At 51.3% G+C, this 229,505-nt stretch overlaps 7 protein-coding genes across 34 annotated transcripts; 4 read left to right on the forward strand and 3 right to left on the reverse strand.

Moving 5' to 3' along the window:
- Window positions 1–9,024: 9,024 nt before the first annotated feature.
- On the forward strand, window positions 9,025–18,536 carry NUAK2 (NUAK family kinase 2; the record flags this gene model as incomplete). Its single annotated transcript, XM_082069253.1, has 7 exons — window positions 9,025–9,219; window positions 13,088–13,208; window positions 14,541–14,692; window positions 15,495–15,560; window positions 16,573–16,692; window positions 16,996–17,128; window positions 17,209–18,536. The coding sequence occupies 7 exons, from the start codon at window positions 9,025–9,027 to the stop codon at window positions 18,339–18,341; spliced, it is 1,920 nt and encodes a 639-aa protein (XP_081925379.1). The 3' UTR covers window positions 18,342–18,536.
- Window positions 18,537–28,211: 9,675 nt separating this feature from the next.
- On the reverse strand, window positions 28,212–52,496 carry TMCC2 (transmembrane and coiled-coil domain family 2). 3 transcript variants are annotated; one of them, XM_082069289.1, is made up of 6 exons: window positions 52,210–52,496; window positions 43,815–44,334; window positions 37,771–37,922; window positions 30,431–31,365; window positions 30,063–30,198; window positions 28,212–29,552 (listed from the first exon to the last, which is right to left on the reverse strand). In XM_082069289.1, exons 1-6 carry the CDS (start codon window positions 52,369–52,371, stop codon window positions 29,241–29,243), a joined length of 2,217 nt encoding a protein of 738 aa, XP_081925415.1. In that variant the 5' UTR covers window positions 52,372–52,496; the 3' UTR covers window positions 28,212–29,240. The 3 variants fall into 3 exon arrangements, with proteins under 3 accessions (XP_081925415.1, XP_081925413.1, XP_081925414.1); XM_082069287.1 differs by lacking the exon at window positions 37,771–37,922 and having other exon boundaries at window positions 43,828–44,334; XM_082069288.1 differs by lacking the exons at window positions 37,771–37,922; window positions 43,815–44,334; window positions 52,210–52,496 and adding an exon at window positions 34,694–34,976.
- Window positions 52,497–53,273: 777 nt separating this feature from the next.
- DSTYK (dual serine/threonine and tyrosine protein kinase) lies at window positions 53,274–80,187 on the forward strand. 2 transcript variants are annotated; one of them, XM_082069055.1, is made up of 13 exons: window positions 53,274–53,590; window positions 60,822–61,207; window positions 66,232–66,895; window positions 68,812–69,086; window positions 69,446–69,529; window positions 71,634–71,814; window positions 72,092–72,217; window positions 72,940–73,096; window positions 73,742–73,874; window positions 74,040–74,153; window positions 74,641–74,755; window positions 75,574–75,708; window positions 76,687–80,187. In XM_082069055.1, the coding sequence occupies exons 1-13, from the start codon at window positions 53,362–53,364 to the stop codon at window positions 76,872–76,874; spliced, it is 2,787 nt and encodes a 928-aa protein (XP_081925181.1). In that variant the 5' UTR covers window positions 53,274–53,361; the 3' UTR covers window positions 76,875–80,187. The 2 variants fall into 2 exon arrangements, with proteins under 2 accessions (XP_081925181.1, XP_081925180.1); XM_082069054.1 differs by having other exon boundaries at window positions 53,436–53,590; window positions 60,827–61,207.
- A 237-nt stretch (window positions 80,188–80,424) lies between these two features.
- Window positions 80,425–167,837, forward strand: RBBP5 (RB binding protein 5, histone lysine methyltransferase complex subunit). 8 transcript variants are annotated; one of them, XR_014185700.1, is made up of 15 exons: window positions 80,425–80,558; window positions 80,686–80,711; window positions 80,810–80,982; window positions 82,025–82,165; window positions 82,621–82,783; window positions 83,247–83,356; window positions 83,508–83,627; window positions 83,892–84,045; window positions 84,155–84,226; window positions 84,548–84,665; window positions 85,352–85,421; window positions 85,535–85,764; window positions 86,827–87,021; window positions 117,164–117,512; window positions 167,808–167,837. XR_014185700.1 is itself a non-coding variant. In XM_082069062.1 (14 exons), exons 1-14 carry the CDS (start codon window positions 80,540–80,542, stop codon window positions 117,196–117,198), a joined length of 1,626 nt encoding a protein of 541 aa, XP_081925188.1. In that variant the 5' UTR covers window positions 80,425–80,539; the 3' UTR covers window positions 117,199–119,342. The 8 variants fall into 8 exon arrangements, 7 of the variants coding, with proteins under 7 accessions (XP_081925188.1, XP_081925193.1, XP_081925189.1 ...); XM_082069062.1 differs by lacking the exon at window positions 167,808–167,837 and having other exon boundaries at window positions 117,164–119,342; XM_082069067.1 differs by lacking the exons at window positions 117,164–117,512; window positions 167,808–167,837 and adding an exon at window positions 93,752–93,777 and having other exon boundaries at window positions 86,827–86,904.
- Window positions 93,775–95,970, forward strand: TMEM81 (transmembrane protein 81). Of its 2 annotated transcripts, none has more exons than XM_082069075.1 (2): window positions 93,775–94,516; window positions 94,911–95,970. In XM_082069075.1, the coding sequence occupies exon 2, from the start codon at window positions 95,099–95,101 to the stop codon at window positions 95,900–95,902; it is 804 nt and encodes a 267-aa protein (XP_081925201.1). In that variant the 5' UTR covers window positions 93,775–94,516; window positions 94,911–95,098; the 3' UTR covers window positions 95,903–95,970. The 2 variants fall into 2 exon arrangements, with proteins under 2 accessions (XP_081925201.1, XP_081925202.1); XM_082069076.1 differs by having other exon boundaries at window positions 93,775–93,975.
- On the reverse strand, window positions 106,169–121,744 carry CNTN2 (contactin 2). Its single transcript, XM_082069053.1, has 22 exons — window positions 121,574–121,744; window positions 116,948–117,092; window positions 116,486–116,661; window positions 116,058–116,153; window positions 115,555–115,764; window positions 114,890–114,989; window positions 114,507–114,682; window positions 113,713–113,849; window positions 113,064–113,193; window positions 112,039–112,189; window positions 111,659–111,786; window positions 111,119–111,294; window positions 110,859–110,979; window positions 110,406–110,564; window positions 110,132–110,281; window positions 109,351–109,421; window positions 108,922–109,156; window positions 108,420–108,535; window positions 107,893–108,079; window positions 107,419–107,531; window positions 107,164–107,332; window positions 106,169–106,468 (listed from the first exon to the last, which is right to left on the reverse strand). Exons 1-22 carry the CDS (start codon window positions 121,626–121,628, stop codon window positions 106,359–106,361), a joined length of 3,111 nt encoding a protein of 1,036 aa, XP_081925179.1. The 5' UTR covers window positions 121,629–121,744; the 3' UTR covers window positions 106,169–106,358.
- Window positions 135,032–225,712, reverse strand: NFASC (neurofascin). 17 transcript variants are annotated; one of them, XM_082069040.1, is made up of 29 exons: window positions 225,586–225,712; window positions 191,152–191,327; window positions 188,882–188,987; window positions 188,487–188,683; window positions 188,038–188,160; window positions 187,508–187,678; window positions 184,248–184,298; window positions 180,147–180,258; window positions 179,371–179,555; window positions 178,813–178,944; window positions 177,639–177,782; window positions 176,771–176,882; window positions 176,506–176,672; window positions 175,949–176,096; window positions 174,828–174,952; window positions 174,096–174,131; window positions 173,221–173,322; window positions 172,931–173,128; window positions 171,701–171,771; window positions 170,879–171,101; window positions 164,627–164,749; window positions 163,841–164,014; window positions 162,159–162,173; window positions 155,819–156,070; window positions 153,465–153,581; window positions 151,446–151,601; window positions 146,953–147,084; window positions 146,309–146,378; window positions 135,032–140,079 (listed from the first exon to the last, which is right to left on the reverse strand). In XM_082069040.1, the coding sequence occupies exons 2-29, from the start codon at window positions 191,243–191,245 to the stop codon at window positions 139,848–139,850; spliced, it is 3,768 nt and encodes a 1,255-aa protein (XP_081925166.1). In that variant the 5' UTR covers window positions 191,246–191,327; window positions 225,586–225,712; the 3' UTR covers window positions 135,032–139,847. The 17 variants fall into 17 exon arrangements, 13 of the variants coding, with proteins under 13 accessions (XP_081925166.1, XP_081925171.1, XP_081925173.1 ...); XM_082069045.1 differs by lacking the exon at window positions 225,586–225,712 and adding an exon at window positions 224,794–224,934; XM_082069047.1 differs by lacking the exon at window positions 184,248–184,298.
- Window positions 225,713–229,505: the final 3,793 nt, after the last annotated feature.

Raw genomic sequence — 229,505 nt, forward strand, 5'->3', positions numbered from 1 at the left:
TCCTTTGTCCTCAAGGAACCTTTCCCACACACGGCACAGCCTGATGCTCCTCCGCTCTTGCTTTCTCATTAGCCCTGAGCCCTGTTGATTGCAACGAGGCCGCGCTGGTCGCGGCTCAGCGTTTGGAGCTGCTGCGCTTGGCTTTGTTAAGCTGGAGCAAGGGGAGGAGGAATCCGCTCCCTTTGTCTGCCTGCAGAACAGCTGGGGGCTGATCCTTTGCTTTCTCCCTCTAGCAGAAAGGCTGGAGAGAGTGACAGACAAAGCAGCGTCATGGGAATAAACCCGCTCTAGGACTTAATGAAGAGATGTCAGGGGCTGGGGACACGGCTGGGGGGAGGCGGTTGGTAATCAAAGCTGGGGATGTGCCGAGCGCTTAGAGAAGGAGAGAAAGAGGAGCTCTCCGAGGGGCAGCTTAGCGAGAAGCAGGTCAGCTGCCTTTGTAGTGAAACCCAAGCTCTCCTCGCCAAACAGGGTCCCTGGCGTGTCCCCAGAGCCCGTGTCCCCAAGCAGGTCCCTCTATGGCGCTGGGTGCTGCTGCCTGGGGCTGCTTTTGCCCATGGTGGTGCTGTGCAAAGCCAGGTTTGTGAAAAAGCTCCAAACTTACATGTTGTTCGGACTTTTCCGTGTGTAGTTCCCACCCTGAGCAGCTCTCCCAGGAGTTTCTTTCCATATCTATCCCGATTTCAGGGGCTGGGGAGCTTCCCAAGCAGCTGTTGAAATGGAGAAATAAACTTAACAGCAGAGTCAGTTATACTGTTAAGCATCATTCTTTATTTTATCAGTGCTGGGGAACGCTGGGGACCATCTTCCATAAGTGCTCCAATGACTGGATGCTCTCGCATTGCTTATATTCACATAATACTAAGAAATAATTTATGATGTAATTATTAGTTAAATACTAAGCACTCTGCTTCTAAACAACGTATCACTTTATCTTCTGTCTCCCTCTTGTCGTGCAGAAGGATCTAAAGCTTCAAAAATATCCCCTGGTTTTGCAGGTGGTCAGAAAGCATTGATCATGTCAATTGGTTGATGATGGGTACGTTTTTTGTAATTTAATCACAATATACGTTAATTTGGCAGCTTCTCTTCACCGTGAGCTCTTGCTGTGACCCCCAGAGTGCTCCACAGCCACATCCTGTTCCATCTACTGCTTTTCCCCTAAAATCTGCTGGGAAAGACGGCTGCTGAGACTTCAGACACACCCAGCACGTATCTGCTGCTTCCAGACAACACCCACTCGGAGACCTCTGTACCTGAAGAACTGAAGCACTTTCCCTGGTCATAAGCTTGTTTGCTTTTTACGAGCAGAGATCATAAATGGCTTTGCAAACACAGAGAGGTAACCAGGCAGCAGGAATGTGAGAAGAGTCATCGTGGGGACGATGGGTGCCCAGCAGCGAGCTGTTAGGCAGCACCAGGTTACTTAAAGTCCCTTCTGGGCTCATCAAAGGCTGGAAGGAGATGCTGTGGGACTCCAGCAACAGTCGCCTTCTTGCCAGCCACCCTTGGGAACCAGCGGCCCTTCCCTGGCTCCTCTTGGCTCGTGGGAAATCCCTTCTAGGGGGTGAGATTCCCTCCAGGAGCAGGCAAATGCTCCGAGGTTTCCCATCGCCTCTACGGGCTCGATGGTGGCATCCACCAGTCCCAGCACGCTGGCAAACACCAGCCGGAGGATTCAGTCTTTCCACTGCTGGTTCTCACAACTCCACCTCGAATCCTGCCATTTCTCTGCCTTGTTCCTGTGGGAAATAAGAGGCTGCGGGAGATAATCTGCTTGTGTTTGGAGCAAAAGCGCTGTGCCCGCCCTCCAGGTGATGGAGATGTGACCGATGCCAAGGCTGGGGAGCAGGGAGGTAAATCAGACGCGCCCCGACTGTAAGTAGGGGGTTGTTTTTAAGCAAGCGCTGCGCTTGTTTGGGCTGAGCGGTGCTGGACGGGCTCCCGTTCTCCTCCTGGTGCTCCGAACAGCAGGTGGCATCCCTGTGCTGAGCTGGACCAGCACCTCCCAGCACGCATCCTGCTGCAGCGGGGTCTGCGGTGCTGGGCCGTGCTGCTGGGATGGATGGGCAGCCTGGCTCCAAAATCCCACGTTGGGTTGCGTGGGGATCCTGGTTAATAGCACAAGGATCCAGCAAATTGTAAAAAAATGATGTTCTGCATCTCCTCCAGCATTTTGTTCTCATGAACAGGTGTCACCTCTGAGTCCAAACACCTTGCAGTAGCTATGACAGAGCTCTCTGCAACTGCCTTGAAAGGAGGTTGGAGCATGGAGGAGGTTGGTCTCTTCTCCCAAGTGATGGGACAAGAGGAAATGGCCTCAAATTGTGTCAGGGGAGGTTTAGATTGGATATTTGGAAAAAAAATATTCACAGAAAGAGCTGTTGGGCTTTGGAACAGGTGGAGTCACCATCACTGGAGGGTTGGACAGACGGAGATGAGGTTCTGATGGACATGGGTTAGTGCTAGAGTTAGGTTATGGTTGGGCTTGATGATCCTGAGGGTCTCTTCCAATCAAAATGATTATGTGGTTCTACGAATTTTGCTTTCAGGTCCTTCAAGCAGATGGTCTTTAATGCTGCTGCACAGCATCTGTCAAGGCAACCTCTGTGCTGTTTGACCCTGCCCTTGCTTGCACTGCTGCAGCTCCTCGAGCTCTGCAACCGATCTCCAGGCATTAGGTAGCTGGGGAGTTTCCTTCCCAGCTGCAGGCGGCACATGCTCTGCAGCAGGTGATGCTCAGCGCTTCCAGCTTCAAAACTAATACTTGATGGATCTTGTGCCTGGGACAAGGTAAAGCCTCAGTGGGAGGCTGAACCCAGTGATCAAACCAGCTCTGCGAACAGGATCTGTGATTGGAATTGTGGCGGGTGAGCTTTGGTGGCGAGGGCGAGGGCTGGTGACAATCCCCTCTCTGCTCCAGAGTGGTTTGGGTATGGCACGGAGATCCCTGTGCTGTGAGGAGCAGGGGGTATGTCTGTGTGCATACAGATGCACAGAGGGGACAGTCCTGTGCGTTCGTGCAGGCAGACGTACAACTCGGTGCGTGCAAACCCCTGCGCTGCCAGTGCGTGTGTGAGCAGACACATTTGTCACCGCAGTGAGCAGGTCGGGGAGCCGGCAGCTCGCAGCATCACCCCACGCCTGGGTTAGTCCTGTGTGACGAGACCACATACCTGCCAGCCCTGTCACCTCCAGCCGGTCCTGCTGTCTGATTCCCAGCTGTGATGACGCACCGAGCAGCTGCGAGAGATCTCAGGGAGGTTCTTGCATGAATTCACACGTTGCTGCAGTTCAGTGGGTGGCAGGCACGGACCAGGTCCTGTTGCACCACCTCGGGTGGTGATTTCCCTCCCTGCTCCGTTCCAGAGGAGCTGCTGCCGTGGTCGGGATGGTTCCTGCTCACAAAGAGGGGTTGTGGTCTCGACTGGCTGCTGCAGCCCTGCTGTCTGGCTTCTTCTGTGGGGTTTGTTCTTCAGAGGCAGGGAATTCAATGAACTATCCACCTCGTCTCGCATCATGGTGTCTGAACGTCACAAACCAAGTTCGATGCCACTTCTGTAGTACATTCAAGGGACATGTTTAAACGTCAGCGTAGAAGACCTGTTGATGTCAAAGCACATTTGCTGAACTTGGCCTTTAAATTGCTGTAATCACTGTGGATGGTGATGCAAAGGGAATCTTTTAGAAATCAAGCAAACTAGAAAATAAATAGGTTTCAACCCAGCTCTCTTTCAAAAATACATTGCAAATTTGCCCTGCCTTGGGGAACTGCTGTCAGCAGCCTTGAGAATGGACTGGCAATTGTCTGCAGTACCTTTTGTTTGCTTTAAATATGTGTATTAGATCTCACAGAGACTTGCATTGAAACAGGATCGCATCTCAGTACACCGAGTGCTTTGCAGGGCGCATTGTGCCATTCTTTCTTACCGATCTTCAGGAGCTCTGTCCGTCTGTCTGGCAGTTCCTCCTGTCTCTGGGGAGCTGCAAGAAGCTGGTCCTTCTGCCCCAGGTGTCCCAGGAGCCCTGTGCCCACCAACCTTCTCTGCAGCCACAGCCTCTTCTCATTTTCCAGCTCCCTAATGGGGCTCAACAAACCCCAGAGCTGGTGCGGCCGTGTCCTCACCTGAACCCCCAGCACTCGGAGCCGTGTTTGCTCAAGTCCAGGCTCTGCAGAACCATCACCGGGCGGTCCCGTTGCCGACGGCTGCGCTGGCCTTCCTGCCAAAAAGCGCCGCTTCTCATTGTCCCCGAGCAGGCTTTGTCTGCATAAACAGGAAACTTCCTTAGAACGATGTCGAACAGATCTGGTTGCGGAGCAGAAATGACTCCTGCTCAGCACCACTGGTTCTGCCCGCTGGAGGAAGATGCTCTTTGGGGTCCGTGCTGCCCTGGGACATCAGTTGATCAACCTTTTCCCGAAGAGGGGAAAACCGTAGTGTTGTGTGAACGCTGCTGTACAGCATCAGTGATGAATTTCTCTTGGTCTTTATGGCTGGGAATAGAGCTCCTCCATGCTGCCAGAGCTGCAGCAGCACTGGGGAGCACTGGGACCCCTCTGTCCCCACACGCCGTGGCCGCTGCCCTGGCCCCGTTATGTCCCCAACCCTGTGGGGACAGCAGCTGCTGAGCCACTCTGGCTGCCAGCAGACAAACCCGCTCCATCGGCATCCGCCGGAGCCGGAACGGATACCGAGTCACTGCCCCGAAACACAGACGCTTCCTGCTCTGAAAATAAAAGCTCCAGCTTCTTTTAGGGGGAGTTTGCTTGGTTTTGTCTGGTTGGTTTTTAGAAATGCCTCAGCATTTCTGCAGCCCCGTGTGCTGTAATCTGCCTCACCGTGACCTCCTGGTGCCTGGGAACACACTGCAGGGCATCCTGGATCGTTCGATTTGTACAGTGTGCTTGATCTGTGGCAGCAGAACCCTGCATGAGATGATACAATAGAAGAATAATAGCTAAAAATGTGTTTTATTGATTATATAGATAATATTTTCTCTCCTTGGTGTGGGTAACTTGTGATTGCTGGTGCATGCACCAAACTCCCGTTAACTGTGTGTTAGACGCATTGGTGTGTGTGTGAGAGGACAGAAAAATCCAAGCTGGAAAAAATGAGCTGGGCTTTACCCAGAGCAGCTATGTGTCCTGAGCGGATGGACGGATGGATGGATGGATGGATGGACGGATGGATGGACAGATGGACGGTGGCTGCAGGCTGGTGTAACCCACAGCCCCGGTGGATTGGGGTGGAGAGGTGGCCTCTGCTACAATCATTAGATGTGATCAGCCATAAATTACTTTTCAAAAGGCTCCTATTGGTGCTAATGCGTTTCCCTTCTCCTGCTGATGGATGGGGCCCCCAGTTGGGAGGATCAGAGCAAACCCAGTTTCCTCGGTGTTTTCGGAGCAGAAATGGGTTTCACACCTGCCGGAGCACAGCCCAGCAGCAGGTGAGGAATGCTGCCAGCTGGGAAGGCACTAACGAGGCCATCATTAAACCTTTTGTTGTCTTGGGCATTTGAACACCCAGCAGAGCTCTTCCTTTCCCTCTCGGGGGTTCACTGTAACTATGACTTCTGGGGAAAGTTTATTCCTTTACCAGTCCACAAGCAGAGGTGAATAGGCCTGTTGTCACCAAATCCAATACCCTGTTTTCCCAAAAATAAGACCTACCCCAAAAATAAGCCCTAGCATGATTTTTCATTTCGAGGATGCTCGAAAAATAAGCCCTAGTTACAGTTCATTTAAAGTCAATTTAAATAGTGGCCAGGCAGCTATACACGTGAAAAAATGAGCATCTTTTGGAGCAAATATTGTATAAGACCCTGTCTTATTTTTGGGGAAACAGGGCTGTAGGTTTTGACCACAACATGGATGTTAGCACGGAGATAATGCCACAGAATTGATTTGACAAGAATAAATGAATATAAAGTTAGGAACCTGCAAGCAAATAGAGTTCCCGTTATGGCAAAGCATTGGGTTGATTAGAGCAGCTTTGAGCAGGTTAACCTGACATGGAGCCAAATTCCTGGTCGACTTTCATGCAGTTTTAGTGGACATGTGCCCAGCCCCGTGGTACAAAGGGCTGGAGAAACCCTGTTTAGGATTTCTAAGGCTGCAGCTGGGGGAATTTTAGTGGATTTCCCCACTGCTGAGAAAGCAGTAGCGATACTGTTACAATAGAGGATCCTTATCAGTGGATTCCAGTGGACTTAGATCTCTGTCCCTTGACATTTCCATTAAAATAGGCTTCCTGAGCCAGTCTGGAACAAAAGCATACCTAAGCCTGCGTGCAACACAGAAAATTGCAGAAAATCATTTATCTGCTAGAAACAGAAAGAGGAGCGACCCTTTCATCACAGGGAAAGCATCCTTATAAATCAGGGGGAGTATTAAATATGTGCTTGAAGTTAAATGCGTGCTCAAGAGCTTTCTTGGAGCGATGGGCTAAACCACGAGCGATCCCACAGCTGTCGATAGCATTAATCTGCGGGTTTGCAGCGTTCGGGAGACACAGACACTTTCATCTTGGTTAGTCAAGTGAAATCGCTTTGTTTATTGCAATAAGGCAGGTTTGTACCTTCCCCCTTCAGCTCTTCTGCAATCTCTGGGCTGTGCCTGAACAGGATCCTATCTGTTTACTTTGACATTGAAATTACAGCAGTTTAGTTAATCTCATCTCTGCCTTGTTTATCTTCCCTATGGGCCCTGCCGGCCACTTGCAGATTGAAAAGCGGCTCCTGTTACTGTACAGTCAATAATTTATTGGTGTGACTCCGCTTCAGCACAGTGTCTTCTCCAGATATACTAGTTGGCGGTGGCTCGTTTTAAAGAGATTTGCCCATGGGTTGCAGTGTTCTCAGCTTAAGGGGAGGTCTGAGGTGCAAAGGATGCAGGACCAGTCTGAAGCTGCAAGTTGTTCATCCCTGACACCTTGTTGGGAAACAGAGTTGCCACACGGCCACTGGTGATAAAGATCAAGGGCAGTGGCAGTACAAGATACCTCTGTGTCCTGACTCTATTGGAATTATATTATGTGTATCTTGGAGAAAAGCTGGTGATTCTGACCTATTTTAGGATTTTTGTTTCTTCCGGAGAACTTCCAGTTTTACAAAAGGCCTCAAAGGATGACATTTTCATAGAAAATAGCTTAGATACAATGAAATTAAAAGTCTTCTCATTGACAACTGGCCACTTTTCCAGCTCTATTGGCACCTATTCACAAAGTAATGTACGAAACAGCAGGTTTGGTTTGGGGCATATAAATGGTAACAACTCTGCATAGATTAATCCTTCCACCCAATAGCTTGAGTTCCTTGCAAGGTCTGGAGCATCGTGGATCACCTTTAGAGTTTTGTTTAAACTAATGAATGATTTTACAGGAATTATCATCCATAAAAAGCCACTAATTTGGAATTATTATGCAACAAAATAGGTATAAATTTGCTGTTTGTATACCTCAGAAAAATACTTTTAGTATACTAAAAAGGGGCATGGCCATCTCCCAAAATTATCAGTGGTTTTGGCTGATTGTAGTGATCTAGGTGTTCCTGCTCCGCCAGGGGGATTGAACTGGATGAGCTTTCTAGGTCCCTTCCAACCCCTGATACTCTGGGATTCTGTGATTAGAAAATGGCAATAGCAACCCAGCTCCTAAAAGTCCAAGGACCCTAATAAGACAGCCATGGATGAGCAGGAGTTTGGTGCCTGTCGTTACACCCACACTGCAAGGCAAACGCCAACAGGTCGTTTCTAATCTCCATTTTCTGCTACTCAAATCACAAACCCAGCCAGGGGACTGTGACACCTGCCTGGGGCTCATCCTGACACGCTCTGGCGTGGCCATGGTACCCTGGGCCATTGCACAGCTCCGTCCTATGTCACCTCTATGCTCGGGGACACAAAGCGCACAGAGAGGGGCCGGTGCAGGATTAGCTCATCCCTCGTGAGCCCCCGCTCTGCCTCACCCTGCCCTGAGCTGCTGGAAGTGCTGGGAAAACCCAGGTCTGAGTGCGGGGATGAGTAATGCCGCAGTTATCTCTTTCTTCAATCAATACGGTGTGTCCTCACACATGCCAGAGCTGGGCAAGAGCTTTTGTTTTGGCTGCTTTGGGAAAGAATCGCATTCTTTTAATATCTCAAAACAAAGATTTACCACAGGGTGCAAAAAAGACCACACGGGAAGGTGCTGTGGAGTTAACCAGAATTGTCCGTAAAAAGCGGTTGCGTGGGAGCGCCTGAGCAGCCAGCAGACGTTTCCCCCCCGGCTCTGCTCGTGTAACACGCTGCTCCCCCAGGCCCTGCATCCAGGAGGGCGAAGCATCGTCCTGTGGTGATGGTTGTGCTGCTCAGGCCTCTCTGATTTTGCCCTCAATATGGATTTTATTCAGAGAGTCCTGGGTGCATTGTGGCTCCTTGCAGCAAACCACATCTCTGTGTGTGTCTTAGCTGGCTGTATGTCTGTGTCCTTCTGTCCCTGCATCTTTCCTGCTGTCAGACCCCCGGGTGCTTTGCTCAGCATCCTCCCACCGCTCTGGTCCTGTGGCGGGTGCACTCGATCACCTCCCAGCCCCTTGGGTGTGAGTCTCTCCCTGTATCATCTTCAGGCAAGAGTCCTCAACCCCCCCCAATCCACCGGACACCCCTTTACACTCCCTGCGTCCCCCCCACTTTGCGCCCCGCTTCTCTGGGAAAGGAGGGGGGTGTGGGGGCGGGTCCTCCTTTGCACCCAGATTGTGGGTGCCCCCCCTGCACCCACCTCCGCGTGTCCCCTTGATCCCCGCTCTCCCGTTCGCATCTCCCAGGCCAGTGGGTTCCCCAATTTGCACCCCCCCGCCCGTGGGGTCTCCCCGCAGCCCGGCTCCCCCCGCCCCGTTCTCTACCGGCTCCCGGTCGGGGCGGTCGCCGCCGGGCGGCCAATGGGAGCGGGGGGGCGCGGCCGGCGGGGCCGCCGCATTTAGCGGCCAGGCCGGGTCGGGCTGTACTGGGAGGTGGCGGAGCCGGGAGCGGGGCCGGAGCAGGTCATGGAGCGGGCGGCGGGGCCGGGGGGAGCGCTGGCCGAGGGGCTCATCAAGTCTCCGCGGCCGCTGATGAAAAAACAGGCGGTGAAGCGGCACCACCACAAGCACAACCTCAAGCACCGCTACGAGTTCCTGGAGACGCTGGGGAAAGGCACCTACGGGAAGGTGAAGAAAGCCCGGGAGCGCTCCGGGAAACTGGTAAGGGTTCCTCCATCCCCGGTGCATCCTCACCGGGAGCCGGTGCGGGGTTCCTGAGCATCCTCTTGCTCTGAGCAGCTCGGCTGCGGTGCGTCCCCAGCCGGTAACCGGGGAGGTGCAGCCCCTGCCCGGCCCCGCTCCCGGCTGCGGTGCTGCCGTCCCCAGGCCGAGGTCGCCGGCGGGGACACCCCGGAGGGACCTCGCACCCCCTCCCCGGGGGCTGTTTGCAGCTCCTCTCGCCCACTTGACCGTGTCAGGCTTCCTGGTGAAAGGAGCCCACAGATATCCGGCAGCCAAGAGCAAATATTGCACTTGAGTCTCAAGGATTTTTCCCTTCCTCTTGCCCTGGTTCGTGGCTGGTTTTGCCTCTTGGCAGCGGTGTGAGGCAACGCCAGCAAAGCCGAACCCCTCTGAGCCCTGTCTGATTGGAATCGTGACTTAATCAATGCCTGTGGTGCAGAACGGGACCCCCAAAAAGCACTTGCACGCCCACCCCCATGAGTGATGCGGGTCCACCTGCGTGGCCCAGCAAGGCTCTGAGGGCTGCTCAGAAGAGCGGGGTGGGAGGCTGGATCACTGAGGTCAAGGAAAACAGCCGTAAATCTGAGAGGTTTTCTTGTGTAGTGCGACAGCTCTTAATGAAGTCAGATCTGCCATTTCCATTAGCCCATCGGATTCTGAAGGAGCTGCTGTTTTGCTGCATAATCAGAGCCTTGAAATGCGGCTTCCACCCACAGACCTAGAAGGATGGGCGAGAAGACTTGGCTTTCCCTGCCTGCCCCTAACAAAGCTTGTGCAGGGAATCTCTGAACTACCAGAAAACTCACCCATCTGTGGAAGCCCCTTAGGACAGCAACTCATTTGTCTAGCAGCATTACCCCATTATAATGCAAATTAAATACACAGGACAATGACTCTTCAATAAATGCTGGAGATAGTCAAAGGCTTGACTACCTAGTACCTCAACTAGCTGGCCGTGTAGGAACTGGAGGCTTAACCACAAATCTCTCCTTCCCACAAATTCTTTCTTGTAGCACTCAGCATTTCCGGACCTGTTTAATCTTCAAGCTTATCCTGAGCTGGGTTGTTATTTGCTCCTTCTCTAAGTGGCTTTCACTTCCTAAACACGGAGGTGCGAGCAGGTGCTGCTGCCTCCGCCGGTCACCCCTCGTGGGCTCCCATCCCACGTTAACCGGCTGAGGCTGTAACACTGGAGCTGCTCCATGCGTGGTTTTCGCCTCGGGCTAATCAGAAACCGTCCCTATCAGATGCACTGAATATTGAACCATCTTGTTTTACTGCCTAGCTTTCCTTTAGCCTCAGAATTTTAACCAGCCTACCTGGAATTGGCTCAGAGCAAGGTGTGTCTAATGAGTTGGTAGACTGCAGGAAAGAGCAGGCTCCCACAGCTAAAGGGTTTTTGGGGGCTTCCATGAAGATTCTTTGTCTTTAAAACTTGTTTTCTGGTTAGAAATCCTTTAGGTGATATAATGCTCATGCCTTCTGGTGGATACTTCCCTTTCCAGCCCTTGGAAAATAGTTGTCTGTGAAATATCAAGCAGGTGGGAAGGGGTTTGCTGGCTCTTTTTTGTTTCCTTTTCTTTTCCCCTGTGTCTTTTGGTTTGAAGATGCAGTAATGTGTGCAGTGGTGGTGCAAACTGGCTCCTGCACCTGTTTGCATGGCAGCATTTGGCCTTTTTTCCTTGCAGCCTGGTGTTTCTCCCAGCCTGGTTCCCCATCCCTGGCCTGCAGCCAAGTCAAGCAGAAAGAGGAGCCTCCTGTGGGACTCAATTGCAGTGTCAGAGCCGTATTTGTGGGTTTGTGTGGTGTCAAGGGGAAGGCAGCACCTGGAATATTCCAAAACAGCAAAGCCTCTTTTGATCTCTAGTGAGGGGCAAACCCCAGTCTCTTCCCTAGTGGGTTGTGATCCATATTTCATGGAGCATGAAATGCTGCACTTGCAACCTGGAACAACTTCTGAAGTGCTGCCTGGGGTTGTAGCTTAATGCATCTTTCAGCAGCTGCTGAAAATACCTGTTCTGCCCCCAAAAAGCTTTTAATTAAAAGCCTTTTTGACTTGGAAAGTACTCTGGAGTTCTCTACGCTCCTGCAGCAGGACTTCTCAGGGCTGTTTCCTGCAGGAGATTCTTCTCCGAGCACTGGTGGTGGAGGCTGTGACAGTGTCTGTCCCCAAAGCTGCTGGTCCCTGTCTCCGGGGTGGTCGGGCGCAGCCTTTTCTGTCTCGATGGGAGCTCCTCTGCTGTCAGCCCTGTTAGGGAGGGGACATTTGGGAACAAAGCTGCACCCCTGGGGAAGGATGGGTTGGCCAAGGGATTAAGCTCCCTGGCAGATGGATAACTAATCCCACCCCATGGTTCGGGCTCTGTGGGTTGAGATGTGGACCCTCCAGTGCCAGATCCTTGCTGTGCGTTTCCCAACCGTTACACAGACCCTGCCTGCAGGCAGCACTCAGCAAGGAGAGCCTGGGGTTGTCCCAGCACCCTAAACCTGCTGCAGCCCTGATTGCATCTGCCCTGGAGGTCACTAACTGCCGGGCTCATTAAATACAGCCCGTGGCATCTCCTACAGCTTCCCGTGCTGGCAGCCTGGAGACGCTCGGTGTTTTTATGGACAGCGGATCTTGCACCGAGCCCCTGCTCAGCACTGGGTGTGCATGAGCATCTTGGTGAGCAAGCGAATGTTCTGCGTGACCCCCAAAATGTTGAGGCTGTTGGGTTGAATGTTGAGCTTTAGCGGGGAGATGAATAGAGCGAGTCAACAGGGATTTGGGAGGGCAGGAGCAGGCTGGCTGGCTGCATAAAGGCTTTGCCTGCATTCTAACGGGGGTCAGGTAATCAGGGGCCAGCAAAAAAAATATCGTTAAACTTTAACCTGTGAACCTAGCGCAAAGGTCAGGGAGAAGAATACCTGACTTTCGAGAAGCTATTAGGTGCCTTCAGTATTGCTTGGTACAGGAACTTAGGCCTGGGTTATTGAACTTCTCTTGAGCAGAGTCCATTCTGCTCGGTTGCCCCAAGCCCTGGTGCGGGCACGATGCTTCTGCTGGGGGGGGCGTCCGTGGCCCCTCTCCCCGTTGCTGGGAGACGGGTGTGGAGTGTGGGGGTCCCTCGATGGGATTAATGCTGTTCCGCATTCTTGTCCGATACAAAAAAGAAAAAAAGAGGTTCTGCTGGATTCAGTTGTAAATTCAACCCTAGGAGCACATTGTCTCTCCCCAGCCCCTTTGAAAGAGGATTAGAAGGCATCTATTCTCCAGCCTTTACTCTTCTTTCTCCTCCCCTTTCAATTTCCTTGTAGAAGGGGAACATGAAAACTCAAGTGAAAGCTGGGAAAGCAGCTCACTGGGTCTCCCGGTCCCATGTCTAGGTGGGATCTGCTCCGTAATACCAAACTTTCCCTTACCTCTATGTAATCAGCTCCTTGAAATAGGTATTTGTGAAGGAAAATGAAACCCATTGGTTTTATTGTATTTTTTTTGTTTCCATGACCCCAAGAAGACGTTGTTGTTGTTGTTATCTTCCAAGTCATGTGTGCAGGTCACATTCCTCCTGCTGGCTGTGGTCCAGCGGTGACTGTAGCCTGGGACACGATTCCCGTAATGCACGGCACATCAATGGGGAGCTGGGCTGCGCTACCTGTGGGAGGAGGCTGGGGGGGCTCCTCTGGTAGGAGCTGGCAGCAAGTTTCCCTTGTGGGGGGAGACAGAAGGGTCCTCTCCCTTGTATACAGCAACAAGGCTTGGAAATGATGAAAACCTCACTGATGAAGTTCACTTCTGGAAAAGGCTTTGGGAAGCTGCGATGCCCCCAACAACCAGGTGACCCTATGCGTGTGTGCTCATCCGCAGGTGGCGATTAAGTCAATCCGGAAAGACAAAATCAAGGATGAGCAGGACCTTGTCCACATTCGGAGAGAGATTGAGATCATGTCCTCCCTCAACCACCCTCACATCATCGCTGTCCACGAAGGTGAGCCCTCCTCTCCCCTCTCCAGCTGCATCCCTGAGCGGAGCATCCCCCGTGGGGTGGGGACCGGGGCTGGCTCTGCAGCAGCACAGTTGGCTCTCGTTGCTCTTCTCTCTGTTCATTCAGAGCAGAAGCCGTTTGCTGGTGACTCAGCAGCGCAGGCAGAGCAGATGCTGCCGGGCTGTGGTTTCCCCACCCGCGTGCAGAGCAGCGGCGAGGGGAAATACTGCTCCAGAAATAGCTGCTTCCCATCCCTTCTCGCCCAGAGAGGAAAGCTGGCTCCAAAAGTTTCCTGGCCTTTAGAGGCTGGAAGCCTTGGTGCTGCTGTTGGTGAGAGGCTGAGCTGTGGGGGCAGCTGGCGGCCGGGGTTCCCCGTGATGCCCCACGTGGCTCCGGTTGTGCGAGATGCTCATCCCAGCCATGGGAAATGCATGCTCAGGGAACCGGAGCGGTGGGAATCTCTGCGGCTCTGCTCTCAGCCTGAGGCAGGAGCTCATTTGGGTACCAGAATCCTTCTCCTTCCCTCCCCTGGGGCGTAGGAAAACCAAACCCTGAAGAGCTGGGAGAGCTGGTGCTGCTGGGCTCGGCTTTACGGCCGCGGTGTCAGGGCAACACCAGCAGTGGGTGAGGGGGGTCTCTTGGGTTCTAGCTGCGATCAGACTTGGAGCACATCTCCAGCTGGATCAGGCTTTGCTTAAACACTGAGTCCCTTTGCTGCAAGCCCAGCGTGGCCGGTGCTCCTCAGGGCTGGTGCTGGGGTTATGGCCACGTCGCTGGCGTACGTGAGGTACCCAGAGTCCTTTTGTCCTCTAAACAAAAGCAAGTGGGTTGGCAGTTCGTACGCGGTGTTTGCAGGGGCTGAGTCACGCTGGCTGTTGGAATTCAAAAATATTGAGGTGGCTTTCTGCAAACAGGAAGAAAATGCTCCGCCTCTTGGCTTGAGCCTGAGCCTTGTTGGGAGCAATGGGGACACGCAGAAAGGGTGCCTGGCCATGCTAGCCGGTAGCTCCATCGCCTTCCCCCTTGGCAGGGCTCTATTTAGCAAAGAACCACATGTCTTAGACACTGTCTGGTGGAGCAAAGCCCTTTCTCCTGTGCTCTGTGGCTGCAGAGGCTGCTTGGCCAGCGGCCCTGGTGGCACTGTGAGAGCAGGTACCTGCAGAAACCCCAGCACCTTCTGTTTTGCAAACCAGACTGAGGGCACAGGCGATGGGTTGGACAGTGTGTTGGAGTCTGTTTGAGCTCCACCTGCTCCTTAATAGGCACGTGCTCACTAGAAATCCCTTACCTCTGAGCATCCCTCCTAACACCCTGTGGCTTCCCATCTCTGCGCAGTGTTTGAGAACAGCAGCAAGATCGTCATTGTGATGGAGTACGCCAGCAAGGGGGACCTGTACGACTACATCAGCGAGCGGCAGCGGCTGACGGAGCAGGAGGCGCGGCACTTCTTCCGGCAGGTCGTGTCTGCCATCTACTACTGCCACAAGGTGGGTCGGCACCGCGCTTCCCACCGCCTTCCGTGCCCCGTGGGGATGCTCAGCCTGGGCTGGGGGGTGAGGGGAGCTGGGGGCTGTTGGGTTAATCCTGCCTCCTATCAACGGGTGTGGCAGCCCTCGGGATTACGCACAGCAGCTTTGGGAAAGTCCTTGCCTTGGTTTTTCACTGCCATAGTGTGGGGCTGACTAACCCTGCCAGGGAGTTACTGACTCCTGTTCCACCCGCCCATAGGGAGATGCCCAGGGCTGAAAGCCAAGCCCTATGTCACCCATCTTGTCCTCTGGAAGGGGTGTAAAGCTGTAGGGCTCTATCTGGGGCTATATGACAAGCTGGAAAGACCCTTGAGCCTGTGGGTCTCCCCAGAGGATGCTCTAAGGCCACGTCTGGACATACCTTGGTCCTGGGTTGCAGGGGAACCCCTGAACCCAAAGCAAAGCCAGGTCTTGTTAGGCGGGCAGCTTTAGGTCCCGGCAGAGCATGGAGCTGTGCCTGCTGTGCCCTGGTGGGTGCTGGCACCAGCTGCACCGCTGTGTGCAGGGTGTCAGTGCAGGGTGCTGCCCTGCTCATGCTCCCGAGCAGCACAGGGAGCTGGTAGCGCCCATGTCAGGACGTGGTTTACAGCCCATCCTCACCCATATATCCAGGGTTATTTACTGCTCGCCCGATTGCCGTCACCGTGCCCTGTTTGCGTGCCGTGGTGCTGGTGAACGGCAGTGACCTCCCCGCGCTGCCTGACTTTCTCTTCCTCAAACACGCTGTGGACTGAATTCAGCTTTCCCTTCCCTCCTGCAGAACGGGATCGTTCACAGGGACCTGAAGCTGGAGAACATCCTTCTTGACGCGAATGGGAACATCAAGGTGAGGGGCTGGCAGAGCTTGATTGTGCTTTGGGTGTCACCCAAAGGGGTCTCAGGGATGCTGCACAGCGTGGAGGGGCCAGGGGTGGCCATGACACCCTGGTGTCCCCAGGCCACATGGTCCCCTGCAGCTCTGGGAAGCATTTGCTGGCATCGACTGTGCCAGGGACATGAGGAGCCAGGAGGGCGCCTGTGCCTGCCCCGCTATCTGTGCCCGGCAGCCGAGCCTCAGCGCTGCCTATTCCAGCCATAATTGTGTATCAGACTGCTGATAAGAGGGCAAAGTCTGAACGCTGAGGTCAAAGCACGACCAGCTGCGTAAGAAATGGCTCTTCCAGTGAAAGTCCCGCTCCCCATATGTGCCAGCCAAGGTGTGGGGCAGCTCCCGCTCCGCTGGCCCCCAGCGATGCTTTTTGTCCCGGCCGGGAGCGCTGCAGCCTGGGGAGAAAGGGCACAACCGCAGCTGGGGATCGGTGCAGTCAGTGATAAACAGGCTCTGGGGCTTTTATTTCTGTAAGGGGTAATTTTGCAATTGGGAGCTCGTGAGCAGGGACTGTACCTTCTGCTCATTGAGAGGTGACGGGCATAATGAGTGTAATGAATGGCTGTGTGTGAGGTGGAGCAGACAGGGACTGAAGCAGCCTTGTGTGGCAGCGAAGGAGCTGGAGGAGAGCCCAGTGGCTCTCCCTCTAACCACATCTTTGCAGCCGCCTCTAATTCTGGTGTGCTGGTGATGGGGCTGGAGGGGCAGAGCCGTGGGGCAGCTGCTGTGGTGGCTGGGATGAGCTTTTTGGCAGGGGGGAAAAGGGCAGGAGCAGCCTCAGGGGTGGAAAGCTGGGGTGATGCCTCTCCCTGAACAGACCGAAGGCACCCAGGGCCAGGGTGGGCACCAGGGTGCTGAGGGTGCCGCTGGTTTCAGCCAAACCTGCAGCTCGAGAGTTTCAGGTGACAACACTGCTCGAGAGGGAAAGGGGAACTTTGATGCTTGATAACAGCCATAAATGTCTCCCTAGATTGCAGACTTTGGCCTCTCCAATGTTTACCAGCAAGACAAACTTTTGCAGACGTACTGCGGCAGCCCTCTCTATGCATCTCCCGAAATCATCAATGGAAGGCCGTACAAGGGCCCGGAGGTGGGTTGTCCTTCACTCCCGGTGTGGTGGGGTGTCCTGCTCCCTCTTCACTTGGACCTGGGGAAGTGCCGGGTGTTTTCCCAGAGGAACATTGTGGACAAAGCCCTCCCCTTGTGGTTTGGGGTCAGAATAGGTCCCCTAAGACCAAGCACCACATGGTCAGCGGGGTGGATGCGGTGGGATGCAAGTGGCTGGGCTGCCCCATCCTGGGAGGTTCTAGTGGGGGGTCCTGCCCAACTGGGGGGTTTGGGGCAGTCTGGTCCCTCTGTCCCCCCACTCCAGGCTCATCTGTCCCTCTGGCAGGTGGACAGCTGGTCCCTGGGCGTTCTCCTCTATGTCCTGGTCCACGGCACGATGCCGTTCGATGGACACGACTACAAGACTCTGGTCAAGCAGATCACAAGTGGGGACTACCGGGAGCCCACCAAGCTGTCGGGTGAGCAGACCCCCACCATCCCACGCATCCCCTCTCCCCATCCCACACTCCCTTCCCTGCCTGACCTTCCTCCTCCTCAGATGCCTGCGGGCTGATCCGCTGGATGCTGATGGTGAACCCCGAGCGCCGTGCCACCATCGAGGACATTGCCACGCACTGGTGGGTGAACTGGGGCTACAAAACGCCTGTCGGAGAGCAAGAGCTGCTGCGGGAGAGCGAGTCCCCCCTGGCCATGGTGGCAGAGTGGCTTCGCCGTTCCTCCCGGCCCCTCCTGGAGAACGGCTCCAAGGTGCGATGCTTCTTGAAGCAGCACATCCCCGGTGTGACTGTGGAGCGGCAGCGCTCCCTCAAGAAGTCCAAGAAGGAGAACGACGTCTCCCATGCACTGCAGGAGGTGGCCCTGGCCCCAGAGAACCCTTCCAAGTCCATCCTCAAGCGGCCCAAGGGCATCCTGAAGAAGAGAAACTCCTGCGAGCAGAAGGTGCCAGGTCCCGGCCCCCCGCTGGCAGCAGCCGTGGGAGAGGCGAGGGGTGAGGATGATGAGGTGGCTGCTGCGGGTCTCACTCACATCCTGTCCTCAGGGATGCTGCCTGGTGGCACAGGTGACAGAGCGGTGCCCATGGCCGTGCCCAAGAAGGGAATACTTAAAAAGCCTCCGACGAGGGAGTCGGGGTATTACTCATCCCTGGAGTGCTGCGAGTCTGGGGATGTCCTGGATGCGGGGAGCTTGGACCTCGATGGGAGCGTGTTTGTTGACACCCCCTCCCCGGAGCAAGGTCCCCAGGGCCTCCCCGCCCGCAGGAAAGGCATCCTCAAGCACAACGGCAAGTTCTCCTCCAGAGGCGCGCGGCCAGACAGCCCCCCTGGGCCAGGTTTTGGGGGTTTCAGTGAGGTGCCCCTGCCCCAGGTACCCCGTGCCCGCCCGGCCAGCGCCGTCAGCGAGGACAGCATCCTCTCCACAGAGTCCTTCGACCAGCTCGACCTGCCCACCCGCGTCCCCCCTGGCAGCGGGGGCATGCGGGGCTGCGTCTCTGCCGACAGCCTCCTGCGGCTGGAAGAGGAGGAGGAGGCGGAGGAAGGGCGCAGGTTGCGCCGCTGGACTGTGACCCATTGCCGGAGCCCCCTGGGAGAGAGCAGCTTGTCCCTGGCGGGCTGTGACAATGTCACCGAGGTCTACCGGCGTGCCCTGGCCATCGGCATGAAGCTGAGCTGAGGGCATCTCTTGTCAGGGCTCCCCGGGGGGGGTGTGTGTTGGGGAGGGGGCTGAGCCCCCCTGTCCCGGGGCTGCTGGAGCGGCTGAGCCACATCCCACCTATTTATTTTGCAGCCTCGGGGAGGGGGCCGTGGTGGCTGTGCGGTGTTGGTGAGGGGACACCCCAAAACCAGGACATTAAATGGACCAAAGTCATCCAGCCACCACCCCTGTGGAGGGGCTGGGGGGTCCCAGGGGCTCCTCGCTGCCGTCCCCCCTCACAAACAGGCTCATCTCATCGGGGGGAGGGGGAAACTAAGGGCTTGGGGGGCGGATTTTTTTTCTTTGCACTGATTTTGGCTGCACAAGGTAACGGATGGGGCGGGTGATATACCTCAACCCAGCTGGAGATGGAGCAGGGGCTGGGAGGTGCTGGCAATGGGGTCCAACCAGCCAGACCCCAGCCCTTCCCTCTCCTGCACTGACAAACCCAACTGGATCTGACCAAAACCCCACTCTGAGAAGATGCTCTGATGCCAACTTTTTAATGTTGAAAGGAGTGAAAAAAAGTGCCTTTGGTGAGGCGCTGCTTCTTTATTTATTGCCTTTGTCCAACTTGATGTAAAAGTTCAGCAGCACGGGCTGTGTCTGGCTCCGTACTGGCCCCCGGCTTGCGGGGGGTGAAGTGTTTGTGCCCTTACGTCTCCTGTGCCACACATTGAAGCTCCGTTGCACTATTGCCGTGTGTTTGCTGGCCCTTGCCCTTCTCCAGGGTGTGTGTGTTTTCTCCTGCTTCCTCCAAAGTGGTCTTGAGAAAACCATTAAATGAAAAGCAAACGGTAGATGTGAGTTGTTCTCTTGATTGCTGTTCCCGTGCAGCTTGGGGGGGGAACAGGGGGTTTTGGTGGGGGGCTGCTGGCTCCAGCTCCCCATCCTGTGCCAGTGGCTGCTGGTTCCCATGGGGACAGGGTTTGCATGGTGCTGGCTCTTGCCCTGGTGCAGGTAAGCACGAGTTGGCTCCAGACGCAGCTTCTGTGGCTTCTAACATCTGCTGTGGCACTGAAACCAGCTTTATTGCTCTATGAAGCGCTGTAACCATTTCTCATTTCCAGTTGGGTTAATAGGAGCCATTTTGGGTGTCCTCTACCCCGCAGGAATGCTGCCCCTCGTCACACCGGGCTGAAGCCATGGGGGGGACACGCACGCTCGGCCCCCCGCCGTGCATTCCCCGCGTGCTTCCCGCGCCATTAAGAAACACCGGAGCACTTAAAGCCGCTCCAAGGGCATCCAGCTTAGCCAGGGCAAAGTCCCGCTGCCCCGTGGGCTGCCAAGGCGGGATGGGGTGAGCTGGGGGCTGCAGCACCCATGGGTGCAGGGCATGGAGCATCCCAAGGTGGGGGTCAGATTGGGCTGGGTTTTTAACGGCCACCGAGGGACAGAGTCTCCTTTTTGGAAAGCACCTGAGGGTTTGGTTTCTGGAGCATCCTGGGGTGCTGTGGTCCTGTTTTGTTAATGATTTGCAGGAAAACATTACTGCAGGCTGGCTTCAGAGTCGGGCTGAGCTGCGGGCACTGCGTGGGGGTGAGTTACATGCGTGTCCTGGTTACTGTTTGCGCTGGTTTAGGAGTCTCGGTGGGTGCAGCCCGGCCCTGGCTTGTGGCAGCAAGTGGAGCCCCTGCCCACCCTGTCCTGGGCTGCAGCGATGGGCAAGGGTGAGATCTCGCTTAGCTAGACTGAGCTTTTGCCAAGAAAGGTTGGACCAGATGATCCATGGGGTCTCTTCCAACCTGGGATTCTATTATTCTATGATTCTATTATTCTCTGATTCTATGACATGCAGTGGGAGGCTCCCAGGGCCGGATGGAGGGTGAAGGAGGCAGCCTCAGCCCCAAGGCACCCCGGGGAGGGTGGGAGGGGGCCCTGCGGGTGCCCCCCTCCCTGAATTCCCCCGCCAGCCCTTGGCGACGTTCCTTTCATCTCAGCCCTGATTTCCGCTGCCTCTGAGCCCCCCTTTCAGCCCTCGACTATTATTAACGGCTCTTTTATTCAGCCCTTTCATCCTAAGGATTCACAAACCCTCCGCTTCCCTCCTGCCTCCCGAACTCCCGGGAGCAGCTTAGCGCAGCCCCCGCCCCGACCCCCGTGGGTGTTTGAATCGGGTGCAAGTGACCTCAGTGGCATTTTGCTGAGAAAATGCCATTTTTTGGGGGTGGCTTCAGCCAACCTCCTGCGTTTGCTGCCAGCACAGGCAGCACCACCTCGGCGTGTGGGAATGGAGCTGTGCTCCCGCCAGACTGGCTTGGGGGGGAGAGAAAAGGGGAGAAACACCCCAAAATAAATTGTCCCGGATGGTGAGGTGATGCTGGAGTGCTTGGAGCACAATCCCTGTGGATTTATACCAATCGACACAAGCTTCCCTTGACCTTGTCCCAAATGGTTATGGGGTGAAGCCAACCTGCAGCAAGCACCTCTGGGGCAGCCTGGACACCTCTGCTTGTCCTTGAGGTGCTGGTTTCTTACTGGGAGCTACTGGTGGGCTGCACCCCAGGGACTGATGTTGCCAAAGGTCAAGTGTGGGGGTTTTCAAGTATGAAAATGGGGCATTTCCAGGGATTTTTCAGGTGTGGGGGAGTTGGGGTGGGTGGCCTGGCTGTCACTTGCACCCCAGGTGTGCTGCCCTGTGCACCAGCCCAGCCCCACCACCCTGCTCATCGGGGGCTGGTTTGGGAGCCACAGCCCCACCACTCTGCTCATCGGGGGCTGTTTTAGGAGCCACAGCCCCATGCAACATCCACCAGCCCAGCCCCACCACCTTGCTCATCAGGGGCTGTTTTGGGAGCCACAGCCCCATGCAACATCCACCAGCAGCCCCAGCGCCCAGAAAAAGGGGAGAAAAGGCTATTTTGTGGCTGGGGGGGGAGTGAGCTGGCTCCATCACCGCTCCCGCAGGTCCTGCCTGCGCCGGGCTGGGTTTCCCGGCAGAGGGGAACTGCGGGCGCTCCCCTGGCCCCGAGGAGCTGCCGGAGCCCTGAGTCACCCCGCAGCACCCTGCAGCACCCTGCAGCACCCCGCTCCTGTCCAGGCTTGTGCTGCGGTGCCCGGATGCACCGAGCCCATATTTGGGGATCAGAGTGGTGGGGACGCGGCATGGGAAGGGAGACATGTGCCTTCCCGGGGGGGGACACCTGTGACCCCAGGGACAGCCGGCAGCAAGAGCCTTTTGCACGGAGCTGTTGGGAAAGCGGCTGCAGGCAGTGCAGGTGCAGCTGGCATCTCGCTGGCGCTCGCAAGATCTGCTCTCATCTCAATGGAAAGGAGGCAGTGGCAGGACTGCAGTCTGATCTCGTTAGCCATCAGCTCCTAACGATGCCCAGGGAGTGGCTCAAGGAAAAGGGGGTGGATGCCGCAGGTTCTCTGGGGTTTTGCTATTGACCATCCGCCGAGCTGTCATCTCTGTGATGGCCGTGACAGCCACACCACCGTTCCTTCCTATAGAAATCTCCTGTAGTTGTTTTTTCATTCATTTCCCTCAGCTTTGCTGTTTGGACATTTTTGTGTCTGTGTGACACACCATGGGCCCAGAGCCAACAATAAGGCATTTTGTCATAACTTTGAGTGCGAGAACAATTAACACAACAAAGTTTAGATGTTTCTTTTGCATGAGATGCTTTCAAAGTGGGGCTTTTTTTTTTTTTCTTGAGGTGCCTCCACTACTACCTGTTTGATTGCTGGAATTCTTTGAAGATCTGAAGGAGAGAAATCCCCACATGAAAGTCCTCCTGTCTTCAATGGCACTTTGCTACAGCCTGGAGCAGCCGAAAAAAGGGAGAAAGCGGCATCCGGAAACTTTGATCCTGTTTCCCTGGAGCACAAGGAATAGCTGCATCACATCTGAGCCTGAGACTTAAAAATGTGACCCCAGACCCCACTGGGGCACAGATAACTGAGTGCTGGTGACCGCCCTGAAGTCCCAGTGCCCTCCCGAAGCTGCTCGGGTTTCTGCCGGAGGACAGAGCCCACAGGGTTTCTCCGAGCAGGACGGTTCTGCCCGTGTCTCCAGCCCAGCAGCAGGACGGGGCGCAGGGGATCGGGGGGAGTTTGCAGCCAGGGCACCGTCCAGCCGTGCCCTGTCCTGCCTGTCACCTGCAGGGCCGTCCAGCCCATCGTGCCTGCGGGAGCTGCTGGGATGTGAGAGCCACACTCACAGAACCATAGAATTATTTCAGCTGGAAGAGACCCTCAGGATCGAGCCCAACCATAACCCAACTCTAACACTAACCCATGTCCCTGAGAACCTCGTCTAAACGCCTTTTAAACCCCTCCAGGGATGGTGACTCCAGCACTGCCCTGGGCAGCCTGTTCCAATGCCTGACAGCCCTTTCCAGGAAGAATTTTTTACTACTATCCAATCTAAACCTCCTCTGGCACAAATTGAGGCCGTTTCCTCTTGTCCTGTCACTTGTTCCTTGGGAGAAGAGACCAACTCCCTCCATGCTCCAAGCTCCTTTCAGGCAGTTCAGAGATCAGAAGGTCTCCCCTCAGCTCCTGTTCTCCAGGCGAACCCCCCAGTTCCCTCAAACGCTCCACAACTCGCATCGTGAGACCCACAAACGCTCCCACCAGACAACCCGAGCATCCCGCCCAGATCAACCCATCCCTTCCCAAGCCCGCACGGCTGCATGGCCAGTTGCCATATGCCAATAAACCCCCACACACGCTCCTTGAGTGCTTCATAGATGTGCAAAGCAGGCACGGGAGGCACAAAGCTGGCAGAGCTCCCGCGGAGACACGGTGAACCAGCCGGGCTGGCTCGACCGCCCGGGTGTCCCGTCCCCGGCGCCCCGGGCTGCCAGCGGGCTCTGCGGGGCTGTGGCACACCCAGATGCTGTCTGCTTGCCAGGCTGCCAGCTCGGCCCTCCCCGCCAGAGCCGGCTGAACCGCTTTCTCTGGGTACGGGCTCAGCTTCTTGCACAAGCAGGTGAGGGAAGAAAGGAGCCCATTTTTCCGGAGGCAGCGGCTGGGGGGGTCAGGGCTCAGCGCTGCTCGCAGTTCCCAGCTGGGATGCAAACCTGCTCCTGACATCATGCAGTGATGTCCCAATCTATGCAAACACCGTGAGCAAGAAGCAGGCCTGCTGGCAACTAGATAGGGATTGGCATTCTCGTTTTACACCTGAAGAAACCCGAGTCACCGCGTGACTAAAGATGCAAAGTGTTGCCTCACTGGATTGTCAGGATTGCCTTGGTTGGCTGGGTACCAACCTTCCGAATTTGGGACCCGCCAGGTCCAGCCCTTTCTAGAAACCCGTCTGGGTGCTTCTTAGCCTTCACAGGCAACCAGATACGCTGGGAAAATCACCCTCCCCTGCAGGTCCCAGCAGTCCCGGGCTCCCTTCCCATGTGAGACACAGGACAAGCTCCCTCCCGGTGCTGGGCTGGGGATGCAGCTTCCCAGCTGGTGCAGAAATGCCTTTGGCAGTGGGGAGGGCACCAGCCCATGGGCAAAAGGCAGGGATGGCAGAGCCATCATGGACCTGTTGGGATGTCCAGAGCAGGTTGCAGGACCCTGAGCCTTTGGCTATTTGTTGCCTTCGCTTGGGGCACCGAACTTTTAATCTGATTTATGTTGGGAGCTGCGCACGGATCCTCACTCAGCCCTGGGCACAACCGCTGGGTCTCGGCTGAGGGTGCCCAGCAGGTGCTTGGCTGGGTCGGCACCTTGAGACAAAGCAGTTTAAATGGGGAGAGACGGTGCCACCCCTTTGCCCTTTCCCTTGCCGGGCAGGAGGCAGCCGGGGGCGATGGGCAGCACAGCCCCCCACCTCCTCCATGCTATGATCAGTCCGGCAGCATTATTTTTCCTAATCTTATCTAGTTGTCTTTCTCCTGGTTTCTCTTGTGTGCTTTTCTCTCCCTGCCTTCCCCTCCCTCCCCTGTGCTTTGTAGCCAGCGACAGCCCCGCTTCCCCCCTCCAGCCCTTCGCTTTGATCCGAGGAAGGAGCAATTGATCCTCCTTATCTTTATTGCGGTAAGAGACATTCCCAGCACTGCCCTTAATTAAATTCCTCTTCATTTTCTTCTGTAAGCCTTTCTTTCCCCCAACCCCAGACGAGTATTTATTTTTAAACGTGCAATTAAATTATTAGATTGGCCATGAGAATAGCAGGAGCCAGATCTGCTGGGGCTCCGCTCCACATGGTTCAGGGGGTAACGTGGGGTTTTTCCCCTGCTCTCCCTGAGCCGTGGGCTGTTGGATTCATTATGAGCTCAGGGTGCTGCTGTTCACTTGTGTCTGAGCATCGGTGAATGGGGCAGGGGGTTGGCAGCAGCATCCTCCACCCTGCTGTGCACTGGGGAGGGACATGGTGGCACTGGCACCAGCCGTGGTGACACGGGCACTGGCCACGGCTGCTCACACCAGGTGACAGCCGAGTGCCCTGGATCCAGCCCCGGCTGTGGCTTTAAGCTTTTCCGCTCGGAAATTTTTCCTCCAGACACTTTGACCTCGGGGGCAGTGCGTATTTTTCATGTAGATCAGCCGAAATTCCCCCGGAGACAGCGCAGGAATGTGAAGCATGTTATCCTTGGTACCAGGTCTTTCTTTTTACGGCCTAAGCTTGGCCACGCCGGCAGGGGGGAGGGAACGTCTGGGGTCCCCGCCGTCTTTCCCATTGACGATTGCCAACATCCCCCCCCCAAGCCCCCTTCCTCCTCCTCCTTGGGAAAAACGTCTCTCCCTGCTGCACCCCTTGATGCGCCTGGGTCTGCGGGTGCCCGGGTGAGGGTCTCTATGGGTTTGCAGGGGGGTGAGTGGGGGCAAACCGGGGGTGTGACAATGCCAGCAGCACCCTAAAAAGGTGCTGAGCACCTCCAGGTCCCTGCACAAGGGAGCAGCCTCCAGCTCTTAGTGCTCTGCTCCTCCGACACGCATGGAGGTCCCCAGAGCCATGGGGATGCTGAGGGACTATTTTGGGAGATCCACCAGCAGAGCAGAGGGCAGCAAATACATTATCACCCAAGGCTTGTGCAGCTGCAAACCCGATGGTGTAACACTAGCGAGATAAATCGCTGCCTCATTCATCTCCATTAAATGCAATTACCCCTTAGATACCAAACCGATTTATTATGATTACTTCTTCCAAGCTCGCTGCAGTGACAGGAGATCATGCACGTGAAGCATCCATGCCACCCCCCACAATGGGGCTCACAGGGGGTGTGAGCTGCTCCCCACACTAGGGAAAGAGTGGCCAAGCCTTGGGGACCCTGCAAGCAGGGCCACAAGGGTCCCCATGCCCAGTGGCACCAGCTGGACACGTCTCGCAGCCACCAGCGCTGCCCGGGCCCCCGCTGCCCCCGTCACTCTGTCTTATCCCACTCTCAATAGCGGACTGGGAGCCCAGCTGCAGCTATTACATAAAATGCAATTAGCGACGCGGGTGAGGGAGGCCTGAATGGCATTAAGGAATTCCTCCCGGGCTGACGTCAAAGCTTCACCTCTCCTCCTGCCACCCGCACAAAGGGGGCCGTTATGAGCCCCCCCCGGCCCTGCTGTGCCAGTGCCCGCTGGGAGAATGCGAGTCCTCAGGGAGCCCCCGGCTGCACATGCCACGGGGGGATTGTCCCTGCGACAAGTGTCACCGGCAGCTCCCTGGGCGGGATTTTCTGGCTCCTGCGTCCCCATGGGAAGATGCGAGAGGGGGCTCGGCCGGGTGCCTGGCGTGGGGAGCAGGAGGATGCTGGATGCCGGAGGGCAGAGGGGATGCTGCTCCTGGCATGGCCCAGCCCACCGGCTCGGCATGGAGGGGAACTGGGGACAGGAGCTATCACAGGTCCAAAATTCCCGCTGGGATGGCAGTCACGCACAGCTCTGCTCGCTGCCCCAGCACTGGGGCCTCCTCCGGCCGCTGCCAAGCAGGTCATGGTGAGTGGCCAGTGCCAGGACACGATCATTTTGTTGCGAATGCCCTAAAATGTCCCAGGTTGCTCCTCTGCCCTGGGCTGCCTGCAGCCCCGTCCCTGCTGCCGGGAGTTGAGCTTGGCAGAGCTTTCCTGAGCAAGGGCAGGTGGCAGAGCTCATGTTTCCACCCCAACACCTTCTCCACCTTGCAGAGGACACTGCGATGTACTAAAGAGAGTAGAGAGGAGGTGATGGAGCTGGTGAGGGGCTGGAGCACAAGTGTGATGGAGCGGCTGAGGGACCTGGGGAGTTCAGCTGGAGAACAGGAGCTGAGGGGAGACCTTCTGATCTCTGAACTGCCTGAAAGGAGCTTGGAGCCAGGGGGGGTCGGGCTCTGCTCCCCAGGAACAAGCGCCAGGAGCAGAGGAAACGGCCTCAAGTTGCGCCAGGGGAGGTTGAGGTTGGATCTGGGGAACCAAGGGCTGTGGGGCATTGGAACAGGCTGCCCAGGGCAGTGCTGGAGTCACCATCCCTGGAGGGGTTTAAAAGGCATTTAGACGAGGTCCTTAGGGCCAGGGGTTAGTGCTGAAGTTAGGTTACAGTTGGACTTGATGATCCTGAGGGTCTCTTTCAACCGAAATGGTTCTATGATTCTATGGTGGCTGGTGCTGAGCTGTGACACCCACCGTCTTGTGGGTGTCACCCACAAGCATGTGACACCCACATGCTTGGCCACCCTATTGCCCCCACCTCCTGCTGCCAAGGGCACCTGCAGCCTCCTGAGCCCAGGTGCTCGCTGTTTCCCGCAGAAACCCCCGTTTCCCACCAGCTCAGGCTCACCAGTCCCTCCTCCATGCCCTGAGCATCCCCCCAAGCCGCTCTCCCCAGGCATCAAGGGGTTAAAGAGCTAATTAGCTTAAAGTGCTAATTAGGTTGCAGAACCCCACCCTATCCCTATAATGCATCTAGGGAGGTGGGGCCCCCCTGTGGCCGCGGCTCTGAGGCCGTCAAGAAATGAGGGTTTTCCCCTCCCCTGCGTGCGGCCCTGGAATCGCAGCCTCTGGGGCAGCTCCCCCCAGGCTCTCAGGATCTGGGCTCAGAGCCGGATGAGGGAGCTCAGGCTTTGAAACTGAACCACTCGCTGCTTTGTCGTTGTAGGTATTTAGTGTAGAAGGTGCTGAGACAGCCCGTGCTCTGTGGAACCTGAGGATGGGCTGAGTTCCCAGCCCTGTGCCCTAAAATCAGTGCAGCTCTGGGGAAGCCCACCTTGCTCACACAAAGTTTTTGGGGGTGTGATCAGAAGATGTGCCCTGGTGGCCAGCACTGGGCCCTTGTGGCCAGGAAGCCAATGGTACCTGGGGTGGGTTAGAAGGGGGTGGTCAGTAGGTCAGAGAGGTTCTCCTGCCCCTCTGCTCTGCCCTGGGGAGACCACACCTGGAATCTTGTGTCCAGTTGTGGCCCCTCAGTTCCAGCAGGACAGGGAACTGCTGGAGAGAGTCCAGCGCAGCCACCAAGATGCTGCAGGGAGTGGAGCATCTCCCGTGTGAGGAAAGGCTGAGGGAGCTGGGGCTCTGGAGCTGGACAAGAGGACACTGAGGGGGGGACTCATTCATGTTTACAGATATCTAAAGGGGGAGTGTCAGGAGGATGGAGCCAGGCTCTTCTCGGTGACAACCAGTGACAGGACAAGGGGCAATGGGTACAAACTGGAACACAGGAGGTTCCACTTAAATATGAGAAGAAACTTGTTCCTGGTGAGGGTGGCAGAGCCTGGCCCAGGCTGCCCAGGGAGGTTGTGGAGTCTCCTTCTGTGCAGACATTCCAACCCCCTGGACACCTTCCTGTGTAACCTCATCTGGGTGTTCCTGCTCCATGGGGGGATTGCACTGGATGAGCTTTCCAGGCCCCTTCCAACCCCTGACATTCTGGGGTTCCGTAGTTCACGGCTTCCGAAGTCACTGGAGTGGCACCCACTTGCACCAGAAGATCTGACTGTGCATATACTTTTATATATATATATTTTTATATATATATGTGTGTGTATAGATATATTACATAAATATATATGTATGAAATAATTTAAGAAACATCCGAGACAGCATGCCGTGCTCTTGTGTAGGGCCGGGAAGGCAGCTGCTTGCCTCCTCCTGCCCTACCAGCTTTGATTCACAAATGGAAAGAGTCTTGAATTAAATTAAAAACCGCACACACGCACACACACGACACGGTGCAGAGGCTGTAAAACTCAGAGGAGTGATGCTGGCAAGTCCAGGTGTCCCTGAAGAGATCAAATCAACTAAAGCTGAAGGAGGGGGAAATAAATAAATGAAGGGAAAGCGGTGGAGGGGGGATCTCACTGGTGCCAGTGCTGTCCTCAGCATCAGGTCCCCTGTGTCTGCCCAGGCTCCCGTGGGGACACGGGGACAATGTCACAGCCCCGCTCTGCCCTGGCTGGGCTGTGATGCGGTTGGGAGAGGTTGGTGGGATGTGCATGTCCTGCTGCATTCACCTCGGACTTGCTTTCTCCTTCACCACGTGCTTTGCTCTCGCTCCATTCTGCGCCCGAGCTTTTTGCCATCTTGGTCTTCGAGGATGAAAGGGAAAACCCAGCCCCAACTAACCCCTCTCTTCCCTCTGCAGAAAGTTCTCCTGGAGCTGGGTTTGGCCCAGCTCAACCCTTCCCACTGACAGACCTTCCCACGGCCTTTCAGAACAGAATGACCTTAAAAAACAACCAACCCCAAGCCCCTAGAAAAACCCAGCGCTCCATCAGTTACCGGTTTCTTCCAAAATCTCCTCTTCATTCCCCACCCTCCTTGAACATCCCAGAGGACCGATGGATCCCGGCTCCGATATGCCGTGCTCTGAGCAATCGCTGCCGGCCGCAGCAAGGATGGAGGGTCAGGAAAGCGACAGAACTGAGCGTGTGAAGAAAAAACCCGAAGGCTTTGGACCGCTGGCCCCCCCAACTCCCTCCTCTGCGGGAAACGGAAAACCCCGGGGGGTGGCTTTCCAGGCTGCAGCTCAGCTGGGGAGCAGGATGTGCTCCAGAAAGTAGGTGATGGAGTCCCAGTGCTTCCAGAGGAAGAAGAGGAAGAGGACGAGCAGGGCGGTGCTGAGGATGCGCATGCGGGTCTTCATGAGGGGGGTGATGAAGTTGGCGATGGTGGAGACGAAGACGAGCAGCACGGCCATCAGGGCCAGGATGACGTTGATGAACTTGCCCAGCAGCGCCCGGGCGTTGGCGTTCTCCACCCCTTCCAGCTGCACCACCTGCTGCTGCTGCTGCTGCAGCTCCAGCTTGGTCACCCGCGTCAGGCAGGACTCCACCGCCTCCTGTGAGGGGACAGGATGGGTCAGTGGCCCCGGGGGTGTCCCACAAGGGCTTTTGGTACTTGCCCCGTGCTCTCAGACCTTGCATAGCTCCAATGCACAGTGACCGCCCTGCCTGGGAAGGGGTTTCCTCTGCAATGCCCACGACATGCCCTGTCCCACGCTGCCTGTGCTGGGGAAGGTCTGGGTGCCAGGGGTACCCTCTGCCGCAGGGGAGGTGACCCAAACTGGGACAGCAGGGACTGCGGTGACCCACACGTGGCTTGTAACAGCCCAGCGCTGCAGCCATCCCCCCAGAGCCTTGTGCTGCCTTGAGCACCTGGGGACTCGCTGAGGCACAGACAGAGGTTTTTGGGGACACGGCTGCTACCTGCTGCTCGTTGTGACAGCGTCACAGCAAGAACTTCATCTGCAGGGGCTGGAGAAAGGGATCCCCTGTGTCCCCGCTCCCTCCCAGGCCAGGGTCCCTCCCTCGTCCCACAGATGGGGGGCTGAGCCCTCGCACTCCCCTACCTGGATGTCCCGTGCCCTCTCGTAGGACTGGTAGGCCACCTTCTCCTCCATGCTGGCCAGCTCCTGCTTCAGGTTGGTCATTTCGTTCTGGTGCAGCTCGGTCAGGTCGTTCAGCTGCTCCTCCAGGCGCTCGTACCTGTATGGGGGGGCGGAGGGACACTGGGAAGGGCAGGACCCCCCACAGGCTCCCTTGACACTGGAGAAACCACCTGGACCTGCCAACCCACCCCCCTCCTGGTTATGGCTGATGAAGGGAAAGCATTGTGTGATCCTCCATGGGAGAAGCGCTGAACGAACCCAGGATGGTGGCCTTGTAGTCCCCAAAGAGCCACCCTGGGTGACATGTGCTGCCACCCACCCGTCCCTACCTGTAGCGCTCCTCTTGCAAGCACTGCGTCATGTAGGTGTAATCCCGCTGCAGCTGGGCCTTGAGGTCCTCCATGGAGTCCTCCAGGTGCGACTGACTGTCCTTGATCTCCCGGAGCTCCTCCAGGATGGTGTCGAAGTTATTGTGGTGGCTGTCCAGCGTGTTGGACTTGGGGCTCCCCAAGCCGCCGGGTCCTGCCCCTGAGTTGCTGCCACCAGCCGAGCCGGAGGTGGCACTGGAGCACTCGTCATCGCTGCCGTACTTGGGGCTGGAGACCAGGGTGGCACTGCCACTCAGAGCCCGCGAAGCCTCCTCTGGGTGCCCATCGTCCAATGTGTCCTTCAGGTGGGCGATGTTGTCCGCGCTGCCGAACTTGTTGCGGATGAGGCTGGCGAACTCCCGCGGCTTGGAGACCACGGCGGTGTGGGTGGCCTGGGACAGCCCCGAGAGCCCTCCCTTGACACCCTCCACCACGCCGCCACCGAAGCCGCTGATGCTGGAGCGAACGTTGGCGCCCACGTCCTTGAGACCCTGGTGCATGTCCCGGAAAACATCCTTGGGTTGCCGGGAAGGGCCGTTCTGCTCGATCTCCTTCAGCTTCTTGTGGTAGTGCTCCAGCTTCTTGTGCAGCTGCGCGATGGTCTGCGCCGACTTCTGGTTCTTCTTCTCGAAAACCTGCTTGATGCGGGAGGCTTGCTGCTTGTCCGCGTTGTTGGCCAGCTTCAGGTACTCGGCCACGTTGTCATCTCGGGCCTCCTGCTCGATCTTGATCTGCTCGGTGATCTTAAGGATCTTCTGGTGCAGGTGCTCGATGGCAGCTTTTGTCCTGTGAGGGTCGGGGGTGCCATCGGGGACGTCCAGGCAGACGGGGCCATCGGTGTCGCCGTGCCCGGTGCTGGAGGGCAGGTTGAGCGCTGTCACGTCCCCCTTGTCCAGCTGCCAGCAAAGAGAGAGGAGGGAGATGCTCAAGGGATCGAGCAAATTCTCAGGGAGCCCCCGGGGAGGCTGCAGGCGAGGAATGGGGTGGTGGCAGAGGAGGGAGAGGGGAGGCAAGAGCTGGGTGGGAGAACAGTTAACCAGAACAATAGCGAAAAGTGGTTTTTTCTATCTGGTTAAGCGTTTCCCAGCTGTACTGGTATCCCAGTTAGAGGGCGCAGCAACAAAATGATTAGTGTTTCAGGACAGGTTTGGGATAATGTTTTTTCAGCAAGGAGCATCTGCTGCCGGGAGCTCGACTCTGACTTTCTACCCCTGCTCTGTGCAGAGAGCAGCGCCGTGTTTTGGGGCTGATGAGCACCCAGTGGGGCAAAAGGAGCTACAACTGAACCCCATCATCAACCCAGCAGCGAGAGCAGCGATGGAGCAACCCAGAGGTATTTTAGTCTCGCTTTCAGACTTGGCTTTTAGCCTAAATGCACGAGGGTTGCAGGTCACTCCGGAGCTGCAGGTGCAGGGATTCCTCGTCTTTCTTTGCCGTGGTTTCTCACCTGGCAAGGCCAGACCCCCCCGCAAACACAAGCTGCCACCTAGAAAGTTGATTCCCATGTCACAGATGGAAAAACTGGAGCACTGAGAGAGAAATCACTTGCCTGAGGCCACACTTAAAATCCCTGTTAGAGCCTGGGCTGCAACCCAGGGTCCTGCCTCGCGCTCTCCAACCCCAGCGCGCTCTGTGCCACTTAACAAGAAAACATCACTAAATCTTTCCAGTTGCTGGGTTTTATAAGCAGATTCTTATGCAAATCTCAGTGGTTGTATAAATGGCTCCTGGCTTCTAATTAAGGGCTGCTTGAAAGTTAAATACTGTTGGCAGACCTGAATAATTTCTCATTTCCATCACGCTTTCCCCGAGTGACCCTTTAATAGGGATAATGCTGCGAGATGGTTACTTAGGAGTGTGTTATCACCAGGAAACGCCTTGCGCGGGAGGGAGGAATGTTCTCAAGATGCTGCTTATCAACACTCCCATCTGTCGTGGGTCCTCGGAAAAGCTGGGACCATCGGAAAAGCTGGGACCATCAGAAAAGCTGGGACCATCGCTGCCCTCCTGGTATTTACTTGCATGTCCTCCTTCCCCAGTGCTGCTGGGAGCCCGGGGGTGCTGGTGTTTTCAACACCTTGCAGGGGTCTGAGCATCCTTGGGAAGGCAAAAAGCATCCCCCAGCATCCTCCTCAAGGCTTTTTTCTCTCTCCATTGCAAAAAAACTGCTGGAATATGGGGCTGGAGGATGAGAGCAAAGGGAAAACCCAGCAGAACTGGGAGTTGGATTGGCACTTTTTTATGCAACAAAAACAACGCCCACCAAACCTGCGGAGTTTTCAGACCCTGCTCCTGGGTTATTCTTGGTCGCTTGGCCAGGCTGGGCCCTCCAGCTGCACCGTGAAGGGTTTCACTTCGGTTTCTTATCAAGGGGAAGAAATTAGAAGCAGCAGGAAACAGACTTTTCGCCGCGATACGGAATTCTCTGTACAGTAATGGACAAAGCGGCTGTGGCAAAGGAAAAGGCAGCCCTGGAGATGCTGAAGCCAATGAAGGGGAGAAGTCGCTCAAACTTTGTTTCCAAACAGGGAAAGGTTGGGGAATCACCCAAACGTTTGCCCCTGCGAAGCCAGTCGGTTGGATTTATTTGTGGGAGGATATTTGGGTGGTGAATGCGCAGACCCGAGGCTGCCCATCCATGCTGACACAGTCGGGGTGAAATCCCTTCCCCAAGCCCACTGAAAGCTCCGGTCTCTCTCAGACACGGGGCACATCGTATGAATCGGGTTATTGCTTTGAAAACAACAAGCGAACAAAAGACAATACCGATCTCTGCAGTATTAACAGACAGTGCCTGCTAAATCCCAGCAAGCCTAAATGACTGTGCAGTGGATTTAACTGGGGGATTAGTAAAAGCCACACTTTCCCTACATGCAGCAAACCTTCTGATAGGCGCATTGAAATCAAAGCGCTGGTTTCCAGCGCTTGTTTTGCAGGCAGGCTTGGGGGGGAGAGCAGGGGCTGGTGTGGGATGCGGGAGGAATGCAGGACACAAGAAGAAAAATTATTCTTATCAACAGAGTTCAACCCAGGAGAGCTGAGATATGCAAAAGGCTCAAGCTAATAAGCTGAGCAAACAGTACTTAGAGGGCCACGGCCGGGCACAATTATGCAATGCTGGTTTATTTACTGCTGTGGGTTCGATGGAAGAAAGCCCAGGTGGCAGGTGAGGAGCTCGGGGCCACGTCCCCGGCTGTGGGTCCCCTAGCACACCCACGACCGGGAGGGGTTTAAACCCATTCTTAAGAAGCCGCACGGTTATTGCAAAGTTCAGAACAGAGCTCTCGAGATGCTCGCTCATGCACTGAACTATTTTGTGTTCCATACCCTGTAGCTGCATCACCCTGAGCCAGGACTGTCCCTGTGAGGGTGACCACTGTAACACAGCCTGGGGACCAAACGGCCATGGGAAGGACCATATGAGCCTTCAAGAGTGGACAAAATAAGTGCTGCCAAGCTGTTGAAGGATGCTGGCAGGCAGGACAGACCCAAGGAGCTGTTGCACCCATCGGGCGGCTCTGCGGTAACGGTGTCACCGTGCCCCGGGCCCTTGGTGGCCGTGAGAAGCCACAAGGGAGAGGCCATGGCCAGCAGAGAAATACAGGTGGGCAGTGGACACGGGGAGGCTGATTTTTGGGGTGGTCGTTAAAAATGGGTGCCTCCACGGCCTCTCTTCCTCAGGGCATTTAATCAGTGTAATTTGGGACAGCAGCTGGTGACCACAATCGGGCCAGCGCTCCAGGGGACGCTCCGGGTGTCCCCAGCCCCGTCCCCACGTGCGTTCGCAGCCCCGAGCGGCGCCGCTGTTCCCACCAGACCGCGTTACCCACCCCAGGCGTTGAAAATAGAAGCAGGAGCCCTGACTCACGCTTCCCACCCTCCTTCCAAGCCTGCAGCAGAGACCGGAGCAGGTGGCCCTGTGTCCCCTGCCTGTCCCCATGCTGTCCATGCCCCAGCCGGGCACAACGGGCCGGCAGCAGCTGCCTCTGCTCATTTATCAGCCAGAGAATAATTTTTCTTACATAATGCCGGGAGGCAGGCTCAGGGTTTCATCTCGCAGCGGAGCCCCCCACCCCATCCTCGCAGCGTTGGCACGGATCGTTCTGACAGGTTTCATTCACCGAGCGCCACAAACCCAGGTACCAACAGCCCCGGGGGGGTCTCTCTGCGCATCGCCATCCTCCCCGCGGTTTTATTCTAAGCCCGATGGCTTTGGGAACCTACCTCCATGGCGGGCCGGGCGCGGGTCCCCCGGGGCTACTCGGCGTGGGCTGCTCGGCCGCGTCCCCGCGGTGGCACAGAGCTGGGCAGCCACGCACCGGCTGCCATGGCCAGGGGGACGCGGCAGCTGGCGGCAGCAAAGTTTGTGGGGAGCAGCGGGGAGGGAAGGGAGGAGCAGAACCCTCCTGCAGACCCCCCCCGGCAGGGCTGTCCCCGTGTCCCCAGCCGCGTCCCGCAAGCGCTGGGATGGAGCCGATGGTGCGGCGGGATTGTCGACTCAGGAAATCTGCCGGAGCTGTTTACGGCTTTCAGGGCTGTAATGCAAACCCCCCCTCGTCCCCGTGGCGGGATATTCCCCCGCCTCCAGCCCCGTACGCTGCCTGTGCCCTGACGCAGGGGATCACACCGGCCATTGTCATCTGCTGTGTCACACACCAGGACAGAGAGCCCGGGAGACGCACGCACAAAGCAAAACCCTGCACGGGATTGATGTGCGGGCAAAATACAGTCGCTGAGCAAGGAGCTGGGCAGCCTGAGGGAGCAAAAAGCCACTTGTGTCAGGACCAGGTCGTGTCTTGGCCATGACCCAGGTCCAGCAAAGCGCTGCCAACCTGCTCACGCCGTGGAGAGCGATGGGGAAGGAGTCACCGACCCGATTCTGCCGCGGGAGAACACGCAACGCACAGAAAACGCATCCGGCCAACTGACCAGATACCAAGTGCTGGAGACTTCACATGCAATTTAAAAGGTATTAAATAGGATATCTGAAAAGCAAGAGGGGACGACAGCAGGCTCTGGTTCTGCGGAAGCTGGTGGCGGTTTGGAGTCACCCCCTGGGTGCTGCATTTACAACAGGGCTGGTGGAGCTGGTGAGGGGCCAAACCAAAGTCCTGGGTGAGAAAGGAGCCCTGGAGCTTGTGCGTTTGACTCAGCCCAAACCTGAGGAGCTGTACAGAGGATTGGGCCCGGATAAGAGCCATGGAGAGAAGCAGAATTCAAGCCCAGAACCTTATGCTGTGCCAGACCAAAGCCCTGATGTGCCCTGGGGATGCTGGGGCTGTTTGAAACCCCAAACCAACTGCGGCTGCAGATCAGAGCATCCGTGTGACCACAGGCAATGGGCTACATGAGAAAGGTTCATTTGCAGCTCTCTGGTTTAGTTATTTCTCAAAAACAGAAAAGAAGACAACAGCTTAGGAAGTGTCTTCAGCCACACATGGAATCGTCCAGGCTGGACCGACAAGCTGATCATGACCTAGATGCATGTTTAATGGGGCGGATGGTGCTGCTCCCATAGCTGAGACAAGGCGAGCACCGCTCTGCCCCATCATCTGTCAGGCTGTCCCGACGTCCGTCCATGCCCTGGAAATGCAACCTGAAGTGTGGGAGAGGCTCTGGGTGCCACGCTGCACCCCCGAGCTGTGCAGCACAGCCAGCACTGCCCGGGCTTCGCAGCACAAACACCAACCTGAGCCAGCACGGATGGATCTGAAAGGTTTGGTTCGACAGCTCCACAAAAGCACCGTCCCCAGGTCTCGGCCCCTTTGTATCCCGCAAATGTGAGTTCCCTAAACCCTGTTGTGGACGCTTTTGCAACGGCATCCCTGCGGGAACGCTTCCCTTCCAGGAGACATCAGCTCTGACAGATCCTGCAGCCTGGCCAAGCGCCGGCCTGTGGGTCCCTCTGGGCATGACGCAGGGTAGGTTACCAAGAGACGTTCGTCTTTGGTTTAACATCTCTCATAGCATCACTTCTCATTTTAGCACAGGAGCCAGAGGTCACTTCCCATCACTCTTCCGCCACCTCAGCAGGGCAGGAACAACCCCCAGCTGCAGAGACACCCTGGAAAACACCCTCCCTGCTCCCAGCTCTGCGCTCCGTTTCCCTTATTTCAAGCACTGGGGCCACCCTGAAGCCCATCTCTGCTTCTATGCTACAGGTTCTCCCAGCCTGTAATTAACAGTAATAGCCCCCCCGAGACTCCTGCAGCTCTTGCCAAGCTCACAGCCCCCAGGCAAACCCTGCCTGACCCGCCAGGCTGTCCCTGGCCACCAGAGGAGCACAGAATTCCCCAGAGGAGGCTCAAGAAGCGATGGCTCGATAAAAGCCAGGATGCTCGGGACGCGACTTTGCAGGCAAGCTGCTGCTATGAGACCTGGAGAGCGTTTTCCTTTTATTTACTGGGGACCTCAAGCAGATTGATTCATAGGAAACCTCCTGTTCTCAGCTCCCCAGCACAGGGGCAAGTTTAGGCTTAGCAAATAATTGCAGAAGCAAGAACGTAGCCTATTAATGCCCCAGTAAAGCAAGGTGGAGCAGTGGTGCCACGTTTCCCCTTTGGCAAGATGCAAAAACCCCATCAGCGTGGGAAAAATGGGGATTTTTGCAACGAAATTACCCGAGAGGTTGGTGGCGGACTCCCCCTCATCCTTAGCACCAGCTCTGCTTTAGGAGATTTAGTCCAGCGCTTAGAAAGTGGCAGCTACGTTTTTCAGACCTGCCTGTGAGAGGTAAATTTAAAAATAAAACCCGAATCCTATGCAAAGGAAACCCCTGGATAGACACAAAATTACAGGACATGTGTGTACCGGTGCTGAGTGGTGCAGCATCTGGCCCTGAACGCCCACAAAGTCCCGGTCTGAGCATCTCAACCAAGAGACGGGTCACCTGGCGATGCAACACAAACACAAGGCAAATTCTGGACTCGGGTTCTGCCTTTGCTGGCCAGCACAGGCAGCAGCCAGAGCCGGGCTTAGCAGGAACACACAAGGCTTGAGCTTAGCGTAGAGAAGCCGCTACTAAAAAAGAGAGGAAGAGCAGCCAAGATGCACTAGCGTGTCCTCAACCAGGCTGGAAAAGCTGCGTATAGATCATCAGGAGCCAGGATGCTGATACAGGTGAAGATCTTGCTCCTTAACCTCATGTCCCCCAGGGCATTTGGTGGCCAAAACAAGTGGCCAAGACCTCAAGCAGCAGCCTGACCTTTACCTACTGGTACCACCTTGCTCCTCACCCTGTATTCCTGGCCATCCCGAGTCCTCGCTTAGCAGCAGGAAGGAGAGTGGAGGGAGCTACTTACAAAGACACCCAGCAGAGAATTTAAGAGCAATATCCTTTTCCCAGCGCAGGAGTCGGGAGGATGCGGTTCTGGCAGGAGGATGCCCTGGTCGCCCCTGCAAAGCGCTGGGCCGGTGCTGCGCGAGGCGGCCGGGTCCTCTCCCTCGGTCATGGCTGCGGTTCGGGAGGCGAAGGGGCAGAGGATCCTCCGGCGTGTGTTTGCGGAGGAGGCACCGCCAGGCTCTGAGGCAGCCGGGAACAAGCAGCGCAGGCTGCTGAGCAGAGAGGGAGCCCGGGGGGAGCTGGAACACGCTGGGTGTTCGCAGGGGCCGGTCCTGTTCCTCCAACTGTGCTGGGAGAACAAACAGCACCGCCAAGCGCTGCCTCATCGGGCTGCCTTCCCAACCATGCAGAGAATGAGCAAACCAGCCATCGCGGTGCCTCTAACGGTGCCACCATCCCGTGGGGCTCCCAGTTGGCAACAGGCAGGGAGCGTGTTCCTGCCACGGCACCCAGGGAAGAGCAAATGTGTGGGTACAGACCGGTAGATCGCTGGGGTGACAGGGATCCATCCCCACTGCCCGCCCTGGGCTTGGGGAGTCCCTGTGCCCATCCACACCGTGTTGCCCCCAACGTTTCCTAATCCAAAACTGCATCCTCCAGGTTGGGGGCTTGCAGGTCACAGGGAGGGACGCCTCTGTGGAGATGCTTCAGTGACCACCTCTTGTGGGTGAAGCTATTCACAGTCCTTCCTACACTTGGAGAATCTTTGGAGAAATTGTCTTTACTGGCGGGAGTAACCCCGGGAGCTCCAGCAACAGTGCTATTTTGCTTGCTGGGTGACACAGCATTAAAACCACCAAGCACAAGCCCCCAGCCCATGCTGCAGCTGGGTTCTGGTGCTTCTAACAAGGTGCTTAGGCAGCCGGGGGGGGATTTTGAGCATCTTTTGTCGGAAGGGTTAGAGGGGGAAGGCAGGGAGAGGCAGAGCTGCAGTGGGGTGAGGAGTCACAAGGCAGGACCCCGCTTCTCTCATCCTGAGCCAAACCCCACTCTCAACTACAACCCAAGCGTCAGGGAACAGGCAGGACAGACTGCGGGACAGACAGGACCCCTTGCTCCCCCAATTCTGCCCTGTGCACCAGCCGCCCGCTTGACTCAAACCCCCGGGGACGGGCGGCACTTGGGAGCGGGAGCTGCTGGTGGGCTGGAAACAACAGCCATATGTCACTGAAGGCTGAGGAACACGATGTCTTTTGCTAGGGGGTGAATCAGTACGAGAGTCTGATCTTCTTCTTCTCCTGAATTAATTAAGCAGCAATCTCGGGTATCTTGGTCTTCACAGCTATTACCTGCTTTTCCCAAACAGCTCCTCGAAGCACCATCCCTATGGGAGCGAGGGAGTGAGTTCACCACCCCGCTGCGCTCACAGGCTCCCGTTCCCCTGTCACACATGGGGACACCGAGGCAGAGACATGGGAGCCGACCTGGACACAAGTGCTCTCGTGCCTCCAGTTCAGCGGTGCCCGTTGGGGTCTCTGTTTGCAGCCAAGGTCAGCAATTCCCCCCGAAAATCCTTGGCACTCTTGGGGTCTCTGCACACAGGTGCTCCCCATATCACCCCCTTGGGACCCTGCCTGGATGCTGGGGGAATGCAGGGGGGGCAGCTTTACATCCTCATTCCCTCTGCTTACTTTTGCAGTCACCTCTGGCTTATTTTGGCTCCTTCCTCTGGGACTTTAACACCAGAACTCACCAGGAGTTTGGATGGGAGGGGAGGATGTGCTTTGCCTCCACCAGCAAAGAGATAAAGGAGATTTCGCCCGATACACAGGCAAGGTTGGCCCTGGATGCCACAAAATCACAGAATCCCAGAATGTCAGGGGTTGGAGGGACCTGGAAAGCTCATCCAGTGCAATCCCCCCATGGAGCAGGAACACCCAGATGAGGTTACACAGGAAGGTGTCCAGGCGGGTTGGAATGTCTGCACAGAAGGAGACTCCACAACCCCCCTGGGCAGCCTGGGCCAGGCTCTGCCACCCTCACCGGGAACAAGTTTCTTCTCAGATTTAAGTGGAACCTCCTGTGTTCCAGTTTGAACCCATTGCCCCTTGTCCTGTCACTGGTTGTCACCCAGAAGAGCCTGGCTCCATCCTCCTGACACTCACCCTTTAGATATCTGTAAACATTAATGAGGTCACCCCTCAGTGTCCTCTTGTCCAGCTCCAGAGCCCCAGCTCCCTCAGCCTTTCCTCACACGGGAGATGCTCCACTCCCTGCAGCATCTTGGTGGCTGCGCTGGACTCTCTCCAGCAGTTCCCTGTCCTGCTGGAACTGAGGGGCCACAACTGGACACAATATTCCAGGTGTGGTCTCCCCAGGGCAGAGCAGAGGGGCAGGAGAACCTCTCTGACCTACTGACCACCCCCTTTCTTGCCAGCTGGGAAATCGAGGCAGGGCGCAGGGTTTGCTTGGCAGGCTGCACTGAGCGCCTGCTGCACTTGTGACACTTGTGAGCGGATCCCTCTGGGACAGCCGGGAGCAGCTGGCTGGGGGTATGTGCGGACAGACAGGCGGACAGACAGACTCCTCTACGCTCCGGTGCGGTAACGCTGCCCTCTAACGGCCACCACCCACGGCGCCAGCCCGCTCGCTCCCCGCCGCTGCTCGGGGGGGTTTAGGGGGGCCCGGTGGAAGCGGGGGGCTCACCTGGACATGGACCATCCCGCAGTCCCCGCAGGCGTCCGCGCAGCTCCCCGGCAGCACCAGGCACAGAACCCCGCGCCCGCCCCGCTCCAGCTCTGCTCTCCCCAATGGGGACGAGGGTCCCCCCAGGACGCTGTGACCCGCCAGCACTGCTCCGCTGTCCCCAGCGCAGGGGATCGGAGGCCGCGGGGAGACCCCACGGCCGCTGCCGCTGTCCCGGCGGTAATGCCCGTCTGTCCCACGAGGTGCTGGCGGGTCACCAGGAGGAGATTAGTGACATAAGGACAAGGCTCTCCAGCACGATCCCAGGGCCACGCGCAGTCCCCGCTCGCAGCCTCCCCCTGCCCCGGCCAGGCCGCTGCCACCACCGCTGTCACATGTGCCACCGTGTCCGCCAGCCGGCACATCCTCGCGTGAAACACTGAAACCAGCCACGTGGTCCCTTGGATGCACCGACACCAAGAGAATCACAGACTCCCAGGCTGGTGGGGTTGCAGGAGCTCTGTAGATCCCCAGCCCAGCCCTGCTCACGCAGGGTCACAGAGCAGATCACACAGGTGGGTCCAGGCGGTTTGAATGTCTCAGAGAAGGAGACTCCACACCCGCTCTGGGCAGCCTGGGCCAGGCTCTGGCACCTCCCAGCAAACAAGTTTCTGCTCATGTTCAGATGGAGCCTCCTGTGTTTCAGTCTGTGCCCATTGCCCCTCACCCTGGCATTGGGCACCACTGAACAGAGTCTGGTCCATCCTCTGATACCCACCCTGCAGATATTTGTAAGCATTGATAAGATCCCCTCTCATACACCTCAAAGACGCCATCTCGCTTCGGCTGAGCAAGCGAACCACACGTGCTGGGACATATGGGAAGGTGGCTGCTGGAAACCCAGCGGTGTTCCCAGCCATTGGTGCCCACAAACCTGGAGAAGTGGCTCCCCCAGCCCACCTGATGTGCTCACCAGCGAGCAGAGATCCATACTAGAGCAAAGCAGCAAATGCCAGTTCTCGGAGCAGAGTCAACTGGTAAAAGCATCAGGCCCAATCTATGTGCAATCGCCAGCGGGAGGCAGGGGACACCGGGGCCACCACATTGTCTCCCCACCATTAGCGGGAGCTGCGCATTGGACGCACAAGGTGAGCAGAGCATGGCGGGGAAGGCTGAGGTGGGGAAGCCATGAACGCATGTGCTCCAGGTGGGTGTCATCCCAGGAAGCAAAGCCTTGTCCCCAGCTTGGTCCCCGATGTGCAGTGACAGGTGGTGACAGGTTATTTCTCAGCGATGCTCCCTGTGACGGGCAGCACGCGGCGTCTCTCAAATTACAGGACCAGTGCCCGGCGCTGAATGCCCAGACTGTGCCGTAGTCCCGCTCACCCCGTCTGCACCCCAACAGCTGCCTCTTGGGGGTACTCAGGGCTGCAGGGGGGACGAACCGTGTGTGCCCGGCCCCAGAGGGTGGCCCAGTGCTGGTGGGGACCACAGAGCAAGGAACTGGTGCAGGTGATGGGAGGGAAAACGGCGTGGACCTAATTAGGGGAAAAAAAATCAGTAGCTGTTCAAAAAGCGCTCACTGAGGCCGAGCGATCCCACGGGGGATTAATCCAGCGTGTGGTCAGGCCCTTACACAACGGGTGGAAAATTCAGCGTGAAATATCTGGGGGGAAAAACGGCCTCTTCACATAAACCTTGTTCAGCCCTGGGGCAGCAGCTTCCAAACAGAGAGTGAAATGGGGAGGAGGGACAGGGCGATGGGAAGCGATTGCGGAGCCGTGCCGGGTTCTGGAGCCCAGGGCACGGCAGCACCAGCCGTCCCTGGGACGAGGAGCCGCTTTGCTGCGCGCCGGGGCTGGGTTTCCTCAGGGCTATGGAAAAATAACATGCCATGAGAATATCACATAACTCTTGTTTCTCTAAATAGGTTATTTTTTCCACTGCCTCACAAAGGCCGCAGTATCGTCTCTCTTCTTATTACTCTTTGTGTCATATGTAGTTAATTATTTATCCCCTTTTTAACGCTCTTTGTGCCACTCTGTGAGTGGACACGGTCCCGCCCGGCTCCCCCCTCCCTCCCAGGGCTCCTGTCCCACTGCAAACTGCTTTGGCACAAAGTTTTGGCCGTAACCCCAGATGGCTCAGTGGGACCGGGCTCCTTGCAAGGGCGATGCCATGGGCCAGAGGGAAGAAATTCGGGCTGTGGATGTTCAAATGAACAACCTGAACGGCCCCCAGCTCTGCTTGAGCATTTGGTTGGGGTGCTTTGTGCCAGCGGGGACAGCCAGGGTCAGGGTGCTCTGATCTGCACACTGTAAAGGAGGGAGAGGAGGACCCGGGCAGCCCTGTCTTGTGAGTACAAGGATGTTTTTATCCTCTGGGACAACATTCCCACGTCCCAGCGGTGGCCCCGTCCCTGTGGCAGGGGAGCAGTCGCGAAGCCGCGAGCGTCAGCTGCAGCTCAGCACTGAAACTGCCGAGCGAAAACAGAAAGAAAAAGTATCCGCTTGATCCTTTTTTCCATTAGATCAGAGGATGACAGAAGTCTCCGGGTCAGATTTCCCTCTCTGAGACTTGGTGCCAAGAGGGGAGGAGAGCACGGACCTGACACCCCCCTGCTATCCCACCCCGGCAGCTCTGTCCAGCCCTATTACACAGCTTCTCCTGTAAGAACCACCTTTCCGGCAAATTAAGGAAAACACAAGATGCATCTATCCCTCTGTGCTGCAGAGAGGGGTTTTAGATTGTGACACCCCCCCCGAGCTCCAAAGGCCAAGGGGAGAAGCCGCTGCAGAATCCACCAGCACCCGGAGCACCTCCCTGCCCGCGCCTTGTCCTCAGCGTGCCGCGCCAACGCGCTAATCTCAGCTCTTTCATAATTAACAGGGCTAAACACTAGATGGAAATACCATCCTCTCGATTAGCTCTGCGCAGAGCAGTTTAAAAAAATCACTTCAGCCAGGACCGATGTGCAGCCACCCAGATGAGCCCCGACAGACGCCCGGAGCCGGGCTGCCCGGGATCCCCTCGGACCCCGTGCTGGGGTCCCACGCCGCTGGCACAGAGCTCTTGCCAGGTCCCTTTTTCTCTCCCTCAAATCCCACTCTGGGAATCGGAGCGGGGAACGTCCCTGCCTTCACCTCCCTGTGATAGGAGCAACAAACCAGCAGCCTCTGGACCCAGGTGTGCCCGCTGTCCCACGCACCCGGTGCCACCGGCATCACCTCGAGGGACGGTCTCTTCCCAACCTTACTCTTTGTGTCATATGTAGTTAATTATTTATCCCTTTTTAACGCTCTTGTGCTCTTTGAGGGAGCATTTTGGGGGGCCCTACGCCCAGCCCTGCCCCCGCGCCCCCCATAGCGATGTCCCCACGGCACAACCCCACCTTATCGGCCAGGCACTCGGTGTCCTCGGTGAGCAGGTAGACGGCCCCGCTCTCGGCCAGGAGGATGGCAGTGTCGGTGGTGGAGGAGGACCTGGGGCGGCCCTGGTGCTGATGCAGGATGGCGGTGAGGCTGCTGTCCTGGGGGGCCTTACGGCCGAGGTGTGGGCTCCCTTTCTGGGGCTCCAACGAGCCGCTCTTGGCCCGCCGGCTGCCGCTGTGCAGGCTGGTGCCGCGCTTGATGGAAGGACGGGAGCGGATCTGCTGCAGCACCCGGTTGAAGGCGGTGGGCCGCGCCGGGAGGTCGTGCAGGGACATGGCGTAGGAGACGCGGTGCATCTCCGGGGAGCGCTCCTTCTCGTCGGGGGAGTCGTGGTCGGACGCGCCGTAGTGCGGCGGCAGCGAGTCCTGCGAGTTCTGGTGCTCGCGCTCCCGCGACCGCCGGCGGCTGTGGAAAAGGTGCTTCAGGCCGTGGCCAAACATGGACCCTTCGGAAAGCTGCTGGATTTTCTGCAGGAAAAGAGAGAAAGCAAGCTTTGTTACCATCAGCGAAAGACGGCACCACACCGCTTCGGCACCCATGGCACTAACGGACTGTGCCCGTGGCTAGCACTGAAGCTTGAGGGCTTAAATTGCTTCTGGAGGGCTCTGGGGACCCCAGACCAGTCCAAAGGGATTTGCGAAAGGGAACAAGCCCTGCTGCCGGCACTGCGCTTTATACCCACGGAAAAGTATTAAACATCAGTGGCCATTTACTCTTCTCTCTGTGACAGTGACAGACCCCAGGGAATGGCAGAAGATGTGCCAGGGAGGGTCAGTGGGACATGAGGAAAAGGTTCTTCACCCAGAGGTGCTGGACACTGAACAGGCTCCATAGGGAGGTGCCACAGCCCCAACCTGACAGTGTTCAAGAGGAGACTGGACAACGTCCAACGGGGTGACCTGTGGGGTGTCCTGTGCAGGGACAGGAGCTGGACTCCATGATCCTGGTGGGTCCCTCCAGCTCAGGACATTCTATGACCGGATGACACACAGGGCGGAGCATGGTGGCTTGGGACAGCTCAGGTCTGCAGCTCCAAGAGCGCTCTCCACACCAGAGAGGGGTCTCTAATGAGCGCTGGACACTACAAAAAGTAGCAAGATAAGCAGAAAGGCCCTTCAGAGCAATGGCAGGAGGTGGGTTCCTGCTGCAGCCAACGCCACATGCTCCACAGAGTCCCCGACCCTGCGGGCAGTGAGGACGGAGCAGCCTTTTCCTTAGCTGGAAGAACCAGGGTTAGTCCCAGCCTTGGAGCCTTGGCCACCGACACGCTGCCAAGAACCACCTGCTCTCCAAAACGTGCTCCTGGAGGGATCGGGGAGGGCTTTTCCCTGGGGAATTTTCCACAAGTTCCAAGCACAGCCCAGGTTGGACTCGCTTACAGGGGTGAAACTGCAGCTCGTGGCCCAGTGCCACCTAATCCAGTCCCCACTGGGCTTCCAGCAGGAGACGGGGACACAACGCTCCCCCGGGTCTTTCTCTCCCAGGGGTGACACTCGTGTTCCCACAGAGCACACGGTTTCCCTCCTGCCGGCTCCTGGGAATCGGGACAGATGCTGGCCGCAGTGAAGTCATGCAATATGGATGGTGGAACAGATCGTGCTCTTGATTACCGCCAGGTCAGCCCTGGATGGCTTCCCCAGAGCCACTGGAATGCCCAGATTTGCATCCATGGCAGATTTCAGCTGGGTGCCCCTGCAACCCCCTGTTGTGGTTGACTGGGGCAGCTTCCAGCATCTGCAAAGGGCTCAGCAGATCCCAGCTCCCTGGTCCATCGCAAGTAAATGATCTTGGGACACATAAAGATCCTCTCGCCTCCCAAAGCAGCATCGGGAACGCAGCAGATCACAAAGCACAAGTCTGCCCTGTTGCTCTGTCTCTGTTTTGGGGTTGAGCCCCTGAGGACGCCAGCTCTGACCCTGCTGACGTCCAGGGCCATTTCACCACCCATTTCGGGGCTGGGACTCTCCCCGGGGATGCTGGTTCCCGTAACTCCGGTGCTGCTGTTTACTTGTGCTTGAAAACCAGCGTGAAGCGGCTCCAAACCAGGAGCTACTTATAGCCCCAGCAGACACTTGGCAAAAGCCCCGGAGTTTAGAAAAGCGGCGATGTTTGAGACATGAGCTCCACAAGCTGCGGAGGATTTCATGGCCGTACAGACACGACTCCACCTCCTAAAAACCCCAGATATTAAAGCCACAGGGTCCAAATCCGTTAGGGCCTAATTCTCATCACACCTGTAATGCCGACAAGGAATCAGCTATTAGATCCTGTGTCACTAAACCCTTTAATCCATCTGTTACCCATTCATAACAAAAACTTCTACCCTTCTGTTTTTTCCTAGGAAGTAGATAATAAATCTACAGGGCCAAATTGCTGCTTCGGGAAATTGTGATTTAAATTTTTATTCTATTTATAGAGTCTCTATGGAAACAGAGGCAGCGTTAGATAGGTAATAACTATAAAGCCACAGATTTCTGCCACGGAGGGTACAGCATGCCCTGGGATGCACAGTTCGCTCTTTAGAAGGCCCAGGTGAAAAGAAATGACCAACTCTCTTCCTTGAGGGTAAAGCAAATGAAATAAAAGTCAAGCCAGCAATAAAGGAGAGGATGTTTTTCCAGCAGTAGTGCGGAGGTGGAAACCCAAGAGCTCAGTCTAATAGAAATTCACCTTTTTTAAGAAAACAAACGCCGCTCCTCAGGCCTTTTCCAGCTTTTCCTGAAAGAACCTTTTCTGGGCTCTGCAGGAGGGGATCCTGGTGGGACGGTAAGGGATGTGAATGGGAAAAAGGGGAGCAAGAAGGAATCCCAGCGCTGGGCTTGGACCCCCAGCGGCTCAGGGGCTCGTCAGGCTCGTTACAGCAAAGAGCTGTTGGGAGCGCTCACCAGAACAAGCCATTCTGCACCGGTTATCGCGGAGAATCTGCTGATGTAAAAACGCTGTTTTCTTCTGTTACTCTGGGATATTATTGCACTTCCAAAGCAGAGGCATTTTTTCTGGCACGAAACTACTCGTGGCTCAGAACAGAGCGTCTGCCCGGGCTATTTTGGAACAGCCGTTGCTTAATCACCGATGCGATGGATATGGAGATGAATTTCTCAGTGTGGCCAGCTGGAAAACACTAAGATTAACACAAAAATATCTCTATTTCTTTTGTCTTTTTCGTTTCTTCAGCTGGGGTCTTCAGCTCGGCAACAGGGATGTGTTTCCATGGATTTCAAAGGAGCGGCTCGTGCTTCACGGCCCCGTAAGCGGGGGGTCAAGTCCAAGGCACAAGGTTTGGCTGAGCGCAGCCCCGGGCTGACCATGGTCACACTCTCTGCCTCTTTCTTTCATGTCTATCCATCGATTGGAACTAATCTCTTAAAGGTGAGAAGCCAAGTGGGGGCTGCATGAATCCCCCCCATCCCAAACCCACCACCCAGAGCTGCAGGGACAAGCACCCAGCCAAGAGCCAAAAAACCTAATTTTAACCCAAACCAACATATCTTGCCAGAAAACAGTGGCTTGGATGACTGTTCTTCCTGGGGCACTGCTCTTCAGTAATGTCCCATGGGAGAGACAGGGGCTGCGTGTCCCCCGCATTGCGCCCGGGCCATGTCCCCAGAGCTGCTGTTCCTCCCGCTGCCAAACAGCCACATGCTCCGAAACCTCCCAGTTTCTCGCCAAATGGTTTCCCAGCTCTGCCCTGACATCCAAACCTCTTACTCGGCTTTCAGGCGCGCGAGGAGGGGATCTGGTTGCTGTGTCCTCCGAGCATGGCCACATGCTGTGAAGTCCTGCTCAATTCTTTTTATTGTTATTAATTATTTATGCCCCTGGCGTGCCCAGGGGTTCCAGCCAAGGCTCTGCAGCTCTTTGGAGGCATCGCACAGACATAGTGGAAGGCTGTTCCATCCCATTCTAACCTATCCCATCCCATATTTTAAGGCATGGGGGGAGCCATTCCAGCCAGCACCCCACTGTAGCAGCCAGAGCAGGGGACCAGGGACACTGTTGTCCCCCATGGGTGGCAGCGGCCCAGCTGCCCCTCACAGCCCTATCTCCCACCAGCATCCCGAGTCCTTGTGCTGCCGTAAGTGCCGAGGAAAACGTATAGATGTTCTAAAATGGAAAATAAAGCTCTCCCCCACACACGCTTCTCCTGGGGACAGGATGAGAGAGCAAACATGTGACAACCGTTAGTCATGGTGTTTAATGCCCTACCAAAAGGCTGTAGTGACATGCAGCTCCTTCAGCTCTCTGGAATAACATCTGGGGGGTGGCATCTCCTGCCCAGCTGTGGCTCCGGCCGGGGGGGCTGCGGACCCCCACATGGTCCCAACCTCGGGGGGCATTTGCAGGGTGAGATCTCTGCTGCCGGTGCCCAGAGGAGCCAGATGTGCTCCCGTGGGAATCAACCTGCAAGCGGCACCTCTGTGTCTCCTGAACCGATGCTGAGAGCTGAAACTGGGTGGGAAGGGAGGACAGGGACCCTGGGGGGGTCAAATCTGCAGGGGTCAGCTGGGCACAGAGCGCTTGGCCTCAGCTGAGCATCCACACCAACCTGAGCATGTGTTTGCTGGGAAGCATCGCCCGCCTCTGCTGGTTCGGCTCTCACTCCTGCACCGCGCCTGGCACAAACCCTGGGGACACACGCTGTCCCCCCGGCCCGGAGGATGCTCTCCGCTCCCTGGGGACCTGGGGTACCCCTGAGGTCCCCACCAGCAGCCCAAGAGCTTTTGCTGAGCAATGCTCCTGGGGATGACAGATGCGGCTGCTCCAGGGACCGTACAGCTCCTGCTCGAGCTGCTTGACAACAGCTCCATCCCGCTAACCGCGGGGGAGCCGGCTCACCTTGGCGGTGTCCTTTCAAGACCAAAATATGCCTGGAAAATTGTTCGTGCGAGGGATTAAATATAAATGTACCTGAGGGTTTAGAATAGGGGCTGGTGACCTTTACGGAGAGGAGGAGTCCTGCGCATCCTCCCTGCAGCAACCTGCACAGGCACCGCCATGGGGGGGCCTCTGAAGCACAGCAGGGGTCTCCACCCTCAGGCACATCCCCTCCTAGCGAGGGACCTTTGAAAGAATTAAATTATCTGAGTGGGTTTGACCTGCTGCGAGTAAATGGGAGGTTAATGCTTCACCTCATCCCCTCCAGCCACCCCCATCCCAACCTCGTTGCTCAGGGCAGGACCTGTGCTGGGGACTGCACGTCCTGTGGTGGGACATCCCCTTGTCCTTTACCTCCCTCCTCCCCAGAAGGTGTTTCTCAGCTCCAGGAGAGGCTCCCCAGCTATGGGAAACCCAAGAGAAACTTTCTGTCCATGGATGGGGGGTTTGGATCAGGCCCTGGGAAGAGGAAAGGCCTCAGGTCGGTGCCTCTGGACTCTTGGCTTTTGGGTTCAAAGGTGGGAAAAGCTGGAGCCATGAAGACTGAGATGGTGAAACTGGAGATGGAAACGATGTGAGGCTTCAACTTTCAGCCCTTGGTCGGATCAACCCATTCGGGAAAACAGAGACCCAGGGAAAACACTCGGCTCAGAGATGCTCAGGGGAAGTGGGAGTGGGACCAAGAGGTGACGACCTCGGTGTGGGGACAACCTGGACACACCAGCAGCCGCCAAAGGCCAGATGTCTCCTCCTGCAGTGTTTTGTATGGATCCAGTCACTCTGCTGCAAGGCGCAGCAATCCCTGCCACCCAACAGATTTTTGAGCAGAACTATGTGTCACGCATCTGCTTTGCTTCTTGCCAGACCTTTTTTTTATCTCGTAATGGAGCCTTCGCTCTCGGCAAAGGAGCTGGGGAAGGGAGAGCTGCCGCAGATCTGCCAGGGCTAGGGGACGGAGATGACACGAGGCAGCCTGTTGTTTCCAGGTTGCCAGCTCAAATCCATCTGCAGCTGGCTGCAAAGAAAAGTTTACCTCTGCTCCTTGTTCATGGTGCACGGGGAGATAAATCAGTGGGTCTTGGTGCGTGGCAAATGCAGAGCAGGGAGAGCAGCTCCAGGGGGGGTTTGGGGTAGGAAAACTTTAAGATTATATTAATGATGCCACTAATCGTAGCAACAGGAGGTGAAGCGGCTGAACGGGTGGTGTCTGTGGCGGGGCCAGGCAGAGCGCCCGGCTCTGCCGCGGAAGCTGTGGGCAGCACCCAGACGCAATTTTTCATGCGTTCTGCCTGGCAAAGCGAGCTTGAGGGTTCGCTCCGTGCAGGCTATTAATTGCTGAGCTACAAATGCGTTAAAGGTGAGCACGGCGAAGCAAACCTGCATTAGGCTATCATCCTCGCATCGATAAAATCGATGGGCGTTTGGCTGCTGCTGTTGCTGCGAGTGGGACTGGGCTGCAGAGCAGGCTGAGCTCCAGCCCAGAGCTGGACGTGCCGCCCCAGGTCCCTTGGTGTGGTGACCGTCCCCATCGCAAGCTGCCCCACGCTCCCACCCCTTTCAGACTCACTATGCAGGTCAAAAGGGCCCCAGGTGGGAGAAGCTGGGGGATGATGCAGATGAGAAAAAACACCTTGGCCAAGGCAAGCTGAGCCTCCTTGAGGTAAGGGAGTCCCGTCCCACCAAGCCTCGGGTGGCCCTGAGCACCACATCCCTATGGACGTGCCTTCCCCTGGCACGGGGCTCTGGCCTCCAGCTGCTTTTAGGGCAGCAGCAGCAGTTGTACATCATGCCAGTGAAGCCAAAACGGCCTCAGGAGCAGGAGCGGCTGCTCGGACATTGAGGAGAAGGCACCACGTGTCACAGCGAGCAGCGTCCTGCAACCACGGGGCGAGTTCTATGGGAACGGGGGTTTTTATTTCCTGGCTGCCTTTCTGGAAGGGATGCAAACAGGCACGGCAGCAGCCTGGCAGACCTGGCTGTGCTTCCCAGCTCCCTTGTGACCTTGACCGTGCTGGTAAGACCTTCTATGGAAAGCGACAGCCTGGGGTGCTCCACAACAAGGGTCTGTCCCGGATGCCAGGCCACCCCTGGGTAACCAGGGACACCTTCCACTTTTGTCCAGGTCCTTTTGAAACCAAAGAGTAGAAGCGGCACCTCCGCACCACCACGGCACGACCGCCACATCGCTCTGCCCGCAGCCGCGACACACTGCAGCGCCTCAAAACCCCCAGGTTACAAGCAGGTAATTCATCTCTGCAACATCAAACCCCAACCGCATCCAGGCCAGCGGGACCCTGTTGAACAGCCAGGGGGGCAGAGCTGCTCTGCTTTCAAACCCACTGGAAATTTCTGCCCAGTTTCACCTGGGACCAGCCTGTCCTGCCTGTCCGCATCCCTGCCTGTGCCCTGCTGCCAGGGACCGTCTCCCGTCGCTCCCGCAGCGCTGCAGTGCCGCGTAACTTGTTTTCCTCATTAGCCGGACACAGCCCGAAGGCACAGGAGGAGCAGCCTCGGGGCCATTTACACACCGGCTGCTGCAGCACTAATCCTGCCAGCCTGTGGTCCTCCCAGCGTCTTCCCCACACTTGGCACCGGGGTGACTCTGGTGGTGATTCACTGGGGTCTGCTCAGCCCCTCCGCAGGGGGACAGCGCTGTTACCCTCATCTGGACCCTAAAAGAGCCTGCTCGGGAGATCAGAGCCTGTTCCAGACCTGCTCTGGGGTGCGACCCTCATGCCCGCAGCCCCCCTGCCAAGGGTGGGTGTTGTCACCAGAGTACTCCCGCCTCTCCCACCACCACCCCATTGTTATTGATGCTCTTGGTGGCCAGGCTGCAGCAGGGCCATGGCCTCGGCAGTGTCTAGCACCACACAGGCTTGTGCAAACCTACCATGAGGCATCTCGACCCTGGAAGGTGGCCCCACTGTGAGAACACCCACACCCCAGGAGTGTACCCTCCCCTGGGAGCATCCCCAGCACAGGAGCACCCCAACCTGAAAGCATCCTAACCTGGGACCTCTTCCTCCCACGAGCATCCCTATCCCAGGAGCATTCCCCTCCTGGCACCTTCCTCATTCCAGGAGCATCCCCAATTTAGCAGCATCCCAACCTGGGACTTTCCTCATCCCGAGACCATCCCCATCCCAGGAGCATCCCCATCCTGGGACCTTCCTCATCCTGGGACCATCCCTATCCCAGGGGCATCCTTGTCCTAGGAGCATCCTTATCCAGGAGCCATCTCACATCCTCCAAGGTCACACCTGTAGCAGAGCGGGGACTGGGGTGTGAGGATGCTGGTACCGCACCAAGTCATACATCCCCCTGGCAACCCCCAACGGTAACGCCATAGGGTGTTTGCCCCATTGGTAACTCTGCTGCTGACCCTAAGGAGTGCTCACTCCTCCGGTGACCCCACCGGGATGCTCACCCTACGCCAGCCCCCCGGTGTCTCCGGTACCGCTGCTCACCTTCAGGTCGGGGGGTTTGGTGCGCGGCGGTGGGACAGCGCCCGCCTCGGGGGCCACCGCCTCCCCGGGCTTGGCCTCCATGGCGGCGGGGCCGGGCGGTTCCTCCGAGGCGCCGGGGTCTTCCTCGGGCTGCTGCAGCTCGTCCGACCGGCACCGCTTCATACCGGTGCGCCGTATCCCCGGGAGGCGGGGGAGCCTACGGCCGCAACGGCGGCGGCGGGCAGCGCCCGGGCGGCCGCTGCGGGGCCCGCGGGCTGCGCGCCCCCGCCCCGCCCGCGCCTGCCCCGCCGTGCCCGGGCCGGGCGGCGGCTCCGCGCCGCGGCGGCTCCGCACCCGCCGGCATCGGCATCCCCGCCGCCGCCGCCGCCGCCGGGGCCTGAGTGGCGGCACCACTGACCAATGGCTGCGGGCGGTGGGCGGGACCGGCGGCGGCGATTGGCTGCGGCGGCACGGAGCTGTCGCGGCGCGGGGTGCTGCCGGGCCCGCCGCTGCGCGCAGCGCGGATACGGAGCGACGCCTCAGCGCGCCGCTCGGCCTATTGTTTTACCTTAAAAATATCGTTTTGTTGTATTTTTTTATTATCATCTTTCCTCGCCTCCGGCGGCCCCGCGGGCCCTCTGTGCAGACCGAGCGGCCGGGCCGGCCCGCCGCCGCGGAGGTTTCGCCGTTTTGCATCAGCGCGCCCGTGGCTCTGGGTCTCGCCGCTGCCACCCGATGTCCCGCCGCCGGCCCCCGCCGGCCTCTCAGGCTGACCGGCGGCCCCGGAGCGTGGTCGGTAGCCCCGCTGTACCGGGACCCCCGCCGGCCTCCCGGGACTACAGTTCCCAGGAGCCCCCGCGGCGCCGCAGGACTACAGCTCCCGGCATGCCGCGCGCCCGGGGTCCGCCCGGCCTCCTCCCCCTTTGCCCCGCGGCGCCCCGATAAAGGTTCCGCGGCGCTCGCAGCGCGGTTCGCTGAGGCGCTGCCCCTGAGGAAGAAGGCGGCGGCGGGGGTAGGGGAGGCGGGAGGGGTGGGGGGGAAGCCGAGGAAATCCCGGCCGCCGGGGGCGCGCCGTTCTCTCCGGGAGGGGCGGAGAGGCCGGGGAGCGGCAGCCTGGCAGGGGCCGAGTGTCCCCCGGCGTGGGGAGGGGATAGCGGAACGGACCCGGAGGACATGGAGGCCGAAGGGGCCCCTTCGTGGCGGGGGCCCGCCGGGGTGACCCGCGAGCTCTGCCGCTCCTTCGGCCACTACAACCGGCACCTGGCGCGGTTGCAGCACAACCTCCGCGACACCAAGAAGTTCTTCCGCGACGTCAAGTACTCCCAGGGACACCCCTTCGCCGGCGAGGGCCCCCCGGCCGGGGCTGGGGACGGGACCCCCCGGGATGGCTCCGCACCTGTCGGTGAGAGAGGGGCCGGCGGTCGGGCAGGGCCTGCGGCGGGCGGGGAGGCCTGTGGTTGGGGTGTGGGGGGAAAATGGAGGAGAGTTGTGGGGATGAGGGGACTGTGGTGGGCGGTAGGTGGGCTGGGGATGGGTTAGAAGGGGGTGGTCAGTAGGTCAGAGAGGTTCTCCTGCCCCTCTGCTCTGCCCTGGGGAGACCACACCTGGAATCTTGTGTCCAGTTGTGGCCCCTCAGTTCCAGCAGGACAGGGAACTGCTGGAGAGAGTCCAGCGCAGCCACCAAGATGCTGGAGGGAGTGGAGCATCTCCCGTGTGAGGAAAGGCTGAGGGAGCTGGGGCTCTGGAGCTGGACAAGAGGAGACTGAGGGGGGACTCATTCATGGGGATCCATATGGAAAGGGGGAGTGTCAGGAGGATGGAGCCAGGCTCTTCTCAGTGACAACCAGTGACAGGACAAGGGGTAATGGGTTCAAACTGGAACACAGGAGGTTCCACATAAATCTGAGAAGAAACTTGTTCCCGGTGAGGGTGGCAGAGCCTGGCCCAGGCTGCCCAGGGGGGTTGTGGAGTCTCCTTCTGTGCAGACATTCCAACCCGCCTGGACACCTTCCTGTGTAACCTCATCTGGGTGTTCCTGCTCCATGGGGGGATTGCACCGGATGAGCTTTCCAGGTCCCTTCAACCCATGACATTCTGGGATTCTGTGTGATTCTGAGATACGGGGGTGTGAGAGGGTTTGTGGGGTGAAATTGGGTGATGTGGGCTCTGGAAGAGGTAGACCCATCTTCCTCATCCCCACACCCAGACTGCTTTTTGGGGGTGAGCGAGATGTGGCCCCTTGGAGTGGGTGGTTTGTGGTGGGTTTGTCATGGAGCTGATGGCATAATTCCCTCATCATCAGCTTCATCCTCCACAGTCTCTGTTGACAAACATCCCTGCCCATGCAAGCTCTCCTGCCATGTGCAGAGCGGCCCCTTTCCATACGACTGTCTTGTGAGGAGAGCTAAGCATGACATTAAATGTATATAAAGATCTTTATTCATTTTCAAATGGCTCATGACTCATCTCTTTTGGCTACTTGTCCAAGATACTTGTCTATGCTTGTCTTATGCTTATAATTCCCATTTGAAATTTCAAGTGTTGTTGAGTTCTTCCGCCAGCCTATGTAGAAAAATAAAAGTAGTTTTCCACATAAGCTGTCAGAATAGATGTAAATAGTTTCATAAAAATGTGGTGTCTCTGTTTACGTCTTTCCGTGACTTCCAAGAAGTGGGAACTAGTTGGTTTCCCTCATTTTCTGGACGTCTCAGTGCTGTTGGAACGGCAGCTCCACTGGCAATGCTGTTCTGTCCGGTTACTTCTTGTAAAAGCTTGCGAGTCAAATAGCAGTCCTGTCTTAGAAAGTCTGCTTACCAGGCTCTGTAGGTGCAAATGCATCATTAATGAAATATTCCTGACACAGGATATGGATTTCACCACAATCCTGCCTGCTGTTTCTAATAGAGAGTGCTTACAATCTGTTTTGTTTTGTTTTTAATACCTACCTTGACCCAGTTTGACTTTATTGCTGGATGCGTTACCAACTGGCCCTTAAGTATCAGGGCTCCAAGGAAAGGCTGACTGCTTTAGGACTTGTTCACACCAGCGGTAATAACAGTGTAGGCTCTCGGTTCAGGATTGCAGACTGCAGAGGTTGTATAACAATTACTGTTCTTAAATAATTTTACCTTTGTGCCTGAATAATCTGCCTTTGGACAGAGCTTCTTGTTTCTGTAACATTTTAGTTGAATTGTACATGTCCAGTACTCCCTGAATCTTAGTGGCTGGTAATAAAGCTTTGTTCCACTAACATGGGGAGGTTGTTTTAGGTGTCGGGGGGTTTAAGGAGCACAGTTCTCACTGACTTCAGAACCACGTTTTCCTGGAATCTGCCCTACAAGTGCTGTCAAAGTGAGTAGAATTTTGACCGAGCAGTTCTGCAGGCTTTTTGCATCAGGCATGAACGCAGACATTTGGCGAAACACAAAAGAATTAGGAAGCGAAATGGACCCTCACTGCCTACAACTGAAGCAGAAAAACAAACTGTGAAAGTAAACGTTTCGGAAACAAAACAAATGTGAAGGGTTTTCCTTTTGAGACACCTGTGAGGCAAGTGTAACTGCACAGGGAGGTAACTGCCCTTCGAATCGCACAACTAAACACAGCCTGGGTTGCTGTCTAACGTCAGGCCTAAGGATCTGCTAAGCTGAGCAGCCGCTGACCTTTCGGCTGAGCTTGCTTTTCCATCCCACCCTCTGCTTCTTAGGAGTACGACAGGCAGTATTTGTCCATCAAGGAGTTATCACTGACCGAATGTTCCCTCTCTAGCCTTACTACAAGGCTTTACTCCTCAGAGTAAGAGCAATAAAATCAATTTAAAGGGAAGCCTTCCAGCTACTGTTTATGAGAGGAGGGAGAAAGTCTTGTTTGCACTGTCTGCGTTTCTGAAGCGGAATATGTAGTTTGTTCTCTAGGTCTGCTTTGTCACGTACAGGCTTCGAAGAAGGATTTGTTATAATGCTACCTGTTATAATGTGCTAGCCTGCACATCTGACGGCTTTTTGTTCTTGCTGCTGCTCGCGAGCGTGTTTTGCACTGACTTTCTGTAAAAATAAAATCTTAATTAGGGACTTGGCAGTAGATTTTACTAAAATACGTTAAGATACTAAGAAAAAACAAAACAGAATCCCTGATTTGAAATGAAGAAATAAACTTAACAGCAGAGTCCATTATACTGTTAAGCGGCATTCTTTATTTTATCAGCACTGGGGATCATCCTCCGTAAGTGCTCCAATGACTGGATTCTTTTGTGTTGCTTATATTGACACAATTATTGTGTATTAATTAGAATTTTTAGAAATTTTTAACATACAGTATATCTGTACTAAGAAATAATTAATGATGTTGGTTATAATTTAGTTTCTCACTTACAATGCATCTATTAATTATTAGTTAGATGAGCTAAGCACTCTGCTTCTAAACAACGTATCACTTCACCTTCTTTCTCCCTCTTGTCACGCAGAAGGATCTAAAACTTGAAAAATATCCCCTCATTTTGCAGGTGGTCAGAAAGCATTGATCATGTCAATTAGTTAATGATGGGTACGTCCTTTATAACTTAATCACAGTACACATGAATTTAGCAGCTTCTCTTCAGATGGTAGGTTTTTTCTTTAGGCTATGCTTGAAATAATTTAAACTCTTTGCCGTGGCAACCAAAATTTTGTGATATTTCTTTTGCCTTATTTCAGAAGTGTCTGTATGCTGGGCTGTGCCTCTTGTACCGATAACCAGAGCATCTCCAGAGTTCTGGTCAGTGCCTGTGGTGTTATCTTAATGAGCGTGTGCTGGGCTTGGTAGCATAATGACTCCAGACATAAATGTATTTTGGAGGGGCTGAATGTGTTAACCAGAGGGTTTGGAAGAGTTTTCATCCCGATGCTCTATTGACTGAGGGTCTGTATCCTGGTTAAAATGTGACAGCTTTGTCCCTGTTGCCGTCAGCCTCCTATTGTGCTGGTCAACACAAGATGATGGTTTTTAAGATTAGATAACATGAGGAGAGGTGGAAATAACTCCTCAAATAGGCAGGAGGAGGCACTTGCGAAGAAGCTTCAAGTGAAGCAGAAGATGAAGTTTGGTTTGGGGCTTGCCGACGTTCTGATATCTGCTCCTGTAGAACTGCTTGTGTTGCTGAGTTGATCCGTCTGTGTGTTCTCCTGGGTTTAACAGCACCGTGCTGGCGTGGCACTAAAACTTGGTTTATACACCTGTGCTAATCCTAAATCTCGTAGTGTTCAAAGCCTGCTGGAAGTTATTGCCACCACCACAGGAATTTAAGGATTTTCTATGCGAGGTACCAGTATTTGCGATAAGTATGAGGGTCTGGCTTTATTTAGGCACAGTTGTCCACATGTATTATTGAAAACGGAATAGAAAGACAAGTGAGACCGGCAGTGCAGTTGGCCTTCCTTGGAAAGAGCCTGAGTAAACCCTTAGGACATCTATAGATTCCATAAATTAAAGCTTAGATTCTTCTTCCAAGTGTTTGACGGAGTTTTGAGCTGAGTCTTGGTGAGAGATGTCCTTGTTCTTGGACAGGCTTCCTTTCATCAGCATGAGCTTAATAAAATGCACGCGGTTAAGGATCCCCCTGCAGCCTTTTTTTTTGATGTGTTTGTCACATGTCTCCAAATAACACAGTATATGGATACAGCATATAGCACCAGCTAAAATCCTTGGCCAAGGTCCTGCCACAAACAGGAGCTGCTCACACAGACATGGGAATATTGCCACATCTCCTCAGTAAACGAGTTCGAAATCTACTCTTTGTTAGGTACCGCAGGAGGTCACATTCCTCCCTGCTTCACGTTCAGATTAGTAGCATCACCTGTTAAATACTGGGTGAGTGTTTTTACCCTGCGTCTTATTCTGAAGTAGTAATATACGTTCCACAATGCGGAATAAGAGCAATTGCTCCATCGCTGTGCAACTCGCTGTGCGTTTTTGAGACCACAAGACCCACTCTAAGATATACGAGTGATAGATACACGTAGGTTTGAAACCCCTGCCCCTTGGTGGGGCACTGGGTTCGTTGTGATGCGGCTGAATCTTGATTTTTTTAGTGCTGGTTCCACGTTTGTTCTCCATATACTTGGTGTATCGCAGTGTGACATCAAGTGAAATGTAACGGATTTGTTACTGCTGCAGCTTGTAGTAAACTTGTTGAATAAATGCTGATCACAGGGAGGTTGTGAGCGTGAAAAAGATGAAAGGTGCTTTAAAGACGTATTTATATATCCATTCTGTGCTTTCAGTAATTTCGGCTAAGCTGCTGTATTTCAATCATTTGTGTGTACTCGTGAATCCAGAGGGTGTGATCTGTCTCTTTTCTTTTTTGAAAGCCTGTGCAGAGAAGGTTTCACGGCCATAGGGTGCCTTCTGAATTGCTTTTTTCATGCTCCGTAGCTGAAGAGAATTCCAGTTGGAGCTTCAATAGATGTAAACAGATCAAAGAAATTCTTTATCTTGCAGATGAAGGCTTAAATGTGCTATTTGTGGGGGCCAAGATTCTGCCCTTCAGTCACTTGATGTGGCTGCTCTGGTCTGGTGGTGGATCCTGAAAGGCTCGTTTAAGGAACACTCATGAAGAGTTACACTTCAAGAAGTGATTTCTTGCTTAACTTTTCCCAAACTATCTGTTTATGGGGATCAGTGTCCTGTGTGGGGTTTGCTGAGTGGGGAGAGGGTTTCCCTTGGCATTGGGGGGTATGGAAAGACTCCTCTGATGAAGAGAATTCATCAAGCCGTCCTATTGCCAGACTTGAGACTTGAAGGAAAGCTAAATCTTAGGCAAGGTGTTAAAGAAGCCTTAAACTGGGTCTAAGACACAACCAGCTATGCCTGGTATTGCTCCTGATTTGAATGATTTCACTTAGAGGAATTGAATGCTAAATGGATGAGGATTAGAACAGCTGTTGTATGTTATCTTTACTCACACTGAGGAATATCTTGGTATATGAGAGCATCTTGTTTTCTTTGGGGTTTGAGATGCTGAAACAATTTGGGATGCCAGAACGTGACTCATTAAAAGAATTTTAATAGCCCTGGTGAAACAGGACCTTCCCCTACAAAATCCTGCTCTGCTGTTTTGTATTTGAGTCTGTCTTTAAACCGTCATTCTTGTCAGTTTGCCCGATATCAGGGCAATCATACTGGTTTCCAGCCTTACCATTTGGCAGTTGTTTTGGGGACTGGCGTCTCCATTTGCTGTTTTATTCTCGGGTGCCATCTGCCCTCGGATCTGGGACCACGATGCTGGAACACCCGCTGGTTCGTACTCGCAGGGCTTGTGCTCAAGAACAGCAGATGGGGAATTTGTTTGTATCCATTATTTAATTTCTTTTTGGTACTACCAGAATTATTCTGTTGCTCTGCATAAGGTAACGCAAAGCTGCTTAGACACCAGCTTAGATGACTGAGCGTGGGAAAAGCTGTATTTAGGGCTCATAAAACAATACAGCAGCTAAATTCAGTACTAAGGCTGAGTTGATGTAGTAGGAAAAATGGAAGGAGTTGCAGCATCATGGACTAAGAATTCCAAGGGCCTGGTAGTGGGATGGCACAACCAATGCTTCAGAGAGAGCGATGCCAGGGAGTCCTGGCTACTCTGCAGAAGATACAGATGTCAAGCCATTTCTTTTTGCAGCTTAAATATTGGTAAAATGAATAAGAATATCTGGCAAACTGTGCCTGTTCAGTTCAATGACATAGGTTGGAAAGACGCGCCCTGTTAGTGCGATCAAAGGAGTGAAACCATTTCTTATGGTCTTTCAGGCCGCGCTGGGAACCTTCCGCCTTCCAGCAAAAAGTGTCTTCCCTTGGGCTTTTCTCTACCTGGGCTGCCGAAAGTATGACAGTTCAGTCTCTTTAGATGCCGTGATTGTATTTCCATCAGGGAATTACTGGCAGAGGTTATTAGTTCTGCTGCCACGTGTCAGCAAACTTGATCTTGTCATTTGCTTCATGTAGAGAAGCAATTTTGCAAGAACGCCTTTCCTTGGGGCTAGGAGGGCGGGTTTGCTGCTTGAAGTCAACGATCCTAAACTTTGGTCAACAGGCTTGTGCAGCGATACTCTTGGGATTTGGTAGATGCAAAGTATTTGAGATTTTTAACTGCGTGGGTGGAACTGTCACCGATTCATAGTCGATTGGATTTATTTCTGGTATGTGACAGGAACGTTCTGTACGCCTAAGGCATCAAAACTTGGGAAGAGTTAATGACCCATTGGGACTCAGTGAACTCCGGAGCTATTCCATCCAAGGCAAAATTAGCCCTTTGGTGGTTTCAACCTTGACAACTGTTTCCTCCTGACTTTTAGATCCTACTATTAGTCTTCCCCTAACCTGCTGAAGAGAGCTCTGTGTAAACACTTCCCGGTGAAATAGGTGGGGAGAACAGTCTTAGATGGGGAGAGCATCTTAATGGCTTGATGAGGATCAACCTCCTGCTGCCCTCTGTGTCGGTGCAGTAGAAACTCCGAATTGCTGCCACTGGTTTCAGGGTACATAAGCAAATTCTTGGTGCTGTGTGGGTTTCTTGGTGGACTGTGTGGGCCGCATTCAGCTGCCTTAGACATCCAAGACCTATCACTTGGCCAAGCTGTTCTAATGAAGTTTGTCCTTTATTTTAGGGCAGAATCTCATTTCCTTCCCTCGCCACGAGGAAGAGCATCTCCAGCGGACTGTGAGCTGGCACCCTTGCCTTCTCATCCTTGGCCAGAACTGTAATGCCAAATGCCAGTTTCTCAACCTTCTGCTGGGTGAGAAGCTGCTCCCCACCACCAAAATCAGCAATGAGGAGAACTGTAAGAGGCGCCGGATCCGTTTCACGCACGGGACGCAAACGCGGATTAGCCTGGCGCTGCCCGAGCAGTATGAACTGGTCCATATGATGGCAGCGCACCGAGGGCACTGGGACACAATACCCGAGGAGGACTTAGAAATTCACGGGGATACCGAAGATCCTGCTCACCGGATAGCGGAGCTGGAGGTCATGCTGCCATACTCGCTACTAAAGGTAACTTGATGTCTGTGTAGCGTTGTTGTAGCGAAGGTGTAACGCTTACAGGCCCCAATAAAGCTCACGGTTTAAACTCTCAAGCACAGGGTATTTTTTAAATTAAGGAGAAGCTGGAAATCTGGTGTTAGGGTTTTGATTGGACATCACTGTCAAGGCTTGTGTGCTTTTGTTTCAGCATCATTGTTCCTTTGTAATGTTTCCATCTGTCTCGGTAGCCAAGCTTACTCAGGTGTAAGTCCAAGTGTCTTCTACAATTTTACTCCCGTTTCAAGGTTATTCAGGGTTAGCTTTGCTGTATAATTGTACCTAGAAGCTGTTGTACAAGGATATGTACTTTTTATCCTGAAGAGCTTGTTGTCAGGAAAAGAAAACCTTCTTCATTCCACCATCTGATAAAATTACCTGATTTAATTTGTGAGGGAGGCTTTTGACATTGCTGTGGTGTCAATGGAAACACCAGGTGTTAGGAGCAAGGAGGTGGGAGTCTGTTCTCAGGGCTGTTTCTAACATTGTTAGTATCTTGCTTTGTGACTTGCCTTTTACTTGTCCATGAAACACATTCCAGTCCTTCAAGTGTTGCAGTTTGGTGTTTAGCAAATATCGTTAAAGATAAGGGTTGTATTTCATAGCTTTTTACAGCTTCCTTAAGCTCTCGTTGCATTTTGTATCTTACATCGAGCCTTTGTTATTGCAGTAAAATACTGCTGGAGCGTTGTGTTTGGCAGCTGAATATCTGGAATAGATAACTAATTCTTAAATATAAATTGCTTAAGTGCAAAGAATATGATCCGTTGTCATATGAGTAAGTGTATGAACTTCATAGTTGAACAATAAAATAGCAAGGTAATTTATTTTTTGGACATATGAATTGAGAGACGATTGCAAATAGGCAGAAAATGAAGCCAAATCTATCTTCATGGGTTTGAAATATGTTTTAGAAACCAGTCTGTAGCCTGTCCTAACGAGATCAGACAAATCAATGGAGTGCGCATGTGGCTTCCAGCATCCACTGAACGGACAGATATGCTTTGTGTCTGTAAAGTGTACGTGAGGCAGCCGCTGCTTCCCAAAATAAACGCCTGCTCTGGATCTTCTGCTTGTAAAATCACAGCTTGCTTTGCATAAAAGAGTATTTTGCTTTACATGTATTTGACTTGGTTATGTTTTCAGATGGGCGAGTTTAGATGCGCTGCAGTTTACAACCCTCTTTCAGATCTCTCATGTGAGTGACAAAGATCTCTCTGTCTGGCTTTGGTGATATTTAGGACATTTCCATGAAAACAGCTCCTCAGATTAATTTGAAAAGGGTTGGGGAAATAAAAAGCTCTTCCAGTAGAAGAAGAGGGAGGGTGAATCAACAGCGAGCTTCAGCTTGAGTCAAAGGGTTCCTTACATGAATTCAAGGGGCTAAAGGAATTAAAAACAATGTTTTAAGGCTGTTAGGAAAACATATTATAATTTAGCAGGTAATTGGGCTGGGGATAAGTGACTGTTAGATTACAGGAGTCTGACATGTGGGCTTTTCCACCCTTCTAGCTAATGTATGTTCTTCAGCTCTGCTCGGCCTACACCGAGACAACCGAGGGTTTTTATTCAATATCTAGTAGTTGTAGCTGCCGCTCCTGTATCTGGTGGAACACGCAGCTGGGGCGGTAATGGATGAGGGGTTTTGGACGCTATCCAAAGCTGCATGTCTGCAGAACTACTCCGGAGGAGCTTCTGCTTTTTCTGAACTTGGGAAACAAAACTAGTGGTCTAATAACACTTGTGTGCTTGGTGATAGCATGGTATTCAATACAGAGCTGAAGGATTTGAAATTTGCCCAGGAATCAAGTGATTTGATGGGGCTCAGCACTTTTTGGGCAGAGGGGAAGGGAAATCAGTCTGAATTTTACCCCATCTGTTATCCAGAATCCCTGTATTTTCATCTGCTTCTCTCCCAACAGCCGAGCGCTTAGAAGCAATACTGTGTTTTGTGATAACCTTATATTCCAGATATTCAAACAGAGGAGCTGTCAGTGACTTCAGGACCTGGGGAGATAAAAACTGTGCAGCTTTTCAGGCCTAAGCATCTCTTATGGAGAGATTTAATTGCATAGGCTGGCCTGGGTGTCTGAATTACACGCTGCTGCGTTGTGCAGCCACTTAATGCTGAATCACACTTCTTGGTGCAGATACTTGTTTGCTAAATCCAAACTCATTAGCCATTATTCCAGTAAGGAAAGACTAAGTTATTTCAAAGTTAACAGTATCCAAATATTAACTAAACTACTTTTTTTTTTTACTTGGACATAAGTTCAATACAAGTGTAGAATATACCGCTTTTTAATATTGAGCTGCCAATGGAGCACCCTGGTGTTTTTCTTTCCTATAGTCTGCTATCCAGGGCGTGGGACCGTGCTGGCTTTTCTGTGTTACTGAAGGATGACTTAATCCAAAATGGCTTTACAGAAAAGGGGGGTGAGGAGGAAGGAGGCAAACATTTCATTTGCATGGGTCGGCTGCTGTGAGAACACTCCCTTGTATAGGTATGTGAACTTAGTTATTTTTAAATATAAAACATCGGGGAAGGAAAAATCTTTGGCCGAGCTGCTCTATTCCTTGGGGGTCACTGCCCACAGGAATGCAGGTCATGGGGAATAATCCACCTAACCAGACAGATTCTTAGATTTATAGTGGCAGGAAACTGTTGGCTCTGTCCCTCAATCTTATCAGTTGTGCCTGGAAGCCAAAATGGGTTTCTCTGAAGTATTAGTTTTCATCTGGATGGTACAGCGGAGCGGGAGGAGGTTCGCAGGGCTGGACGCTTCCTTTCTCATGCCTTGTCTTGCTTTGTGCTTCATGCGACTCATCTTACTGTAAGTCAAGGCCTGTTTGATCCTGGATTTTAGTTTTGTTTGGAGATACGGGATTCACGTCTGAATGCACAGATGTACACACAGTGTGCCCGCACGGTGTTCTCTTTACATTGACCTTTTTTAATCACTGTTGACAGCATCATATTTTAAATGGAAGGGCTGTAACTCTGCCACTTCATGTACCTGATGTTCAGATTGCGAAGTGGGAGGCTTTGATATTTTAAAAAGGTAAAGGAAACGTGAATGAAGTTGCTTGTCAGCAATTTCATGCTTACAGCTCTGTCAGGAGCATTCAAGTGTGTTTGTAGCGGTGTGACCTTGGGAGAAACAGCTTAAAAATGTCAGGAATCCAGTGTGAGTCATAGGTATTCCCCATACAGAAAGACTTGATCTCTAATAATATGAAGCTGCACAGACAGTGTTTAAACTTCTGTAGGACGTTAATAAAAATAAAAAGGGAAGAAATGTTGCTAATGCTCTTTGGAAAAGCCTGAGAGGCCTCTATGGAAAAAGAAGGACCAGTTGCTGGGGCTGTGCTGGGTTGTCTGTGTTGGTTTTCTCTCTGTCTCCTAGAGACAGCGCTGGCTTCCTCCTTTGTTTGCAGTCGCTGGCGTGAGTCACCGGCCTGGGGAACAACCCATCACCGCACATGCCATCCTGCTCAACATCCCAGCACCCTACATCCCATCATCACACATCCCATCCTGCTCAACCTCATCCAACAGCTCCTATTTCAGCACCCAGGAGTCCCAGGGCAGGACAGACTCTTTTGTAGCTCTAAGAGCAGTTGGGAGACCTGGTCAAGTCTTTCTCATTTTTCTGGTGGAGCAAAATGGTTGAAGAGTTCTTAATCATCTTAATCAAAACAGAGCCACCAAGATGCTGCAGGGAGTGGAGCATCTCCCATGTGAGGAAAGGCTGAGGGAGCTGGGGCTCTGGAGCTGGACAAGAGGAGACTGAGGGGGGACTCATTCCTGGGGATCAATATGGAAAGGGGGAGTGTCAGGAGGATGGAGCCAGGCTCTTCTTGGTGACAACAATGATAGGACACGGGGCAGTGGGTTCAAACTGGAACACAAGAGGTTCCATTTAAATTTGAGAAGAAACTTGTTCCTGGTGAGGGTGGCAGAGCCTGGCCCAGGCTGCCCAGGGGGGTTGTGGAGTCTCCTTCTGTGCAGACATTCCAACCCGCCTGGACACCTTCCTGTGTAACCTCATCTGGGTGTTCCTGCTCCATGGGGGGATTGCACTGGATGAGCTTTCCAGGGCCCTTCCAACCCCTGACATTCTGGGATTCTGTGATCATCCCCCATTACAAGTCAGGAGGATGGTGCTTAAATTCTCTCTTCAGTTCAAAGCCTGTGAGGTTTTCTTTCCTTGTTTTGGTAGAGGAATATAAGTGATTTGAACACTATTCTTGCATATCCCAAGGGGAATCTTCTCTCCTTCCTTGGAAGGGAGGGAAGCAGGTTTCAGAACTGGCCCTTTTTAGTAGGGTTGGTAAGTAGTGGTGTCAGCAGGAGTGCATGAGCAAAGCAGAGAAACTCTGTGCAGTAAGAAAACAAGTAAATAAAATAAATCTCTTGGGTTTTGGCTGGGTTTGAAGAAAGTAATAACTAAGCTTGTTATTAATACAACCATCTGTTCCTCCTCATCTGTCCTTTGGCTGTGAGCTCTTTGGAATGGGTTATTGTGCTGCCTTTGGGCAGTATGGCTGGTGTGGTGCTTGCTACACTGAGAGCGGACAGCGCGATATTTCCTCGAAGAGCTGCGGATCTGGTCAGCATCCCTGGGAGCTGAGGGGGTGTTTACTGAGTGAGCTGCTGCAAAATGGGGCAGCTGTAAGCTAAAGAATAACAGCTACTCCGCAACAGGACTTAGCTGGGAAACTTGTTCGAAGTTCTATTCTGAACTGGATTAAAGCTGAGGAACTCAGTGCAAAATCCATGTTTTGGAGTCGGGCACTAATCCGTTCCCGGATCACCAGCCTGGGCCGCGTATTAAAGCGTGATGCTGTGCGTGAGACTCCAAACCCTTCTAAAGGGTTTGAATGTTTCTGGTTTTGCACTTTGTGAATGAATGACAGTGTGGTTTTGCATGTATCAGTTTTTAGAAGGATCTGTACCAACCTGGTGTGGTTTTCTCTATTTCCTCACTTGCTAGGAAGTGGACATCGTGGTAGCGCCGTGTCGCGGGTTCCAGTCTGCCGAAGCCACCTTGGGGGAGTACGTGAACCAAGTCTTGCCTGTTGTCATCTTTGCCATCAGCGAGGACGAACTTTCTTCTTCCGACGAGAACGAACTGCGCGAAATCAAAGAGAAATTCTCTTTGCCTATTTTCTTCTTCAAAGTGCCGGAGTTGGGGGTTGAGCTGATCTCTCCCAAAAAAACTGAGAATGAAAAGTCCTCCCTTTACTGCCAGCTGATGGACTTGGAGTATCTGAGCACCAACCACTGCAGCTGCGGAGCTCCTGCTCCCGACGCTGATGCCCAGAGCGTGTTGGTGGAGCAGCCGGAGAAGCTCCGTCTCTTAAGCACTTTTTCCAGGCAGGTGCTTCAGAAGCATCTTGTGGAAGCGGCGACGAGTTTAAACGAGGTGCACTGCCGCTGCCTGAACATCTTCATCAACCAGGCCTTCGACATGCAGCGGGACCTGCAAATCACGCCCAAGAGGCTGGAGTACACCCGCAAGAAGGAGAATGAGCTCTACGAGTCACTGATGAACATTGCCAACCGCAAACAGGAGGAGATGAAGGACATGATCATAGAGACTCTTGGCAATATGAAAGAGGAGCTTTTGGAGGATGCTGCTAATATGGAATTCAAAGGTAATGACCATTGGGAGAGTCATGGGAACGAAGCGGTTAAGGGTTTTAAAGGGGAGTGATGGGGGAATATTTGCCGGTTGAATGGCAGGGTAGACAAGGGGCTTTGCAAGAAAATTGAGAAGCAATAGATAAAACACTTTTCTGGGTAAAAAGCACTGGCCTTAAATGAGAGGCCTGAACATATTTCTTCTAAATCAGCCTTTTTCCCCCCGCCCCGAGCTTGCTGCGTAGTTCTGGGTTAGGGTAATTTACTTCTCTGCTTTAATTCCCTGTTCTGCCAAAGGAGAAAATAAACTCTTTCAACTTTGCCTCAGTGGACGTGTTGAGACTTGGGAATAAACCTGTCCTAAGAAAAGAAGCTGGCGGAGTTTTAGTGCTGAAGGCTCAAGTTGTACTTTCTGCTTGATTTCTTTGTCTGAGAGAGGTTTTCATAAGACTTGGGTACAGAACCTCCTAAAGTGAAACCCCTCTGGGTAGGTAAGGTTTCAACACAACATATTGTGCTCCTGAAGCCAACACTTGGCGATTGGTGTGTGTTTTGGGGAAATGTGGGAATTCTCGCTGCATCTTCCAGTACCAGAACTTCCAGGAACACGCACATACGGCGTCTGTCGGAAACATCCAAGTGAAGATTTGTAGGTTGATCCTCCACAGGTCTTTTCTCTTTGCCATAACAATCATTTATCTCCTAAGGAAATGCAGCTCACTGGGCTGATGGGGAAAGATTTTTCTATTTAAAATGAAATCAGAAATAACTGGTTTAATAGAAATAATATTTTGTGAATTCAGTGCTCTTCTAAGACACAAGAGAGGCCAAAACTCTGTATAATTTTGTTTCACGTGACTGATTCCTCCCAATTTCAAACCGGTGTGTTATCCCCTGGGACAAAGAGGAGAAATGATGGATTATGTTTGATCCTGCAGGTTAGGATCTGGATCTCTTTACTTCTGCAGGTGGGAAATGGATTTTTACGATGTCTTGAAATGCTTGCTTTGTAGTGCCTGTATAAAATGTAGTCCTCAAAAAAGAGCTTAATTGCAACATAACCTATTTGCATGCTGCAAAAAAAACCCAACAAAATATGCTAATAGTATAGTGAGTGTGTGAATTATCCCTGCTTAGGGCTGCTATTGCTCCTTGATCAGGACAGGTAATAATTCCTGTATTCTGTCTGTCCCACGCTACATGGAGCTGGAAAACTGTAGTGCCCAAGTTCAGGATCCTGAGTACGTTTGGCAACAAATATCACTTAGAGTGCAGCATCTTGTTGAGTATCAGCATTTGAGGTAGTATCCTACGAGAAGGAAGGGTTATTTTGAGGAGCTAATGCCATCTGCCAATGGTTGGATCGGTTTTAATTAGGCTGGGCTCTCGCTGGCCAAAATCCAGAGCCAAGGTCTTCAGCTCCTGGTGGTAACACGTTGCTACTCAGAGTGGTTACAGCGCGTGAGCAGCGATTGCTCAGGGTTTGTTTAAAAGTACCAAGTGGTAAGATGTGGTATTTTGGCTTTACTGCAACCTGGAGTACCAGCTGTGCATTCCTGGAGCTACTCTAATGCTTTTGTACTTCCTGTCGCAGAATACCACATTACTCAAGGTCTGTAGGGCTGGTTTTGGACCTCTGTAAAACCGGCGCTGTAGCATTGGATGTGCAGACTGGCAAAAATTGCGACAATCGGTGTGGGTGGGTTGTGCTGTTATTCGCGGCTTTCTTTGTATGACTTAGAAACGCCGTTGGCTTCCCAGTAGAACATCTGCATTTAAAGTAATGAATCCCTGAAGGAGCAAAAGAGCATTTGAAGCAGGAGCTGCAGGTCCTTTGCAAAACGCTCCAAGCAGCTCTTGGTGGCCATTGCTGCAAGAGTGACACATTGAGTACAAAAGATGCCTTTATTCTTTTTATTCTTTCGTGCAGATATCATCATTCCTGAGAACGGGGAACCCGTTAGTTCCAAAGACATCAAGTGTTGCATCAAGCAAATTCAGGAACTGATTATTTCTCGATTAAACCAAGCGGTTGCCAACAAGTTAATTAGTTCGGTGGACTATCTGCGCGAGAGCTTTGTGGGGACGCTGGAGAGATGTCTGAAGAGCCTGGAGGAGTCTTGGGAGGTTTCAGTACATCCTGCAAGGAGCTTGGAGAAGTCAAAGGATGTTTCTGTCCACATCACAAGCAATTATCTCAAACAGGTATGGCGACTTCAATGGCTGTCTAGAATATTCTTCATAATTGCCTTTATCCTGATCCAACAAGGCGGGAGGAGACTGAGATGCTCAGTGAAATTAGGGGAATGCAGCTCTGGTGTCTTTGAGGGAAGTGCTAGAACTGAGCAACAGTCACTTAAAGACCCAATACTTATTTTTCCTAAATCTGTGCCAAATAACCCAATTACAGCCTAGAAACACCCATGTCCTTAATAGAATAAATATAACCAAATAATGGAATATCCCATGTAGTGTCCTTATTTTTCATTTTCAAGGTCTGCTCCATTTTACAGTGACTATAGCTTGCAAAGTTCTCATCTTGCCATCTTTCCCCTGCTTTCCAGATACTAAACGCAGCTTATCACGTTGAAGTCACTTTCCACTCTGGCTCAACGGTAACCAGGATGCTGTGGGAACAGATCAAACAGGTATGGGTGACGTTATCATTTATTTCTAGCGTGTGTCGCTGTACAGAGAAATGCTTTCTGAGCGAAGAATAACGTGAATACTCGCAGCTGCCCTCTCAATGTTGACTTTGGACACATGTTGGAAAGCTGTTGCTTGCCCGCTCAGCTCTAAGACTGTGTGTATAGTTTATTTCTGGGGAAGCTAATACTTAATTTAAAGCAAATACCTCTTTAGTGCTTTCTTTCTGTACCAAAACAGCAAAGGAATGATGGTCAACACTTTGAAGCTCTTGCTGTTCATGTTTTGGGTGACTGGTTGGTTATTTGGGAGTTTCTTATGGGGTTTTTTGCTTGTTTGTTTTGCAGTGCATCTTGATTCAGGTCAATTGACTCCTCTCTCGCCAGTGCAGACCAAATTTCCTCAGGTCTTTGTTTGAAATTTGTCTCTGTTAAAGCATTGGTTTTTCTGAAGTTCCTGCTTTGACCTTTACTGCCCTTTCCCCATTGAGATTCAATATGGATGGGTGAGAGAAATACAAGTTTTTTCCCAAATAAGCACAAGTGCGGACTGAGTGGTAACAAACCTTTCGATTCCTCCAGTCTGGGAGAGGGATCCAAACTGGCTGTGCAGCAGATGGATTTCTGTGGCTTCTAATAAAGGGTGGAGCAGGGCGTCTTAATGACCGAGCAATTAAAGTGGTTCATACCCACACTTGGGATTTCCGTACCTTGACAGCATGTCTGCCTGGAAAAAGCTGTGGCACTGTAGCTCTCACCAGCTTAGGAACATCCCCCTTCCTGAGTCTGTTCTTTCAGGCCACGAGCTGAGAGCAGCATGTTCTCTGTGGGCTTTGATGCAGAATTCAAAGCTGTCTTAAGATCTGCTCGTGCAGGGGCACTTGCTCCGTTCCAGCTCCAGTTTCTGCAGCCCCAGCCAGGGGACCGACACAGCTCTCGACAGGAGGTTTTTCTGACTGTCCTGGTTTTGTTTTAAACAGGACCAGCTCTCTTGTAGTGAATTCAACAGGAGTGGTATTGATACATTTGCTTTGTGTTCTGAATTGTGAGTCATTGGGTATTGAAGATGATACGCATCTTGTGTAGCTACGAATATAAAAATTGAGAATTGGTTTGGCTAGTACAATCCCTGCTCTGCTGCTCAATATTTTGAGTGTCGAACTTAAACAAAATGTTGTCTTCCTGAATTATCTCAGCTTCATCTCTGCATGAAAATGGGCATGAATTTCCAGTTGCTGCTTCTGGGTTATCAGTGAATTCTGGGCCAGAGGTAAAACAGTTCAAATGGGAAAGATTGCTGTGGGCAGCCACTTACTGACAACTTCTCCAATGCGTAAATGTCTGTCGTCTGACACTCTTGCTGTTTTCTGGGTGGATCACCATGTTCTTGAGTATCTTGATGGGTATTGTCAGCCAGTAGAGGAGAGGTGGATAAGTTCACCACCTGGGAAGGGTAGAAATGTAGCAAGTAATCAGCTATCTTCTCCAGCAATCGTTTATTTTTAGTGCTTCTCTTTCAATTAACACTTCAGCTAAGTTCTTCTAAGTAACTGCACTCTTCTGAATTTAGCTGCATGTTTTTTCAGACACTTTTCGCTCCGGAGCTGGTAACGGTAGCAGCGGCACGCAGAAGAGGCCCAGGTTTAGACTTATTGCTATGGCAGCCACGGTTACTGATAGATTTTGCGTGTCCCATAAGTGAGAGGGGTGTATTTGCAAGGAGGGGCAGACAGAACAGGTGACTAAAATTGACCAACTGAGTCACCATTTACTGCAAGGGGACACGGTAGTGACGCAGCCCTCGACAGGTGTCACAACCGTGAGGTTTTCCACGCACTGGCTGTCTCACCACGTGTGTTGTTGGTCAGATGTGAGAGGATGCTTGGCTTGCAGGAATGAACTCAGCAGAAGGTCAGAAAAATCAAACCTGCTAGTGTGTGTGCACAATATTGTGATCAATACCTCTAAATTGTTCATAGTTGCTATAGGTAATTATTGAGCCGAATTCTACGTGCAGATGATGGTGTGTTATTCCAAGCAGCCTCAGTAAATTGACTGATCCTTTCTTTTTGTGTTAGTGCCTTAATTCTGTTTCGTGTTTTCCTAGATCATCCAGAGGATTACGTGGGTCAGCCCACCTGCCATCACCAGTGACTGGAAGAGGAAAGTAGCTCAGGATGCCATTGAGAGCCTCAGCGCATCCAAGTTGGCCAAGAGCATTTGTAGCCAGTTCCGGACCAGGCTCAACAGTTCCCATGAGGCTTTTGCAGCTTCTCTGCGACAGGCAAGTGTGTGGAGCTGTCAGGGAAGACTTGTTTTGTGCATTGGTGCTTGTGGAGACAGGATTTTTAATTGCAGAGATAGCTAAATGAGCAGGTCATGCAGTTAATGCTGCTGTTCTGTAGGCAGAGGTGGCAAAGCTGATTGAGTGCCCTGATACAAGGTCCCATTTTTAAACCAGGCATGCTTAAAGTAGGATTTCTCCTCAGTTGTGCAAGAACCGTCATGACTCCAGGGCTTCACAGCAGACAGGATTACAGTGTCTCTGATATCTCTCATAGTTAGAAGATGGCCATTCTGGCAGGCTGGAGAAAACAGAAGACCTGTGGCTGAAGGTGCGGAAGGATCATGCTCCTCGGCTGGCACGACTCTCGCTGGAGAGCAGGTCCCTCCAGGATGTGCTGCTGCATGGTGAGCTCTGTGCTAGATGTTCTACTGTCTTCTGCTCCCTCCTTCTGAAGTGGGTTTAGTGTCCAGTTGTGGCCCTTCAGTTCCAGCAGGACAGGGAACTGCTGCAGAGAGTCCAGCGCAGCCACCAAGATGCTGAAGGGAGTGGAGCATCTCCCGTGTGAGGAAAGGCTGAGGGAGCTGGGGCTCTGGAGCTGGAGAAGAGACTGAGGGGTGACTCATTCATGGGGATCAATATGGCAAGGGGAGTGTCAGGAGGATGGAGCCAGGCTCTTCTCGGTGACAACCAGTGACAGGACAAGGGGCAATGGGTGCAAACTGGAACACAAGAGGTTCCACTTAAATGTGAGAAGAAACTTGTTCCCGGTGAGGGTGGCAGAGCCTGGCCCAGGCTGCCCAGGGGGGTTGTGGAGTCTCCTTCTCTGCAGACATTCCAACCCGCCTGGACACCTTCCTGTGTAACCTCATCTGGGTGTTCCTGCTCCATGGGGGGATTGCACTGGATGAGCTTTCCAGGGCCCTTCCAACCCCTGACATTCTGCGATTCTGTGATTCTGTGGGTGTAAAGAAGTAGGAGGGGTGTTTTGCTTTTCACTCAGTGAGCCTCCATCTGACACATACTGAGAACCTTGGCCCGTGAGAAGCTCTGGGCTGCCAGCCTGATAGCGTACGGGAACTAATAAACATGTTTTAACGTCTGACTAAATGGATGTCGTGCCTTACAGGCAAACCAAAGCTGGGCCGTGAGCTGGGCCGAGGACAGTACGGTGTGGTCTATCTGTGTGACAGCTGGGGAGGGCATTTCCCCTGTGCGCTGAAATCCGTTGTTCCTCCAGACGAGAAGCACTGGAATGACCTTGCACTTGAGTTTCACTATATGAGGTGTGTATAGTAAGCGCATCTCTCGTTCCTTGTGGATCTCCTTAACTTCACTGCTGCAAATGCTATAGGCAGAACCTTGCCTGCTATAGTTCAGCTTGCCAGTGCCACTGCAAAATCACAACAGGCACAGAATGGTGGGCAGACACGCTCCTTCCTCTTTTAATCTGGTTCTCTGGTGTCTGTGCTGTTCAGGCACTTGCTGTTTTGCAGAGTAAATTAGAATTAGAGTGTGATAGCACACAGTTCTTCCCCCCTGATTTCTGGTGTTGAATCATCCCTCCTTTCCTAATCTTTGTCCTGCCTGACTTCACAGAAGGAAATGATGGGTCTGCACTGCAGAAAACAGCTGGTTTTCAGTAAACAGCTGCAGGCAGGTGCTGCGGTGCAGACAGCCGAAATAACACAGTATTTCTTTGTACTATAACCTTTAATATGCTTTCTTGAGTTTAACTGGATCAGACAGCTGTATATTGTTATCAACCCCAGAACCACGGGGTGCTGTGAATTTTTACTGTGCGGCACATGGTGTAGGAGCATGTTACTGTTATAAAGCTGCAGCTGTTGAGCACTTTTCCTTTATAAAGTGGGGCCTGGCTTGGGGAGAAGGATATAAGTGAGCAGCTCTCTGTGCTGAACTTCCTTTAGGTCTCTGCAGACACACGAGCGGCTCGTACATCTCCATGGTTCTGTGATAGATTATGGCTACGGAGGAGGCTCCAGCATTGCAGTCTTACTGATCATGGAACGGTTGCACAGAGACCTCTATACTGGACTAAAGGTAACCATAGTCCATGTGCAGTATGTACATTTTTGTATGCCTTAAAAGAATCGATACCTAGACATCTATTAATATGTGACACAAAGCCAGAAATGCTTCGTTTTCAGTGCTGCAAAAGGAACTTCCCACTTGTAGGAATTAAATCTGTGTGTGTTTATTCTTCAGGCTGGGCTAGAATTAGAAACACGATTACAGATTGCCTTGGATGTAGTTGAAGGAATCCGTTATCTTCACAGCCAAGGACTTGTGCACCGGGATATCAAACTTAAAAATGTCTTGGTAAGGAAAACTTGTGTATCTGGCTAATCCTGAGGTTTTATGAGGCCTTTTTAGTGAGAGGGAGAAGTATAATATAAGTGAAATAATAGCTTTCTTCATTCAGGATGTTTGAACTTGGGGTTTTAGCCACAAGGAGCCTTGCAGTGAGGTTTCCCTAAGTCATTTTCAGGCAGAAAGCCCAGGGGACAGGGAGCTGTAGAGTCACTTCTCTGGAAGGTTGAGAGCTTGAGCTACAAGTCGTGTTTCCAGTTCCCAGTTCTCTCAAACCCCAACCACACCCTCTATGTAGAAGACAAGTGAAGGCACGTCTTGTTACTGAGCTTAACTGGGTAAATGTCCATGAGCAGCCAAGTAATCGGAGAAGTTTACTTAAGAACAAGTGCCCAACTCTTCAAATATAAACAGGTTTTGAAACCTTAATATTCAAATGCAATACAAAACCAGACAAGTGTGGTTATCAGCTGCCCGTGTATGAATTCTCCTACAGCTTGACAAAAGGAATCGAGCCAAAATCACTGACTTGGGGTTCTGCAAACCAGAGGCCATGATGTCGGGCAGTATTGTGGGCACACCTATTCATATGGCTCCTGAGCTCTTCACAGGTATGTTTGTCCATTCAATCCGCTGCTGTCTCGCTCTGCCTTCCATTTTGAAGGCCATGACTCTGAATTAATGTCTCAGCTCACTTATGAGTGAAAAAATCATTAAAAGAATTCAGAAGACTGCCTGCTTAGAATGCAGAGCGTGTATTTTTTCTGTATTTTGAGTCTCAGTCTTAAATGTTTGGTTAATTGAAAGAGGATTCATAAGCTTTGAAGTGATTAATACTCTTGCAATTGGAAGGTTAAATTATTAGTTATGAAGCTGAAAATATTTAGCTTTCATAGGCAGATACTTCAGAAAGGATCCCATTTTTTTGTATAGATAGCAAGTAAGGTGTTTTCAAAGTGGTACTTACATGTGGCATGTGTTCAAATTCACTGTGGTGTGCACTCTGGTGGGTGTTTTCCTTGAGTGAGCATCTTCCAGTAGCACCTAAAGGTCTGTAACACATTTACCAGAATCCTTTTGGTCTGAGATGAAATCAAATTGCAGCAATCCTATTTGTGTTTAATTTATCAAATATTATGCAATGAAATGTTGGTGGTTAAGTCTGAGATGCACCTGTACTGCAGCGTCTCTGAACCTCAGCTTGGGAAATGCTGGTACAGGTGAAGTGTGTAAATCCTCTGGGAATCAAACTTTCATCCCTTGACATTTGGTGATGTGTTACTAAGCTTCACACAAATCTTGCCTTCTGGCAATGAAGTTCTGGTTTTCATTTGAGGAAGCGGAACACAGAAATTAATCCTTGGACTGCTCGGATTCCAGCCATGAAGATGCTGTTTGCCCCGCTGACCAAGTGTGTTTTTTGTCACAGGGAAGTACGACAACTCGGTGGATGTTTACGCATTTGGCATTCTCTTTTGGTACATTTGTTCAGGACATGTGAAGTTACCAGAGGCTTTTGAGAGATGTGCAAGCAAAGATCACCTGTGGAACAATGTTAGGAGAGGTATAAATGGCTTGTTTTGAACTCTGTTGGTTGCTGCCTTACGCTTGAGTAAAATTTGAGGGGAGATTAGGGAAGCCTTTTTTATCCTCTTGGAACTGAAAGGTAAAAATACAAGTTGTATTGCTTCAGTGACGGTTTAAAGAGTAACACTTACCTAGTTAAACCTGGACATGTTCTGCTGAAAGTCTAACTAAAATTAGTAGGGAATAAAGAAATAAGCTTGAAGTTAACCACCTCCTTGCCGTGGTGTGGCAGGAGCTGTGCTGGAGCTAAACCATGCAAAATAGTCCAACACTTGTGATGTAAAGCAGATCGCAGAACCAGCCAGGCATGATCTCCTAAGGAATGTTTAATCCCCTGCCATTTCTGGAGGCCGTGGGGATCTGTACGTTCAAGCGCTTCATACGTAAAATACCGGGGAAGCTGCTGCTGCTGGGCTGGATGTTGAGTAAAACACACTGGTAGTTTTTCCCCTAAAATATAAACTTACTCTTACACCTGTGTAGGTTTAGTGTAGTGCTGTGTTTAGTGGTGGTTTACTCCTATGGTATCAGAATGCTTTGTGTCCCTAGTTCCTTCCTGTTTAATCTCTCCCCTTCTCATGTGAAATAGATTAACTCAGCTGAGCGAGTCTTTGGTCAGAAAGCTGCGCTCGCTGCTTGTTCTTGTGTCGAACTTGCTCCCAAAGGCACCATTATGAGTGGGTGTGGGGGGACCTTTTTTCTTATAGGGGAGGGTCTTCATTTTGCTTCCAAATAGTTGCAAAGAGGAGGCTCTAGTGAAACTAAAGGTGTTGGGAGCGTGCTTGATCTCCTGAGTGACTCCAGCAACGCTCCCAAAGATGGTGACATGTAAACCTCTATCAAGAGCATTAGACCCCAGACAGTCTACTCTGGTCACTTCAGCCTGCTCCAAAATAACGCACATCAAAGTTTTTGAGGTCCGCTGATGGTAACCACATCCTTCTCCGTTTCCCAGGGGTTCGCCCGGAGCGTCTCCCGGTGTTTGATGAGGAATGCTGGCAGCTGATGGAAGCCTGTTGGGATGGGGACTCCTCCCAGCGTCCTCTCTTGGGGATTGTCCAACCGATGCTGCAGGGGATCATGGACAGGCTCTGCAAGTCAAGCTCTGAGCACCCCAACAAAGGTTTGGATGACTCAACTTGAAGCACGGAAGAATTTTTAATTGTGGGAGAATTCGGAACCCCGAACTCTGCAGATGGCTTCTTCACATGTAGCTCTTTGTGGCTAATGTGAGTGGGACAGGTAATAGCCACCAGAAGATTGCTCACAGAGGTGAGACCTCGGGGATGTTCCACCTTGAATAGCGGCCAGAGAAATCTCCCCCGGTACACCCCACTGATGCTAGTTACCCCGCTGCAGCTTTTATTACGGAGTTGTGCAAATAGGATAGAAAAATCCCCACCCTTAAACTAAAAGGGGATTTTTGCCAATCCCACCCAAACACCCATCCAAGAAAAGCATCTTGCGTGTTCCAGGTAGCGTCTGTGTTGCTAGGAGTCGATCCCAACAGTCTTTACTCAGTAAAGTAAAAACTCTTCCTATTAACTGATGGCCATAGGTGGCCTTTGGTCCACACGTCGCTATCCCAATCGCTTCTCGATTGGCACCAATTTCAGTGTGGCTGGAGAGAAAGCGGAGGCTCTAGGCTAGAAAGTGTTTAGAAGCTGAGAGCATCTGGCTGAGCTTCTTGCGACACTCCAAATGTTTACATTGACAGGAGCAAAGCTTCCATGTTTTACCTAAAGGGGTTTATCCACTGTTCCACTGCAGTGCAAACACCCCAAGTTATAAGCTATTTATCTCTTGTGTACCCTTCACCTCTTCTGTAAACAAGCTCTTTTTTCTAGTCATTTTGCTTCATGATAATTGAACGTCTGAAGAAACCCGACCTTTCTTTTATGGTCTTCTGGTAAAATGGAAGACTTCTCAGAGGTGACACATTGTAAAACCGAACCAAAGTCATTACAACTAATGACTGTCCATGGGGAAAATGCCAATTCATTTTTAATTAAACTTGGGGTTTGGATTAGTTGTAAAGGCAATGACAGTTTTAAATTGTGTGAACTGCGACAGATGGATTTTTTTAAAAATAAGGTTTCTTCAGCTTTTTTAAAGTCACGTGCTTGGTGAGAGCAACTCGAGGGAAAACAGGTCATTTGTTCGTCAGTAGCTGTGTGTTGTGGCTGCGTCCGTTCATCTGATCGTTCACTCTGAATTCTCTAATCTGGCTGTGTTGAGAAGAATCAAAAACGGGAGGGGAGGGGATTCCTTCGCAAGGAAGGTGCGGGCGCTTCTGGAAATAAAACCCTCGCCCCTTTTGCATTTCAGGGGTGAAGTCGGTTGATCTTAATGTAACGTTACCTGTGGGTGGAGGCTGAGACAGAAAATGCACCTTGTTTACTACACGAGTTGGCAAGTTCTCCCTGGGTTTACTGTTCCTCCAGCTGCAGGGGATGGTCACGCAGCGCTGGTGGTTCCCTGGGAGCTGCCGTGTTGCATCCCGAGCAGCGCAGGTGTGTGGAATTTGACTCGTACACAGCAAAATTACAACCGCTAGTCTGCCTGTTAAACAGCTTGAACAAAGGAAAGGGATACATAACCCTGCAGTATTAGTTTAGCTTAAATCTTCCTTTCTTTGTGCAATAAACAGAATTAATGCGCTTTTATATATATATTATATATAATATATATATAAAGACTTTTTTACTTACCCACAAGCGTGGGCGTTTCTGGTCTGTGATGGCATGAACAGAACGGTTCTCTGCAGACACAGCTCCGCCAGCTCAAAGTGCAGCAGCCAAGAACCACACGTGCAGGAAAACACAACCTTGTCCCGAATGAGAACGGGGAAGCGTTTCGCTGCCTTGGTGCACACGCTCCAGTGACACTAACAGTATTAACTCTGTTCTGCTGTGCGTGGTGGTTCGTAACCTTATTTAAAACTAGGAGAGTCAAGGCCAGTCTCTGGCAATTACTAGAGGTAGCTTGTGTAAATAATACATGTATGAATAAAATTGAAATCTCTGTATATGCAATTCCAGAAATGTCTTGTATGGCTTTTCCTGTGTAGCCATCTCCAGACACTTAGCTGACGCTTTATTTTTTTTTATTGTTATTTGTAGCTACCTTGATGTCTCGTTTCCCTTTGGTTTGTCTTTTTGCATGTTTTGGTATTGTAGATCTGCAGGTTTTCCCAACCTCAGTACAGCTACTTCTCCGCATTCTTTTCTTTCCCGTTGGGTATAAAGTCTGCCAGACTGAACTTGTTTTGAGAGATTTCACACACCCTGTTTATCTTTAAACCTAATGCTCCTCACCCCCCCATTAGAGCAAGGAAAACGAGGTGAATAATTGCTTTATTAAAAGATTCCACAGAGTGTAAAATGAAAGTGGGACCAAATTCAAACACCCCTGAGCTTGGTGCAGTCAGTCTGTTCTTCTCCCAGACATTTATCGCCTCAATCTACTGAAAATGTTTGTTACAGTGTGTTTTAATGTTATGTTATAACCTGTGCATTGTAACCAGGTGGTGAACTGGCTTCTGTTGTATATGGATGCAAACCAAGTCTTGTGATCATTGCCACTTAAACCAAGATAAATCCCAGAACAGGGAGGACTAAACCTCTCCCTTCCTGGAGGCCTAAAGGGGAGATCAGGCCTAAAATGATTTGGGGAATAAAAGCTTTGTTTAGAAAGGTGTAGGTTTGGCACCATGAGGTTCCGGTCTAGGTGTTAGAACTTGCTCTGCACTCCACAATCCCCAGCCCAGTTTTAAACCTTTCCTTCCCCATCCCCTGACTGGGATGAGCTGGGAGAAAACCTACTCACACTATACGGGATAAGGAACGGGCTGGAGGCTTCAGGACACTCACTGTGCCTCTGGATCAGATCCTGGGCTTAAGTCTGAGGATTAAACTTACACTAAACACCTTGTTTGCTGACTGGAAAGCAGCCGTGGTCTAGGGAGTGGGAGAGCAGCCTCTGCTTGCCCTGAACCCACTAAGCTTGGCTTAAATAAGTTACACAAGTCACTCTTTTTTTATTTTATATATATTTTTTTTCTCTAAAGCACTATTGCCCTTTTCAGTAAAAAGTGGCCATTTATCTGCTTCAAACAGCCCTCGAGGCTTAAAAAAAGTAATAATAAAATAGCACTAAATGTTCTGAGAGCGGCTTCGCGTGCTCGGCCGGGGGCAGCGGGGCCAGGCCGGGGGTATTGGACCAAAAAGATGTCACAGGTTTCCCGAGCGCGTACGAGAAAGTGCAATAACCGGAACGCCCGAGCTCAACCCTTGTGTTTTACTATTATGAATTATTCCTGTTGCTGTTGTTTTTTTGTATCTGACCCGCGCGGTACTAACCCCCCTCCCCTGCGCTCCGTGTGTTGTAAACGACGCGACTGTGAGTTCAGCCTTCGCCTACCGGGCGCCGCTCAATAAAGCTGCTGTGACCGGTCGCTCTCGGTGCTTTTGTCGCCGCCGCCGCCTGTCCCGGAACGTCGGGCGAGCGGCCGCGGGGCCCGCCCGGAACCCTCCGTGCGCAGGCGCCGGGCTGCCCGCCGCGCTGCCTGAGCCCCGCCGCGCTCCCCATCCCCGCCGCCGCGCCGGGAGGAGGCGGCGCTGGGCCCGGTGGGTGGGGTGGAGCGGAGGCGGGAGGTGCCGTTGAACCACCGGTGAACCGCCGGCGAACCGCGGCGCCGGAGGAGGAGAGGAGCGGGGGTTCGTCAGGCGAACGGCGGGGCGGCGCGGCGTAGGCCCCCGGCGGGGTCCTTCGGCGACGGGGACGGAGGGAGCGGGACGGCGGCCGCGATGAACCTGGAGCTGCTCGGTGCGTGCGGGGCCGGGCGGGGGCGGCCGGGCCGGGGCTCGTGTGGAGCCGCCGCCGCGCCGGGGGGGCAGCGCGGGGAGGCGGGGGGCGCGCCTGACTCAAGTGTTGTCTTCGCGTTTTGTTGCAGAATCCTTCGGCCAGAACTACCCTGAGGTAAACGCCCCCCCCCACCCCGCCCCGGCCCTCCCGCTGCAGCCGGCGGGGCCGGGCTGACGGGCTGACGGCCGGCGGGCTGCGCTCTTCCCCCGCAGGAGGCTGACGGGACGCTGGACTGTATCAGCATGGCCCTGACTTGCACCTTCAACCGCTGGGGAACGCTGCTGGCCGTGGGCTGCAACGACGGGCGCATCGTCATCTGGGATTTCCTGACCCGGGGCATCGCCAAAATCATCAGCGCTCACATCCACCCCGTCTGCTCGCTGTGGTGAGAGGAAGCGTAGAGTTGTTTCATTTGGAAAAGCCCCTCAAGATCGAATCCGACTGTTCCCCCATCCCTGGCATCACCCCATGTCCTGAGAACCTCATCTCTGTCTGTCCAACCCTCCAGGGCTGGTGACTCCAGCACTGCCCTGAGCAGCCTGTTCCAATGCCCCACAGCCCTTTGGGGAAGAAATTGTTCCCAAAACCCAATCTAAGAGGCTCATTCTGTCTCAGAAGAACTGACCCTGCTGTTTAGTCATAGTTGAACTCACAGCTTATGCGCCAGCTGTGAAAGGCTCTTCTCATTTTTGTTAGAAATTGACCATTCCTGTGTTTACTGAGGATCAGGTGCTCTGATACAAGGGGAGGAGAGGTACGTGCTGAGCTCTTCTCTTTAGTGATCAGTGACAGAACCCCAGGGAATGGCAGAAGATGTGCCGGGGGGGTCAGTGGGGCATGAGGAAAAGGTCCTTCACCCAGAGGTGCTGGACACTGAACAGGCTCCCCAGGGAGGTGTCACGGCCCCAACCTGACAGTGTTCAAGAATCATAGAATCATAGAATCATAGAACGCTAGGGATTGAAAGGGACCTCGAAAGATCATCTAGTCCAATCCCCCTGCCGGAGCAGGAACACCCAGACGAGGCTACAGAAGAGACTGGACAACGTCCTCAGACACACGGGGTGACCTGTGGCGTGTCCTGTGCAGGGACAGGAGTTGGACTCCAGGATCCTTGCGGGTCCCTCCAGCTCAGGACATTCTGTGATTCTGTGATACCCAAATGGCTCTTAACACCTGGGCGTGTTGCTTGCTGCAATGCCAGCCCCTTGCGGGATATCTAGTTAAATTTTAGGATAGTTTCCTTTGAGAGCATTTGGAAATATTTTAAGCCTATTAAGTTTTTGGATGCTGTAGCTCAAAGGTTATTTTTCAGACTAACATAGATTTATGTTTAAACCTTTGCCTGATAATTTAAACTCTTGGTGAGCCTATGTTTTACACAGTTCAGTAGTAACTTTATCTTGAACTGCATCTCATTACTGTAGCTGGAGTCGAGATGGCCACAAACTGGTGAGTGCTTCAACCGATAACATCGTGTCGCAGTGGGATGTGCTCTCTGGAGACTGCGACCAGAGATTTCGATTTCCTTCACCTATCTTGAAAGTTCAGTACCACCCTCGAGACCAGTAAGTCCTGAGAACAAAAGGTTTAGCGCTCTCATTTTCGTGGAACTGATGATCATTAAAATGTTTTTAGTGCAGTTTGCAGAGTGGTTTTTCCAAATCTTATGATTTTGGTTTATATTTATTGTGATTAGGACCCTAACTGCATTTGTTGTGGCCCTTTTTATTATGAAAATATCAGGGTGGGAGGAGAGTAAGCAAGGGAATGATTCTTGGAAATGTGTGTAGAAATGTCTCAGTGAGTTTACAAGTTACAGCATAAACTTGGAGATGTTTCCAGAAGCAGAAAGGAAATTAAAGTAGACATTAGCTTAATGTCATGTTCATGAAAAAGACAAAAGATGAAAGAGATACAATTCTGTATTTTTTGGTGTAGGTTGAGATTTTTTTCCTGCTTCTAAATGTGGAAATTCTTTTCCAGAGAAGAAACTGCTAACTCTTCATTTTCTGCCTTGCAGAAACAGAGTATTAGTTTGTCCCATGAAGTCGGCGCCGGTGATGCTGACACTGTCGGACTCCAAGCACGTCGTCCTGCCTGTGGATGACGATTCTGATCTCAATGTCGTGGCCTCCTTTGACAGGCGAGGGGAATACATTTATACGGGCAATGCTAAGGGGAAGGTGAGACCTCAGCGGATGGTACCGGATGCAGTAGCTTAGATTATCTCCTATCTTTATCAACATGTTTAACATTTCTGGGTTGTGTTCTTTCTTTTAACGTACAAATAAGGCTTCCTGAATGTCTCTTGAATAATTGATATAGCGTTGATATGATCTTCTGAATAAAACATCGCGCTTTATCTTTGACGAACTCTAGGCTATAATCTTTGTCTGAGTTAGGTCTTTGTGTTGCTTTTGTCTTTGACCATATTTGTTGGATCCTTTCCCAGTGTAGATAAACCAATATTTATGTCGCAGAACTGTCGCAGAAACTGTAGTAGAACTACAGTTGCAGAATCCCAACTATTCCTGTGTAGATTGCTGAGGCTTCTCTTGTCAGGGTTAGTAGCTGATGTGAAAGGTTCCAAAAGGGAAATGAGTTATAATGAAGACACTGATTGCCTTCTGTCTTCTTAATCTTCAGATCTTGGTCTTAAAAACAGACACTCAGGATCTTGTTGCTTCCTTCCGGGTGACAACTGGCACCAGCAACACCACAGCTATCAAATCGATTGAATTTGCTCGGAAAGGAAGGTGAGTGACTTTGCCTGGATTGAAAACTATAGAGTAGATTGACAGATCATATAAGGTCTTAAAACCCCCCATAGTTCTGTCATGGAACATATTCTGATTCTTTTCATTTTCTTTGAATTCTAAAGCATGTTCTGTGCTCTGCTTCCTGCAGCTGCTTTTTAATAAACACAGCTGACCGGATAATCAGGGTGTACGATGGCCGTGAAATTCTCACTTGTGGACGGGATGGGGAACCTGAACCGATGCAGAAGCTGCAGGATTTAGTGAACAGGTAAGAGGCAGCAGAATGGCTGCTCAGCCTGACTTGAGAAGTTGAGGTTTGTGTGCTGGGGAAGATTATTCATCACCATCTTATTCAGTGCAATGAATAGACGCTTTAATTTGAAACCTGTCTTTCACAAGTTGATTTGAAGGTGAAATATTTGTGGGTGGGAGTATGTGAGTTCTCAGTCTGAAGAACAACCCCACAGTCCTCCCTCCTCCGCTCTGGGCTGTTGTTTCACTGTTTAACTTGCAACGTCGCCTTTGCACGCAGGACCCCGTGGAAGAAGTGCTGCTTCTCTGGTGACGGTGAATATATAGTGGCAGGTTCAGCACGACAGCATGCCCTGTACATTTGGGAGAAGAGTATTGGAAACCTGGTGAAAATCCTCCACGGGACCAGAGGAGAGCTGCTCTTGGATGTTGCAGTAAGAAAACCATCCGCTTTTACTGTGTTTCTTGTTACTTTGAAAACTAAGCATTTTAGTTCCATTTACCAATGAAGCTCCTCCGCTTTTCTCTTTCAAATAAATCTAGTGGCATCCTGTCCGACCGATCATAGCCTCGATTTCGAGCGGCGTGGTGTCAATATGGGCTCAGAACCAAGTGGTAAGTGGTTTAGATCATTTCCTGAAGAGGATTCTCCCCAGCTGTTGCTATCCTGGTAGGCTGAACAGTTTAACGTTGAAATCCTTTATTAAATCCCCATTCAACAACCTCTTTAGGTTCACCTGCTTAACCTGACGTGTGTTTGCTCTCCTGGTGAACGTGAGGAGGGAACTCACACCTGAATGAGGCTCAGTTTTTGTGATCTTGCGTGTGACTTGGGGGATTTGGATGCAGAATGAGACTGTAATTTTACAAGTCCTTGCTACAACTGCTGTTTCTTTTGCATAAGGTAAAAATTGTTTTCAATTTGCTGTGGTTCAGGAAAACTGGAGTGCCTTTGCGCCCGACTTCAAAGAGCTGGATGAAAATGTAGAATATGAAGAGAGGGAGTCAGAGTTTGACATCGAAGATGAAGATAAGAGTGAACCAGAACAGACAGGTACTGCACAAACTGTGTTTCTATGGAGCAAATAATTCGTAGTCGTAATACATGATCATCATAAAAATTAAAAACTAGTGGTTATGGTAGTTATGCAGGGGTGGTACTTGACAAAGCAGGAGCGGATAAATGAAGATATACGAGCTAACACAATTAATGTGGTTCCTGCCAATTGACATGCAACGTTTTTTTTTTAGAAATGCTTCCCCTCTCCAGTGCATTTTTAGGCAAACAGACAATATCGGTGCTCGGGTTTGCTCCTAACAGCAGTGCTGCTGGATCTGCAGCAGTAGCAGCACAACCTCTGCCCGCTTGGTGGTGCCAAAAAGACGTGTACTGATGATCTAGTAAACGGACTGGAGTTGGACCAAGGGTTGGACTTGATGATCTCTGAGGTCTTTTCCAACCCGTTCGATTCTGTGATTCTGTGTTTGAATTAAGCATTAAAACAATTTTCATCTGATTTAGAACAAGTTTAGTGAAAACAACAAAACATTAAAAAGGTGTAAAATCTTTTCCCTCGCTTCGTTACTGGTGTTTTATGACAGTAGGTCTGTGTTAGAACAGGTTTGTTTTCTGCTTTAGTTCTCACTTCTGTGTGCTTAGACATTTACACACAGTTGCATTATTTGTGACTAATTTGGCCTTTTTCTGTCTACAATTCACCTTTTTTCCCTGGTTCTCAGGTGCTGATGCTGCAGAAGATGAAGAAGTGGATGTAACTAGTGTGGATCCCATCGCTGCCTTTTGTAGCAGGTGAAAAAAGAATTATTTTGTTTAAAGCACGAATACAAAATGTATCACTGTGTTTCCCTGTATAATATGTTATCACAACCCCTAGTTTTAAACGATTTTTTTTTCCTGCAAAGCGATGAAGAACTGGAGGACTCCAAAGCTCTGCTTTACTTACCCATTGCTCCTGAAGTTGAAGACCCAGAAGAAAATCCCTACGGGCCTCCACCGGATGCGGTTCAGAGTTCTTTAGCTGATGAGGGCATGGGTTCTGAGAAGAAGAGACAATCCTCCTCCGACGGACCTCAGGCACCAAAGAAGAAGCCCAAAACCACCAACATTGAACTCCAAGGAGTACCTAACGATGGTGTGTAGAAGCTGCCATTGTTTTAGTGCCTATTCCTCATCCAAGATGGCTTTTAGCTTTGTCTGAATGCCCCAATTTGAGGAGGTCACTCCATAATTTTCTTGTGCTCTTGGAGTCACATCTGACAATGGTTTTTGATAGCCAGCAACTCAGCAAATTTTGCTGGTGTTTTTCAAGGTGGGAAATATAACAAAGGCAAGTGTAGAGTCTTGTATCTGGGCAGGAACAACCCCAGGTTCCAGTATAAGTTGGAGAATAACCTATTAGAGAGCAGCGTAGGGGAAAGGGACCTGGGAGTCCTGGGGACAGCAGGGTGACCATGAGCCAGCACTGGGCCCTTGTGGCCAGGAAGCCAATGGTACCTGGGGTGGGTTAGAAGGGGGTGGTCAGTAGGTCAGAGAGGTTCTCCTGCCCCTCTGCTCTGCCCTGGGGAGACCACACCTGGAATCTTGTGTCCAGTTGTGGCCCCTCAGTTCCAGCAGGACAGGGAACTGCTGGAGAGAGTCCAGCGCAGCCACCAAGATGCTGAAGGGAGTGGAGCATCTCCCGTGTGAGGAAAGGCTGAGGGAGCTGGGGCTCTGGAGCTGGAGGAGACTGAGGGGTGACTCATTCATGTTTACAGATATCTAAAGGGTGAGTGTCAGGAGGATGGAGCCAGGCTCTTCTGGGTGACAACCAGTGATAGGACAAGGGGTAATGGGTTCAAACTGGAACACAGGAGGTTCCACTTAAATCTGAGAAGAAACTTGTTCCCGGTGAGGGTGGCAGAGCCTGGCCCAGGCTGCCCAGGGAGGTTGTGGAGTCTCCTTCTCTGCAGACATTCCAACCTGCCTGGACACCTTCCTGTGTAACCTCATCTGGGTGTTCCTGCTCCATGGGGGGATTGCACTGGATGAGCTTTCCAGGTCCCTTCCGACCCCTGACATTCTGGGATTCCATGAATGAGAAAGAGCATCCTGAAAGTGTAATTTTTAATGCTATTTGTAAACGCTCAGGGCTGCACGTGCTGATCTAAGCATCCCAAGAGGTAACTCCCTTTGGCAACGCCTTATCTCTCCGCAGAAGTCCATCCGCTGCTGGGTGTGAAGGGAGATGGTAAATCCAAGAAGAAGCAAGCAGGCAGGCCTAAAGGATCAAAAGGTAAAGACAAAGATTCTCCATTTAAACCGAAACTCTACAAAGGGGACAGAGGTGCTTTACCTCTGGAAGGAGCAGCGAAGGGTAAAGTGCAGGCGGAGCTGGGACAGCCTTTGACAGGTAAGGAACCCAGCGCGAGCGGCGTTGGCTTGCTTGGTGGCCTTGCTTTGTACACACCCTTGACTTAACGTAGTCACAGCGTTTTATCTTCCCAAACGGCGCTTGCTCGCTCCGTGTTTAGCTGCTGTCAAGGATAGGCAAAAATATACATATTTTTTAAGCGGAACTGCTTTCAATATTTGCAATAAAACCAATGTCCATGCCTCTGTTACTGCATATAAAGAGTAGGGTTTTTAATAGAGGCTGAGCGCTATTTCAAAACGAAAAATCTTTTGATAATTTCAACCTTTTGGATAACTTCTATCGGCTCTTATATAAACGGTAACGATGTTTGGTTCCAGGGGGTCGATTTTGAGGAGTAAATAATGTAGATAGTGAAGGACTTTGAAGCTGAAATCGCTGTTTTGTGCCATCAGTACCAGGCAAAGTAATGAAGAAGAGAAAAGTTCAGTAAGCAGAACTAGGAAGCAGAGCATCAATAATTGCTTGATAAATGAACCCTGAGATGAAATTCAGGAGTTAAATTTTCTATTCCTACCTATACAACAGCCTCAGTTAAATTCCAAAAAGTACAGTTGCTGTCAATGAGGATAGATTTTGGTGGACTTTTCTCCTTGTTTTTGGTCATTTTTTGTTGGTTGTGTAGTACAACAGAACTGTTGGCAGTCACTTTTATTGGGGCCCAGACTTAGGGAGACCAAGTGTTTCCCATCTGTCTCATTTGCTGCTTCAGCTTCTTATTTGGGCAAAGTTCATTCAAGCTCAGTAAAGAAAGCATTTGGATTAAATGATACGGACTCCATTGGTTTTTTAGACGGTAATAAAGAACTCAGGGTTGATATATGAACCGTTTCAAAGACACAGTGTAACTGATCTACCCAATTTTGCATTTCCTTGAGCGCAGCAGCTGCTGCTGTGGATTTTAGACTGTACAGAAGTGGTTTATTCCTTCCCTCACTGCTGGTCCTGCGCTACCCACCTTGCTCGTTGTCCTTCCTGCTCACCTCCTGTTATGTTGCTTGTACTAGCACTGCTAATTGCTATTTGCAGAGAAAGGGAATGCGATAAAACAAGCTTAGTCTGTACATGGAAAAATCTGGTGGATGTTTTCTGGGCTTCTATTTAATCCTTTCACGCTGTACCTTGCAAAATCCAGAAATGAAACAGCCAAGAGTATCTTCAGCCCTTGTTTGTAGCATGGGACGTACTGAGTGGCTTCTAGTATCAGAATTACAGGACAAAGGGATTCCCTTTTGACTTCTCAAGTCACAGGGGGCATCCAGGATGGTTTGAAGTTGTCTGGGTTGTGCGGATCTTCGTGTGTCTTTGCTGGCATCTGTTACATGTCCTGACTGCCCTGTTGGGCCAGGCTGGACAGACAAATCTGACTCGAAGACCGAATGATTATAACCGTTAGTTTCATCAGCAGGCCTGTTGATTGCTTTCTTTTATCATGTGCTAATGAATGTGACTGTATGCAAAAAGGATATAAATGAGAAAGGATCGTCTGTTCTGAGGGCTGGAATAATAATATTCCCACCTCCTCTAACATATTCCAAGTGAAACCATGTTCTAGACAGACTCCTTTCTTGTTTTTTGACACATCCTTGCAAAGCCATATTTGGGAGGGTATTTGTGTACGTTTGCTTGTAATGCTTCCATGCAGTTGTTACAATATCACAGAATGGACTGGGTTGGAAAAGACCTCAGAGATCATCCAGTCCAACCCTTGGTCCAACTCCAGTCCATTGACTAGATCATGACACTAAGTGCCATGCCCAATCTCAGTTTAAAAACCTCCAGGGCCGGTGAGTCCAGCACCTCCCTGGGCAGCCATTCCAATGCCTGACCACTCTCTCTGCAAAGAATTGCTGTCTAATATCCAGCTTAAATTTCCCCTGGCAGAGTTGAAGCCCATGCCCCCACATCTACAGCTTTCCCCTCATCCACCAGCTGGGTCACCTGATCATAAAAGGAGATCAGGTTGGTCAGACAGGACCTGCCCCTCCTAAGCCCATGCTGGCTGGGTCTGATCCCTTGTCCCTCCTGAAGGTGCTGTGTGATTGCATTCAGGATGATCTGCTCCATAACCCCACCAGGCATCGAGGTCAGGCTGACAGGCCTGGAGTTGCCAGGGTCAGCTTTGCCACCCTTTTTGTGGATTGCGGTAACATTCGCCAATTTCCAATCGTATGGGACCTCCCCAGTGAGCCAGGACTGTTGGAAGATGATGGAGAGTGGCTTGGCGAGCTCTTCTGCTAGCTCCTTCATCACCCTAGGGTGGATCCCATCTGGTCCCATAGACTTGTGAGGATCCAGATGGCTCAGTAAGTCACCAACTATTTCCTCCTGGAATACAAGGGGGCTATTTGGCTTCCTATCTCTGTCAACCACCTCCAGAGGCCAGTTGCCCTGAGGGCCACCTGTCTTACGGGTAAAAACTGAGGCAAAGTAGGTATTAAGTACCTGAGCTTTCTCCTCGGTAAACTCTGTTTTTATTTCTGATTTCCTTCAGAATCTCCCTGTTTAGCCAAGCCGGTTGTCTTCCCTACCGGCCAGCCTTTCGGCACACTGCTATAGCCTGTTCCTGTGCACTCAGAACCCCCTGGTTGAAGCATGTCCAACCCTCCTGGCCCCCCTTCTTTTTAAGCATTGTTTCCCAGGGTATGCTCTGAACTAGACTTCTGAATAGGTAAAAATCTGCCCTCCAGAAGTCCAGTGTAGAGGTTTGATTAATGGCTCTCCTTGAATCTCTGAGTATTGAAAATTCTGTTACTTCATGGTCGCTATGCCCCAGGCGGCCTGCAGCCACTACATCTCCCACCAGCCCTTCTCTGTTTGTAAACAGTAGGTCTAGTGGGGCCTTACCCCTGGTAGGCTCATTTACCAGCTGATGTAGGAAGTTGTCCTCTATACACTCTAGGAAATTGCTAGACTGCCTCTTCTGTGCAGCATTGAGCTCCCAGCAGATATCCAGCAGGTTAAAGTCACCCACAAGAACAAGGGCTGTCAATTTTGAGACATCTGCCAGTTGCTTGTAGAATAATTCATCTCCTTCATCCTGGTTGGGCAGTCTAGAACAGACACCCATGAGGGTGTCAGCCTTGTTGGACTTCCCTCCGATTCTGGTCCACAGGCACTCAACCTTGTCACTGCTGACCTCAAGTTTAACAGAGTCAAGAGACTCTCTACATATAAAGCCACCCCTCCACCTCTCCTACCCTGCCTGTCTTTTCTGAAGAGCTTGTAGCCGCACATGGCAGCACTCCAGTCATATGAGTCATCCCACCGTGTTTCTGTGATGGCAACTATGTCGTAGCTTTCCTGATGCACGATGGCTTCCAGCTCCTCTTGTTTGTTGCCCATACTGCGTGCATTAGTGTACATGCACTTCAGGTGGGCTGCTGATTTCCACTCTTAATTCAGGCTTTCCATCCTTAGGCTGATCTTTGGAGAGCCCAGTTATATGTATACATATACAGTCTGACTTGCCATAAAAGACAACAGTGGAATTTCAGTGTCTCCTGCCGCCGAGCTGGGATGTGCGGGTTTGGACACTGTAAAATAGACATTTTCTTCTCTTACCAACATATGGGTTTAGACTCAGGTTCCCTACTTACTTCACCCATCTCTAGGAGTTGGTGGAACTTTCTAAAATGGACTTTTGCTCTTTGTTGCTTGTAAGCACTTAAAGGTATTTTTCCATAGTGGTTTTGTTTAGCTTGATGGAGCTATAGGCAAATAATTCGTATTGCTACGATGGACTTGTGTCTCTCATTAGAACCTGTGGTTGTGTTCCCCTCTGCAGTACTGTTGACTTGAGAGGATCCAGTAGATCCCCGCAGTAGATTTCAGTAGTCAGTGGTGGAAGTGTCTGTGTGAGTCGTGCTAAGAGAAGAGCAGCTTGTCCGCTGAGAAAAGGTCACTTGAATCTTTCCAAACTCACCGTAGTCGCTTAGTCCACGAGGTTCATGTCCGCCTTCCTTTATTCTCTTTACGGCTTATAATTCCTGTTTTGGGCAACCAACCTTTTCTTGGGGTTCCCGCTGTTCCACCACGTGCAAAGTCAAACAGCCACCTGCAACCGGACTCCCTTTGCTGTCCCTCGTGCATGACGCCGTTAATTCCGCTGGTTCCTCGTGCTGTCGCTTTCTGAAGTAACTCAGCAGTTGCTAAAACACGACAGATGTTTCTCCTCTGGAAACTGTTGGTGTCTTTTTGCAAAGCTTCATGGCCGACACTTGGAGCCTTCTAGAAGTGCGTCTGTGTCGCTGTGCGGTGCCGTCCGGCAGTAAATGTTGTTTTCTTAAAGCTGCTGTGTCACAATCAGGTTTCCAGATAAACCAACTGAGAAGCTTTGATCCATTTTATAATTTCAGAATAAAATCTTGCGGCAATCTGGTTTAACCCAAACTTAGGCAGAACTTGTTGTGGTTTTGCTCTGAGATTTTGAGCTTGATAAAGCAAAAGAAATTTTGCACCAAGGTAAGTTTGCTCACAACATCGTGGTGTAAAAGCTCCGAGTTCCTTTGCCACCTTGCACGTGATCTCAAATACAAATGCAGTAATACCAGCGATCTTAATTTGTCATAGGCAGTATCTTGTTGATTAGATCTCATTCTTTCAAATGGCTTTGTCTAGAAAATCTTATTCTCTTTATTTTATTTTATTTTATTCTGGAAATGCTACCATATTTGGTAGTCTGGTTTCTGGTAACATCAGGTTGAGTCCAATTACTTATTTTTCATCTGTCTTTGATCTCTTTAGCAGGTGGTGCAATCTCAGAATTGTTATGAAGACGCTCTTCTTTATCTTCCTGTATTCTTTCCTATATGGGCACCATAATGCGGAAAATAGCTGCGACGCTCGCTCAGAGCGGACTGACTAACACAGCAGACTGGTGGTGGATTCAGGGAGTGACTTTTGTAAGAGATGAATCTGGAAGAGGAAACGCCTTCATTCCTCCTTAGCTGCCTCTTCGGCGAACGGTGTAAAATGCTGACGCTCAGGTCACGCGATTTGCAAAGAGACTCATTTGGAACCGCCTTTGTGGTGACAGACAGAACTATCTCTAAAGCGAGCCGGTACCCAACACTCTGCCACTCCAGAGCTTATCAAGCTTATCTTCTAAATACATTATTTTTTTGTTCCTGGATTGAAGAATACCCAAAGTGTGTATTTTTATTCCTGATACCGTGTGACTCTGTATCCCGCAAACGTCCCTTTCTTTGCTGTTAATTTGAATTTCAGTGAGCTAGGAGCCCTTCAGTGCCAGTCGCATCACCGTACCGGCTTCTCTGTTTGCTCGCTGTGATGTCTGACGTGCTTAGTGACCCACGGCTGCTGATTATGTGCCAGGTTTGATTTCCTCTCAGGTGGACAGAGATCTAACGTGAAGAATCAAGACACCCTCCGAAGGCTGCGAAGAACGAATCTTCATATTGTGAATATTTTAGACGCAAAGGATGACTCCGCTTATGGGAAAAGGAACAAGTGGAAGGACCTCTAGCTAAAATACTCGGTTTCTGTGGTTCTTCTAGCCTGCGATATGAAAAGCTGTGCTGGCAGTTCCTTTCGGTCCTCGCAGATGTTTTTATTCTGTCTTTTTCTGTGAGGTGCCCTCCCAGAAACAATTGGTTTCCTCCTAGCTGGTAGGTACTGGCACTTAGAGAAAACAGAACCAATATTTCTCTGAACTGAGAGCGTAGTTTTGCAGGGGTTTTGTCCCACTTCCGGATCAAGAATGGCGGAGAGATGCTTTAACCTTGTGTTCTTTAAAGATGGTTGTAACATTTTCTTTGTGGGAATGAGAAGAGACACTTTACCAAATGCCTACAGCCTGACACTTCTCTGTACCAGACCAGCCTGTTACAAGAAAGCTCTCATTCCTAATGCCCCTTGTTTTATAGACTTTTATAGTTCCTATGCAATTACTTTCAGTTCTTCCCCAGATGTAATTATTGAGCTTATCTCTACATATTTAAATTTTCAAAGTATCCCACAGACATTAAAAACCAAGAAGAAGAGTCATAAAGAGATTTATTAATTTGCGGTCGGAAGTATGCGGTAGTTGCATGAGATACAAGCATGGGAAAAGAGGGGACGTTTTAAATCAGAAGGCTTTTTAAATCTGCTATTTTCATTTCCGGCTTTGGTGCGCCAGCCTGTTTCAGTTAATGGAATTCAGTCCCATGCGTCTTCATTTCCTCTGTTCATTCTGCTTGTAGGATGACTCGCGGCTTTCCTGGAACGCTGTTATGTCAAATCTGCCCATACGTGGTGTGGCCGAGCCCACAAGCTTTAAAAGATGCACAGGCAATGGTTCTCGAGATTATTTTAAAGCATATAATATGCCCCAGACTCCAGCCTTCGTTTCTGTTCAGACTTCTCTGTACAGTGTATATGTCCTTGGTTTATTTTCTTCCAACTTCTATTTTATTTTTCGGTCTCTGTAGTTTTTGTACAATATTAGTCGGACACTGGCTTGATGGTAGCGTAAAGCAGTGATGTTAGTTTTTGTGTTTGTAAATAAAGAGCTATGTTTTATTTCCTAGGGCAAGTCTTGGCTTTTCCATCCTTTGTGGCTGTTCATCTTGTGACAATATTTAGGAATTCTACAATCCTGCGCTGCTGCAAATACAAACATATTGTGCCTTCCCCATTGCTGGTGATTTTCTGTTTGGTTGGGGTTTTTTTAATAGTGGCTTTTAGCTGATCGTCTCTTTTCCAGAGTAAATCTGTGGTGTGATCAAAGCCCCGTAGAGCTGAGCCCATCCTGGCTGCTCCGAGCTGAACACAGAGCCTGCGGGCTGTGGAAAACACATCTACTACATCTACACAAGTCGTCATTTCAATAAATTAAAGACTGTTAGGAAGAGAAATGTGGATATTCATTACAGCTGTGGAAGAACGCGGCGATCCAAATCCTTTCTGCAACCAGTAACTCAGTCGCTGGTAAGGAGACACTGATTATTGAACTGGCTTGGCCGTAGTTCAGTTACTCCATGAAAAATAAGTAACTTTGGGGTTTTTTCATGAAGAACTTTTTTTAGTAGCGCAGTATTCTTTTGGGATGCTTGAGCACAAAGTGAATTAACACTGAGCTGCCTCATCTTCGAGCGTTTTGCTGCAGCATATGAGTGGTTTGTGGTTTAGACGCATCAGTCGAACGTGGGGATTTTGGCTGTAGGTGACACAGAGCTGGGGTCTCAGCCCCGCTGTGATGCTGTTGAATCCCTCCCAAGGCTGATAGGGGATGTCAGGAGCCTCAAACGATGTTTTTTAGGCCGAGTCCTCATTTTGGAGGACTCGCTTTGTGGAATTCTTTGTTCTCCCTCGGAAGGTTCGGGGCCACATTCTGACCGGGGCAGCCGACTGTGACATCAGCCCTGGAGACGCGAGCGACCTCATGGAGCCCTGTGTGGGGATGAATATCATCAGTGATAAAACACTGCACAGATTGCCTTCGATTTCAGTGCCAACAGATTATCTAGAGGTTGAAATGGTGCTTTCGTGATCTTGGTAATTTGGGGAGTACTTCGGATTTTGGTATATGTGTATATAAGACAGAACTGTAGAGGTGCTGCAAAAGGAGTTACGGTTTCCTTATGTTCAACAGCGTTATTTGAAGAGTTCCAGTAATGGTTACTTATTGCTTTATAGATTGGTGGGAAGATTGAACTGGATCAGTACTTATTTACAGTGGAAATTCATCTAAAATAGTATGTAAAGTCTTCCAGAGAAGGGAGGACTTAATATTTTTCAAAATTGTCAAATAGATCCCAATAGCTGGAATATAGTGGATTAAAACATTCTGCGGCTGTGTTACAAGAACTGGAATTCACAACTCACGCTCCGACCGACATAGTAACATGTTGCATCTTCTTTAGCAGCGTCGAACTTCACGCCTGTCTTGCTGGAGGCCTTTTCCTCAGCGGAAGGATGGTGTCTTGAAGATGATGCTGGTGGGATTCCAGAAACACTTAGTTTGAAGGTCTACAAAGAGCGATTTTTTTGGGTTTGTCTCTTTTTTTGACTACTGAATTTGCACAGCTTTAGCAAGCAGCGTGTCTGATTGATGACTATGAAGACTTTGGGGAACGGCCACATCCTTGGGACGTTACTTGGTGTTTTCTATCTACCGTCGGTGGTTTGCTATGACTGGGTGACCATCCCGGCGGCGCTGGCGTCCGCTCCGGCCAGACTGGCCATCAACAGCACGTCCTGCAGCGTCACTTGCGGGCTGGGCTTCAAACAGGAGGAGTCGTGCGAGGTGACGCCGGCTGGCGAGAGGAAGGATTGTGTCATGCGCACGTCCCGCTGCCTGACCCGCTGGTTTTGTGGTTTGCTCCACTTCACCATCCCCGTGGGCAAACCCTTCCAGCTCACCTGCCAACCCTCGGACACGGCCGATTTCGATCGCCAAGCCTACGGCTACATGTGGAAGTTTGCTCAAGGCCTCATCACCACGGAAAACGTGCTGTTCAAACGCCTCCAAACGAACGATACTGTCCTCGAGTTTTCCCCTACCAGGGAGTCTGATGGAGGGACTTATCGGTGCGACGTGCGGGAGCTGAAGACGTTCAAACTCATCAAGAGGGTCTATTTTGCGGTCAGGGTGATCCGGAGGGACTTAGTGGATCTGAACTTCCAAAAATCCCTGACCTGGGAACAGAAGCTAACTGCATACGGGGGGGAAGGAAACACAGTCAACATGACCCGTGAAGTGGTGCAAACGGAGCGGGAGTTTTGGCAGAGACAATTCTTCCACGAAGGTTTGATAGGAGCTGCAGGTGGAGTGGCCGCGGGTCTTGTCGTCATCGTGCCGCTCTGCTGCTTGCGGAAGATTTTGAGGAGGAGAGCTGCCGTGAAGAAGATTTAATGCCATTTCTTGCCTCTGTTTCTTTATTAATAATCAATGCAGTATTTCATGGTGAAGTTTGTAAATTTTTCTGGCTGATGCAGTTTATTCCCAAGTCTTTCCTTAAGTGTCACAGTCTGCAAAGTTAGGACAGGATTGTAGCACCAGAGCTTGAGTCTCAGCACAGCAGGACAAACAGTAGCTCCCGATGGGCCAAGTTGGCCTCCACACGATGTGAAAGGATGGTCTGGAATGGACACTGAGCCACAGAAACCGCCCGCTGCTTGCCACTAATGACCTTTCTGTGCTCCTCTAATGGGTCTTTATTTTACCTTTAGCGTTTGTTTATTTAGCTTATAACTTGTGATCCTGATTCCTGTCTTATTTCCTCCCGTTTCTCCTGCTTTGCCCAGAAGTCTGCGGTGATGTGAGCTGGCATAGTTGGGTAGATGCTGTTTCTCCAGCAAGAGGTACAAAGAAATAAAGACACTTTCAAGCTGGACTTGGAAACCAGGTTTCCTTGTTACCTGGTGGCTTTTCCATCAGGCCCAAGTGGTCTCAGCAGCTGCAGGGCAGGGTGGGGATGAGGCAGGGACCCCCACTAGAAAGATTTATTCATATTTCCCTTTTATAGAGCCCAGAAAATTGTATAATATCACCAAGCGATATCTTGAGCTTGCCCCGTTTCCTTTGGAGCGTGGAAGAGCGAAACAGGGTAGCACGAGCAAATTTTCAATGTGAGCGCGGCTGCTTGGGAACATAACTGGATGTTTCAAATCGTGACTCAGAGTTGAGCTCATTCCTAAAGTCTTTAAAGGAAGAGGAAGGGAAGAGTTCAGTGGCCTTGTGGATCTGCCATTTTCCTGGTGATTAAGGAATATAAAACATGCAGCAACTCCATAGGGAGGATTGTTTCCCCCTTGGCAGCGGAATCCACAGAGGAACCTATTAAATGCCTTCTCTTTCTACTTCCTTTCTCTTATTTTACAGTAAACAACTATATTTACTGAGCCTGTTTCCTTTCCCCCCTGCCCGTAACCTAAAGTACCAGAATGTATAGCACACCCAGTTCTGGGGAAAATAATGATATGATTCTAATATTAAAGATTGAAGTATACTACTAAATATATATATATATATATATATATATTTTTTTTACCAGAAGAACGAAAAAATGCTTTAATATAGAAAGAGTTGGATATTCAGGTAAATACCTTATTTGCAGAGAATCCTATACAAAAACCAGACTTCATTATAGAGCGAAGCAGGTAATAAGTGTATGTGGACAATGATTTTTGGCCCCTGAGGTTGTGTTTGAGTGGAGAAACAAGCCTGACGTCAGGTTGCAATTCCCAGGTTGTTGTTCTACCGAGTTCTCTTTCTGCAGGGAGACTTTAACAGGCACAATAGCCAGTTGGGGAATGTTGGGGGAACCGTTCTGCAGCGCCACAAGGTGCCTTTGGAAGATGTGCTGTCCCTTCCTATGGGGTGACCCTCTGGGAAGGGATGGGGGGATCCCACAGGGTTGTGACACACAAGGGACTGTGTGTCCTTCCTTCTGGTCCCATGGCTCAGAAGCTCCTGATGGATGATCCACTTGTCCAAGGTTTTCTCGCTTCTGTTCCCCATCAGTGTCCTCTGAGCCGGCTCCACGATACCGGAGTTTCTCCCATGCTTGATGCCGCTTTGTCTTTGCTCTGCTCTTCCCTCTGGCTCTGCAACGCTTTTCTCTGCTTCTGTTCCTTAGCCGGGAGCACGTGCTGCTTTCTCTGAGCATTATTACGATCCTTAGCTCGCTGGGGGTGTCCATATCTGTGGTCAGTCCGCTTCGTTCTTCTGCCATTCTCAAGGCCCGGCCGGTTCTTGTGTTGGTTCTTCAATGGGAGGTGAAATAACATCTTTGTGTCTCAAGCGCACTTATAACATCAGTGTGGAAAAAACTGACTAAACTCCATGTTTTGCGTTGGTTTAGTGTTCATCTGGTACCTCCATTAGGTTATCTGGCTTCTTTTATCTTAAAATCTATTGCTAATTGATTAAACCACCTCTTCTAAGCAGGGTGACATTGACTCAGCCTTTTGCCCAGATTTAACACCGCAACGAGTGAACTCTGTGCACAACCAGCCCCAGATTTCTGTCTCATGAAACTCTTCTCAACCCCAGGAAACTCTCCTTTTATTTTCCACAGCCTCTGAAATGCAGGTACAGACATATATTGAGTTTGGGAGCTAATGATTCAAATCACCAAAGAGATTGTCCCATCTGGAAGAGCCGCTCTGCACTTTGTAATGTAAATGCAGGGCTTGTGTCCCGTGGGTTAGAAATGCAGAAAGATTACATGAAAGGTTCAAGACAATTTATTTCTTCACTGCTTAGCTGATGAGGTCAGAGTGGGAGCCAAAAGGGTCCTTCATCTTTTTATTGTGTCCTCCTTTATTTTATTTCTTTTTAAATGAGGGGAGCCAGATGCCTGGCACAGGAAAAATTAGTGTGTATATATATATATATATATATATGTTTTTAATGGTTATTTTAAGGTGGAGGGCTGTGACCCTTGCTATCAGAAAGGGTGGGACTAGGCCTCTTATTGGCATAGTTGCTGTTTGAAATGATGCTTTTCCATGTGTGCTTTTGAGTTTTAATACAATCAAAAGTCTTTTGGCTGCTGTTGACGTGAGCAGGAGGATGGAGGGCAAGGAAGGGAGAGCAGCAAAGAGCTCCAGAAAGGGGAACAGGGGATGGCAGTGAAAGCTGAAGCCACAACCCTCCGAACCTGCTCGTTTTCCCCATCCCTACATTTCTTTCCATCTCTTCCTGTAATCTGGATGTTTTCTGAATCGCTGTCCCTGGTTTTGCCAACACAACTGGCCGAATTGCAGGAAAAGCTCTCACTGAATTCCCTAAACTTCTTTCAGTTCGTGTTCCTCAACCTGGAGGAGAGGACACCAGGAACCATGTGCAAACCCTTCCTGCTACCCCTTCCCGTCTAAGGGGCTTTTGTGGTACAAACCTCTGCTGATGGTCCCGAGCGTTGGGAAGCAATTAGTGTTGTACACGGTAAAGCCAGACAGATTGTGCGAGGGAGGAAGTCAATTTGCTAATGGCATTAGCACTTGGAAAGAAGGAGGTAATAACAGAATGGCGAGGCACAGGCAGCTGTTCAAATTGCTGGTAGCTACTGAAGCTTATCTAAATTGAATAACTAGATTGTCTTAACTGCTGGAACTTCAATGGCAGCAAAAAAAAAAAGGAAAACAAACCCCATATGCTTATTTTGCTCTGAATGGGGCTGTCTGACTCTTCCATCCTCTGCACGTGGATCCATGTTAATTCTTCCACTTGTCCCTGCAGCAGTTCAGCTGGGAAATATTGAGCAGTGCCGCATTTTGTTTAATTTTCTTTATTTTTCTTTGGTTTTCAGAAGGTAAAGAGGGAAATGCTTTACTTATGGCTAAGAAACGTGTATGAATGCATCACTGCCGGCTGCATAACACACCCCCCTTGCCCAAGGACAGCTCACATCTCTTCCACACTACACTGAAAATTCTTTTGCTAATGAACATTTTCTAAGTCCACAGAATGATCCCTTTGAAACCCAGTGTTTGCTGTCCCCTTTCCAGGACTGATGGGCACAAGCGATGCCTCGCAGCATCCTTCATCCCTTCGTCTGCTCTCTGCCCAGCTGTGATTGTGTTTCCAGTAGGACCCGCCTGTTTGTCAGTGCCGAGTCATTTGTCTCCTTGATTTATACTGTGTGCAGCGGCATTTAATGATGGCTCTTGAGAAAGCAGTAGTTGCCTTTGTAGGGGATGAACTGGGGAGGGATTCATCTCAGTCTTGGCTGATCCCTGCTGGTGTCTTTAATGATGCTGTGCTCGCCTTCACAGAGCCCCGTTGCAGCGTAAATCCCTGAGCTAATTACGGCCCCGGTGATGAGCTGCCTCGCCTGCAGCGAGAGGCAAAGGGGCTGGAGCCTGCCCGGGGGCTGAGCCCAGCTGAGCCCAGCCTTGTGGGACCCTTACCCAGCAGCCACGGGCTGAGCGGTGTTACATGGCAACCAAATACACTCGTCCCCTCGAGCTGTGGGCAGCTGGAGCTTCTAATGGTCTCTTCTCCCAAGGAATAAGTGACAGGATGAGAGGAAACGGCCTCAAGTTGCACCAGGGGAGGTTGAGGTTGGATCTGGGGAACAATTTCTTCCCCAAAGGGCTGTGGGGCATTGGAACAGGCTGCCCAGGGCAGTGCTGGAGTCACCATCCCTGGAGGGTTGGACAGACGGACATGAGGTTCTCAGGACATGGGGCAGTGCCAGGGGTGGGGGGGAATGGTTGGACCTGATGATATTGAGGGGCTTTTCCAGCCAAAATGATTGTGTGGTTCTGGGAAGGGAAGGAGAAGCCCATCCCTCTGTCGTTGGGGGCTCAGAGTGGGGCTCGTGGGCACATCTTGCACCTCTGCACCCTGCGGTCAAACATAATGGCTTTTTCTAGAGGCTCCATGAAAGCAGATGCATCAGGATGTGCCAAGGGAGAGGGTTTGGGTGAGAATCCCCATGACCAGGCCCTGCTGAGCCCAGTTTTTCATTTCTCCGCTCCTCAGGGCAGACCCTCAGACCTGCACCGCGTGCAGTTGCTCCAGCTGATCTCTTGACATCCTTCCCAAAGGTAGAAAGAAACCAAGAGATCTTTATTTCTTTTTAAGGCCAGAAGGAATAGCTGTGATGAATTAATCTGACATAACATAGGGTGATTTCATGCGGCACTTCCTGCAATGAAGGAAATAATTTTCTTTAATGTAAGCGAACCTTTGCAAGCCTGATGGCCTGTGGCTGACCCAGTGGATGTCTTTCCTGGAAGACTTCCAGCCTTGCTTTAAAGGCTGTGATTGATGAGGAAACTTTTTGGCAAGCTATTCCAACAGTCACTTATCCTTTCTGCCAATAAGCCAATTGAAATTTCCAACTTGAGTTTTCTAGTGTTACTTTCCAGCCATTGGAATACCAGCCAGAGCGAGCACATGATAGAACATTAACATCTCTAACCAGGCTCTCAACACATGCAATTCCTTGCGCCGAGGACAGTATCTCCTCTTTTGCTTGATTACAGGGTAGAATTTGAATTTACTGTGTCTTAATTGGCTTAACTTCTGCTGAGGGGTCCAGCTCCATGTGGTTGGGGTCTCGCTGGGCTCCCTGTTTGTATTAGAGTGTGCAGTTGGCAGTCGGGAAAAACACAGTCCTGGGCCAGGGATCCTGAGCAAGCAAGGTATTCACAGAATCCCAGAATGTCAGGGGTTGGAGGGACCTGGAAAGCTCATCCAGTGCAATCCCCCCATGGAGCAGGAACACCCAGATGAGGTTACACAGGAAGGTGTCCAGGCGGGTTGGAATGTCTGCACAGAAGGAGACTCCACAACCTCCCTGGGCAGCCTGGGCCAGGCTCTGCCAACCTCACCATGGAGAAGTTTCTTCTCACATTTAAGTGGAACCTCCTGTGTTCCAGTTTGTACCCATTGCCCCTTGTCCTATCACTGGTTGTCACCGAGAAGAGCCTGGCTCCATCCTCCTGACACTCACCCTTAAGGAGGTCACCCCAGCTCCCTCAGCCTTTCCTCACACGGGAGATGCTCCACTCCCTCCAGCATCTTGGTGGCTGCGCTGGACTCTCTGCAGCAGTTCCCTGTCCTGCTGGAACTGAGGGGCCACAACTGGACACAAGATTCCAGGTGTGGTCTCCCCAGGGCAGAGCAGAGGGGCAGGAGAACCTCTCTGACCTACTGACCACCCCCTTCTAACCCACCCCAGGTCCCATTGGCTTCCTGGCCACAAGGGCCCAGTGCTGGCTCATGGTCACCCTGCTGTCCCCAGGACCCCCAGGTCCCTTTCCCCTACACTTCTCTCTAATAGGTCATTCCCCAACTTATACTGGAACCTGGGGTTGTTCCTACCCAGATGTATTAATTGCATTTAAGGCTGGACACAAATATTCCAGACTCTACTAGTTGTCTAAAGTCTCTGAAGATCTTTATTTATGAACTGCGTGCTACTGTAGCCAATAAATAACCATCATTACAGTCAGTACGGTATGCTTACAATGTTTCCCATTTGGTTTTCTTAAAAAAATAGCGTACAACAAAGTTACTGAGAAGAAAACAGCTCTGTGGGGGCGTGTGTAGTGAGGCTGGATTAAAATATTGGCAGCAAAGGGTTTCCCGCGGCTGGGGTTTAGCTGGGGGCATTTGGAGCAGGTGGGATTTAGACCCCCCCAGGCGTTATCCGAGTGTGATACCTGCGTTGTCCAACTGATTTATTGGGCGAAGAGATGAGGGCACAACACTGAGTCTGTGCTGCAAACCTGGGCTGTTCCTCACTCCAACAGCGAGGGCTGAATTTAGCCCAGACAACCTAAACCCCGAAGCGTGATCTTCAGTCTGTAAGCTCAATAGCATCAGGTAGAAGATTATTTTATGTTAAACATGAATAAATCAGAACTGTAAAGCTTCTCTTATTGGGGAGTCTCAGAACATTTCACTCTCGCTGTGTTTTCCTTACAGCACCCTTGTCAGGTTCGTTTTCACTATTGAAAGGTCTGGTGGACCCTGTGAAATCAGATTATTTTCCTAGCTGAGCCACTACGGTGCTGAGAACAAACCCCCAGCCCTTAACTCATCCCTGGCAATCAATCCCTGAAGCAAACGCTCAGAGCAATTAAATGAAGGGGATTCTTGGCAAGTCAGGAAATTGATTTGCAGCTCAATGCAATAAGTTAAAGCCAGTAAACTCTGTTAAGGTTTCCAAATCTAAGTTTTCTCCCCCAGCTCTGAACACCTTTCCTTTCTTTATAGCCTGGGTGAAGTTTAACTAGATACAAATGCTGCCTTGGCTGTATTTGCATGTGCGGATCCTTTTCTGTGGGTCACCTAACTGCCTCTTAAAAACCAAAATAAGGCAGAACAGGCTGCCTAAGACAAGGCAATGTGTCTTAACGTGGCTTGTGTCTATGAGCAAAAATGGAGCTTGCTTGTCTAGAGCAGGGTTTAGTCTGTGACCGTCTGCGCTTGAGCTTGGCCTTTCTTTCCAGTGCTGCAAGTGGAAATCGTTTTGTGTCCCCCTCCCTTCACAATGTGCCCTGTCCCTTAATCAGCAAGGGGTGAAATAATCGTTTGGAGCCGTTGATGGAGTGAAGATCAGAGCTGGAGTCCAAGCAAGGGGTTGTAAGGCTGTTGTGGTCATCGCGAAGTCATTCCTCTTTGCTTCTGTGTGTCATCCTTAAAATGTTGCAAAAGATGCAATGGTACGTACGGATGGTTTAACTTCTCAAAAAAAGAGGCACAGCTTGAATTAAAATTGAAGGCATTTAACTTTCAACGGGATCTGCTTGTCACTTGAAGGCTTTAGAAAGTACTGTCCCATCAGTTTTACAAATTAGAATATATTCAGCCCATTTGCAATGCAGAGCAGTGCTAACTGGAGCATTGGAAATCCAACTCATGTAGTTTTTTGCTTCTTATATAAAATGTGCCTGTGATCTAGTTTAACAGAGGAATGTATGGAAAACGTATTAACCTTTCCAGGGAAATGTTTCAGGTGGCTGCTGTTTAAAACCTAATGTCATTGCAGTGTTGGGATACTGTTTTAACCACGCTATGAAGCATGTTGCTTTCCAGCGCTGGAAAGTTCAATAAAACAGATGTAGCCACTGGTGTTACCAGAGGCGTTTGGAAGCATCTGTTGAGACCAAGGAGATATTGCAGAGCCAGCGTGATCCAACCCAAAGCGATGCTGAACCTCAGCCCTGGAGCGTCCCGGGAGTTCCTCGCTTCGCTTTGCACGGCTCTGAGAGTTCATCCCCATCTGCTCCCACAAAGCACCTTCTTCTGCCCCAGAGGTACCTGCTGTGCTCCCCTGGATGGGAATCATTAATAACTGTGTCCATGGGCATGCAAGCAGAGCAGCCCCTGGGCAGAGCCGGCGTTTGCGCCGCCCTGAACGGCTCTGGTGACGTGCAGGGCTGATCTGATGCAGATTCTGCACCTGAAACCCGTTTGAAAGTTGTGATTGTGGCTGCTCTGTGCTCCGAAGCGGCTCCTCCCGCTCAGTGATCCCTCCTGGCTGGGTCAGCACAATTCTGCAGTGCCGGGGGTTTCTGGTCTGGTCCTGCCGGCTGCTCGACAGGATCGTTCCTGGGGGGCTCCAGCATCTGCTTCTCCCTTTGGTGAAGGTTTTTTGGGTGCATCGCCTGCCTCGGCTGCTCCTCTCCTGATAGGACCCGCCCTTCTGCAGCAGCATCACCCAGCAGTGCTCTGATGCTCCATAGATCCAGTTAGTTTATGTCTCCTAAGTATTGTCATCATGACTACCACTAGTTCTACATATCCATCAGGTTGCCCAAGCCCTAATTTGCTTTGCTTTTGAGCTAAGAATGAATCCCTAATTTTCCTCTCGTCACATCTTCCGTGTGGGCTGAAGGGCCAGCGAGATGAAGGTGATAACAAAAATGCCAAATTAACAACATAAAACATTTTACCAAACCCAACTTCCAAACATCAATAAAAATACTTTAAAGTCTTCAAGAACATAAATAATACAAAAATATAATTCTATTTAGCTGTTGTCATTCTGAAAGAAGGGGTTCAACCTGTTCAAGGAACCGAGGGGGTAATTCCTGGGGAGCTGCAGAGGGAGCAGGAGGAAGCTCAGGACAGGCTGAGGGGTGATGGTTCCTGCCATGTGCCATTGGGAGCTCTTGGCTTCTCTTTTTGCTTTATCCCAGGTGTTATTTGTCGTGGAAACACTGCAGTACCCTTTCTTTTTGCTGCAGCCATCCTCTCAATATTTAGACTCATTAAGTTTCTTTTTCTTTGCCTGGTTCTTAAAACATTTCTCTTGTTTGCTGAACACACAGGAGCCCTGAACCTACTGCTGCATTTACCTTCTTGCTTCCAGACGCTAAAAGAATCGTAATGGGATACTGTGAATAGATGCAACAGGCAAAACTTCTCAGGGAGGCCGGGGATTTACACACATAATCTCTCACTAAGGCCAAGGACACGGGAGTTTTAAAATTAACAAGGGTAAGGAATTGGCATCTCATGTAGAAACCACATGTCCAATCCCTTGCCTTTGCGCTCGGAGCTGTTTGTCGGGTAGTTCTGGAATTGAGGTTGCTCAGCCCAGCGGCGTCATCCGCTGGGAAACAAGGAAGGTCGAGGTCCCTAAAGATGCACTTGGGATCTAATCAGCAAGCAATGTAGTTCAGCTTCTAGTTAACTTGGGTCACTTGGTTGCTTTACTGGGAGACAAAGAGATTTTAAAATGCAACATCCACTCCCAATCATTTTAGTTAACGGTGCACCTTGACATCCCCGTCCAGCTTTGGGGTATCAGCCCTCCTGTGTGAGCCTTGGTCCTGCAAACCAGACTGATCTATTGATCGACTCTCAGTCCTGCAGCCCCGGGTCGTGACTGGTATTTTGGCTGCAAGGAGCTGTTTGTGTAGAGACATGAACCTGAGTGAGGCCAGATTTTCCTTGCTGCCCCAGTGGTGGCTTCCTTGAGCCTCCAGTTCTTGGTTAAATCATGTTATATTCCTTTTTCTTCCTCCTTTAAGACCCTCTCTCTATAGAAATGGGATATGTTGACAGCTCCATTATTAGGTAGAACTGCCTCTCTGAATCAGCTGATGCTAGAAGAGTATCTCCCTTTTACTTACCCCTTCTCCTCCCCGAACAAAAAGGAAAGAAGCAAACAGTATAACAAAAACACCCCAAAAGCACGTGGGCTACAGATAACATTGAGCGTTGCACCTCACAGCGTAACAGTTGATACAAACAATAGGCTGGGGCTGCAAGTTAACACCAGTGTCATAAAAACAGCTTTTCACGGTCTAAAGTCGGTGTTCACCCGTCCCCAGGATGGGACAGAGCTCAGTCTCTCGTGTGGCTTTATCTCCTTGGGCTGGTCGCTGCAGAGTTGGGCTCGTATTTTATTTGGGGGGGTAAAATCCTGTCCTATAATGTGCTGGAGATGGGCTGTGACTGGGGTTGGTATGGAACATGCTGATCACTGGGAAATCCTCAGTCCCCGTCCTCCCCGTGCCCACCCCACTGTACATATTTTTAAAAAGTAGTCAAGTTTAGCAGTCTGGTTACTTTAGTAAATGGCTTCATAAGGCAAAAACCTACTGGATACAGTGGGGGGGGGGGCAGTTGGCTGTCAGAATTCACGTAGAATTCTTCTTCATTTTACTCGTTTCTTTAAAAAAATCTTTAATCGGTTAAAGACCCATGTCTTGTACGAAAGCTTATGTTCTTCCAAAACAAAAGCAAAAAACTGTTCCTTTCTTCCTCCCTTCAACCAGTGTCGTCAAATCCTTTCTCTGTAGTGCTGCTGTGGTACAGACTTGAGGTTGTAGCAGCCGAGTATTGAGTCGTCCCTCGAGGAAGCGCGTCCCGGAGTCCTGTGCCGCGTTGGCCACCGTCAGAGCTCCAGGTAGCTGATCAGGGCCACCATGACTAGAGAGTTAGTTGTGACAATGACAGCGTGTGGCACCGGCCTCGTCACAGAGTCTTCCACCATCATACTGGTCCCTGAAAGAAAGGGGAGGAGGAAGGAGCAACCGCCTCGTTGCACGGACACAACCTGGCGTCTTGAGGAAAGAGTGGGTGAAATGTTAGTTCTGGGGTGCTGCGTTGCTCGTGTTGTGGTTGGCGCTGAGGAACATCCCGGGAACGTTTCTTTGAAACAAGAATTTGGAGGTGGGACCTGAGCACTTCCCCCCTGAATCAAGGGGACTTGCTGGCGTTGGGATCGGGGCCGCACAAACACAGAATTTTACTCTTAGTGAATGTAAGTCGGGCTTATGTGGGGCCTCGAGGGCTTTAGCTGCAAATAATAAAGCTGGGATCAGGCTAGAGCGAGAGGTTGCTCGGGGTCTGGGGAGAGGTCAGCTGCTGGAGGGGAATCATCAGAAGGTCCTTTGAGCAAACAGCACAAGGGAGCCAAAGACCAATTCTCAACCTAAACCACTGGGCTAGGATGTTCCCATGTGTTCCTGGAAGGGAGAGTGGGATTTTAAGACATAATAGCATTTATTGTTACTATGCTGTGCTGTAGCCGGGCAGGGGAGGGGGATGACTAAAATCACTGCTTATCAAAGAACCGTGGTAGCAAATAGTCCTGCAGATTAACTCCTCTCTCTGAGCTCGTTTTCCAGTGCTCTGTGAAACACGCTCTAAATGGGGGTTTGCGCACGGAGCGTGTGGAGTCAGAGGAGCGTACGTACCACTGTTTCGGAGGATGTGAACTTCTGCTGGGATTCCATCTCCCCCGGGGCCCGTCACCCTGATCTGTACGAAGGCGTGAGTGAAATCTTCAGGGACAGGGATGTCGATCCGGCTCTTGCTGGCCAGGTATAGGGTGGGAGCAGAGTGGGAATCCTGCCTGTAAAGCATCTGTTGGAAGAGGCAAGTTTGAGTTTATGTCCACCGCGATTTCCTCAGCGTCACCTGTAACAAAGCCAGCTACGTGCTGCCTGTACCTTGTACCCCGTAACTGCAGACTCGTCTGCCTTCGCCACCACCGGGTCCCACTTGATGGTGACTGTAGACCCAGAAAAAGTCCAGGAGATGTTGCCAGGCGGCCTCTTTGGTGCTAAGAGATACAGAAAAAGACAGAGATTCAGTAAGTCAGCGGCCGATGAGAAGGTTGTGCTGGTTACAACCCACTCCTGAGACTCTACAACTAGTTGGCGTGGCTGGTGGCACCACTATGGTTGGTTTAAAGAGGAACATCCCAGCAAACATTACTCTGGACACAGATATCCTAGGATAAGCGATACACAGACCACAAGACTGACCTGAGGAAATTCAGGGCACTGTTTTATGGACTATTTAAATTGCCTTAAAGCACCAGGATAAAAAAGCTCATCAGCTGATCGTTGGGGACCCTGTGGAGGAATGAGCAGCCCCAGGGAGCAGAAGAAGCAGAACGGAGCTGGTCAGGGCTCACTCACGTGGTTTTGTTGTCGTGATGTTGGTGGAGGGACTGGGGGGGCCGGTTCCAGCCCGGTTATAAGCTCGGACTGACACGTGGTATTTTGTGTTGGGGTTTAGGCCTGTGACGTGAGCCGACGTGACCAGCCCCGCTGTTCTCACTCTGTCAGCTGCCTCCTCTTTATCACCGTCCTTCCAGTACCGGATCTAAATAGAAAAGAGCGTGATGGGTTTAGTAAGGATCGAGACATCTGTAGATACCAGCCCTATCTGTGGTCAGCACTGAAGACCCTTTATTTTTTGTTCCTGTGCATTTTGCTCAGCGTGTGCCCAGGAATAAGGTTACAGCCTGTATGGAAAAAAGGATGTTTTTTACTAATGCCTTGTGAACAGTAGTACCGGCCCCATTAGAGCCTCGTGCTGTCCATTAATTATCTTTGGAAACAAAATGCTGTTTCCTTTCACCTCGCTTAGCCTGGGGGAATTTTCTTTGCTGGGCTTTCCAGTCTCAGTTTCAGGATCTCGCGTTCCCACCGCAGGCTCGTACCTCGTAGCCCGACAGCACTCCGGTCATGTCTCCCTGCTCAACGGGCTCCCAGGACACGTCCATTTCCGAGGACAGAACAGCCTTGGCTGTAACTCTGAAAGGAGCCACTTTGGGTTCTGAAAAACGCAACAAAAGGGAATAAAATCCTTTTTCCCGGCCCTGAAATGGAGGGTCCTTCTGCAGCAGCGTCACCGTGCAGGCAGCCAGCTGGTGTTGTGCGTACGGAGCAAAGCGAGGGGAAGGGATTTAGGGATTTAGCAGGACGAGCAGGGCCACAGCTGCGTGCTGCTCGGTGCACGGTCACGAATGGGCTTAGGGAAACATCTCTCTGTGTATTTGAAGTAGAAGATAAATGTTATTCTGAAATCACTCTCAGCTGCTCTTTGAGTAAAGGAAACCTATCCCTCAGCTCCCACAGACAGAGCTCTGCAGGGAGCCGCTTGAGGACATGGTTGGTTGGACAAAACGCGGTGAATTTGGAACCGCTGCCATTCCCGTTTACCTTCTTCTGCGGAGTACACGATGGCGGTGAGGCTCTCCGGCCCCTCTCCTTTCCTGTTGTACGCTTTGATCTTCACCTCAAAGGGGGTGTAGGGGCCGATGCTCTCGTTGCGGTAGACGTAGTGCAGCGATTCCGCGTGCGGCACCCGCGCCGTCAGCCACCCCTGGGTGCCTTTCTTGCGGAACGACAAGATGTAGCCAAAACCGTCTCCGTTCTGATAGTCCCGCAGTGTTGGCTGTGAGGGGGGAGCAGAATGCAAGAGGAGCCTTGGTCGGTTCAAATGAGCAAGACTTTGCGCTAAGCTCAGTGTTTGTCTCAACTGCATATCAAAATTGTAATCACGGCGCTTATTTTGCAAAAGAAATGACATGTGCTTCTTCCCCTGGCCCTCCCCCAGCATCCGAGGGTGGTGTCGTGCTGCTGACTTACTGTCCAGTTGATGATCAGCTCGTTGGGAGCTCCTCCGCCTCCGCTCAGCCCAGATGGTGCCACAGTAGGTGCTGTCGGGTCCCCAAACAAAAGCAGACGGCACAGGGTGGGTTAAAGGAGCAATGGTGATGAAGATGAGCACAGACACCGCGCAGTCTGGGAATAGCCAGGCTTTGGCAGCTCTTATAAAAGCGCTGGTCTCTGTGCTTTCAGCTGTTAAGTATTTCAGATGTTTGTGAAAATCAGGTCTAGGATATTGACTGGTGCCCCACGAGCTGATTTGGAGGCAACATATCTCTGAGGGGACAAGGATCAAGCTCAAAAGCAGGGAGATGGAGGAGAGCTTTTATTAGGAAGGAGTTAATATGCACTGGGTGTGGGGAAAGCAGTTCTGCTGTTCTTATGTCCCTTCTGCTTGCACGTTCAAGCAGAAGAAGACGGAATGAACATTCACAGCCATTTGCTGGGAGATTTACCTTGTCTCTGCAGGGTTGTGCTTTGTGATATAATAGGGCTCCTTCCACTTTCTAGGATTCCTTCCCCCTAGCTAGGATTTATCATGGTTTAATACATTGTATTGAATGCTGGTGAACTGAGCTGACAGCTCTGGTACCTACTTGGTCTTTGACATGTAAATGGGCAAGAAGGCAGAAAATTTTGTGATGGCATCGCAAAGGAGATGACTAATTGTTTGGGCCCAAGGCATGCTGCGGGCCAGCCTTCCCCTCCAGGACAGGTACCTCTGATCCCCATCCTTACCTCTCAGCGTATCTACACCTACCTGCTTCTTTGGTACGGATTTTGCTGGAGGGTAAACTTGGCTCCCCAACTCCAAGAATGTTACTTGCTAAGACCCGAAACTCATAATCCATCCAAGGAATGAGGTTCACCACCTGGGCTGTCTCTGCGTTGCCTTCAATATTTACAGGATCTATATAATCCAATAACACGAGAGGAGAACAAATAGAGCGAGTGGCAGCCAGCAGAGCGCGGAGCAAGAACTCGGCACAGGGCTCTGCTGCCAGCACCGGCTGCGCCGCCGTCCAGACACTTACTGGTCCGCATTTGCTTCCATGTGCTGGAGAGGAGGGTCCGCGCCTCGACGAGGTACCTGGCGATGGGGCTGTGGTTGTCAAAGCCGCGGCTCCAGCTCAGCAGGACGGTGGTGTCACCGACGTCTCTCACCACCACACCCCCGGGGGGGCCTGGAGGTCCTGGGATGATGGAAGACAGACGGACGTGGTACTGATATGAAGCATTTGGAGGCTTATTGCTCTTTATATTATGCAAGTGATCCATTAAAATCAGGCATTTCTTTTCTGGAGGCTGGGAAGCCTCCCCTCCAATTTTGGCCTCTTTTAAAGCCTTTCCCATCCAGTTCAAACGTTAGATGGTGAGGTTGCCGATGGTGAGCTGGTCGCAAGGGAAGAGCGAGCTGATCCCTTGCAAGGACCGTGCAATTATTTTGGGCTTGTAAGGAGCAGGGGACGTTCCAATGGAGCAATTACCTCTGACGGTCAGCGTGGCTGACTCCGAAGCACTGTCCACCACGGTCTGGGCTGTGCACGTGTACCGCCCCGAGTGTTTCAGCTGCGCGTTGGAGATGCTGAGGTCCCCAACAGCTTCCTTCTGCATGGGGAAGAGAAAAGACAGTGGGGAGAGCATTTGAATGTCCCTGATCACAATCCAGTGTTCAACGCGCAAACAAAAAGGCTGGTGTTCGTTTTCTGTCTTTTTTCGGTGGGGTGTAATTACCCTTTCTACTCACCGCACTGGCTCGCCGGTAGTGCCCCTCAGTCTTGTCGAAGTCAATGGGGAAATCATCCAGTGACCAGGTGAAGGTCAGGTCCATAGTCGGATCGTGGGACGCGTGACATTGCAGAGTGAGGTTTTCACCGACGTTGATATCGGCACTAGATGGTGCCAACGTGATTTTGGTGGCATCTGCAGAGAAAGAGCAGGGAGGGCTGGTAGCTGCAAATATCTGTGTACCGGGTGTGTGTTAATGCTGCAGAGCATCCAAATCAGCTGACACTTGCCAACTCATTGTCATCCCTCTCTAACAGCTGTAGTTGTACAGGAGGAAGATGAAGGATTACAGTGGTTACAAAATGTAAATGCATTTCCCAAGGATGGTGGGTATGATTTAGTGGGTCAGGCATAAGATTTGTTACTCCACATGCTGAAATGTCTTTAACTCCCTGAGTATTGCATTGAGTTTTGGGAGTATAAGGAGAGGAGCAACATCACATCACATTCTTAGATGTTTCTTGCTCGACTGACCCCAAATCAAGGCAAACATCTCTACCTCGAACGGAGAGGATTCCCGTGCTGTTGGCTTTGCCCATGAAATTCTCAGCAAAGCAGGTATACTTCCCCTCGTCGGATTTGCTGATATTCTGGAGGATCAAGGTGCCATCTGTGGTAATAGTCACCCTGGTAAAAGAAGAACCACACAAGAGGAAGGTTAAAATATCTGTTTGCTCTGTACATGAGCACTTGCTGATAAAGACAGAACTGCAAAAATATTACGTAGGAGTTTTCTAAAGAAGAAACAAGAGGAATAACAAAGTGTTTATGTTCAAGGATGCTGCAGCACACTTGAGTCATCAAGTCCAGTCTTCTGGCAAGAAAACAAATGTGATTTTAGCGGTAGTTTCTAAGTGGAAGCTGACTCTGTGCTGCTACCTGCTACTGTTGGTCAGAAGTTCAGTCCCTTTGGTCCAGAGCACGGTGGCTTTCGGTGCGGCTCGCGGTTGGCACGGGATGATGACCTTCCCGCTTCGGGCTGCGGGTATCAGCCGCTTCACTGGGTTTAGTCTAAAATCTGGTGCTAAGGCTACAGCGGGGGGAAAAAAAGATGATTAAGGAATGATTAGAAAACCTTGCTATGTGAGTATTTGAGCTGCCACCTAACTGGGTGTTGATTTGTTGTTAGGCGGCTCGGTAAGAGAAGCATGGCAATATCTGGTGAGCGGGATGGAGCGGTCCCTCTGCCGTGGTGGTTTCTGGCGCCTGCCGGGGCAGGGGATACGTGACACGGGTTGTACTGAGCGATGGCGATATGACCCTAACAAGTGCAAGGTCTTGGAGAGACACAAGAACAGCTGCTTTTGAAAATGTAGAGGATATTCTATTCAATATCCCGACCAAGCCAACGCAGACATCCAGCTTGCCCAAAACTCTGCCTGGAATCGCAGAGGTAGGATTGGGTTTTGTCTGTTGCCCTCACGCATTGCAAGAGTGTTAATGGTGAACAGTTTAGGGCCTTCAGTTTATCTCTGGCATCTCCCGCAAGGAGATAAAGCTTTGAGACAAATGTGGAACAAGTTTGGCGTCAGTCCAGTTCCAGTCGCCATCCATCAAAGGAGGCTGAGTGGACACCGAACTCTTTTCTTTCACCTCTTTCCTCCAAAAAAGAGGAAAGCTGGGTAGTGGGAGGGAGCTCATAGCGCTGCCGTGTGTCCTCTACGCTTTCTGTAGCTAAGCAGATGTCCTTGTTCTCTCTCAGCATTACTGAATTGACACAAGCTTTAAATTTTAAAGGGTTGTAGAGTGTCGTGTTGAACCAGTAACTATATTTCAATGGTGAGTGAAGCAGTTTTTGTCTGCTCTTGTCTTACTCTGAGATTGCAAGTATAAGATATTAGGAAGAGATCTAAAATGCTTCAGTGTCCCATTGAAACCCAGAGCACTGGGAAATGAGAAATTACCTTGCACTGTTAATTCAGCACTTGCATATACTGTGCCATGCTTGTTCTCAGCCACACACTGATACATGCCAGAGTCCTCCAGGACTAGCTTGGAAAATCTCAGCTCTCCACCGCTCACTTCGATGCGGTTCTGCGCAAACAAGAGGATGAACCCATTAGATGAGTAAAACAAGAAATGGAACTCAAGCCTCACGTGTGCAGGGTTGAGTTGCATTGCAGACTCTTTGCCAGTTCGAAGCCAGCCTGGTTTTCCATGGGAGAAAACGCAGGACCCTTTTTTTAATGTGTGTCCGATCGCTACCTCCCATTGCCGTGCTCTGTTTGCTGAGGCTCCTGAGAGCAGCAGCGTGCAGGTCACACAAAGACGGGGACAAGGAGCTGTTTATGTGCCCTGATAACTGGCCGTGAGTTTCTGTAGCTGCGTGAAGCAATGGCTGGGATGGCAGTGACGGGAGAAGGCCCTTGCTGTCGGTAAGGACATCGCTTTGCAGCCTCATGGGGGGCACATGGAACAGGGATGTGGGGTGATAAAAACAGGGCTGTGATGCGCTTGCAGCGAGGCAGGGGAAGGCTCTAAGCCTGGTTCAGCGCTGCGCGTTCTTCTGTGCGACTGGCTGAGCTGCTCTGGCTGTCGGACCCGCGCCGGTACCTGGGAGGTCAGCGGTTGCCCATCCCGGAGCCACCGCACCGCGGGCCTGGGTTTGCCGGCGGCCGCGCAGCTCCAGCGCAGGTCGGACCCGATGTCGGCCTCCGTGTCCGTGATCACCTTCAGCCACTCCGGCTGAGCTGCAAGGGAGCAAGAGAGGTCGGCAGAGCCAGAGAGATCAGGTGAGAGGTTCGTCGTGCCAGGCGGGCAGAAGGATGCTCGCGGTGTCACTTCTGCTGGTGGGTTTGTTTGTCACCGCGTGTTTCAGCAGAGCGACAGCCTTTTGCCAGCCTCTGTGGGTCTGGCTGCAGCTGTGCCTGTGGACTGCACAAAACTACGGCACAATCCAGACCTGAGGGAAGAACGTTATGGTTTCTCTCCTTAAGAATAAATACAGTCGTTCCTGAGCTTCAGGAAAAAATGAGTTCAACCGGAGAGAAACAGGTTTTGTAGCTTGCCTACATCTGATTAATAGCTCCAAGTATTAACCCTTGTGGAAGTACCCCAGGCTTGGCGAGGATCTTAGTTGACAGCTAAGCCTGATTTTTACCACTACAGTTCCATCCCTGGTTACCTCATTTTAGATAGAATTGTTTTAGAGCAAATTAGGTCTCTCTCTCTCTTTGCAATAGCCTAAAAGTGGAAAGACATCAGTGATCTCTGCAGGACTGTGTTAGGGCTTTGCAATAGGTTTAATTGGGGCTGATCTGAGGCAGGATCAGAGGTGGTGGTTTCACTCCCAAAAGCTCAGTCTGTTGCCTGAAGCGTCTTGCCAGGTGTGCGTTTAGATGCGTTACCTTGAATGATGATGCGGCCCTGGTAGGTGTCTCTCCCTTTGATGTTCTCAGCCTCACACTCGTAGGTTCCTTCATCCTCAAAGCCGACATCCTGGATCTGCAGGAGGGGCTCGCTGCCGATCCACTTGGAGGACTGCGAGCCGTCCAGCTTCCTCCACTTTATTCGAGGAACAGGGCTGTGGAAAAGTAAATCTGGTGAAGGACAGCTCTCGCGGTGTCGCTCAGTCCCCGTTTAACCCCTCGGGTCCCAGCAGGACAGGTGGCTTTAGCCAGCTCCTCCCTCCTCCTGTTCCCCCTCCATCTCTGGGTTGTAGAGGGGGTTGCGCAAGCTGCGGGTTCTGCGCTGCCCTCCCCGTTCCAAGCGCCGCAGATGCTGCACTCACTTTCCAAAGGCGAAACACTCCAAAGTCACCATCTGCCCGGCCAGAGCGTAGGTGTCGGCAGGAAACCTGGCTTTTATGCTGGGTGCGTACTGCCTGGCATCTGTGAAAAGGAAAGCGCTGTTGAGGAGTTGCAGATGGCTTTAAAATGGCACATGTTGGGTCTTAAAGGGCAGAGGTACCCGCAAGGTTACACTGCTTTTCAACACCTTTATGCATGTGGATAAGGGAGCAGAGGCGAGGTTTCATTTTCTTTTTAAAGCAGCTCTAAAAAACCTCTTTACAACATCTCAGGACTATTTCTCCTTCATTTTCTACCTGCTTAACTCCCTTTGCCCAAGAAGTATGTTTAGCTGCGCTTCTGCAAGGTCACCAAAGGCAGAGCAGAGTAGTTTTGGGGCTGTATGATCCTACTGCACCTTGTGTTGTGTCACACAAGCAGAGAATCCCCACGATGGGGTTTGCAGCTGCACGAGCAGCACAGCCTGGAGCAAGGGCTGCTTCCCCAGCTTCCAGCCAATTCATATCTTTGGAAGCTCTTAAGCTCCCCGGAGCGGCCGGTGGGTGATTTATGCAGTGCTGGAGTCCTGTGGAGCCCGAGTGCTCTGCTCTGGCTTGTTCATTTTGCATTTTGCCCAGTCCCCGTGTGCTAATCCACGAGCACTGACCCTCTGCAGCGAGGCTGAGCCGGGAGAACTTGCTGAAAACGCTCTTGGTGATGAAGTCGATGTGGCTGGTGGCAAAGCACGAATAGTTCCCCAGGTCGGAAGCCTCTGTTTTGGCAATGTAAAGGTTTCCCGTGGTCTGAGAGACGAAACGCCTTCCATCAGCCGGGATGAAATTGGGAAACTCATTCAGGAGCCAGCGATAGGATAAGCCTGTGGGGAAGAGAAAAAGGAACACACTGCACAAGTCGCCGGTGTCCTCTCAGGTGGGACTAAACCCAGCAGGCTGTCTTCTAGACCAGCCTAAGCTGGAATTGGTCCTTGGGTGGAACTTGTTTGCTCCACGTGCAAAGTCCTGTCTCTGTTTTGCAGCTTGAATTAACAACAGATCTGCTTCCCTAAAATTCCCAAAGAAAAGCAGGGAGTGATTCACACATCTGGGAATCCCTTGTATCTCTCCGCCCGGCGCCAGCAGTGCTGCCCATCCCTGGAATGCCGACCCTTACCTGGGTAGTGGGGAGGAGGGCTGCAGGCGAACATCACCCCCCAGCCTTCCGTGATCTTCACGGGGTCTCGCTCTTCCGCGGAGAACTCCTGCAAAACTAAACACGCAGAGTGAAACCTCCATGCGGGAAGAAATCAGCGTGGGGGAATGACTGCGTTTTATCTCCCCCTCCACAGGCCGGTGTTCTCAGTGGTTGTACAGAGGGAGATCTGAAAACATTACTGACTTTCTCCATTGTGCACGAGATTTCGGCTGCACCTCCATGTTAATGGAAAGCGCCAGGGGATTTCTCCACGGGATTTCTCCACGTGATGCTCTCCATGCACCGGAGAGCTTCTCTCCAACTTTAATTAACACGAGCAGGGGGGTTCAGTTTATCCCCAGCGTAACTGCGGCTGCCTTTCGTTTACCTTATGGAGACAAACTTACAGCCAAAGCGGAGGGAGGCTTCCCTGCTCACCACCGTGCCCCTGGAATTAGACGCCACGCATTGGTAGGAGCCGGTGTCCTTGGCTTTCACCGGGTTGCTTATCACTAAGTCACCTGCGACCAGCCTGTAACGGGAATCCGGCTCCATCTTGAGCTCCGTGCCGTTCATCTTCCACCTGCCGACAGCGTGCGGAGAGACGTGAGAGGGGTAAATACGGCAGCTCCGTGGTGCCTTGTGCCTGTGCTTGGCATTTTACCCAGCTGTGGGATCTGTGTTAGGTTTAGGTTTATGTTTAGATGGTGTTAGGTCTCTGGTCCACAGCCTGGGTGGGATTGTACATCCCATGGAGACGAGGAGGCTGATTCTCACGTTAGTGATTTTCTTTATATAAAAAGCGGAGAACGGAAAGCAAAGTTCTTGCTGGTTGGAGGGGGTACGGAGGGGGCAGCGGGTGAGCTCACCTGTAGGTCGCGGGAGGGCTGGCCCGAGCTCGGCACGTCAACGTGACCTTCTCTTCTGCTGAGCCTTCAGGGAACAGAGTGTGGACGGGCTGCTCCTCAAACACCGGCCCGTAGCTCCTGGTGCTGCTCTGGGCTCGGCACCAAACTGCAAGAGAGGGAAAACCTGCTGGCTCCATTTAGCTTTTTCTACAATTTCTCATTTTTTACATTTTGTAGGGTGTGTGGCAGCATCAGAACTGCATCTAGAATAAAAGAAGGAGCAACGTGAAAACCACAACCATCTGTCACCACAGCCCAACCCCATCCGTGGCTTTGGGCAGAGAACGTGCGTTTCCCGCTGAGCATCTCGCACCATCCCTGCCACGCCAGGAGGACCAGACGTGCTTCAAGACGTGTAGATGAAGGAGCGCTGACACTTGGAAAGCCACGCACAGACGGGACCGGAGCTGGGAACCCCTTGGTGCCCTTCTGGCAGCGGGAATGAGCTGGTTGTCGTACAAACTTCGGCTGGTTGGGTCCTCCCAAGTCCTCTGCGGGATAAGAGAGGAGAACCTGGATCTCCACAGTAAGTTCTCAGCTCTGCTGCTGCCTCCCTGCCCACACCTGGCAGGTCCCTCCATCCCTTTGTCTGCAACATCGTCAGCTCTTGATGGCTCCAACCTGCTGTTTGCTGGTGTGTGAACCACCACTGCGGTATCAGCTCTGCTTTTGAACTCGCAGGATGAGCTCGAAGCTTTCTAGTGCTCAGACGTGGGTTTGATTTTGTTCTTGCTGTCCTGAGTCCAGCTCAGGTGTAGGCAGAAGAGGAACATAAGAAGTCCCTCCGTTCTCCTATGCTGTACCTGGGCCAACCTTTGGCGTGCTGACGATGTTCTGCTGGCAAGTGCCAGCTGTCCGCAGCAACTCTGTGTCTCAGATAAACGGCAGAATGCTCGCAGACCCCCTTCCACATGGGCTTTGTGGAAATGGCAGCGCAAATAAATGAGAACAAAGCAGAAGCTGCCTGGAAATCTCTCCCATGCAGAAGCGGCTGGCGGGATAACGCTCACCGGCAAGTCTGTTCTGTCCCCAAGCAGGGACGGAGCCACCTCAAGGCAGGGTGCTCGGTGATGCTCAGCCACCCCCAGGATCCTCCCCTGCTTTGTAATTGAATTAATAACCGTCTTAAAACCGCCATGCCAACCAGCAATCTGTCTCCTTCCCTACCGTACACAGCATGGTCACTACTTAAATTAAGTGACTCCAGTAAGTGTGATGTTTTATGCAAGAGTAACTTCCAGCAGGGAACGGGCAGCTCGGCTCTGCCGGGCTGGGGGAAGCAGCTCTTTACCTGCAGCTCCTGGGGTTTCTCTCATGTTCCGGCTGCTCTTGCATGCGGAGATGAGGGGGAGATGAGGGGGAGATGGGAGAAGGGGCTCTGCTAATTGGCTCCAGGGGTTCGGAGCAGCTGTCGGCTGCTCCTTGTGTCCGAGCATCAGCCAATTACCCAGCGCTGGGCTCTGGAGTTGCTGCTGCAAAGGAGCCACGTGCAGGCGGGAGCCTGATGGCCCCTGGTGTCCCACCAGAAAACAGACTGTGGCCTCTGCCTGATACTTAAGAATAAGCGAAAAGCAGCATTTGGGGGTTTTATTCCCTCCGCATCAACGTAGGTGCCGTTTTCCTTCTAGATTAGTTGTATTCACAAAGGAGGAGCTGGAAATCTTCCCTGGGTTGGGGCAGCAATGTCTCAGCTGGAAATAACTCGGCTGACCGGCAGGTCAAATAATCATGAGTTAGTGGAGAATTCATAAGAAAGTCGTGTGTTAATTGTGTTCTGATAGATGGTAGTGAACAGATTGAGGTTTAACAGCTTTACATTTTGAGATTAATAGGTAGCATATGGTAAATATATTTATTTATCAAATAAAATATATATTGTTAACGGTCCCATGCATGCCTTTTCTCATGGGATGCTCCTTCCCAATCAAGCCAAATTGCGCTAATTCTGATTCACCCGGAGCCTGCACCCCATCGCTACCCACTGCTGTCGCCTTTTCTCTGCCAAAGTTATGGACCGCAATTGTTAAGCATTGATTTTCTCAAATGTGATCAATGCCAGAAGTTCGGACGAGCTTTTATCTACAGTTCCAAGGTGTCTGGTTGGTGTTGGGCGTGAAATGCCTGGATCTCACTCATTAAGCAAAACAAGTGTTAGATTAAAGCAATAATTAAGCGATTACAATTTCGGGATATGGTTAGAAGTAAGAACTGAGAGCAAAGCCGGGCAGGAAATCTCAGCACCCCTGAGACATTGTCCGACTGCTTCTGTCACCCCAGAGCTCTCACTTTTAATGTCACCAAAACACGTCCCTTCCTTGGGCTCTTATCATTTGGGTAGCAGGGAAAGACAAAGACAAAATAAAGGTCGTCAAGCCTGCAAGTCATATTTGTGAGAAGCAGAGTGATGGGCTCAGAGCTGGGCATGCCTGATGCAGCCTGTTCTGTGTTAAATCCAGCTCGATGAGCAGATATTGTGCTAAATATACCGGTACATCTGGCTAGAATATTCATTATTAGGAAAACCAAAAAAAAATTAACACCAAAATAAATAGGAGGAGGTGAAAGTGGAACATTTGAATATTAAGATTTGGAGGAACAGCTGCAGAAACGCTTGAATGTTTCCGTGTGACTTGTGCTGTTGTTTGGGAGAGTAAGATACTGTATCCTGAAATATGTCACCAAGGACTCTGTGAGTATAAAAAAATCGCAAACTTTATACCGAATATTGCTGGAATAGACAAAAACCTTCTCTCCTTTGGCACCGTGGGGAGGCGGCAGCGGCACCAGCCCCTTCCTGCCTTTTGTATTCTCAGGAGCGTTTGGAAAATGCTGCAAACGAGCCCTGGAGAGCCCAGGTGTGCGGGAGGCCGGTCCCTTTGTGCTGAGCTCCGCGCTCGCTTTGCGGGCCAGGAACGAGAAATGTCGCAGCTGAACGTTTTCCAGGCTCTATTCCAGTTTATGATCCTTTTATTGAGCGCAGCCAGAGCTCCGGAGCACTGACCACAGCCCGAAGCTTCGGCGCATGAGGGAAACGGGCGATTAATTGGTTTTATAGGAAATCTGAACGCGCACGTGCACAAAATCAAAGCGGTTATTTTTAAAGAACAGCTCTCTGAGGAACAGAGAGTTATTTTTAACGAGATGCTTTCTGAGGAACAAAGGGACGGCGCTTTGGCTTGCCTTAGACTTCAAGATTTTTTGTGGCTTTTGCTGAATGAAGAAATTCAAGGGAAATTTGGAGGCTTTTCCTGACAGCTTTGTTCATTAGAGAGTCTTCTCTGCGCACTCCATAAGCTTTAAACCTCCACATACTGCTGCGGGTGACATTGCCAACCCCGCGTCCCAGGGCTGGAGTGACAGCCCAGACCTGGAGGCTTCGGCTCGTCACCCCCTCTGGATTCTTTCCTCCAACCTCATCTCTAAATGACTTTATTTTATGTATCCCTGGCTCCTCGCTCGTGTTCCCAGTGAGAATTTCTCTGTCCCAGCTGGCTCCTGAGATCCATTGCATCAGCAGCCAAAGGTCAAGAGAAAATAACGCTCACGGGCTCAACAGCGAGTTGGTGTTTTGTCGGTGGGCTCAGCTTGGACGGGGAGCAAGTCGCACGATCTCAGCTGGTTAATGGGAGAGGCCAACTCCATCTTGCTGCCTCTACCAGATTTGGGTCAGACCAATTTCCAAACGGGCTAATTGCCTCCCGATCTAGGGCGGCCACCCCTCCCTCCGCCTCCTCGGGGACCCGGAGAACATTAAAATGTAATTAGATATTTATAAGGACAGGCGAGCAGGCTCTGCCTGGGATGATGAATTACCTTGAAGACATTATCGAATTCTCAGTTGTCTGAAATGAAACGTCTCCCTGCTGAAAAGGGACCTTCTGGGTGCAGGCTGAGACTCCCTGAGATCCAGAAATGATCCCCGATGAACGGGGGAATCTTTGCACTCAGGGTATGGCCAAAAAGGAATCCCTAGAAAAACCAGGAGGGGAAGCGGATTCACGCTGAGCGAATCCAAGGGTGAAATTCCTCCCTGTGCCGAGGCCAGGGCGAGCCTGGGGCACTGGGTGCCTGTGATTTAGTACTGCTTGGGGTTCATTTAGGGATGATGCTCGCAAGCGATAGGATGAGAGGAAACGGCCTCAAGTTGCGCCAGGGGAGGTTGAGGTTGGATCTGGGGAACAATTTCTTCCCCAAAGGGCTGTGGGGCATTGGAACAGGCTGCCCAGGGCAGTGCTGGAGTCACCATCCCTGGAGGGTTGGACAGACGGACATGAGGTTCTCAGGACATGGGGCAGTGCCAGGGGTGGGGGAACTGTTGGACTTTATGGTCTTGAAGGGCTTTCCAACCAAAATGATTCTATGATCTCCTGCATCTCACTTAACTTGAATTTCGAAAGGGGGAGATGTGTCTGTCAATTGTTCCTGTTCCCAGTCTCAAGCGGTACCCAGGGAAGTTTGGCACAGCGCAGACACATCCCTGGCTGCATAAACCCCCCTGGGAGAACTGGGCTTCAGCATCGCTGCAGCGCACAAGGGGCTGCGACTCATGGAAACCCTCGCACCCAATGGACCAGGAGCTGCTCTTACCCAGCAAGGTGACAACAGCGAGGGACGTGCGGACAAATCCAGCGGCTCCTGCCATCCTGCGCCTCCGGCCGGCTCACACCTGGGCGGGTGCGTGGGGACAGCGGCCCTGCGAGAGACACAGAGGTTGGTGTTATCTGCAGCGATTCCCCAGCTCCGGCGTCCAGCTGCGCGTCCCCGCTGGCCACGGGCCCGGGACAAGAGTCACTGGGGAGCAAACATCCAGCTGGGCACACAGGGCTGGGAGGGAGCTGGTTTTCTTCCTGACGTGACAGATCTGGTTGGGAAATCGTTCCTCCTCCCCTACTATCTGCTGTTCTTCCTCCCTCTAAAAAATAACGCTTCCTTCGTAGCGTTATTTTATTAAAAATATGCAAAGCCAGAAGCACACGAGGGATATTGGGGAAGGGGAAAGAGGAATAAAGACTTTCTTGCTGTTATTTTGTGCAAAAGGCATCTTTAGCTCTTCGGGCAGGCAGTGGGTGGCTCTGGGTGTTGTGCCAGCCCCAAGTCTCGTTCTGGAGAGGTTGGGGACGCAGTTGTCACCGTGCGCCGCACCCCGGCTGCTGAGCGTCCACACGGGGAGCTCACGTTGGCCGGGAAAGTGGCTGCTCAGGGAGGTCTGCGCTGCAACCTGCTGGGACATCTCCTGCTTTTCTTCCAAGTTTAATGCGTTCGAATAGCTAATCAAGAGGTAACAAAGTGCAGAGGCATTTCCTGATGCCGTGAGACACATTAGTAGGTGGAGCAGTTGTTTTCCAGCCTCCTCCCCAGGCTCCTGACTTCCAAGTTCTCTCGAAAAGAAACCAAACCGAAAGCAAACACAGGACGGTTTGTGCAGACCCTGCGCTCTCCTGCCTAAACCCACCGCAGGACCCGCCGCAGCACACGCGCCTCATCTGTCTCCAACGGGGATGTTGGGCTGGGGTTTTTCCCCCTTTTTATTAACAGGCGCTTTTGAAACAATGCATCGAGGAGCCTCACAGCCCGACAGAGCCTCACGTACCCCGGCGCTCTCCTGAACTCGCGCCCCAGGGAGCTGCTGCTGAAGATGCTGCCAAGAGCCGGGCTGCGAGCGCCGCTTCTCCCTCTGCTCCAGCTGGTGCTGCTGCCGCTCCCGTCCCTGCCCATCTGTCCGCCCGAGCCGGCTCCCGAGCTTGTCCGAGCAGGGATTAGCTTTCTACCCCATGGGATGCAGCCCCCCACACATCGCTGCTTTAAAAATCCACCGCCCCCGCTCATTAACAGCAGCACCTGAGCAAACAGCGATAGTCCCGTGTTTGCGTCCCGGGGCGCCTGGCTGGGGGAACAGCCACCTGGCCCCTGTGTCCTCACTGCAAAAAGGAGATTGTGCTCCTGACACTTGAAAGGGAGGGGACCCCATCCCAAATCCTCCCTGGTTTTTATCTTGCTGGGCTCAGAGGGCTGGATCCCAGCGCAGAGCAGAGGCCAGCCTGCCTGCCCTTAGCGAGCTCATACCCTCGTTAAATATTCTTTGAGTCAGGCCCCTAAATGAGGCTGGTGCTTAATTGCACTGTGTGGCTGGGGAAGGAAGGAAATAGCAGTGCCCAGCCAAGCCGTGTCACAAACAGGCAATTTGGGGACAAAGCAGCGAAGGGTGTGAGACACATCGACACGAGAGCCGCTCCGCGCCGCTCGTCCCAGCAGCCCTGGAGTGAGTCAGTCACATGAAATCACTCGATGTCAACAAGAATCATGCCCCGAACGGCGGCCTGAGCCCACGGCCTTTCGCAAACACAGCCTCATTGTTCCCCTGCCCGCACCCGCTGCCCATTTCTCTCTCATGTGGCTTCTGCTCGCGCCGCGAGCACTTGGGGACAAGGAGCAGCTTTTAGCTCGATGTGTTTTGCTGCCTTGCGGGCGGCGCCAGCGCTGACTTTCCCAAATCTCTGCAGTTCGGTGTCTTCACCAGCGTGTTACGACGCCCAAGGTCTCTGAATGGCAGTGAGCACCAAAGCTATTCCTGCACCCAGCAGCAGCAAATTAAAGCAATTGAGTTTGCTCCATCGCTGCCAGCCCTGTTTTCTGAGGCTGAGAATCCACTGCCTGCGCCCCCGGAGCTTCCCACGAAGTCCCTGCCCAGCAGCTTTGCTCCCTCCTATTCATTCTTCCCCTCGCTTGTAAAACAAATAGGAAAGAGTGTGGGAAAGCTGGATTCTGTTCTTTTTCAGAAGGAGCAGGCAGCGTGCAGAGCTCGTGGAGACTCCTCGGGCTGCTCCTGCCCCTCTGCCACCTTCCTGGTTTTATTTCAACTTTATGCTCTATGGAAAACAGGTGCTGCATTGGAGCAAGAGCAAACCGCATCCTGGTGCTTTCAGCTCAACCAGCCTTGTCCCGAGGCTGCTTGTGATGCCCATCTCTGGGAATGCTTCTGCCAGTGTCCCCCTTCGTTTTTTTCCCTGTGGCCAAGCAAAGCCGATATCTTGTAAACATTAAGCAGATTTGAATGATTTAATTAGTTATTGATTCATTATTTATGATGTAAACTACAGCTTTGATCCCCAGTTCTGCTGCTGGCTCTGCACATCCCTCTTCCCACCCCAAGCTCCACATCTGCTCTGCCCCTCGCTTCCTTGTGTCCATCCCTCTGTTTCTTTTGTAAAAATGAGGAGAGTGATAGGCAGGGAGGGCTCGGGGTGCAATCCACAGCGAACAAACACATCAGAGAGTAACGGAGTAACTTCTACCAGTGCTGATGCTGAATTTGTTCGCAATTAGAGACTGGATGAAATAGTCCTCTCGGATACTGTTTTGCATATTCCTGGTTGTCTTACCACCTAAGCTCTCACCTGACACTGCGAGATCAATCGCACCTGGGGCTGCGCTGGGACCCTGGGGGCACCTTAAATCTGTGCCCCGTGGATCCCGCATCCCACCCTGAACTCCCCCAAAGCACGGCTGTGCGCTCGGCATCTGATATTTAGGCCTGCTCTCCATCCTTAATTAGAAGAGGGCCCGTGGGGAACTGTTCTTTCCCCTCTTTATAGGGTATTTTGACAGTCACTCGAGAGCCTTCTGTTGTGCTGAAAGGGGATCTGTCATCCCTGCTAATGGACGCTGTCATCAATACTTCCAGTAGCCCGGCAGGCACGGGCACACGGGGAAACACGCGCATTAGGCCTTTCCTCTGGAGCCCCTGGGAGCGATCCATAATTGTGGAGGCAGAGTTCAAGAGCTACGGAGAGAGAATCCGAGTCCTCCGGAGCTGCTGCCGGCTCCAGCGCCCGCAGCTCCCGTTCACGGAGCAGCAGCGGTTGGAGGAGGCGGCTCTGGGAGGACACGGGGCCAGAAATGGCTTTTGGGAGGAGATGGGCTTTAACAAGAGGTGGTGACACGGCCAGCACAGGCAAAGTGCAGCCTGTTACCACGAGAAATGGGTGTAATTCAATCCCCTGTGGGTAGGTGATGAGATGAGCATTTGTGTCTGAGTGGGGCAGATCTGCTGCTGCAGCATCCCCTGGGGAACGAGAACTCCTGAGGGTGGGTGACAGGGATTGGAGCTGTGCTGTGATTGTCCCTTTTGTCAAGGATGGTCACTAAGGCTGGGAAGGTCACGCTTTTGATCTTGGCTGGATTTTGCCTTGCAAAGCCTGTTCCAGGTCAGGTACGTTTTGTCCGTCTCCAGAACAGCGTGTTTCAAAGAGTTGCAAATGGTTTTATTGTCATGTATCCATCCCCTTGTAAAACCGCCTGTGCTCAGGAGAGGCTGATTGAGATGCAAACTCTGGATTCAGCCTTTTCCTCAGTTTCCTTGGGTTCAGCTCTGCTGGTGGCCCCAGGACCTGCCGCAGAAATCCTGGGACCACCCAAAAGCAGTGAATTTTCCAAGGTCTGAATGAGCCCTGGCCAAAGCACCTTCAGAGGGGCTCAGAGCCCTGTGGTGGAGCTCAGCCCTCCCTGGGCTCATCAGTCAGCCCGAATCAGCGACCAAAACCCCGTCTGCAGCTGGGGGAGCCCTGCTCCCCGGTGCAGGGCAGGACCTGGAGCAGGGGGATGCTCTGGGTGCTGCTTGCTGGCTTTGATACCCACCCCCAACCGTGGCAGAGATGAGATGTGTCCAAGAAACATCTCCAGTGATTGCCGGGGGGTCCTGTGTGCCCTTGTGGGTTTGGATTGCTCCTGGCATGTTAGAAAAGTCCCAAAGGCTCTGCCCCCACCACACTTTTGAAGGCAGAGCCCTTCTCCTCTGCCGTGCACACTGAGGCAGAGGAGCAGCATCTCAGAGGCTCCAGCATCAGCTAAACCCCGCTGTCCCCAAGCTGTCCCCATCCCACCCCGTCACCCTTGCACAGGGCAGAGCCCGTGGGTGGCCACTGTCACCCCTGCAAGGACCGTGCAATGGGCTCAGTCCTCCTGGGGAGCCAGGCGGAGGGACAGAGGGAGGGGACAGAGTGGGGACCTGGAGGACCAGATCTCCCCCCCAGGCTGTGCTTGCACAGGAGGAGCTGAGGCCGGTGCAGGAGGCTCGGAGCAGATGGTGCTCACAGCCCCGCTCCCTCCCTGCCAGGCGATGCCACCCGCAGCGGCCACGGCTCTGCTGTCCCCACGCATTTGTCATCGCCCGATGGGCTGGGGCGGGACACGAAGGGGGGACAGAAAGCAGGGGACACACTGCATGCTGCAGTGTCCTGCCTGTCTGGGGGCTTTGCTGTGGTGCTGGGGAAGGAGGGACCTGCGGACTGGGAGATCACGCCCAGGTGGGGTGGGTTAACACAGGTGTGTGCAGTCAGTCATTCATTCAGTCAGTCAGTCTGTCTGCCTGCCTTTGCTCTGTTTTTTGCACCTGGGACAGGCAGGGGATGGGCCGTGTGCTGCCTGTGGCTCAACAGCCTGGCTTGGGGACAAGGGAGGTGGTTTGTGACAGAGGGTCTGGGCCCCAGGACAGGAGCAGGGTCACCAAACAGGGACCAAGGGGCTTTACAGGCCAGGCTGACCCAGAACAAGTGTGCTGGCCTGGCCCTGTGCCCCAGGTGTGAGCAATGAGCCCCAGCTAATTAGTATAATTGCAGGCAGGGCTGGGCTCTGCCCTCCCAGCTCAGTGCAGAGACTGAAGGTGCAACGGAGAGAGGTAAGGGAGGGAAAGAGAGGAGTAAATGGTTCATTTGGGGGCATTTGAGCATCCGGATGAGGAGGGTGAGGAGCTGTATTGGGGCAGGATCCTGTTGGGAGGAGGTGGGTGCAGGAATTTACCCCTTGGTGTATTTTCAAAAGGGAAGCCAAGCAGCAAAATCCCAACCCAGTGTTCATGCACCATGCTGGAAGAAAAGTTAGTTGCATTTGCTGTGATGCTTTGAAAATTGGGCTGGGATTTCGCTTGGGGTGGGATTTTGTTTCATTTGGGTTTGTCTCTGGTTCCGTTGCTTTCTGTTGAATGGGCTGGTGTCCCTGGTCCTGCCTTGCCGGGCTGGGCAGGATCGCTGCGGGCATTGCTGTGCGCTGCAAAGCAATGTACATCGGGAGCAATTCTGAATCACCATATCCATGGAAACTAATGCGCTTCTGCCTTTGACACCAGCATCCGGAGCGATTCCATCCCCGCTCCCTGTGCAGAACAGACCTCGTGCCTTTTGCATCCATTTATTTTCTGTTGGGTGGACCCGTGTATGAGCAAAGTGCCGGGAGCAGAACTGCTGCTCTGGGGCTGCGCTTCTGGGAGTGGGTTATACTGGGTGTTATGGGGACAAGTGTGTGGAGTGTCCTGATGCCTCAGAGCGATCCCTGCGAACGGCAGGAGAGGTTTAGCTTCGCCTGGGGACAAAATAGGCCTGTCTGGTCCTTCTCATCCCAGCCCAAGGAGCAGGCAGGGCTCTCTGATGTGATCCCAGCAGGACGGCTGCATTAAGGCCCCATATTCAAACATCCTCTGTTTTCTCTGTCTCTTTTAAGTGCTTTTTCCCTAATAATTGGTCGGTGCATTCATGTGCATCATGGGTCACAGCACCTCATTGTAAGAGGGTCTCAGTGGGAGTTTTCTTTTGGTTCCACCCCTCCAGCCGTGTAAACCCCCCGCTTGTGCCCGGCTCAGCGTCTCTTTGTGAAGGAGACAAAGCCGGGATCTGCGTTTGGGCCGGGGCTGTGATGGGTTTGGGACTTAGTGGTAAAATCTAATTGTCATAAACCAGGGGATGTGATGAGTGAGCCTTTATTGCTCTGCTGTTGTGCTGGGCAGTTTGAATTTGAGATCTGAGCTTTGCAGCTAGTGGGTTTTTGGCCTTTTTTCCCTCTTGAACCGGCTGGATTCCATCTCTGGCTGCAATCACCGTAGTACCTCCGGGTGGTGGAAATCCAGCCTGAGCTGTGTGATCCTCAGCTCTGCAATAAGCCCCTGGTAAATCCGCAGGGGTTTTGGAGCTTCCCCACAGCCAGACCTGGCTCCAGGTGAGACCTTGGGGTCCCCAGGCGGTGATACCCCAATAAAATGCCATGGGAACCCATGCAAGGTTTTAGAAGGCAAAGGAGACCAAAAGAAACAGCCAGGAGACCTTGCTGCCAGTGTGCAGCTCCTAAGCTCTCCCTGAAGACTTGTATTACAATCGATAGCAGCTGGAAAGATGCTCAAAGTCTCTGAGAAGAAGTGACTTCTATTTAAAAGTGCTTGAGAGATGATGCCTGCCTGAAATCCTCTTTAATGCCCTGATTATTGTTGCTAAAGTTCCAAATATTGGACCCTTCTCCCAGACTCTCCCCTGCAAATTCGCTGTACTGCAAACTGCTCTGAGCACAACTTTGCAACCTCTTTGCCTGGGAAATGTGGGTTATTAATCCGGGGATGCTGAGATGGGCTGTTGCACTGATGGAAGGGAGTTAAGGTCTGGCTGCACATGCTATCATCTCCCCAAAATAAAGCTCCAAAATAAAGCTTCACCTGGCAAGTTTTCCTTTGCTTTTGCAGCACGGCACCGCGCGCCGAGCTCAGCCTAAACCCCGGGACATCGCGGCGCTGGCGGCCTCGCAAACCCACCGGCTCTCTTAGTGCCGCGGCGGAACCGCTTTGATGTGGCACCGGTATAAATAACTCCGTACCTGCCTGGGAAATCACTTGGCAGGAGCTGAGGGTGGGGAGAGGCTGCAGCGAGGAAAAACAAGTGCAGGGCTTGGGGAAACCATCTGGCTGACGCAGCCCCGGTAAAGGGATGTGTTATATGGGGAAGCCCGAACACCTGCCAGCCCTGTTTGTGTCACTGGGTAAAGTCACCGCAGCAACAAGAGCCTTTGTGGGGTGGTGGGGGTCTGTGCACAGCCCCAGGTATCTCCCCCAGCCCCCCAGCCTTGCTGCACTGGTTGGTGCTTGTGATGGGCACTGGGGACCTCGGCAAAGCGGTGTTAAGATCCTTTCCCTCCTAGGAGAAGGTTGGAGCATCTCTGCAATGGTGTCGTGTTTATTTTGCTCTATGGAAGGTGTCATCCCTGTGTCCGACCTTCTCGCCTGTCTTTGTTAAAGTGGTTTTTAGGATTTGGCCTCCAAACAGTGCCAAGCTGCTCTCTTTATAAAAACAAGCAAGAACCAGCACAAAACATATATCCCTCTTCCTTGCTCCAGCGTAGGCTCCCTGTTTTATGGCTCTCTGGTGCAGGACTGACAGCTCCACAGGCTGTACGATAAATAATACATGTAATAATTCAGGACCTAAGCTGCTGTAGGGGGCTGGGTTCAGGATTTCCCAACCAGCTCTTGTGCTCCCCAAGTTCTCCAGCCATCTCCCCTGTGGTTGGGTTGAACATCCCTCCAGTGAGGTCCTGGACCTACAACTGCGTTGTGACTCTGGGACCGAGGGTGTTTGTTACAGAGAGGAAAACAGTTTGGGTTCAAGGAAACAGCTTTTGTGTAGCTCAAGAGCTGACTTGGTTTCTGAGTCTGCCAAGACCTTTTCCTTCTCCACAGCCCCACAGGCACCAGTGTCAGGAAAAAACAGAAGGTGTTTAGGAAGAGCCCGACACAGCCTATCGCAGCGGATTTTAATAATGTTTCTCCTCTTCCATCTATGCTTTTTGACTCTTAAAGGACTCTTGAAGGAAGTGCCTCTTGCCTCTTTCTGCTTATCTGCATTTATAGCATCTCTGAAAGCCCCTGGTCGATGTTGGGGGTTCCTGCGTGAAGTGTTTTAGATGCCAACACTGTGAGCTCAGCTGGTGCAAAGGGGACATTTGCAGCAACGTGGTCCCGTTGCTGCTGAGCCCATCCCAAAATCTTCCTGGACATCTGCGGTTCCTCATCCCTGGAAAGCAGGGCTGATGGTGCACAGCAGTGGTTTAGGAAGGAGATGGGACAACTACAGGCAGTGCTGTGTTAAGCTAATCCCCGTGTGATGGAACAAACCCCATCCCTGTTCTGAGCAGGATGATGCTCCTCAGGATGTGAGGTGTTCCAGGAGCCCTTGGGGCTTGCAAGGGTTGCTGGAGGTAATTTGGGCTTTGGACATATACAGAGTGTGCAGGGGGAAGCGGTGGCTGAGCAGCTTTATTGCACGTGGGCTCCCAGCTCTGTGGGCCTGATCCTCCGTGTACCATGTTTAGATGCACCTGCAAAATGCTTCCCTAATGGTGCGGCTGAGTTTTCTACCTTCTAGGGTTTGCCTGTGGTAAATTTGCAGAGAAAATAATAACACAGGCCATTAAATTCTCTGCAGATATATTTTCTGAGTGACAAAAGTCATGTTTGCTCTGTTTGCTGGTAATTGGTGGGGCGATGGAGAAGAGCGTTAGCTCTTTGTCTCCTCTCACCGTGTTCCAGGCAGAGCGCGCAGCTGGGCTTGGCATGACCCTCTCATTTTCTCTGTTCTTCAGCCCTGGCTAATTCTAATCTACCCCTGAAAAGCAGTTATTTCTAGAAAGTTTGGGACCTCAGTTAGCAAAGCAAGCGGCTTTCAGGGTTGGTGCTGTTGCTGCTCGGTACCAAACACCCAGCCTTGAGAGGTGCATCCGTGGATGTAAACCTGCTCCTAAATCTTGTGCGAGAGCCTGTGCTTCAGTTTTGTTCCCTCAGAGCTTGTGGTGGACATGCCTGGGAGAAGCAAGAGCTTTTCTAGGCTAAAGCCTTGGGCTGGGGTTGTTCCCGGCTCTCGGATGCAGAGGCTGCTGCCTCCCATCCTCAAAGCAACTAGTGTTTCCGTAGGGAGATGACAATTTCTTATGAATACTCCCCAGTCCAGCCAGAAAAAATAACGCTGAGGCTCGTGCGAGCCTGGGGGAGCTGGGGTCAGCGTGGGTGAGATGCAAAGGGAGGAGGGAGCTTGGGAGGTTTAAGACCTGGGGCTGGAGCCCAGCTAAGCCCAGCCCAGCCTGCCCCGTCCCACCATCCGTCTTAGTGCGAGTAGGGAAGAGCGAATGCCTCCTCATGCTCCAGTCTGGGCAAGTTTTTGTCTATGACTTTGCACTGAGCTTCCCCAACATGCTGCAAAACCCCAAGCAGCCTCTGGCACAGAAATATATCCCCGTGTGCCCCATCTCCCACCTGCAAGGATCTGACCTCGCAGGGCGGTGTATGAGGAGGGGATTTGGGACACCACAGCATTCCTCATCCTCCCTGGAGGGGAAAGTTGAGTCTCTTGGGCTGCTCCAGGCTCTGCCAGCCCGTGCTGGAGATGCTGAAGTAGTTTTGTGCAGCAAAAAACTGTGGGAGCCCCTTCCCACTCCTCCCAGGCACCGTGTCCAAGATGCCTGACCCCACGAGTGGGCTCTCAAAGTGCCCCCAGCCCGAACGCGCCAGCAAAAGCACAACAGTAATAATTAATAACAATAAAAGAGACCTTTCTGCCGACAGCCCTGTCGACCTCAGCCGCTCAGCCACAAGTGACAGAGCCATAGCCCCCCCCTTTCCTCCCAACTCCACCCCTGGCTCCTCTCCGGCGCAGGCAGAACCTGCATCGCCCGCAAAGCCAAGAAATGCCCAAAGCACCCCCCTGCTCCTGCCTCCCCATCGCCCCCAGAGCCGAGCGGGATCCGGCAGGTTCCCCCCAACCGGAGCAAAGCTGAGCGCACCTGCGAGTTGGCTCTGATGGGGAATGGTGCCCCGAAGCCCGGAGCTGCTTCCTTCCCCCCTCGGATGGAGGAAGGAGGGAGAAGGCGCTTACCTTGTGCGGGGCGGATGCGTGTGCAGAATCCGGGGGTCTGGGGGGCCCCGCCGGTGCTGGGTCTCGGCTGCGAGGCAGCGCTTGGCTGGTGCCTGCCCAAGTGTGGATGTGTGTGCCCAAAGCCACTGCAGCATCTCTGCATTAGGATGTGCTCCTCCCTCTCCTCCCTCCTTGCGTGCGCGCTCCCTCGCTCGCTGCCAACCGCCACGCCGGTCCCTGGAGAGGGCATTTTTTTTTCTTTATTTATTTATTTTTTTCCCTTTCTGCCTTTACCTCACTTGCCACAGTGCAAGGACCAGTCGGGGAGGCAGAGTGACTTGCAGCATCATGCATAATTCATGCTTTTCCTCGGCCTCTCTGGCTGCTGCTCCCCCCAGTCCCCAGCAGAAACCCCTTGTCTGTGCCCATTGCCGCCGGCTCCCCTGTCCCTGGGGCCAGAGCAGGTGTGGGGCTGGGGGGACTGAGCCCCCAGCTGGGGGGCTGAAGCAAGAAAGGGATTAACCCCAGCTGGGGGGTGTCTTAACAGCGACATCCACCTCTGTGCGTGTTGCTGTGTATTTGCGCACCCCTGTGCCTGAATATATCTATTTGTATATATGCACACCGCTGTGCCTAAATGTATATCTGTATATATACAGGCATAGCCAGGTTTACATACACACTGGAGAGATTGCTTTATAGCACCGTTTTGGGAAGCTCCATCATGCCGAGCGCAGCGGTTGTAGGTGGTGCCCAAGCTGTGCTGTGCGGGGGGGACGGGGTTTCCTTGCAGCGGGGTTGGGGTGTCACCCGGGGGTGGCTCTGGGTCAGCTTTGGGTTTTCGGGTGTGCCGGAGCCAACTTTGGCTGTTGTGGGGGTCTGAGGGGCTGAGCTTGCAAACAGGGTCAGCATCGCTCTGTAAACAGTAGCTGTGCCCCCCAAAAAGCTGCACCCCCTGCCCAGAGAGTATCTGCAGCCAGGAGATGTTGGTTGTTTTCTGGCTGCTGGAGGAAGGTCTGTGCAGATGGATCAATGCTATGAGATGTGGCAGGGATGCTCCAGGACCTCCTCCGTGACACCCTGCAGGCGTTGAGGTTTGGAGGAAAGAGATGAGGTGCAAAGGGTCCCTGTGGGGGGGTTTTCTGGGGGGCAGATGCTGCCTGGACTGTGCACAGCGAGGCGGGAAGCAGAGGATTCAGAAGGACTCGACCACCCTGCACTCCCCATCCCTCCCAGCTCCAGTCCAGACCTGTTAATGATGTAAGGAGATCAATGGGCGCTGGGGCTATCCGCAGGTTAATGGGCTGCAATTAGAGAGGAGTAATTAAGGCATTAGTATCTATTGATCAGCAAAGCTCCAGGTCTGGACTCCTCCAGCAAATGGGCGCAGGCAGCCTGTGATGGAGCGTGTTGCTGGTCCCGGCTCCATTCCCCTTGCCCCACGCTCTGCTGCCGTTTCGGGGTGAGACTCGGAGAAACTGGCCACAGACCTCACCTGGAATACAAGGCGCTTTTGCTGGACAGAAAGGAACAATAGGGTTGGATCCTGACCCCCAGCAAAAGGACTAATGGAGGGAAGGCCAAGAGAGGTGATGAGCCCTGTCCCCGGTGGATGGAGGGGACCTGCCCTCTGCCCCCCCTCCTCTGTGTGTCTGCTATCAGCAGCTCTCCAAGGGTCTCTCCGCAGGTGACAATGGCATTGGTGACCTCTCGGGTGTTGGTCCTGGTGCGGACGTGTACCAACACCACAGCAACAGCAGCGGGGGGAGGCAGCTCTGTAAGGGCTCCCGTGGATATTGCCAGTGCTGACAGCGGGTGGCTCTTAGCAACAGTAATGGGCAATAGGCTGGAGCTGCCTCTCCGAGGAGGAGGAGAAGGGTAATTGGAGGCAGCCAGTCGGCATCGATCCAGTCCTGCCGCCCCAAAGGGCGGGCAGAGGTCGGGGAAGATATGGGTGTCATTATCATGCTGTAAAAAGGGACGAGCGCTAATGCGTGCGTGTCTCCCCTGGTATCGATCGCGAGGATGAGGGTGGGTCCGTTGTCACTGGCTTTTGGATGATGAAAACGCCGTGTGTCCTGTGGGAATGATGGAAGCGGCCGCCTGCACGGCCCTTGGCGAGGCTGGGACTCTGGGTGGTGGGAAACGGTGGCTCTGAGATGTTGGGGGTGTCCTTGTGTTCCTACTTAGCTTGAACTTCTGCATCAAGGGCCAAGTGCAATTCCTTCACCCTTCCTTGGGGCAGGGACAGAGGCCACCTCCCTCACCCTGGTCTGGACTGGTGAAGTCTCCTACACTGGGCAAAAAGTGCCTTTTTTGTTTGTTTTTTTTTCTTTTCCTCACTGCTGCTGAACTAAGTGGTGGGGAGGGGGTGGATAAACCCCCACTGCAACACTGGAGTAGGAAGCACTAATACTTTTATCCTATTAGCGAGGGCCGCAGCAATTACATCTTCATTAGCCAAATAGGCTCTGCTGTTTTTTTTCCCCCATCCTTCAGCCCCTTCTCGTCAAGTCTTTGCACCAGGGAGCCCCTGGTAACAGCACTTCAGAGCCTCGGGGGCGGGAAAGGCTGGGGCTGGGGGGCAGGATTGGGCCCGGGGGGGACATCGCTCATCTGCCAGGCTGTGCTGGGTTAAACCCTGGTGCTCCATATGTTTGCTACGCCACGGGGGTTTCTATATCCAGTTTCTATTGGTGCCTCCAAAGGGGGTTTGTGCTGCACTGGTCCGGGACAGCATCACCAGTATGTCCAGGTAACTGGGCAACCCTGGGAGCGCCACAGGAGGATGAGTTTCTCCTTGTGGTTCACCAGCTGGTTTAGCACAGCACAGATTTCATCCCCGTGCAGAATATACCGTTCCAGATATTTTCCGGTCCATTTGTACATCACCCCTTTCACGTGACTGTGAGCAGCAGATACATCCTTGTAAAGATACACCTGGTTAAACTCAGTGCTGTGAGTTAAGAAGTGATCAATGACTGAAGAGAGCAGCATCATTTCAGGCAGAGAAAAGATGTCCATCAACTGTTGAAGTGACAGACCCGTGTCACTCATCTGATACAGGGGGTGTGCTGTGTAGAGTTCAGTCACCTCCTCATCAGCCACTGGTTACCCAGGTCTTGTCTTCCCTTTCCTGCCCTACTTAGGAAATGTGTCTATAATACCTCGCTCCTTTGTGCCTCAGTTTCCCCGCCTGGAAAGTTTCTCATTGCTGCAGTGAGGCCGTTGCTTTGTGCTCCTGTCTGGGTCGTCGAGATCAGTTTTTGCTGCTCTTGGAGCGGCTGCCCCAACACCCACGTGTAATTATTTGTCTCCACCAAACTGCCGCCCTGAGCTCACGCGGGTTTTGGGAAATTAATGGAAATTAATCGCAGGCTTAGCGTGAGTTTTGAACCATGTTTTATTATATGTTTAGTGTTCTCTATACAAAAAAAAACAGTCTTTTCTTTTTACAGTGATTCAAAAAAAAAAAAAAGAAGATATCTGAGTATTTTGGCCTTCCTTCATCTCTCATGCAGTCAGTTTATAAGTCCTTATATTAAACATTTTCTGTAGTCCATAAATCTTCTTGCTGTAAACTGTTAATTTTACAGCTTCAGCTATACATTTCTCCCTGGAACAAGTGGGTTAACACAAAGGTGTTTTTTGCTCTTAAAAAAGGCAAATAAATACATAGAATACTTTAGAACAACCAGGAGGTTTTACAGAGAGGATGGATGGATGGATGGCGATATATTTACAAATTAAAGAAAAACAAACCAGTCCAATACTTTCTTTCTGATGCGAGCAGGAGGAACAAACATTTAGAACTCGGTACGGCGAAGAAAAGAGGCTGTTTGGTGGGTTTGACACGAGGTTTAGACAGTGTGTGGCAACCAAAGCCCGATGCCCACTCATGAAGGACATGGAGAGACAGGAGCTACTGATGCAGTGGGGTTTGTGTTGGGACCAGAAAAGCATCATTATTCTCATTAATAAAACAGATCTTAGTGCAAGAAATAGAATGTGGTCTTTTTTATTTTTATTTCAAACAAGGTTTGTTTGTTTTTATTGCTTAGCTGAAATCGTTCACTGCTTGTACACAATTAAGCCTGGTACGATGGATGTTGCGTTGGAGGTTGAACTCATGGCTCTGCTGGGACCTGCGCACTGAGAAGAGTTGGGACTCGCCAAGGTGGCTGTGACACGGATGGAGCAAGTGACATGGATGGAGCAGGTGACATGTGCCGGATAAGGCACAGCTCTGGTGACGGATGATGCTGTGCAGACCCGTCCTGTTCATCCTCGTCGCCAGGTCAGTCTTGGGGGTCAGAAGTGACCATCACACATGGACTTGGGGTCTGTCATCTGCTGTGGGGACATCACAACCTGTTGTCCAGCCAGGTGGCGTTTCTGGGAGCAGAATTGCAGGGCTTGTCCCAAATCTGTTTTTATTTTCCTGCTGATTTTGTGTCTCTTCCTGCAACATTATGCCAGGGAGAACAGAAGCAGCCTCAAGATCATATAAACACATTGAGTGTCCTCTTGTATCCCCGCGCTGGTGCTCCTGTGATTCCTATCGGCTGTTGTACACGTGCAGGGCTTCACGTGGCAAAAGGCTGTGTGTTGTGGGGGGGGACAGGCTGTCCCTGGGCTTGGGGACAGCCACACGGTTTGGATCTGTCTCCAGAACGTGGTTGAAGTTTTGGCTCAGGCATTTAAGAAACAGGCTCAAGTTGGGAGTTAGACTGAAACTGCTTTATCTCCAGTTTCTGAGAGCACTTGATTCTGCGTCTGGCTCTTCTTTCTCTCTCTATTTATTAAGTGTTGGTCCCTAATTTAAACCTTCTGCAAAAGAAAAGGTCAAAGTGTGCCCTGCTCCGGACTCTGTGGATCCCAGAGGGGGATGGTCGCCCCTGTGATGGAGACTGACCCCTTATAGGAGGGGTCCTGCCCTTGGTGGCTGATGTGGGGCCCCCCCCAAGCATCTCTGCTCATCCTGGGGTTTATGAGGTCACTGACCTGTCCCCTCTGCAGAGGGACAGCTGGGGATGGAGAAGCAAAGCAGCTCCCCTGGGGTGACACTGGGGACAGGGGAGGTGCGGGGTCACCCTGGCAGAGCTGCGGTGGTTCTGGTGATCGGAACAAGTGATGGATTTGTTCCCCATGACACAGTAACTGCACATGCAAACAGTGACTGAATCTTTATTAAAGGGAGTAAAAAAAAAATGTTAAGCTTGGGATGAGTTTTGAACTTAGTGAGAATTTTCTTTGGGCTCCAAACCATACCTTATAATTTTGGGGTAATTTATAAACCAAGCTTATATTCGAGGCTACAAGTAACTTACACCGAGCCATTTGCAGACAACTCGTTCCTTTTCCAGTTACTTAAAGTAATGTGGCTGTAGGATCTGAATGCTTTTATGAGGCTTTTTGGGGCAATGACAGGACTGGCTGGGCTGAGTCACTCTGTGGGGCACACACCGCAAAGCTACAGGGGGAAACACTTCTCCATTTCCAAATGGATGCTCAGGGTTTTGCTCAGGATTAGCGACAGGACAGAAATACAGATTTTAATAGAAATGGCACATGATACAGATACATGACACACACCGCCCTGCTTCCAGTAAGGCCTGAACAACTTTCTGGAGGTTCGGAGGTGGCGTGTGGTGGCCAAGGGTCTTGTGGTCCCTGGTAGCGGTTGGTCCCCAAAGCAGCGAGGATCTGGTGCGCTGGGTGTGGATGAAGATGCTCAGCTCCGGTGGCAGAGCCTTTTCTGCAGCGGAGGCTTTAGTTTCTTTCTCTCATTTCCACCGGTGCTTGGGCAAGAAGTTGCACTAAATCAGTGTTGCAAGACCAGCCGTAGGCTTGGGGAGTGGTTGTCCCCGTGACCTGCGTTACATTTGGCCTCGTGTGTTTGGTTAAAGACTGAACGCGTGTCTGGGAACGGGCTGGGAGATGTTCTCCTTGAACCGGATCCGTGGTGAGCGGCAGCAGCAGAAACAGGCTGTTGCGTGAACGCGTTTACACTGATGGTAGTGGAGCGAGACGCGCGGCCCCTGCCCGGTGCCGTGACACGGGTGGAGGACCCTGGCACATGGTTCCTGGTGGTGGCGGTGGACATCCCAGCACTGCCCCGGGGTAGCAGGAGCTTTCCTGGCTCTAGGAAGGGGCTCTACCAGTTAACACCAGCCTAAACCCTCCATGGCTCATATGGTGCATGTATAACAACTCCTTTGCTGCTTGGTTTGCGTCCAGCTCTCTCCCGTTTCCTCTGTGATCCAGCAGCAGGTTCTCTGTGGGTGCTGACCGGGTCCAGGCTCTTCCCGAAGCGCAGGATAGTTGTGCCGTTAGCAGCTTAAAGAGTGTGGCAAAGTCCATCTCAACAATCCGTATTAGTAGAAGTATTCTTGTTAGCAATATGTCTCCATAGCAAACCAGCTTGAAAGCTAAAAGAATAATTGCATTAATCCTATTGCATTTAATCCATTACGCTGAACAAAAACATCCTCCTTTGGAAAAATCCATCCTAACGTCGTTCGCCGTTGGTGAAACAATCTGCGGAAATCCGATCTCTCTCAGCAAAGGTACCTTTGGTTTCAAAAGTGCAGGAAGTGGGAGAATACACATGGCGTTGGCCACTAAGTACGGTCTAGTATAAAGTTCTACCTTCTACAATGACCCATGCTGGGAGAGCCGCCCGGGCATCCTACTCCTTCGGCTCTGGTGGATCCGAGACCATCGCGTTAGGGGCGCGTAAGCGGTGGGGGAGTAGTATCAGTTTATTAACCTTCATGGGAAGTCCGAAGCTGTGTAAGGCATGTGAAGGAGCGCTCCTACCCGAGACGCCTGGTTACAGTGTGTTAACGGGTTAACTGAAATAGCGCATCATCTTGATATGTAGATAAGACAGCGGAGGGGAGTCCCACGGTGCGGGCGCTCGCTCGGGCTGATTGATGGAGGGGGGAAAGGCCACTGTCAGAAATGAGGAGGAGAATTTAGTGGGAAATACTGTTGATCTGGCTCATCCCTGGTGCCTGGGACCTCAGTCTCCCGAGGAATTCGCGTCCCTGAAGCGTTCAAGCTGCTGCTGGGGAGCTGCGGTGCAGGGCGGTCGTGGGGGATCCTCCACCCGATCCCAGTGGGTGCTTTGGATTTTTAAAAATCAATGATTTCTAGTCCCCTCACCCTGCGGTACTACTGGTCCTGCTTCAACTCCCTTTTTGCTACATAAGATTTATGGAGTTGTGTTTAAAAGAAAGCAGGCGTGGTCTGGGGGTGGGCAGTTTCCCCCTAAATTCTTACAAAGCCAAGACTAAACCCAACTGCTTTGCCTGCAGTTACCCAGAAAAGCAATGCTCTTATCCTGGGCTTGGAGAGTGAGCAGCACCTGGCTGTCCTTCCCCGAACCTCATGAGCTCTTCTGTCCCCTGAGGATGCTCCGGAGCCCTGTAGGGGTGCAGGTGACCCCATCATGGGCTTTGCAGGGGGACGGACCGTGGAGCCTCAGTGCTGATGGGAGTTACGGTGCCGAGGGAAGCGAAGGGACCTGCTCTTCCCCGCGTGGGTGATGCTCGATCCGTCAGGAAGGAGCTTGCGGCGCTGAGTGGTTTGGGAGAGGCTGCGGGCGATGCTGCCATGAGGACGGGTGTCTTGGTAATACAATGTCATCACCCGAAGATCCACCACTTTCCTCTTTTCGTGCGTTTATGTTGCTCTTGCTACTCTGCCCAAGCCCCACTCACCCCTCTTCCCTTCCTCCCTCCTCCTGTTCTCTGGAGCCTTCCTGGAAAGATTAAAGAGAAGCATTTTTTAACTCCCTCCCAAAAGAACAAAAAGGGCCTCGGGGAGCCTGGGCAGCCGAGCCCGTGGTGGCCCTGCCGGGCTGGCGCTGGGTGCCGGGCCAGCCCCAAACTGGGATGCAGCTGCAGCATCCCCCTCCTCCTCCAGCCCCTCCAGCCCTCAGCTACAACCCATCCGCATCCCGGGACTCCTCACCGTTCGCTTGTTTGCTAACGATAAAATGGCATCGGCAGCCACCTGGTCTGCCTGTTTGCTTGGATTTTTTTTTTTTATTATTATTTTTTTATTATTTTTTTCTTTTTTTGTCCTTGTTGGTTGGTTTCATTCACACGTTTCTGTTGGGGGTAGCGGCAGCAGCGGCTGTTGTTTGACCCCCATCCGCTACAAACGCCTCCGACTGTTTGTGGTTTCAGTGCATCGCGCTATGCCAAGGAGTAGATCGCGTTGACTGGGGAGGTGGCTTCCGAGCTCTCATTGCCTTCTGTCTCCTCTTTGTCCTTCTTCACTGTGTACTGGCCGATAAAGGAGCCGTCCTCGTTAAACTGCCCTTCTCCCCCCTCTCCATAGTCCACCAAGCTATCGTCGCTCTCCTGCTGCTTTATCGTGCCGTCCAAGGACGTCTGGCTGTTTGGCAGCGGCTTGTTGTCTTCATCGCTGGGTAGCAGAAGACAGACAGACACAGTTAAGGGTTGAGAAACGGGGCTTACAAACTTCACCCGAGGTTTGGATATTCAATAAATCCAGGGTGCAAATCTACCGAGCAGAGACGCCAAACGCGGGGTGCTCGGAGTGCAGACAGCGAGCCGTGGGGTGTCTGATATGATGAGAAGGGGGGCAGGACCCACAGCTGCCCCCACGATCGCTGCTGGGGTTGGTATTTCTGCAAGTCCAACCTTCAGGCTTTTTCTTTTAGGAAAACCAATTATCTTTTTTGGAACCTATTTACATACTATGCTTAGATCAGTCCAACTGGATGTACGTTATAAATAACCTTTCCTTGTCATTGCTCGTATTCTTTCTTGTAGCATTTTAGCCAACCTTGGACTAACATCATATAGTGAGGTTTGTTTCCAGATCTCCTTGCAAAAACACACTTGGCTGTTTTGGTAGCTACACGCAATGAGGAGCGCTCTCAAAGCCCTGCGAGGGGGCATGGAGAGGATGCCACGTTCTGTGCAGCTTCCAAATCTCATGGGAATTTACCTTTCCAAGCTTATTTCTGAGTATCTAAGCTTGTTTGCTCATTTCTTTATCCTCTTTTTCACTAGAAATATTAAGGCAGGTCACTGGGAAATAAATAGTTTGACCCACAGGAGGAAAAAAACCCAACCCTTTGAAGGAATGGGTGGGTGAGTGGGGGGAAGCTGTTTTCTCTCAGGGGCTGGTATCTCATAAATACCGATAACATTGTGTGGAGGATGAGAGTGGGCTGCTATCCTTAAAAATTGCTTTTCATATCAACTAGTCCTTACTTCAGGTTTGCTTGTAATATCACAGAATCCCAGAATGTCAGGGGTTGGAAGGGCCCTGGAAAGCTCACCCAGTGCAATCCCCCCATGGAGCAGGAACACCCAGATGAGGTTACACAGGAAGGTGTCCAGGCGGGTTGGAATGTCTGCACAGAAGGAGACTCCACAACCCCCCTGGGCAGCCTGGGCCAGGCTCTGCCACCCTCACCGGAAAGAAGTTTCTTCTCAAATTTAAGTGGAACCTTTTGTGTTCCACTTTGCACCCGTTACCCCTTGTCCTATCACTGGTTGTCACCCCGAAGAGCCTGGCTCCATCCTCCTGACACTCACCCTTTATACATCTGTAAACATGAATGAGTCCCCCCTCAGTGTCCTCTTGTCCAGCTCCAGAGCCCCAGCTCCCTCAGCCTTTCCTCACACGGGAGATGCTCCACTCCCTGCAGCATCTTGGTGGCTGCGCTGGACTCTCTGCAGCAGTTCCCTGTCCTGCTGGAACTGAGGGGCCACAACTGGACACAAGATTCCAGGTGTGGTCTCCCCAGGGCAGAGCAGAGGGGCAGGAGAACCTCTCTGACCTACTGACCACCCCCTTCTAACCCACCCCAGGTATCATTGGCTTCCTGGCCACAAGGGCCCAGTGCTGGCTCATGGTCACCCTGCTGTCCCCAGGACCCCCAGGTCCCTTTCCCCTACGCTGCTCTCTAATAGGTCATTCCCCAACTTATACTGGAACCTGGGGTTGTTCCTGCCCAGATACAAGGCTCTACACTTGCCCTTGTTATATTTCATTACATTTTTCCCTGCCCAACTCTCCAGCCTTTCCAGGTCTCACTGGATAGCGACACTGCAGATCTGTTGCTTCATTTTTCTTAACAAAAAGGTGTTTTCTCGTGCCTTTGTGGGAGGCAACACTTTGCTTGCGTCAGGGAGCAAAATGCTCTTCGGCTGGGAAAGGCGTTAAATCTTTCATGCCGTTTACTGAATGGCATCAGCTCTCACAGTGGGAGAGGAATTTGGGATCCCACGGTACAACACGCGGCTTTTTAACATAGCGAGTTAGAGCAGCACTTTGCAAATTAAGCGATAATACAAAACCCAATATTTGAGGCCTTGTGTTAACTTGGCATCGCAATAAAAACCAACTTGTTAGCTCTGAAAGCAGCTTCTTTCTTGGGGAGGGAAGAGAATTCAGTCTGCAGGCAGGACTGGCAGTTAGAAAGCCCAGTAAGTGCCATGTAGAGAGTGGCAAAACCCAGACCCCTTATTTGCAATATCCTTTCCCAAGGTTTGGGGTTCAGTTGAAGCTGAATCTAAAGCCAGATTTTTCCCTAATTAGGGGTTTGCAGCAACTCCCCAGCAATATTTCCCAAACCTGCCCCTGGTTTTACCTCTCTCCAGTACCATTTATCCTGTTAGTGCATTAGGAGGGCGAAGCAGATTTTCATCAGCATCTTGATGCAATATAACCCTGTTAAAATGGATTTCCGTGGGGTTTGCTGATGTGTGCATTAGAGCACCAGAGCACCCAGATAAAAGCCATTTGGGAAAGGTTGTCCTGAGTTGTATAAATCATTGAGAACAGGGGAAGGCTTGAGCTGGAGGGAGGATTTTCAGGACGAAAAGAGTGGGCAGGTTGGTTTAGGATCTAGTGTTTTGTGCTCGTGTCCCTTGTCACCATCACCTGGGTGTTTGGCATCAGGGCACTTAATGCACCCAGGGCATCGTCCCCAGGTCCGACCCTTGGCTGGTCCCACTGCACCAGGAGGGATCAGGCGCTCGATTGTGGAGCTGGGGGGACTTGGCTGGTGCTTGGGGGTGTCCCCAACCCACAGAGCAGTTCCAAGCAAGATGCAGCTCACTGGACACGGGGGGTGCCCCGAAGCCAGCAGGAGTTAGAGGGATCTTGTTTAATGTGTTAGGTGGAGGCAGGAACATGGGAACAGGGAGGGGAAGGTATTGTTTCAGCTATAAAGAAATAAATAGCTAGAAGGAAGGAAAATTAAAAAGAAAAAAAGCTAAATGTGCCGGACTTCTGGCAGCACGTGGTCCTACCTTTCAAGAGACCTTCATGGTCCATGTGGATAGACCAGGTGATAAAGGAGGAGAAGAAAGAATGGGAATAAAACAGAGAGAAGCAGAAAGAGCCTGATCAGAGAGAGATATGATGCGGTCTACATTTACAGGGGCAGTGCTAAAAGAAAAGAAACCAAAAAGAAACATCTCTGCATTCCTCATGGAGCTAATTGCCTCGTTATACCAAATGGAACCAGGATAACTGATCAGAGCTGGATGAGCCTCGTTGGGCTCCCCGAGGCAGCTGATGCTGAGCGGATGGTGCAGGGGGCTGTTTGCCATCGGGCTGCTGCAAAAGGGCTCGTGGCTGAAATTCCATCAGCCAGCGGCTGCGGGGAGCGGCGGTCGCTGCCGGGGACCGATGTGCAGCGGGACGAGGGCCAAGTGAATGGATTGCTGGGTTGCCATGAGATAGTCATGCAGCAGTGTCGTGTTCTCTGCTGACAAACCTACACCTCTCCAGACCTCTCCTCTCTGTTCTGTGTCCTCCTGCCTTGATGCCTGCTGAGATATTGTCCCTTCAGGGCAAGCTGGGTGTCACCTGTGCCACGGGACACTATCTTCAATCTGACCTGGAGCCTAGAAGCTAAAACTACTCAACTTTCCCTCCCAGTTGGCCAAGGTTTCCAGCTGACTCCCCCAGGTGTAGCTTAAACATTTGGTATAATGAGGCACAGCCACTGGCATAGAACATTGTCCAAGGATAATGGTCTCCTGCTTTGAAAATAAGCTTCTCAGCTTAGCCTCTGCTCAGGAAAACCATTATTCTGTTAGTGGAACAGAAAGATGTGACAGTATCTCTTAATTATAGGCTGCAGAGATTTGAAAGTTGCATGCACAGGGCATTAAGGACGTGAGATATGATGAGAGCGTATCAGACATGCTATGTGGAGGTGGGGAGGGAAACCAATGAAGAACTCACGTCAGCTCAATTCCTGGTGTTGCTTGAAATACTAATTGCTACCCTCCTTAAGCCTAACTTTGCAATCATTTTGAATCTTAATCAGCCAACAGCGTTTCACATCAATCCGTCAGGTTCACCTTCCTTTCTGCCTCCTTGAGAGAAGCCTCCTATTACTTCTCCCAGGAAACCTGTTGTTCCTGAGAAGGAGGGACCAAAATTTATGGGTTGTTGGGGGTTGTTGTTGTTCTTGGGTTTTTTTTTGCCCCCTATCTAGTCCGTGGGACAGCATGATTAAAAATGCAGGAAGATCTTGGAGCTTGGGTGTTGCTCTTCTCCTGACCTCTGCCTTTAGCTTGCAAACTTTTGGGAATGGGGCTGTCAAGCAAAGCTGAAACTTCAGCTAAACAGAAGCTGCTGAGTAGTGGGATGAAGGATTTACCCCATTCCTTCCCATTGCCTGGAAGGCAGTGCCCCTTGGATGGTGCTTGGGCAGTAAACGCGGCATCACCGACCACCACAATGCTGCCAGCCATGCCAAGAGCTCGGCTTTCCTTCTAGGCAAGGCAAGCGGTGCCTGGCAATGCAATCGCCATGGGAGCGATGGGGATGAGGAGGTCTTGACCGCAACCACCCCAGCGGCCTCTTGAGAGGCAGGTCTCTGCAATCAGTGCGTACTGCCAGAAGCTCGGCTCTGGAGACCTTGTCTGAGCTCCAGGTGATGGAGCTGAGCCTGCAGGGTTGTGTGTGGGTAGCTCCGGGGTGATGTTTCGTGCTTGCTATGTGGTATTTGCACCATCCCTTGGGGAACCAAGAGGGTCCCTATCGTGCGTCAGAGCGTCAAGAGGTTGCGTTTAGGTCGAAGTAGGGTTGTAGTTTGCAGTTGCGGCTCGTACAAGGAGCACTGGCTGCATCTGGACCTGCCTGGGAAGAGATGCGTTTTATCTGGGGCAGCAGCACCAGGCTTAACTAATTTCTCCTCTGCTGTTCTCTGTTTCCTGGCCAGGAATCTGAAGGGAACATCCCCAGACTGCAATTTCTAAGTGGACTCAATGTAATTGCCCCGGTGTGGCTTGTCACCACTAGAAGTGACAATCAGATCTCGCAGGGAGGTGAAGAAGATGTTGCCCTGCGTGGTGTTTAGGGTGATAAAGAACAGTGACCTTTTCCTACAACAAACTGCTTATTCTGATTCCTGCTGGGGTGTATTTGTGTTCTGTTCCATGCTACCAGGAGACAGGGGAGCTTTGGGCTTACAACATCCTTTGGAGAAAAAGAGTCACTACTGAAGCAGAGTTACCGTGCTACTAACAATATAAATGTGATCGTAGCGAGGGCTGCGGTTGTTCTGCTTCCATTTATGTATTGTGTGCAGGCAGATATATTCAGTTTGCTTCCCCTGAAGTCTTTGGTGGAACACGTATGTCTCGTTACGTCCCTTGCTGAATCGTGAATAAATTCTTCCTGTCTTTGCTACCTCAATTTGTAACGCTAGGAGTATCGGTAATGACGCGGGGTTTAATTAACCTCTGTTTTGAAGTCAGGAGAAAAATTCCTGCTAGGCTAATTGGGCTTTGGATCCGGCTCAGATGGAAAGGTGCATTTTAATTCTTGAAAGCAAAGCAAAGCTCAGTGTAGGTGCTCAAAGGGCAGGCTGGCTGTGCTGTAACACATCCAGCGTGGGCAAACCAAGGGGATGTGACAGCGTCACCTGCTCCACGGGAGCAGGTTCGGGAGAGCGCTTGGCCCTTCCTCAGACATCCTGGGGTCTTCCTGGAGAACAAACGGGTGCTGCTGCTCTTCAAAGGACGCTGGTTTGTGTGAAAGTGGCTGAGCAGAGGTGGGAAAACTGGAGTGATTTTGGCGAGGCTTTGCTGCAGCCCTCGGATGTTGTTTCTGTAGGGTTTGCCGGTGACCTTACAGCAAAGCCTGCACTGGAATGCAGGCAGAGCCCCGAATCTTGCATGCTTTCAGGGCTGATACAAACAAAGCTTTGGGCATTTCTCCCCGGAATGCTCTTTTATGGGTGGGAGAGAGGCTGAGCTACAGGGTGATATACCTGAAATATCCTCGGGCTGCTTCAGAGTTTATTTTATTTTATATGTGTTTATATGTCGCTAAGGTTCATCTGCCCCTGGTGAGAGCTGTGTCCTGGGTACCTGATCCAGAGCCCCAGAATGACCCTCTAAGGCTAAGACAGGGAAAGGAGGAGCCCTGAGCAGCATCATGGTGAGGCTGCCGGCGTTTTAGGCAGGACACGTTTCCTTTGGCAGAGGATTGGAGAGGGAAGGAGGCAGGAGGAGGAAGGTGGGAGAAATCATTTAAGAGGCTGTGTGGCCCCGCGGTGCTGCGGTTACGTGGAGGGGAAGAGCGGTGAGGTCTGTGATGGCTGGAGCGGGGCTGATGGGGAGCCGGGGGTCCACATGCCCATGGAACGTACCTGTAGTCGAACGACCCGTCTTCGACGTTCTTGTCTTCGGGATTTAGATGCTCGTCTTTATTGTCTCGTACTGCAAACAAGCACATCCCCACGTTCACGTTAAAAAGCAGTAGAGAAGATAAAAGCTTTACGAGGCAGTAACAAGCCGCTGTTGAGGTTTTGTGAAATCCCTGTGGGGTGTAGTGCAGCTTTTCATTGACTCGATAAAAAACCTGTACCTGGGAGGTCTTGCAAAGGGTCCTGCTGTGGCGGCACCAGGCCACAGGTCCTCCAGATCGCCAGAGAGGATGTATTAATTTTCTCAAGCCTTATCTTTTTGCTTTGCAAAAATTTAATGAGATTTTTTTGCCTGAAAAGATCTTTTTATTTTTGAGACGAGGACGAGCGGATTTGTGGTGCAGAGGTTGGGTCATGCGTAGCGGGAGCGTCCGGCTCTGCAGCCTCAAGCCTGCACAGCACAGAGCCCTCACCCGACCTTTAATTAACTGAAATGCTTCCCACTAATAATAGTTTTCCCGCTATGGAGAAAGAAAAGCCCTTGTAATCACAAGCATCTATCTGAGAGCAATACAATTTGATTAGCCCTGGGAAGCCTGGAGATGTTTAAACCATGAACATGAATGATTTTCATGCAATGCTCTTACCTGGATATTTCCCACCTCTGCTTCTCTTAATGAAGCAGACGATCAACAGAATGAGGACCAGGAGAGCTATGGCACACATCAGCCCGATGAACCAGCCCTGCGTCGCGATGTCCACCTGGTTCTTGGTATAAGCTGGAAGGGAAATGGAAAGAAAAAAGAGCTCTAAGGGACAGACCAGAACCACAGGGGGAAATAAATGACTAGAAAGACTCAGTCCACCGGCTTAGAAATGATCTTTAGCGCCGCGTTTGTGTGTCCGTGTGTATTGACCAGGTTATCTGAGACTGTAGCACGGGGATCTGTGGCTTTTTTTTCCTTTTCTGTGATGGTCAACTCAGCATTTTAGCAGAAGCTACAAAACAGTGAAGGCTCACAACTTAAAATAAAACCTAGCACAGACCAGTGAGAAAAGTGCATTGTAAAGAATGGCAAAAGAAGCCGGGTAACAGATTTGATCTTTCATTTACTGTGTCTAAAAAGCACCCTGGAAGGTCTGACAGGAACGTGCCCAAGCGGATCCAACCCCTGGTGTCCAGGGATGCTGAGCCACATTAGCAGCCTCAAGCTGAGAAAAACCCCAATATTGGACAATTTTAAGATTCCACTGGGCAGGGTGCAAAGCTATTGAATATTAATATGATTAATACCAAGCAAGGAGGCGTCTTGTTCGCCAAACAACGCTCTGGCTCCTGAGTGCTGTGTCTTCCCTCACGTACTCTGACTTCTTGTTTGCAGCTCCCGTACACGGTCAGACAGACAAATCTGTCCTATAAATAGCAACAAGCTGCCGTTTTCTGGCTCTCATTGACATGCACTTGGTATTCAGCAAGACGGAGCAGAGGAGAAAATAACCTTCAGCGCAGCAGGGGGCTAAATTTAACCAAGCTGCAATGCAAACAGAGATAGGTATTCCTGGTAGGAACACGGGAGATCTGAGCTGGATGCGATTGAATTGGGATTGAATGGGGGTTTTGTCTGAAACGGGCAGGATGCTGCAATGAGCATCCTTTTTGGTGCCCGTGTGACAAAAAGACGGCGCTTACGAAGAAAGGATAAAAGATAGCCCTCTGATAACATGTTTGGGATGAAAGGACCTTGGAAAAGAGATAGCAACTTAACAAAAAATAGGTTGAATTGGCAAACTTTCCGAACCCACAGCATTTTAGGACTGTAAGTGCATACTTATTGCATCAAAATGGAGCCCAAGAGAAAAGGTACTTTCCTTAGGATGAAATGTAAGCTGTGTTGCCAATAGGTAACAGCAGCCAAACTGATGGGGAAATTCACAGCTGGGAGAGGAGAAGGAGGAGAAAGAGCAGAGTTTGCTAAAGAAATTATGTCAGGACCTGAATGGTCTGTGTTTGTAAGCGATGCCACCTTGGTTCCCATTTGCTGCTTTTCCCTTCGATGCTGCCACGTTTACCATTTACTTTTAGTCCAACCTGAGCTACGTAGTCCTCAAAGATGCACTTTTTATAATGGAGAGAATGAGATTATAGCAGAGCGGAGCTGAGAATCGGATTCAATTAGCTGAGTGCTTGGGGAAGAAAGCTTTGAAATGGAAAAACGATTGGATGAGAAGTCCTGATGGGATGGGATTTATAAAGCAACCCATGCGAAAGGAGAAATAAAGGGGTCTTCAAAGTGCCAGAGCAGCCTGAGAGGTGGGTTCATGCCACTGGGTGAACTGGGGCTGGGTTTTCTGGGGTGGGAGGGTTTGAAGGACCAGGTCACCAGGGGATCTTGCGGTAGGATCGCGGCACTGCCTGTCACCAAGGCAGAGCTCTAATTGCCATCCTTCCCAAAAAAGCAACACATGACGACAAAATTATAGTCACGGCAATTTTGTACTTAGAGTAAACGAGTGACTGTCATTGCAGCATTGAGAAAGAGAAGATTAAGTACATGGCTGTCACAGAGGATGTTTTGATTTGCTTCAATGTAAGGCCAGCGTCAAGGAGAGCAGCTGTGGAATCGAGCAGGTATTGATTCGAAATGCAACTATAGGGGCTTTTTTAAAAGATTAATTATAATCTTGTGGCAGAAAACATGTTACCCAACAGTCATAGTTTATGTGCCAGTAGCAAAGCTGCTTGTTTGCCACCAACAATCAGCAAATTTTTTGTCTTTCTTTGTGAAGCAGACTGTTGAATATAAAGTCTCCAGCCTTGCGTGATCCAAGTGTTTGTATGGGCTGGGGAATTTATGTCTTATTTTTAAATTTAAAGACCTCTTTGCACTAAGCTGCATTTGTGTTTTTGAAGTGTCCTTCAGTACTGGGGAGAACTCTGTTGGGTTCTTGAGCTCTTAACAAGAAGCAAACTTGGAGAGCAGTGTCCTGCAGCCACCGTGCAGATGTACTTATTTATCTACACTCAAACTGAAGAAACCTTCTAGAATAGCAACTTGCAAAACATTAAAAACCAAAACCCACAAAACCCCGAACAGTGCATTTTTTTTAGTCAAAAGCATTCCTGATGGCATATGATTGTCAGCGGGGGCTGAACACTCACGTCAGCAATTTCCAGCCAGTAAAGAAATGGATCCGCAGCATTTATGCATGCGGGGACGGCGATAGCGCTGTGCGTCCCGCCGTGATGGGGCTCAGGTCACCAATCGGCCTCTATCGCAGGGACAAAGGTGGCCCCTTCCTTTAGTCTCAATGGTAACAGCAGTAGGAACCCCTCAATTACAGAAAATAGATATGCCAACACCGCCAGCATCAATCAGCCAAGGATATTGCTCTGTCTGTCTTTCTATTCCTGCCCCTTGATGTCTGTGGTGTGGGGGGCTATTCCCTCTATTCCCTCAGACCCCAAAGTGGGTGAAAAGCAGGCGAGAAAAGAAAAGAGATGTGTCCCAATCGTTATCTATAAAGGCACATTGCAAGGGTGGGGGCTGTCGAGTTGGTGCTGATTCCTGGCTCAGGGGAGGGTCCAGCAGCAGAAACAAAATTGGGGATGCAACATTGCAGCTGGAGCTGTTCTGGAGAGAGTCTGAGTTGGAAATCTCAGCTCTTTTATTGTCTGGGGTCAGGACCAGCCTCTGCAGCGTAGGAACAACCCGGGAGCTCAGGGAGTGGAAACCTGCAGAGAGTTTGCGTGTGTGCGAGCCGAGTCCTGCCAAAGCCAAGCTGTGACAAGTCCCGCGGCAGCGCAGCGATGGGGAAAAACCCCGCTGGAAAGAAATCCTTCCTGAAAACACGGCTCTTTGCCAAGCCGAGAGCGTCCCAGGGGCTGCGGCGCTGCGGGTTTGACCGGATCGCGGGGTGATGGAGCAGCTCAAGGGGACACACCAGACCTCAGCGCTGGGCAGGGGCAGGACACAGTGGTTATTTCTCATTACTGGGCAGCGTTAGATGTGCAGAAATACCAGCAGTTGCCATCTGTCCCTTTGTCCTCTCAGCACATCAGAGAATTACTTGGCAGGGTTACGGCATGTCACATTTTTTGGATACCAAATAAGACGCGCATGGGGGGGTGTGGGGAGAGCTGCTGCTCCCCGCAGCACCCCCTTGCTGGGAATCGCGTTTCCTTTTGCACTTCTCAGCAAAGAGACTGGTAAGTACTCAAGTTTTCCATTACACGGTTGGATCTGAGCAAAATAATGTGAGTTGTTTGAAAATCACAGCCTCTGCCTACTGCATCTGTCAGCGTGGGCTGCTCGGGTGTTGCTTGCTCCTTGGTTTTTCAGATGGGCGTTTAGACCTGTGCTTTGACAGGCGTTGTGCACAGATTCCTACGGCAAAACCCCCAGGTGAATACAAAGGAAGTTATGGCTGTTTTGATTCACTGAAACTCGTCAACTGTGAAGTTTTCTAAATGCGTAAAGCTCGATTCAATGCCTTGGAAGTCAATAAGGGTATTTCTCTGGTATTCGGTGGGCAGTGTAGGAAGCTGGTAATTAGAAAGTTGTAAAAATCACTCAGGTGCTAAACCTGGAAAATTGCTGGTGCAATTAAAGGTGAAGTTGCCAGAGGAAACATAGCTAGAGGATGGAAAGGCCTATGACCGAGGTCCTCTGCAAACAGTGTTCCACCTTTTCCCAGGCCTGCCCCTCACCTGTATCCCCATCACCAGCATCTCACCTGCCCCTCTTCTCCCGTAACTGTCCCATAACCTGGGGCCAGACGTGTAAACGTTCTCCAGGGGCCAAAGCAGCCACCACCATGAGCAGCAACGTGCACACAGCGGTGGGGCTCCAAGCAGAACCGCACGACATCATGAGCTTGTTCTCCACCCTCCTTCAAGACCCTTTTCCTTCGAAGGGATCCCCATCCCCTCCTGGGGCTCCATGTGCAATGTGGAGCAACCTCCCAGAGATGCTCTTTAATAAGGGCAGAGATTGTTGGGGAGCTGCCGGGGGGCGGATGAGGGTTGTTCCATGCAGTCATGGTCAAACCACCTCCCACCAGCACGCGAATGACGTCGGGGGGTGATGGATGTGACATGCTTTGGAAACGCGCCCGGCGGCAGGGCTGGAGCCCATCTCACCTGAGCTGGTGGTAAAGGTTATATAGGAGTGTTCGCTGGGGCTAGACCATATGGGGAACACCCACAGCTTGTACATCATCCCCGGCGTCAGATCCGCCAGCTGCACAGAGGAAGGGGTCTGAGCTTTAACGGGAATAGATTTCTCTGTCTTGTTACCTGAGAAACAGAAACCGCACATCAAACCCAGCTGCGGGAGGCTCGGAGAGATTACCGTGTCGACACCGCGGGCAACGCGTTCCCCTCTCCCTAGCCGCTGAGCAGAAATAATACAGCGTGATGGTCAAGGAGCTATTAACGGCTTCGTGATTATTACTCACTGAGAATAGAAGAAAATCAGTGATGCAGGGACATGGTGTGGGTTTTGCTGCATCCCTGCTTTGCAGTACTGGAAAAAATAGCGGTAGCTATTCGGATCTGTCCCTGCTTTCAAAACCTGGTAGGTCCTTTATCTGCCCAGCCTCAGGTCTGGATGTTGGAGAGTTTAAGGCAAAAGGTCTGGAATTTGCCTAGTCCCGCTCAGCTGGGTGCAGGTGCCATGGGACTCAGCAAAGGAGCCAATTCTTGTGCTTTTGGGATTGTTATCTGTGCACCGGTTTTGCTGGCAGGTTAAGGAGCCTTTGAATGAGCTGGATGTTGCATTAAACATAAGGCAGGTTTTGGGGCTGAGAGGGGTTCAGCCCTTCAGCTCAAGGGGGTTGGTTGTTCCCAGGATCTATCCAAGGATCCTGTTCTTTGCACTGTGTCAGGAATCGTTTGCTGCCGAGTTTAATACTGAGCATTAAACCATCGAAAACTAAGCAAGCCTAGAGTGGGGCTTTGATTTGTGGTTGCGTGCACCTCCCAGTTCAGCAGTGCTGTGCAGAAGGAAAAACGTGGCTTTGAGGCCAAAAGCATGCTGCTTGCTTCAAACGCCAGCAGAAAGAGAGCCGTGGGTGTTTGGGAAGGGCTGAAATCTCTGAGATTTCCTCCCTCTTGGCCAGATCCTGATGAGGGGATCCCACAGCATCACTGTTGCTGCCCATCCCGAGCATCAGCGTGGGGGCTCTGCAAGGGCATCACTTGTGCTTTGGGCTTCCCGGTGCTGTGGAAGAACCGGGGTGGTTTGGGAGCTGGGATACTTGGCGTTTAAGGCTTGGGAAGTTGATGCTTATCCTGAATTATGGAAACCAGTTAAAACTCCTACCAAAGCCCCACAAACCAGACACTGGCTGTGCATTAGGAATTGTTTCAAGGAGAAGGTAAGGTCATCCCTTAAACAATGTTGTAAATGACCCAAAGTGGTTTGCTGTTAGCAATTACGCCTAGCTGATTTATATTAAATGCCTATTTAAGACTGGCATACCAGATGATGTGAGGGCTGAAATGGCTGGGAAATAAAGTCAGAGATAAGCAGTAGTCACCACTGCCTATCTATTACAAAAACCTCAAACCAACAACATGTAAACGTCTTTTCTGAACAAGTACTAAACCCAGAGACCCTGGCTTTGAGTTTCCAGACTAAGTACGTAGCCTTATGCTTTTAAGAGACAACGGGATCCGATACGACAGGAGGTTTGGGATCATAGATGATTCTGCCAACTCCAAGAAGCCCATCTTCAAAGGCGTTTAAAACTGTTCTCCAATTTCAGTAGGTTTCATTCATTTCCCTTAAAGTTTTGTCCCCTTCCATATATATATATATGTATTTTTTAAGGCTCTTTACTTTGTGACCACATCCAGCCCAGCTCAATGCACAGTCCCCAAGTGAACAGCCTTGCTTATCTATATTTCATAAACACCTTGTGACGGTCGGTGCAAGGAGGGGGAATCACTCGTGAACCACCAGGATTAGTGCTGGTGCACTCTAAACAGCCATGACCATGACCATGACCTCCCTTCTCCTCCCCCGTCCTCCACGAGGCCACAGCGCATCATTCCACACGTGGTAATTAACCATGGACTAAATCGCAAACGTGGGAGCTGGCAGGATCTCTAATGGCATCACCACCCTATAGAGTCCCCATGCGATCTGATGCTTACTGGCGATATACTTAACCACAAAGTCAGTTCCTGCAGAGTAATTGTGGCTCCAGGTGATGTTTGCCCAGTTACTATTAGCCATAGCTCTTATGTCCCATATGGACGATCCATTGGTGGCTGGTGGACAGGTTAGAACAGGAGTTAGTATGTTGGATTATATAGGAATGAGACCTCATCTAGCATCTGGTGTTGGTAAAACCCTACAAAATCATTCCAAAGTTAATGTTTCAATCTTAACCTCCGAGAATGCCTAAGGACGTATTTTTGCCTTTCAAGATCCTTAACTTTAAACTTTTGGGGGAAGTTTGGTAGCAGAAGCTCATTGCGTATTGGCTTTTTAAGTCCAATGCACTCAGCTTATCTTTGGCGTCTGAAGGCTTCTGTGGCGCATCCCTGAGGATTTCGGTCAGCAGGGAAATCTCCTGACTAAACTGGTGCCCAAAGGGCCGCGGGAGACCCGTGCATGAGCGCACACGGAGTCACCGCCACAGCCGAGGAGGACAGACTGGCCGAGAATATTGTCGCGTTACTGGGTCTAGAGACAGCCAGTGGGGCAATGAAGTCACTCGTTTCTGATTTTGAAGTTAAGGATTGTCGACGTTGCTTTGGAGAGCGGATGAACTTCATTTCTAGTGAAGTAGAGCTAATCCACTAGTTTAGTGGGAATTTAGGTGATGCCAGATACGCTACACCTTGATTTTTATTATTATGGTTACTATTATTGTTTACTTCAGGGTGTAGCTCAGCTTTTGGCTTGACAAAATACAGATTAATAACTCCAGCCCCTGGGAACGAGGCCAGATATGTGACTTTTAGGAAACTGCAAGGGCCCGACGTGACCTAGAATCCCTCGCACGAACCCACCCTGTGCCGCCACCCGCTGCCCTGTCCGCCCGCATTACGGCTCAGCCTCGTCCCCCGTGTCCCCGGGCTGGTTTGGGACACGCACGGTTCCTTTTCCAGCTCCTCTTATCGCCTCTCCCTGCTCCACAGCAGCGCGTCCCTCACCGCTTAATTGCCTGTTTTCAATTAGCGACGTTTGCCCACCTAGCCATTTAATAGCGACTATGTTGTAGCAATGTTGCTTCATTACTAAGTATAGTATATAGTGCAGAAGCCTCGTCTGTATTTCTTGCCCCCGTTTAGAAGCTGATTTTGTTTTGGCAGCGCAGCTCCCTGTGTTCTTGCCCTCGATGTGCCTGGGGCTGCTCTGGCTGGGGGGGTGCGGAACACAAATTCACATTTCTCAGGTCACATCTGCAGCTTTAAGAAGCAAAAAGCAGTGCAGAGCAGGAAATTTGCTGCTGTTTCGCCAATCTGTTTTACTGGGGATTATCAGGTGGAAGCGGGTCCTCCCAGTGTATGAGGTTTGTTTTCTTTTAGCCATGCTGAGTTTATCTTGTGCAAGAATATAAAGAAAGGGGTCTGAACTGCTTTAATCACATTCCTTGAATTAAATGGGTGTCAGCTTCGATATTCATTACTATTATCTCCTTTCCCTCTTTATGAAGAGTTAACGAGGATTTCGGCAGTTTTTGCCCTTGCATTTTTGAGCGTATCCTATCCAGTTGCATCACTGAATTCTTTTGTGTTCCTTTTTGCTAGTAGTTTGATTTCTTTTTTAATAACTGGAATGCAACTATCCATAATTACTTATTAACTGTAGATACCATTCTAGCAGTGCTTTTAAAAACAAGGCTCAGGGAGATAGATACATCTCTCTGTACCCATCATTAAAACACATCCAGTGGAGAACAAGCCTCCGCCAAAACGGAGTTTGAACATCTCATTCTGGCTGATTGCACGAGAAGTTTATGGTGACCTGGTAAATACCTGGCACACACCTGCCTGTTGTAACTTAACCCCCTGCCCAGCTCTCCTGCGGGCTATGGCTGGGTTACATCGCAAAGAGCAGCGGCGTAAACCCAAAGACTCATATAAATGATGACAGGTCTCTCAGCTAACAGCTGATGTGCTCAATTTGAAGCGACGTTTTTCTATAGTAGTAACAGAATCCCTTTGAAATGGCAATAAGAGCTGAGAGAAATACTTTGGAGAGCTTTTTGTAGGGTCTCCCACCTCCTTCCCGAACACTGATGCTAATTCAGCATCGCGACACCCCGGGGAGGGCTCTGTGACCCCTGAGCCCAGGAGGGGGGCACAGGGAGCACCGGACCCCCAAATTGCTGAGATCCACTTGTGCACCTTGATTCCCCAGCCTGTGCCAGCTCAAAAAGCCCTTCCCGGAGCGTGGGATGTCTGAAACTTTGAGCTGGTGCCCGTTATTAATCCTTGCTCTGAACGAAATGTGGGGACGGTGCCAATGGGGTTAGAGGAAAAGGAAAGCTCAGTACCCAACTCCTGCTTTGTGGTGGCTGCCGGAGCCCTCTCTGCAGCTGCCGTGGTGCTGGCGACGGTGGTGGCGGCTGGAGTGGTGGTGGTGGTTGTGGTGGTGGTAGTGGTGGTAGTTGTATCGGTAGTGGTGGTAGTTGTATCGGTAGTGGTGGTAGTTGTTGTGTCGGTGGTAGTTGTGTCGGTAGTAGTGGTAGTTGGGGTTGTTGTAGTAGTGGTTAGACCGATTGTAGTCGGAGGCAACCCAGTAGCAGCTGGGAGAGGGAAACACTGGCTTTTTAGACAAGGCGACGTCTCCCGGGGGTTTGCACTCACCGCCCCGGACGCGCAGGCACGGGGGACACGGAGCAGCGCAGCACGAGGGGACGGGGCGGCAAACGGCACCGGGAAACGTGAGGCTCGACCGTTTTCCCGTCCACGTGCAGGGACGGCCACATGCCCCCAGCAAACTGCTGCGCACCCGCGGTTTGGTCCCTTTCCCAGGGCTGAACGACCTCCTTCTGCTCTGCCTTTGCTCTGCTGCCGGTGCCCCCGCCGCCCCAGGCTTAAATCGCACAGACGGGTGTTTTTGGGGGATGCTCAGGGCAGGGGTGTCCTCACCCCATCGCCCCCTGTGCTGAGAGCACTCAGGGCTTTCTGAAATAGTGTTTATTTCTTAAGAAAACATCATAATCCCATTTGTCGTGGGCTGGGCAAGCTGCAATTACATTAATTTAGCAGCCCCTGGACTACACCTCCAGCATTTCTGAAATGCCAGTTCAGCCCGCAGCTTCTCAGGTGTTTGCTTCCTGGCTCGTCTCTATTAATTAACGCTGCAGGCTGGTGATGGAGTGGCTTTCACCTTAACGTGGGGTTTTTTAGCTCGTAGGGGAGTGATGGATGGTACTTTGCCATCTCTGCCCCCCACAATTTACATTTAAATTAGGACAAAGGGGTTGGCACACCCCAAGCTGTCCAGGGGGAATTTGTTGAGCAATTTGTTTCCTAAAGAGCTCCCCTGTCCACATCTCACCTGTGCTTGATTTCCAGCGCAAAGGGGTAAATGTGCACTTTATGCACATTATGAGAGGGTCCTGAACACCCCCAAAAGGGCGGATGGTGGCTTGGACCCAAAAACCTGCCAGCAGAAAATGCAGCTGAAATTCTGCTTAAACTACCTGAGGTAAAGGAAATGAAATCTCTTTTTCTTACTCTTCCTGTAGACCAAGGGATTACAAATCCCCCTGATAGGCAAATGAAACCGGCTGTTTTAAATATCGCCCACAAACAAGAATAGCTCTAGGAATGTACTCTAAAAGGTGTCCCAAGAATCGAGCCAGGGTTTTTATAGCCAACCCCTAACACCTCAGCCCTCTCAGAGGTCCAAAAGCAGAGAAGAGCAGTAGGTCACTCAATCCATCTCCCTACCGAGCGCAGCTGCAATAAAACCGCAGTTACCGGCACGTCCCGAAAACACCAGCCCTCCCCAAAACGTGCCCGGAGAGCAGCGCATCCTCTCGGCGATGGCACCACCGCAGCCTCATGCAACAAGAGCAGCCGCCACAATAAAGCACCAGCCCCATTGCTGCCCCACGGCCGGGAGAGGGGCAGGGGGGACAGCGGGGATGGGGGTGACAAGGGAAGGGACCCAGCCCGGGTGGGAAAGGGCACGGCTTTGTCCTCGGGTGTTTGTGGGTTTTCCTGTCCCGAATTTCTTTCTCCCCGTTCCTCATCACGGACTTTGCTGTGTCCTGATGCTGTGAGTTACAAATGCTTTTCTTGGGTTGTGAAGTGTTAACATCCATCTTTGCTGATTCCTAAGGGGTTTTTGGAAGGTTAAGAGATTAGTTGTCACTAGGTTAATGTCACCATTAGCCTGATTAAGCTGCAGCTCCTCTATCAGTTTGCAATGTGCGGACACTAGTTATTAGCTAATGCAGTCTCAGGGTTTCTCGTGTGAATCCCTGGCTCTTCTCTAAGAAAAATAGGACTCAACAAGGCACAAAGTAACTTGCTGAAAGGCAAAAGCTGGTGGGACACCAAGTACAACCCAGGCCTGTTACAAATCTCCGCATCACCTAGTGCTGGTGCAGCGGCTTGAGCAGAAGGATTCAGCTTTAATGCTCCTCTAGACCGTAGATGTGAAGAGATTATCTCAGATCTAAGTCAAAGCTTTGCTATCGCTCGTGTAAAGCATCGTCTTTCTGTATTACGTGCAGATACGCAGGTGAAAACAAGGTCCTGTGTGGACCGAAGCGACGCCGGGTGGGATTTGCCCATCGCGCTGGTCCAGCACGGCAGGGCTATCACATCGCATCAGGGTAACGCGGGGTGTTGACACCGGGGATCAAAAATGATCCTGGCAGGACTGGGAAGAGGTAAAATGGTGGGATTGGGAGAGTCTGGCAAGCAAATAGTTCATAGTTCAGAGAGGGGAGGATGGGGAGAGCACCGTGCTGCAGGATGGGAGCAGGCAGGGGGTGTTTAGTCCTAAACTGCCCCAGGATTAAACGCCACAGCCTCATTTGTGTTTGAATATGAAATGTGTGCAGAAGAAAAGCTCAGCTGGGAGGTTTTTTTGGGGGAGAGAAGATAAGGGGTATTTTCTAGGCTTTGAAATCCATCCCTAATGAGAGCTGGTTTGAGGCTGGGGCAGATAAAGAGGGGCTTTGACAGGGATCAGAGCAATGCAGCACCAGCCGCGGCCCCTTCCCGGGGGATCTGGGGTCCCCCGCTCGCCGCCCACCACGTCGGGACTAATTAATGAGCAAAGGATCATTGCTCCTGGCAGCAAAAGGGGCGACGGGGGAGCTGGAGGGCCAGGCTGGCATTTGCAGACCCGCTTAATTTGGAAATCTAGAAATCACATGCTTCATTCTAAAAATATGGTTGCAATACTCGATCAGGTATAATGTTTCTGAGCTTTGCAGAGTAGCTGAATTTCTTTTCTGCGTTCACAATGTCAGGTTCACTCAAGGGCTTTGCTAACAGTCGGTTTGACTTTAGGTACAGGACCGAGCATCTGGCATTTGTGGGATAGGAGACGGTGCAGAGAAGGTGCTGCCGCTTTCCCAACTGCACCCGAAAAATGCTATTTCAAACAGGCTTGAAATTGCCCAAACCCGCTCAAACCCCAGAGTAAAAGCCAGGAATAGCAATTCCCATTCCCTTGCTCCCGCCGTAGCATCAGCCCATCTTCCTGGAAACATCCAAACGACCGTTCAGCTCATTAACAGGCCCCATCTTTGCAATACAGAAATGGCTTTTTCTGTCTGCAAGATGCATTACCCTGTCAGGTAATGGAGAGCGAGGGGGCCGGTGGGGAGGAGATTTGCTGTTCTAATGGCCAGGGGTTGCAGCAGTCTGGCTGTAGCAATTAATAGGCTGAGTAATGAGAGATGCTTGCAGCGGGCCGGCCGCGCTCTTTGCCGCAGCTCCACCAATGGGCCGCTAAAAAGGAGCCCAAAAAGTGTGCGGGGCTCAGATTAGGAAAAACAAAGAAAACTACAAACAACTGAGAGGAAGAATCATAAAAGCAAAAGAGGGATTTTAAAGTGGGAGTCTCTTAAGAGAGGGACTGAAGTCCTGCTCTGAGTAGTGTAGCAGTTCCGGGAGTAGTTGCACAGGGTTTTTTTTGCAAAATACAGGAAACAATACGCAACTATACAGCTCTTTAATTATTTAAAGGTGCTTTTAACATGTTGTTAGGCTGTAGTAAAAGCTTTCCCTTGGGTGTGTCTACAAAATAATTAGCCTTGGAGAAATTTGATTAATTTTTCATGAATTTTGATGATTAGTCAAATACATTTTCAGAGATTTTTTTATTATTATCTTTTTCCTTTGTGTCCTCTCCTGGTTTTTAGCAACAGAAGGGAACTGGGAAGTCTTTACCACAAAGATAAAGTGTTCCAAATCTGATAGCTGTAAGAAATTCAAGAATAGAAAGGAGCAATTGAGCAGCCTCTGAAAGAGAAGGCTCAGCAGTTCTCTCTGTTTCTGCTGCCCTCTGTTTCGAGAACGAACAAGAGGATCTTTCTCCTCCAATTCCTAATTATGGAGAGACAAGAAGGGAACAGAGAAAAGTCAATCTTTTTGTCCTTAAAGCCTAAGACCAACACTCTTTATGGACCCTGGTGATGTTTTTCCCATACATAGATGTAGTATAGGATCCTGTTTTGCCTTTTTCTCATTCATAGCATAAATAAGAACCCCTTTTAGATGGCACCTCTGTTCCCACATCACCTCTCCCTTTGTCCAGGTCTGGCTTAGGAAAAGTGAAGCCTTTCCTACGGGTAAATCCCTGCACTTCACTTTGATTTCATCAAGCTGGTCCAGTTTCGCAGACACACACCGAACAGCTATGATCCTGTATATGTAAGGGGGGAAAAAAAGGACCTTTTTGTCCTTTTTAGTGCCAGCAGCCCATGACAAAGAGAATTTTACTGCAATTTAAGGCAACTTCCACTGCAAACCCATAAAAAATCTACAAAATCTAGGTCACTGAGTGGAAACGAATCTTGCGAGAAAGGTCAAACAGTATTTCACGTGAAGCCCGTACTTGTTAGGAAGAGAAACAGCCTCTCGGGACAAACGCAGCTCGGATTGTGTAACAGCTCCCGCACCTGCCCCGTGTCCTAACGAGAAGTGACATCCAGCTCGAGAGCGAGACAGAGGCAGGTGCTGGGTCGTTGTGTGGTTTGTGTTGCCGCGGTTTCTCGTGTGGTGCGGTGAGGATGCTCTGGATGCGGCTGAGTTAGCACTGAACGGCCAACTACGCCATTTCCTGGCTCTGAGATGTATTTCAGCTCTGGCGTGTGTTTCCTTTTTACTGTTTCTCCTAGCAGAAGGTAAAAAATAGAGGGGTAGGGGACCTGTGGGCTCTGCTCTTGTAGAATTATCCTTAAAATGGCAATGTGGTATAAGAAATTATGCTCTAAATGACATGATGCCGGAAGGAGAAAGAGATTGCGCTGTGTTTTCAAAGTTCAGCGATATCCGTTGCAAGTAGGAAAGTACTTTAAGAAGGTGATCCTGATCCACAAAGAAAAGCCAGATTCTTGTGGATAAGCTAAACCCTGGCTGAATTACGAGCTATAGAAGCAAAACAGCCCTCCTGGTCTCAGAGGATAGAGCTCCTCTAAGCCGAAAGTGTACATCTCTTTTCAGTTTACACCACCCAAAGCAGACCAATCTGTTACCCCCTTTTTTTTTTCAAGGAAGAATAAAACATAGCAAGAAAAAGATTGGCATCTATTCAGAAAGGGAAAAAAAGAACGCAAATTAATATTGGGTAGAGAGACATCACTGCAACAAAAGAAAAGGAGGAGAATCATCTGTGAGGTAGGAAAGCAAAACCTACAGGTGCAGAGAGCAGGTCCTGCACTTGTATCGCTTGGGAAGACTCTTCCCTAAGAAGCTGTTCCTCCCTGGGGAGCCCCAGAAAGGCAAAGCAGCAGCTCTTACAGAGCCCTCGGTGCACGCCAGAGTCTTCATAAGTGCTTTCGTAAGAGGAGAGTGTCCTTTGGGCAACCGCGAGTTGTGCTGGTGCTTTGGACTTTGCAGGGTTGACACTGGGTGACTGAGGATTTGGGTTTCCTTGAAAGCGGGTAGAGATGCTGCCCCTCCCCGGGAGAAAAACCCATTTCTCTCTGCTTCAACGCTGCTGTAGAAATTTGTGATCGAGGGCAAAGCCAGCAATAGCCTCGCATGCAGACATGCACAGCTGTGGCACAAATGTTGTCCTTAACCCTTTCAATGGGCACCTGGAACCAAAAAGATTCTCCTCTATGGAAGCCCTAAGAAAAGGATGGGGAGGTTTGGGGCTCGTGGTGCCCGTACGCTGCGACACAGACCTGCTCCAGCAGCAACAGTGTAAAAATGCAGCTTAATTACTGCAGGACGGAGCACAGACAGATGCCATTGAGCCAGGGAGGGCCGGTAGGTGTTCTTCTGTATTTCACAAGGCGGGAATGTTGAGGCTTAAAAAGGGAGAGGGCTTGGTGCAGACCTGGGATTAAAAACCTCTTTAATAGGGCGACTTGACTCCCATTTTTGCTTGTGCAGGCTGTGGTGTTGGTGGGTTTGCCTGCCATTAGGCATCTGGGAGGCTGTTAAGCCCCGCTCAGAGGTATTTCGGACTCTTAAGGGTCTTTCCAACCAAATGATTTGAATCTTTGCAGACCCCTGCATGGGGTCTGTGGGGCCTCGTTTTACCTGCCGTCGTTTCATATGCCCAATTTAGACTCCTGACACTTCGCCTTCCCATTGAAAGGGTTAATGAGTGCATGCTTAATTGCCAGCGCACGCGAGCGAGCTGGAGCGAGCCTGTCCCCATGCCTGTTACCTCCTCCGCTGGTACGGTACCTGGGGTTGGCGTGGCTTCAGAGGGCAGCGCCAAGGATAGAGAGGGGAATACGAGGAGAGCGTAGAAGAGAAGGGAAGAGAAAAAGAGAGGAATAGATAAAACAACCAGAACACACCAACGAGAGACACGGGACCACTTGCACGCAGTCAGCGGAGACTTGAGAGAGAGGCAATAAATGCGTTAGCGACAACTTGTCACCCTCCTGGGGCGCAGCGAACAGGGACGTCCCCATGGAGATGGAGATCCCCGGTTAAACACACACAAGCGCCGCGGCAGAGATTCCAGTGCTGTCAATTAAGCAAAGTGCTTAAGCAGGTGCTTCTATCTAATCCCAGCAAGGACTGATTTTGACACTCTGAATTTCGCCTTAGTTTTTCTAGTGTAATTCTAATATCACTGCTCGCCCTGCCTTGTGTGGGTTGGAGTCTTTGGCGCAGAACATCAGAGAGATGGGTTTTATTTAAACTTCTCAGGTGAATGAGTCTGGCAAGCAGAAAACAACCTCTGAATGCATTGATGGGTTTAATTTTCTTAATCTGCTTTTTCTTGTTTTGGATTCCAAACTCATCTTTCACGTGTAGCTTTACAGCAGGTACCTTCGTATCCAAGTGGGAATTTAGAGCCGCTAATCGTACTTACGTGCCTGTCATTAACGGAACTCGCCTGTGTTGTGTTGTACCTCAGGGTCTCATGTTTTGGGGTCAGACTTTGCTACGTTTATGTAACTTTAGCCTGTAAACAACTTCAGTTATTCTTGCTGCTTAATGACCAATGCTTTGTCTTTCTGCTAAGTGGCAGCAGCTTGTCCCTGGGTGTCACCGCCCGTCCACGTCCCCGACCCCGTGGACAGGGACCTTACCTTGTCACACTGGCGTACACTGTACCTGCTGTTTCCTACACAAATCATTCAGCAATATTCGACAGCAGTTGGCTATAGATATTATTTATCTGTGCTCTGCTAACAGTCGCTGTTACCAACGTATAGAAACAAACCCAGTAAAGCAGATGTATATGAAACAATGAGAACCATTGACTACCAGCACCAACTTCAATCCCTGTGCTCTAGCAGTTTGTTCAGCAAAGCTCCCTTTAAAAGCAGTGACATGCCCCCTCGCATGTTTGCCAGGGTGTAACTTAGCTGATTTTATTCTTTTCGTAGCATATGCAGCCCCATCTCCCATCCTGTCGCATCAATTAGTGATGCTGGAGCCCACCTGAGAGGTGTCGGGAAGCATTTCATTTCCACTGGGTCATCAGTAGGAATTACTCTTCCTACTCAGAGCCATTAGTTGGGGAGGGGGAGATGGAGGAAAGGAGACAAAACCCCCATTAAATCAGAGCGCTAACCAAATCATAGGTCTTTTAGCAGATGCTAAGGAAAGGAAAGAGCCAGCTTTTGTCTCCCTGAGCTCCCTCAGGGCTCCTGAACTTTCACTTAGTTTGATGAATGTCCCACAATGGGCATTTTATCTGATTATGAGTCTGGGAGTTGGGGCTTCGCTTTGGAGGGTCAGGTCAGCTGCTGTTTATGGGGTGACAAGAAAGTGGCACCATCCCCCCTGCCTGGGGTTCACTGCCTGGAGGATGCAGTTGCTGCAGCCCCTTCAAGCCACATAAAATCACCCACATCTGCCCTTTATTTAGCTCACACGGAGACCAGAGAGGTTGCTGCTGCACATACCTTCGTTCAGCAAGGCTGGCGACTCCTCCACTAAGGTTTCTCCTTCTCCCACCTGGGTCCGTGCGCGCAGGAAGAAGCGATAGCGCGAGATGGGGTCTGTCCTTTGCAGGGTGAACCTTGTCTGGTTAGGAGAGAAGTTCTCTACCAGGGTTCGGCCCGTTTTGGATCCGTTAACTGGGGAGGAAAGGCATGTCGTGGTGGCTTCAGCCTCGTTGCAGAAATACACTTTGCAATCTATTTTGTCACCTCGTCCCCAGGACCAGACCTGCGGTCGGTGTGGGGCCACGTGTGCTCAGAGCTATAGCTGCTGCTAAATACACTTTGCTGGTGACTTACTGGCTGGGGGACCTGCTAGCGGGGACATTCAGGGTTGTACAGGTGGCCAAGGACGGGCATAGCACAAGTGCCAGGGTCCCAGAGAGGCCGTACTGCCCTGAGCATCGTGCTGGGCTCTGGAGAGCACGCAGGCAGCACCCTTTATTTTTAAGTGAGCACAGAAACTACTCAGGTTGTGCTTAAAGGTCTTTCTAAGCCAGAGATCAAACTTCTTTCCCTTCAGTGATCAAGTCTGGAGAAGTGCTGAGCATCTGCAACCCTCCCTGGGCGACTGCAGCTGCTCAGTACCACTCCAGGACTCCTCTGCAACACCAGCCTGTCTCATCTCATGGTGAAAGCCTCCAGTTCCTTACAGAGATCTTTCTGTGCTAGGTGAGGAGATCATTAGCAGCAAGGAAAATATCTAAAGCTTTAATTATTAGCACCAAGAAGATAAGATGTAGAACGTACAGGCTTGATATCTAAGGCTGTATCCTGTGAGGACTCCATTGGGATGCTCTGGGTGATCCCACTCCAGATTGATGCTTTCCAGATTTGGCTGTCGGATTCTTAAATACCTGGGGGAGCTGGGCACTTGGGAGGAGGATGGGACGAGGAAGGAGAGGGAAAGAAGAAAAAAACATACAAGATAACATACCTTACAATACTGTATACAATCGCGGGCTGAGCGATGCGCTCAAGATACTCATAAATACGCACACAGGCGGATAACGCGCGCGCAGCTGAAAGGTCAGAAATGGATTGAATAAGAATCTGTGCTAGAAACCATGCACCAGCCCAGGGTTTTCAGCAGCGTGTGTGCAGGGAGGAGAAACCAGAGCAGCTCCACATGCAACCCCAGCAGCACCACCCCTGTGCTGGGTACCCCTGGGTACCGCTGCCCTCCATGCAGCGACACCCCCCAAAGATGCTACAGCCGTGAAGCAGAGCTGTGACACCCTTCAAACCGCCCTTCTGTAGCCATAATTTACTGGTCTTTTCCAGCCTCCATCAGCCCAACATTGCCATCTCATCTTCTTATCTGTTGGAATGGTGAAAAATAGGCTAGCAGCTTCTCCTATTGCAAAGCATCTCTGTGTTGTTAATGCCTAGAGATCTTGCACATATACAGTGGTCCTTACCCTGAGGAATAGCTGCTTTTTCAAAGCTAGTAAAGGAAGGAAAGCATTATACATTCTTGCATTAAATTATTCTCCTGGTTTGCTCATAATTGCAGTGCCTTGACTGGGGAAAGACTTGGCTCTCAGATATGAGAGATTAGCAATTTATTTTTTAAAGAGAAGTTCTGCAGAATATCATTCAATCTCCTAAACATCAATATATAGTCAATAAAAATCGCTTAGTGGATAGGAAAAGAAAAAAAACCCCAAATCAGCAGTTTACTTATGACAAGAGTATAATCAGCTATAATTGTTTCAATCAATGCCACCTGCGTATGCATATATCTACCCCAAAGGCATTTATGTACCCCCGATGTCTCTAGCACACAGCAAACAGCTCCATCAAAATGCACCTACTGAGTCCTTCCTTTTTAAACAAGCTCAGTTGTGGCTGGTCAGTTGAAAATCCTTAGAAAATGGTGACAGCATCCAAGAAAGTCTTACAGAAGAGACAGGACTGGGAGATGCTGTTCCTGGGATGCATTAGAAGAGGGGTGGTCAGTAGGTCAGAGAGGTTCTCCTGCCCCTCTGCTCTGCCCTGGGGAGACCACACCTGGAATCTTGTGTCCAGTTGTGGCCCCTCAGTTCCAGCAGGACAGGGAACTGCTGGAGAGAGTCCAGCGCAGCCACCAAGATGCTGCAGGGAGTGGAGCATCTCCCATGTGAGGAAAGGCTGAGGGAGCTGGGGCTCTGGAGCTGGACAAGAGGACACTGAGGGGGGACTCATTCCTGGGGATCAATATGGAAAGGGGGAGCGTCAGGAGGATGGAGCCAGGCTTTTCTCAGTGACAACCAGTGACAGGACAAGGGGTAATGGGTGCAAACTGGAACACAGGAGGTTCCACTTAAATATGAGAAGAAACTTGTTCCCGGTCAGGGTGGCAGAGCCTGGCCCAGGCTGCCCAGGGAGGTTGTGGAGTCTCCTTCTGTGCAGACATTCCAACCCGCCTGGACACCTTCCTGTGTAACCTCATCTGGGTGTTCCTGCTCCATGGGGGGATTGCACTGGATGAGCTTTCCAGGGCCCTCCAACCCCTGACATTCTGGGATTCTGTATGATTCTGTGTTCTTGTACAACAGCAATGGGGTGAAGAGGAAAAGAATGAAGACCCCATAGGATTTTGTGTTAGTTGAGATGGGATTTTTTTTTCCAGCCTCTACTGGTTTCTCCTCTTGCGTTTTTGTAACATACTGTACCAAAACCCATCTGTGCTATAGGACGATTCATTGCCAGCCACCAAAAGTGCAGCGCCCACGAAAAGTTATTGGCATGTCTTTAAATAGCTCCAGTGACAGCAAGAAAATTAAAATCTCAAGTTCATCCTTGACACCAGCTCTTTAAACAGAAGAACGTGGCGCTCTTGCCTTAAAAGCCTGACAGGGGTATTAGTGACATCCTTTCAGAACAAAAGTACTCAGGTCTCACAGAGATTGTCCTGAGCAAGATGAATATATTCACTCCCGTCTCGCTCACCACGGGGAGGTGCAGCCACGTTTGCAGGTCAGGCAGCAAATCAAGGGCACGGTGCTGCGCCATTGGAGAGGTTGTGCAAACAGTTCTCTTGTTCAGCCTAAATGCTCCTTGCTGATGTGTTCTAAGGACCTGAAGGGGATTTTTTTTTCAGATTGATGAGTTCTAAGTGTAGCTGCAGAGACGTCACCTACCCCGCGGTGACGAAGGGATGCGGCAGTGCCGTGTGACAGTGATGCTGCCCAGAAGCTGCTTAGCTAAAACTTGTCCCTGGTACATCTGTGTTCAGTTTTGGGCCCCTCATCATAAGGAGGGCATTGAAATACTAGAGAGGAGGCAGAGGAGGCAATGAAGCTGGTGAAGGACCTGGAGCACAAGTGTGATGGGAGCGGCTGAGGGACCTGGGGGTTCAGCTGGAGAACAGGAGCTGAGGGGAGACCTTCTGATCTCTGAGCTGCCTGAAAGGAGCTTGGAGCCAGGGGGGGTCGGGCTCTGCTCCCCAGGAACAAGCGCCAGGAGCAGAGGAAACGGCCTCAAGTTGCGCCAGGGGAGGTTGAGGTTGGATGTGGGGAACAATTTCTTCCCCAAAGGGCTGTGGGGCATTGGAACAGGCTGCCCAGGGCAGTGCTGGAGTCACCATGCCTGGAGGGGTTTAAAAGGCGTTTAGACGAGGTTCTTAGGGACATGGGTTAGTGCTATGGTTGGACTCAATGATCCTGAGGGTCTCTTCCAACCAAAATGATTCTGTGATTCTATGACCTCCCTGGCAGAGCTGAACCACCCCAACCTCTCCCATCCCACACCCCAGGGACGGTGCCTGCAACCCCCCCAGGACCTACCTCCTTCTGGGGTGGGGAACTCCTTAACTTCACTGCGTGGCCCATCTCCTCGCCCGTTGGTTACAACCATCTCAAGCTTGTAGTTGCTGTAAGGAAACAGCCGGGACACTATGCCCCGGTTTCGGTCTCCAGGAAAACTCACATACTGCCGTTTTTTGGAGACCCACAGGTTCTTCAGCAAACTACTGTCTCTCCAGAAATAGGCCTTCAAGAAACATGCATGGCAAGTGAAGCTTTTCCCATTTAAGTAAGTGCAATTGTTTTTTTTTTTTCATTTACAAAGCATAGCAAAACTTTGCCTTTCCAAAGAGCAGCTCTTGGCTGCAGAAGCCTCTTAGAGCAATTAATGAAGCTCCTCATCCCCCCAGTGATGCAGGTGAGTGTTGTTACCCAAGGAGGAGGCTGAAGCATGGGGTTAAGTGCTTACCAAAGGTCACAGAGCAAAACCGGCTAAGCTCAGCCTACAAAGAGCTGTTTCTGTCTCTCAGAACACCAACCATCAAGTTATTTTCCCCCTCTACCCGGATTAGTGCTGTAGTGGTGTATAAGGAAAGGTGGGACGCGTCCAGGCACAAAGGAAAGTCTGAACTGGCAAAGTCTCCCATTTGAAGCCCCAACTGTAAATCTTATTTCATGCAGAAATAAGATGCATTCAGAAAACAGACCAGAAGGACAGAGCAGAGGCAGAAAAGAATGAAAGCAGTGCCCAGAGAGCTTGCTTTATGCCCAGCGGATTATTGGATTTGAAATGTCATAACTGCTTGTAGGACACGGGCTCTTGGTAATGTCCTTAACTCTGCTAGAAGGGGCTCTGTCCAGACTTTTGCTTGTTTTGAACAGGGTTTGTCCTCTGTACAGAAACGCTGGGATTTTCCCTTAGCAGTAAGTGAACAAACGGGATCCACGCTTGATTTAGTTGCCTGTTAGTACAAACTACTGGGTTTAGGCTTTGTAAGGGTTGATGTTCATTAAAAGATGATGTAGGTACTGTGGGGATGACACCAAAACCAGCCTGTTTGTACCTATCCGAAGTTATTCCCCCCAGAGCCGATCAGCCCGTGGTTCTGGCAGCTCTAGAGCCAGGACACACCAAAGGAGAGTTTGCTGTCATCCCCATCGCGGGCAGCTCCACCACCGGAGCCACCCTGGCTCGTGAGGAGGTTAGCGGGATTAAGAGTCAGTGCCGAAGAGATGTGGGTTTGCTCACTCTGTACTCCTTGAGCTGGCCCTGGATGGTGTCCAGGTGCACGCGGGTCCAGGTCAGAGCAATGGCAGTGCTGTTTAAAACCCGGATCCTAACATCGGTAGGCGCAGCCTTGGGATCTGAGCGGTCAGGGATAAAGCAGAATGTACGTTAGGTACCCAGCGGTACCCCGGAGGTCAGACAGATGGACACCCCTCCTGCCCCCCTCGCCTTGGCCGTGGTTTGCCCATCACAGCATCACAAGGCTGCTGCAAATAGAGTGAGCAGCAGCCCCACCATCTGGGGATAACTGTCTCCTTTTCTCCCTCCTTCAGTTCAATTTCTGACAACATAAAACAAGAGCAACAGGCCAGTTCTCAGCTTCCTGGCTGCCCTCGTGTGGAGGGAGCAGCCCCTACAACCCTGCAAACACATACAAGAGCAGCATCACTTACCTCTGGCCCCCGCAATTTCTCCCTGATGTGTGCATGCTTTGAAAACTATTGCTTTTTTAACTCAGGAAGTGGAGAAAGGGGAAAAAAAGACAAATGTATTTCACTCAGCCACCATCACGAGAATATTTGTGATCCAGTTCATAGCAAAGCTTCCCCGATGCTGCCGCAAGAGGTGACGTTAGCGAGGAGAGGTCGGGCTCAGCTCCCTCTCCGGGTGAACGATACCGGCACCGTTAGACCCAAGAGTTACAAAACTACCTGATATTTCCACATCCCTTCATCTGCATTTGACCAGAACCTGATGTTGATCCAGTTGGGTTTTTTACCTCCTCTTTATGGGTCACCTGCTTGTATGTAGAGATGTGCAGTTATTTGTGAAGCAATTCTGACATGAAAGAGCAGGGACTGGGGTTGTTTTATGTTTGGTTGGTTTTTTAACTTGTCCCACCCCTCAGGATACAAGCAGGAACGCATTTACGTCTGGGGTATGATACGAGAGCTTTGCTCTCCCCAGTTTTACCTCCATATAAAGCACACGAGCGGGTTTATTCAGATCCTCCTCAAACTCAACATTTTCCACACATTTTCAAGTGAACCTAGGAAAAAACCAACCCTGGCAGTGCACAGACAAGTAACGCAGAGACAACGGTGCGGTCGGGTGCTTGTGGAGCTTTGCCAGTCCCAGCCCCTCAGCTAAGCCCAGCTTTGCTTCCAGTGCTCAGCTCTTACTCGACTCCCATTGTTTCTGCCCTTTTTCCCTCCCGTTTCCCCATCTTCTCTGGGAGAAGATGCCCCATCAGAGGACATCGTGTGTTCTACCCCAGCACCAAGACTGCAGATTTGCTGGAAATTGCTGTGCCCTGTTTGTGTCCCCTTGACTTCAAGCCTAGAGTTAGCTGGCTTACCTATTTTCCTTGATAATCCTAAAGTCACACAACCCAAGTCGATGCTGCTATGCAAGGAACTGATATTTCTTTTAAAATGAAACCATTGGCAGCAAACCACATTATCTTAACAGGATAAGTGTAGTTGAGAGTCTTGGATGCTACAAGCACAGAAGGTGATACCAGTAGCCCAGAAAGGAGGTGGAAAGAGAATTAAACAAGCTGGGCGCTGTTCTGCATGACCAGGTGGAGAGTTTGAAAGAAAGATAAGCTGAGCTTATGGTGTGTTGCAAACAGGAGCCCAAGCTGGGATCTAATCAGAGGCACAAGAATCCAGTCCAGGATGAACCAAGAGCCTTTTGGCCATCGGTAGCATTTCTCATCTGAGATGAACTCGGTGCTTTGCGGATGTCGGGGGCCAAAATTTCAATGCGGTTCATTGGAACACAGCCAGAGCTCATCTTAAATGAAATCTTCACTGCCTTCCACACTGAAGGTTTGATCTGGGTCTTATAGAGAGCAAGGCAGAGGCTGAGTGACTTGGGTCACGTAAGCAGAGCCCAGAACAGAATCTAATGGCCAAGGCTTTTTCTTCTAATGCCTGGAACTGGATTTTTTGTAGCAGATCAAGCAGTGCTGTGAACAAGTCCCGGTGCCAACCCACTGCCCTTCTGAACCACTTACGATCTTCAGGCTGAGCAAATACTCACAATCTTCCCCCGAATAGCCGATGAAGGTGTCAGGCTCCGGTGCTCTCCCAAAGTCATTCTCCGCCTGCACCTTGATCTCGTAGGGGACGTAGATGGGGGTGTTCCACACCACGTGCCTCGCCGTCTTCACCGTCTCATTGTACCAGCTCCCTCGGATGTCCCTTCGCCTCCATCTCACGATGTACCTGAGGTTGGGCCCATAAGCTTGAGTTGCATTCAGAGGCTTAATGGACCAAAACAGAAAGAAAAAGAAGTGAGAAGGAGAAAAAGCAACTGTATTTCTCTACCATGGAGCTCCAAAAAGTTCTGTTCAGCAGCTGGTTCTTTCATGCTCCGTCAGCAAACCTCAAAGGAGGTTAATGCTTTTATTTCCAGAGAGAGACATACATAGTCCTTGCCCTCTAGAGCCAAGGCAGGACCAAAACCTATATCCTTATATTCCAGTCCCTCCTCCCACTGCAGTTTCTCTCCTCTTTACAGACGCTGGATGACACCTGCTGGTCCATGAAGAAAAGCAAGAGCTGGTCTGTAAGCCCTATATACAGCTTAAGGAATTGGACCAGAGCATCCTCCCTAAGCTGGGTCTGTGATCCCGCCTCTTTTCTTCCACTTACATTAGTCCAAATTACTGCTTTTATCCCAAGCTTCCTGCCAGGCACCAACAGTGGCCTCTCTTTTAGATGCACCTTCTGCTTTTTATTTCCTTTAAGATCTTCGATGTTATGGGACATCACACGTGAGAGACTCCGAGTTCTCTACATCCTGGCATCTGCAGCCACAATGGGGAGATGCTGGGTGGCTGGGAAGCAGCAGAGAACTCACCGTCCAGGTTATCTCCATGTTGTTTTTTTGGGTCCCTGCACCTTGAACTCCTGTTGGGTTTATTTCAGGACCTGAAATTCACATTGGGAAAGAAGAAGAAAAAAAAAAAGGGAGTTTATAATGCTGAAAAGTGACTGTTTGAGTGGTTTAAAGCCCTTTACTGTGCAAGCCAAAAGTGCTTCCAAGACAGAAGTTAATGGCCTGATTTTTCCAGAAGTTCCCATTCAGGTTAATGGAACAGGAGACTCTCAGCACTCCTGAAAACTAGGCCATTTATTTAGGAGCCTCTTTTTTAAATGTCCTAAATCTTTGAAAGACAACCATTGTGAAACAACCCCAGGAGCAGAGGCTGACACTCTTGAAATCTGGAGCAAGACGTGTCATGTCAAAAGCCAACACTAGATGCCAGTAGATATTGCAGAAGTAACTCTGCAATGATGGAATTAAGAAATGCAGCAAAAAACACTAAGTTTCTTTTGAATTCTTCATATGCACTTTCTCAAGTGTTCTACGAAGGGCTGGGCGTACAAGCTGGAGAGCTGAGCCTTGCTCGTGGGCCGGAGCAGCTTTACTCCAGTGTCGACCTGGGTTCCTGGCCAGCTCTAGCAGCGGACAATGAATTAACAATTCCAGGACAAAATGCCTTTTGCTTGTGGCCAGTTTTACACTTGATTTTCCAAAAGACTTCTGAGCTTCCTGTGGTCAGAAAAGGATGAAAGACTTTCTTTAGAAAGCTCCTCTGTAAGGTGAAGCCAGGCTTTCCTTCACCAGCTTCTGCTGGAGTGACCTTTGCGTAATTCTTTCTGTTTGAGTTTTGCTTCTCTGCAGAATATGGCCTCAAGTTGCGCCAGGGGAGGTTGAGGTTGGATGTGGGGAACAATTTCTTCCCCAAAGGGCTGTGGGGCATTGGAACAGGCTGCCCAGGGCAGTGCTGGAGTCACCATCCCTGGAGGGTTGGACATGGAGATGAGGTTCTCAGGACATGGGGCAGGAGAATACTTGGACTTGATCTTAAGGGTCTCTTCCAACCAAAATGATTCTGTGATTCTCTATCAGTCATGTGATATTTAAAATTACTCCCCAGCACACATGTGGACTCGTTCCCTCACCCGTGTAAATCTGTTTGTGTTACAGCATCATACGCCACGGGGGAAGAGTCTACACAGCGCTGGCCAGATGCTAGAAATACCAAGTTACGGCGGCAAGAGTGGCCGGGCAGATGGTACTTACGTGCCCCGTTGGTCTGGTAGCGCTCGGAGGGCACGCTGGGCAGGCTGCTGCCCACGTCGTTCACCGCGATCACCCGAAACTGGTAGTTGACGTAAGGCGAGAGGCTCAGGACGACCGAGTTGACGCTGCCGGGGTAGCGGGAGTGGTTGTGCCACATCCCCGGTTGGAACCGATCCTCCTCAAACTGCACGATGTAGTCTGGAGAAGAAGATGGAGAGATGGGTTAAGGGCTCAGCTCACAAGGCAAGTTTTCCCTGCGAGAGGGATATGGGGCAGAGGGTCCATCTAACCTGTGATGGGGCTGTTATTGTCGTCGCCGGGGATCCAGGTCAAGCGCACGCTCCTCTCGGCCAGGTCTGTCAGCTCCAAGTCACGGGGCCGGTCGGGTCGTTCTGTTGGCCGAGTAACGAGACGAATGAGGCTGGGATTGTCCCGGGAGCTGGGAGCCCCAGTTCCCAGCGCTTCTCCCGGGAGGGGAAGCCCTGGTCTCAGCCCAGCCCCGGGGGAGGACACGTGCCCAGCGGCACCGTTCACGTCCTGCAGCTCTTGGTGGAAAAGTGCCCATTTTTTAAAATACAAATGTGCTCATGTACTAATTGTGCCTTGCCTTGAAACCCTGCCTCCTCCCTATACAACTGATGGTATCTGGGGGTGGAAGCACAAAACAGCGGGGGGTGTTGCATGATCTTACAATAACCTACAGGCACCTGTCCAAAAAATAAATGCAAACAAATAGAATAGAACGGACTCAAAGCTTCGATAAAGACACCTCCTCATTCTAAATGGTCTGGGCACAATTCTGGTTTCTTTATCTTGTCACAACCCCCAAGTTTGCACAGAACCAGCCCATGCGATGACAGGGACGGTAATAACTTCTTTCCACATAAAGGTCAAGGGATTCATGTGATTTTTTTCTCCCGTCAGGGCTCACCGTTTCCAGGTGTGGATAACACAATTCTTGCACTGCGGGACACAAACCCATGTGGCACAGGACCTTTGTACCCATAACCATCCGAGTGGGCTTTCAAGGACAACTTGGACAGGACTTGGAGGCATCAGCTCCCACCTTTATCGGCTGCTACGCCTCGATTTTCTATCGGTGTTATTGGCAAGGCAAAACGAAAACCAATTTACAAAATAAAACAAATGAATTAGTGATGGTTACCTTTCGGTAATTCTCTCGAACGGTTAGCGGGGATGGCTGCAAGGTAAGACATTGGTTGTTAACGGTGTTAGTTTAGTCATTAAGCTTGGGTGGCCAAAGGAGCACCTGGCAAATAAAGTTACACACAGAGTTACAGATTTCAGAAGGATTTGATCCTGCCTGGGGACACAAGTAGGTATGTCCTTCCCCCAGACACGCTCTGAACAAAGGTATCCATACTCGTAGTACACAGAAAACCTGCTGTAGAGTTAATTAGCTATTAGGGGAAAAGAAAGGGGGAAATAAATCAAGCCCAGTCAAATTATTAGGGAGACGGGATTCATATTGCACTCAGTTTTGTAGGGCACTCTGCGTTGATGCCCGTCCTGCGAATGCATCTCCCTCACCCGCCCCGTCCCTGGGGTTGCTCAGCACCCTGCCATTCACCTAAATTCCCTTGCAAATTTAGGACTCTCCTCACATAGCTTTAAAGTCCACATTTGGATATTTTTAGCTGTGTTTTTTTTGGGTCTCAAATGCAAGTTTTCTTCGCCTGGAATTCAATGCGGTTGTCTGAGGGGAGGCAGCGCGTCCTTGCCGAGTCCTGCAGCAATTGCTCTGCCAGCACCTCCCTGAGCAGCTCTGCCTCGGAGGACAGTTCTGGGAGCACGGATGGCTCAGTCTGACCTTGAAGTCAGCCCTGGTGGGTTAAAAATAAAGCACTTGGCTCAGTGTCGGGGGGGAGAGCTTTACCTAGGACGGTGAGATACGCTTTAGCCAAGTCCTTGTCCAGCTCCGTGCTGGCCACGCAGGTATAATCCCCTTGGTCCTTTTCAGCCACACCAAATATTGTCAGACCATCGTCTTCTTTCTTCATCCTTAAAGGGATTAAAATTATAATTCACACCGCTGCTCCTGAGCACATTCGGCAGCAGGGCTGAGGTCTAACTGTTCTCTGATATAAAATAGATAATAAAAGCCCAAGCAGAACACGAGTACATCTCTGGTCTCAAGATTGTATCAGCTAAAGATGCATTGAGTTATTCTTGGAGACCTCATTTCCTAAGGAACCGGCGCCTGTGCTCTGGTATATATCTGGAATAATCACAGTTCTAGGAAAACAGCCTGACCTCTGCCTGGCTCGTGTCCTGTGAGCAGATCTCGCTTCACGAGTCAGCGGTGAAAGGAAATTACAGCTGTACCACTCACAGCAGGGAAATGTTAATTTTGAAGTAGCTCATTATTAACCCACCTGTTTCATAATATATATAAATAAAACCTACAGTCAAGTTCTGATTAATTGATAACTCAGTTTTAATTGCTAGGCGATGTCTGTTGGAAGGAGCTAGTAACTCTAAAAGTGTCAAGAACAGCAAATATCACAGAATCCCAGAATGTCAGGGGTTGGAAGGGCCCTGGAAAGCTCATCCAGTGCAATCCCCCCATGGAGCAGGAACACCCAGATGAGGTTACACAGGAAGGTGTCCAGGCGGGTTGGAATGTCTGCACAGAAGGAGACTCCACAACCTCCCTGGGCAGCCTGGGCCAGGCTCTGCCACCCTCACCGGGAACAAGTTTCTTCTCATATTTAAGTGGAATCTCCTGTGTTCCAGTTTGCACCCATTGCCCCTTGTCCTGTCACTGGTTGTCACTGAGAAGAGCCTGGCTCCATCCTCCTGACACTCCCCTTTTATATATTTATAACCATTATAAACATTTATGAACATTTTATTATTATAAACATGAATGAGGTCAAATATCACCTTGTTGGGAACTTGAATTTATCCACATCATCCCTGGTGACTCCTGAAACTTTCTATAAAAAGTCCAACCATCCTGGGAGAGAAAAACCCATGGAAGTGTTACCTACAGACCTGTTTCCGATGTACAGGGGCGCCTCGTCCTTCAGCCAGGTGACCGTGAGCTTCAGCGTGGGGTCGTGCTTGACGCGGCAGTGGAGCCGGGGCATGGAGCCCCTCTTCACCACCTGGTCCTCGGGGCCTCGCACTATCCTGGTTGGGTCTGCACAAAGCCAAAAAGGATCACAGAATCCAAGAAAAGACTTTGGCACCAAACTTCTCGGTCTTGGCCGAGGAGCTCGGTGAAGAGCGCTGTCACTGGGAAAGGACAAGCGCGCACGTCAAGTGTTTGTCTGGAGTAAATCATCATCTCTGCTACAAATGCTTGCAAATAAATTAATTTAACAAGCCGTCATGCTGACCCTTTTGAAAAATGCCCGGTTTTTGGAGTCAGCAATGAGTTTGGCAGAACAGGGAAAGTTCCAGTGGAAACTTGATTCAGAAAATGTTTTACTGCCATCAGTTAACCCTGGAGAACACTGTATTTCTGTTTGAACATAAATCATTATTTCTACTGCACGTTTCAGAAGATCCAAGAGACCGCTGTGACCCAGAGCCCTTTGAGCCCCTACCTTTGACCTCCAGGCGAACCTGGGCCTCTGCTTTGCCCAGGATGTTGGTTGCGACGCAAGTGTAGATGCCCTGGTCCTCCTTCCGCGCCATGTTCATCTCCAAGCTCCCGTTCTCATGTGCTTTGTAGTTTCCTCCATCCAGCGTGTTCCCCTGGCCGTTCTTAAACCTCACAACACCACAAAGTGCTGTTGTAAGGGAAGAAAGAGCAGGAAACCTTCCCTTCCCACCCCTCCGGGCTGGCAGGGGACGTGCTGCAGCTCTTACCATCGCAGGGTGGGGATTGGGGAGCCAAAGAAGGGGCAGTCGAGCCGGGTCCTGTTGTTCTGAATGACCTTGATGAGCTGATTGCGAGGTGCCAGGATCCGTGGAGGGACATCTTGAAAACAGCAAAAATCACAGCCATTGAGAAAGAAAAGAAACCAGTGGCTGGTTTCTGCTGCTCCAAGTGTTTTCATCTACCTTCCCTTCTCTTTTGTTCACTTGGCACTTTCAAGACTCAGTAGAGCTTCTCCATTCCCTCTCATCTGGAGAAGAGAAGGCTCCAGGGAGACCTTATTATGGCCTTTCCGTACTAAAAAGGGACCGGTAGGAAAAATGGGGACAGACTTTTCAGCAGGATATGTTGCCATAGGACAAGGGGTGATAGTTTTAAGCTGAAGGAGGGAGATTTGGGCCAGACATGAGGAAGAAATTGTCACCCCTGAGGGTGGTGAGAGCCTGGCCCAGGTTGGCCAGAGAGGTGGTGGATGAACCATCCCTGGAGACATCCCAGGCCAGGCTGGACGGGGCTCTGAGCAACCTGAGCTGGTGCAGATGTCCCTGCTCATGGCAGGGGGGGCACTGGGGGAGATGGGAAGGTCCCTCCAACCCAAACTGTTCTGTGGTTCTATGATCCCTCCTCTTAGTAGCCTCACTCCATGAATCAGCTCACATCTTAGCACCAACAGGACTCGCTTAGCCCTGCCTGGCTTCGCAGGTCCATAGCAATGGACTTCTGCTCTAAAGCTGGGTTGCAGAAGACATGGACCTTTGTGCATTAGCCTCAGAACAGCTAACAACAAAGAGGAAAGCAAACAGAGAACTCTTGCAGGGAAAGCTTGAATATAGGGTGTTCATTTCCATCCGTACGTACCCAGGACGCTGACAAAGGCGTTGGCGAGGAGGTAGCCGTGCTCGTTGGATGCGTTGCACTGGTACACAGCACTGCTGCCGATCTGGGTGTCTCGAAACACAATGGTGTCTCCAGCCACCTCTCGGCTTGGGTTGGGGGGAGAAGCTTCAAAACAGAGAGCGCTCTTTAAATTATATTTTAAGCTAAAATTCACGAGACTCTCGATATCGTTACGCATCTTTGCGTCTCAGCCCAGATAAACCCAAATGATTTTACATGACCTCTCCAGCCTACAAAGACGTGGTTCAACTGGGCTCATCTCAGACAAGCAGGTGTTTTAGATGCTGTGATGCCGGAGCCCACGCACACCAGTCACACAGAATCACAGAATCCCAGAGTGTCAGGGGCTGGAAGGGCCCTGGAAAGCTCATCCAGTGCAATCCCCCCATGGAGCAGGAACACCCAGATGAGGTTACACAGGAAGGTGTCCAGGCGGGTTGGAATGTCTGCAGAGAAGGAGACTCCACAACCTCCCTGGGCAGCCTGGGCCAGGCTCTGCCACCCTCACCAGCAAGAAGTTTCTTCTCAAATTTAAGTGGAACCTCCTGTGTTCCAGTTTGCACCCATTGCCCCTTGTCCTATCACTGGTTGTCACAGAGAAGAGCCTGGCTCCATCCTCCTGACACTCCCCCTTTGGATATCTGTAAACATGAATGAGTCCCCCCTCAGTCTCCTCTCCTCCAGCTTCAGAGCCCCAGCTCCCTCAGCCTTTCCTCACACGGGAGATGCTCCACTCCCTGCAGCATCTTGGTGGCTGCGCTGGACTCTCTCCAGCAGTTCCCTGTCCTGCTGGAACTGAGGGGCCACAACTGGACACAAGATTCCAGGTGTGGTCTACCCAGGGCAGAGCAGAGGGGCAGGAGAACCTCTCTGACCTACTGACCACCCCCTTCTAACCCACCCCAGGTACCATTGGCTTCCTGGCCACAAGGGCCCAGTGCTGGCTCATGGTCACCCTGCTGTCCCCAGGACCCCCAGGTCCCTTTCCCCTAGACTGCTCTCCAACAGGTCATTCCCCAAATTATACTGGTCAGTCGGTGCCTGGCACCCTGACAGCAGCTCTGGTGCTCATAGTCAGCCACGAGGTTCTTGGCTCATTTTTTTATAAAGGAATTCCAGATTCTTCCTTGCTCACCTTCTATAGGCTCACCATTCACCAGCCACTGTATCGCAGGCTTGGGGTTCCCGTTGGCCCGACACACCAGCCTGCCGTCCTCACCAGGGGCCAGGATGAGGTTTTGGGGTTCATCCAACCAGTATGGAGCAGCTTTAACAAACACAAACGCACCAGTTAGAAACACAGCAGCACTACCTGATCCCAAATCCCCTCCCTGCCCACACACTGTCCGACTAAGACATGAAAACACCATCAAACAGGCTTCCCTAGGTGCAGTGAGGGTGGAGGGTCCTTTTCCCCCCTCTTCGATCCTCCCATTTTGCACAAAACCGCAACCATTTATATGGGTGAAGCTGTGCTGAATTACACCAGCTGAGATCACATCTCAAGGCGCTTTTAGGTCCGTTTGGACAAGAAGCGAGCGTGGCTGGATGCAGCACAGAGACAGCCCCTGCAGAAAGCCCCCGCTGCCCCTTTCAACAAATTGGAGCATCCTCCCACCCCACACACATCCCTTTGGGTTCTGGTTGCCAAGATTTAGAAAAGAAAAAAGATGGCAAGGTAAAGATGACGTACCCTTCACTCTCACCGAGATCGTGTGGCGAATGCTGCCCATCTTGTTCGATGCCAAGCAGAAATACTCCCCAGAGTCTTCCTCAGAGACGTTGGAGATCCGAAGAGCCTTGTTAAAGTTTTCCAGCTTGGTTTTGCCTGCTGGGAGCTCTCCTCCTTTCTTGTACCACATGATATCTGGTGCTGGTCTAAGGAGAGGAGAGGAGATAAATACTTTTGCAAGACAAGGAAACTACTCCTAAGAGTTGATAATCCTGCACTCAGAACAACTCATGCCCAGGGAGGACCGATCCAACCGCTGGGCCACCCTCCTTCCTACCACAGCCCTTAAGCCAGGACCCTGAGCACCACCAGCTCATCAGGAGTGGGTCCATCTCACACTTCATGCTGCCAAAGTCTCCCCCCGAGCCCAGGATGCCTCTGCAGGACACGAATGTCCTCACCCATGGTTGATACGTTGCGGTGATGAGCACCCAGGTGTGCAAATAGTTATTGGGATAAACCGGTGAGGAATTATCCTCAGACAGCAAGTATCTGAAGATCCCTGCTTCTCCGAATAGCGCTGAAAAGCTCAGCTCTCCTGTTTGCTCCAGGCTCTTATGCTCCAAGTAGGTTATGAGAGCATTGTTAACGGCAGCTGAAGGGAACGGAACAATCCCTTTTCCTCGCCAGAGGGAAAATCCACTGGTGATTCAGCATCTTGGTCCCAAGGCTGTCCCACTGGGGACAGCTGGGGACAACCCTCTCGCCATGTCCCCGAGCCGGGATGCGGTACATACACTCCTGAAGCGATGCACTCCAGCAAGAGGTCCACGCCTCGGAGCACCATCTGACTGCTCGACGTCCCGTAGGGATACATGAAGCTGGGGGTCGTCTCCGTAATCCCTCGGGCTGAAATCAACAGGAGAGGGAAGGGAAAAGAAAAGAAACAAAACACAATGCTTTTAAACTCTCTTTTGCCACAGCGCATACAAGGCCAGAAATACACGGGGTGTTCAGTGGGATGCTGTCAGGCTCCCAGCCTGGGATACTGAACTCACCCAGAAATGTACCTGGAAGGTAGAGAAGGGCTCAAGGTATTTTTTAAAGAAACAAGAAAGGGGTAGCGAGAGGATGCTTGGGAGACAAGGAGGTAAAGAAGCAGCAAAGGATGGGCAGAGGGAGCTGAGCCGCGTGGAGAAAACCCCAAACCATCAGCTCCCGCCTCTAGCACAGAGAAATGGGCTGAAATCAGACGAGACTTGGAAATACTGACAGACAGAACATGCAATGAAGGACATAGAGAACAAACAGCCATAGGAAGGGTTTGCTCAGACAACTGAGCTGCTTTGCCCCGGAGATCTCCAAGATATGGAGGATGTCGACGCTGTCTGGGGCTCCAGGAGCACCAAGGGGGTTTCCCACCCTTACTGGGAGCTGTGGGGCCTGGAAGGACAGTGCTCTTTGGAAAGGGACATCTTAGCAACCAACATGACAAATGTCAGGACTGGACAGGAAAAAACAAGGGAAGACACAAGACAACTCTCTACACACAGCAAAGGTCTTTTAGTAGGGGAAAAAATTATTAATGGAATAAATAAACAGAATAAATTCCATTCCAATAAATTCCATTAATAAGTGGAACTATTAAACTAGATCAGGGAGGACAGAACCAGGATGAGATGGGGTTGAAAGCAGCAGTAGCAGAGGTGATGAGATTAGGAAGGGGACAGGATGGCTGGGGTTGGCACTGGGTCGCTACAAATACCAAAGCGATCTATGGGGAGAACCCAAGCAAGCGGGGGGCAGCCTGGAGACCCCAGTGCTGCTTTTAGGGGTGCTCGTGGCTATTTGGGAAGCCTGGTAGGGAAGAAAGGGCTGGGAAGAAGGAGGGGAGAGAGGGCAGGGGGTGTTTGTGAGGTTCCTGTCAGCCTGGCTTAGGGAAAGCCTGGAACCAGGCTCACAAGAGGGGGTGTTAAATTGTGCCTTTGAAACGGCTCCACATCTGCATCTCACCCACATCCCACCGCTCCCACAGGTTACAACTCCGCACCTGCTCGTCAGCGGGTTAGTGCATTATTTAATTAATGGATTAACCAGGACAGGCAAATCGCAACCTTCTCTTTATCTCGGATCGAACAAGCAGGGGGGACGGCAGAGCCAGCGGTTGGGTCTAAACTCGGCGTTTATCGACAGCTCCACCAGACTCATCAACTTCTCCCTTCTCATGCGATTAAGAGACTGGGATATTATTTTATAAGCCAATATCTGCTTTTATTAGCGACCGGTCTGCAGCCTGTTTGAACAGGCTCAACGCTTCGCTCCCACAATGAACCCGTTTGCTCAGGAGCCTGGGGCATAAATAGAAGAGATAAGCAGCAGTGCAAGCCAAATTTTACGAGCCAGATATTAATGATGAAAATTAAAAATAAGGGAGATAAATTAGTATCCTGCCCAATTGTTTAATAAACCTAACAACAACACTGCATAGCTAATAAGCTTTTTGCCTTAGTACAGCACTACTAATAAAACCAGACTCTGCTTCCAGTATATTGCTGCTGTTGTCCCCGCCGCTATAAAACTGGACCCATTTGGCTGGGAACAGGATATCCCAGAGCAGCCAAGTGCCCCCTCCCCACAGTCCTGACCTGACGGCCTTTAAAAATTGGACATCAACTTGCATTTCTACTCGGAGGCGATAACAGGAATATGCACATCCAGACACATCCCATCTGTTCGCCTCCTGCACAGCTTGGCCAGCTTTAAAACCTCCCACAAGTTGAGAAACTTCTGCTAATAAAATATTTAATTAATCCTTTTAGATAATTGCACCCGCCCCAAGCCACGGGGAGAAGGGGTCAGTTGCATCTCCTGCAATTAGCCTGGCCCTTGGCTGCAGTTTGGGACAAATGTCCCACAAACCGCTCATGCCCCACGTCCGTACCAGCAGGTCCCATGTCCCCAAGATGAGCCACAACCCCCCAACATCCAAAGGTACTGGGTACGACAGCCCCAGCTCTCCCAAACACCTAAAAAACTTGGGAGACTCGTGTTTCTCTTCCCTGCTCCCCACCCTGAAGACTCCGCTGCAGATGGTTCTGGTGACCAGACGGGTCATTCCAGGGACAAACACAGGGTCAGCAAAAAGAAAAAGGGCCAAGCGGAACATTTTTTCCACCGGATCACTATTAAGAAATTGCTGGGTTGGAGCCCAGATTTGCACAAGGGCTTGAGCAGCTGATTTGAATCTACTGGACCCATAAAGTGTTCCAGGAGGTGTTAAACCCAAATAGCACATATAGTGGAAATAGCAGGCAGTTTATCCTATGCACCTAGGAAGAGAAATCTGGAGAAATCTGAGCCTGTGCAGATAAGAACTAATTTCCCTAACCGAGTAACTATCAATCCCTGTTCCCTGAACAAAGACGTGCAGCGGGAGATCAAGAAACCCACCATGACCACAGTGACTTTCCCTCCTGAACCGGCTGCAAACCCTGACGTGGTGCCCAGCCAGCACCAAGGCATTCCCTTTGGAATGCAAACATCGCTGATGCTGCTAAGGTACAAGATATATTTACAGGAGCTCACCACTGGATTTCTCTTTGGTCCCTGGCCCTGCGTGCCTGCGAAAAAGTCACCTCCCGCTGCTCCCCTCTCGCTGGGGCACGATGCAGTTTATACGGCTCCCATTGAAGCTGATTTTTGCTGGCAATCCCTTTTCACAGCCATTTCTACAAACATTTTCAGACTACTCCCAGTCCGTTTGCTGCCACCAACATGTCCTCCAAGGCTGGTTCTTCTGCTGAGCCTCCCCCAGCTCTCCAGCATCCTCAGAAACCCGGTTCCCTTGGTTGGGAAGGGATGCCCAGGCTGCCCGCTGGCACAGGGACACCGAACCCAGTGCCCTCGCCTGGCACATCCTCCTCTTCCCACCCTCCAGCTCTCTATGCGCTTCACTCCAAAAACACTCCTTGTTGCCAAAAGTCCCCAGGGAAGAAGAAAACATGCCCTGAGTTGTGCAAGGCACAAACGAACATGTGGGCTTTGGGTGGAAGAGGATGAGACAATGAGGATTTCTCTGTAGGGCACAGCTGGGGGTGTCCCCATCCCCAGTGCTGCCCGCGATGGCCTTTGACAAGGCGTCCGCATCCCCGGGGGTGTCTGTGCTCTCGGCATCGCCCGCAAACAGCCCCATCTCCCCACTGCCTTACAACCCTGCCCGCATTGTCCCGTCGCAGCCGTGACACTTCCAATCCATTCTCAGGGCAGCACCCCGGGGAGCCGCGCGGTTTTGTGCCTGAAGCATAATGGATGACTTTGGGGTGGGCTTCTCCCAGCAAACGCAGGCTCCGGAGGTCAATCTGTGCGCAGACAATGGGCAAAAGCTTTGCAAAAGCATCCGACACGTGTACAACGTCACCGCAAAGGAACAAAGCGCCCAGCTTTTGAGAAAAACAAATACTCCTTGGTATCTTTTGTTTTTCTTTCTCTCCCTGTGACTGCCCGTGTTGAGCTGCAAACACAAAAGATGCTCTTTCTGCAGACAGAGAGGAGAGGGGCGGTGGGTCTTATCTTTAAACCATGAGGCTTTGCTGAGGATGAGCCACCTCTTGGGCTCGACTTTTTGCACGTGGGCCAGACCCTGTTAATCCACCCGGTTCTCAAGCTGAGCCCTGCGTATCCGGTTCATTAAACTGTGAAAACTTTGAGGGGGTTTTTGTCACCGATTGGCTCTTTTATCACCCCCGTCAAGGTGATCACCCACAAAGGGGGACACACGGAGGGGACGGACACACAGACGATGCTGCGGCGGCTCGCGGCCCAGTTAGCGCGGGGGATCAGTCGGGTTAGGCGGAAAATGTTAAATGGTGAAGGTCTCCAGAAGCCAAGCGTTGACTCACCACTGTACATGCCAGTGTGATTTCGTAAAGACGTTTCGTTATGGGGTTTCTCTGCAATAAACAAAAGACTGTGAGCGTACCGAGGGCCACAGAGCAGGCAGGGGAGGGGACAGGCGCTGCGGGGGGGGACAGGAAACAAACTGATGTCCCCAAACACAAGAGCGGACAGGGGACAGCAGGGATACAAAAGCACCCTGAGCACAGCTGCCTTCCAGGACAAACAACATCACACAGCAATAAAGGAGAGGAAAAAAAGGGGTGTTTTCCTCCTGGGAGGTGGAATGACAAATAAATAGATGAAAATTGTATTATAAACATTTCCTTGAAGTGGAGAAGAAAATGTTTTTCCTCTCATTTTTTGATCTTTGAAATGTATTCCTGATACTTTTTTCCCCCGGCATAAAGCATAGGTTGGGCACAGCAGTATAACCGTGCAGAAAGGCATGGCGAAGATGAGATAATAATAATAATAATAATAATAATAATAATAATAATAATAATAATAATAATAATAATAATGGCTCTAAAAGCATCATCTGCTGTAAACCCCCTTTTCATTACCAGGTAATTAAAGCAGATTGTGTTATATGCGAGATACCAGCTTGTCATTAACAAGCTGCTCTCATTTATTGACACCCACCACCAGCCATCACCCAGACTTGAAGAATGAAGCTAATTGCACCATCCTGGCCCACGGCTGCTGAAGGATCTGCCCTCTCCAGCTCACTCCATTACCCAAAATACTGGTTTGGTGTTGGGGACACCCTGGTTTCCACCGGGATGTGGCACAGCCGTGTGACAGTGTCATCTGGCCACCAAAGAGATGTCCCCGTGAGCCTTAAGTCACCAGCCACCCTCTGTGCCAGGGGGTTCAGAAAACCCAACGGATATGCCCAAGAACTGCCTCAACCTGGATATACCAGAGAAACGCTCTGCAGGGCAGGACACGGGTGCTTCCCTCCCCAAAGAATTCCCATTTGTCTCTCCTTGCATCCAAGGCAATCCCATGCAATGATTTTTCAGCAGCTGGTAAACTCCTTGTCTTTATTAAGGACAACCGATGGCTTACGGCTGAGATCACTGAACAGCTTGAGACAAAGACAAGCTGGTCTCCTTTGAACACTATAAATATAAATAATATTTTGTGTCGTAACTGATATTAGAGCCTCAGTTCTTTAAATTATCAGGGGGCTCATGGGATGCCATTTGCATAACATTTCTCAAGGAAAACTTCAAGAGAAGGTCCAGTAGAATTGGAAGCCTATTCTACACAGCCTGGGAGCAAAATGCTGTGCTGGCATCTGGGGATAGCAGGAGGGGAGCTTGTAGCTGTCTGCACAGAAATCTGCCAGCATTTCTTCCACATTTTATACTATAGCTTGTATAAAAATATATATACACATATATAATATATATATACAAATATATCAGACTTTGGAGGCTCAAATGACCACAGGTCTTTGTTTGGTAGAATTTCTCACGCTAATTTAGGGCTCAGTCCTTCCCTAATAGGTAAACATGGACGTTGTTTGGCCAACCTCTGTAAACAAGATGAATAATATTTAGAATAAATTACCTACACACATTCCTCACCATTAGCAGAGCCTGCTTATATAATAGTATTTGTAGTGCTGATTCGCCGCTCAAGCTGTTACAATAAAAGCGCAAAACCCTCCAGGCTCCGTCTGCTTCTCGCATCACTTGCAGGTCACTTTAATAGAATTACTTCTAATTTAAGCTGCTGCGAGATCAGATTAAGCTCCTAACGCTGGGTTTCAGGAGAACACTGTGCCTGCTTTGAACAAGAGCCTGCTCCCCAAAACACAGCCTTGCGCTCCCCAGTCCTCCCAGTCTGACCCTGCTGGGAACTGGAGACGGCTCCTGCGTGACAACTGGGGCTCAGAGATGCTGTTTCTGTGGCGGCTGCTGATTGTGCCAGTGGCTCTGCACAAACACCCCCAAATAAACAGCCCATGCTCCGCAGGACCTGCAGCAACTCATGGGCTTCATGTCCTACAGCGCTCGGCTCCTGTCCCCTCTGCCAGTGTCACCACTGTGACACGTGTGACACCAGGAGTTCCCCTTCCCTCCCGCAGCCTCCTTGCTGGAGAACACACTGCTGGGGGCTGGACCTGCCCGTGGAAAGAGCTGTGTGATCCTCCTGTCCCCCGAGATGATGCTCTTCATGGGGGTGACACCGAGGTCGCTGCCATCCTGAGCACGTCCCACGTCCACACTCAGACCCCAGAGGATCAATGTCTCCCGTCAGCACATCCCGGAGCAAAGGAGCCGAACGGCAGCTCCTGCTCAGCGGGTCAATCCTGAGCCGTGCGAGGCTGACACACACTCAGCACCAGCCTGGCCAGGGCTTCCCCGGCAACCCAACCCAAGGCTATTTCCAGCTTTACAAACTAAGGAAAGATCATTTCATAAAATCACAGAATGTCGTGACTTGGAAAGGACCCACAAGGACCATCAAGTCCAACTCCTGTCCCTGCACAGGACAACCGCAAAATTCACACCATGTGTCTGAGGACGTTGTCCAGTCTTTGAAGAAGCCTGTCTAAGTACCTGGTGCAGAAATTAGGAATGGTTTCTTATGTCCTTTGGGAAGAAAGCCCCCCCAAAAATACTGCACGCTTGGCTATGTCTGAGGAAGTTCTGATGCAAAAGGGAAAGGAGACTCGAAGAGCTCTATATAAAAAGGGAAGAGTGCCAGCACCAGAGAAGCACTGCAAAAAACAAGACACCGTAATCAGACACAGGAAAAATGTAGAAGTAAACTGAAATACGGAGGGATATACGAACTTCAGAAGAACAAAATAAAGCACTTGTTTGCTCATTTGCACTGAAAAAAAGCAAATTAAAAAAAAAAGCAACATAATAAATAAGCGAATTTGATATTATAAATTTCCCTAAAGACTGGGGAGTGACCTGTCTGTATTGAAATGCTTTCCAGTTTATCCCAGACACACAGTCTTAGCGATACCTGCACCAAGGTACCGCTGCAGCCCTTGAGCCGTGAGGTTGCAAAGCTGAGTTGCTGGAGGGAAACCAGCCCCCCCACCCCTGCCAGGCCTGAGGACCATCAGGCCTCACCCAAACAGGTTCCTGTGCTGCCCTAAACAAAATGAAAGGAGCCACTCAGCTCCCTGAGAGGTCTTAGTGCTGTCAAGAATGGAAATAAGGTGTCTGGAAGGAAAATGCTGCTCAAGAGAGGCCAGGGAAGACCCATCATAATCGATCACCGTGACACTTACTGGTTTTCACCTTGAGGGTGTAAGGGTTTTTCTGCTGAATGGTGTGTGTGAAGTGGAAGCGAGCGTTGCAGCTGTAGTCGGTCTGGGCATCCTGCAGCATAACGTTGGAGAAGTACAGGTCACCGTTCTGGCCCTGGGAGACACGTTTGTCCTGGTGGATGGGCTCCATGGCTGCAGGGGAGAGAAATTCAGAGCAACTCAGGGGCGTGAAACACTGACCCAGGTTGGCCAGAGAGGTGGTGGCTGAACCATCCCTGGAGACATCCCAGGCCAGGCTGGACGGGGCTCTGAGCAACCTGAGCTGGTGCAGATGTCCCTGCTCATGGCAGGGGGGGCACTGGGGAGCTGGGAAGGTCCCTCCAACCCAAACTATTCCATGATTCTATTATCCTCCCATGGGTGGCTGCACAAAGGAGAAACCACAGACCCAAGCCCTGTATGGATGCCTCCAAGCTCTGAATTAGTGACCCTAAACACAGCTATTTTAACTAAACACTGTGGGTGCCCACAGGGCTCAAGGTGGGACTCACAGCTGCTCATCCAGAAGATGACGGGAGACGGCAGGCCGGGCGGGGGGTTGCATTGCAGGCTGAGGGGGGCACCTTCATCCACCTCGATCACATCCACCTTCTCCTTGGGCCACAGGGGAGACTCTGTCAGAAGAAGCAAAGGCACCACGTGAGGGAGGCAGGGCAGCAGCTTCCCAGAACTCCTCAATGCCAACTTCATTTCTACACGTGCAAGACTCCCTTAAATCTCTATTGATTATTTCCCTGTTAGCTACAGCCACAACCCCCACGCCTTCATCTTGGTCCTGTGGCTGGACACATCCCAACACAGGTAGCAGATGAAGCCAGCTGAGATGTTTGAGCACTAGATATACACCACGTATCTTCTACAAAATCTCGCATGATGCCAATAGTCCCTGTTCCTGTCGGGGCAACCGGCTGCTTGCTCTGTGCCGCTGCTGGTAACTCACTAGAAACCTGGAGGTGGATTTTGCTGGAGAGAGCTGTGCCATAGTCGTTCCGGGCAAAGCACTGGTACTCGCCCTCGTAGTCCTCCGGCCGCCCCCCGCTGTGGAAGTCGATGACCAGCGTCCCTGACCGCCGCCGCATGGACACCTTGGGGTCCTTCGCCACGTTGAAGAACTTCCCATTGCGCGTCCAGGAAAACCTACAAGCGTGGGGGAGAGGTTGGTTTTGCAACCATGGACCATATTTACCCAGTGAGATCCTTACCTGTGCTGTGCAAGCCAACAGCTGGATTAGCTGGTGGTGTCAGTGGCACAGCTGGACTGGAGGGGGGCTCCTCCAGAGCTGGCTCTGATGCCCAGCAGAGCTTCAGTGGGACACGGGCTGTAGATGAACTTACGTGGGAACGGGGTTCCCTTTGGCTTCACATTCAATGAAGATGTCATCCCTTGGGTCCACGATGTAGTCCTTCACGGACTGCTTGGTGATTGTGGGGGGCTGAGGCACTGCAAAGCAAATGAAAAGCCGTGAGGTGGGTCATGCAAAGCGGGTAACCCCCTCTCTGCTATCCTGCAGCAGATGCTGATGGGACTTCAGCTTCTTCCCCAGGCTGGATGTGCAATTTGTGGTTTAAAGCCCTTCAACACCTGAGCATTTTGGGTGTGTACTACTGGCACTGTTCAGATTCTCTTCTGGTATCAAGAAGCCCATTTCTTGCTCGGTATCTTAGTCTCATTAAGAAATTCTACAGTTACATCTTCCTGCCATCTCAGGTCATCAGAATCAGCCTGCAAGGCGTACTGGTTGTACAACCCGACGAGAGGGGCTGCAGCTGCGACAGGCAGCCCAAGAGCCACTGGAAGGTGTTTACAGCTACTCCCTGGGCAAGAAAGAGACTCAAAACCTCCCAGGTACACCCCAAAGGATCGCAGCGCTGGCGTTCAGAAGGGAGATGCTGCAAATGTCTCAGTACGTGGAGCTGAGCTTGGCATAGGCGCTCGTGCAAGGCGGCGGAGCCTGCTCTCCTCTGAGATGTGGCGTTAGCAATAACCTCCACAGAACCAATACTTGCATCGCAAAGATGCTGTCTGGTTGCTAGACCTGCTCCAGGGAAAGCAGCAGAGCCTGAGCGTTCCTCCCATGCTTTTCTATGCAGAAGCGGCTCTGGCCAGCCCTGGCATAGGAATGGGCAACGCACCCACGGCCACCACGTGCCAAACAACAGCCGGCACCGTCCCCCGGCTTGGGACGGCCTCCTCGTGCCCTGTTTCGGCCACGCAGAAGGGATGGACATGTACACACAGAGAGCAAGGGGAACACTTACATTCACTCTGAATATTTGCTGTTATTCCCAAAGTGCAGGCATAATGAAAAAAAAACAAGGAAAAAGAGGTTAATCAAAGAACAAACCTACATACATCACGTGCACAAACACATCTGTTAAAAAAGCAAGGCCTGAAGGAATCGCTGAGTTGTCTGCATCAAGTAAAATTGCTGGGAACAGGAGTGTGTTGTAGAGCTGGCTCCAGGGGAACAGATATTCTCATCCATAATCATCTGGAGTGGGATCCTCTCCTTTCCTAGTAACATGAGTGTTTATTCCCCTCTGCAAATCAAAGCTCTCTTACCCTTTCTCCTCAGTGACTTCCAAATTTCGGCCAAAAGCCGCTGCCTCCCATGTCTCCATCCTCCCTGAGCCAGGGGTCAGCCGAGGTACCGCGGCTCAGCCAGCGCTCCCGGGACTCCGCAGAGCGACGACCCGCGGGGCAGAAATCTCTGCCATCCAGAGCAGCCCTGACGCCCCATCCTGAATTCAGACCCCAGCAAAGAGCTCTGCTTTTTCTACTAATGCACTGCTCGCTGGAGGATTCCTGCGCGCCGCGCTGTCGGGAGAGATTCCCTGCAGCGACAGGCTGATTGTTATTAACAGCTGCTACGGGAGGAAGCTGGGACACAAAGAAATTATGAAACTGGTTTCCAGAGCAGCGGCTGAGCAGCTCTTGGTACAAACCCCCATCTCAAGTGCCTTCGAACAAGTCACCGTTTCCCATGCACTGGCCTGAAGGTGCCCATTCAGCAGAAACATCAGCCCATGTCCCCCTTCTTCCTTACTCCATATCCCCCAGATCTTGAGCTTCTGAATAAAACATAACTCCTGCCTTATAATTAGCCAAAAAGTTGAGAGAGAGAGAAAAAACACCTTGCTCTGCAGGACCTGCCCAGGTCCCCACTGCCCTTGGGATGCAGCAGCATCCTCAGAGCAGCATTTGCCAGATAAAACTCACCATGAGCTCATGTCCTCCACAAAATATCATCCCAGAGCCTGTCTGTGCCCTGGAGGAACACCAGAAGTCCTGGGATGCTCCACTTAAATCAAAAGGCTGAAGACTTGCTAGGACCTGATTTCTTTACTAGCTTGGCTCAGGTGCTCTGTCCCATTTTGGTACATGGTTTTGAGCCCTTTGCTCAGCTTTTGAGATACATTCATTAACTCAGAGAGTGACTTAGGTGACTTTCTGGAGGGTGTGTGGTTTAAGAAGAAAAATAGCCCAAAACAAACAACAGAAAAAACTTTAGGCTGGACTAGGGAAGCCACCTGGGCCATGCACATCTTCACTCCACCTCCTTGACCATTCCAGCAGGAGCTGACAGGGGTAACCCATCACTTACAATCCAGAGGGACTTCGATGGTGCTGACGAGGTGAGGAAGGTACAGAACAAACGCTATTCCTGCGCAGGTGAGCTGGTGTCTTTGCATGACCATTTTGGACGCCTGGGCAGCGTTAGGACCTCAGTTGTGTCCCCCGGGGCGAGTGGACCAGCGACACGTGCAGACGGCTCCTCAGCTGCAAAACAAACACAAACCCAGCGTTCACGGAGCCCTTTACAGCTCCATTGCCATCATCCGCCCTTTGGAAACGGTGGAGAGGATGTATTTCTGATCCAAAAGTATTTGTGTGGAAGGACAGGGGTGTGAATAGGGCCAGAAATAGTTTCCAGGCTCTGGTGACCCAGGTACGAGCCCGTGATCAGCTTAATTTGCACAGAAACCCTGGAGAGGCCTCTTGGATAGGAGGAGGAGGAAGGAGAAGGAGGAGGAAGGAGAAGGAGGAGGAAGGAGAAGGAGGAGGAAGGAGAAGGAGGAGGAAGGAGAAGGAGGAGGAAGGAGAAGGAGGAGGAAGGAGAAGGAGGAGGAAGGAGAAGGAGGAGGAAGGAGAAGGAGGAGGAAGGAGAAGGAGGAGGAAGGAGAAGGAGGAGGAAGGAGAAGGAGGAGGAAGGAGAAGGAGGAGGAAGGAGAAGGAGGAGGAAGGAGAAGGAGGAGGAAGGAGAAGGAGGAGGAAGGAGAAGGAGGAGGAAGGAGAAGGAGGAAGGACCATGCTCTTCCCTAGGACCAATGGAAAGTTATTCAGAGTAAGTCAATACAAAAGCAGCAAACAGTCCCCATAGGATAAAAAACAATAGAAGTATTTTATGCACAAGAAATACCTAGCGAATATCCACTCCCTCTTGCAGGGCACATTGCTGGGCTCCTAAAGGCACGATCCAACCCTCCTGGCTGGTCATCATTTGCATTTTCTACACACGTACCTTTTATTTTGCTGTTAATAAACCCATGGACTAAATAGAAATTAAAACAAGAGCGAAAAGGAAGATAAATTATCCCGCTTGTGCAATAAAAGTCTCCTTCAAAAAGCTGCCGTGGCACAGAGGTTGCGTCGGGGCTGAGTTACAATTCACTGTAATAGAGTTATAAAAAGGGCATCAATTGTACAGACAGCTCTCTTGGCTAAGAACAAAAATAACGCCAGGGCAGCGAGGAGTGGAAAATCCCCAAGCCTTGCTTGTCGAGGTGGGATGCGGCCAGGCAGGGGAGCAGCGCGGAGAAGCCATTTGGCAAGCAAGGAGAGCCCCGTCTTCATGAAATATAGATAACCGGCCGCAGCTTTGGATGCTGCTGCCCCTTCAGCTGTTCCCGAACCCGGTACAGAGCGAGGGAGAGAGGGGGGGACCCGGCACAACAGACTAAACCCGGTGAGCGCGGGGCTGTGGGTACCGCAGGGAACCAGCGAGGAGCAGATGTCTCAGAGGATAATAACGCAGCCCTGCGCATGGCCCGGGAAGCTCCCCTGAACCCCAGACAGGCTCAAACCCAGCACAAGGCAACTTGTAAGGAGATTTTTCCCTGTTATCCTTATGGGGGAGATGTGCCGAATGGTTTCTCCATTGTCCCGATGGGTCTCCTGGTCCTTGCTCTTGGGCTGAAGCCCAAAGGGACTCGATGTCCCAGCGTGTCCCAGTTACACCAGATGACAGATTGGAGGTGGTGAAGGAGCTTGGAGGGGAACGTTGCTTTGATCTTTTTTTGCTCGTTCTAAGGATTTTCCAATCCAGCTGTTGCAATAAAAATAGTTGAGTGACAGAATAATTATAGGATTGGGCCAGTAATTAAAGTCATGTCCAGGACTTCTGCAGTCCTGTGATCAGGTCATGCTGAACAAAGCTTTTCGAATTACTTCTTTAGTTTTCTGTCTAAGGAAAGATATCATTTTGATCTGTAGCCTTCATTTTTTTAAAGTGGTTCATTTCTCCAGTTCCAGCTTGAAATGACTAATGGACCGGCTGGTTTTATGCCTTTCTGTTCCTAAGCACGAGTCTGACTTATGAACCAAATCAGCTGATACTGCAACCGGAGATTCAGCAAGGCTGAGATTTCTGGTGTCCTTTCTGTGCTCATGTCCTGATGCTTCACATCACCACCATAAAACGCTTTAAGCCCCTCTTGTAGCCTGGGAGGGAAGGTGAAAGGTAGCACGTATTTAAATAGCACACATCCCTACATGCTGCTTAGAGCCTGAAAAGCAAAGAATATGTTGTTTTCTTTAATTAGTGTGAAAGAAATGGCTGTGACACCAAGGAGTAGGGTTCTGGCACAGATGCTTAGGAGATAACATGCATATGTAGGTGATTTTGCATAAAATGGGAATTCAGAAAGGCCTGAGCCCAAACACTGATAAGCACAGGAGGCATCTAATTGATGCAATAGATTATATCCTACCTGTGGCCACAGGCATGGGGGCTAGAAAAGCAAGGGCTGTGCGTAGCAGGAAGAGAGAAATTTGCAGATAACTTGAGCTGTAGAAGGGAGAAGCAGGAACATGGTGGTTTTGGACTAAAAACGTGAGCAGAACGTGGGAATGACCTGGGCGCTTCCAGCACCCGTGGACCGGCCAGGGAGGATGACACGGGCAACCGCATGTCCACGGAGAGGGGCAAATAATAAAATCCACGACGGAGCACACAGAAAATTTAGGCTGGAGATTAGAAAGCAATTCTGTGCAGAGAGAGTGGTCAGGCATTGGAATGGCTGCCCAGGGAGGTGCTGGACTCACCGGCCCTAGAGGTTTTTAAACTGAGATTGGACATGGCACTTAGTGCCATGATCTAGTAAACGGACTGGAGTTGGACCAAGGGTTGGACTTGATGATCTCTGAGGTCTTTTCCAACCCAGTCGATTCTGTGATTCTGCATAAGGGCAGTGGGACATTGGGGAATTATGACAAAGAGCCAAGTTTTGGCCAAACCGTCCTGGGGGATATTGGCGTCCTGGTTTCTGCTGCCTTGGCCTGGAGTGGGTTCTCACTGACGGCTGCATTTCTGCAGCCAGAGGAGATATTTTGACATATCATTTGCCCTCCAGCAAAGCTGTGGAGCTGCGAAGGGGGAGCCTGGAGCTCAGCGGGAGAACCATACGTTGCGTATGGTTCATGTTCTGCTAATGAGCGGAGCACGTCTTCAGAAGAGCCAACGCCGGGGCTGCTCCAGGGCCCCTTTGTCTCGGGGGGGATGTGGGTGCGACTTTCCGCGCATCAGGAACAATCCGCCACCGTGCTTGCGCGTGTAGGTGGCTCCCGGGGACGGGCAGTGCCGCGAGCCCCCGCCGCGCACAACACAGCCCACATTGTCACGGCTGCTGCTCGCCCGGGGACAGGGACATGTCCCCAGCACAGGGGGCTGGAGCTGTGGTAGGGGCACAAACGTGCTTATCTGGGGATGCTGAGAGTGGTGACGCTGCCTGATGTCTTCAGTCTGACACCCACTCGACCCAAAACGGCCCCTGCAAGGGGGCAGATGAGAACTGTTCTTCCCAAAATATTGCTTTACTGTTGCTCCTGCTCTCATTGTGCAACACAGAAAATATTTGATTCCTGCCCAAAGAGCAGAACGAGCCCTTCAACCTCATTTCTGCAGCCTCCTCGGGATGCTCATGAAGCCTCTGAGCTGGCTGGACCCAGAACTGACCTGAAATCTGGGCCCATAACGTTCAGTAAAATGACAAAACAGGCCAAAATCTCACACAAATAGTTGTGAGATTGTGATGCCATCAAGCAGGAATTTGGCTACTTAAATATATTTCTCATCCAGCATTGAGCCTGCACCCAAGCACCAAAGCCACGTCCCTGCTCCGCTTTCTTCCAGCTACAGGCAAGACACAACTATGAGATGGACTTGGATGCCCTTTTCCCCAAATACTTAACCCAGAGTTCAGACATGTTTTTCAGACCCATCGGTGCTTTCCATGTCCCTTATGACCTGTTGCAACATCAGTTCTCACAAGCTGTGTGTCAGGGTTGAGAAATACATCCCAGACCTTGGCCCAGACCTCCCTCAGATACTTTTGTAAATATATTTTTCTCCAGACAAAAGCATTAGCATCCCCAGGATATAACCTTTAAAATTAGGGACTGCTCCTCTTGGCAAAACCCAACCGAATATCCATACAGCACAGGGCACGTGTGAAATCAAGATGTGGATGTGTAACCTTAACTCTGCGCACTCCAGAGCCTCCCTCCTCTCTCTGAGCAGGCGCTGGAGGGGAAACAAATCAAAGCAAGAAAGACAAAAAAGGGATGGACACCTGGGAATGATGGAGACACCCATGATGGGGCTGGCACTGCCTCCTGGCTTCGCAGCGCCTTGGGGACACCGAGCCAGCACCGCAGGCTGGGGACCAGCCTGGCAGAGCTGCAAACCTTCACAGCCAGAGAGAAAAGAAACTTGGATTCTCCATTTCTCCACGCACAAGTCGATTTAACACGTACATTGCTTCCTCCCTGCCTTGAGACAGGGGAAAACTCTCTCTCCCACAGATGGTGGAGAGCTGCGCTAGCGAATCCCTGCATCCCAGCCCCGGAGCATCCCTGCATCCCCCCAGCGAGCCAGAGCTCCCATCTGCTCAGCACCAACAAGTTTCCAGTTGGCTTCGATCGGCAGGGCCAGGAGGGGGAATTTGCCCATCGCAGGCTCCCCCCACCTGCAGAAAGCGGCAGGATGATGCTGCCGATGTGCTCCGCTCATTAGCAGAACATGAACCATGCGCAACGTATGGTTCTCCCGCTGAGCTCCAGGCTCCCCCTTCGCAGCTCCATAGCTTTGCTGGAGGGCAAATGATATGTCAAAATATATCCTCTGGCTGCAGAAATGCAGCCGTCAACGAGAACCCACTCCATGCCAAGGCAGCAGAAGCCAGGACGCCAATATCCCCCAGGATGGTTTGGCCAAAACTTGGCTCTTTGTCATAATTCCCCAATGTCCCACTGCCCTTATGCAGAATCACAGAATCGACTGGGTTGGAAAAGACCTCAGAGATCATCCAAACCAACCTTTGGTCCAATTCCAGTCCGTTTACTAGATCATGGCACTAAGTGCCGTGTCCAATCTCAGTTTAAAAACCCCCAGGGCCGGTGAGTCCAGCACCTCCCTGGGCAGCCATTCCAATCCTGACCACTCTCTCTGCACAGAATTGCTTTCTAATCTCCAGCCTAAACTTCCCCTGGCAGAGCTGAAGCCCATGGCCCCTTGTCCTATTGCTGATGCCTGGGAGAAGAGCCCAATCCCCCCCTGGCTAGAACTGCCCTTCAGGTAGTTCTAGAGAGTGCTGAGCTCACCTCTAAGCCTCCTCTTCTCCAGACTGAACAAGCCCAGCTCCCTCAGCCTCTCCCCATAGGGCTTGTGTTCAAGTCCCTTCACGAGTCTTGTTGCTGTTTGTCCCACCCCAGGGACACTGAGCAGAGCCCCAGGACTTCCCCGCATGTACAAATCACACTGGGGAAGGGCTGAAACTCATTTCCTTCTCAACAGCTTAATGAAACGACACCTTCCGGAATAACGATGGAAACAAACCCCTTCACTGCAGCCCCACGCCTGTAAAATGACCGCGGGCATGAACTCCCCGACACAGATGGGGGGATGCAAAGCAGACACAGAAATGGCAAGCAAAGGGAACCTCTGGTTGAAGTTAAATAAAATTAAATAATTCCACAATGAAGAACTGGTTTTAATCAGCTCATTAGGTCCAGCAGGATGCTTTCAGTAGCAATTAGACATTTATCCTTATTTACGGTTGTAAGCGGAACAGTAAAACTCTAGCAGCTAGTGTTCCCAAGAAGATTCCTATGGCACCATTTAATGCATTTCAGACACTTAATTAATACTGATTAAATAGCACAGAGCAACATTTCCACAAAGAGAAAACCCTTTTGGTTTCAGATAATGAAAAACATTGATTTAGAGGGAATATATGTCATTCCCTAACAGTGACTAAAGGCTTCATTTTGCTCCTGCTCCGTTCAGGTTCTCTATGGGCTCCCCCCATAAACAGATGAGTTTCTGAGTTGGTGACTTCCAGGCCATCAGTCTACAACCTCCTTTTTGTTTAGCAGTGATGGAACCTTCTGTCACATGCAGATGGACACATCCACACACTTTTTGGTGTCCTTGGTTGTACACAGACACACACCGGCCAACGCGCAGCTGCATCCCTACAAGATGCATAAGAAACCATTCAAAGCAAACGTTGCCTTACAGCGCAGAAGTTAGCGGAAAGAAGGAAAGAAGCCATCATGAACAGGCAAAGAAATGATCGTGAAGACGGCAAGACGTGATGATTTGGCATTTCCATCCCGCAGGACAGCCGGCGGTGCGTGGGGAGGGCAGCAGCTCCCACTTGGGAGAGAGAAGCGCTTTGTGTCTGTTCCTGAGCTTGGGTACAGCTTTCACAATTGTTCTGGGAAACAACTGTCAGAGCAAACACCAGCAAACTCATTTGCATCTCCTCTTCTCCCCCTTAAAAAAATCAGCATACCCATCCTGGCAGCAACTAATGCTTCAGACCTATGTACCCTCTAGCACAGGCAAGAAGGAAAGTCAGGCTCGTCACGGGAAACAGGTCTTAGGCTAAAATTATTGATGGCCTAGTGTCTATCAACAATCATTTTCTATACCCACTGTAGCCCCAAAGTGTCCCCAAATGCATCTTTGCTCCAGTCCTCTGAATAACATGACATTTCTCAAGAGATGACCTGCAGCAGAGCTTTGCAGAGACAAGCGCTTTCAACACCTTCACTGCCAACCCTCTGTAACAACTCCAGGCAGACCGATTTGCTGGGGATAACTGTTCATACAGTCCCCCCGTTGCATTTGCAGCACATCTTTAAGGAAGACATCATTAGGGAACACCCGCCCAGGCTGTTTCCCACAGCCCCTGGCTTCTTGTCTCACTCCTCCACGGGATTTTTGCCGTCTGCTGCATTTTCCTTTCACTCCCTGTCCGTCTCCTGCCTCGCACGTGGGTGAGACCTCAATCCCGAGCCCCGCAGGCTGGATGCATTTTAAAAGAACCAAGAAAACACAAAAGCATTGAGAGAAAGCGCCGTGATGTCGCCAGGAAGGAGGATGGCTTCCCAAAGTGTGACTTTAGGCACGTGCCAGGAGGAGCCGTGGAGCATCAACCGACCCCGCACAGGGCACAACATGGGAAATGGGAACGAATCCATCCAGCCCCTGAGCTTTAGAGCTGATGTCGGCAGTAAGGAGATTTATATTTTAGCTTTTTTAGCTACCAACCAGCCAGCGCTCACCCAACGTTCCCCCTGCAGCATCCTCCAGTCAGCACCAGCTGCACCCAGGCTTCCATTTCAGAACTATTTGACAAAAATGCAAGAGGAAAGGGATAATTGCACTTGCTGTTCAGAGCCCTGGCTGCGTTTTGCAGCATTTGAGCGCAGACAGCGGTTCCGTTTCCAGGAGGTAACTCATACCCACGTGTCATTACCGAGAGCACCGATAACTCCAGGGATGGATTTGTAATCTATTGTGGTTGTATCTCAGCACTACATAAATGTGAATTAATTTATCAGCCTGTCCTTCTGGTAATGTAAGGAAATACGGTCATTCTATTACACAGAAGGACTCTAGTCCGGGGAGGTTAAGTATTACCCCAAGGTCAGAGGAAAGATGTGACATGTGTGGGAAATGAGCCGAGATCACCAGAGCACTCAGTTTAATCAGAAAATACCATTTAACCTTTACAAACCGGTCACAGTCAGAGGAGAAAAAGTAAACCCATGAAACTTGCCATAGACGCCGAGGATGTGGCCGTCGCCAGCCGGCACATCACCCGGAGCCGCGGCCCCGCGCCAGCTGGGAATTGGCCCCGCGACAGCTGATCCGACGGCTGCTGGGACCCGTGGGGCACCGGGTCACACCGGCCCCACTAATCAGCTTCCCACCCTCCCTGGGAGCCGCTTGTTTCCGCGTCTTTTCCTTTCATTAGTAAGAGTGAGAAGCAAGTAAGGGGGAAAACAAATCATTGGAGTTGTCCTTGGTAGAAAACAAAGGGGCTCCAGAGCATCGTTTCAGCACAGGCTGCATCTTGGGCTGCCGTTGTGGGGGGTCATGATGGGATATTTAAGGAATATGAGCTACAAGCTAATGGGAAAAAGCAGTCAATTTTCCTTGTTGTTTTGGGGGGAAATATTTAACAACTCTCCTTATATTGCAAACTGTTTGGAAGAATACACAGTCGTTTATTCGATTAGGGTGTCACTTTGTTTAAGGGGGACGAGGATGGGAACTGGTGTGAAAAATACAGATCAGAGACCAAGACCATATAGGATGCCCCCAGGTTCTTGGTTCTCTGCCCTCACAGCAAAGCTCCTTTCCCAGGCCACCCATCCCACGCTGCTCGGGGAACGCAACACAAATGTCTGTCCCCGCGGTGTCCCCCGGCCACCCCTCGCAGGGATGGCAGCATCTGGCCCCTGGTGATTAGCCAACTGTTAATCACGCAGAGCAATGGCTATAAACAGCAAGCCGAGGACAGTTTGTACAGCTCTGGAAAAGCCGCCTTTCCCCTTCTGGCTCTCGAGTCTGCTCAGCAGAGTCCAGACCACAGCACAGGTTCATCCCCAGCATCCCTGAGAGCTGCTCTGGCCCTGCCCAGAGCCCATGTCCCCAATTCTCTGGTTCCAATGGCCCACAGGTGACGCTGGGGACACGGATGAGCTGGGGGAGCAGTGCGGAGGATCCACGGGGGACCCAGGAGTGCCCCGGTCCTGCCTGCACCTCTGCATGCAGAGACTGCTCATTCCATGGGTTTTCCTTCCTAAGCAATTCACCCAGATTTTTAATGTAGTGGCTGGAAAACAATTGCATTAGTATGGACTACCCTCGATTTTATTAAGCTGAACACTCCCTCCATCAGGGAAATGCAGTTATTTCAGTGGCACAGCCAGAAGAAAGGTGAATACTTCTGGGTTTTAGGCTTGCAAAGCAGAAGTACGCACTCTAGGGCAGCCATCCTAAAGCTGAGCAGGCAGCAAGGCCAGGCTGGGGGCAAAGCTGGGCTTTGCCAGACCCGCTCGCAGTCGCGGGTGATGCTGAGGGTGCATTGAATGGGTGCAATTATTCAAGTGCTGAACATTCCCCGCTGGAAATTATAGTATTCAAAAGTGAAGGATTCAAGCCTAAAAGCTTTAATTTCCATGAGGTGCTGTAAGCCCAGAATTAAAGCTGGGACAAGAGCTACCAGCAGGAGCAAGGAGGGTTTTCCCTGCAAGAACAGGAGGCAGAAATGGCATGGAAATGCGACCATAATGGGCGGCGTCACGGGGCGAATCCTTCTGTGCCTCCTCCGAGGGCTCGGGGAACAAAGCGGGACTGTGTGGCCGCCCACCTGCACAGGAATGAAGCTGGAAATGCCACGTCCCCAGCAGGAACACGACACAGCCCAGGCTGGTGGGGATGCTGATGTCCGTGGGGACCCACCTGCTGCAGCCCCACGGGGGTTTCCCTGGGCTCAGCTCCTTTGCAGCCTCCCCCATCCTTTTGGCTGCTTTTAGCACCGCTCCCAGCCCATTCCCTTCAACCATCACCCCCCCCGGCAGGTCCCCAGACGCCGTCTGTAACCGGATCAAACACACAGGTGTCACCGACAAGGCAAGAACATGCCTGCCGATGATTAATCCCGTAAGTGAGCTGTATTTACAGACAGCAGCTCTTCCCCAGAGCCCTCACCCTGTCATATCACCTTACAGCAAACGGTGACCAGACACCGCATCCTCCATCCACCACCCTTGGACCTCCAGGACCACATCCTCACCCTGGGTACCAGCGCAAACCCCCAATAAATCTCCCCAAAAACATCACTGGAGGTAATTAAGCTGCTTTGCTCTTCCCAGACACCGTCTTGCAGCGCATCTGGTTCCCACGTTCTGCAAAACGCCTTTGACATTTAATTTCGAACCCCAGGCGCTTGGGCGGTGGTGATGGAGCAAAGCAGCAGCAAATCTGACATTTCATCCCTGAGCTGTTTGAGGTACAACCTTTAGATGAGACTACGAGCACAGGACCGTTTGGAGAAACAGGAGGGGAATCAAGGAAGATGGGGCAACTCTTTAAAACCTCCTATAAAAGTGGAAACAAATCTGGAAGTCCGCTGGATTTGCTTTTGCAAAAATGCTGCGTAACAGGTTTTCCTTGCCCTGTGCACACTCAGATCCTAATTACACCTGGGGAATGGTGGGGAGATCATTACCTCTCCTCTACACTCCCTTAATGAGCCACATTACTACAGTCTAATTGATGGCTGGGAAATCCGATTTTCAATGAGTGCCCACCTGCCATAGCTTCCCAAAAAATTATACCAGACTATTCTGCATTCACAAAGCATGTCTTGTAGTGATTTTCCAAAAAGGTCTAAGCAAGTCCCACAAATCCACATTTTCAGCTAGTTTTCCACAGGAAAAAACGTCTCCACACTGCCTGGCTTTCACTGGTCACATTTTTAAGTAGCTTTTTCCACCAACATAAGCAGCTGACGATAGTTGATGATGAATAGTCCACATGTCTCCAGCCACCCGCATGTAACATTTCGGTGGTCCCATCCTGTCCTCGGATGTAAAATATCGACAGCCCTCAGCGACAGACGGCACGTTTGAGCCCGGCAGAGCAGAGATGCTGTGAAATCACACGTTATTTATTACCCTGAGCTCAAAACCAGAAGGGAAACACGATTCTCCGGCATTTCTCAGCGATGCCTTCACAACTTTGCCGGCACGTTTTCACATTACGCTGCATAAAATTCTCACCCTTTGCAACACGGTCATTAATATTGTCGGCACAGTCACTCCATCTGCCTTTTGAGCCCCCTCCAAACCAGTAATAAGTTAATTGGTAGAAGCATTTGGCTTCTACATAATGAAGCTGGCACAGAAGCAGCTTTTAACCTTCAGGACTGAGTACAGCACGCAGGATAGGGATTACTGGCTGTGTTTAAATTAAAAAATCATTTAAGGAAGGCCAATGGTACCTGGGGTGGGTTAGAAGGGGGTGGTCAGTAGGTCAGAGAGGTTCTCCTGCCCCTCTGCTCTGCCCTGGGGAGACCACACCTGGAATCTTGTGTCCAGTTGTGGCCCCTCAGTTCCAGCAGGACAGGGAACTGCTGCAGAGAGTCCAGCGCAGCCACCAAGATGCTGCAGGGAGTGGAGCATCTCCCGTGTGAGGAAAGGCTGAGGGAGCTGGGGCTCTGGAGCTGGACAAGAGGACACTGAGGGGGGACTCATTCATGGGGATCAATATGGAAAGGGGGAGTGTCAGGAGGATGGAGCCAGGCTCTTCTCGGTGACAACCAGTGATAGGACAAGGGGTAATGGGTACAAACTGGAACACAGGAGGTTCCACTTAAATCTGAGAAGAAACTTGTTCCTGGTGAGGGTGGCAGAGCCTGGCCCAGGCTGCCCAGGGGGGTTGTGGAGTCTCCTTCTGTGCAGACATTCCAACCCGCCTGGACACCTTCCTGTGTAACCTCATCTGGGTGTTCCTGCTCCATGGGGGGATTGCACTGGATGAGCTTTCCAGGTCCCTTCCAACCCCTGACATTCTGGGATTCTGTGAATCATTTTGGTTGGAAAAGACCTTTAAGACCACCGAGTCCAACCCAGCACTGCCCTGGGCAGCCTGTTCCAATGCCCCACAGCCCTTTGGGGAAGAAATTGTTCCTAATATCCAATCCAAACCTCCCCTGGTGCAACTTGAGGCTATTTCCTCTCATCCTATCACTTGCTACACAAACCAGCATCCTACAAATCCTTGCAAATACAAATCTCTCACTGACAAGCCTGGAGGCAGGGGAAAACTTCACTAGCTAAATAATGGAGTTGAAACTAAAGCAGAAAACAAAGAAAAGGAAAAGATCAATATTTAACTAGCCCACTGTCTCCCACCTCATCTAAAATTCACCCAGCCGAGCTCTGCATCACGGAGCTGAACTGCTACAAACGCTAAGTCCAAAATACCAGCCTAACAGCTATTAAAACATTATAGTTGACAAGAAACAAGGGATCAGGAACCGAGAGCTCACTCAGCAATTTTCTAGAGCTCTGCATGGCAAAGTTTAAGCTGAAATCTGGTTTTTGTTTTCTAGTAATAGACTTCAATGCGTTTCCCCTCCCGATACTCGGGGAGGGGAGAAATGATCCCAATGAGTAAGGAGGGAGCTCAGCACCACGCAGCAAAAGCATCCCAGAACCTGGCCAAAAATACAACAGAACCAAAATAACCACGAGCAAACTGAAACAAAGCAAACAAAACTCCCCACCCCCCAGAACAACCAACCAAACGCCAAAAAACCCCACAAAAACCAAACCACAAGACAGTTTCCAAGCTCCTTCTCTTCATCACCCCAGGACAGAAACGCGGAGCGTGTTCCATGTTGGCTGAAGTGATGCGGAAAGCAGTAAATAATTTTTGTGTGGTTTTGGAAAGGGTTTCTCTCTTGTTTTTGATTCCTAGCACAAACTGCTGCCTTTTTCCAAGCACCATTATTCTTACACTGAAGGAGCTGTGCGAGCTGGGGTTTTATGCAGCGGCTTTACAAGTGGAATGGAACCCAAAGGAAAGCTACACGCTAACTTTGCTTTAAAAATTAGACTAAGCTTGCACGTCTTAACCCAAATGCACACCAAGAACCACGTGGAGCTGGATTGCTGCAAAGGGAAAAGAATATATACAATACGCTGATGCCAAAATTCATGGTAGGGAAGGTTGGTTTCTTCCACTCTACCATAGTTATGCACTAATCCCATCAAGAGTTAACGGCACTGAAGAATCTAACCCATTTAGGCATTTCCCCACTTTATGACTTTGTTAGTAGTGTTGATAAGGCAAGCATACGCTTCAAAGATAGCTACATTAAAAAATCATCTCTCCCCAGAGAGATTTTCACAGCTCATTTATTAAACCCCCTCAAAGAACAGAGCGGGAAAGCCGCCTTCAATTGTTTTTAAGCCATAATAAGCGATGAGAGAGTTTGGTTTTGCCTTCCAGCCTCTCTGCTGGTTCCGTTCCTAACGAGCTGCACTTCAGGGCAATGCACTTATCCCATGAGCAGCTTTACGTCCAAACCAGCGTGAACAAAAGGGGTAGCAAGCCACAAGTCCCATCACTTCTGGGCTGACCCTGTATCCCCTCAGCTGCATCTTTATACCCAATTCAACCCAACTCCTGGCTCACGAGTTACACTCTTATTTAAGGATGGGATTTTCACGCTCATTTGCACGCAAGCCCGTGCTCGGTAATACAAAATGGTAAAGCAACATCAAAGGGAAACTGCTAAATTAATGTACACTGTGATTAAATTACAGAAGACATACCCATCATTAACCAATTGACATGATCAATGCCTTCTGACCACCTGCAAAATGAGGGGATATTTTTCAAGTTTTAGATCCTTCTGCACGACAAGAGGGAGACAGAAGATTAAATAATACATTGTTTAGAAGCAGAGTGCTTAGTTTATATTTAATAATAGATGTATTGTAGGTAGGAAACCAAACAATTATAACTAACATCAATTATTTCCTAGTACAGATGTACTGTATGTCAAAATTTCTAAAAATTGTAATTAATACGCAATAATTATGTCAATATAAGCAACACAAGAGCGTCCAGTCATTGGAGCACTTATGGAGGATGATCCCCAGAGCTCCCCAGTGCTGATAAAATAAAGATGATGCTTAACAATATATGACTCTGCTGTTTCGTTTCTTTCTTTGTTTCAACATCAGAAGGTAACAAGGGGCTTGGTCCTAAGCTGGACCACTTGTTTTTTCTTGCCTGAATATATATAAAAGCAGCATCAGCATTTTCCAGGTGCTCTGGTTGGAGCGTTGCTGCAAGTGCAACCAGCAGGGCTGGGAACTCAGCTCCGAGCGTTGGGCGCCACCAGAGAATAAAACACATTTGGAAAAACCCGATGGCAACGTTGCTTTTCCAAATGCAGAGGAAATCAGTCCGTACCATTTCAGACATGGAAAGATGCCCAAATTCTCCCCCCCGAGAACCTCAGCCCCCTCGCACTTGGCAAACGCTTCGCGAAGCAACTGGGGAAATCACAAGCCTGTCAGAACCCAGCCCATCGAAGGAGCTTGAGAAAGCCAGAAATGTGTTTTCGCTGCTCATAAACCACTCTTTTTTATCATCTCACAATTACAAACAGCTGTTTATTTTGCTGGTTAGCTCTTTTAAAGCATTCTTCCCAACGCATAATGAAAAGTGTCAGGCATTTTCCAGGAATTTTCAGAGCAGAGAAAGTTTGGCACTCCGGTATTTGAGAATCACTGAAAGGGGGCAATTAGCTTCAGAACAAACATCTATTCTGGGTGGCAACCTCAGGATCCTTCCCCTGGCATCCCAACAGGCAGCATGTGACAAGCGGATGCCGAGCAGCCTCCCTCCTGCTCAAGCATGCATACAATTCCCATAATATCTGCCTCCCAGCCCTGCTCCGGGCTCAGAAAGCTGCTCAAAACCTGCAGGCATCTGTAACCCTTTGTATGCTTTGTGTATTTTGAGAAGGCGGCAGAGGAAGACGAGCAAAGCCCCACGCCAGGTGTAGTTGGAGGTGTAGTTGGATGCTCGCTGCCAGGTGTAGTTGGAGGTGTAGTTGGATGCTCGCTGCCCGCTGCAGCAGGAATGGGGGTTCTCCCCCTGAGTCTGCCCCACCACCGAGCAAGTGGGATCAAACACAGAGGTTGCCACGACTGTCAATTTGGGTGGAAAAGGGGAGGACAAACCCACTGCAGAAGGACCAAGAGGCACAAGCGCAGCGGGGAGGCAGCGCCGAGCGGAGCCGAACCGCCAGCGTCTCGGCAACCAGACAAAGAGGATTAAATGACGGGGGCATCAAATCAAATCAGCCCCTCATCCAGCCCAGTTAGGAGGTTTCCACTGTCAAAAATCTTGAGGAACGCAAGAGGGGTGAGCTTTGATTTTTGGAAAAATTAGGATTTCCATGAAGGAGGAACAAACCCTGCCTGGGAACACGTGGGTACGCACCCCAGGCATTTAGGCTTTAGGGTGTTGCTGGATCGTACCCTCAGATCAGAGAGCAGGACGGTTTGGAGCTATAAACGTCCTCACAATGGAGCCCACATCCCCATCAGAGCCCTTTTTGGGGGTCACGAACCCCCAGAGCTCTCCCCGGCCGCATCCCCCGGGAGCGCAGCCCTGGCGCGTGGCCATGGCAACCCCTGTGCATGCGCAGAAACACCCGCCCGGGCGAGGAAAGGGGGGGAATTCACTCCCCACCTCAAAAATTATTCATGAGAAATTAGTGAGAGCTACAGCGAACCCTCTGAAGCGTGTTCCCCACCAGCCCTGCCTGGGAGCGGGCGGGCAGAGCACCTCCCTCTCCATTCCCCTTGCCAAAAGGCTGTTAATTTTGTATTTAAAAATAGGGCCCTTTCTTGCCATGTCAGTTCTGAAGCATCAGTTTGAGCACCTTTTATATTTTGGTGGTTGTTCTTCATTAGAAGAAAAACCTTCTTGCAGGGAATCTCTGAGCCGTTGGCCACCCCAGTGCTGCTTTCATATCCCATTGCTGCTTTCATACCCCATTGCTGCTTTCCTACCCCCCTGCTGCTTTCCCACCCCTTCTCCTACCCCTCTAGTTCAGCTCCCATTGCAGCCTAAGCCCCAGCAGAGATTTCTGACCCCACTGCGATTCTATTTTTTCATTTTAAGTTTATTTTGTTGTTACTCCCAATGCCAAACCTTGATCTTGCACCAAAATGTAACTTGAGGCTGGGCGCAGAGCCTGGCAGGGATGCTGCGGTGCTGTGGGGAGACAACCGGCCCTTTCCCAGCCCTTTTCCTGCTTATTTTCATCTCAGCCCCCTTCCTGCACCCCCGTGCAGACCATCCAGCGAGGAACAGAGAAATCCTGTTACTCACTGCAGTAAATAAACTGACCTGGACAAGAAAATACCCACTCGGAATATATAATACGTTGATTCAATTTAAAGGACCGTGTTCTGCCACAATTATGTGATGGTCGAGAAACCAGAAACCTCCTCACCATTCCCACCCCACCAGAGCTCAATAAGCGTTTCCCACTGGGAATTGCAGCCGGTTCCCCCTGTAGCTCTTGGAATTCTTCTCCCTTTCCCTCCAGAGCACAAACTGCTCCACGCTACACCCCCAGGGCCCTTTACCCATCCAACAGCCTCATTGCAACCATTTTATGCTAATTATTTGCTATACAGTTCTATGCAAATTCTTCCTACAGAGAGAGAGATGCATGGAAATGTATTTGCCATACCCTGAGCGCTGGCAGCGCAATCAGCTCCTTGCATCAGCTTCTCTCCCCCTGGTCCCACTGTTCATATAAAGCCCTCCTGCTGGGTCATTGCTGGGTGCAGGGGATCTTGCCACGCGTTACGCCCTTTTTTCCCCAGTTCCCAGCAAATTTGCTGCCAGATATTACAGGGTGACTAATGGTTCTTGTTGCATCTCCACCAGCCCAGCGCAGCATGGAGCCCGGCGGGTATAATTTTGATTTGCCTTTCAACACCGGGGCTGTACTGCACAATTATGGGGGTGGAAGGAAAGATGCCAGGGCAACAGGAGGATGAACACAGAAGAATTGAGCTTATCCAGAGACTTCAGGTTTTTCTTGCCCGGATTCAGATGCTTCACGGGCAGGAGAGAAGCTGAGACTTGAGCTAAATGTAGGGGAGAATGACCTGCAGGTAATTCTGGGTCCATGAAAGAGAATCCCCCTAACAGATGTCTGCTGGAGCGTATTCTGGAAGCAAACACCGAAATGCTGTTGTTGCTATCAGGGTCTTGAGGATAGGTTTCCCAGTCAATCCTGTGAGAGGTTTTCACTTTAATCAGATCAAATGACAGCAACAGACAGGTACCACTGATGTATAGAACTCGACACAGCATCTCCAGAGCAACGCGGCTGCAATTACACCCAAACCATCCGACCATACGGCCTGTGTCGAAACCCGGAGAGCTCAGAGAGCAGCTTTCCTCTGGAAAAAGAGCCTGGATTTGTGCGTGAGCCACTGCTGGGGGCAACGGAGACGCAATATCATCCTTGTGCCGCACAGCTCACAAATCCACCTGGGCGCGTGGAGGAGAGCAGGGAGGCACATTTCCAGGTCACCAGCTCCAACGTGCTGTTTTCATCCCTCCAAAGCACAAAGCCAGCCCAGCGGGCCGCGCTCTCCTCCGTGCACCGAGCTTTCCAGGGCCTGAGAGCCAAAGCATCTTAGTGCAAGGAGGGTTTGTGCAAAGCGGAACAAAGCCAGCCATTAAATAGTAATGAAAGTGCCCAGCACAGTTATTGGGAGGAAGATGACACTAATCATCTCCCCAAGGAGTTCAACTCCATCGTCTCCATCTCCTCGTGCCCAGAGGCTGCAGGGTGCTTGAGTCTTCTGCCATCACCCTGGGGCTGCCTGCAATGTGCTCTGCTTGTTGCCTGCACCGTGGGGAGCACCTATAGGTGCTTTGGAATAAACTCCTTCGCACACCAGCTTGCACTCAAACAAACCCACAGTGCAAGGGGAGCTACAATCAGCTTACACCCAGATTACTGCAGAGCCACCAACTACTTTTGCAAGAAAAAGCTTATTAAGTAATCCCAGAAGTCAGGATAGCACTTTTACATCTTGCCCTAAAGCTCTCTGGATTAAAAGAGAAGCATCCTAATTAAATCAAAAGGTACATATGTTTCTGCTGAACGCTGGTATTTACGCCACCGCCTCCCCCCTGCAGAAGAACGGGCTGTTTCCACCCGAGCACAGCGACAGCGTTATTCAGTTATTCAGCTCTGTCTCGGTGACAAGCGGCCCCGAGAGCAGAAATTAAAGGGTTAGATGCATGTGTCATCCTTGCCTGACTCTGAAAAGGACAGAAAGCAAGAAAGTCAAAAGACACACTGCGATAATAGAGATCAAAACCCAATTAACTTGCCCCGGGCAGCATCCAGCCGAGGAAAATGAGGCAATGGGAGAGCAAAGGGGGGTCAGGGTGCAGGCGGGGTGGGGGTTCTCAGCTGCCAAAGCAGGACAGACACACATGGATGGAACCACTACAGGGCTCAGCCCCAAGGTGACTCACCCGGGGACACACGGGTCAGCCCTCAAGCAGGACACCGTACCAGACTTTCCTGCCCATCCTCCTGCAAACATCTCAGCATCCACGGCTTTCACAGAAAACCACTTCAACCGCCACCTCCGCGCCAGTCTCTGCCCGGGCAGAGAGCCGCCTACCTTTGCCTTTCCCATTTAACACACGGGTTTTTCCCCCCCAGAGCTCGGGTTAGGGTTTCTCTGTCTCGTCTCTCCCCAACGCTATGTGTGTCAGGGTGCCGGGGAGGATGCGCTCAGCCCCTGGCAGAGCTACCAGCCCCGCGGCTCTGCCAACATCCCCGACCCTGGCGCGGACCCAACCTGCCTGTGATGAGCCCAGAAATCACTGGGTTTCTGCCCAAGACCCCCTGTGTTTCTGCCCTGTGTCCCCCCACCCCCCGGCTGCATTATCGCCAGCCCAGCCATCCCCATGGGCCAGGGAAGGGGAGAAGGCACAATAACTGTTATTAATAACTCCAACTTTCTGCTCCCTTCCCTCCCTGCTCTTGCTGGATTTTCCCTCATGAATAATGCAGGAGCTGTGGTTCAACACTGCCCACTCTGTCCCCCACTCTGTTCAAGTGCCAGCCAGGGCCTGTCCCCGTGTCCTGGGTGCCAGCACCGCTGGTACGATGGGGTTTTGTTCCCAGATCCTTTTGTTCCAGCCCCACTGGCAGCAGCGGCCGGGGCGGCGAGACAGACCCGCACATCATGCGGCAAAGCCGAGAGCAGAGATCTCCCCGACAGACACTTCCTAGCCAGGGATTTGTAAGTATTTCACCAGTGTTTCAGCACTATTTTCTCCCTCTCCAGCAGCGGCATCTCCATTTTACAGCTATGGAAACTGAGGCAATAAAGGTACAGAAGAATGAGGAGCATCGCAGGGAGCCGCATCTTCTACTGCACTCATTCAAGCGACTCTCAGGTTGCTCGGGTACCAACTCTGCTGGTACCAAACTAAAGTGAGGGAGAGTGACTTAATTAAAGCGCAGACCCCTCTTTGACCTATAGCCACAGCCCTGATATGCCCCAAACGCAGACTCTGCCAAGAATGTTATTTATTGCAAGGTACAAGATGAAGCCTAAAAATTGTGAACCCCCCTAGTTTAAGAAAAAGAAGCCAAGGGGGAGGCTGATTGAGAGGACACACTTTGGAAAGCACGGGCTTTCCTGCCCTTCTACCAGCTGGGGTGGAAAACAATGAACATCCTCTTTGAGCTTCCAGGTCCTGATCTTGCAACGCAAAAAGCACAAAGCAAGCTGCTGAACCAAGCTCCGAACATCTCTTAAGCCCTGCTTGCTCCCAAACACAACATGCCCTTGAGCATCTGTGCCCGGTGCAAGGTGTCCTGGTGTCCTGCATTGTGCTGGGAGCACGCAGCCAACCCCTCAGCCCCCCAAACACCCACTGGGCTGCGATCCATCCATCCATCCATCCATCCATCCATCTATCCATCCATCCTCTCCCACCGCAACGCTCTAACACCCCCCGAGCAGGACCCGAAACGCAGCGGAGCGCAAGCAAACAGAGCCAAGCCGCTGCCTGGTCCCAAACCCGCCTCGCTCCAGCCGTTGTGCTGAATCACTTACTGCATTGCCGGCACGGCTGGCGGGACCTGCCCGGAGCCCGGCGAGGCTCACACCCGAGATGCAGCGCCAGCAGCATCAGCTGCGCGTTTAACTCCTGGAGCATCGCGGCACACCAACGGCACGCGGAGCCAGGGAGGGGATAATTACCTCCCAGCAGCTTTCAGCAGAGCCCAAACTGTATTTCCCTGCTTATAATTAACAGCATCTCTTAACAGTTACACGCTTTTCTGCCAAGCAGGCTGCAGGTGCCGTGAAAGAAGCGCTGTCCCTACGAGAGGGGCTGCTGGGGTGCACAGGGACCCAGGCGTGGTGGGAAAAGGGGGGAACCCCGGTGTTGGGGGGAGGCAGACGCGTCTCAGCTCCTTCCCCCCGTGCCGGCAGCGTGGGTTGAACAGCCAGACGTGAACAGGTTTTCCTCCTTGTGTCCCCCGTGGTGCAGACAGGGTGACTCAGAGTATAGGGAGGGCAAGGCAGAGGAAAATAGAGGGTGAGGAGAAGGGCAGATTGGGGTGAAGAGCAGGGGGAGAAGGGAGCAAGGATGCCGGAGCTCGGGAACACGAGGTCGTTTGCATCTCCGCACTGAGAGCCAAAGGCTGCGGCAAACCCTGCACCAGGCGGGCGTTAGTTCCCATATAGATCCCCAGTCCCCGTTGCAGGGCGCTGCTCCTCCTCCCAGTAACACCAGTATGGATGCAGCAGCCAGCCCATCATCACACAGAGCCTTTAATAGGAAGGGAATGCTCACCGGCACAGCATCCCCAGAGCTTCCCAAGGGACACAGGATGGGGTAGGCAGGACAGACTGCACAAAGACAAACAGGCACGGGGATTTTTCCTTCTTGAACAGAGAAACGGGAGCTTTCTCTCCTCCTCAAACTGCTGCCCTGCTCCAAAAACAGCTTATACCAGAGCTGCTCCGGGCTGAGACCTCCTCCGGGGTCACTCCAAACGACTTGTCACTTCCAGATCCATCAGAAGGATGGAAATTATTCCACATCCCAGCTCTGACATGAAAAAGTTCCCCAAAATGTGAACCTCAAACCCTTTTCAGGCTCACTCGCCCTCGTGGTGCATCCTGTGTTTTACTGGTTTGCCCAATAGCGAGATGCAGCTTTTAAAGAGCCAAACACAAACTATTGAAGAGAGGTGACTTCATTAAAAGCAATGGGCACACTCTGCATATGTATCCCAGTTCCACTGGTAATTAGGAAACAGATGGGGGAAGGAGAGGAGAGAGAGAGGAAGCTTTGTTAGGTTAATTGTTTGAAGTCACTAAATGAAATATAGGTGGCCTGATTTCCCTGGAGGATCATATACAAACTTCAGGATAGATTTTTGCTGAGAAGCAAAGCGGGAGTTTCCCAGTGAAGGACAGCAGAAGATTACGACTAATCAGGCAAGAACAGAAGCGATAAACTCAAGGAAAAAAACAAAGCTCCCCTTTTGTCGCTTCAAATGAGGCACCGACCAATCTGATCCACAACTTCATTATCATCTTATTAAAATGCTCTTTCCATTTCCCTGATTAAATGGGTGCGAGTAGCGAAGTGTCTGTGGTCTTGGCTGCCCTCCCGGGGGGTCCAAACCCCGGGGACAGTTCGGGTGACACCTTTTTGAGCAAGCTCTTCAATTCTCTTGCCTCCCCAAGGTGCCCTCCAAGGACGCACCTTCCTCCCAGCTCAGATGTACCCAGAACCCGATATTTTGGAGCTAATACAGCAACATCTCCCTTGTTTCCTGGCTCCTGTCTCCCAACTGTTTGATTTTAATGTTATATGCCAAGGGGTATGTTCTTATCTCCATCAACAAGAGCACACAATCCCCCCCACACTGCTGCAAAACTCACCCTTTAGTAGTAATCATCGTTCTAATAACTTCAAACCTCAAACAGCTAATTTCAGCACAAGCACAATGAGACTTGGTCTCCACAAACCCCCCCCAAATCCTTTCTCCCCCACAACAGGGCAGGGTAACCACCGCGAACTGATCTCAGTTTGACTCTGCTCTCTGTATTTCTCATTAACCCAGAGTAACTGCCGAGATAATTACACAGTCTGCCTTGCTGATCCGGATTATTGAGATGGGGCAATGCCTAACGGGCAAGCCAGCAGGTCCAAACGGATTTCAAATCACTAGAAAATTAGAGCCAGGCTGGAAGGGAGAGGGATAAGGGATCCAATGCAATGGGACAATGAGGGCAGGACCAAGCCTTGGGATTTGAAACCGTAAGCCACGTTCCTACCCAATGATTAGTTACTTCTCTCTGGTTCCCCCTGCATTTGGGCAATGCCTTCCTGTTGAAATTAAAACATGATCCGGCCTCTTGAATAAAGGTTAAATAGATAGAAGATCTGAGTTTAAAAGCTGAATTACTTCCAATCTGCGTAGATCGCCTAATGCAGACCTGCAGCTGAACCGTCGCGATACCCAACAGACTAAACGTGATGCAGGGATAGGATGGAGAAACAGCGGCGGGAGCGGAGAGCTGTGGAACCAGCATCGCTCCCCCCACGCTGAGCAGCTGCGGGGGGCTCAGCCCCAGATGTGGCACTGGAGTGGGGGAAGAGGCCGATCGGGCACATCTGGAGGGGCAGCAACAGCAGCTGCTGCAAAAATCCGTGATCTTTCCCCACCTGCCCCAGGACTCTCCGTATCTCACGCTGCCTTAAGGGCTGATCATCACAGAACCCGTCCTCCCACAAGGACATCAGACCTCCCAGCACTCAGAGCCATCAAACTGTGCCGGTTGCCCTGAATTGCCAGGTCTGGCCTTACTGTGGTGCCCAGGCTGGTGAGAACACAGCAGGCTGGGCTCTGCCTGCACCTCTCTGTGGGATCTGGGTGGCATCTCCCCGTGATGCCCCCAAGACGTTACCCTGCAGAGCCACCAACCTTTGCTGAGCACCCTCCATCCTGACCTTTACTCCCCCAGACACCCACACTAGCACCATCATCCTCCCGGCACAACAGCAGCCTGAGCTCTGCTCCCCCCCCTGCTCCAGACAGCAGCAGGACGCTGCCAGCACCGCAGGCTGAAAATTGTCCCGTCGGATGCTCGGATGCTGTCTGCTCCGTGATGGACAGACCAGACGGCGCGTTACGGAGGCGCGGAGCGAGACATGCAGAGCCCGGCAGGAGGCGGCGGCCTCGGATGTGCCACGGAAAGCAGCGGCAGGGGGTCAGAAGCAAGGCCGGTCGCCAGCAAATAAATAAATAAATACATAAATAAAATCAACCCGGCCTGAAAATGAATCAAGTCACCGGGGATTAACTCAGTGCAATATCTCTATTGCTTTATGTTGGGGACAGCACAAGCTGCAGGCCAGGGAGATGGGGAATAATGAGGAGGAATAAAAGCTCCCCAGGGAAGATGAGCTATGTTCTCTTCTCAGGACCCTTGAAATCCCATTGATTGCTTACAGGCTTACACCGAGCAAGAAGAGTCCACTGGAGCTGGTTCTTTTTCCCCCACCAGAGAAGCCCGAAGAGGCTTTTAGAACTGGGCGTCTTTCAGGGATAATGGGGAGGGGATGGGTTTTGGAGGCCCCCAGGTCAGCAGTGACGGAAGGAAACCCCTGAGCTCCTTTTGCAGCCCAGACTTGGTGCTTTATCAGGGACTGAACAAGCCCAGGGCAGCAGCCAGCAAACAACTAACTCTGCATTAAGCTCCTCTCCAGGAGGAAGATGCTTTTTATCTGCCTGATTAACACTTGAGGCTGTATTCTAAAAACCCTCCAAAAGTCCCAATTAACCGTTTGGTGCATCTTTAACTTGCTCTTGAAACATCCTGCTCTGCTTCCAGGATCCCAGCTGTAGCTGTTTTTCATTTCAACTGTATTTTCCAGCTTAGAAACTCATCACGAAACCTCGGATTACATCGCACATACACCCCCCGGCTCCCAACCAGAGGCTCAGCTGCGGGGCAGGACCCTTTGCACCCAAGAGGCACCTGAGAAGGGGGTTTCAGCCACTGGCCACAGCCCAGACGTGCACAGAGGTGCCGAGGTTGCGGTCAAAACAGTGGGATGAAGTGATGGTCCCCGCTACTCCCTTCCTCCACCTCTATAATTAGCGATGGGGCTATAATTAGCTACGAGCACTCACTGATGGCGACCCAACTCCAAAAGCCTTTCTTTTGCCCTCTAGAGCCCCATGCCGAAGATGACGATGGATTTGTCACAGATCGCGATTCAGAAATAGAAAGCCGGCAGCACACGTTGCTCCGAGCAGCGCGGGGGGTCCCTCGGCACCGGCACAATTAGGATTTTAGTCAAGTGTCAGATTCACTCACCCAAGACCACGTTTATCTCCAAGGCCCGTCCCCAGCTGCAGGCTCGCTGGGAAGGGTTTGCCCAGGCTGAACCCAAACCCCCACACCAGCCCCACGTGGCATCTGGCCAGCGCTGCCCACCCCATCGCGGGAGGTAATTGCGCTGCAGGGCTCCATCTGCCTTCCCGCATCCCAGCATCTGTTCCGAATCAATAGCAGGAGCATTGTCAGCACAGCTCCGCAAACCCCTTGTTACCGGACAATAGGCAGCATCAAGCACAAGCTGCATTTCCCTTGTAGAGAGGCATTTTTTTGCTCTCTGGCATGTAACTTCCGTGTACCACATCCCCACGCTTTGCCTGCTCTATTTTATTCTGCGAGAGCTCGTTCTGATTGAGAACCAGGATTTATTGCAAATTGATTGACATATGTTGACTCGAACCAGGCAAAGGCAGTGATTTAATACCTTCAACAGCCCGCAGAGTAAATAGTTTGTGCTTACCCAGGGCCTCAGGGTTTATTGATGAGGAGAAAACACCTACCAGTCCCTGCAACATGGACAGTCCTCCTCACCCACATACAGGGAAACTGAGGCAGAGCATCTAAATGGCTGGTTCAGGGTCACAGCCTCCTGGTAGCAGAGCTGGCATTGGAATAAAGACTTATGGGTTTGTCCTACAGGATATTTTTAATAAGGTTTTATCTGCATTTTAGGGAATAATCCTGCAATAACAACCAGAGGATGAAACTGGATCTTGAAACATGGAGAAAGAAGAAAAGCAACACTTCGAAAAATTCTCTTTTCAGTTGTTTCGCTGCTCTCTTGCTGCTTAATCCACCTCGTCCCCCAGTCGGGCTGTGTCTGGAGCACAGCCCTTGCACACCCCCCGCGTCTCCAAAAAGCCACCCCCGGCATGACATTAATGCAAAGCACTTTCCAGCTTCCAAAGCCTTAAGTGTGAGCTCTGCGGATGCTCTGCCACCGCAGGCAGCCCAAAGCCATCCTTAAGTCCAGACACACCACCCCTGCCTAAGCACGTCAGGGATTAGACACTGAAAAGTTTGTTAGTGCCATTTCCCTACTTATCCGGTGTTACTCGCTGGTCAGCTGTGAGGCCACCATCCGTGGCTACGCTGAGTGGAAGTGACACGTTGCTGCTCACTGTGTGTTGCTCCAACACGGAGCTGACACCGCGTGTGTGCTGGCTGCCTCGGACAGGAGCGTGATGCTGATCGCTGCCCATGATACCAAACAGGAGGGGGATGCTCATCGCTTCCCACGATACAGATACCAAACAGGAGGGCGATGCTGATCGCTGCCCATGATACCAAACAGAAGGGTGATGCTGCTCGCTTCCCATGATACCAAACAGGGGGGCGATGCTCATCACTGACCAAGATACAGGACAGGAGGATGATGCTGATCGCTGCCCAAGATACAGAACAGGAGGGGGATGCTCATCGCTGCCCAAGATACAGAACAGGAGGGGGATGCTCATCGCTGCCTGTGGTACAGGACAGGAGGGAGATGCTCATCGCTGCCCGTGACACAGGACAGGAGGGAGATGCTCATCGCTGCCCGTGACACAGGACAGGAGGGGGATGCTCATCGCTGCCCGTGACACAGGACAGGAGGGGGATGCTCATCACTGTCTGTGATACAGGACGGGAGGGGGATGCTCATCGCTGCCCGTGATACAGGACAGGAGGGGGATGCTCATCACTGTCTGTGATACAGGACGGGAGGGGGATGCTCATCGCTGCCTGTGATACAGGACAGGAGGGGGATGCTCATCGCTGCCCGTGATACAGGACAGGAGGGGGATGCTCATCACTGTCTGTGATACAGGACGGGAGGGGGATGCTCATCGCTGCCCGTGATACAGGACAGGAGGGGGATGCTCATCGCTGCCCGTGACACAGGACAGGAGGGGGATGCTCATCACTGTCTGTGATACAGGACGGGAGGGGGATGCTCATCGCTGCCCGTGATACAGGACAGGAGGGGGATGCTCATCGCTGCCCGTGATACAGGACAGGAGGGGGATGCTCATCACTGCCCGTGATACAGGACAGGAGGGGGATGCTCATCGCTGCCCATGATACAGGACAGGAGGGGGATGCTCATCGCTGCCCATGATACAGGACAGGAGGGGGATGCTCATCGCTGCCCGTGATACAGGACAGGAGGGGGATGCTCATCGCTGCCCGTGATACAGGACAGGAGGGGGATGCTCATCGCTGCCCATGATACAGGACAGGAGGGGGATGCTCATCACTGCCCGTGATACAGGACAGGAGGGGGATGCTCATCGCTGCCCATGATACAGGACAGGAGGGGGATGCTCATCGCTGCCCGTGATACAGGACAGGAGGGGGATGCTCATCGCTGCCCGTGATGCGCCCGTGCTGGGCACTGTGGGTTAAACACCCACAACACCAACCTGCTGCACGGCTTCCACTGATGGAAACCAGACACAGAGCAACCCCCAGCGGGATTGTGGAACTGGGACGTCCCCATGCTCTTCCCCCAACTCCTGGCTGTGGTCACACATCAGCCTTTTCCAGAGAGGCTGAGTTTTGGCTGCCAATACACCCTCACATCTGGAGTGATATCCCACACCCACAGACCAAAAACTCGCGGGAACTTCAGAGTTTCTCCTTTCCTTCTTATCCGCTCGTTCTGCTGAAGGAGGTTTGCTCCAAAGGGTCCCTGCCTGGCTGCCTCAATCCTGATTCACATCAACGCTCCAATAAACCACCTCAAAATACTTCATCATCATTTACCTTCAATTAACGTAGCTCTAAATGCACGTGCTGCTACTCAGAGGACCAGCCGTGAAGCACAGAACTTTTCAGCCATCTATCAGAACAGAATCAGCAAGCTGCAAGTGTGACATGATTTTCTTCCCATCCAAGGAATCTCCAGTTGTCCACATGTTGCCAATTCCCACCTTGACATCAGCAAATGGAAGCCTACCTCATAAACCACACGTATCAGCGCTCCCCCAGCAGACCCGTATCAAATTCTACAAGTGAGACCACATTGAAGGTGAAGCTAAACAGGAGCTGAGCTGGCAAAGATTTCTTAGGACAAGGAAGGAGAAGATCCCGCCACCGTGCTGGGAGAGGGAAGAGCCGTTCAAAACCAGGCACTGCTCTGGCAAAGCCCAGATTGAGTGAAGACTAAATCAGAGCTGACAAGCTGACATTTGAAAATGCAATTAGCTGCCTTGTAGAGCCACCTCATTTTGTTATTGTTAATTATATGTTTTCTCGGTCTAAGAGGCAATATACTTATTTAAAATTCATTTTCAGCCTCTCCTGCTTTGCCCAGTCCCTTCAACCAAGAGCAACTGTCCTTCCCCCACCCCAACCCTAACTCACAGCCTTACGGTGGGGTTGATTTTCACAAAAGGACGACGCTATTGTATATTATATAACTGCCATTATAAACCATTCTTGGGGAAGCATCTAGAGCAGCAAGTGAATTCCCAAGATAAGGGGTGCTTGGGAACTACTGGATGTCAAGGATAGAGCATAATTTTCCACTTATGCAGTTCCAGGGAACTACCATCCCTCTCCAGAGGTGACAATCCCAGTCACCCCCCCACATTGAACTAACCTGTTTCTGCAGTGCTTGATCCAAGCTCTGCAATCAGAGATGTGTTTATTCTTATACTAGCCCTTAACTCCTCTCTTAATTATAATAAAGTTGTCTTTTAAGCCTATTACCGTGCATCATGGACCAGGGCCATTTTAGGGACATAATTTACGTTTGTTTGTCTCACAAGGTGAGTGAGGGGGAAGGAAGAAGCATCACAGCTGAGCAAACACAGCGATCTCCTGGGTAAAAAGCCTGCCAGGAACATTTAGGAAGCACAGGCTGTCCAGTTTATCCCCTGGCGCTCACAGGAACCCATCCCACCTCCATCCCCAAAGCCAAGCTCTCTGGAAAGGGTGGTCTATTGAGAGAGGAAGGTTAGAGCAGCAAGACAGGCAAGGAAACTGGAGTCGGTGGAATACAACAGGAGAGCAAAGCCTGCTGTCCTGGGCTCAAGCCAGATTAGCCTCACAGCTGTCACGGTGGCCAGGAGAATTCAGACGAGGTCAACCAAAAATACAGAGCCAGGGACCCAGCTGCTGATATTGCCGGAAAATGTTATAAAACCCCACGGGCCTTGGCATCTGAGCTGTCAATAAGAGATGTCGGGCTGCGATACGCAATGCAATCTTTTGAAGGACGCTGGTACCGTACACATTTTTGCCTTGTAATAAATGCAGCCCATGTGTTTTGTATAAATACACGTATGGATTGGCCTTAACTTCAGCTTTTCTGGGCATAAGGGAGGGAGCAGTTAGTTTTGACAGAAAGTTCAGGCTTAAGAGGTTTTACATTAGAATCCAAATTCAGTAGAGAGAGTGGGAAAAGGAAATAGGATTATCAATTCAAGCACGTTGATTTGATACGGTTTCCAAGAGGTTGTTCTCCGTGCACGCTCATATACACACCCTGTTTCCCTGAAAATAAGGCCTACCCTGAAAATAAGCCCTAGCATGATTTTCAGGATGCTCGAAATATAAGCCCCACTCCAAAAATAAGCCCGAGTTATAGTTCATAAAGAAAGTCAATTTAAATAGTGTCCAAGCAGCTATACATGTAAAAAAGTAGAATTAATTTGCAATAGAATTCAGCAGGACGGATGTGACAGAATGTGATGACATGACTATATTTGAATAAACATTGATTTTTTGTTCAAGAATAAATGTAGAAAAATAAGACGTCCCATGAAAATAAATCCTAATGCTTCTTTTGGAGCTAAAATTAATATAAAACCCTGTCTTATTTTGGGGGAAACAGGACAGCTTCACTACAGAGGGCATCAAATCCTAGCTAGCTACAATATTTTGAATTTACACTGAGAGAAGTAACAATAAGCCAAGATTTAAGTCCCTGAACACACAGCAAGGCTTGCAATTCAGCTACAGACAGACCGCTCAAAATGTCAGCGCCAAAACCATGGTCTGGAGCATGCCAGATGTGTCATGAAAGGAGGGCTGGCCTGAGAGGAGCTTCAGGGGTCCCATGCATGCTGTCACACGTGCAGGGCTACAAAGCCTCGGCTCTGTCACCCTCCTCCCTCCCACTTGCCTGCACACATCTGTGAGCACGTCACAGGGACCCGAACAGAAGCCAATGAGCTCGCAACAAGCAGCCTTTGTTGCTGGGTCTGGGAGGAATGTGAAAGCAAGATTTCACGAATCCTGACACCATTTAAGTGACAGCGAGAAAGAGAGCTTTTTCTGTGCCCTTAACTCAATCAGGGGACAGCTCAGCACACAGATGTGTCTTTATCAAGCGCAGAGCCACGCCGTGCTGTTGGGCGTCTTAGTGACTCTCCCAGCGATCACAAACAGGGCTGTGTAACTAAACGCGAGGCGGCTGGTGGTACCATACCCTACTGTGGAACTGTTGAGAGTCCAAGGAACAAGATGCAGGCTGGCTCCAAGTACTAATCATCTAAATTGCTTGAAGAAGAGTGACATTTATCACCATTCACACACTGCAGCACAGGCAGCTCCTCATTAACTGAGCAGACTATGTGTAAAGCTTCCAGGAGCAAGTCAAGAGTCAGGGCTGGTCTGTGCATTTTCAGTTCAGGGGGTGTAATTTCCTTCCCTCCCTCCTCTCTTGAGGCTGTGTGAATATCCAGTAAAAAATGCCATGAATATCCAATAAATAAATGTTGTGAATATCCAATAAATAATTGTTGTAAATATCCAATAAAAGCCACTTCACGGTGATATGAGGATGGTCAGTCAACCTTTGTACATGAGAAATGGTTCTCAGAGAGGGAGCAGATTGCTTTGCTCCCTCTTGTCAAAACCCTTAAGGTAACAGGATCCCAAAACAATTCTGTTTGGAAGGGACCAGAGAAGGTTACCTAGTCATAGAATCATTTTGACTGGAAGAGACACTCAAGATCATCGAGTCCAACCATTAACCCAGCCCTGGCACTAAACCACATCCTTAAGAACCTCACATATATATCTATACATCTATATATCTATCTATACATCTATATATCACTATACATCTTTTCCAACCGTCTGCTGAAGGCAGGATCAGCTACAAGGTCACACCAGCTCATTCAGGGCTTTACCCAGACGGGTCTTTAAAATACACCGGTGACCCCCAACCTCTCTGGGCAGCTGGTGCTACTGCTTGACAGCCACGCTGGAGAGAGCGGGGGGGACTTTTCCCTCCCACTTTGCATCCTCTTGTTTCAACCCTTCTCCTTAGCAAGGCCAGAAGGAGCAACAGGGGGATCAGCAGCCCTGGGAGGGGGCGGGACCCCCCCAAATCCAGCGGGGCGGCGCTTCAGGACCCTGGAGAGCGGCCGGGCCGGGGGAAGCTCCTGAAGCTCCTGGTGGGTCCTTCCCCCACCCCAACCACTCATTTCCTTAAAATTCCCCGAGGTTTTCATTCTCCCCCGCTAATTCCAAGTAAATCACCCTTTAAGCATCTCCCCTCATTGAAATCTATGGCTTTGTGCATGCCCAACGTGTATTTATATCTCGCGTGGAGTGAAAACTCTTTAGAAAAGCGAGGAGCGCGTGTCCGGCTTGTGCACTCACGCAGGTGGCATCAGGACACCTCGCAATTTAAACATAGGGCCTGGATGCTTGCTCAAGAGCACTGCTCTCTGGGTAACCCCTGGAGCACGACAGCCGATTTTCCTCCTCGAAGAGACACAATTTAATATAAATTAAAAACCTGAGCATATTAGGTGGCCCCCTCAATTTTAGAGGCACTGCATTTTCTTGTAACTTGGAGCCTCTTGAGGTTAACGCAATAACTAGGAAAAGTAAGCGCTTCATAAGAGAAAGGGGATTTTGCTACATTTTCTGCGGATTGAAAGAGAGTCCTCTCCATCTCACAGCTCACACTGCAATTGCCAGGCCTGCCCACCCATGCCAGGGCATTTCAGGAGGAATATAACATGCAGGTTGACAGTGAGACAGTATCATCCTTGCTGTGATTTAGGTGGTCTGTAGGAACCCATCACTTCCCATGCTGGAAGACAGGAAAACCTACTGCCAAGGAGGCATGAAGTAGTAGAAAACCTGCCAAGAATTCAAACGAACCTCCAGGTTCACCTTGCACCAAGCTTCGCCATAATGCTCAATTTAACTAGCCATCTGTAAGGACCAACGTTTGCTTCCAAATGTGGAAAAGCAGCAGCTGGGGCAGCCCATGCTGGTGTTTATCAGCTATACCTCTATCATGTTTTGAACGTGAGGTTTGGTTTTGGCTTGGTTGGTTTGTTTTTCTCCCATGACAAGGAACAGCAGTGTCCATTGGAACAGGGCTGGCAGGAGATGGGGCCACCCTGGACTGCACAGGCCTCCGTGTATGAAGTTGTCGAACCCTCTCAGATGCCACTGGTGTCACTGGGACTGGAAAGTGCTCAGTACCATGCTGGATTAATGGTACAAAGCGTCCATTTCCCAGTGCTGATGCTTCTCCGGCAACCTCAGAAGTCAGCAGCCTTCAGTTTAGACTTAACTGAGTGGCGGAGGCAGAGTGATGCTAGCAAAGGGTTTCCAGATGCTGCTTTTTGAGGCCAAGTCCCCATTCCCTGGTCCCAGGACCTGTATCCTGTGTGTGCCCAGCTCACCAGGACATGATGCTTCGCTCTCTTGTGCCCTTGGGCTGTTCTCTGTCAGCCACATCCCTACACTGAGAATCATAGGACCTGGTTATCACCGGCAACAAGAGGATGGGATGAGTTCTGAAGGACTCTGAACTCAGGAGCTAAAGGGGCAAGACCTGTCCCTGCACAGCATCCATGAGAACTTCTACCTGGTTTAGCCACGCGAAACCATCTCTATTTGTTCAGTTGTTAATCCTCCTCCTCCTATCTCATTAACTAGGAATGGTGATCCCTATAAGCAGGACTGAGGTCTAAATCCTCCTCTGTTTTAATCCATAATAACACAGCATGGTTTCTTACAGACCTGGATTTAAAAAAAAAACAAAAAACAAAAAATGAAGGATTATTTAGCATAACAACAACTTCAACCAAGTTCATTCTGAGCTGCATCTCCAAAATTATGCAACAATTATCCTGGACAGCAAAGGTAAAAGAATGAAGATATGACTTGCTCCAGCAAGAGGAGGAGGAGAATTTAAAAAGTCATCCAACAACATTTAAAATAAGGGAAATGATATTTGAAAGGAGTTACCCAGAGGGCAGGGAGACAAGCTAGACCTCTCTGACAAGATTTGCTAGAGCCCTTCAAAAGCTGTAACTGAATACAGCCCTTGGTTTGAGCTGCCTGCTCCGTTTTAAGATCCAAGGGAACATTTAGATAAGGGCAAACAGAACCCAAGGAGCAATAAAAATCCAAAGGGGAAATAGCAGAGTTTAGGTTTCTTTCCTGAAGCACAGATATGAAGAATGAGACCTCATTTCTCACTGTTATTATTAAAGACATTTGCCCAGCTTTGATGCTTGTGCGCTGCAGAAAGCCTTTGTGGTGGCACTATGCCAGCGGCACCATCGATTTTATACACAAGACCCATGAAGACGAAGACAATTAGATCACAGCTAGGCAAATAATTCATTATGAATTAATACCATTTGAGAGCTTGGGATATTTTCCATTTAATCATTAGCTGGGAGAAGAGATGATTGGATTGACTGACTTAGTTTAAATCAGATCCCCAGTCACAGCCAAGACAACACAACTCGGGAAACACTGCGGCCCAGAAAGACTTATTGAAGATGATGTTGGAGCTTTGTTATTACAATCACCAGCACTATCATACAGCTCTAGCAAGACAAAGCCAGTCCCCGGGTCTCAACCCCTGTAAGCAAAGTCCATTTTCAAATTTAACAACTTGAGCCCATCCTCTGTCAGCTGAGAAGACCTCCATGCATTATTTATGTTGTGCTCACATTACAGCTGCACAAAAAAAAGAGGAAAGTCAGCGAGGGCCCAGGCTGAAGCTGTTAAATAGAAAGGATGAGATGCTGAATTTGAGCAGCTATCTTACAAGGTAGGCCATGCAAAGAAGTTTTCTGGGAACAAAGCAGTCGGGCTGAGGATCAGTTTAGCTGTCTGCCAAAGGGGAGACATTTTACAGGAACACGGGCAACAATAAAGGAGCCGTTAAAGTAAAAAAGGAGTCGTTAAAGGAGTTAGCATCTCAATGGAAGTCACTGGATTTTTGCTTTTGTCCCCAGTATCTGCAGGGAACGCTCCGGAAATACCGACGGCACCGCAGTATCCATCTTAAAACAGCCAGGCATCTGGTCTGTATTTCAATATTCGAGTTTTTCCTGCAATATCCGTGTCCCCCTGCCCCTTCCCACCGCAGACGGACACATCCCCGTCTGACTTTCGGAAGTGCCCCACAGCCATCCCAAGGACCCGACCTTGAAAAGCCATCTCAAAGACAGCATTGAGAAGGAAATAAAGGGAAACCCCCCTCCGAGCAGTGAGCCCCACATGCCTTCTCCAGTTTTAGGAGAGAAAAACCTCCCTCCATCCCCGTGACCCCCCCACATCCTTGCAAAGGCCTCACCGGGATGCCATGGTGCATCTTCCCCCTGCCCTGTCCTCCAAGGAGCAACTAAGGCCACGGAAGAAGATCCCACCCTGTGCTCAAGCCCCACGGTACCTCTGCCAGGACTCCCCCCAGGACACGGCCCCGCAGTCCGAGTTCCCTTCAGCCTCTGCAGCCCATTTCGGAACATTTGCCGGAGATGGGGAACAGCTGAACCGCCCGTACAGCCGGGAGTACAAATGATTCAGCACTTTCCCCACCTCCAGGAGCTTGATCGATAGCAGCGAGCTGCTCTGCAGGCACAGCCGGAGCATGCGGGTCCAAACCTCGGCAGCCGCTCAGCGCTGAGGCCTCAGCCGGAGCCAACGCAGCATCGCAACCCAGGGGGATGGATTTGGAGAGCCCGGTGGATGGATTTTGCCAGCCCAGGATGTTTCAGACGGAGAACACGAATCCGTTCCCAAACACGAGAAGAGGGGTGAAGCCTCCCCGCAGAGCAAACCTGCTTCCCCACGAGCTTTTGGGGATCCACATGCCCCGGCACACAAAGGTCTCTACCTGGGCTGCGCTTCCCTACCTGCATCCCGTCCCCTCCCGGACTGACACATCAAGATTTTATCCCATCCAAAGCCACGATGTCATGACGTAACATCAAAAATTCCCGTCACATGCCCGAGCCCGGTACCCAGCTTCCCCCCACATGCGGCTCCATCCCGCGGACAAAAAATATGGGGTGTGGAGGTGGGAAACCCCGCAGGCAGCGGGGTCCCAAACCCGCCATCAGCCTGCGGGGCCGATCCCCCCGCATCCCCAGCCGTGCCCCGGGGCTGCCGCGGCTGGCCCGACCCGAGCATCCCCCCGAGGGCCGCCCACAGCCCGGTACAGTCCCCCCCCCGCCCCGCTTACCGCTCCGGGAGCGCCGGGCTCGCCGCAGCCAGATCCGTGCGCCGCACTGCGCGCTCCCGGGCGCGGCCGCGCCGCACTGCGCGCTCCCGGGCGGGCGGGTGAACGCGCCCCGGGAGGAGGCCGGGAGGAAGGCAGGGGCTGGCGGAGAGGGGGCGGGATTCATTAGCGGCGCCGTTAATTAGCAGCCGCAGCCCCTTAGTGCGCTGCCGGCCGGCACCGGCTCTGTCGCCCCCGAAAGTTCCCGTAGGCACGAAAAGCACAAAGCGGGGTGAGAAACCAGGCGGGTCCCAGACTCTAAAGCCCATCTCAGGTTTTTTGGGGGCAGGAAAGGACGAGGCTTTGCTGAGCGCTGGGTCACCCGGCTGAGGAGCTGCGGAGGAGCCTCGGGTTACAGCACGTTTTGCTGTCCCCCCCCCCTCAGCAGCTGTCGCCCCCGGGGTGTCTTTGCCAGACTGGGTGTTGTTGAAGAGGAGCAGAAGGTCACAGTGTTGGAGTTTACTACGGGCAGCCAGGAGTAGGGGAAGAACAAGGTGGCAGGAACTGGCAAGGACAAGAAGTGTGAGTGCAGCCATTCCTTAATGAGGAAATGCTGATGAACTTAATGGGAGTTGAATGAAACATCTCACCTTGTCAGGGAGCAGCAGGAGTGGGGCTGCTCCCCAAGGAAGGATGAGCTGGAGGTCACTTGGGCACAGGCAGTGCCATCACTGGCCCAGGCTGCCCAGGGGGGTTGTGGAGTCTCCTTCTCTGCAGACATTCAAACCCACCTGGACACCTTCCTGTGTAACCTCATCTGGGTGTTCCTGCTCCGTGGGGGGATTGCACTGGATGAGCTTTCCAGGTCCCTTCCAACCCCTGACATTCTGGGGTTCTGTGATCACCAGCCAGGGAGCTGGGCCAGGTTGGCAGAGGTGGGATTAACAGGGGCCATGGACAGCCCCAGGCAAGGTGAGATGATGAATAAGGTGCTGGGTCCAGCCAAGGTCTTCAGTCAGGAGCAGCAGGAGATGGGACTGCAAGCAGGAGGAGCTGCACATTTGGGGTCCACAGAGGAGATCAGGTTGGAAGGAAGTTACCTGCAAACTAGGTCTGAAGTCTGTCCATAAAATAAAGACAGAGCAGACTTGAAGGCACATCAGCCTACAACACTGCTCAGGCCTGGGCTCAAACGGACCTCGGGGGCCATGGGCAGAAAGTGTGGGAGGAGGTCCCAGGTGAGGCTGATCAGGGCAATTAAGGGATTTTGATGCCCTCAGGAGCATGGAAGACCTGTAGCAGTGAGGGAAGCAGGACCTTGGGTTGACTGCTTGAGTGTTCAGCCTTTCCTCAGCCAGTGCAGCTTGTGCCCAGCTCCCTGCTGGGGGACTGGCCATCTAAAGTCTTCAGTGGGAGAGGCAGGACCTGGCCCAGCCCTCAGGAGCAATTTTCCGTGTTGTTGGGACTGGAGGAGAGCAGGAGAAAGAGGCGGCGATGCAATGGGGGAACGTAACTCTGGAGCAGTCAGTCAGGATGGAGCTGCTCCTGTGTGCTGCTCATCCCTGTCCCTTTGGAAAGGGTGACAGAGGAGGAAGAGGGTTTTGCTCATGTTGAGGAGGTAGTTAAACAGAAGAGTTTTTGATGCTCTGAGGTTGAACTTCTGTGGATCTACTCATGAGTAAGAAACTCAACAAGTGTTGCTGAGCAGGTGGGGGAGCATTAGTGTGATTTGGGGGTGTTGTGTTAAGATAATTAATTTAGCAGAAGTTAAGCCCTGTGCAAGGCGGTGAGGCTGAACTCCTGAGTGATGCAAATAAGCTCAAGTCAGCACTACAAGTCTAATTGTGCTCAGCGACCAGCCTGGTGCGGAGATGAGTAGTACAGTGTATATATACTGTAAGTCTGAGTGCACTAACGTTGAATTTGCACAATTAGATTCACAAATAGTGCAGGCCAGTTGCGATCACCGAATCTACGCACTGCACAGATTCGCAAACAGTATAATATAATCTACATGCTGCACAGATTCACAAATAGTATAATATATACTCTAGGTCTGGGTGCATTCAATGAGAAATTCTCAGGACTAGATCCACAAATAATGAGGTTTATTAAAGCAACAGGTGCAAGTTCTTTTAGATGCTGTTGATAAACACACTGTCTGCAGAAACACACTTGCAAAAATACACTTTAGTTGAAATAAGGTGTTAGTTGCAAGAAATAAGTATTGATACCATATACCTATACATTCAAAGATGACTATATAGCGCTATTAATGTGATTACAAATACAATCTTGAAGTCTCGGTGTCTTGGGGAAGACGTGATATAACTAAGTGTGCAAACGTTACCCAAGAGCGGCCTCCTGAGGGCAGAGAAGATAGGCTCAGCCTAGCTGATCCCAGGCTTGGTCCTGTTATGGTGTTCCCTTGACTTCTCAGTGATGGTGTCTTCCCCCCACCCTTCTGCTATTTTTAGGGTGTTTTGGCTATTTTCTATGTTAAGGTGACTCTAGTCATACATAGCTTTGTTGTGGATTGGTTTAAAAACCCTCACCTTGATTTTTAAGGTACAAACCTCACTACCCATGCTTGAAGGTAGGCTGGAGGCAGGTATCCTTTGGGATGGAGGCGTGTTTTGGAATTACAATGAGCAAAGTTCATCTATCAGAAGATTTTCTGGCTCAGTAACTAGCACTTTGGACAGAAATGAATATTTATCCTTTTTAATTGGCAGCAGCTATACCTTGTCTTCAAAACAGACAGCAGCTGAACCATCTGGTTGTAGCACCTGTGCCTCGTCAACAGGCCCCCATGATATCTTCATATCACTCCACCCACCGTATCTTTTAATTGATACTACAATGAGCTTCATCAGGTGCTACCAATTAAGGATGCAGGCCAGGTGTGTGGGGTGAAACCACAGAGCAGATTTCTTCCCCTCTGCGCAGCTGCCTTACATGCTGAAGATGTGGATATAGCTTTATTCTCAATTAGTGTATCCTTGATAATTAGTTCCAATAAGGGGTGCATGGATGAATTACTGAGGTTTTTGTTTCCTCCCCATTTTGTAGCAGGCAAAGGGCTGTCCCTGTGTCCCAGCAGTGTGGTCAGTGCTCTGCCAAGCCAGGGCAGTGCTTTGCTGTCGTGATCATCTCCTGGTTAAGTAATTTGCCTGATGAGACTTAAATGAGGCGTAGAAAAGGGGTTTCTGCTGCTGGGACACAGTGTTTTGTAGGTTGTAGTGGTTAACCAGAAGTGGAGATTTGCATGTTGCCTTATTAAAGGATGTGTAGCCAAGTGTGACACTCCAGGGATGCTCTGATCCCTGGGGACTTACTAACAACTAAAATATGATACTTGGGGAAATCTTCCCCAAGCCACAGACCCTTGGGGTCTCTGTGGCTCCATGTTAATCGTATTTACGTGTCCTCTTACTCCCCTGGTGTCAGTAATTTGACAGGTTTTTGGCTCTAAAGCTTGTTTGCACCACGTGCACTGTCTGAAGTTGGGCTGAACCAGGCTGCAAGTGCAAATAAAGCACAACTGTGATGAAGAAATCCTATTTTAATCTGGGAGAAAGAAGCTGCCCAGGGCAGCTGCTGGGATTTCCAGGAGGCCTCCAGTTCAAATTCCTCTCCTGGTCCCTTACCTGCCCCTCTAGGGTGTGGGAGGAAACACTTGCTGGAGCTTGTGTAGCTGGAGACTTGAGCAATAATTTGGGAAGCTATCCCTGCTAAATAGGGCTCAGAAGCAGCTGTTAACATATTCTGTAGGTTTGCCTGTCATCAAATTTCAAATTAATTTGCTATATGTTGCTAGAACTAAAGCAGATGTGTATTTTTAAGGCTTCTGTCTTGTTCTGGACATGACTGCCATGTGGGGGGTGGTTGTTCCTACAAAAACACTCAGTATAAACCCCCCGGTGCACATTTGGGGTGTCTGG

This window comes from Streptopelia decaocto (assembly GCF_964273445.1).
Source record: "Streptopelia decaocto genome assembly, chromosome: 19".
NCBI lineage: Eukaryota > Metazoa > Chordata > Aves > Columbiformes > Columbidae > Streptopelia > Streptopelia decaocto.

What these genes read in the sequence shown, in the direction of transcription:
- CNTN2 (XM_082069053.1), bottom strand. Translation starts at nt 121,628, where the DNA reads ATGGCAGGAGCCGCTGGATTTGTCCGCACGTCCCTCGCTGTTGTCACC. An exon ending in GGGAATCCTCTCCGTTCGAG is followed by an intron (nt 111,295 to 111,658) that starts GTAGAGATGTTT and finishes CTTTCTCTGCAG; the next exon opens with ATGCCACCAAAATCACGTTG. An exon ending in GAGTGCTGTCGGGCTACGAG is followed by an intron (nt 108,080 to 108,419) that starts GTACGAGCCTGC and finishes TTTTCTATTTAG; the next exon opens with ATCCGGTACTGGAAGGACGG.
- DSTYK (XM_082069055.1), top strand. Translation starts at nt 53,362, where the DNA reads ATGGAGGCCGAAGGGGCCCCTTCGTGGCGGGGGCCCGCCGGGGTGACC. An exon ending in AGCTTCTCTGCGACAGGCAA is followed by an intron (nt 71,815 to 72,091) that starts GTGTGTGGAGCT and finishes TCTCATAGTTAG; the next exon opens with AAGATGGCCATTCTGGCAGG. An exon ending in GTGGAACAATGTTAGGAGAG is followed by an intron (nt 75,709 to 76,686) that starts GTATAAATGGCT and finishes TCCGTTTCCCAG; the next exon opens with GGGTTCGCCCGGAGCGTCTC.
- RBBP5 (XM_082069061.1), top strand. An exon ending in CTGCAGGATTTAGTGAACAG is followed by an intron (nt 83,628 to 83,891) that starts GTAAGAGGCAGC and finishes CTTTGCACGCAG; the next exon opens with GACCCCGTGGAAGAAGTGCT. An exon ending in GAGTGAACCAGAACAGACAG is followed by an intron (nt 84,666 to 85,351) that starts GTACTGCACAAA and finishes CCTGGTTCTCAG; the next exon opens with GTGCTGATGCTGCAGAAGAT.
- TMEM81 (XM_082069075.1), top strand. Translation starts at nt 95,099, where the DNA reads ATGACTATGAAGACTTTGGGGAACGGCCACATCCTTGGGACGTTACTT.
- NFASC (XM_082069040.1), bottom strand. Translation starts at nt 191,245, where the DNA reads ATGGTCATGCAAAGACACCAGCTCACCTGCGCAGGAATAGCGTTTGTT. An exon ending in GAATGGTGAGCCTATAGAAG is followed by an intron (nt 177,783 to 178,812) that starts GTGAGCAAGGAA and finishes TCTGTTTTGAAG; the next exon opens with CTTCTCCCCCCAACCCAAGC. An exon ending in CAGCCTTAGATATCAAGCCT is followed by an intron (nt 164,015 to 164,626) that starts GTACGTTCTACA and finishes TTTCCTCCCCAG; the next exon opens with TTAACGGATCCAAAACGGGC.
- TMCC2 (XM_082069289.1), bottom strand. Translation starts at nt 52,371, where the DNA reads ATGAAGCGGTGCCGGTCGGACGAGCTGCAGCAGCCCGAGGAAGACCCC. An exon ending in CCAAACCCCCCGACCTGAAG is followed by an intron (nt 44,335 to 52,209) that starts GTGAGCAGCGGT and finishes CTTTTCCTGCAG; the next exon opens with AAAATCCAGCAGCTTTCCGA. An exon ending in CGATAAGGTGGGGTTGTGCC is followed by an intron (nt 37,923 to 43,814) that starts GTGGGGACATCG and finishes CCCGAACCGCAG; the next exon opens with CCATGACCGAGGGAGAGGAC.